Genomic DNA, 238749 nt, shown 5'->3' with positions numbered 1-238749 from the left:
TGAGAACGTTTGATTTCAGGTACTCAATATCAAACACAATATTTATCAATTTGATGAATGATTGTTATTTGGTCTATTTGTTTGAGAAAGCTAAATACCCCAAAAATGTGTTTTATTTATCGCTAAACCCCGTAATTTGAAACAATAAAACCATCCCAACGCGCTACCTACAACTTCTCATGTCTAACACATGCTGACATAACAAGGTATTGTTTTTAACTGCACGTTCTTAAAAGTTCACCTCGTCCACATTTTCTTAACACAGTGCTTGTTTGTCATACCCGCAATCACACATGAAAATAAAAAAATTAGGATTATACTTACAGGTAACCTACCGATTTATCTTTTCAGAGTGTTATTGTATAATTTGTTCACTACGCATAAGAAAAAACAAAAATGCCAGAAACAACTACAAAAAATATGAAAAAATAATGGTATAAGACGGGATATCAGGTATGATACACCTCCCCCCTTAACAAAAATTCTCTCTCCCTATTTAAAACTTTTTAACGGTACACATTTTATAGATCTAACAAATGGCACACGTCATTTTATATAGACCTAAAACTTCGATGTTAGCCAGAGAAATATCTCACCACCTCCCTCCCACTTCTGTTCCGTGCCGCACAACATTACCTGAAAAGTCATCACCAAGATGGTACTTATCATCATCACCTTTAATTCGCATTTCTTGATATTTGAAAAGGCTTTCTTTCAGTGAATGCATTTTTTTTAATTCTTTCTATATTCATTTATAATTGAAAGCGAAAATAAATGATTTAAATAGACATGGGATGAAAGTCTCCTTTCATGACGCCAAATTCTTTTTTAATTGTATATAACCATCTTTGGTGCCTTGGTAAGCGCGTCTGGTGGAATACGAAATATAGGACATCCTAAAAGATTCATTTTATGTTGCATGAGGTTCAACATACTGGTTGGCGTGCCAGGCAGAGCTAGTGTTGATTTTTTTCTTGGCGGTTTTTTAAACGCAGGTAAACGTGCAGGTAAACATTAAAAAGGTCTGTTGAGGTTCGAAAGCACGTGGGAACACTGTTACTCATCATTATACGTTGTATGTAACCGTCTTTCGGAGCTCGGTCTATCAGTTTTCACGGGAGACAGGAATGTACACAGACAACAATATTACAGAAAGCCTTTGTTTTCCTGTACCAGGAGGAGGAGGGAAAAAGAAAACAATTCTTCTAAAATATCTTTTCAAAGCAAAACATTAAGGATATACTTTAGTGAAGCGGGGTTTGGTTTTAAACATCTTCATTTGTATCCTTCAAACAATCGCGTGTCATTAAGCAGTCTCCATATGATCGCGTTACAACCAGGGCATTTGTCTTACACCCCATTTCCATAGATTAGGTCGACCTACTTTAGATCGACCTAACTCCCTGGGGGTTCACGCTAAATAGCTGTCAGCCGGGCGGACACGAAAGTTAATTATCCCCTTACAGCTTGTAGTAGGCGGGACGGACATTTAAGTCGGATTATCTGAAAGTAATCTAATGAGACTCCCCGCGGGGATAGATCGATCTAAAATCTATGGGAATAGAGCCTAAGGTTAATGCTGAATCTATCATTATCATCTTATCAATTATTCAATTATGTGATAATTGCTTATTTTCATTAAGTGATAATAATTTGGAGCAAAAATGTACGAGAACACTATTGTTTAAATTGTCAATTTTGCTATCCTAAAGTTATTTAAACCACCTTTTCAATTTTATTAGATATTTTGAATATTGGTGAAGGGGATGTTAACATTAAAACATCGTTATCAACAGTAAGAGTTTTTATTAAGATGGTGATTTTTCCTACAGGTCGCTCCAAGGCAAAATGTATAAGGGCAACAGAAGGCTTTTTTATATGGGGTAGGGCATATTGTATAATCTTTTTTTGTTTATTGCTCAGATACATTCGATGGAAGATTAAAGTGATTTTTTCTTTCTGGAATTCAATATTTTGAAACCTCGTAGGTTCAAAAATCTGTACCATAGTAGCATTTTTGACCATTCATCTTTAAATATATGTTTCACATATAATTATAGTAAAAGTACTTAAGATGGGTTAATTTCTATCTTTCGAAATTAAGTCTAGAGCAGACAATACGCGTTTGCACGTAAAGCTCTAAATGAGCTACAGAGGATGTTCTGAATTAGTTGTAATCAGTTGCTATGGATCATTTCTCGCCAATACTTACATAGGGTGCCTTGTAATAGATTAACAAACAGTTGAAATAAAAAGCACTCGTATTTTCCAAAAAATCAATTGACCAACCACAAATTGACCAGAAAATGTTTTAAAATGATCCCTGTGACAGCAAATTTGCGGTATGGGATGTGCTCGGTCTTGAAATTGCCATAAAAGATCACCAGTAACGGGAAAAGAACGCAAAAGTGGCAACTTGTGAACGTTATACTTTATCATTTTTAAAATTGATATTGCTCATATCAATAAAGCATTTATCGAAATATGGTTGACAAGAATACAATGAACCAGTTTTGTGCCATTAACTTATCATGATCAAAATTAAGTTTTTATCTGCTTGTACCGTATATATCAGTAAAAAAAATTACTGAAATGGTTTTTACCGCAATTTAAATCTGAATGATGATAATTCATTGTTTACTTCTATGTAGTTTTTCTGTATGAAAAGCGTTGTTACATAGTAACATAGTCATGCAAACGAACTATTTGGTGAAGTTACTGCAACCTGACGTTCTGCATCAGGCGAAGCAATTTAGCTTCATGATTAACTCGTGCTACTACACGGTTATCAATCGTCATGGAAAATAAACAAGTTTCGTTGGGAAAACAAGTCAGGTGTAATTGAAAACGATTTTTCTTGACAAAAATGGGCATCAGGCACGCAGGTGAGAGTATAAAAATCCCGGACATAGAGCAATTCCACATTCTGGACAGATCCAAGCAGAATCCTTCCTCCACAGCTCCAAGATGATGAAGCTCGTCATTGTCGCCGTTCTCGTGTGCGCCGTTGCGGCCACCTACAAGGATTTTCCCTACTACGGCAGGTACGCCTACGGTCGCCCAGTCCGTTACGCCCCAATCGCCGGTCGTCCAGAAGACTACTTGGCCAGGTATGTCCATGATAAACTTCTGACGCCAAAACATTGTGAAGCTTTTGCTAGGCGTTAGTCAGGTTACGTACCTTGAAGTAGTACACTCGATATTGAGAAAGCTTTCATATTTGCTTTCATTTTTTAAAGGAGAGCACCTTTTTATTTAATAGAGTTGTTAACTGAGTAGGGCGTGTATGTATGCATGCATGTTTTACTTCACTGTGTAAGAATAACGTATATACCCAATATTAACACACGCTACCAAATGTCACCAATGAGTTTTAGATATCTGTCATTTGCTTCCCTAATATCTCCTTGCATAAGCCGTTTCCAGTAAGAGAAGGCATGCGGAACGAAAAGAAGCGAGTTTCCAATGTCCTCTAAAACTCAGGGTGATAAGAACATCATTAAATCTAATGGGACTGTTTAAATTGACTTAAATCATTGACATTAAATGCTTTTTGACGTAGCATCTATTATATGTAAGCTTTTTTTGTCTCCTTTGCAGCTGCGCTGGAGTCATATACAACACCAATACACAGGACTGCTGCGGTGGATATGTTTACCACAGAGCTACCCAGGACTGTTGTGCTGGAAGCCTGATCATCATCAAGCCAGCCCAGTGCCCAGGCGTGCCCCCCCTACCCCCAGTTGATCCAATTTATGCACCAGGTTATGGCAAGAAGTACTAAACAGGACTGCGACTCTCATCTGAGGTCATGCACGTCATGTTTTTGGGTGACTTAATGTTTTAAATCAGCTCTGAATTGAATCTACATAATAAAGATTATCTAAGCTTACATATACATTTGTTGCTTTTTTACATCTATGTCTTTTTTCCTATTATTGATATACCCTGGACTTGATTATAGAAATTTCGCGTCAGTGCAAATGAGATCAAATAATCACAAAAGCAGTTTACCAATAAAAAAAATAAAACTTTGAATAAGTGACAAAGCAGACGATAATTTATGCAACGATAAGGATTTTAGTTTGTTTTTTTTCTAATTCCAAAGTTTAACTTTATCAAAGCTAAGTTTAAAGTTTAAATTTGGAATTTACAAAACAATCCCTCTGTCAATATAATACGATTCAAGTTGGCACCAGTGGGCGTGTATAATTGTGGTACGTTTGTGGCAACTTTGGGAGGTTTGATGTCATTGCTTAGATATCTGATAAAAACAAAGAAGTCACTCTGTCATCACACTTCAAATATAATTAATTTATTTTCAATCTGAATATTTAGAGTACGACGATATAATTAATTAAAAGTGTCATACACTGTAGCACAACACATTTTCTTTTAAGTCTGAGTGTGTGAGCGAGTGTTGTTCCCTTTTTTCTATTGTGATGTATTTGTGATGTATTGTGTCAATAAAAAAAAGCTTGTCATCATAGGATTTTTCATCAATATGGCGGTTGTTTTCTTGTTCTACCCAAGGAAAAAAATAAGGATGGCACCGCCCAGTCTTTGACAGTTTATAGCATAATCTTCGTGACTTGTATTATTCTCGAGGCAGTAATTTCTTTTTAAAAGCTTTACACTTAACTTGATATATTATTATATTTGATGGACCAGTAACGTGAGTAGTACGAGTTATTCATACAAATTGCTCAGTTTGAGATAGATCGTCACGATGAACTAACTAAAAAGTTTGCAAAAGTTTTTACTAGGCGTTCTCGCTGATATTCACACGGTATACACTCAAGGGAAATCTACTATCGTCATACAAAAAGTCAGTAATTTCAAATTTACATTTACAGTAGCTACTACTTAAAATATAAACGCGAAAGCGTTGCTCAGTGTTTTAGCATTATCATATTAGGCAAGGCCAGTGTGTGTGTGTGCGTGTGTGTGAGTGCGTGTGTGTGTGTGTGTGTATGTGCAGACAATACCCTTGCTCCACTCCTCCACCCTCTATCGTGTCTTGTGAAATGACCGTGCGTCAAATGACTTAAATAATTCTTCCCAGTTTTGAAAAATCTGAACTCGTGAAAATATTCATAACTATTTTGAAGAGATAAGATTATAAATATGTCATTATTTTCGCAGTACATCAGGTACATTGTATCAGATCCAAAATATCTCCTCAGATTCCGCTTAGTTATGATGAAATTGATAACCTCTTTTAAAGAAATGTCATTACACAGTCATGCAAAACTATCTATCATCTGACATTATTTTATCGTGACATTATGCATCAGTCAAAACAATCAGCCCAACAATTTGTCACGAAATAAAGATATGCTTCGCAACAAAAGGTTAAGTACAACGTTGAATGAAAACGAACTTCCTTGTTTATAATTAATATTAGTCACGAAGATAAGATTAAGAATATCACGAACATAAAACGAGTCCCCATTCTTGCTTGCAATGGCCAGGCAGGGGTCCTACAACACAGATCCAAGTTGACTCTTGTTTTCGCTGCTCTCCTTGGGTGTGGCGTAAGACTCTCTGCAACAATGAAAAATATGAAAAGGCCCCAGACCCATCCATTATCAGTCGCCTACTCCTATATCAACAACCATGTCATGGTGAAAACAATTTTTCAACGTCATTTTTCTGCTCGTAATATGAGACAGTTGTCAGTGGAGCGTTTGCTGTTGAAAAATTAACTTGTTCTAAAAATCTCATTTTTTCTTTAAAATTGTTAAAGAACCGTACTGACTGGCAAAGACGCTATCAGTTCTATTTTTACCCTCGTCGAGTCATGCACAGGTGTCTGGTGTCTTGAGATGTAGGCAGAAATGAATGTAATGCTTTACGGTGGTAGTCTTAATGTCGCCGGGCAAAACCAACCGAGTATACGCTGGTAGATGTTCATAATAGAATATCTATTCAAAATTCAGTGCTCACCATTCTTGTGAAACAATAAATGAAACTTTTTTGAAATTGAAAACAATACATTTCTTGATGTGGTCAAAAGCGAGTTTAAATCTCACTGGCGTGATTTAATAATGAGACTAGAAAAGAACTCCGAGAGCGCAGACCTCCGCCAAGGCAGCGATTTTCTATTATTATTGATTATTTATCCAAATCACCACCAAAAACTAATCACTGATAAGTAAACACATTTCCCACCTACCCTGAAAATTTCATCAAAATCGGTCCATAACTTTTTGAGTTATGTTGATGATAAACAGACAGGGGTGAAAACATAAACTCCTTGGCGGAGGTAATAAAGCAGAACTGGAAAACACATTTTATTTATTCTTTCAATGCAAGTTTTTAACTGAGGTGATCATGGAACGTAGGCAGACATAAGAACTCATTTTTTTTTTTTTATTTGTTAATAAACATCAATTGGACTAAGTCTAGAGTGTTTAGACACACTTTGATTCATATAATGTCATTTTGATTTCAAGTAATCGGTTGGTTTGCTAACTAACATTGATTTGAAGATATAGATTTGTTCAGACACACTGGTTCAAGTATTATCATTTTCAATTTAAGTAATGGATTTCTTCTCTTACTTTGATTTAAGCTAGAGAACATTAATTTCAACTAATGTCAGCTTTTATTTATGAAAGATTTGTCAGGACACAATTTCACTTAAATAAAACCACTTATGACATGTAATTAAGAATTCAAGTTGTAATTAAGATTTCAAGTAAATTGTCATTGGAGTGCTTTGATTTAAGATTGAATGCAGTGTTTTTAACTAGTACCCTTGGATATTTTTTTGTCTAATTTTAATTTGTTTGTCCCCATGTTGGTGTCATTTTCAGTTCAGATTATTGGCCTCTTTATTTTAATAAGATGAATTTGATAAGATGAATTTGGTTTTAATTAATGTTACATTGTTTTCACGTTATAGATTTGTTTGGACACGCTGTGATTTAACTTATTTTTAATCGGTTTGTTGGCTTATTCTGAGTTCAGTAAGATCACTTAGATTTTAGATAATGTTTCTTTGATATACACACAATGGACAATAGAAGTGTCACCCCCTGAATCAGAGTAATCAAATAATAATCGAGTAATCAGTAATCAAAGTAGGCAGATCTTGAGTAGTTATAATGCCTGATCTACATTTTTTTTTGTGAAATTTGATGTTAATAAAATGATACCAGGAGCATATCATTCCACAGTCATTTATCTCCCCCAAAGTATTGGTTCAGTAGGGGTGACACTTCTATTGTCCAGTGTGTGTATATAAAATTAACGAGATTTTAAATAATATCATTTTGAATTCAAGTAATTAATTTGTTTTGCTTTGATTCAAGAAAGATTACCCTGTATGATTTATAAAAAAAATATTATTAAAATTAAATGAAAGAGAGAGAGAGAGAGAGAGAGAGAGAGAGAGAGAGAGAAAAGAGAGAGGCAAAAAACAACAAAGACAAGATATATAGTGAATAAAATTATTTTATTTCGGATTCAAGTATGGTTTTACATCAAAATTGACGAGGACTTTTGTTTGTTTGTTTTTTTTTAAGAACAAGACAGCACATATATACAAGTTGGAAGGAAATGACTGTGTGGAAGATAAATCAGACATTGACAAAATTTAGAAAAAGAGAGCATATCACCCTTTAATAGCAAAATGAAATTTTAAAAATCAACTTTTAGAAAGCATTTTATCTCCAAAGATCAATCAGTTTTCTCCAATTATGAAAAGTTTTTCCTGGAAAAGAATTTAGTTGACAACAATTTATTTCAACAAAAAAGAAATAACTGGAGGTGATAGACATACATACTCACACTTTTAGAGGAACATAGCAGTGTTGGTGTTGATGGGGCCCTACATCAACACAAACACATGCTATGATGAAAAGATCATGACCAATGACCTTACAGATTTGGCCAAAATCAATAAGGGTTGATCACGAACTTTCCACATGTTCCTGTCAGTGTGGCCAGCACCAACAAGAACATGATCCTCCTCAGAGATATTCTAATGAGTATGTAGTCAACCACAACCAGATGTAACTTACTCTGTAAATACTGCAGAAAATTTTGTCAATTATGTATTGATTACACGCATGGAAACTTTAAACTATTTAGAACAAACGGGTTCATATGTTTCATCCAAAATTAATATTAAGTCAGCAGAAAGTTTTGGTTGAAAATTATCAAAATTTATTTTAATTGTTTCTTTAATCTTTGTTATAAAAATAGGATTTTTTTTTCAAAAAAGCGTACAAAACGTATTGAATATTAATTTGAAATTACATATAAAGTATCTTCCACACAGCCATCCAAGTGCTTACAAATCAAGTGATATTCTATGTAAATTCAAGTTATAAGAAAAACATTTGTATAGGCTGCAAAAATGTTAAAATAGGCCTATTAAACTAGCATAATTTCAAGAAATACATTTGTACAGTATGAAAAAATGAAAACATATTAAAACTAGCAATGAAAATTTGCCAGTGCTCACCAGAGAACTGAATGTGATACTATATACAATATGAAAATATATACAATCAGGGGCACAAGTAGTGAGCTACCACCCCAAACAGAACATTCTCAATACAGAACCAGTAAACGTTGAACGCCTTGTAGGAGTGCGTATCACTTCTGATACCAGTGCATTGCTATTAACTCTTACTTTTCGACTACAAGGAGTAAACTCGTCACCACAAAACATAGAGCTGCCATGTAGCTCTGTCTTCCTCAAAGCATCGGCAACACTTCTTGAAGTGTGCCTAAAGCTGATAGGGTGCCAAGGAGAACGCAGAAGAGATCTAGGCATAGGCGTTTTATGAGCACGCCTACCCCTCATCCTCCACAGAGGATCAGCCACAATAATTTCCCCCCTTTCATTTCTCCCCTCACCACCACCATACAAAGCTTTAGTAGCAACAGGAATACGACTAGGTTTAGGTATTCTTTGGATTACAACCGCTGGGCAGTGTGCCCTCTCAGTAGAACGGAGACACCCGTTAACTGCTATAGGGATTCTAGACTTACAGGTGGTGTCTCCAAAGACATTCCTAAGTGTTTTCATGGCAAAGGTAAACAGCGTTGAAGCCATAGTGGCTAGCGTTGTATTTGATACCTTAGTTTTGGCTCTAAAGATGCCACCACATCCACATGGGCAATAATATGCGTGGTAGTGGACTCCACTACGGGTGGATACAGTTGTACTACACATTTCTGAAAGGAGCAAATTTATCTTTGTTGTACATAAACGAGTGTGTGTAGATTTTAGTCATGGTCAATGTACATGTAGAATGGGGATAATTGTAGGATTCTTTATTTATTTAGTTCTCAGCTAAAGAGTTCTAAGTTCTTTAGAAATTGACCAAACTAGGCCTACAGCAACTTTCGGTGAAAGGAAAAATAATTAAATAAAAAAAATTAATATCAAAATAAATCAAAAGGTAAATAAATAAATCGTCGAGTCAATAAATCAGCAAGTAAATGGGAAAATGAAAAGTTTAATAGCAGATTCTATGCATAGTTCTTAAAGTGTTTTCGAAAAGTTTTCAAAAATCGTAGACCTAGAACTAAATAGAAGAAAAGAAAGACCGTAAATTAAAAACACGGACCCAGACTTCCTAAAATTGCAATTTTGAATACACAGTATGCAGAGAGACTCACCAATATCTTTTGTCAAGATACAGTGGTAAAATAAAGTTGAACAGGTGAAAGCCTGAGGCTACTGATAGTTGAAAAAGCTTAGAAATTCGCTGTGAAGTGACGTAAGTCTGTTCACCAGTCTGTCCGGAGATTCCGAGCTGCGCGTGCACATTGACTGAAGCGACGGCCATTTCCGCACTACTTTCAGCAAAATCGAGTGAAAATGGACGACTTTTGATCTCTTCTTGTTTTCATGTGTATTTTTGTCAACTGTTGATGTGATTAAACGATATGTATATAAAAGGAAGTGGGAATGTCTAGGGATTCGGAATTTTAAGGTTAGTTGTCATAAAAAATAGATTTAGAACTGTAAAATGGGAGATTTATCCACGCGGGTGATTGCAAATGGAGCCCCGTTTCAGGTGTCCGCAATTTTCTATTTTAAGATTTCTGTAAGAATTTGAAATCTCACAATTTTTTAAAAACTAAATCATGAAAGCCAATTAAGCTGGGATTCTGGCAGTATATATGTTTTGTAAATTCAGCTTTGTCCATTTTTTTTAGCGCGAGGTGAAATCGACGCCAAGCACTCGCATTTCTGAAGCGTGTCACACAGTGCGTTTCAACTATTACAAAATTGCTACAATGTTTATTTCACCAGCGTTTTACATATATTCTAAAAGCTAAACAAGTGGGCTTCGTGTTGATATTAAATATATGTTGCGTTCGGGTCCCAACTGGCTGGCAAAGTGTTAATAGTCCCGTGAAGTCTGTGTAAAAGTTGGCAAAACCGATTATTTCAAGTGCAGTAGGTTACTGTGATTATGTATCGCAGGAAACGCAAAATATTTTCAAACAATTATATCTTGCAGAAAGACGAGATCATAAACTTTCAAATGCTATATCATAAGGTATGTGTCCTACAATTTTTACCCATTTTGTGTGGGAAATAAGTGAATCTCCAAAACGACGACAAAAATGGAACCCCATTTTCGTCATAATTTATAGCGTCACGTGACCAACCTGAAGCACTGACCCGACTTAGAAAGACTACAAGTTTTCTTAAATATTCTGAATATCAGAGCAAACAGATTACAATGAAAATAAAAATACGAACAAGGACTGTACATCAAACATCAGATTTATTCCAAGAGTTATATGCTTCATCCTGAAAACATCAAAAATGGTATAGTTATGATCCACCCCACAAGAAATCCAGTGTGAATTTTGACTAATATAGGAAGATATTGCTATATCTAGTAATAAATAAAACACGATTTTTTATTTGGATATATATTTACTGTACAATGAAGTACTGGCCTATGGCCAGGTTGTACTTTTTAAAGCCTGAAAGGGTTTTGGTAATAAAAAAAAATCATTCAGCACCAGTTTATTCATTATATTAAGATCTGCACTAATGCCTTGTTCTCTTATTTTACTGCTCAAGATTTATTTCTATGTACTAGAACTATTTTTGTCTCTTACATATTAAACTATTTAAAATGAGGCCCTTCCAATTATGATTTGAAAAAATCCCTAATCTACTTAAATTTACATGCAAAATATTAAAATCTGTGTAATAAACACAACTAAGTAAACTTGTGTCCTTAAAACACTGTTCCTGGGAAATGTTCATTCAGCCTCGTGAATATGCACTGGACTTTTTCAAAGTTTGCCTTTTAAATCAAAGCAGTTAACAAGGCTGCAATAAACTATTTGGCAAACTTGATCTGTCTATTCTGGGGGCAGGAGAAGCACCTGCCCCATCAAGTCATGAATATTACTTTAGCCAAAACTGACATACAAATAAGATCCTCCCCAGCTGAAAATTCTTAAATATAATTTGTAATTAAATAGTCTACATATCAAAGTAAAATGCATTAAAAATGAAAAAAAAAAAAAAAAAAAAACTTCAGTATTGTATACGAGTATGTTTCAATTTTTTATTTCCCTAGAATCTTCAATGGTCAGGTCATTTACCTGGATATGACAATCAGAAAACTAAACCAATTTTCAAGTTCAAAATTGTGCTGTTTTCCCTGCCACCCAGTGGTTGATAGATTCCTTGACTAAATGATCATCAAAACTTGGCCCCTTAAAACTGCCGTCAAAAATTTGTTAACTTAAGCATAATATTCTCCAAACTTGACCTCCAGTCAGATTTGATTCTTTTGAAAGCACTGTATCGAATCCTCTCTCCACCTGAGAAGTGGACAGGCTGAACAAGGCAATTTCAGTTAGCATTATTGTATGTATTCTAATCTTTGTCTGGTCTCCTAGCCTTGAAACAAATCGGTACACGTCTTTTTTTTTTTAATTCACTATAAACCTGCCACCTATGTACTCTTTAAAGGCAGGCCACTCTCAATGGAAGTCTTTTGGGTCAAAGCCCATCCTGTTTAATACTGGAAGAAAATAATGTTCCAGAACTAGTCTGCTATGAGAAAAGTTTCTAGGGTAAATAATATCCAAGACTCTACAAAACACCATCTCTTGTTCAGTCACACCTGCATCAACAGCACCATCACACAAAATTGTGTGGAAATAAATTTTCCCTGGTCTTGACTAGAACACCTCTTCCCTTATTGTCAGCTGATATGAAATTCAGGAATCTGTTAAAAATAATTATAATAAAATGATAAAATCATACATGTGGAAACAAATTTATACAAAGCAGATAAAAACTGAAATTTAATGAAAAATCTATAGATTAAAAAAAAAAATCACCTCATTGTCAGTCTCACACCAGTTGTTTATCAAAGTACTATATAGTATTAATAATTCCTTGGTCCTACTAGTAATAGGCCAGTTATAAAAAAAATACAGAAGTATTGGCTTTCTTTTTTTTTTTTTTTTGATAAACACTTAATTACCTTCTAACTGGTATCTTTTCATTTCATGCCATCAAGTCCATTCTCATGCTATAGCTTAGGCAGGGATAGACCTGTATGCTGTCAGCATTTCACTAAAACTGAAAAAGCACAATGCATAGGTCATAAAGTATGCTTTGGTCATAAAGTGTGGCTGTGCCTTGACAAACTATTTTTTAAAAACTTGGTTAATTTAATTTAAACTTATTTCATTTACTTTTATTTTAATACCAACAATTTCAGATATTAATAGAGAAAAATTGTAAAAAAAAACACAATATATAAACTTATAATGTAAAACAACTTTGGAACCTGCCTTAGAAAGACCTTTAGTACACCTGTAATGCTGATTGCGCAATGTGCTAGTTAACAGGTGTGTATAGACACACACACCCTATTTTGGAAAAGGTCTAGATTCCAACTCCATAAAGGAAATAGAAGGGATAAAGGTACGCAAGTACACATTTTATGTAAACAAAGTGCAACTGTAACTTTGCAACAAAATGTAACATTTCGCTATGACTGAACGTCAACAAGTGCATTTGAACTATGCGAAGGGAGGTTACTCCAAAATCATTTCTATATATTTCGGCGCTTCTATGAGACTTTGTGAATGCAAAAAAGACTCACCTTTTAGTCTGCAAACCCAAAGCTATGTAACTTGAAAGGCAAACGGCAAAAATTTCCAGTCTGAAACCATGTTATGGCAGCGATATGGTCTATCTGCAGCACCGATGTCGTTTCTTCATGTATTGTTTTCCATAACAGCTCTCACTATGACAGTGACACACTGTATACTATAAATATACACTTGAAAAGCTGAACATTCCATATTTTCAACCGAAATGCAAGATTTACCGAGAAAAACGCTCTCGAGTCACTTGCTCAGTGCAACGTGACAGTCCCAATTTCGACTGACCTACATAATTCGCACTAAAATAGAGATTTTACAAAGAAGGAAGGTCTCACAAAAAAATTATTCTTCGTGGTGTCATTTGAGCATATATAGTTTCATAAATCATTATAAAATCAAAAAATTATGTTTGTCCATTTTTTCTGCAATCATTTCATTTTTGGGTAAAAAATTCCAAGGTCAGCTTGGGAAAAACGCGTGTGCTATTTTTAGACAGCTGATACAAATTTTTCCACGGAAATGAAATGTTCATTTTACATTGTGCGTTTACATCAAGTTCTAAATTTTATTTTTTGAAAGTTTCAAGCGGAATAATGGGCTATTCACAGAGTTTCATGGATTTTCATAACAGATATGGATTTTGCAAAATATGGCGCGAAACACACGTCGCGGACTATTTTGTGCAAGCGCGTAGGATTTTTTGTAATAATCACCGCTTACGCATTGATATGCCAGATCTCCGGACAGACTGCACTGTGAAAGCTCGTTGTCAACTGACGCTCGCGGAGCGCGTTCGCTTTATATACAATGGCGTAATGATCTGTTGGTTGTCTTGACGATATCCGAAAAACAAAGTAGTCTTTGGATTTACCATCAATTTTGTACATATTTATCAAATACAAAATAGTTTAGATAATAGTAATAATTTCATAAAATAAAAACCGCTATTCTGAACATCAATAGATTAGTTGATTCTTTGTTCTGCCGAGTTTCAAAATTTTTGAAAAATGACGTGCTTAGGTCTGTTGCCAAAACAAAAATACTGGCAATATGCCAAGTAACGTCACCAACTGACGTCAATATTTGGAAACTAGCCAATATTAGATAAATGCCAAACGTCGTGAATGCAACGTAGCGTATAGTTTATGTAATGCATGACGTCACATTTGAACGTCACGTTGCGGATAAAATTATGATTGTTTAGCTGTGGTTATAATTGTTAGATCAGCCCAAAATGTTTAGTTGTTGTTGTTGTTGTTGTTGTTGTTATTATTATTATTATTATTATGACATTGTGAAATTGCATCTGATTAAAAATATATCATCTTGAAAACAATAGGCCTATGCTTTTATTTTATTGAAAGATTGAGCGATTATAAAGACGATACTCTGTGGATTTTTAGAGTTGCAGTGGCCCAGTGTTTTTTTTTTTTTTTTTTTTTTTTGAAGTTTCTGAAAACGATGTTCAACCGAGAACTGAACTGAAGAAATCAGTGGCTCTGAAAATCGCAACTTGAATGCAGGAGGTTAATATTAGTCCGCTCTGTAACTTGATTATAAGGGCCTTGATTGTGTAGGCTACATTCCTCCCAAGCAAATGTAGACAAACATTTAGAGGAACCATGACTTAAAACATTAAGAAGAACCATCAGGTTTGAAAGCGCCTTTAGCTGACTGCAAGATGTATTTCTTTTAATTTTAGTTGTAAAACAGTGTTACAGACAATGAGTTTTCACATTTTCTTTTGAAAGTAAAAAAAAGACAGAGTCAGATTTCATTCATTTGCTTTTAATGATCGACTAAGGCTTCGTTCACATGCAATGTCTATTTTCTAAATTCTATTTTCTATTTGCGGCATGTCTTATGATCACGGTCTGTGCACTGAATATCCCGCCGCGTAATTACTGGCAGCGCGAGCCAGTTACTATAAGTTACTATAAGTAACTGGCTCGCGCTGCCAGTAATTACGCGGCGGGATATTCAGTGCACAGACCGTGATCATAAGATAGCGCGAATAGAAAATAGAATTTAGAAAATAGACATTGCATGTGAACGAAGCCTTAATTATAGGCCTAAATAGAAAATAAATAAAAGTAATACGATTTCTGATGAATTCATGCATTTTCATGTTCTCCTTTGGTGTAAAGAAAATGACCAGAAAATATTGCCATTTAAAAATTGTGCATTGATTGTGAATAAGATTTTTTTCGGTTTACGAAATTAATGCAAAATCAGCCACAAACCCTAGTCTCTGTTGGAGCGTCTTGCATAGGACAACGTCAGCAACGTAACAATTAATCTACATCATGAATGTGTTTTTTACGTGGAAACGTTACCATAACCACCGGATAAGCTTCATCCGTTTTTTTTTCATGTTACTCAACGCAGAATATATGGATATTTCAAAGACAGGATAGAGCAGCTAATTAAAATCGGTGAGTGCTAATATCTATTTAAAAATCAATCGATGAATTAAAATACTGTACATCAAGAATCGGCAAAAGGTCGGTTAATAATTATAAATACCAATTAATACCTATTTCAATAATTTCCAATTTCGAACAAAATGGTAGTCCCTATATATGTATATATAAACTTATCATCTTAATAAATCATTTAAAAGATTATTTCAACCTATGTTGGCTTTCTTTTATTTCTTCTGTTGGTTGTATTCGGAAAACAAGGGTTCTTGGTACCTGATAACATCATCAGTTGGGACAATGTGGAGAGCTTGGACCGTGACCTCCTGTGGTTCAATCGAGGGGTGAAGGAAGCTATAATTTACATTTGGGCCCAGAGACCTCCACTAAACAAGGACGGGGAAGGTACAACCTCTCTCATATCTCGGACAGTGTTATAGTGAACAGTTCTCACTAAACTGGTCACTATACACTGCCATGTAACTTCAGTGTGGCTGATGAAGTCCCAAGTGTTGGGTCGAAAGTTCTCAGGTACGTTTTTTAGCTTATTGTGTAGATATTGAACAGTATAAATCATTTTGTGCACACTTAATGGTTTTTAAGAAGCTTGAGAGAGAGAGAGAGAGAGAGAGAGAGAGAGAGTGATGGAATACTGCCATACAAGCGTGGTAAACTAGAGATAAAAAGCTGACAGAATTTATCCACATTTTGTATTGTCCACATTCTTGTTGTTTTCTGCATTAACATCAAATTCTTGTCTACTGTACCCCATGTTTTGTGTCACTTTTGTATTGCTTTCAAAGATGGTTCTTGTTGCATAGAATTTTACTGAAACATCACGTCTTTGCGGATCATTGCAAGTTTTCATCATGCATTGTCATCCAGTTCTAACAGCATCATTTTAGACAATATCGGATGATCTTTAAATTCTAGTAATTGTGTCGTTTGCCCCCTGACCTTTGGTCTTAAATAATGTAGTTTTCAATGCAAGTATTTTGATTATAAAGACAGTCTTAGTGGGTTAGATAAATGTATATAGGAATAAGTTTTAAATGAAACTATGATCAGACTTGTGTTTTAGGAGATTGTTGATAATTACCTTCACCAGTTTGCGTCGAAAAAGTTCTGCTAAAACTACTTTTTGAATTTAGGCAGATCTCTCCTATCACCATTTTTAAAGAAAGCAAATAATTACTTTGCTCTATCTTTAAGGGGTATGACATAGATTACTAAAGTTACAAAGAAAAGTGCTGAGCACAGGGATTTTTCTCTATTTCGTTTCTTCTCCATATTTTCTGTCATTCTTTGTAATATATTGAATATTTTTCAGGAAAAAAATTAAGAATTAATGAAATAGGAGACTAGAATAACGTCTTCTTTGGTTTCAGTGGAAATAAAGGAATTTTTCACATCTTTCTCTTGTTCATTGACGTTCCCTTCAAGGAATAGTTGCACATCAGATAGCCGATGGTATTTTTTTCGTCTGTATTTTTATGTTCATGAAATGTTGGACAATTTGCAAGCATTTCTATTTCTTTAAAATTATCTATTTCTTTAAAATTAGTTTATTTTGACTTTTATTTTCTTATGTGGATGTGCTGTGTAATTTGTTCATGTTCATTAGGAATAGGCCTATATGTATTTTGCTACATGTGCAAAAGCTACAGGTATGTAGTCCAATTTCTATCGCTTAAATTTTAATCCAATATTCAGGCAATATTGAGGCATTTGCTAAAAAGTGGAAATTAGTGCATAATGGTTGCACAGAGCAGGGCATAGCCACTATATGATGATAGAAATATATTACGAACTGTGTGGCAGATATTGGTGACTGGGCCATCAGCAACAAACTGAAAATGAATGACGGGAAGACGGAGTTTTTATTAATCACGCAACCACATAACAAGCAATTTGCACAGAATCTACAACTTGAATTACCAGTAGGCACCAGTGTTGTGAACCAAACGTGAAAAAACCTGGGTGTCTACTCTCTCCGTGGATAGAAAAATATCAAACATCACTCAATCATGTATGTTTAACATTAGAAACATTGGTGCTATTAGAAACTACATGCGGCAACAGTTGTTCTTGCGATGATTGCTTCTCATTTAGACTACCTCAACTCTACTCTACGGCTGTACTGAATAACGAATGAAAAAAACTGCAGCGAATTCAGAATATTTCAGGGCGTCTTTTAACCCGCACAGGGAGACTCATATCACACCCATTTTAAGGCAGTTGCACTGGCTCCCTGTTAGAGCACGCATTTATTAAAAATTTTAACTTTATGCATGGAATTTTTTACCAATCAGCACCCTCGTACAAAAACTAGTTCATCATTATGCTCCAAAACGTAGTTTAAGATCACGATCAGTTTTTGCTCATGTCATATGCATGTAATGCCAGATTGAGAACAAACAGCGACCTAGCTCTTCCAGTGTATGGACCAAATGAATGGAACATTCTCCTAATCTACTTGCAAGTAGAACTTGCAAGTTCATTTTGACTTCCTCAAATTACTTTCTTTCCACTGATTTAAACAATGCCATTTTGAGTTCAAGTAATTGATATCTGTGACCCAACATTGTTTATAGGTAATGTAAGAGTAACAGTATGATACAGTAAACTTACATGCTTGTGTATGCCCATGTTACGTCATCATCCCTCGGAACTCTGCCAATTTTTTGCATTTCATTTATTTTTTATCTTTGTCTATACCATCTACTTTTTCTCATTCTTATTCAAAGCTACATAATAAAGCCTTTTCAATGTAGGGTAAAATCGTACTTTATTTCAATAAATTCAGCATGTTTACATGATGACAACCCAATTGTCCAAAATGAGTTTTCAATTTTCTTAATGATGTAATTTAGCAGCGAAACAAGTCTGTTCCACTATTATGAATACTACTACAATTTATCATGGAGTTTTTAATTGTGACAATTGGCAAAAGTTTTAAAATGTGGCATGAACAGCATGTAAAAGAATACATGGTGTCCTGTCCCAGAAATGTTCATAAAATTTTAGTTATATATACATATGTATATATAACAATGAGCTGTATGTCATGTTAAGCTTGTATGTAAAATGTGTTATTCTTGTCAGCTTTTTAAAAATTGTAAAACAAGTGACATGGGCCAAAGTAATGCATTAAATGTATATGAAATCGGGTTATTTCTTTAACAACTAGAAAAGCACTCGAGAGCGCAGACCTCAGCCATGGCAGCAATTTTTGATTATTATTATTATTGATCGATTATTGATCCGTTCACCACCAAAAACTAATCACTTCTAAGTTAACCCAAGTTTGACCTACCCTGAAAATTTCATCAAAATCGGTACAAAACTATTTGAGTTATATTGATGATTGATTTTGATCCGTTCACCACCAAAAACTAATCACTTCTAAGTTAACCCAATTCTGACCTACCCTGAAAATTTCATCAAAATCAGTCCATAACCTTTTGAGTTATGTTGATGATCAATTTTTGATTATTGATTGATTGATTATTGATCCGAATCACCACCAAAAACTAATCATCTCTTCCTTGGCCAACTTCTGACCTACCCTGAAAATTTTATCAAAATCGGTCCATAACTTTTGGAGTTATGTTGATGACAGACAAACAAACAGACAAACAAGGGTGAAAACATAATACCTCCTTGACGGAGGTAATAAAAAGTTACTTTCAAGTATGGTTTATATGTTCTTTATTTCACAGTTTAAGGATCATTACCACATATGCGCTAGCCAGCTAGCTTCATTATTGCATAATTCTCAATAATCTACTCAACATAATTTTCTACCTTATCACAGAAATAAATGGTTCTGCTAGAGATGCATAATTTTCCTACCTTGCTTGATCCCTGTGACATTCAACATAACAGTTACATATTAAATATTGATAATATTTATCATGCCCAATGACCAAATTTAAATACTATACAATGCCTTAATAATTTACCTCCCCCCAATATATAAGCATATGCAATATATTTCATTACAATTTATATCAGACATCTTGTAAATACATTAATGCTGGCAACACATACCTAATGTCATTTTGATACATAATCTCCAGCAATGGATTTATGTTTTATATGGAGCATGTAAAACTTTGTATGTGCTCCTCTCTTTTTTGTGAACAACGACAGCAACATAAACAAAGGACAGCATAACAGTTGTAAAAATAATAAAAAGACTGAGATTTCCAAATCTGATTAGTATTCATACCAGTCACACAGTTCCAATAAATTAAATCATTATCATTTATCTTTTGTGTCTAGCGATGAAAAAGCATACAGCAAACATCAAAAAGTGCATTCATTTCCTTACAAGTACAGGTACTTCTGACATAGTTCTGGATTTAAGATGTCACAAGATACGCCAATCTTTTATGAAAACAGATAACTAACCCTTGTTGCAAGATCTTTCTACACATAAAATTCTTTTCTTATATATTTATGTACTAAATTCATGCGGGCCTATCCATTGGAGCAACATTAGGCCTACGTGGTATAGGTGGTACAAATGGCTTCTCATCAGTGCCCATTTGTCCAGGCTCCATGCCAGGTCTTTGTGGTATGGGTGGTGGTACAGCTGGTGGAGGTGCCGAGCCACCCTCACTTCTCTCCCCAAAGTCAAAGTGATTGGGGCTATCTGGAGGGGAAATGGAGTCTGTCCTATTAGGGGGAGGAGGGGGTGGACTCCCTGGACTGCCCAGGGGAGGGGTAGGAGGGGGGCTCATCCCAGGGGAACCCAACTGCTCAGAAACGGGGGTTCCTGAAGGCAGGTCCTGTCTCATAGGTCTTGTTGTTGGGACAGGAGGCGGAGGTCCTCGGCTCTCTTCTTTCGAGGGTCTAGAGGGTGGAACCGGGGGTGGTGGCCCCCTTGTGGAAGAGGCCTGGGAAGTGGGGGAAGTGTCTGGGCTTTTAGATGTTCTTGCTGCAGGTACGGGTGGTGGTGGCCCCCTCCCTGCTGGCTCAGGTACTGGGGGAGGGGGTCCTCGGGGTGCTATATTAATTGCACTAGTTCTTGGTTGAGGTAATGGTGGAGATGGACTGCTCTTCCCAACAAACATACTGTGTACTTCTCGGCGTGGAACAGGTGTTGGTTTCCCAGCTTCTTTCTTGGACTCCTTTGTCTTTGCTGCACCCCAATCCACTTTAAGACTGGACTCTACTTCATTGGTGACTATTTTATATTTGTCTTGTTCAATATTATCATCAGCAAATAAATTCCCTGTACTTTTTGATAACCCATGTGATTCTCCTAGCAGCCCATCTGGTTTATGTCTTGGTGCAGCCTGTGGCACTGAAGGGCTACTGTCCATTGATAAGTCGTATGTACTGGCTGCTTTTGTTCTTGGCATTGGTGCTAGGGGGAAATCATTATATGATAATAGTAAAAAATAAGGAGAAATATGACTAAGTCACCTCAAATGCAAATACTTAATACACAATGCAAGCATTTACAATCAATCAATCAATCAATAAATAAAATAAAAAAAATAAAGTAAAAATTCTAAATAGCATTTTTATGTAAAACAGTAGCCATCAGACAAAAAAAATAAGAAACCTACTCAAAAGTTTCAATGCTTTGTCATTTCATCAAAAACAAACATAGAAACGAGAACTCACCTGGAGCGGCCCCTGCCCCTGGCAATAAAGGCTCAGGGAGGTCACCCATGTCAATGGAGCTTTGAGCCATTAGTTTTTCTATTAATTTCTGAGCCTCCTCCACAGTGGTGGCATGTCCAGCATGAGAAACATTGGTAGGCAGGCCTATCATGCTGGGCTAGAAAAGGACATCAGTACTAAATTACTTCAAACTTTGTGTTTTTTCATTGTTTATTGAAGTTAAATGTTCAGAAATTAATGAAAACATGAAAAGACTTGTTTCAAATTGAAACCCAAACCTTTACTTTAAAATAAATGGATCAGGATTACAATTGGACATCTTTAAACATTATACAATGCAAATTGTCACCATAAAATCACTGGTTAATCCCATCATAAATGATGACTGTATCACACTTACCCTCGAGGGTCTCTCAGATTTGGGCATCATTTGAGGCCTCATTGGTGGCTTAGCTTTTGCTGGAACTGCTAGAAAATATAATTAAATATTCTTTAAAAAGCCAAAAGAAGAAAACCAAATCCTTAACTGAGCAATGGCTTAGATTTACATATAAAATATATCTTCTTAGAAAACTACAAACAACTTCATACAATCTATATTCAATGAAATCCGTTTTCACCTTTAGCTGGCCCTGTTACTTGGGGTGCCATGGGGGGCCTCTGAGGCTGTGGGGGTCTGGAGGGGGGAGCAGACGGCCTCTGGGGAGGAGGGGGCTTTTTGGGCTTCTGCAAATATTAAATCCAAATGAAATTTTAATTAATACTTGGTATATTTACTTGAATTGCAAGGTAAACAACTATTATTAATCAATAAGACTAAAATGATTGCTTTTTTTTTCAATTTTTACATGGTACTGCAGATAGTTTGTTCTTTTATCAACAGCTCTCAATTAAGGAGAAAAAGGTTCTACTTTTTGATACTTGCTTTACAACACTGTTAGACTCATTCACAGAACTTAACACACGAAAACTACCATTCTCAAAGATACATAGCTTACAGTTTATCATTCTAAAATGGTTGCTTACCTCTGTTGGTTTTGGAGAACTACGCAGTGGCTGTTCAAATTCAGCCACAATTCCGCCCGTCATATCAGACCCAGCATCAGGGGGAGGAGTCCCTGTTGGCTTATTAGCCACCCCCCTGGGGACTGGTGGAGCACCCATGGGTCTAGGAGGTGGCAATTTAATCTGAGTATTGGAACCAAAAATATCTGCTGGGCTGTTGTTATCTGAAACATAGTTTGTCCATGTGTCACATGATTGGAATGACACCAATCACACTAATCATACTGCTACATCAAACACCAAAATGCAGTAAAAGGTTGTGGGGTGTACCTCTGGAAATATTTGGGTTACAACATCCCTATCTGTGTATGGTTATCATAAAGGCCATAATACACTGTACAAATATATGTATAGAACATTTTGTCCTTTTCTTGAACATGTTACCTGCTGTAGGAGTGCCTGCTGGAGAGGGCTGTAAGGGCTGCTGGAGATTCTGCAAATTGAATGATGCTACCTCTTCATCACCCTCATCCTCAGCTATGTCACCTACATCAACAAAATAAATAAATAAAGTATAATAATCAGAACGATAATAATTGCAATTTACTATTTCATTGTTTGCAGCCATACCACAAATATATAGAAAACTTATACCTTATAAATACACCTTTTTATTAACCTTGATCTTTATGAAATCTGTTGTTCTATATTTGTTAATATTAAGAGTGAAAAGTGATTTCATCTTGTCACTATATAATGGAAATGGCAATGGGCACAATTGAACTAGACAAGCTTTCTTCCAATATGAAACAAGTGCCTCCCAGCAATCCCAATTACCTTCCATATCAAACAACATAGTTGGAATATTGAAATCCTCCAGCAATAAGCTGTTTGTGTTTCTGAGGTCCACCAACTCAAAGGTGTGGTCAGTACTGAGGTCCACCTCTCTCTCTATCTTAGCCTGCCAGTCTTGAGTCTTCAGCATTACACTTATGACTTTGCCTTGCACCTGAAATGACAATAATAAATAAATAAATAAATAAATAAATAAATAAATAAATAAATAGCTGAAAATTATTATCTCTTTCTTATCAACACTTCAATGCTGTCATCTTGAATTTTTATACCATTACAATGTCTAAGGTATTTATACCATTAAAACAAATATGGATAACTTGGTGTTAAATGTAACTTACTGTGAACTGGTCATATTTTAGAGCACTTAGAGCATTTTTCCCATTTTTGAATGTGAGCAACATGTCATCTCCAACAAATCTAAACATAAAGAAAATAATATAGGTTATTTTTAAAGATTATCACCATCTATTATTAAAATTAAAATACACTTCTACTTTAGATGACAACAGCCCAACAAAAATGATACTGGTAAGGTTATGTGTTAAAATACTCTATGCTGATACCTTACAAAATCAATTCTATAAGTTATTCAATCATACTGCCACAAAATTGAGGTCAAATTTCAATAATAAACTTGCTGTCCACTAGACTGAAACATTACTGACTGCCTGGCAAAATTCTTACTATTTCTACTGCTCAAACCACTATCAATCATCATTAACCTCACCTGACCAAAATGACCTCTCCCGCCTCAGCCACCAAGTTAAGTACATCGTCCACTGACTGGTCATCAAACTCGCCCCCATCTGCCATGCTGACCACCACAGTACCATCAGGGGGGCCTTGGTTACTGATCACATTCTTATAGATCTCTTCCCTTCTCTTCTCATCCACAGCCAGGACTTCTATATCCAATAGAGCAATTACAGGCCTGGAACATGTGAGTGTGTGCTTATTAGATGTGGTATAAGGATATTATATGATATTATGGCATAAGAACAATAAGTAAATAAATTAATTAATTAACAAAATTAACTTCTTGGCATCCTTAACAACTTCTTGATCACCATCACTCTACAGAGACTTCTCATTCTTGGCTTGAACACATTATTTTTGAGTAGGATAACCCATTTTCATAGCATAATCATGTCACATTTGGGATATGAGCACAGGTTAGCTTAGGAGTATTGAAGAAAACAAAAATCACTTTAAAAGTTACTATAAAAACCCTATTTTAGTTTTAACTTTTGCATGTTCTAGTAATGTCTGGTTTACATAGCAAATTTGGCCAAATTTTGTTATTAGTCTGGCATGAAAACGCCTGATTTAAATTTTAAAATGGCTTTAGGCAGCTTTATAAATTGAACAGTGTATCATTACATTTACCTGTGGTCTGACACCTTCAGTTCTGCTCTGTTGTATAGTAACAGCTTTCCTGAGTTAGCTGTTGGATCTTCATCTATAATGGAGGCAACAATTATTGATTCAGCTTCATAACAAATGTATAAGTTTGCAATTTATGTAAAACATGTATCAACTTGTTTTCACATATATCCTTTTAGTGAAATAATATATCGAATTAAAAAATGTCAGTTTAGTAGTATTTATTATGTACATGTTAGTGTCATTTGGTGCAGATGAAGACCTAGCACCAAATATAAATTGTGTAATAAGTAGTATTTTGGAGGGGAGTGGGGGGGGGGGGGGGGGTACATCACCTTTCTGCCACTTTCTCTTCTTCCACAGTATCCTGTCTGTCCAAGCAGGCACTCTACACTTTTCACTGGTGTCGTAGTCATCACAGTACAAGTCATACTTGTAGGTAGGGGCAAAGTTTGGCTTGCCCTCATTATACCCTTTAAATACCTGCAACGTTTAATCAATTTTTTCTTTTCCAACTTTTAACAAAGAACATTGAATCAAACTTTATAAAACCATCAATTTAAATGTTTTCATATAAGACTGAATTAAAACTACATTTTTGCATAGGCTTAAAATTATCTCAAACTGAGGTGATTTTCTGTATCTTACGTTTCCTAATTCTCTTTGCACTATCAACTGATCACATGCTTGCAGTGCTCCCCAGTTCTCGTCATTCACTAGGCTAAGAACTTCTTCTCGTGGCAGTTCAATTCTGTAGTTGAAATCTCCACACCAGAAGACATAATCATGGGAATCTAAAGTTCTGGCCTAAAATTCACAAAATTCACAAGGAAATAGTGCCATGATTATCATTCAATTTAACATTTAGTAAAGCTACAGTTTACCAATCATTAGTAAATCATTCTGCCCTTGTAAAAGATAAAGCATTTTGCTAATCTTAAAACAGTGGTATGCTGTAAGTAATCAATAAATGTAATCCGTAGTGTTGTGAAATTTTCATGTGCTGATATCAGTGTAGCAAGTGAAAATAAACATAATCCAATCAACTGCCATTCACCTCATCTACATTGTCTTCAAAATCATAAACCTGCATTTCAGTATTGATTTCTATCAGTTTGTGATCAAGCAAACAAAATTTCAGAGAAACCATTTTGTGTCAGAATAAAAAAAAACTAACTTTACAAGATGCTCATTATATTTGGATTCGAGTGCACCCCAGACAAGCCAGAGACAGTAGTTCTACAAGTCATTATTCCATCACTATTGAGCCATTAAAATGAACCAAAAGAAGATGATTAAACCATTTAGGATGTGACAGAAACACAAATTTATAATACACATAAAACGTGAAAAACTAAAAGGGTAAATAAATACAACACTTTTTAACATGCATTACTTGTAGGTTAACTGAAATGATACACATTTTGGTTTCACTATTCACTGAAAACTTCTGTTAGCCTATTTTCAACATATAGTCTTATACCTACCCTGCACACCTCCTAAACATTAAAAAAAGTTAAATTTATGAATAACATAATTTTACATGACAAATATATGCCATGACACTGTAAAACACACTTAAGATCACTATCAAGTATTTAAAAGTAATGAAGACGTTCTAAATAACTTTGTTTCAAATGTTGTCAGCATATACATTCATTTCAAACTTTTTTTTTTGGATTCACTCAAACAGGCTGATGAAAGAAAATCACAGGATTGTGTACAATAGGTGTGAATGTGCGCCTGTGAGAGAGTTGTGGCATCCTTGTATCCTTGTTCGCACTTCAGGCTAAATTTTTAAGAAAAAAAAAAAAAAAACCTACCATAGGAAAGACCACCTTCCTGATAATGTCAAAGTAATGGTTGTTCCTGTCCTGTACCTGGCTCTGGCCAGCAGCAAAGTGAGCACACACGAAGCACAAGGAAGTGGAATGGTAGAGGAATCGGATGGCTATGGCCCCTTTGTTCCCTGCAGCCCCACCCAGGCCAGTCTTAATAGTGTCTACTGCTACATCCCTACAGGGTACCAAGTATATTGATATTCAGATACTTGTGTGTCATATTACATACCTGCACCAACTTACAGTGTCTACTCATGAATACTATTTATGTGAAATCAATTGTTTTAATCCCATATTGAAAAATAATGCTTTAAAGATTTTCCAAACTCGTCCAAATTCAAGTGAAACAAAGAATTAAAATCTAGAATTTAGATCAACAAATCACTTAATACTATGACCTGCAATCCAAAATTGAGACCAAAATTACTTAACCAAAACAATCATACATCCCTGCCATCTTACCTAATATAAGGAGCATGCTGAGGTCTGATGAAGATGAAGAGACAGACGCCCACCAGCTGTGCTGAGGTGAGGAGCACATACTTGTGGTCTCTAGAGATTGTCTTCTGAATTTCTGCACTCCATTCCCTCTGATTACTTGTGCTGAAGACAGCAGCAGAACAGTTAATATGCCTGATACCATGATGTATGCACACCTGGTCAAATTCTATCACAAACTGTTTAGAATTTAAAACAACGTCAATCAGATGAAGAGTCACTTATCTTCTTATCTTAGATTTTCTTTCTTATAATAAAAATTAAATAAAAGCTTAGAATCTAAGCTATCAGTAAAACATAATGACTGAAAATAGCAAAAGGGGTGATCTACAGTGGCTCATGGACTAAATCTTTTAAATATTTGATTTTGCTATTTGTTTGTAATAAGAATCAAAACATTGTAATTAAAATAAATAAAAGACTTAGATAATGGAATGGAAGAAAATAATATAATGAATTTTATTCTTCATGAAAGGCATACATGTTTTGTAGAGATCAGCACTTACCTTGCACTCATGATATTACTGGCATTCAAATCCACAATTTCTTCAAAGCCTATGGCAAATATATCTACAGGGTAATCATAATCAACAGATTCGTCTATAAGATCTGGAATATGAATAAAAGATTGATTAATGGATTTGTTATTTGAAATACTAAATACAACAGTTTAAATTTATAACTTTCCAGTTGGAACATTATTTCATATCTACTGTAAATAATGTAAATGTATGCACAGAAATAAATTAGTTTTGAGAAAGTTTCAAAAATATGACGAGTCACCTTCAAAGGGGTATATAAACATAAGAGGACACAGCAATAATTTAAGATTTCCAGTGTTTAACAAATGACACAACACACCAGGCCTGTTAGACTTTGTGATCTTAGGTGCATCCAATAACCAGTCTTCTAGGGACTCATTTTTGTGGGCGATACTCCTAAAGCGAGGCTGTCCATTGACATTCCAGGTTCCCACACTGATACGTAGACTGGAAGGCTTGGTGTACTCTTCATGACGCACCACCATTTCCTTTAGCATAGTATGAGATACTAGCAAAAAGAATAACAAAGATTTACACAAATTTTGTCTCTATTAGTTACTCATATATTTTTCATAATGCAATATAAACATCAGTTTATCTGTAGCATGAAAACAGGATACTATGACAAGCTCCTCACTTCCAGTTCAATAATTTGGCTCACTGATGAGCATTGGCTAAGTCTACCATAACCAAATAAATTGAAATTAATTTAAAATACTAAAATTTAAATATTTGGACACATTTGTCATTGCTGTGGGTCAAAATTTCTGTTTGTGTAAATTACCCAGATTTTCCAGGAAAATGATCCATATCTTACAAAGAGCCAGATGTGCATTATCACACATCACACAATGCTTTTAACAAAGATGCACCAAAATGACCCTTTATTTACAGCAAACCACTTAGCTATGTGAACAGATGTGCTCTACTTACAGTGCATGTCATTTGTGGCCAGAAATGCCCTGGCTTTGTCTGCCAGCTCACTCCTCATAGTGCTGCCTAGGAGCAACATGTCTATAGCTTCCTGCTTGCTACTGTCTAGGAAGTTATTCTGTATGGCACGGGTGGCTGACCTGGCAGCATCTTTGTACTAAATGACAATAACAATAACAATAATAATAATAATAATAATAATAATAATAATAATAATAATATGACTAAATCAGTTTGCTTTGTGTGTTCATTTAATCTCAAGAATATAAATTAAGGCTCAATACAACAAGAAACATGCTGTGTGTGTGTGTGCATGCGTGTGAGTGTGCATGCATGAGTGTGTGTTGCACCTTTACATTCAGTAACAAGGTATGTTTATAAACAAATCAGGCATTACTTTAGTTTTCCCTCCACTCAATGCTCCAGTGCCTGCATATATCCTGCTGACATGGTCTCCATTCAGTGACCAGATCTGTTTATAAACCTCCTGGAACCTGGTCACCATCTGTGGCTTACTGTCCAGTCCCATTGCTTGAAGCTGCCTGGACAAGATCTAGATGGAAAAGATGTTTGCAACATATCACTTATCAAATATAAAAACACAAATATGTTTACATGAATAAAGAATTCCAATTAACTGATATAAAACAATTAGGAATGTATGTTTTCCCTCCTTTTTCACCCCTATAAAGTTTGGTGTATGGATTCTCTAATTTTCTAGCTAAATAATTTTAACATACAATGCAATGGGACCTGATTTGTTTTAAGTTGTTCAGGGTTTCCAGTAATCTTACCTCTAACCCAAAGTATGTCTGCACGGAATTAGTTCTATCCAAACAATCCAGGCAGTTTGTTCTCAGGGCTCCACTTTGCTCTCTGGAATATAATATCAAAAGGAAACAGTAATCAGAGAAATCAAATAATTTGTTTTTAAATACGTAAGCAACTCAAATTGAGATAAGATGGTACAGATCAAAAGGATTACAAAATTTGAATTCTCACAATCATATAACAGTGATAAAATAACTGTTCATTTACATCAAAAAAACAATACCCAGATACACACAAACACTAAATGAACTTATTAATTAATTAAAAAACAAAATAAAATGATTTTAAATAAATAAATAAAGAACAACAAAATGTACCTCTGCACATCACTTCCTTCAGCATAGAAGAACCCAAATTCATCAAGCTGCTTTTGACATTTGGACTTTAGTTTCTCTAAGTTTTTGGTGTTTCCCCCTCTGCATTCCATGTGGAAGTCAAAATATATATAGGGAATATCCTGGCTGTAGCTGGAAGCTTTGTGATGGTTCTAAAAGAGTAAAGTTGAATTTTTAAAAATATAATTATTAAAGATTAATCCAACAAGAGATATATTTCTGCCAACAAAGACATTCAACAGATTTGAAGGTAAATGTTCTTATATATCATGGTCCATCTCTATTTCGAATATAGGTTACTGTTAAATTCACATACTGACTCCTACATCTCTATTTTTAATGCAACAAACAAGATTTGCCCAATAACTGAAATGCTCTCACCATAAAAGCCTGGCTGAGTGTATGCTCTCCTTCCTTTCTCCCCAGCAGGTTGATAATGACCTGGTCACCATAACGGTCCTTCAAAGTTTTAAAATGTCTTTCAAATGCTGGAGCAGAAGCTTCATAACCTCTGGACATCCTTACCTTATGAGAGCCAACCTACAGAAAGAATACAAATAACATCTCTCATTGTCATTATCCTGATTATAACATAAGCTACTCTTATATTTTGTCTTAGAAATTGCCAATTTTCCCTCAATAATAATAATAATAATAATAATAATAATAATAATAATAATAATGATAATAATAATAATAATAATAATAATAATAATAATAATAATAATAATAATAATAAATATGACTAAAAGCATAAAAGCAAGTAATAATAATATGACTAAAAGAATAAAAGCAAGTCACATGTGTAATATTTGCATAATTTTACCAATATTTTCCATTACTTTTATTCTAAATTATGATTTAGAAAAGAAGAGGGCATGAGTAGACATTTACCTGAAAACCTGGTTGCTCCCAGAATAGGGGCACTGAACCCCTTGTCTGTACGTAGGAGCTCACTTGCTCATCCATAAAAATTACCTGAAATATAAAATGGATAAATGGATATACCAAAGAAAATGCAGTACTGCAAGAAATATGTTGCAAATAACATATGTGCAGTGGTAATACAAAGCATCCCTTTTTATTTTATTAAGTATATAGGGTTAAAAAATAAAGATCTTAACATATCCACATAAATCACAACATGACTTTATTTCAATAAAGATCACAAATGTTACTGATGTTCCTACACTGACAAGACAATTGTATCCAATGCATCCCCACACTTTATAATCATTAACTATATGTCATCAAACAATGGACTACCACTTACCTGTTCAATCTCCACAAAGTTAGCTACATGACCATCATCATTAACTCCTCTAACATTGAAGCGAGTTCCGGCTCTTTCACAGCTTAGCCTAGAGATGAGACAGGCCTTTCCTTGCTTGTGTGCTGCATAGATTGTCCTGATTTCTACACCGCCACACATGGCTTTCAACAACCACTCATCACAATCTATGTTAAATCGTTGTAAGTGGAAGTGAAGAGATCTGTTCCTGTAAAATAAGTATAGAATATGCATTAAATTGATGATATTACTTTTTTTTTTTTTGCTAACCACACTCCCTTCCTTACAGTGACTTCCCAACAGCTGACTACGCCTAAAACTTGGTACTTAAAAAAAGTGTAAACATATTCCACTTTACCAAAAGAATCTGTTATCCGTATCATGATCCTGGTGTTTTTTCTGAGCACATAAGCTGAGGTCAAAGGGGGCTCCATTGGTAGATGTCCAGGAGAAATAGAAGGTTCCTGCACTGAGTATTTTCTTGACTTCAGACACCCTGGCCTCGTCATCGGGATGGTTACGCAGAGATATGAAAGTAACTGCAGTTATCTTAAAAATCTCAGAGTCCAGAATCTTCCCCACTGATATACAGCCTGTTACAAGAACTAGGTACAGCACATTTACCAGAGCTCCATCCTGGACTGAAATGAATGACAGCAAATAAAGTAAATCATGAGCCTATCAAGAAAAAATACCAAAATGATGATTGTCAATAATATTACAATGTAAATTGAAATTCTTTTGCAATCTTTATTGATTCAGTAGTAAAAACTAGGTTATCCTACAGTTTGAAGTTTGTCCCATTATTAAATCATTTCATGGTTATCTCAGGAAACAAACCTTCCTACTATTAAATTATCACTAAAAATCTGCTTCCTTGCACTTGTAATCAAATTATTCTTCCCCACATTACATTAGCAAACTAGATAAAATATTCTACATACTGTGGAATTTAAATCTATTTCAAATGATGTTTGAAGTGTTTTCAATCACAGATATATAGATATATCCCCATAATAAAATTATCTGATCAGACAGTACTTCAAGCCCAGTCATACAGATTATGTGCCCTTTTTTTCAAGGGTAAAATTCAGTAGGTGATGACTTTCTGAGAAGAATTATTGATTTCGAGAAAAACGCTTATGCAGATGGAGGCAGACAAGGGCAACAACTCTGGTCAATATAAGCCCAGCAGAGAAAATCATCAATTTCAATTTGAAAGAACTGTATGCATTCGTAAGGCATATTACTGTCTGGATGTTACTGTTAAATCAATACTGAAGAAAATGCAGCATTAGTACATGCCTGTCTTGATCCATTTTTATTACCTATAAGACTATTCTATTATGAAGAAGAAAAAAAGATAAAAAATTAGTTAAACAAATCATGCTGAATCTAAAGGTTCTTTCAATTACATGTGATGAAATCTATATTTTTAAGTGAATATTTAAATATCACCTTCGTGCCTCATAGGAATTGAACTTTTCATTACAGCTATTTTTACACCCATCTTGCTGTAAACAAATTTCACAAGTAAACAGCATTCAATATGTGTATGTATGTATGTGTAATATACTGTATGGCTTATATAATTAATAAATGAAAATGAGAGCACAAACTCTGAAAGACACACTTACCTATACTCAGAGTAAGTACACCTAGACAACCATAGGCATCCACAATCTTTGTATATTGCTTTTTTATTGTCTCTGTCTCTACATCACCTACAGAATAATGAACAGAACATATTCAATGAATTAATATTTATCACAGACCATTCAATAAGTTCTCATTATAGGCAATATAACAAGAATAAATCAAGCAATCGCTAAGTTAAATCAGAGCTAATACTCCCATGAGTCCAATTATGTCAATCCTACACCCATTTCTTCAACTAAGATCAGTGCAATTGCAATATTGCTTTGATTAAAAGTAAGCAGAAAATATCCATTCAAATTTCATTTATGGGTTAATATGAAACACTATCCTTTGGTATTTCTCCAAGTTATCTCCTTGAAACTACATGGTGGTTTTTGGTCGGGTCCTTCCACAAAAATTTGACCCCAAATGCATTTTTAAGAATAAAATACTATCTCTGGTATGTACTTATGACCATCTGTTGAATTCAGTCATGTTTTAGTCAAATAGCCACTTGTGCTATTTACATTCAAAACATTAACTCGTGTTTTTTTAACTGTACCAAATTCAGGATGAAAAATTACTTCCTTAATTTATCATAGAAGACCTATATGATAAGCAGAGTCAGTTTATCAAAAATTTCAAACAAGGTTGCAAGAAAAAGTAAGGAAAGCAGTATGATATGTGCATATCAAAGTTGAAAGGAAAATAGTATCAGGATACATTTTTAGAAAGACATTTTTTAAAATTCTTGTTGTTTCTATTACAAAATGCTTAAATGATGTTAAATTTAGCAAGGACAGACCTTTATTTGATTCACACAATTTTTCATCTCATTAGACATTTATTGGATAATATTAAAATATTACAAGGAAAACAAGACTTCACGGGAAACTTGTAATGCTAAATTTTAGGGCTCTGCTACAGGTACTGCTTATAACTATGACATTTATTATATGCATTTACTTGTATACAGCTCTTTCTGCCTTCAGGGTTTCTTGTTGAACTTCAAGTACAATACAAAAACTATTTTTATCCTGTCATTATGTAAAACATGCATGATTGAAACATATTTGCAAGTGAAATCCATGCAACATAGCCTAGTCAAATTTTTAGCTTCATCTCCGTCAAATAATTCCTGTCAACTCAGTGATGAATTTCATCATTGAGTCAACACGAATCAGAATTGTCTATTATAAACTTATTATATTATCAACTTGTTATACTACCAAGGGTTTAGCCAGTGAGCCACCCAGCAGTAATTTGGATAGTCTGTTAGAGCAGAAATGAAAATTTGTAAACACTATTGATCTTACTCCTGTTTGGCAATTGCATCTTGGGCATGTATGTTCCCCTGTACTGTACTAAAATGTGATGTGTATTTTTGGAGCCTCACTATTTCATACTATAGATGAGTGTGCATGTTATCAAAAGACTAGTATGCGCGTGCGCTCACACACACATATTATACACACACACACTTTTTTTATTGCTGAAGTAAATTTAGCCAGACAGTTTCAAAATCTTGGCTAAAACCATGTGCACTACACTAAGGATTAATCCAGACCTCCCCCCCCTCCCCCGAGAGAGAAATACCAATTGGAGTGGATATAAGCCATGGATTTATGTAGAGTGGAAGCACTGGTGCCTGAAGCCCTAAGTACTGGAAAGTAAAGGCAAAGCAGCAAACCTAGTTAAGGAAATTTGATGCTTGACTAAAGTCAAATGAAAACCCTACGTTCTAAAGGACCCAGTAACTTACTTAAGACTGCCACTGCATTTGACTCAAACATCAGAGTATCTTCTTTGTTCCTACACTCTAACAGAACGCTGTAGGGTGGTTCCAACTTATGATAAACTCGAAAGCTTTTGCTCATCGCCATTTTCAGAGGATCGATTTCCGGATTTTTTACATCTCGTGAAACATCGTCAAATCTCGAACTGATTACTATTTTATTCTTGTTTTTTTCTTACACAAAAGAGAAAAGTTACTTGCAGTGTTTTATTCCTCGACTGTTTTGACTTATTTTCAATCAATTGCACCATAAAGATTATGCACTTAAGTCTTAACACAGAAGATATCTCACCACTTCCCGTGTGGTCACATGATCAAATCTGTCCAAAATGTCTGCACCCTGTTGAGGCCAGTGTATTTATTTTATCGATATTAATGCTGATTTTCGAGATTTACAGCATATTTGAGAATCGAACTTCAGGTGCAAGCGATGGAGATGTGTTTTGCTAAGTTTTGGGCAACGCTGGTCGTATGTAGCTCATTAATATTGTCACAAAACGTTGGTTCCGTGAAACAACCACCGAAATGTCCTTGTGCAGACGAATCTTTATGTCAGGCTCCAATTGGACCTGATCCAAACAGAAAAGAGGTACAGAACCATATTTTTTCTCACTGTATGTAAGATAACTGCCTGATCAACACTCTTTTGATGTCTACGAATAACCGATTACTTTATGAAGTTCTTTTCACTTTACAATAAATACACTGTGGAGCCAATTGAACTGTTTTCTTAAAATAACAATGGCAAATTGATTTACTTACCTGATTAATTGAATCGCATGTTGGTATAAACAACAATTCAGTCCTTATAGTTGAGGTACCTCATCAAATCAAACGTTGGAGCCCATATGCCTTACCATTGTCCTTCTATTGTTTCAGGTATTTATCTTTGCCTTGTCATCACATAACTGGAAGCTTTATGACTGGAGCAAAATAACAACTGTCGTCATGGTTGGTTTTTATGATGCACAGCTGATGTGCCATGCACATAAGAATAATGCAAGAGCAGTGAAAATCTGTGAGTAACAACCATATTTTGAAAGTTTATTAGACTACATGTAGATACACGGGAGTGTACTAGTACATTGGCTTAGGTGTTGAGAAATGTGTGAATGTTACCTTGTTTTTTTTCTAAAAGACTTGTCGATTTCAATGTTTTTGTCATTAATGTCAGATTTTGATCTTGAGTGTTCTTGCTCTGATCTTTGCATGCATAGAATTGAACCATAGTGGTTATGTGTACCTTATAATTTTATGGTTTTCATTTGTTTTCTTATTAGCAAATTTTCCACTCCAAAATTTAACTGAAGAGCATGATATTTCCAAATGGGTGTCTCAGGAATGGGAGTATGTACATGACCACTTTTTGGATGGCATAAACATAGATTTTGAGGATCCTATCCCCAAAGACAATACAACAGTGCGGTTTGGTCTGAGGATTGTAGTTGGACTCAGCTATGTTTTATTCAAAGAAGCCAATAGTAGCTATCAGGTGATTTGTTTTAGTTTATTATTGCAAGAGCACAGTGCTGGTGGTTTAAATGGACTTTTGCCTTTTTACCCTGTTTTGAATTGCTTAAGATGATAAACTAACATTAAAAGGAAAAGAGCCAGGATTTTGCCACCAAAACTCATAATTATTGAATTTTCCTGGGGTAAAGGGCATTTTCTCCCGACTTACCATCCTTACATCTTCCTTTCCTGATACCATGACTATGTAACAATTTTGGAAAAATCAAAACATCTGACTACCGAGGTTGAATAGGACACGGTAAATATGGTTACTTAAGTTTCTGGAATTGATTAAAGGCATCTATCTGTCAATTTATGTTTTAAAAGTTTAGGTAAGTTCAACAATAAGGGATTTATGCTCTTAGAACATGTTCAAAATCTTTGCTTGTTCCCTTTAAATACACTTTTTGTACGTGTGTGTGTGTGTGTGTGTCTGTGTGTGTATGTGTCTTGAAGATATTAATAGTGTCTATCTAAATTTTCAGATGTTTTAACCTTTTGAAGTTTGTATATATATGGAAAATATATCAGTTCTAGGGTGCCTTTCAAAGATTTTGAGAACTCTTTAAAAATTGTTTGGCTTTAGGATGACTCCTTGCATAAAAAATTCTTAAATAATGTTTACCTGCATGTGTTGGCACCTTGAGTCCAATAAGTTGTTGGTCTTTTTCTTTAAATCACCAGAGATGTCTCAGAGGATTAATTTTATTGTTCTTCTTTCTTTAGGTCACTTTTGACATAGCATGGTCCCCTGACTGCATTGATGGAAGATGTTATGACACAGTTCCTATGGCCAATCTCACTGACTTCCTCTTTGTCATGGCATATGATGAACAAAGTCAAATTTTTGGACCTGATTGTGTGGCTGGACCAAATTCAGGTTTACAAAAGACAAGTAGCGGTAATTGATGTTGTGTATTCTTAATCCTAAAACAATATTGTTTTCGTAGGTTTGCAGTGGTAATATGCTTGCATGCCATGTGTCAATTCAGACATTGTTAATAAAATTTAAGACATTGACGATGTTCTTACGCTAGCTGTCAACAAATTTACTGTAATCCAACAACATCAGAACAACTTTCAAAAGACTTGAGTATTAAACAATATCTTTATATGGATTTTATATACATTTTCAGGATTAAAAAGGTTCTTAGACTTGGGTATTGACCCAAGTAAACTAGTATTAGGGGTACCATGGTATGGTTATAAGTACCCTTGTGTCAAAAGGTCACAAAAGGTAATTAGGGTGTGCACATATTCTTGTTATATATTAGTGACCTTAGGCCCTCTGCATATAATTGTTACGTTAAAAGTTCTGCAAAAATAAAAAAGCAAATACTAAAGAAAGAAATGAATAATGTTATATAAAACTGTCATAGTACACTAATAATTCAGGCATAATCTTTCATAGTGATGATTTTCACTTTTCTTAGTACATGTACATAAAAAGCAAGCAATGCACTGAAAACAGATGTTAGGAATTTAGTTTGCTTAAAATACTATTTATGGTAAAATACAAATTTTTTGCCAGATTAAGTAATACACATATTAAATAAATAAATAAAAATGCTTCAGGTGAACTCTTACAACCCTTTTTCCTATCATTGTAGTCCATTATGTCCATTAAAATATATATTGTTCTTATTATTTTCAGAGTAATCGTACCACCTGTTATATCAAACATGTGCCTTTTCGAGGGGTGAACTGCAGTGATGCAGCTGGGTCTCAGATTAATTACAAGGAGATCATAGAAAATTATCTTCCAGCTTCAAAATCAGGAAGACAGTGGGATGACATCGCAAAGTCTCCATTTTTCGATTATCAGGTACAATGAACAATCATATAAGCAAAAGAACCTTATAAAAGTGAGCTAGATTGGTATTACAAGGTTTTTTCCCTTTTATGAACAGAGATAATTATAAGTAATTATTATACATACAGTTACCAAATTGATCAAGATCCCTGCATGTTTGAGGAGACTTCTTGATCTGATGAAAGGAAACTGTCATAAAAACTGAGATTCTGTAAGATCTAAGAAAAAAAATGGCTTTCATTCCAAAAAATAAGGACAAAAGTCTAGTGTTGTACATGTATATGGGTACATGCACATCATGAATAGTTTAATCATCAGATCATTCAGTCATTTCATAATATAAATGCTACTAAATAAAACCTATGTAGAATGATGTAAGAAAAGTATTTAACTTAAATTTTTGAAACATTTCAGTTTTGTCCACCACTTAATTACTTTGCATTTTACATCCTTGTTTAAGGATCCTGCTACCAAAAAATGGTCCCAATTCTGGTATGATGACCCTGAAAGCTTGACATACAAGTACAAGTATGCCCAGAGCCTTGGTCTTAGAGGGGTTGGAATGTGGAACGCTGATACTTTGGATTATTCTGACACTGCAGAAGGGAAGAAACAGAGAGATCAAATGTGGGGTGCCCTTCCAAGTTACAAGAAACTAAATGGAAAAAAAAGACTTTGATTAACTGAATTTATCTGATGTGATTGCAACTGGCAAAGACAACATTGTGTCACATACAAGACCATTGTTAGAACCAAGTTTTGCAGCTGAATTGATATTGTACAGAGTTTTACAGCTGAATTGATATTGTACCATGTGATTACTCCTGCTAACATTTGTATACCAGTAGAAATTTTACCAATCCTGCAGAAAAGCATACAAGATTTGAAATTTCTTTCAAGTGCACATGCAGAAATATTTAGTAATTTTATTATTAATTGTTTCTACATATTTGTATACAGGAGTTGTATTTTGTACAAGCCTGGAATAGAGGGGGAATTCCTATCTGTATTGAACATGTTCTGATATATATATATATATATATATATATATATATATATATATATATATATATATATATATCATTTTGTCAATTTTATTTGTAAAATCTTTGAAATCATCCATGTAAACTGACTATGGCAAAGAATCATAAATGGGTCAATAAATTATTGCCATGACCATAAATGTATCTTTTTGAAAAGATGAGGAAAATATGTTTAAACACTGTTTTGTATGAATGATCAAGGTGAAATGAACATTGGATATTATGGAATAAATATTGATCAGAATCCCTTTATGGGAACATTCTTCCACTAAGCCTTTAAGTTTCTCAAGTTAAATTTACATTCCAATAAATATCACATTAAATGTATGCTCAAATGTATGATTTTAATAGTTGAATGAGATTTATATAGTAAATCAGCTGTGACAATGTGCTAACTGATCATGAAAAGAAGAGAATCTAAATTTTGATTTTCTACTTTGTTTACAAAATTATAAGATGAAAGTCTGAGTAAATGAAAAAAAAAATAACATCAAGTTAAATATTTGTATTTAGTGATATTTTCCTTTTCAATTTTGTGCAAAGAGCAATGCTAGCAAAATGTGGCTTGCCAGTTACTTTGTCTATGAAGCAAGATGTCTGAAGAGCACTGATAAGAACCACGTAGGTGAAGGATAATTGGTGTCCCTTTCTATGCCATTTACTTGACAATAAATGAACCAGTGGCATAATTAGACTGTATATCACCGCAAATAACTTCAGTGATTACTGATTGATAAAAAAATGTGACTGTCACTGTTTCATTTACCAATACTTTCTTCATTTGTTGCTAGGACAACTACGACACAGTATTGATTTTAAGTTCCCAGGAAAGTAAACAAAATGCAAAATAATGTTGTTAGGTAATACAGCTGTTTATTGTTTTATGCCTCAGAATACCACATTACAATGTATACTTAACATTCCATTTAATACCCTAATAAATTACATGAATTCTCAACAATTTATTTATATACATTAATATGTACAAGTTATCTACTCAGGCACCGGGGAAGGAGAGGGGGGTCTTGAATAAACCCCTTTTTTCGCCAGGAAAAGGTCTCCTCTGGGCAAAAACTGATCTAGGTACATAAAGGTTTCATGGTAAAATGTCCACTTTTTCAGAAAAAGAACTCTCCCCTTTGAAATCAGTGGTTATGGCCCTGCTTCTACTGCTAGCTGAGATTTGGATTATAAACAGCAAAATATATGCTGCATAATGCTCTCAAAATGTCAACAGTAAATGACATCATCTTCAACCCTCTCACAAACTGTAAAAGCCCCCCTTGCAAATAAAAAATTATAATAAAAATAGTAAAAAAAAATTAAAGTGTTTACTTATTTATGTTAATAATAATACAAGTGTGATAACTAATATCTATTTTCACATTCACCAGATCTTCAATAATCTGTTGGTCTACCCAATATCAGCAGCTAAGAATACTCGTACAACACATATGGCTGTTGGTAAAAGAGTAAATATTCATAAAATGTACAGCAATAATGCCAGAGTACTAAACAGTTCCATAGTAATTTTATTCAACACATGGTATTTGTACTCTATCTTATACTCTTTTTTTTACCATTTTGACTTATTATTATAAAAACAATGAAATAGTTTATAAAACCTCAGTCTTTAACCAAATGTCTCTTGTGAAGCATATGTCACATAAAGAAATCCATCCTCATCCTTGTGTGTATTGTACACCTCAGAGATGGGGGTTGTGTTGCTCACCATACTCTTATTGTTCACCAGTAGGAAGAATGCTTGGTTTGGATGAAGCTGGAGCCTCCTCCTAATTATTGGGAAGAAACAATCGGTAACCATTAAAAGAAAAAACATCTTTAAATTTTTTAATTTAACTACTTTTTATGTTTAAATCAACTAATTGGTTTAAATTTCAAACATTGTCTATTTTGATTTTTAAAACATTTAACAATTTTTCTTATAGTTTTGACATTAAAAATTCCTATAACAAACATATACCTGATTATCTTCACCAATTCACTCATATTGACATTGTCAGGCACTAAGAACTTGCACTTGTCCAAATTTGGAAGGTTTTTCTCGCCCGCATACTTTTCAATGATTACCTAAAGATAATAAGTAGAAAACTGTACAAATAAATTAAAATTTTCCCAATTCTATTTTGTCTGGTATAGGAAGGGGACATACTGTGTGAATTAATCATCCAATATTAATGTGTTTGCTGAGGAGGAAAAGATAACTACTAGTAACTTTTGGTTGCTTGAAGCTATTTAGCATTGCCATAATTGCAAAATACTTATCGATAACACTTAATTAGGATATGCCTGTGATGTTGAAACTATAATAACTATACAAACATAAAAAGTGAAATGTATTTTTGAAGATATTGTGAAAAAAATAAACAAATTAAAAAAGGTGAACACAACAGTCTGTCACTCTCAATTACTGTTAGGACAGAACTAATTGTTTCATTCAGTGAATTAGCATATGACTGAACCAAACTAAAGAAGAAATCCTGTTATAAGTATACATACTGGGATTTTGTCAGGATACTTTTCCTTCACCTCTTCCACATCTCTTTTTCTGACATCTGAATAAAAAGAAGGCTTCATTTAATAAAATATATGATTCACATTTGCCACATGTGTCAATAACAGCCTTTGGGTTTTGAGAAATAAGATATCAGGAAATGCTCCACAAGAAATTATTTATTTCATCATAACATTTTTATTTTAGTTACATGTATACTGAGTATCGTACAGCGTACTGGTACATGCTCATGTCCGACTTAAAACTTGGCTATATACAGCTAAAAACAACAACTGACACACAGGCTAAACCCCCATGTACATTATCAAATCATTTAGCGAAATAAATATCATGAACAATCCTTTAAATATAATCTGGTTTATTTTTTACAGTGTAAAAACCACTTCCTCGTCAGCCATTCCACCTGGCATCTTCCTATGTTATCTACGTTTGACACGTACCTAAGTCTCTCCTCTCCTTAAAATTGTTCTTCTGTGTAGCCGACATGCTTTGGAGAGGATATATTTATCAATCTTCCTGGATGTGTTTCTAAAAGAAATGAAAATGGGCTTTTTTTTCGCGAGAGAAATTTAACGCATCGCCAGGTTGTTTACAGCATGCGACATTCACCTTGTTATCAATATAGTGCTGACACCTTGTGGTGAATTTGAACTGACTGACAGAATGCCGAGAGGGCACGCGGGCGATACGAATGAATGTGTGTGCTTATGCATGTGTGTTTGTGTCCACGATTTAGAATTCAGACATGAAATAAAGTTAAATCAAATTGTTTTAAAGCGAAGCAAGTATTGTAGGAAAACATCACAAAAGATTTCAATGCTCAAATATATGAGAGTTAATTTTTAGAAATAAGAAAGAAAATGCAGCTCCACCCCACGCCTCTTCATCCGCCTTTTTGATTAAGTGTTAGTAGAAAATATAGCTGGTAGCTAGCAGGGGCAAGATTATTTGAAGGGGGTCCGCGAATGCAAAGACGATTACCCCCCCCCCCCTCCCCCTGGCGTGGGGTTCGGGGCCCCGAAAATTTTTGGTATTTAAGAGGGCCAACGGTGCCATTTGGTACGGTTTAGAACTATGATTCAACTATTCAAAATTCTAATTTCAAGAGGGGAACATTAGTGTGATTTTTTTCAGAAATTGAAGGGGGGGGGGGGGTGCAGGACCCCCAGATCCCTCCTCTAACTGCGCCACTGAGCTTGGATGAATAAAACGTTTTATTCGTCTTAAGTTGGTAATGCATATTTGAAGCTTTAATTTAACTATTTTATCAAAAGTCTTTGATGTTTAATTGGTTCCATTACACTGTAGATCCCAACAAAGAAGAATAAAGAATTATTAAATGTAACTATAATCTTTGACAAAATACCGTACAAAAAGTGGCAGTCAACTGAACTATAACATGAAACCTACTGCTACTTTTATTTGACGTTATCAATGAATGGGTGAATTTCTAATAAACACATATTATATACCAGTTGTGTAAATCTCAACAAGGTCTACGGCGGTTTTTTACCAAAATGAGATTTTTTATTCTTTTATAAATATTACATTCCACATACTATGCTAATTTCCAGCTATATTACTGCCTTTTGTTATCTTTTCTTTGATGTTTTACCGCTTGTTTGGTTAAACCACTGGTAGCCAATAAACGTGAAACTTGGAGAGCACGTGATCACAGATTATAATCCAACATGGAGTCCTGTTGGGATGCGGCCGCTGCTGTGCCAGTGTATTCGTGCTGATTTTAACCATAGCATGCCCGGTAAGAACAAAATTCGAAGTAAGATATATAATGGTTAGGTGATTTTTTATTCACAAGTGTAAGTTTTTTCTTTCTATGTGGTGCGTGATCTGTGCTAGCAGCCCCTGTATGAGCGGCTTTATGACCCAGTTTCTGTACAAACGAAAGGTACAACTCGGGTCTGATTGTTCATTTCAGTAACGTTTACCTGAAAACAAAGAAGCGCTTCACCAGGTATCGCAAAAAGCTGAGGTAACATCGTCCAAGTTACGAAGTTATAACTGTGCTTTTGGTAAATGGTTTTGGTATCACATTTGGCAATTCGGAGAAATAGTGTAACTTGTGGAAATCCTTTGAATTTGACTGTCAGCTACTTATTAATTTGTTTGTCCTCATTTGAGTCTTAGCCGGGGGAAGGCATGGTGGAAGGGAGTGCCTGGGCAACCAGTTTACAGTCAATACTAAGAGGTAGCCGAAAATTGTTTACCATCCATGCTGCATGTATAAGTGTGTTGAAATCCCGAAAGAAATAGAAGTTACAAAATATCTTGGTAATTTGTGCATTTTATATTAGGTTGATGTAACGGTGATGCATATTTCGTTACTGCCATTAAGACAGATATACATTGAATATTGCATATTGATGAGTCTCCTCAACCTGTGCCGTATCAAGTCTCCTTTCTAAAAGTTTGTTGTCTTCATGTTTATGATATGAGACAACTGATGCATTTAATTAAGCAAACATGTTACCAGTTGCTTATTCTGTCGATATTAAATGGTAGACCCTTTTGTCACTTATGTCTTGTCTCTTTATTGTCTCTCCATAGGTTTTTTAAATGGCACTAGAACTAACTTTATTATGATATATACTGTATGCCACAGTATGTATGAGGCTCATGCCTTTACCATGCTCTCTGTCCTTATTCAGAGTCGCTATACTCTTTTAAGAAAGGTTAAAGAATTTTAATAGAAGTATTCTGTGTTGACTAGAATACCAGGAAAGGGGCTTGTGCAAATGTGTGAAATCTTGGGTTAAAGATAGATAGAATAGATATATGTGGAGAATGACACATAAACAAAATATTCAGCATGCCAGAATGTGGGTCTTGGTTTATGCTATATGTAAACATCTCAAGCTGAACCTTGAGTGTTATTTTTTTTACTTAAGTATATTTACCTTACTATTAGTTCTAAATGAAATGATGCATAGTTCTTATTTGATTTCCTTATTTAAAAATATCTCATGTTGATTTTCTAACCAAAATGATACCATTGTAAGTGGTAAGGACAAATGCAAACAGTTCATCTTTTTGTAGTCAAAGGTTATATACTAGTGATAGTGATAGACAATACAAGTCTATATAAAATCAAAGGCAACGTTCATTCAGTATTAGCTAAGGCAGTTTTAGTTTTATTTTCAGGATGCACCCTCTGCAAGCCCCAGGTATGCAATTTTCATTATTATACCTGAGGGAAGTTTCCAGTACAACTAGCCACGGGCAGGGTGACAAATGTGGATGCATCTAAACAGCAGTTTCTGAAGTTTAAATTAAGCCAATTAATATTCAAAGAATCCTTATGGCAATCAGTGTTATGTGTGTAAGCCCAGATGGGTTGAAATGTTCTACAGTTTGAGGACCAGTACCTCTCTCTCTCTCTCTCTCCCCCCCCTTTTCCAGAGGAAAAGAAATCCTTTCTTCTATATTTGTCTGGACTTTTTTTGAAATTGTATCATTTTTTTTTCTTAAGGGTGATTTATGATAATTAGATGGTTCTTCAAAATGTATATTTTTGTGAACTGAAAAATATGAAAGTAAAATACATTGTGATGTTTGAGATGAGTGCTACAGGTGAGACAGCATGCCATTGTGTTGAAATAGATTTGTGTCATTAATAAAATTAAATATTTTAGGCTTGTCACAAAGGTTAGTTTTAGGTAAGATGTAATAACGTATCATATATTTGGATCTGGAATGACATTATGAAAGATAGATGTAAGAACAGAAACATTTTTAATTTTAATAAGCCCTGTTGTTTTCAGATTCTCATCTGGGTCTAATTACTTGTAATTTGTTTTGTGAACAAAGCAGATGATATTACACTGCCACAAAAGTAATTATTTGTACATAAGAAACAATAGTTATTTCCACATCATAAACAATCCTTAATTGCACATTGGCCAATAATCATTTCTAGTGCAAAACATGATTTATGTGGGGTCTCATAAATCAAACTCGTATCTATTTCACTTTGAATAGAGTATCCAGAACATAATGTTTGTTCGATAACATGTTAGCATAACTGGGCGTTGGAAAATAAATAGCACTCAGAACATAAGTGTCCTGAGCAGGGTTATTGACCAGATAATTACCTACCAATAACTCACACTCCTGTCTCTACTTATAATTGCACTCTAAGGATATTGTCTTTTATTTGAGAAGATGGAATTTATTATTGAGCATCGTGAAAAATTGTCTCTGATAATTTATTATGATTCTCTGATATATACATAAGGTTTAAGTTTAATTTGAAATGATATATCAGAGAGAAAAAACCGTACCCCCGCAAACGATGAACGGTGGGATATTATGAAATCATCCAGTGGGTTAGATTATCTGTTACCAAATTTGAATTAGTTTTATCTTTTTGTTCTGAGGTCCTGATACTCGGTACAGACATTGGTCATAACTAGCCTAATATGCCCCATGGATATTCAGGTCAAAGGTCAAGGCCATTGTTTTGTAAAAAAAAAAAAAAGATTTTGATGCATTTATTGCACTCACCATCTTTCGAATTTTAAGCCATGCATTGTTTAAAGGAGTTATTGCTGAAAATTATGTATTGATTGATACTTTATTCATGCAGCATAGGGTTCAGTACATTTCCTTCTACACTTCTCCTACTGCCTACATGTTAGAAATGCAAAAGGCAAAACTGCTAGCTGTAAGTGCAGGCTGCCTCTTTATCTTACAGTTATTTTTGAAAATGAAGTTGGTCACACTATCCATGTTTCGAAACACCTTGTTCACTCTCTGTACAGATGAAGTGATAGGGAGACCAGGATTCGGTTTTGACCTCAAATCTGTCTCTTCTTAGTCTGTGTTCACATAGCATGACGGCTGGTATATGGGGAGTCACCAGAGTGCAGTCTCAATGGAGAAGAGCAGAGAAGCTCCGTTAGGATAGCAACAGCTATTACCGACCTCAGGTTTTTTTTTTCTTTTTATCTTCAGGTAGTTGTATATTTGGATTTTGTATTTGCTTATGATATGATATTGATATAGTTCAAGGGTAACTGGGTAGGGAAATGTTGTGTGAACTTACTCTACCTTGATGTCTCGTCACAGAATTGAGAAACGGGTAGAAACGTATTTAGGAGTAGGATAATATGCTGCCTACATGACTGCAGTCTGGCACACATCAAATTATACACAGCTTGGTTGAATATTTGAGATGAAAAATTGAAAATGTACGTTTTGGCTGATTGACCATGTTTTACCTTATGTTATCTGTTAGCATTTTTGCACTGTGGAACGGAAATCCAGAACACGTGGCTGTAGCATGTAGTTTTTTTTTTTTTTTTTTTTTTTTTTTTTTTTTTTTTTGTAGATTCATATTCAATCCTTAGAATTTAGTCTGTAAGGATAAATCAACAGGATCAGCGTGTTTTGCCTAAAGATTCTTCTCTGTGAACACCTAAGAATGGCATGAATGTGCTTTCCTTCAACCACAGAATTTATCACAGCTACTATGGTTTTAATTTAATTTAAGGCAAACAATATAGATATTTAGAATAATGCTCTGCATGAAATGTTGAAAGTTTGGTTTTTTACTATAGTTTCTACCCGTCAGCTCCTTGTTCCACATTTTGTGCCGTAGGCATTCTTTACATAGTTTCATTCATTACAGTCTGTGACTAAGTTTGGAAACATGTGAGGTACACCAGACAGGAGGTTGAAGGGGTGCAACGAGGATTAAGACATATAGAAATTGGAGATCGTGGGTTATAAGGAAGAAATATAAGCAATCTAGAGGATAGCTGGAAGATTCGGCCCCGAACCAGGATATTGGAGGTGGTCTCCTGCGGTATCATCACCTGAAGGAAACAACTTCATGTCTTTGTTTGTGCCTGCTGATGGTTTGGTAGTGTTATAAATGGACTGTCACTTGTTTGGTTAGTTTGTGTGAATGAATCACATGCAGAAAAAAAAGGTATTTATTTTTCTCACATCATCATTGGGAGCTAGGGACAGCTTGAAGGGACAGCTTATTTTGGTATGGAAAGGTACTGCTTTTATCTTTTTTTCTTGGGGGGGGGGGGGGGGGGGCTCTCTCCATTAATTAGGAGAATTGAAGTAAGGAATATCTTTCCCAGATAACTTGGTATTTAGTAAAGGTGTTGAGTACTGTTGGGATAGTATTGGGGGGGGGGGGGGGGGGGTTCTTTGGTAAAGATAGGTATATTAATACAGGTAGAAAAAATGAGACATACAAAAGCTAGTGTATCCATCTTGGTAGGGAAATGAGACATTTATTTACAATTTGGGTGGGATGATAAATTGTTTCACCATGTAAACACTAATGGCCATAGCGGTGATGACTTACTTCACTAGGACAATGCATTTGATTCACTGACGGCCAAGCCTTATGAAACAAGTGACATAGTACTGAAAAGATTGATTTAGTCGAGGTGACAGCTGGTTAATAATTTTTTGTAATTATGTAAATTTAGATAAAATCTGTGACAAATACTTCTTATTATCCTTAGATTTATAACATGACAGGGGTGAGAAGACGTATGAGTCGAGTTCAGAGACCTTTCAGAGTTTGAAAGGTGATATATAAAATTGAGATCTTGTGAATCCGGGTCAGGAGGTAAGTTTGTTGTTCCAGCCACTCTCCTGTAAGGGCATGAAAGAGAAGCACAGATTAATCAGCACACAATCCAAACACAACAGGTAGATTTATATGTTAAGTGCAGCAAATATGTGTGTAGGTGCCCTTTATTCAGACTGGGATTAGAACACAATTGATTGCCTCTCCGCTATCATTCCTAAAATTTTTTCAGTGGCGCACAGTCAATGGGGGTTTTGTGTCCACTCATAGTAGGAAATAATTGAACCTGCAAATTTGTGCAAAGACCCAGTTTTAATGACAATACACATCTGCAGGGCTGCCTTTCACTGCTTTGGTTGTAGCAGTAAAGCCTTTTATTTCCCCTGGTGTGCAAATAGGGTGGCGTAGATAAGGCGATAGATAAAATGACAAGGTACGCTGAGGCACTGATGATGATGGTAGTGTAGAACTCCTTGGTGGGGAGATATATTAGGTTAAGCTATGCCTGATGATATAGGTACTGGGTGAGCAACAAATAATGTATAGCTATTGGCTCCCGTGGAGAAAGAATCTTCATGGATCATTTGTAAGGCAGGCAAATACACCTTCTAGCTATATTGCCAGGTGAAATTACACTAACTTATTGATATACTGTTAGTGGATGTTTCATAACCAACAATGTATAGAAAATCTTCATAACATACTTCAATCTAGAAAGTTACATAAGACATGTTAGTTCAGTCAAATATAATTTAGTATGGCTGTTGTTATTTATTACAGAAAGTAGTTAAGTAAAAAAATTGACATCCAGGAATAAAATGTGTCAGTACTTGATACAACACCAACAAAGATATAATAGAGACCATGAGAATAGCAACTGTCAGTTAAATTTTGAGTATAGCATGACTGAAGATTCAATTTAACAGCATGTGAAAAACAAAGCTTCATGTTTGTGTTTCAGTCAACAGCATCTTATATATTTGCAATTAACAAAATCCCAATTTACGCTTTCACTGAATTTACTGATAGGGGTGAGATGTAATTATATTTATGTAAAAGAAATGTCTACGTACATTTGTATCGTCATTCATAGGGATATAATATGTTTGATGTGTGAAATTATGTTATTTATTTGTTTCAGCAAGACAACCTTATGAGACCATTAGAAGTACTTGGGAGTTGTCGTATTTGATGCAGTTTATCGCTTTTTATCAAGAAGAACTTAATTTGCTTCATTAAATAACAAGGTAAGTAAAAAAAATCAAATGCTTTTATCATAGATGGTGAAACAGATAAAATGTTGATTATTCATCAAGTACTCCTTCCATTTCTTGTCATTATTAAATTCTGACATGCACAGCAATACATTTCAAATAATTGAATGGCCTGCTTATCCGTCAGATAAGGCATATTTTGCTTGTGGTACAGCCAAGCAGATTTGTAGGTTGTAGATTTTATCTTCTTCTGTTGCTCTGCATATACAAAGGTTTGATACCCTGTGATATCAGGGCCTCCAAAATAGCATACAAAATTTAAGGTATTGGCCCCTGTGGGACAACACCCAATCAGCTCCACCTCTTTCCACCCCTTACATGGTGCCTCAGCAACAGAGGTGGACAGTTTTGTGGGGTTGTGTGTAGTCAGTTGGCTACAGGCCTACCCAACTACCAGACTCGGAACCGAATGATCCTGAATTCAGCGTTAGATCGGACCACAATACTAGTACACGTTTTCAAGGTGTGTATCAGTACATGCTTCGAAGTATCAGACGTGACAACGCTCTTGCCTAGTATGCTATGAGATGATGATGATGATTCTCAGCTGGATTGGAAAGTAGTGCATCCCATCTCAAAATTTGTTCTGGGGTATGATACTGTGAAATGGGTACTGATGCACACCTTGAAAACGGGTAGTGTGGTCCGATATACCAGTGAATTCGGGATCATTCGGTGCCTAGTCTGGTAGTTGGGTAGGGCTGAGCTAGGCATCTAGAGAAAGTCTGAGGGGATACTTGACTTGCATTATGTTACATAGACAGGTGTGTGTGCTTCTTTGCATCTAAGTGTGATATTGCTCCCACTGACAATTTCAAATTTCAAAGGGTATGTCTGGCAAGGAATGCGTTACCGTTGATAACGTTAAATCCCACAGGGTTTGATAAAATAATTTTGTTATGTACTGTAAGGGGACCCTGAGGCCAGAGTGTCAAAGTTTGGTATTTTGGTAACTTTTTGGGGGTAGTGGATTTGTGATCTGACTTAATTGAAAGAAATTGCTGAAATCTTTAATGCAGCCACTTAATTACACTAGCTTAAGAATGACAACCAAATAAAAAAAATAGCGGAACTTGTAATTGAAAACTTAGATTTTTGTCTTTAATTCTGCAGATCAGAATAATGCATCATTTTTATTGACTCAGTCATTATTGAAGGTACAAAGAACATACGTTTTTGTATTGATTAGATTGTGCAACCCAAAGTTGAGCAATAATATTTTCAGCGCTGCAGTGATCAGTTTTGTCAGGAAGAGGAATGAAAAACAACCTTTTATGATAGAAAGATGTGGGTGTCAACATACATTTGACCACAGTCACCAATAACTGTACAATATTGATTTCTATTGACCCAAACACCTACGTGTAATGATCTGCTTGTTCTTTGAATCTAAATTATCGGGGATGGTGATGTTGATGACAAGTTTAGTATTTGATCGCTTTATATGATCCACCTTCATTGATGTAGAAAACCCATGGATCTGTGAATGATTGGTACAATTTGGCAAATTCTACTATTTTTCAGAATTGTCTTGACACTCTATGAAATTTTAAAACCATTTTCTTTGGATTTAGTATTCTAACACTTATTGTATAGAGCATATACAATAAATTTTTGGTTATGAGGTACAATGTGTAGTAGAGGTAATGTTTTTGAATACGCTATTTTGAGTAAAGAAAATGGTTTTTGAAATTACAGTCAACTGGGTACAAAGTTGACCAGGTTAATTATGTGGTATTTTGCTGTGGTTATATCTGTTATCTGGCCCTAATGGATATTGCGGGAGAGGTGTGTAGTCAGGACATTGATGAAAAAAAAAAAAAACTGAAAGCATTGTCCTGTCTTATAAAAAGTTTTGATACAAAGAGGTCTTTTATGTGAGGAAGAACCTGCACTTTGTTGCATCAACTGCATTTTAAACTTTCTCAGAATATTAGTGCTACAAGATCAATATGACAGTCAATTAAGCATTTTCATGCAATTTTTATTATGACAAAATATACCAGTATTTAGTTTAAAACACAGTTTGTCAACTGATGAAGTAAGCTCATCAAATTTCCAAGAAGATTTGCACTTTTTTTGGTTCCAAATGAGCTATTTTGCAAGCATATCTTAGTAGGTTTTGTGCTGTAATAGTACCATCATACTGGAAGATAAGTCTACCTGCATTTGTTGTGACCATTTGACAGATACGACAGGCACTTGCCACTGAAAAATTCTGGTTTGTGTAAAGTGGTATCTTGTTTAAGTGTATTATTAGCTACATTAATCTTCTTCAGTCCAGCCCTCAGATAAGATTGGTTGCTCCAGTTCAACATACAGCTTGTTTTTGGATGGTCCAGATTTTCCAAATGACTTATATGTGAACTGGGTCATGGCATCGGTTACCTGTGTTTTGTTGACACTGTGAAGACACTTGCAGTCTCTCCGAGTTGTGTCAGTTAACCTGGATGTCGGCAGTATATCTGTTATCAGTTTCTGTATATTTTTTTGGTGTCCACAAGGTATTTTTTTTCATACCATATTTTGACAGTGCATGTTGTTAGACATGTATGGTTTCTTCCTAATCCACCTGCTTCAGTTAAAAAAAATGGCTTGGTAATTTCATGGTCTGTTTTTTTTATAATAGAAGGTAAGCTAAATATGTGATTTGAAGCTTTGTATTGTTGTTGTGCTAGTTTTTGAAAATGTGCATTACACTTTTTGTAAAACTTAATGCGAATTTTATGAAGTGTTTTCCTTTCAACAGATGATGCCTTTGGTGTCCTGAGGTAATGTACATTTGCATAATTTCTAAGCACGGGCTAAAAGCTGATACATGTTCATCAGTGGGTGTTTTATGAATTTGGTATATATGTATATGATGGACTCTATTTTACGCCAGGCAGCTATTTGCGTCTTAATGGTGTATGTGGGAAATTAAAGTTGCGGCAAAAATTCTCTAGCTTGCAAATCAGTGAAGTGTCTTTGTGAAGGACATTTATATTAGTAAGTCAAAGGGTGACTGTGATGTTCAACATTTGTGTATAGTTGAGGACAATATGGTGTTTTTTTTCATCAGTTTAGACAGCTGCAGGTCTTTTTTTAATGACAGATGATTCAGTCAAAGCACTTTATACTGGGTGTATATTTTTAGCTTAAATGGAGAGGTGTTGATTATAAGTTAATCGAATGTTGTTTTTTGATAAATGGAAAGAAGTTTTTATGATAAATGAAGAGAGAGGGAGAGAGAATATAACAAATAGAAGGAAAAAAGTTATTCAAACTTTTTGTAACTGAAACAGAGTATCTTTAACATGCTTTTTCATGTCACTTGTTTTAGGTCCAGACAGGGAGATATAGATACCTAGGAGTTGGTGTGTTCTGGGCAGTGATCTAGGTGCTGACCTAGTTTGGAAACACACCTGATTTACACCTGTTTGAAAATGAACAAAGTCAATAAACCTGTTGTTATACTCCCTTAGATCAGGTGATTATAAATTCCACGCTGCAGTAATAAGCTATAGAGCCTTAGACAGGTGAATAGGTGCTACTAGGGATAGAATGAGAAAAAGGAGACGATTAGCATCAGTTAAGAGGATATTGAGAATAACTGTTTAAGTAAGATACTACTGTCTGGTGTGTATTGAATTACCTTTTGTGTCTCATTCCTTAAGGGTCAATTTTGGTAGCACTAAATGCTTTGATTTTATTGAAACACAAAACATTGTGTCTTATTGATTAATACTATCAAATCCTTACTGAAAACTCAGCTGATGACTCAATATGTTCAATACTTAAGCTGGCTTTATTTGGCAGTAATAGAGCATTTGTTTAAAGTGAGGCTATTTTCCTTCAAAGTTATTTCTGTTGCGACTTGGCTGCGGGAATGAACCAGTTTGAAAAGTTTCTTTCACTGTATTCAGAGGCTGTGTAGAAACATGTTTGTCGATTAAATTGAAAGTACACAAGACATAGAAACAGGTTGAATGGAGCGCGGGATGCAGTGGAGCAAAGGCAAACAAGAGACAATAGCTACCATGGCCTGTTAGAGGGATGATCTTGCCTGGCATATTGTAGAGTACTTCTGATAAGGAGAGTTGACTGCAATGACAGACAGGTAAGGATGTACTTCACTGTGTAGGAAGCTTCAACAATGGCCACCAGTAGCACACACACCACTTGTTGAGCTTCTGAAAGCTAGGTATAAACAGGACGTGAACTTTTGCAACATGTTTGCGCGGTGGTTTTGCAGTTCCAGCATTCGATTCAAAACAAGGGGATGGGTTTGTGCGGGGTTTCCTTTGTCACAGTAGACCCTTGACACAATTTGCGTTGGTTGAGAATGATGAAATTATTTCTCCACTTGTCAACAAAAACAGGAGGTACGGTTCAGGGTGTGATTATTATTATTATGGCTGTTTGTAATTCTTGATTATATTTAGCAATCATTTGAGAGTTAGTTCCTGTTATTATTCATAATGATATGGTAGGAGAAAGATGTTGATAGTGTTCCTGATTAGCAGTGGCAATATTCACTTATTGTCATCACTGTTGATTATACATGTACACGCTTGTCAACTCTTTGTAATCTAAGATGACATTAGTTTATGTTTTACTGAGCCAAATGTCTTAAATTCAATTAAGCAGTGATTAATTGATAAATCTGAATTAATTGTAAAGTATATTGTATTAGGCTTTTTATTTTAAATTGAGCATTACTGTCATAGTAATACCTCCTGAAGGGCCATCAAAAGTTTTCATACAGGGTTCAGTTATTATCACCTGTATGTTGACTATAATATAACCTGATATCACAGTGGGTATTGTGTATGTGTTTAGAATTCCTCGTTTCCTTGTCTTAGTCTATCTGCCAAATCTTTGCTGCTTCTTTTTGTGGCCTTATGGTTCCTAGATAGATTAATATATGGTAATTTTTTAGAACTATCAAATGTCACACTTTTTCTAATATTTGAAGTTTTCAAGATGTGTAAGTTACAATAATTTACTTTCTTGACACAAAGCAAACAAACTTTTAAAAACTTTTTAATAAGATAATTTATTTTTTAACTTTATTATTAATTAACGAAACATTTCAAGTGGGGAAATAATTTATGTTTGAAATTTTTGAGTAATTACCAAATTGAAGCTAAGTTGGATTAAAAAAAAAGATTTTAGAAAAGATAACTTACAGATGAAATGCTACATAAGGGAATGTTTGACTTAAGGGTTCATTTATACCTAAAAATTAAGGAATATCAGAGAATAAAAAGGTATGGAGATATCCATATTCTTTTCCAAGCAGCTTGCCCTTCAATTATCAGTTATCTACCTGTCTTGAAAATGGAACAGACTAAAAAAAAGGGGCTTAAAAATTGAAAGTTGACATGTTAGGGTGCCATCAGCAGGTTCTGGTGGCAGCACTGCACTCTGTGACACTGTGGTAAGGAGTTTATATATTGTGTTTTATTGTGGTTGGGAGGATTATCCAACCTCCAGTTTTTCCCAACACGACATTTGATTTTATCTGACAGTTTGGGATGCTGATTGACTTCCTGAATGGTTGCAAAAGTCTTGTTTCCTTAATGTTGGTACAAGGAAAGGGAGAAGAGTCCCATCAATCTTTGCTAATTGAAAAACAAGTGTCTGCTTTAACTATTGATTTGAAGTAAGTATATGTCACCTTGGAGGAGTCTTTACTCACAGAGGTACACAAAGGGTTTAGATAAATACAGCCATTTTGAGAAGCCACTTAAAAATCTGTTGTTGTGATGCTAGTTCTTCCATAAACCTTACTTTTGCATTATTTTTCACAATTTGTTTTCAAATCGTACGTGCTTAAGCCATTGCATGTCAAAATGGAGATCATTTTCAAAATACCTAAAACTGAATATATAGATAATTTTGGACTTCAGTGTAAATACTTTAATTCTTTTTTTTAGGAAGGGAAATTAATATTGAAGTTTTTGAAATTTTGCAGTCCTAAGATTCCATTGTGGCATAGGCTGATCAATTTTGCAGAGCATTTCTAGGTACTTACTCATCTGGAGCATATTAGAAGCAAGTACTTAATATGTTTATATATTTGATTTTAAGTTTTTGTAATAATTAATACTCACGGCAGCCTCTCTTACATTCTAAATGGGTTGGAACATTTATCATTGTTACAGTAATAAATAGAAATAGATACCATTTCACATTTTATCTGTTCATCATTAAGTCAATACTTATAATTGCTTCATTTGAATTTCCCTATGTACCGTATGTAGGGTAACAGCCAATAACAGTAGTATTATACCAGGCATTTTTGGTTAAATAAGCTCCAATCATTGGTGTCTGAAGTCTTAAAGGCACTAAGCTTTAGTGGAGTAAATAGGATTCTGTTTGAAAGCATTTTGTGAGCAAAGCACGTAAGGCAGATGTTATCAGGTGTGTTATTCTGCAAACACTTGTTCTGTAACTGTTTGTTGTTGAATTCAAGAGATCAGTCTGTGATAACGAAAAAATCCGTTAAGAAAAAAAAATCAATTGTCAACATTGGTTGTTTTGTAGAAGAAAAACATATGAAAGGACACATTATTGGTATTATTTTGTTGCAAGGTTTCATTGTAATTTACTTTACTTTGCTGCGACTTAAAGTACTGCAGTAACAGAAGCTGAGATTCATCCAAACTTGCATGCTGCAGCAATGTCACAAAGTGATAAAAATCCATTTATAACCTCCATGAATTATAAATTTTTTGCCTCTCAGTTCAGTAAATGTGAATAAGCCCTTACAGGCACTAATGCATGGTTTTTAATAAAATAGAAATACATCCCATTCCTAGAGGTCAGATTCAAGTTCATTTGTTTATTTATACTGGTGTTTTTGATAGCACAGGAGAGGTCATATGTAGGCCAGGAAAGAGAGAGGGGTCCCTAGCTACAATGAGTTTAGTGCAGTGAAGCCATGCAGTGTGTCACACTTCACTAGAACGCTGAAGATTTTAGGGTCTCATTGCTTTAAATCTAGTTTAGAGATGAAAATGGATGAAGATGTGAAGTTTTTTAAACTTCTTTCTTGTCAGGAGAAGAGTACAGGAAGCTAGGATCGTCAAGTATTAGGTAGGTACACAGTGTTGTCAGGACTGTAGGTAACCTGCCCAGTGGGAGAACTGAAAGTAAAAAATGAATACCTTGGCTTGTACATGTCACACAGGTGCAAAGAACTCTGAAGATTGTCATGTATATTGCTAACAGAGCTTTTACCCCCCTGCTCCACTTCTTAAATGATAGACATATTAAGAAGCATTACAGGAAAAACAATATTATTTCATTACACCAAGTAGTTGTACTTATAGTTTTTGTCCAGTGTTAGCACATAGATGACCCTTTGTTTATATTACAGTTGTTTACCTTTTCAAGATTATTGTCTGTTCTACATTTTTTTGGTTTGTGGCATTGTGTGACTGTATCCATTGCTTCAGAGAAGATCAAAAAATCTAGGTTGGACACAATAAAGATAAGCTATTAGACTGTCTGAGACATGCTAATAAGATCCAAGGTGACTGATGACAAACTGGTTGTCACAGTGGGGGAAGAAATAAATTTATCAGCATTTTGCTTAATTTTATTGTGTGTGGAACAAAATGACCAGAGCACCAAATAGGTGGCACATAGTTTGTCATTGATGTCAATGATATTTTGTCAAATTCCTATTTGAATATTCAACATGGCTCTTGTTGCTGTAGGAAAAAATGGCACTTGCAAAACAGAAATAAAATGGTGGAATGTGGTGTAAGTGGAATGTAGAAGTGCATGTAGATGTGATGAGAGCAGATTGGAACGGTGTGTGTGGCATCTCAAACTTTGTGGATATGTTGCTACCGCCTGTGCAATGTGACATCTTGCCAGATGTCACAGTTGGCATGATTAGAGCAAACACTTGAGCAACAAAAACAGGGTTTCTTGTTGACAAAAGTTTTGTGTCTGTCTGGTGCTGATTCAGGTATCCTCTGTTATAAATGCCCCCTGCAAAGATATATATATGTATCAAGTTCAGAGAAAAAGTAGTAATTCTGTTGCTTCATTTTCATATTAACTTTCTTATGTAGCACCTGGGCACAAGGTTTTGGTGGTAAAAATCTATTAGGAGTGTCGTAATATTTAGGCTGATCTCAGAACTTGATCTAGCTTAGTCATAACTTTGACAAACAACCTACAGATGAAGTGTCGTATGTAGCAAAACTTGTGGTAGTGGTTTCATTCATGTTTCTCTGTGATGAGTTGCTCATGCAGGTATTTGTTTTTGAAAGTTGCTTACTGGATTTTTTATTCTTGTTTATTGACAGGTAGTAACACCATCTATTCATGTAATATTCCAATTTTTTCTACCATTGCAGGCACCTGCATGGTTGACTTGTCAGCAGAATTAAATAAATTCTTTTTTGTTTCAGAGTAAGCTACTAGAAGACCCATTTAAAACAGTTTTTACCCCAGAAGGTGCAAGTGTGCAAGGACTTAAAAGATTCTGAACTCAGGTGGACACTTTACAAAAAAAGGTGAGTTTCTGTAATTAAGGCCAAGGTGGATGATCATTAGAAACTTGGAAAGTCACCTACAAAAGTAGTTTAGTTTTAATACTCAACCCTATAATTGTGTAGATGCTCAGGAAAGCTAAGAAGCTGAAATCAGTTGCAAAACTGCTCCCATAATTTCAAGCAGTAAAAAAGTTTTACTTTGCATTTGAATGTTTTATCCAAATTTGTCGTAAAATACATAAGCAGCAGTAGAAAATTATTTCTGTGGTGGAAGCTAGTAATTTGTTTGGTCTGATGACTGGCACTAGTTTTTTTAATGATGAGGAAGTGCCTTTTTCCAAATGGTTTTAATAGTCAGAAAATGGAAAAGATTTAGAATACACACATCAGGTGTTATACAATGATTTTCATAAATTCAAACAGCAGTGAGTGGAAGATGGGAAGTATGGGAAGATGCTGAACTTAAAAGCCTTTTCCTTCAGTGCAGTTTGATTGTATTTCACCTTTGTTACCAGGATCCATTCAAAACATTCAAACAATTTATGGTCCATATTTTCTGTGACACAGTTGATGCTTTCAATTTGTTGACGAAAAATCTACCGATGGGTTGTGACCATCAATATTCATCAATACTGATAATAGATCTGACCATCTGGTCATCATTAGGGACTGGTTATTACTTGCACTGGACAATGCTAACTCTCCAGGGACTTCCTTTCTAGGAAATTTCTAGAAATCTCATTTATGTAAGTTTTGCTTGCACCAAGAGCCTTCTCCATTGCCATGAAATTTGAAAAGTTTCCCCGTGTTTCAAGAAAATAAGACGTGAAATGACATTTGATTTTGTGGCAGTGAGTATTTCAAAGAATTGGATATGGGGAGGGTTTGTTTTTAATCCCTCTTTATGATTTCACAATTTCTCAGACATTTTTCGGAGAAAAACAACATTTCTCTTTAGAGGCTGTCTAAGTGAAGAGATTATTGCTTTTATCCAGTAGAACATAGGTGGAACTTATTATCTCTCAATATCAAATTATAGGATTTTACAGAAAAAAATATTCACACCACTCTTTTTCTAATGGCAATGGATTTGAACTCCCATCCCCACCCTTTCACCCTTAATACAGACAGTACAAGAGAAGAACTTGCAATAAAAATGCTGTTCAGTCATCAGACCAAAAATAAAATGTAAAATAGTAGATAGCATGAGGATAGAACAAAACTGCAATGATGGTTTCATTTTATGAATCAGTAGATCAAGTCACAGGACTGCATATGTTTGATAACAAGAAAATTGAAGTAATGTTTTTTTTTTTTTTTTTTTGAGATCCGCAGACACTCTAGCTAGTATTTGGTTATGTGATAATCGGTAATCGTTGCAGATATGTCATATAAATGTGATATAACCGATGTGGAAAGCTGTGGTTAAAAAATCTTTGTTATTGCCTAGACATCCTACTAAAAGATATAATTTAGATTTAACAGGTCAGATAAGTAGGTTTGATAGGAGTTTTTTCACACAGGCAGAGAGAATAACTTTTTTGGCTTTCAGGTATGTATAATTACATATACTGATTATGATTAAGAAACACCTACAAGATTCAAATGGCATCCATTTTTGATACAGTCATCTAAAATGCCAGAAAGACATGGTGTCTTGCTTCAAGATGTGAATTCTACTGACTGAAAGTAGACAGTGGACTGATAAAAATTCTTGCTGAATAGTGTATGAGTATTGAACTGGTGGCTGAAAGACAGGCGAAGGACACTCTGACTGGTATTAAAAAGATGAATATCTGCAACTAGAGAATTAAAAGAAACCATTTCTCTGAATCAAAGCTTAAACAATAATACGACATTGGTTACAGAAAGTTTGAATTTGGTACCACTGCTGATAAACTGCCAAGAAAACTGACTGCATTAAGTGTCAGTGACACTTGATTGACAGCTGTCATTGTTGTATATTTCAGATCGAGCTTCTCTGTTGTTGAAACACCATGTCTGCAAGGAAAGGCAGGAGGAGCTGGGGGACATCCTAAATGGCAGCCATGATCCGGACACTATGGTGAGTAAAGTTTGCACAGGAAAATTGGCTCTGCCCGAGTGCAAGTCAAGAGCTGCGGCCAAGTTAGTGAGAACATAGTTGGTTGACTGCAGATGCTCAGGCAGAGGGTCACGATTTAGAAATATTATATGTTGGTATTGAACACATGGCAATGGTTATGGAACTGTTGACATGAGAAGTGTGCCAGAGCTTTTTTTTCAAATTTTGGTGTTTTTGAGCAACACAAGCTTTGAGTCAGCTGTGACGGCACATAAGTGTATCATATGGAAAGAGTTTGTGCATATGCTACAGCAGGCAAGCATATATTATTATATTTACATGTATATAACATAGCCATAAAGGTCAAAAGAGAAAAAATGATCAAAACAGTTTTACCTACCAAGGCATTCACTGAATAGATATGAATTATACCAATTTATATTTTCTGTTCATTGCCTCTCCCTCACCCCCCTCTTTTTATTCACTTCAGAATTCAAATTTCCTGTTATTCTGTTTTGATATACCTATATAATTATCTTTCTTCTTTTTTTCTTTTTTTGGTTCTTTCTTAAAGAAATGGTGTTATGCCTAATTTAAGATTCACTTTATTTTCTCAGGCAATTTTAAGACTGGTTGTCAGTTTTTTGTTGTTCAATCTAGGGCATAATCTCTTTCGGTCCTCACCTTATCTAGCACTTGACACTCCAGTGAACAAAGATGCAATTGTTTAGTGATAAGTGATCTGGTTCTGCTGTGAAAAAAAGGCCACGCATTTCCTGGAACCAGTTCCTGAAAACACTTGTTTCTACCTTGCCATCAATTTTAATCTGATGTAGTAGTGTGCCCTGAGACCAGCAGAACAAACCAGCTTGAGACTCATTGACATTTTCAGCACTGCGAAGTCACTCCAATAGATGTGTTAATTACTTAAGCTTTCCAACAAGGCCAAGCAGAAAAGGTCACGCTTTTATAGCTGTGAATAAGTATATTCCTGTGCAGAGGAAAAAAGACTCTTGCTGGAGGATTTTCCTACCTAACACATGGACTCTATATAAAAAAGAAAAATAAAGGAAAGAATGAATTTATTGAAATATATTTTTGATAAAAAAATGGTTAGTCTCAGTTGGTTTCTTGATTTTTATCTGGCTTTTTTCAGTGAGTGGCTTCAGCATTACTGCTTGGATGGTAGTTAACATGTTAATCTTTAAAAATTCATATGACAATGCTCTTTATGTCTTTTCCCTCGGTTTAGGGTTCATAATCTTGTGCTTCAAGATTTGTGGTAGCCTAGGGTCTAAAATAATTAACAATGTTGCAAGCTTAAATAGCCCACCTTTCCTTGGAATAAAAATTCCTTTCATCCTTAAATTCCTCAATCATATTTTTTTCTTGTAGTTTAAAATGAGACAACAAAAAAAGCTGTTGTTTTGGCCTTACTAGGAGTGAAGATTGATCTTGCAGTTAGGATCTGATATGGAGTCTGGCCTAATGGCATGATTCAGGGTGAAGATTAGTGTGAGTTCTGCCTGCAGTATGGCAGGCATATTTGTCTTTGGAGCTCAGTTTGGACATTTAAAATCACACTGTATATGGTTAGGTGAAGAGAAGATTGGCTTTCTCTTCAAGAAAAATCTGTCATAACAGTATGTAGCACAGATAACAGTCTAAAGTGACTTGTGGACAGATTTAAAACATATATGTGATTTATTTATAGTTCATCCTAAGGTAAATTTAAGTGGTGCCTGGGGCTTTTTGGATCAGCACATTTTGTATTTAAGCATCTATCAAACTGCTAAGAATGTATAATTTTTTTAATTCACATTTAAAATAATAACCAAAATAACCAAAAAAAAAAAAAAGAAAGAAACAATGACAGCATAAGAGCTTAGTGTTATGTTTCCTACTATTGATATATAAAATTTTGAAATGGACAGAAGGCTTTTGTATGCTATTAGTGAGTAACATATAAAAATGGGCACACTAAATGCTCTTAAAAGTATTTCCCCCTTCTTTTATTCTGCATAAATATTTGCAGCAAGTCCTTTAAGTGATTTTGTTATTGGCCCTTAGTTTTCTCCATTAGATTTGGTAGAGGAAGAAAAAAGGAGTAAGCATCGGTGAAGAGATAAAAAAAAACAAGATTAAGACGTAAACATTATTGAATAGACAAAGAAAATAGGCTCATGCAGAAGAAATGGGTCATATTGTATCAGTAGGGCTGGTTGTGACTTGTTTAAGACTCCTAATAAAGCAAGGTAGAATGCCTTGCCCCTGTCTACGAGATATGCAAATGTATGTATCCGTTGATGTGCATGGAAGTTTGAATCATTGGTTGTAAAAAGCTCATGAGTAGTGGGGAATAAAGCAGAATGAGAAAGTTGATTTTGATTCAATAAGTGACGGCATCTTAAATGTCAGCAAGGAATATCAATCTGATACATAATGATGAAAATGGTTGCTTTAGATGATTCCAATGTATTTGATACAATTTCTGGGGAAGGTTCATCGTTTGACTATTATTGCAGTGCATGCTCCTTTCTATGTGTCAAATTAAATGTGAGGTGGGAAAAGTCTATGAAATATTTTCCTGAAGTGACATAGTTATTGTGTCTGGCATGTGAGCATTCCCAAGTCACAGCTGCTGCTACTCTGCGCAATATGAGACAGCATAACATCCAGCCAGGAGGTTTATTAGATGGTAATTGTTCTCTGCACAAATAATTATCTTTATTTTCTCTCTGCAATTAACTTCATCACGAATGCTGCACTGAGCAAACAAATGTTGTCTTTAAATTCTTCAGCCTTGCTCCAGTCTTCCCAAGTCTGATGCTTACTCCTGTTTGCAAATAAGCAGAGTGTGAAAATTGTTGATTCAGTCAAATGAAAAGTGACATCCGTGTGAAATTAAATTAGAAGATATGATTTACTGGGTAGATCAATACCCAGGAATATGTTGCCAGCTCATCTGCATGCTTATTCCTCATATTACAGGGAAGCAGCACATTCACACACACATTTATACAGTGGGGAGCATAGAGACAGGGTAGCAGTGATTGTGTACAGTACTCTTGATTGCTTTTCTCTCGTTCCAGCATGCAAGCAGTGTGGGGATGGTTGCAGTGAACAACACTTATTGGTATTTTGATGGTAAGTTGATCAATCTCCCTAGTAAGGCTCCAATTCAATATTTTTCATTCACTGTCTAATGTTCCTGGGCAGGCATGGAGAAATGATGATCTTTCGGGTGACAGAGTTGATGATTGCTTTTGGTCATAATTCAATTACCAGTATTAACATTATTGCTTAATGTATGGTCCTAACATTGATCTAGGGAGAGTGATGCTTGTAGTTAACACTGCATTATGTGGCTTTAAAGCAACTGTCATCCATTTACACTGAGTACAGATGTGCAGTTAGGCCCACAGTTCTTTGTTAACTTAGGAATGATTAATTGAAAACTTACATCTCGGCTGGTTACAGGAAAAGGTACTTTGTGGGTACTAGGGTTTTAGGTTTAATGTTGGTAGACAATAGAACTCACTTTTGACAAGGAGACAGCAATTTAATGTTTGTCATGCATTACAAGACCATTGAAGGCAGGTAGTGACATTACTGGAATATGAATTCTAAGGCCTTTCTTTTCCTTGACTTTGTGGTGTGTGTGTATGTGTGTGTGTTTATGTGTTTTGGGGGGGGGGGGGTAATTATTACAGAACAATGCTACTGAAGTTGTGATACAAGATAAATAATATTCATAATCATAAAAATGTTATAAACTCAAGGGTGTTAAAATGTATTGGATCATCTGCTCAATGAAAGTAAAGGTACTCGGGATGTGTGTTAGGCAGGACAGAGCTTACTATCAAGATGAAAATTATGTCCAGTGAAAATGTAGGTACTAGTTCCACTTGGAATATAAGATGTCAGCAAGCTTGAGATAGAAAAAAAGATTGGAAAGGGGGCGGGTGCCATATTAGATAAGCTTGTAAAAAGGTTTGTGACAGAGGAGGAGAGAATGTGTTAGAGAGGTATAAGGTCTGGAGACGGGAGGAAAAATACTGTTAGAGACAGGATTAGAATAATAGACACGATAGTGTTTTGTTAACTGAGAAGATGGGATAGCTTAAGATTAAATTTGTTTTGTTTTCATAATTGATGACTGGTCCGTTAGACTTAATGGTTAGAACACAGCCATTGTGGAGTGATTTTATGGATTTTGGAATATCACTTCAGGCAATCTGAGTAGAATATGAAAATTAAATATCTAGATATAGAAATGGACAGGATGCCTTTCATAGCAGACCAAGCAGGGTAGAGCATGCCAAAATTGGTCTTTGCAAAAGAATTGATTTTAGTTTGTAGAATGATTTCTTCAGATTATTCATGCATTTCATTATATCCAGAATCACACAACCTATCTGACCTGACTCCCCCTGTAGGCTTGATCAATATGGAGATAGCTCACATGCTTTATTCTTTAAATGGCAACAGCAAGGCAGTTTGACAGCATCTCTCACTGTATTTAGACAGATTGGCAACTGCTCAATTGATTTGGGAAAATTCATCTTTTTTTTTTTTAAAGAATGCATTATTGATTGGTATATTTTTCAGGATAAGAAATCATTTAAACCAACTGTTTAACAAAGGAAAACAACAATAAACCCAATGTTGGAAGCATGAATTATTTTTAGTACCTTATTCCTCTGCAATTATCAAAAAAGATAAGGTATGTTGGCAATTGTTATAAACGCAGCCAGGCCTCTTTGTTACACCTTCTGTCACATACATTCAAAGTAACTGGATAGCTGTTAACAAAGGAAGCAATATTTGAACAGCAATCTGGTTATTGATGTTGCAGAAGGTTGTCCTTGGTTTCTAGAAAACAACACCTCGTAATTGTGCCATTATAGATTGTCAGTGGTTTCGAAAATATTGCCATGGCACTCCCAGAATGGAGGTGTCCTTGGTGCCTTGTGAATGTCAGTGGGTTTGCTGATGCAAGTAGATGGTTCTTGATAAGTCAAAGGAGGTGGGAGGGCATGACTGGGGGGAAGTCTGTAGTGTGTGTGCATGTGTGGGTGGGTGTGTGTGTATATGTGAGGGAGAGAGAGGGGGGAAGTAGAGGAGGGAATGAGAGAGAAATTCATTGTCTACCTTTGTTCATATTGTGCGGTATGTGTGTGTGCAAACTAGAGACATATATACAGAGAGAGAGAGAGAGAGAGAGAGAGGTGTTAAGGTATATATCAGCACATTTATCGTCTTTGTTTGTCTTCTCTGTCACCTGTCACTTATGTGAGAGACTATGGCCATGTTGATTTGTCTTAATTCTTCGCCAGGAAGTGTCTCCTCTCTGTTTTATAGTGCTGTTCTGATGCTATGGATAAAAGAGATCAATACATCTTTCTTTTGTATTGCAAATACAAAGTGCCTTAAACACATGAGTGCAGTTAGCAAATTGCTGGTGTACCTATAAACCTTTTAAAACATCTTGGCCCCTTCAGGCTCTCTCAAGTTAAACAATCTGTGGTTGGGGTAAATGTTGAAAAAACAAGCTCAGCGCTGGATTCAAAGCAGGGAGTATTGAGCCCAGCCAGCGTCACAGTGTATTCAAAGTGGCAGTGAATCTGATTTTTGAAATGGTGCGTATTTTGCTCAAAACAGATATGATCAATATAGTACTCTCAGTCGCATTTACACCGAGACACAAGCACATTGTATAAATAATGCAAACAATGTCAATGGAGAGAAGGAAAACACAGTTAGGAAGTGAGGTTGAATTTGCACACATAATTGTAGCTGTGTTCAGCTGAAGGTGAACAGCATATTGATTCTAGAAATTTAGGGTACTTGCTCTTCGCAGTGACTAGGCCCGCTGAGACAGTATATATCAGCGTGAGGCACCTAAGAAATGGATTCCGATTCCACAAGGGAGCAGAAGTGAGGAAAAAAGCTCAGTTTCATGGTTTTATCATTAAGAAGTATTGGGTTATTTTGGTAAAGTAGTAGTGACAAGCTGCAAGGATCAGCTGTTATTAATGTGTATATGTTGCACTTGTACTAAAAAGGCCGCATGGATCAGTTCAAACAAATGTGTAGATCCTGTTAAGTGCCGAGAACTGGTGTGAGCCAGTTAGACATGATGCTATGGTGCTAGTCAGTCAAGTTACAAATATCAGGTGCTTTAAAAAAAGCATATGGTACATTACCCTTGGTTAAAATGTAACACATATTGGTCTTGATTAATGATTGCATGCCCCACTTACAGTAATAAGTTAGATGGCGTAACATGATACAGTGGTGCTAGTCAGTGAAGTTACTAGTATCAAGTGCTTTGAAAAAAGCATATGGTGCATCGCTGTTGGTTAAAATGTAACACATATTGGTCTTGATTAATGATCACATGCCCCACTTAAAGTAATAAGTTATAGATGTCATAACACGGATGAGCTGGTGTAAATGTGCATGTGCTCCACTTGTGTTTAGTTAGGGATACAACATGGATCAGCTGTTCTGAATGTATTGGATGGCACTTGAAGCAAGTGGAAGTCCACACCTCTTCTGCTATTAATATGTATGTATTGCACTTGGGTTAAGTAGGGCAGCAAGGTACTGATCATCTGTTCTGAAGTTGAGAGCAGTTCTAGATGAAGATGAGTTTTATATGTCCTCATCTGTCCTTTAAGTAAAAAAAGTAAAAAATAAACTGGGTAGTGAGCAGTACTTTACAAACTTTGAATATTTTGGATTTTAAGTGGTAGAGTTAAATTATGATAGTGTTAGTTTACAGTTGTGTTTTTCTTTGTTGCCCTTAACTTTTTATTGATGTATATGCTAAAAAGTCTCAGTGGTGCAAATTTAACCATCTATATTCAGTTAGAATAACCTGCAATGTTACTGTCACCAACGAGTCATTATTTTTCCAAAGTAAGCACATTTTTAGTTGTGTCTAAGAGTTGCGTGTCACACAGAGATGAAAAAGAGCAACATATCACCCTAACCTCCGTTCTTTATTTATTTATTTCTTCCTCAATTTCTTGACCTCTTTTAAAGAACTTAGTGCTTATATAGTTCTTGCAGTTGTTTTCTTTAACAGGTAGCACTAGTACCACTTAACTGGGGCACTCTGTACCTCTTAATGGAAGTGTAAGTTGCACAAGTCCTGTGTTAGGCATGCAATGGCAATGAAAGCGATCTGGGACAGGGCACGTCGTCGCAGAGTTGATCAGTGCAGAGTTATCACAGGCTGGGGACACGTGGAAGATCTGCTCCAGGGTTTTTGTCCTCGTTATTATTTAGACTGAAAAGACTGAGTGCATTGTGTCGAGGTTTGTTTATTTGAATCTATCTCGTGTGATATTGATTTATGTTATCGGTCACAGTTGCCATTTTCTCCATGGCAGGTTGGATAGGAGTTGCTGTTCCTTCCTAAAACAGACTGAAATGATTTGAATTCTACTATGTCAGACATGGAGTAATTGTTGCGTGGAAGGTTCTCTTTCCTTGCTCACAGACTCTTTTTGCAAGTTGAGTCCCATTTTAAAAAAATTCTTTCTTATCTAATAGGATGCATTTGTTTGAAAGCATGCTACATTAACTCGTGTTCCTTCCATATTAGCCTTTTTGTTTGAGGAATCAGTCTAGATTTGAAACTGTAATGGAGTTTTGTTTTATTATTATGATATAATACTTAAGGTGTAATAATGGCAGTGCATAATGGTAAAACAGCACGAAGGATCTCAGTGACATTGCGGCTGTATGCTAGACTACAAACTTGTGTTGTTATGCAAACAGTTGACATGTAGCTTTTGTGACATCAGTTCATATATTGACTGAAAATTTAACATTACTTCGTGATGCTTTTTTGTCTTTTGTCAAAGATAATGTACCGCCTTGTCAGTCCCCCCCCCCCCCCCCTTAACGCTGCAGCCAACATGTTAAGTAGTGTTTTATTCTATTGGATTAGTTTACTCACTCAATTGTAACCTGTACCTTGTACACAATGTAAGTCACTCTAGCTTATAAGAGAAGCATAGCAAGCATGCTATATGTCTTGCTAGGTTCACCCATTTATCCTGCCCTTTGATTTGTTTAATGAGCAGCCAAACAGATTAGCTAGTCAATATCTGTCACCTTGGGCAGAAACAGAAGCTCGAGGTAATTAAACACGAGGCACTTTTCTTCCCAAGTACATGGCATTGGCAATATCAGGCCCTTATTTATTGTTCCCAAAGGTTCTCTCACAGTGGAATACTGGTATCTGGGTGTATTAATGTGGAGGTATAAATGCATGGATTCGAAGCTTCTTGATGATAATTTCTCAGTTTCGAGATGTCTTTAGAGATGTTTGATTTACAAGTCTACTGTGCTTCATTTCCATGGAACCTATTTGATTTAGTGAAGTTTAAGTAAACTCTAGTAAATTTTATAAAGTTTGCCCTTAGAAAATTTGATGAAGTTGATTTCCTTAAAGTATACTGACAGCAGAAGGCGCAGTGTACTGTATTAACAATTCTGCAAAACTCCATACCAGCATGAATTCTTTGTTTCACAAAAGACGTCTGTAAATCTTCAGTGAGAGTGACGTATTGTTTCTCTTCTTTCTTCAGATTTACACCTGTAGAAAGAGGCCTATAGTTAGAAGAAGAGTCAGAAGAGTTGTGAGTGTGTATGTATTACCTAAACTACTGATTTCCAATTAGAACAGAATCTCTACCAGTAAATTCTATTCTGTCATATCATGTTGCACAATTAGTATAGGGAAAGGATGTCACCATCAGTGGTGAACACAGAACAGTATTTCAATACCAGCAGATGTGGCATAATTTTTACAAATCTTTACAGAATGAAATAATCATAAGAGCCAATAATGCTTTTCACCCTCATAGGAAGTTGCTAAAAAAAGTGATATTGCAGAAAATTATGTTTAATTTAAATTGTCTTTGGGAAATGATCCATATAAACTGTATCTTTTGCTGTGTCATAGTAATTGTATTCCTCTGGTCTTCTAAGGTATTGGAGGCTAATATCAGAAGTGTCAAACAGTGGACGTAGGTGATTTTGTGGTTAGTTTTTGCAAGTTGGGTCATGATGTGCATTGAAGCTATCTGATGGTTTTCAGAATCTCTTATTTTATTTGAGTGAGAGTTTACAGGTATAGATCATAATCAGTTTTTTACTAGCTATATATTTTATGCTGTAACTGAAATGTGAGTTTTGTAAGTAGACATTTTTTGTTAAAGGTATCACAGGTACTAGGAATTTAGCAGTCTTCAGAAATAGATTGAGTTCTAATGTTAACAGCATGAGGGGTAGTTTTTCAAAGAGAATGAACCCACAAAAGTGTAACATGCAGTGTATAAGTTAAAAGATTGTGATAGCAGTATTTAGATTTCAGTGCTCATCACTATTTATATAGAATATTATTACTGTAGAAAAATCAATGATAAGGTACTTACATATTGGTACTAAAAGGCCAACAAATTTTTGAAAACAAAATTAATACATCAGTTTGACTGGTAAAGCTCTACTCATTGCAGTAGATTTTGTCTTTTCTGTCACTTACTTTGACAGTTTAAATTGGTGAAAGGAGTCCCTTAGCTGTGTTTCTGTGGCTAAAATGCTGTGTTGTGATTTTATGTAATGTTGAATTCCACAAAAGGTCCATATTTAGCCACATGATAGGTTTATTGGGTCTTTTAATATGTTTGGGCATAATAACAATACAAAACAAGGAACAGTAGAAAACTCAAATTGCTGTAATTGCTTTATATTGACTGCTCATGGTAAAAACATTGAATGCTGTTAATTATTGTAATGTTTTTTCATTCTTCCTGTATCTATATCCATATTTTATGAGGATGATGACTTGTCAATAAATCTTAAGGCCAGAGTTAGAAGCTGAGAATACCAATAAAAGTGTCTTTTTCTCTGCTAATTTGCTGATAACAATTTCAGAGTCGAGAATCAAATCCAGACAATTCTGAAGCATCAGATTTACACAAGGACGGTATCCTCAAACGACAAATTGCAGATGTGACTAGAATGTTGCACGAAAAGGACAAAGACAAGCCCAACATGGCTGACACAGCTCTCAAAATGGAGTCTGCTCCAGCCACTGCAAGTGCTGAAACAGGACAAACAAATGGGACAGATAAGAAAGGTTATTCACATTCCTTTATCATATCAATCAATTTGACAATTATAAAGTATGTATGAAAGAAGTTCACACGTGTAAATATGGTTTTATTTTGTTTGAAGTATTACAAATTGTTTGATGACGAGTGAAAAATGGTTGTTATTTTTTTATTTTATATTTATTTATTATTATTATTATTCTTTTTTTTTTTGCATTTTTACAGATATGCACAACTCTACTTCTGAGGTCAAGGCTGAAAATGGCACCGTACAAGGTGAGTTTGATTAAATGGAATTCCAATTGTATTCCAGTGTGCAGGAACCTTCATGCCCATGCACGCCTGGCTAGATATGCATAAAAAACAAACCTGGACATACCTTTGCATTGTTGTGGAATTGGATATCCCAATTATGATTGCGAATTAGCAAGATTACTTCATTATTCTGTTTGATATAGTATATTCTGTTTATCTGCCTATCCAATTCAAAACCAAACTCCTCAATATAATAATATCCTGTTCTGTAATATCCTGAATTTATCTAATTCAATAGTTACAGAAAAGAGAAGAGAATGTGTACATATCTGCCATACATTAACACCAGCAACTTTTTTTCAAACTCGCATGATGTGTGAATGTAGTGAACTGTAAAAAAGAGTGTCTTGAATAAAATGTTTAGGTGTATTTAAATATCACCCGAACCACAGGTTGACCTTATGAAGCCCCAGTTTAAGGTGAAAGATCTAATACGTATGCGGCACAATGAGATGGGCATGGGGTAAATTACCAAAGCATGGCTCTGATCAGATTGGTGTAGTCTTTGGAGTTAGCTGATTTTGCTTGTTTTACCTTCCATGTAGATAGATGCCAAAGGCAAAATGTATTTTATTTTCATGTCTGATTCTTGTGATTTGGACAAAATATACAAACAGGCGGTTTTGTGATGTTCTATAATAGCTCAAATGTCACACTTAAATGTATTTGATAAAATATCTGCCAGCAGATGTTTATGAGAATCTGCAAATAATATCTAACAATAATTTGTTTTACATCACATTTAACCCCTTCAATTTTCTTGTATGTCTGATAAAATAAATTGACGCAACTCTTATATTTTTTCCCCCACTGTTTTTACAGACGTAAAACCTGCTGTCACTACTCCATGCACCAGTTCTGCCAAAAATGTCAAGGCAGCCGGGATGAAACCGGGACAAAATATGACCACAATGGAAGGGAATTTTGTGCAACAGCAAAGTCAGATATTTGTGTTCTCAACATCTCTGGCCAACAAAGCCTCTGAGGCTGTGATGAATGGACAATATAAATCTATTCTTGCCTTTCACATGGATCAGCCAGGAACAAAGGAAACATTGCAGGTAAAGGGTTACTGAATTAAAAATAGATTTTACCTACTTTCACATTTTTGTCTTAATTATGATACCCAGAAGGTGAAAGTAAATGGGATTGCATTCTGCACAGATGTCATTAATATTTTACAAACAAGATGAAAAGCCCTCTGTGGTCATCCTGTTTTTTTAAACGGAATTGTAATACAAAAATCCTTCAGTATAGCATTTCTTCAGCAAAACCTCTCCTAAATATGTTAAATGAGTATTCATCTTTTCACCCATTCATCTTTTAACCCCCTTTGAAATGAATAAGTCCTTGTCCTGACCTCTTCTAGGAATTGTCTTCCCAACATTCGGAAATATTGTACTTAAAGTGCATTTATTCAATTTTCCCTTGGACCACTTTACTCTTTCTCACATATTAAGTCCCAGATGTGGTGATACTTTGTTTTTGCAATAGTATGGCTGTAGAGGACACTCACCCTTCTGTATAAACGGAGGCACACCTTTTGCTTCATTGTTCTTTTGTAACCTTAATAGGAAAGGATGAATCCCTATTTTTCTGGAAAATATAATTATCGTCTGGGTATATAGGCGTCTCAAGTCAGAAGGACAGCCCTTACTAAGAAGACTGTAAAACACTTCATGCCAGCATTTTGTTTTGGAATGATTTTGTTATCGGACTTTTACCTATGTATGCCAATACCTTGGGTCTTTTTTAAGCGAAAATCTTTCAAAATTGTTATGCATTGTTTTTCTAAGGATTTGGAATTTGGGTTATAAACCCATTTTATAAATGGATAGGAATCTTAGTTATTCAAAGATATAGGGATATATTTTGTTATGTAACTTATATCAGGGCTACAGTGGAAATTATGGTTTGAAATAAGTATTTCCTCCTTTATTAAGGTCTCAAAATTGAATCCATCCCTATAATAATGTTTTAATTTTAAAAACTGTCTTTCCAAAATGATGAATGTTGCATAGCAAGAACCCAACATACTTAATTAAACTAGAGTGAAAAAAAATCTTTGAGTTTTGATGCAACTCTTTTTCATGCAAGGCTTCATTAAACAACTCTGCGTTGTATTCAAATAGAGGGAAAAAAGACGGTAATTGCTTTTGGTGTGACAGTGATGTTAATTTTTGCAGACAACATAATGTGCGCCAGGAGGTAGTGAGTTGTGGCAAAGCTGTCTGGGATATTTATTGCTCTGCAGCTAGCCATTTGTCAACAGAAGTAATTTCATAGTCAAGGTAGAACAGAGGGGGGTCACTCTGGAGACTGTAAGAAAGAGACATTAACACATCATCGCTACATATAAATTTGAAAGATGGGATAGGATTTTGCAGCGAGAATTACAGTTTGCTTTTACATTCATCGACCTCACAGTTCATCTGTTTTATATGCAAATGCAACTCATGGATGAGAACCACAAACATAAACAACTGTTTCACACATGAGATGACAGACACACTGAAGGATAGGAGACAATTTTCAAAGTGCAATATCTTGCTTCATACATTATTCAGGTTGTGCAAAAGAGATTTAGGTAGTGCGGGGAACATAATGAAATAGTTGTTAGTCAGGCTTAGATTTATAGTCATGATTAAAGGCAATTATTCAGAGTGCACAGCACATTTTCTCTTCAAATTTTACTGCACTTTATAAGATAAATGTGAGAGTACTCCAAGACATCGGCACAAAAAAGATATCTCATCAACTCATCTGTATGCCAGAAGTGATGTGTTTGGTGCTGGTAACTGACTTGTTCCTACCGAGCTATGAAATAAATCAGAATTGAGTAATTACCATTACCTGCCTGCTTTTAACTGCTATGGAAGCTGCAAGGGGAGAGATGATCTCTTTGGTGGCCTATATATCAGTGGATATGTGCCATTGGGGATAATACACCTGAGAAGTTATTTTGGACTAGAATGGATCATAAAATGAGTTTCTGTTTGGTAGATTCCATTCATTTGTGCATTTGTTTGCTGGTTGGTCTAAAGATACAAGGATAGGCTACACATTGCAGACAGAATCCAAAGCATGTATAAGTTATGGATTGTGTTTTTGCTGATACGAGGTATTGAATGAATGAATGAATTGGAAGCCTTGTAAAAGACTAAAGTCATGTAATGACAAGTGTTAATTTTTTCAGTCATTAAAATGACATTGAACAGTCATTAAGCAGAAAATTGAGGCCCATTTAACTTTTCATTGCTGTCCTACATATACAGTTTGCTCTTTTTTTTTTATCTAATCCTCACACAAACGGATGTCTTGATATTTATTTGCAGAAAATGCCAATGAAGATGAACCAGTTTGGTCCATCAGGGATGCCTATATACACAATGGCAGAGATGCAGGGAGGAACTCCCAGTACAATGCAGTCATCCAATCCAATGTTGCCAGCAAACAGTATGGCACCCAACTCACAGTGGATGCAGCAACCTCATAACTCTAGCCCTATTGGGCCACCAAATTTAAATAATATGAGTATGAGTGGAGAATATTTAAACCCAGACTTTTGTCCCCCAAGCTCAGGCCCTGGGATGGGACCCTGGGGAGGACAGTCTGCCATGGGTAGTTTACAACAGATGGCACAGGCCAATCAGAACTTTGCTAATATGCACAGTAATTTGTCTCAGAGCAAAGTCCCCAATGAAAACTTGACCCCTGAGCAACTGCAAAGGCGAGAAGAGCACTTGGCCAGTTTACGGAAGATTCAGCAGATGCTTGGCTTAGAGCAAAGTAATGCAGCAGCCTCATCGCAGGCACAGAACATGCAGGGTATGCAAGGAGCTATGTATTCTCACCAGAGTATGATGTCACAACAATCTATGATGAGTCAACAGCAGGGTATGATGACAACACAGCAAAATATGATGATGCAACAGCAGACAGTCAGTATGCAAAATGCTGAGGGACTGCCTAGCAAGGCAGCAGCACAGAGAGAGTGGATGAGGCTACAGCAGCAGTTCTATATGGAGAAGAGGAGGTATCAGCAGATGCAAATGCAGGAGATGTATGGTCAGCCAGGTGGACAACCAGGACCACCAGGTCAACCAGGGATGAATTTTCCTCCAAACTCTGCCCAGGGTCCTCCTCCATCTTACTACAGTTCTATATCTCAGCGAAGACAGGGAATGCCTCCCTTGTCCCCTACCTCATCCCCTGCTCTCCCAGGAGGCCCCATGCAGTCTCCTGACCCAGCTGTAGGGATGATGCCAGGTGGACCTATGCCAGGAGGTATGATGCCAGGTGGACAAGTCCCTGGTGGCCCAATGCCATCCCCACATCCAGGTGGACCCATGCCTTCCCCACACCCAGGGGGGCCAATGCCATCTCCCCACCACAGTGGCCCTGTACCTTCCCCTCACCATGGTGGACCCATGATGTCACCACACCCTGGAGGGCCAGCATTAACCTCCCCACATGGTCATATGTCACCTGGCCCTGATGGACAAGGCCACTTCATGTTCCCAGGACCTGGTCCGGGAGGAATAGTACCCAGGCACCCAATGCCTGACCAGATGTTTGGACCTCAGGGACCTCCCCCTCCTGGGAATTCTTTAGAAATGATGGGAAATATGGGGCAGAACTTTGGTCCTGGTATGGGTCCCATGATGAGGCAACCGAATCCACCCAAGAATGCTAATGTGATGATAGGGAAAGTAGGCAATCCAGAGCAGTTCCGGATCACATCTCCTCCTCCAGTCTCCAGTGTCAGTGGTCCTCCAAAACCACCACCAAGCTATGCCCAGTCTACCAAGAGGAAAAGAGAAAGGGATGATTTCGAAGATTTGTACAAAAATCTTCAACCAACTCCATCGCCGCAACAAATGAATTATATGAATCAGTATGAAGGCCAGGAGTTAACAATAACCAAACAATTGAACACTGCTTATCAGGGTCCACCAGACTCTCCTGCACAAAAACAAGCAAGGTCAGATCAGTATCCTCACAACCAGAATATCCACTCACCACTGCAGTCTATAGCAAGCCCACTGTCAGGGCCAGTGCAAAGTTCCAAAGGCGGTCAAAGGTCACGGCATGGTTCTTTACCAGGCACACCTACAATGTCCACAGCTGCACCACTGCCAAGCCCTATATCAAGTACAGGTCAGAGCAGCCAGGCACAATCCATCCAAAGCCCAATGCCAGCATCAGAAGCAATATCCTCTCCTAGGTCGGTGACATCTGGTGGTCGTAGGTTATCCCACTTTGATCCTCCGCCGGTCAGCAGCAGTCCTGCTGGTGCAACATCCACATCTACCACATCATCATCAAAGTCCACTATGTCCAACATCACCTCTGCCAGTCTTGCTAATCTCGCCAAAGGAGTGGAACATTTATCCAATCAAATGCAACAAAACATGATGCAGGGTGGACCTTTTCATAACATTCAAATTCAGAGTCAAATGACTAGTGTTCAGGAGAGTGCAAGTACTAACCAGGGAGGAAGTGTGGGAGGGTCCACCAGCTCCAATACTGCTGGTCACCCACCCCTCCCAGATCATCTAAACCAAGGACAAATGCCACAGGGAAGCTGTGGCACATCACAACAGACTCCTAGTGTTAACAATACATACGTAAATGCAACAATGTCAATACAACAGTTGAACATTCAAAATGTGACTACACCTGGAAACTATCCCACTATGCAAGTGCAGCAAATGAATAATGATATGAATCAAATGACAATGTCTATGGCACCCACAATGCCGCACAGTAGTGTTGCTATGACAGCAACGTCAGTATCAGAAAAGCATCCATTCATGAGCACAATGGAAGGTGATCCTACTCACAGGCCTTTTCCAGAAGCAGCTGGTGGGCCTTTCATGGATTCAGGGCAAGATTTTGGGCCTATGGGCAGACAAAATTCAGGGCCTTTCCCTGGAGGCCCTCCCCATACACCTCAGGGGCCAGGACAGTTCTTTGATTCTCCACCAGGAATGGGTAACTTTCCCGGAGGCCAGCAGGGAATGATGGGCAGATTTCCACCAACCAACCACCAATCTGCCAGCATGGTCATGGGGTCATTTCCCAATGGAATGCCCCAGAACAGCAGTGGTCACTTCCAGGGACCTGGAGGTCATTTTCCAGGTCAACCCGAAAGCATGGGATCTTACCCTGGGCCTAGGGGACCGCCTTTTCCTGGTGGACCTGGTGATAGACCTCAACAGACACCTCCAGGATACAGGGCACCAGGTCCACCTCCCCAGGGTATGGGCAATGCTAATGTGAAGATTCAAGCCAAGGCACCCAATACCATTCAGTACCTTCCTGCCAACCCTCCTGCTCAGTCCAATCCATCAGCACATATCAGGGCAGGTGCACCAGGAGGGCCAACACCAGACCAGCCGCATTTTGATATGATGCAGAGGTTCTCTAATCCACTGGCTAACATGGACTCTAAAGTACCTTCTTCTAAACTCAGTTATTTCCCAGATGGGCCCCAAGACCAGGGCTTCCCTCTGATGAGCCGAGGAGGAGGTAGAGCCATGCAAGGTCAGCATATGGGGATGATGGGGATGATGCCTGGAAACCCAGGGCCAGGGGGTGACATGCCACCTTTTGGCCACAATGGTCCAGGACCACAGCCTGGCATGGGAATGCCACCAGGAAACCAAGTGATGCACTCCCCACCTCTAGCAGGACCTGGTGGGATGGGTCCAGGATCGGGGATGCCCATGGGGATGCCAGGAGGTCCTCCAGGGGGCTCCTCAGGGATGCCCCCTGGTTGGAGTCCATCTCCAAGGATGGGATCACAAGACTTTGGTATGCTAGGGCCACCTAATGGTGGGAATCCAAATTATAACAATGCCAATTTTCACCAGTTCCAACAGCAACTTTATGCACAAAATCGTCCACGCCAGATGCCTCCCCCAAACATGGCAGGTAACATGCCCAATCAGCCATACATGAATATGATGCCTAATATGCCTTGATGGTCAGATGATTTCACTGTAGATGATATCAGCTTTTGTTCAAGGAAAGTGGGAACTAAGGCTGTGCTCTTGGTTAAATCTGGTTGTTAAGTTCTACAATATTGTGCATCATTCAAGAAATTTGTGTTCCTAAGCATATATCAAAACAAGCATTTAAAAAAGCTACTGTGGCAGAGGTTATGATTGGTCTCTAGTTATATTTAGGGGCAATTTTAATATCAGATCTGAAGTGCACACTTCCATATATTTATGAGGTGGTTTACAAAGAACAAATAATTCATTTTCATGTATCAGTACTTTACTCTTGTTGATACAAAGCATAGCTGTGAACAATAACCACAAATCAAAGAAAAACCATGTTGTGAATATAGATAAAAATGAGATGATTTTTTTTTACATTGTAAGTTGACGATTAAAGGGCAGATTTTTTTCTAAATGCATTCAGTCTTGTTAAACAATTCTGTATGCTACTGTATGGCCCTTTTGATAAAAAAAAGATTTGACCACAGTTGAAATTCAGCTTTAAATTCAAATTTGAGCATCATTGTGTGAAGTGTTTTATTTGTGTAATTTCTATTCATTTTCCCATTTCATCAGGTTCTTGTTCCATCATACTGTTATTTAAGTGTGCAATAATCTACTTTGAGGCGTTGTTACTTATGTTTGTTATTATATTAGTCCATAGGTTCTAAAACTGATGTGGACTACATTTGTACCATGTGGCCACAAACCGCTTGTACTCATAAATGAAATTACCTTGTAACTGTGGTCTATTTTTATTGAAATACTCAATTCAGGTGGAAACGTTATGTTACATATGAGATCATTGCAAGCCAGGGGGAAAATTAAGGTTTTATATATATATTTTTAATATTGAATAGGAATGTGATGAGATAATATGAGGATCATGTGACACATTAAAGAAATGCATATTTCTCATTTGTTTTAATTTTTTTTTAAATTCAAACAATGTTGTATAGTTCTTAATAATGTATAGACTCAATGTAAATCATTTTGATATGGCTATGCACTTTTTTTTTCATTTGTACTGACACAAGAGTCAGTTTAACCAACAGTATTTTATGTGAAGTATTTGTACACAGGACCTGGGTTGGTTTTACTGTTAAGACTCCCACTGTATATTTAAAGCATTTGATTGGCACAGAACCTTCTTTGTAACCATATCACCAGGGTTGTTTCATCACATTGTACATAGTAGCAGCTGTCAAATATTTTTATAAGTTTTCAATGAGAGCCATTAAAAAGACTTAAGTAAAACCTGTGTTTTATTTTACCTACATAACCGTAAAAATGCCAGTTAAGTGGCAACTCTTTAATAATAAGTTTTATGTAAAAAATAACAGTAAAAAGTTTTTAAACAAAGGAATATAAAGAATAAAAAGCATCACATTCATACTTGTACATTATAACAGCATAAATGCTAACATTTCATTTTAAGTTGCAATGAAATTCACCATTTCGTAAATAGTTTCACAACCATATGAACATTACTCAAGGCTATAACAAATCTTATGCCCTGCAGTGTCCATTAAATTGCATAACCTACTGTTAAGTCTTAATAATTTATTTGACTAATATGAAAAAGAACATTGCTATAATGTGACAGGAGCATAGGCTTCAGACATCTGCCTTGCGGAAAGCTATGGTATTGTATTATGGGTTCTGGGGGCAGTCTTCTGACAACTGATGGAAAGTGAGGCAATGTACAGTTGATGTAGGTGCTGATCTTTAAAGGCATTTACTTTGAAAGTCTTCAATACAAAGAAATATAAACCATACTAAAGGAAACAATTTTGCTATATAATTTTACTAATATCATGAAAATTTTGTTGAAAGTCTCAAATACTTCATATGTGTGAAACAGAAATGGTGTGCAAATGTTTGTAGGTGAGAAGGCCCAATATTCTGAGTCAAGTAAGAGGAACTTACTCTTCTCAGTTTTTCCTAAAAAAAAAAAAATACGTGTTATATATATATATATATATATATATAAAGTGTAATGCATTATGGTGATGTAACCAGTGGTTTCATTAACATAAAAACTGCACAATCTTCAGACATCTACAAGTATAGGGTATGCTGTCAATGAATAAATATAAACAATAAAATAAATAATATTAATGCAGCTCAAGAGTACATAAATAATCATAAATATAACTACATAGAAATATGTATATAAATATATAGATCTTATGAAACCTATAGCCTTCATCTTGAAATATGTTAACTTCACTTACATCCTGTTGTTATGTTGTCACATCTTTAATCTTTTTGTGAAGTCCATTTTCTGTGGCAATGGATGACAATATGTAAGAAATTATCAGAATACATCAAACTGTGCATAATAACACCTATTTAAAATAGTACATTTCTTCATTTAGAAACTTCAAACTTCATATACGTCACAAGCCTAAGCATATAATATTATATACATGTACACACAAAACTTTCTTTTGTAAACTATAAATATTTTCAAAATCAGATGTCTACAAAATTAAAAATCTTTATTGTGACAAAATATATCAATGGCTATATTCTAGTGCAATGTACATATTAAGAACTAAACATAAGTGGCTTTGCTAACTTATGACAAATGCTTTCTCTCATGGCATTTATAGTTGGATTCATAATACAAAATGCTGCGTAAATACTGCTGCGTGGAAAAAGATGCCCCAATAACAACAGTAACACTTACTCTAGACACACCTTAAGGATTTAAAATATAGATATTTAAAATTTTAGAATGCAAAAACATCATTAATCATAAAATATTTTTATTTTCTTTCTTTTGATTGAGCAAGGTAATTCATAGCATTTCATTATCTTTATCATAATTACCCATTGGTTCCAAAACAATACAATCAATGTTTACAATAAATAATTTTTCTGAAATGCCCTATGATAACTGAGTCGAGTGTAGTCCAGTCGGGGGGGGGGGGGGGGGGGGGGGGGGGGGGCATCGGACACCAACGTGAAGCACAAAATATTTGGTGCCACTCCTCCCAGTTTTCCATCAATGTTTGCATTTTTTAAACACTACAGAACCCAGTGTCTCTTGTGAGGGGGGCATCGGACACCAACGTGAAGCACAAAATATTTGGTGCCACTCCTCCCAGTTTTCCATCAATGTTTGCATTTTTTAAACACTACAGAACCCAGTGTCTCTTGTGAGGCTATTCATTTGCGTCAACATTTTTTACTCTTATTACTTGTCATGACCTATCAGAGCAAGGGTGCATGCAGTAAGCTCTGGGTGCCGTTCAGCCCAATCAATTAGTCTTCGCCTGGTCTTATCAGTCAAGATCTATGTTTCTTGATCCATGCAGACAAGGATAAAGAAACAATCACCTGTGAATATCACCCTTCATATCATGACATGGTATATCATTTGGTCCTTGGATGTGATAGCTTACTCAGGTTTGCAGGGAAAACATCATCGTAATCATCTGCAGTATCAGTATCTCTAATAGAAAAATTGCTGTTCAGACTGTTTGAGGTTCCATCACCTAAGCTGTCATTTGCAAATGTTTCTGGACTGGTCTTGGGTAAACTTTGAGAGGGTTTACTGTTCTTTTCTTGGTTGACTGTAGTTGATTGATCTAGTTTTCTAGTTTGATTGACATAATCACAACATCCTGGTTCCTCTGTTCTGGTCCTGTCTACCTTAAATTTTGGCCGCCTGCCTCGCTGTATAGGGCACCTCACTGTTTCTCCACGCTTCCACACAGTTTCACATGGGTTCCAAATTTCCTTTCTATGAACATCTACATCTCCGTTTGCCTCCTGATCCACAGTGGAGAATTCCTGTAAGTTCTGAGGTTGGGTGCTGAAATTCTTGCCAGCACTTTCAGTGTTCTCTTCCTCTATAGGATCTATAATTAACTCTGTGTAAATTGGTTCTTCATCATCAGAAGGTGTGTTCTCCCCATTAATTGCATGTAATTTTTCATATTGTGTTGATTCATCCACATAGTCATAATCATCATTGTAAAATTCCTCAACAGCCATGTCTGTCTTCTGATGCGATGCACTGGCATTTTCAACATCGCATGGAAGGGAAGTGTTAACAGTCATGCTGTTGCGTGGTGCTGTTGTCTTGTATTCACCATTTCCATTTGTGCAAGCACAATCTGCGCACATCATCAATGGACTGTCATTGATATGTAATGATTTCTGTATGTCAGTCAAAATGGGAACTTCCTGATCAGTTTGTTTGTTATTGTTCATAACTGTATCAATATCTTCATAAACATCCTCCTGTTGATTTCCAAGTGTATTTCCATTTTCACACTCTGGTCTTGGAAAACTTGGGATTGATAAGTAATGGTGCTGGACAGTCTTTTCCATTATTGGGTTCGATAAATTTGACATTTGGGACACAGTATTTTTGTTCTGACATGTTTTTGTCTCACCTACATAACACTTGCCACTTAGTGAGCAATCATCTTCCTTATGACTTGCAACAAAACTATAATAATTTGGTGGTTGCCATCCAGTATGTTGACCTTCACCAGTAGCTGTTTTGCAATATGCATATGTATATGTCTGAAGAAGGGATTTTTCAGAGGCATTTGTGTTTTCCATAGTGGGTTTAAACCATATTAAACCCTGCAAGTAGTATTCAGGTGCCTCTTCTAGGCATCTATCAGTGGAATCATGTGTATTTTTACCATCTTCTGTGCAAGTCTTCTGTGCTGTAAGTGTCACAGCATTCAAAACTGTTGCATTCTTAAATATCTTCAAATATTCATTTTCTAACTTCTCTCTGAAATTATACAAAAAAAAAAAATACAATATTTTATCAAAGGATTTGACCACACATGAACATGTATATCTAAGAAACAAAGCCATTGAATGACATAGGCATAGAGCTATTGTTTATGTTTTACCTTGATTTTAACCAAGCAATAAGTGTTTTCAAAGCAGGGCGGACAGATAGATCTCTCCAGGCCTTTTTCATCCAAAGGTATAACCACTCAGGACATTCTGTTGGCTGCTCTGGTGTGATTTTCTTCAGGAGCAGTTCTTTCACCTAAGAAAATGAGAACACACAAAAACCTGCAATGAGCCACATGAATGACACATGTCTGCTATATATACAAAATGTTTTATAATATTTCTAGTTGCACACCACATCAGAATCATAAGGCAATGCAAGTAAATGCATTTGTTGGTATGGATATTGCTTTGTAAATTCTTTGACTTTCAAAGCTGCTCTAGTTGATGTTTGGCTATGGGGTGCACAGATGAATGTTCCAAACTTAAAGAAAACTACTATATTTATTAAAAGAAGAGTTATCATTACAAGCACTTGATTTAAAAGTTATATAGCAAAGGTAACTGATTACTCAATATAACAAAAACTTTTAAGTTAAAACATCAAGTGACTATTAAGTAAGTAAAAAAACTTATTGTAGAGATTAGGGCTAACATGTCTTACATTAAAAAGTTTGCTAAAAGTTTATGAAAGTTTGAAATTAAACTTACTTCATCTACATGTTCACAACCAAAAGGCCTTCTTCTATCCTTTGGACTCATTTCATTGAACATTTGCCAGCAGAGCATTGCTAGCATGTAGCTGCTAGTTTTACAACAGATGTATGGATGATCCAAATCCAGAAGAATTTCTATTGGATACCTGAGAATATTATTCTTTTATTGAAAAAATAATCCTTTGCATCTATATTGAATTCAGAAGTGGCCAATCAGAGAAATGATATAAAACAAAAACTTAATACAACCACAAGCAAAGCTTCCTGACCCCCCTCCTTAACAAAATCTCTGCATCATGATTTAAAAAGGCAAGTGATAAATATTGTTTCAATAAGACGTCTGTCTGTTTGCATGCCTGTGTAACTATACTTTTATTTATTTCATTATTTGAGAACTTACCACTCAAAATCTGCAGGGATCACCCCTGGGTCGGAGATACTGCCTTCAGCATTATTCTCTGCATGCAGATGCTTACATCTTCCAAAATTGGAAATTTTAGGGATCATACGATTCTTTAAGTAAAATGACATACATATGATCAATTCAATCTCAAATCATGTTAATAAAATTGATAATAATGTTAATATTTATTTAAATCTAAAATCCACTAATGTTAACTAGACTCTGCAATATGAATATAGAATATAAAAGGCTAGTTAAAGAAAATGGAAAAATCCATTAAAACAAATTGATTTAAATAATGTCTGAAGCTTGTATGGATTATGTACAACACCACATGAAAGTCACAACACCAAACAAAAGTCACAACACTAGGGACAAGTAACAACAAAGAAACTCACAACACAAAACAAACTACACAACAACACAAAACAAATACACAACACCTAACAAACAGCACGTACAGCAACACCAAATAAACTTACAACACCAAACAAACTCACAACACCAACTGAACTCACAACACCAAACAAACAACACAATACCAAACTCACAACACCAAACAAACAATACAATACCAAAGTAACAACAAACAAACTAACAATACCAAACAAACTCACAACACCAAACTCACAACACCAAACAAACTCATAACACCAATCAAACAACACACAAGATCTTCACAACACCAAACAGACGACACAACAACACACATGAAACTTACAACAAACACACAACACCAAAGGAACTCACAACAGCAAATAAACTCACAAAACCAAACAAACAATACCAAACAAACTCACAACACCAAATAAACTCACAACAGCAAACAAATTCACAACAGCAAACAAACTCACAAGAGCAGGGGGTGCTTTGAATAAGGAGGCTAGCAAGCCTTCAGAGTATCTAGTGTGCACCAGATGACCACTCAAACTTGACCCACTAAAATGGTCAAAGATTTATTGATCAATAATAAAGGATAGAAATTAAAGATCTAGAGTAGAAGCAATTCCAACTCTTGTCTTTCTTCTGAGCATGCCACATGATTTGAACTGTGCTTATTTGATATTCTAGCAGCTATAATTTTTATATTTATCTTTATAATATATACAGCTGTACTGTAACAAGTCATAAAATAAAAGAACTGGTTAAATTTAAGTTTTATATCTATGATGTTATTGACTAAACACACACTAAAATATGCACACATGCACTTACATATTTTGCACACACGCGCGTGCACATACACACACACACACACACACACACACACACACACACACACACACACACACACACACACACACACATGTATTTACAAACCTCCTGTTTTTCCATGAAGATACATTCTGGTCGAATGTCCCAAAGCAAGACTCGTTTCTCAAGAAGAAAATCCATAGTTTCGCCAATGTCACATGTCCATGCAATTATCTGATTAACATCTACTTTGTTATCGCGTATATATTCCAAAATGTCCATCTTTGCTTCTGTAGATATCTCTACCTGTTCATGCATAACAAAAAGAGAACAGAATTTACAAGTATGCTCTCAGTTAGTGTAGAAATTGAAAAGTCTAAATTTTTCTCAATATGAGTAACAATACTACACATTAATTTCCATTAGAATATGAGAGAATATATTTTTATGTAAAGTTTCATGACATTTCTTAATCAATTAGGGGTAGGGGAACAAAAAAAAAATTGTTGTACTTTTTGTTTAAGTCAAATAATATTCTTCAGAAACAAGGCAGCAAAACTGTCAAATATACAGACACAATGCAGAAAATAACATTTAAAGTGTACAGAACAGGGTTTTGGTCAATTTAGATGCCATATCACATAATGTTTAACAGCAAAATCAACACCAAATTTTAATTTGCACATCAGGTAACATGTATGTAAGAAAATGTAATAGCAAAGAGCTTCAGAACCATGGAATTTCAAAGTCACGCCTTGAAAACGCCAATAGTGTGAAAAATGAACATTTTACAAAAAAAGGCCATAACTTAAAGAGCAGATGAATTAATGTGATGGGTATATGTACAAACACATTGTGTTGGTACATGAAAAATACTTTTCAAATTAATAGATTATTAAGATTAACAATATAATGCAGGGAAGGGTAAAACATTACAACAAAATGACACAAAATGTAACTTAGATGAAAAAACATCATGAAATGAAATTGACCATCCCATACACATACATATAACAGATCTCCATCTGTTGGGAAAGAAATGGCTGCCAGATTTCTGTTTTCATTTCCAAAGCTGACTAAGCTCCTCAGAACTTTAACGAGCGTTGGGTCTGGTGGTAGGTGTTCTCTCAGGCCCTGTAAAAAATATAATCTTTGGTGATTTTGCAAATAATACTGGAGGAAACATATATAAAGGGTGCACTTTGCTACTGGTCAGTAAACTTTGCATAAAACTAGTAAAAATATTACTATTTCAAGTTGCTTGTTCAGAAGACTGGTGTAAAATTAATTTTTCCATTATCTACAAATTTCATTTTTGGGCAGAAACATATTGCTCAATTTTTCAAATTAGAGCAAGAGTTTTCTGAGACTTTTCAGACTAAGAGATTCTTATCAGTCAAATCATGTTTTACTATTTATGGAATGAATAAAAAACATTAAATTACACAGCACACTGTTTGGATTTTATCATATATACCGCATCTATTTAGTGTTAAGTTTTTTACCTTTCCGGGCACTAGTTTTGCTCTTTTCTTACATTCCAGCAAACACCTCTCCACTGATTTTTGTGGTGTTGGAAATGTTGTGACCTAGGAAAGAAACAGATCTTGTACATATTTTAGGTGTTAATTCCTAGTTCAGTAGGAAAATGCTTAAACAAAGTCCTTTCTGAGTAAACTTATTCTTCATTACGCAGTTGATATCCATGCCCATGAATGCCAAAAGCACATGTTAATCTTAATGACTGGGCAGTCATTTAGATCTAAATCATTATATTAAAAATGGCATAAGGCCTTAAATATAAGTGAAAGGGACAGGTCAAGCAATGATATTTGAATATAGGCAAAAAATGGTCCTGTTCTTTAGGGAAATTCATTTTGGTGGGTAAATCTCGTGGAGAGTACCTGAAACAAAACATACTTACTTTCAAGTTTGCAGCAAAGCGCCCCTTCATCCATTTCTGTAATGATACAAGTGTTTCCATTTCAAAACTACTTGAAAATTGTCAAAATGAATTTTCATTTCTTTTGCAAATTTCATTACTTTTCATCTGAATTGTGCTTCTATTTTTACTCCTTGTCTTGCTAATACAATCACCTCTGACAAGTTGAAAAGGAACTGACATTTCAAATGTTCCAACATGCAAAAAAATATTTATAAATACAAAAACACACATAACCATATGTAAGAGCAAAGAGATTTCAGTTTTTTTAACTAGAGGATCAGAGAGGCGATACCGCCTCCGAATATTGTACCACCAGCTGGAGCAAGCGCATTCATATAGACCCCCACATACACAAAATAAGGGACACAGCCACCAGTCTTTTGCTTGACAAGTTGTAAAAATGCAATCAACAAGAATTTTCAAAATATGCAAAAAAATATATCAAAAGTTCATCAAAAGGTAGGTGAAAGGTCAATTTCACAGTAAGATTGCCAGTATATGACTTCCTATTCAACTTCAAAAGTAACTTTGGACCTATCTCTGCCAGTTTGGGAGATAAAAGGGAAGCAAAATTTGCAAAGTTCAGTTCATGGTGAAAAGTAGGTCAAAGGTCAATTTCAAGGTCACATTAAGATTGCCAGTATATGACTTCCTATTCAAGTTCAATAGAAACTATGGACCTATCTCTGCCAGTTTTGGAGATAAAAGGGAAGCAAAATTTGCAAAGTTCAGTTCATGGTGAAAAGTAGGTCAAAGGTCAATTTCAAGGTCACATTTGGATTGCCAGTATATGACTTCCTATTAAAGTTCAATAGTAACTATGGACCTATCTCTGCCAGTTTTGGAGATAAAAGGGCAGCAAAATTTGCAAAGTTCAGTTCATGGTGAAAAGCAGGTCAAATGTCAATTTCAAGGTCACATTTGGATTGCCAGTATATGACTTCCTATTAAAGTTCAATAGTAACTATGGACCTATCTCTGCCAGTTTTGGAGATTAAAGGGCAGCAAAATTTGCAGAGTTCAGTTCATGGTAAAAAGTAGGTCAAAGGTCAATTTCAAGGTCACATTTAGATTGCCAGTATATGACTTCCCATTCAAGTTCAATAGTAACTATGGACCTATCTCTGCCAGTTTGGGAGATAAAAGGGAAGCAAAATTTGCAAAATTCAGTTCATGGTGAAAAGTAGGTCAAAGGTCAATTTCAAGGTCACATTTAGATTGCCAGTATATGACTTCCCATTCAAGTTCAATAGTAACTATGGACCTATCTCTGCCAGTTTTGGAGATAAAAGGGAAACAAAATTTGCAAAGGTTAGTTCATGGTGAAAAGTAGTCAGGCGGCTCAGTCCAAATTTTATCCAGAATTGTGCAAAAGATGATAACAGCATGAAATTTTCCACGATGAATGACCATTGGGTGTTTGTCAACCCCCTGATCCAAAATAGATGAACACCCAATGGTTATTCATCGGGGAAAGTTTCATGCTTTTATCATCTATTGCACAATTCTGGATAAAATTTGGACTTAGCCACCTGACTATACCGTACTGCACATTTTGCTTTCACCACCAATATGTACTTTTTGATAGCGTTACTCGAAAACCGTTTGGAATACAAAAAAACGGAGACCACTTCCAGTGTTGGGCTTTACATGCTCTACAAAATGCAAAAAAGAATGGGTCTCTAGCATTAACGGTTCCCGAATTAGAGACAGTTTTCAGTTTCGGCATCTTATGGCCGTTACTCCAGTGAAAATGCACCGATTGACCCCAAATTCACGGAGATGAAAGATGACCTGAAGGGTAACACTTTCCAATTATATTATTGGTTAAGTCTGTGTGGTGTCTGAATAACAGGGCAAAAAAATTTTTTTTCATAAAAAATATTATTTTTTTGAAAATTTTGGCCCGTTTGACCTTGAAGTAAAGGTCAAAGGTCAAATCCAAGGGCATATTTGAAATCTACACATATGACTTTTGGAAAGCCTCCTGTAGAAATTTTTCCCATAACCCCTTCCGTAGGGTAGATAATTAGCATTTAATTTTGCCATTTTTGGACAAGGGTGCATTGCAATGAGTGCCACACCCAGACCCCAATACCGGCAAAGCCCAAATTTTACGTGGAACGAGCTGAGATTATAGGTGACCTAAATCCAAGAGATGGGTACGGGGGCCCTTACCGTCTACGAGGAGAAGTGGTAACGGTAGCCGTCCGGCGGAGCCGGCAGAGCCGGCGGAACGATCCAGACGGGACCGAAACCATGTGTACCGCCAGCGCATTGGGGTTGTGCCATATGGAAGATTTGAAAAAGTACAAAGTTTTTTTCTGTCAACATTATATAAGTTTGTTATGAACAACATTGCTGGCCAACCATTAAACCTTTGCCAGGGATAATGCGCTGTTTTCCATTTTGTTTCTGATTCAGCAACTTGTTGATTTACAGACAAAAAGAAAAAGATGTGCACAGTAAAGGAGTGATGGCTACTCTGTTTAATTTTTATGATTATTACAGTGGTGTAATAACTACCTTGTGTTCTTTAATGGCACTGCTTACTTTTGTCACAATTTCCTCTGTTCTCTATAAAATGCAAAATAATATCCAATATATTTTGCAAAATGATTAAGTAAAATGTCTAGTCCAATTTATTTCCTATTATCTGTATTAAAAATTCATGTAGGCTTGAGAACTATTCAGTGACTTTCATTGATAATTTTTGATATTAATACCAATATTTTCATGATTAAATCAGCTTATTCACAGAAAACAGACAAACTCCTTAAAACAATAATATAGACAAATATCAAAACAGTGCACATACCTTGAGAAAATCCCCTGCCATGGGCACCCTTGGGAAACCGTTCTCCTCTGGATCATGGTGTTTTTGAGCTGCAAAAAAGGGTATATCAAAACTGATAAGATATTTCCTTTACACACAGTTGTAATGAGATAATTCTGATAATTAAGCAGGTATTTTAATTTGTTGAAGGATGAACATGCAAAGATATGGTTGGTGACAGTTGGGATGGCTACTCCTTACAAAATATATCATATCAGATGGTATACATGGTATTTGCTGATATACCTTTTGCCTTGTTTAGTATATCCTGCAATGAACTGCGTATGGCCCCAAAAGAAGGCCTTTTATCAGGTGCCCTTGAGAGACATGCCAAAATTACATTGAAAATATCACTTGGAATACACTGGGGTTTCTTTACTTTGTAATCAATGCAGCCAACCTGTGCAAATGTAGATGAAACATAAAATAAAATTGAATAAAAAATATAAATACATATAGTACAAGATAATCACATTATGCTAGTCACTTCCAGAAACACATTTAAATAAACATAAGATTAACAGGTTTAAACTCATCAGGGATAGTACAGTTCTGTCATATGTTCTACACATTTACAACAAATATAAATTCAAGGGAGGTAACAAGGATGGCCTTTTGTTTGGAATAGCTGTGATCTTAATCAAAACTTCATCTATAGATACTATGGCATTTCTCAAGCTGGGCCAATAAGGGGGTATTAACAGACACCCCCCAATACTCTCTACAGAACTTTATATAAAAAATAATACAAACCATTATCTGAACATCCTCTGGCTTAGCAAGTTCCTGAAAGGCTGGGCTACCTAAAGTGAAAATCTCAAGCAACAGACATCCAAACATGTACACCTCTGTTTTCTCTGAAAATTCATTTTTTAGGAAAGCTTCTGGCGCAGAACATCTCACGGGTATTTTGTCTCTCATGGTTCCTGGTGCAAGCGTTCCTCCTTGCACTGTTAAAGCTTGCTGAAAGTTTACAATTTTAGGCTGATATTGCCTCCGGGCGTCTTTCATTATCATGATGGTCTGGGCAGAAAGGTTTCTAAGTACACACTCTGAATGTGTGGTATAGTGAAGTGTTTCACAGAGCCCTGTTGCCAGTTTCATGCGATCAGGCAAGGGAAATGAATCTGGATCTTTGCGTTTCTGCAAAAGAAAGGTCTGGAGATTTTCTCCCTTTGCTCTTTCAGTGATAAAATGGAATGGAATTCCATCTCCCTCCATCTTTTCCACCAATTTAGGGATGTTCTTGTGTGTAAGTTTCTTGATCAGCTTTTCCTCCTTTTTAATCTGAGAAACATCACCACATTTAAATGTATTCAAAATAACAGCTGTCACTGGGTTTCCATTTAATTTTCCATCAAGGCGAAATATATCATTTTGTGCTTGACTCAACTGTGGCTTCAAGTCAATTGCCAAACTTTGACCCATAAGGGTGTAATGCTCAGTTAATTTTTCGACAATTGCGGTCATCACTAAATCTTTCCTCTTTTCTTCTGTACTGCAATCTCTTGGTAAAATTTTTTCAAGCAGTACAGTTTTGATTGTTTGATCTTCTGATGTAGATAAGATGGGTCTAATGACTTCTGAAAGAGCTTCTTTGAAGGACTTATTCCCTTGGACAGTATCAAACAGATGCCTAAGACCATTATCTGGGGAACCTGCTTCTGTACAGCCAAACACCACAGACTGTGCCATTTCTGGAGATAGAAAAAATCAATACTGCCTATTGATATGAAATTGATTCAAGATTGATATGTTCAAACATATCCTTTGAAATTAAATGACTCCGTATCCAAGAAAAAAGTTGAAATATCAAAATTATAAAAAAACATATTGATGAAATTGGCATTATCTGAATTATTTCTACTCATAAATAGAACAAAAGCTCTAAACTTAACCCCTTTAAAAGTATTAATGTAATTATTTGTCATTTTCATATAGATCTGAAAATAACACAACTGTTTTATAATTTCCAACCAATGAAAAGTAACACCAGGAATGACCAACTGATATAAAATATAGAAAAAAGTCTAATGTGAAAATGAAAAAAATTCATATAAGCAATACAGAATTTCTCTTTTTAATGATAAACTGACCATTTTTTGGCTGGCATGCCATCCTACTCAAAATATGAGCACACTGAAGAATAGTTTCTTCATGGTACAAGCAGTTGGGCTTGAACTTTTTCAGCATGTATGCCATTGCATGAAGGGGAAGGCATGCAAAGCTTCTTTTTCTCGTCTCCTGTACTTTTTTTCTTGCCTATGTGCATAAAAAATCCAACTAAAATTAACATCAAAATTAACATGAATGACAAAAATTTTAAACTATGCTAGCAAATGCTCTAATGAATGCAAATCTATGCTGTTCATGACTGAAATTTTTGCAAAAGAAGAAAAGAACTATTTGAGGTTATTGGTGTACATTTTCAGTTGTCTGATGGTGCATTAGTCTAAAAATTATGATGAGAGACAGTCGGGCATCCATCTTTCTTGATTGCCATGAAAATTCAACCCAATACAGACTTTAAACAAACTTTTTACTCTAAGACTAGTGATCCTCAATTACTTCTATATGTATATCCAGATATCCCCCATCCCCCCATCTGAATTAAAATATAACATATACCTGGAGTCCTGTGAAGGCCTGGAGAATCACCTTAATGAAATAAAACCAACACTCTGAGTTTTTATTCATCAGACGTGTCCCAAGAACATCTTCCCAATTAATGGTATGGTGGGAAATATCATCAGATGTTACAAATTTGTGGAATACTTTCCACTGGTTCTGCATTTCAGGCCCACTGTCAAACCTCAAACTGCGTATGATGAATAGACAAAAATCAATTGTGTATTTTTGTCTTTTGTTCCTAGCACTCTTACTTCGTTTGGCATCCTCTAAAAATGGCAGAACTTTTTCACCTAGCCTAGACAACCAATGACTAGGTGGATAGATATGCTGCTCCCATACATGCAAAAGAATGCATGTCAATAGACATCCATAAACTGACAATCGTTTTGTCAGAAAGTTACTGTTTGTTTCAGAAAACAAAGAAAGCTCAATTTTGACAGCAGCCTCAAGTAGCCTGTCATTTGCCTGCTCATCAGAAAGAGGATCATTTTCCAGCAGAACTCCTTCCAATTTTTTCAAAGCTATTTCCTTTAAATCTGCATCTTTAATACAGCTAATAACAGCCAGAATATCCCAGTTTAAGTTTTGTGAAAGCATTGCTTTTCTTAAGGATTTTTTATGGAGTAAATAGTTTGGGCTGTTTTCCACCATCTTATTCATTCTTTCCACGTATGACTCTGGATCTTTATTGAAGCTACATAAACTTCCTTCTGCAACAGCTTTATCTACCAAATCTGCAAGAAAAACAGCATGGTTAGTCAGTATTTGAGCAATTTTTCTAGCTAGATGCATAACAGAGGCAGAAAGAAGACTTGCTTCACAAAATTTCCAACATGCTTATACAAAAAATAAGACCTACTTCAATGATACTTACTTGAGAAGGCTCAGGGAATGCAAACCACTCATCAACTTACTAGTATTTGCAGCAAAATAATATCCATTTATAAATGACCACCTAAAAACTGTACTGTTTACAAAACTGTATCAAACTAGTAGCTGTATAAGTACCTGTATTATTTTGGCTGCAATAGTTTGCATCTGACAAAGCTGCTTTGAACTGCTCACCATAATAATCATTGTTTGGTTCAGTTCCAGCTGTAAAATGGTTTATAGCAGAAATAACTAATAATGTATTCAGAATTTTACATTATGAAGGGGAAGGGACTAGGGCTTATTGGCACATGCATGGTTAGAAAAAAAGGTGTTAGTCAAACACACATGCAGTCCAATTTGCCACATTATTCGCTATATTTATTATAGTCAGACAAATTTTTTGTGTTGAACATGACTGTGACCTTGAATTTTGACTACAAACCTCCAAATTGATAGTGTTCATATAAATGTGATGACAAACCTCCCTACCCAATATAAGGACCATATATAGGCAAAATCTTACAATCAATTTATTGGTCAGTTAAGTTTTTTTTGTGCTTAAGATCATTGTGACCTTGACATTTTGCTTACTGACCTCAAAAATAATAGAAGTTATCTACCCATGATGACAAACCTTCCTCCCAAATATGAGGAATATAGACATAATCATTCTTTCCTTGTTGGTTGGACTGAGGGACCGATGAATTGATCGAACGACAATTGCAAAGCAATATATATCGTCCCGCCATATGATCAAAGGGGGGTATAAAAATGTTGTTCATAGCTTTAAGTACGGGCGGGATGGGCGCAATAAAAACAGCAATATGAGAAATTATAATATTAAAAATATTACAATGTTTAATACATACTGTCATATTTTTTGCCTTCCATGTGTAGATGTCTGCCAAATGAAGATGATGTACTTGTATCAATATCATGGTCAATAAAAAATTGAAGGGTTCGATAAAAATCTCCTGGTGGTTCACCATATTTCAGGATCTCAACCCCGTGGATATACTGTCTAAGGCGTTTGGAAATCTTAAAATATACACAGAAATCAATGTTTCTATATTATAAAGCATTTCTGATATAAAACAAAATTGCCTCACAATGAAAGTTTATGGCCCATGTGAATCTGTCTGACAAAAATGTAGAGAAACATTAAAGTTGCTTCTGTTTGTGTTCCTGGACAGTCTCAAGATGGTTTATTTTTGGTGACCAATTCAGCACTTAATTTAAAGTGAGACTAGCTATCAATCAAAATAGGAAGCAAAATTCTGTTGGCTAATATTAAATGTATTGTAAAACAGGCTCAGGACTAGTAATAGTCCCTATGACAAAAAGTAATTAAGATATTAAAAAATCAAGGTAATTTTATATATTTATATTTACATTACACTCCTCCAGCTGAACAATGAGTATACGATTCTTGAATTCCTCTTCAAACCTGTACCCTGCAACATATTTACACCATTCTGTCTTCACAAAATTGGAGGTCAGGACCAGTAATGTCTTGCGGCTTTCTTTCATGGCTTGGCACACATTTTCAACATTATGTCTTCCTGGCAAGAAATTTTTCTTTTCATATGTGCATGTATTTTGTCCACCGCCAGAGCGTTCCTGATCTAAGAAACTTATCAGCTTATGGTCTACCATGTCATCATCTTCTTCAGTGTAACAGATGAACAAATCATATTTGAATCCTGCGTATGCTATGAAAGAAGAAATATGCAAATTTGCAGTATGTAAGATGCTTCAAACATTATTTTTATTCCTCATATTTATCTATATGACTAATATTATAAGTAAGAAGTTCTATTTGATTATGCTGTTTATCTAACCCTTCTTGGGGTGCCAGGTCGATAATAATAATAATAATAAATTCTCCATATAAAAAAGATACATGAATGATGCCTTCACTTAATATTATACTAAATATTTCAGAGTCATGCATTAAAAATATACATTTTGTTAAATTGTTGTTTATTTTGCTTGACTTCTGAAAAGTTTCACTATCCTTTCAATTCTTTATGTTCTATTAATTTCTATAGCATGCCTTACCATTTTGGGATAAAACTTGAAATCCCCTCATGGAACCACTCCTGTTACCAACTAAAATAATGTAAAATAATAAGAAGAAAAATACCATCTATATAAAAATCAATGGTCTAATCTGATCAAATCCTCTTGTTAGACAGAAATTTAAGTTTATTTGGTGGGATAATATGAAAGGCAAAGCTGCAACTACGTACATTTAACTGCCAAAAAACATGCCTAGTGCAAAATATCTTATTTTTCTACTCTTTTATTCTGCATCTTTTAGCTTTCTAATGAGATGGTCTTAAATATGATATGTTCTATACATATTAATCATCCCCATTTATATAGGTGTTTAATTCATACCTTCTGGAGTGTGACAGCCTCTTCCATTGGTGGAACGCTTCTTGGTTCCTTTTAAGAAAAAATTGTCCACGTTTGCAAGATTTAATTTTTCATGAAAATTCATTAAATATTATTAAACATTAAGTAATATTGATGATAGACCTTGAATTACACATACTTTTTTCAGTCCTGTGAATCTTTTTTGTAAGTCTGAGAATCATAAGCAACATGGTAAATATGGTGGCAGTGCCCCAAAAATTTTTTTTTGTCAATTTTGATGTAATATTGCATAATGCTTAACAGCATAATCACCACCAATTTTTAATTATGCATAGCAGTTAACATATATATTTAGAAAAAGTGACTAGCAAAGGTCCTCATGTCCATGGAAGCATGGACAAAATTATGTTATTATGTCCAAGATGGAAGCTAAAAGTCACACCTTGAAAATGCCAATCTGTGAAATATGAACATCCCCCCCCCCAAAAAAAAATGCATAACTTCAAGAGAAGTAATCTGATCAGGTTGGTTTTCAAACTGGACCTGTATTGATCACTCCTGTAAGTTTTAAACAAGACGATTTTTCATTTAATTAGTTATCTGTATGGATACATGCTAGTAAAAGCAAAGAAAAAAATAATAACTTTTGTAAAATTGGTCCTATCAAGCTGATTTTCAAACTTAATCTGATATTAATAAATATCCATCAGTTCTGTAAGTTTGAACACAGAAGGTAAAACAGTTTTCCACACAGCATGTTGTCTCTGAAAGTGCTTGCCAATGGCAATGACTATGACAGACGCAGGTGCTATTTGAAAAGTCTGTACTTTCAAATTGAAAAAAAAGGTTAAGAAAGGAAAGTTTGGCGTAGTCAAACAACATTTTATGGCGACAACAATCTCCAGAGAGCTTATTAAAGCACATGTGCATTCTGCTCATGCTCAATTGTGCCTTAGAGGGGTAATCTCCTTAGAGGCACATGTTGCTACTTATACCATGGGGCATCACTGCCTGGCCTCATTTTGCTTGATTCATTCTGTTCACGAGCATGATACAATTGAGCTACAAGTTATCTCAAATCTGCAACTGAAATCTTCAGTTCAAAAAATTTCATTTTACCTCTATGAGAACTTTCCAGCAGTTCACTCGATCTGTTGAAGCGTACAGTGACAGATTCTGCACAACTTCAAGCAAGGATCAACAGTACAATTGCTGACTGTTACATGAATGCGGTAAGTTTTAGTTTCTCTAGCTATTTAGCAGTTGCAGTTGACAATATGTTCTTTATCCAAGAGTCGCTTGTTTTCTCCGATAGCGGTCACTGCGACTGCACAAAGAAATTAAGGGTCCTTGCGTGTAGAATCTCCAGTCACCTGATGACATAGGCGGACACAATGTCCCGAAATTTAATAGATATCGCATGGGCACATGTTATGCCGATTCAGTTACCTACTTTTAGTTTCCCACTTCTAACATATTCCTCGTCAGACGTTTCACTGTTCAGGGTAGATACCTTAGCAAGGTAGAGTATCTTGCTCAGACTGAAGTGCACATCATTATAATCCAACTCAATCCAAAAATCAACCCTCCTTTCCTCATCAACTATTCATTTTTGTTATCACTGAAGTTACCATTTACACCTACTGTTTACTTATCATTAAGTTTCACATTTATAGCTCTGTCTTTAAGTCTTCTGAAGAAAATTTGTGGTCTTATATCACCCCCCCCCTTCACACATATCTACTACTTGGGTTCACTTACTTAGGGCATTACAACTGATAGAGCATCTTAATTAAGTCAGAGAAGTAAATAGTTATTAGCTTTTCACGTTTCAGTAAGCAGGATAATTTTGCATGGGTATTACAAGTCCCCCAGATATGGAAGATTTAAATACTTGTTGAAGCACAGTGCCTTCATTTTTATCATATTCAATAACCTCTGTCCATTTTCTTAGGACTTCTCTGTTTCAGCTTTCAGTGGGATATTGCAAAACTTTCCCACCCTAGTTAATCGTAAAAACATGTATTCCTGACCTATTTTCATGAGACATAAATAACTTTGTGACTTGAACTAAATTGACAATAACTATTTTGTTTTTTTTTCTTTGTGTTATTCACTTACTTCCTTGTTAATGCAAACATTTCTGAATTTAGATTATATTTGGGGATTTTTATCTTTGATTTTGGGGGCCTATCTAGTTTAAGGTTAACGTTTTCTTAACTATTAAACACACAAATTATCATATCTATTGTTTTTTGAGTTTCCTTCATCTCTTTTTTAAAGTCACCTGGCCAATGCTATAACTTCACGTTCCACTGAACACTTTTATGCCCACTTTTGTTGTTTTGTGGGGTTATTCTACTCCACCCATTTTATAAATAGATTGGTAAATTTTTAGTGACCTTTACTGGGGACCAAGGCAAATAAGGCTTTCTTATTAGGTGGCATTTTTATTACTGTCATAAATATTAACTTGATGATTATATACAATTTAAATCAGAACCATGAATTCACAGAATTAAAGAATGATCTGCTTTTTTTCTCCACCCTTTCATTCCCTGAAGCTTATGCTTTATGCAATCTTTTCAATTTTTCAAAAAATTTATATAGAGGATCTGGGCAAAGACAAACAATTAAAATTTACATGAATTCAGTGGCAACTAAGGGCACAAATGCCTGCTGTACAACTGTAACAGCAAGTATTGTCCTCAACGTTGGTATTATATTCAAGTAAATAAGCACCTGTCACATTATTGATGAAAACTCCTGTCTATTGTAACAAAATCTATTAATAAATACTTTTATCAAAATTTGCATCTTCTAGTTTAAAACAACAATTACCACATCTACTGCTCTTTTGTTTCCTTAATCCACCACGGAGAGTCATCTTGGTCTTGCCTATCAGTATCGCCTAACTTGACATCACATGGACTATAATGCTAAGTAAATATTTAGATTTTGCTCAGTAATGTGTTCTATAAATAGATTGATAAAATTTTGGTGATCGTATTTAGAAGCAATGGTAAATAAACTCTATGGTATTATATTGAATGTCAGTCTAACAGATCCCTGGGTGTTAAAAAGGCGCTGTCTGCTCTTCATTTTTGCACGTCTAAAAGTCTATGCTCTATTATCTATTCAATTTTCCAAAGGCTGACATTGATGGATGCTATTGTATTTGGGCAAAGACCAAACAGTTAAAATCCTATACAAGTATTTCTAATGGTACAAAATCTCTGTACTCACGAGATGAAATACGATCTTTTTCTAGAAAATAATGTAATCCAAATCAAAATAAAAATTTTGCTGACACCATCGTGTTTATTGGCACTCCCATTTCTATAGGTCTTTGCGCATAGTCCAATCATTTAGGGAAAATTCCCCTCACCAGTTCCTTTCAACGTAACTGTTTCCTGAAAGATAAGAACATAAGTAAATAATGGTGTAGGGAAGAATGCAGAACATTCTGCAGCAAGACGTTAAATGAGGAGCTATATAATAATGGAGAACCAAATGTTTATAAGTAAATACTACATAATCTTCTTTGTTTATTCTCAAATTCTTTGATCATTTTAAAATAAATGTACCCTTCCAATTCAAGTTGATGTGGACACTTTCCCCAAAGTAATTTCTTTCTTCTTTCTTTCATTTTACGTGTGATATATCATTCAGGATGTTGCATAAAATTAACAGTGACTAGAGGCTACATAACACTTCTTTTATTATGAACTATTTTTCTACAAAATCCAAATGTCTTCTTAAACTGTGGAATACAAGCAACTTTATCACAAAGAAATAGTTTTTAAAAAATTAAATGAATAGCATGTTGTCAAATACATTAGCATATCCAAGATGCATTTGGAAGTGGATGGAATTAAACCATATAAGAATTTGATGTTATCTACAGATAAATGCACACAACGTCATTTCTGTTGATAAAAAAGCATTCTTAAGCCCTGCATTTGATTACACGCTTTACTTCCTGCTTGTATTTAATAATTTAATTTATTTAATGATTATTGATTATTTAATTCCTTCTGGTACTCTTTGGGTAATTTTGTTTAAAGCCAACAAATTAAAATACACAATTTAAACTTTACAGAATAGCTTACACAATAAGACTAATGAATTTCAAAAAGGTCATAACATTAATTAAATTCAAATTATTTAACTCAGAAATACATTAATCTGTTCTGAAAAAGAAACTAAACATTTCCTTAGTAAATGTATTATTAGACTATTAATTTGCACAAAATAAAAGGATATAAATAAACTTCTGTAAAAGATAAGCAGTTGGTATGCAAACAATATCAGCATAACAAATGGTTTGTATTGTTCAGGTCAAGCCTTTCTTATAATTGTTTGACACAAAGTACTGAAAGTAGCATCAGAGTTTCATAAGTATAGATCATGAAGGAAATGATGATGTGAAAATAAATTTAAGTAAAGCAAGAAATCACTCAAAGTTAAGGCCTTGAGGTAATTTCTTATTAATAATAAAGCAGCAAATTTAATTTTAAAGGATGAAACCATTTGATCGTGGAAGTTCACTATTCTAGCACAATTCTTACTTGCTGATTATTTTTCAGACAACATAAATAATATGTAAATTTTTGTTTAACTTTACAATTTCCATTGAAAATATCATAAATATCACATTTCCTAAGCACCAATAAGCCTTAGTCTATAGGGACCTATAAGGTACCCCTAAATACAATTTCAAACCATTTCCATTTTCCCAAGTGTAATTTCTGTGTATAGATTTTGATAAAACAATGATAAATTAAGAAATATTTAAGGTTGATTACAACACTAAATGTGCCAAATTATCATCAGTCATCAATAAAAAGCAAAACTACTTGTCTTTTCGGAACAATTTACACCTTCTAACCAATAGGAAGGCCTATATTGTCAGTAATAAGGCTAATTTGACCTTGGGGTTTTCAATGGGTCTGGCTTAATTTTTGAGTTGTACTCATGCTCTCCCAGCTTTGCTATGATAGTAACGGTCAAGATCACAAGAGAGTAGGCCTCAATTTGACAGCTGTCATTGGCTGGCCAACTCACCACATTGACAGATAAAAAAGTTCCAGTTTAAATTCTTGAAATCAAGGGATATTGGCGAGGAATGTGGAGTTAACAGACCCAAAAGTAATTGTTTGTGGCATCTGGAGTTCATAACACTCACAATATTTTACACTGGCAAAAATGGAATCGCATGTTCATTTTAGATGTAATTTCAGCCAGACCTGATGGACTATCACTTTGGCTTTATTTTCTTCAGGCAAAATCTACCAATTCTTCAATGGTAAATGTCTTCGTTCATAAATAATCTATGAAAGTCTTCCCATGCAATCCAACTCTACCTAACATCTTCCCCCATTTCTGCTTTCACCAGTTTCAATGCTTGATCAAAAGTTAACTTTGGTTTCCGATGTTTTCGAATATACTGAAAATATCATAACAGATGCTTTAATTACACAAACAATTCTATTTCACTTATTTCATACCATGTTGCACATCTCTATGATGGAAAATAGCAACAGCTCAAAGCTAGAGATATTTAACCATATCAATTCTACACAATGCAATGGCGATGACACAACACTAAAATGTTTGCCATATTTCAATTCTTCTAATTGCATTGACACAAGGAGAACATATCAAAATACATACCTTTTTGGTATCTTCCAATGTTGTGTATTGGTACTGATTATTAATTGTTCCCATAAGTGAATGATATATTCTCTGTTGGACCCCTAGGAAGGACTTAGTCAGCTGTAACTGCTGTCTTAACATATCATTGAGCACAAGGACACTAGGGCTATAGCCCGTCATTGCTGCAATGAAAATAAACATAATAAAATAAAACAAAATAATTTTTAAAGAACTAGAACATATGGTAAATTTAAGTCATTATTGTACTATCTTCATTAGTAATACATTGCAGTCATTCATGTGATCATAAGACTATTTAGAATATAGTAGTTTTTTCTGAGTACTGACATTAATGATAATTAATTAGTGATGTCATTAATGATAACTTTAAATCATATACCATTAAAACAAAACAGCATACATCAAATTTTAATAATTTTATGGGAAAATTTTGCATCTTTGGTGTTCAGTGCTTTGAAGAAAACTGTCAAAATAAACAGAATCTGAACTAGCTGACTTTTTTATCTCTCTATTTATTTCAGTTAGCCCTTGTTTCATAAAATACATTTCAGACCTTAGGTAAAGTTGATTTAAACTTTAAGACCAACATTTTAATCTACCTGGACCCCAGATAAATCAATTGTAGTCGAAGTAAATGGAACATAGTACCTGTTATATAAAAAAAGATTAAATGAAGAATTTTTACGTAATTTAAGTAGACTGCTACTGAATCATGCAACAAAATGTTTCCTCTTAAAGTTAAAACCATGCTCCTTTCTTGCATTCTTGTTTGAAAACCATTCCCTGCTAATGAAGACTGACCTTCCAGTGCCTCTGCACTAACAGCATGGGTGGCAACAGGAGTGGGGTCCACAACTTGCATCCCAAGGGCAGCACCCTCCACGGCTGTCCCCGCTGTGTAGGGGTTCCATTGGTACTGCAGCGCAGAGGTGTCGTGGTCAGTCTGGACTCTAACTGTCTTCGTGCGGCTTTTTCTGTGACCTCTCCGAGATCTACTGGACCTGTAATGTATGTAGGGTATTGTTCTGACTGTTTTGTGTGTTAAATTAGTAAAACATAAAAATGATCATTAAATTGGAGTATGTGTAAGTTTCTTTTTCAATATTCGTTTCGTTTTGCATTTTTAAAATGAAAGTAGAACCTGAATAGAGCAAACTCTGTTGAAACTGACCAAAGATATGCGTCATCATCAGCATAGATAAAACAATTGTCTTATTTTATTGAATACAGTAACAAATTGTTCTCAAACTTAAATTCAACTTCATCTGTCCTGTGTGGTCTGTTCAAATCTGAGAAGATGTGTATTTCTCATAAAAACGTCAACAAAGCAGAATCCATATCTTAAGAAGATTATCATCACTAAAATAAGTTTAAAACCCTGGATGGCTGTCTTTACCTGTAACTCTCAGTGTTGCTATCTCTGGAATAATCATCATCCTTACTAGTTCCAGATCTGCTACTAGAGTATGAATCTTTATGCTTCGATCTATCATGTTTTCCTCTAGGTGAATAGGATGCTTTCCTGCTTGTAGGTGACCGAGATGAACCTTTGTGTTTTTTTCGTGATCTGGACGAGGTTTCAGTTTTTGATGAACTTGACACAGACTGTGAAAAGCTAGACCTCAGAGATGTGGTTCCACTACTGCTTCTGTCAGTTCTGGATCTTGATCTTGACCTCTGCTCACTTGATCGAGAGTTTGACCTTGACCTCTTAGGACTAGCTGACCTAGACCTACCCATATCTGACTTATCCTGATAACTGTGTTCAAAATCATCTGAATATCTATTGCTTTGTGATCTTGGAGTTGGTGTTGGGCTAATTCTGGACTGAGATCTTTCAAAGTCACTCTGGTATTGAATTTCTGACTTTATTTCACTAACAATTTCTGATTTAGGAGTAAGTGCCTCAGACCTAGGAGTTATAGGTCTAGATTTCCTGCCCTTATTAAAGTCATTTTCATAAACAATATCACTTTGTTGGGACATATCAAGTATGATTTCTTCAGAGCTGCTTGACGAGCTCTCATCTTTTGTCTCTTTTGTCAGATAACTCTGGGTAACAGGAACCGATGGATCATTGTCAATATCAAGTACGTCGTCTAAAGTCTGCAGTCCCATCCTGCTTAATGGGTCAGGCTCTGGGGATTCAACACTAACAGAGTCCTGTTTTGATTTTCTGGGTTTTGGCACAGGTCTTTTGTCTTTAGCTTGATCATAACTTTTGGCTTGAATATCTTTCTCTTCATTCTTCTTTGACTTGGTTAAAGGAGCCGTTGGTGTTGCTTCCATATCTCCTAAAATGTCATCTAGGGTAACCAAATTGAATGCTGGACCTATTAAAACACACATACATTATTAATTGCAAACAATTTTAATGCAAATCTTGAACATAAATCCCTTAAAATAAAATCACATAATAACTTTTTACCTAAAATTTCTACTTATTTTAAAAAAAGGTTTTGAAAAATCACCAGCAGTGGAGCAGCAATTCCTTAAAAAAAATTTAAAGCATCATCTTTATATGGTGTTGTCACCAGAATAGCATGATTATCTTGATAATATTCTGAATATACCTTCTCCTATGGTTGAAACACTGCTAGCTGAACCACTTCTTTTTAAGCTTGGACTTTCAACTCCAGTATTTTTACCACTTGCTCTCTGGAACTTTCAAAATTTCAAAAATATTCAGTTCAAAATTACAAATAAATAAATAAATAAATAAATAAATAACAATATGCAAAAATACTATTCCCACTTCATAAAAAATTGAAATATCATTATTCACTGTAAACAGAAATTGTATAAAACACACATTACATGATATCAAAACAAAGGTAGAAAAAGAAATGTCACCAACCTTGTGTCTAGCTGCACTGTCTGGTGTTGGTGTTGGGGATAGCCCCTCAATGAATTCCTGCAGTTCTTCCTCATCACTGTCAAAGACTATAGGCTTTTTGGCTGTACATAATACAAAATTAAACTAATATATAAATTGTATTTTTTGTACATTGCATTTAAATGTGAATTTTAAAAGATAAAATCTAACTTCATTTTAACATTTTTATACAGGCATCCAATATATGTTGAAACACATTCAGTATTGCAAAAAAAAGTACAATAAACCCTTTATGTTAAAAACTTTTCTATTAATTTAGAAAAATTATAATTGGTTTTCTTACATGTAATTGGTTCTATGTAAGAACAGATTATTGTAATTTATTCTATTTATTTTAATGAAAAAAGACATTTAGACCCAAAGAATAATAAAAATAAATTGTAGAAATATCACGCCTCATCCCATAGCTAATTTTTTCCTCCTTTTCAAAAGTCTGTGTTAAATGAGCTTCAATGCCATATAACCAGCAAATTGTAACTCTCTCAGCAAATTCTTATTTCATTAAACAAAGTGTTCTAAAATCTTGAAAATTTTCTGTCTTAAAAACCCATAAACTGGACTCACCCAAAAATATTTCTTTTCCAAGGAGAGTAACTTTTGCAAAATTTAAAATTTAATGTACATTCCAGATATTTTTGTCAGTAAAATATTTCACATCATCTTTGGCCAGATAGGGTGTTTAGAATTTGGTCAAATTTACTATTCCATGAGTGAGCCTAGCTCAAGTTCGACATATTGATGGAATTTTTAAGGAAATCTATTGAAAAGTACAGTGTTACTACCCAGATCTGTAGTTGATCACCTTACCAGTTTTTGCTGGAGTAGAGGTCTTGACTACTTCGTTGTCTTTTGACCTCTTTAAGCGAATGTTTGCTACAGACTCTGAATCATCGCTAACATCAAAATGAACTTCACGATTAGCCTTTTGAGATTTAACAGTTGTTTTTTTAGCACTCTTTGTATTTTCTTCACTAATAGAAATGTCACTGATGCCTTCAATCCCTTTCATAAGTTCTGCAGTATTTGACTCTGATGAGCTTGTTTCATTTTCAATCTGAGCTTGTGGAATAGTGATTCCTTGTTTAGCACTGCCCCCTAGTGGTTTCTTTTTGAGAAATTTCCTGCTGCTTTTACCTTGTTCTAAACTGTGACTGTCACTATCACTCAATTCATTCAATCCTTCAAAGCTCTTTATCTTAGTCAAAGAGTGTCCAGGGTAATTTGCACCATCAGTTATTCCTCGTGTTTTATCCTTTTGATTTTCTTTATCATTCTTTTCAGGGGTTTTCTTCTGGTCAGCCTGTTTATTTTTCTTTAAGAATCTATTGCTCGAAGTTCCAGGCTCTGCAGAATCTTGGTCAGAGTTCCTCTCTGTCAGAACCTTTCTACTGTTCATCAATGAAGCACCTGCCATATTGTCATCACTTAAACTAATATCCATCTCCATATCACTGTCACTCAACATAGGAGTGGGCTGTTTCTTGGCCACAATTCCTTTCCCTCCATACTTGCTACTCAGTGCTGCCACCTTGTCTAATGCTGATGACCCAGTAGAATTTCCAAGACGTCCTGTATCTCGGAGTGAACCTCCTATAGTCAATGAGCCACTGAGATTTCCTGCCCCTGACTTTATTGCTGTTTTTTCTGCATTATTTTGACCACCCGCTTTATTTTTTAGGAATTTACTGGTACTGGTCTGCTTTTTTGCCCCTTTAAAACTCAAATCACCACTGGAGATGGATATGTCACTTAGGTCTGGACTCTTAGCAGGAGCTTTCTTTTTAGTTAGAGAGCTTAAGTATGCCTGGAACATTTAGAAAGACATTATCAACAATATCAATGTGGTTCTTTGCCTTTAATATGCTTGGTTGTTGTATACCCTGAAGGGTTTACGTCAGACATGATTCCAGTTGTAAGAAAAAGTAGAAAGAAAAGGGATCATTCTGGAAGATAAATACCAACGGCCTTAAGACTAGGAAAATTTTGGTTTGTTTGTTTGTTTGTTTGTTTCATTTGCATGGAATTTTTTTCTTAACCTGCACATTTTCAACTGATTGAAAAATTATACACTTTGGCCTTAGGAAAAAATCCTGGCCTTATTTATGAGTTTAATTAACTTAAATAAAAATATAAATTATGAAATTAAGATATAATCACCTGTAGCTCATTCTGATCATCATCACTATCATCTAGAAGACTTCCAGAAGTTCTGTTGAAAGAGCTTCCCGGCCCTTTATTCTTAACATTTGATCTTCTCATTCTGAAAGATAAACACCAAGCTACATCAATTCCCTAACAAAAAGTAAAATTGTTTATTGCTTTATTACTAAAATAAAATGCATGTTGTAATTTGGTAAAGCACATTATACTGTAGAATTAACTTCTACTGCCAACACAGATAATTGTGAAAGCTCTTTAATAAATAGTTTATATAGTTTAAATAGAAAAATTAAAATATTTGACAACTTGATTTTTTGGTAATAAGATTCTAAGACCATGTAAAAAATGGAATGAGTGATCTGACGATTGCCAAATAGTGATAAGGCTTAAGTGACATCAGGGAAAGAAAAAAGGCGATTCAGAACTATGAGTGTGAGCAGACATTACAAAATAATTGTAAAATATTCCAAAGTATCAAAAGGCAGTATTTAAAATGTTGATCTACTGTAGATCTATTTAATGAAATTAGTGTACTGTAGTGCTAGTAAGAGAGCTCCAGTATAAAGTCAAAATATAAGATATTAATTTTTTTCCAAAGTAAGTATTAAAATATTATGAAATTTAGATATATAGAAATACAAATCTATTTGCACTATCTAGATGTAGTTACCTTAATTTCAGAAAAATTTATATCCAAGTTTTGAAAATGAAACCGAGACCGCTGTGTTTACTTATTTATCTCGTTTGCTAGTCTCTTTCAAACGAGATTTACAATTTTCAAATAAGCATACAATTTGTGTTGTATTTATGTATAATAATGAGTTAAAAAAAGCTATACAGATTTTTAAAAAAATACACTGGTTTACTCACCAAAACAATAAGTATGTGATAATTAATGTTTTCCCATCATACTTTTGTAAAGAAAACATGGCGAGCACGTTTAGGAAGCCGAAAAGGAACTTTCGGCGGAAAGTTGAAGTTAATGATTCGGAAGATGAAGAAAATAGCAATTTGAGTAATGCATGTGAAGCAGAAAATAACGAAGATTCGTCTGAAGTTCCTGAGACAGCTGTTGTTAAAAAGGAGAAGAAGAAAAAGAGCGGGAAAAGCAAGGTTGTAGTGCCGGCGAGTATCCTCAGTTTTGAAGACGAAAATGAAGGTAGGTTAAACAGGTGTGCAAATAATAATCAATTTTGAACGGGGTCTTTCTCCAAATTTCAGTTATATTGAATTTGATCCAATAATAATTCATATACATGAAATAATGTCAATAAATACTACTCTTGTTATTGATATGATTCTCCTTAGTGATGGATGTCATAATGATGCGAATTCTCGCGCTCTAAATGTAAGGCCGAGTTCTAACGGTAACTGTATGTTGGACCCACTAAGTTCTATAATAACCTCTGCTTCTTAACGTGTTTTACTCTGTTCTTATAGTAGTACCATACACTTCTGCTACTCTCTGAGTGTATTGCCTGTTCCTTCTGTTTAGTTGGGGCACCAGGTTTCTTTAGTCTTCAGGCTAAAGTATTCACTGTGTCTACTTACTGAATTGGTGAGTGATCGCTGTTGCTATTGTTAGGCTCTGTGAGAATATTGTAGGGATCATCGATCGTAGCATGTCTGATTCGGAGTGGGAGATCTGAGACAATGAATGTGTGACAGTTATGATGTCACAATGTAGACGATCTCCTGCAGGGGGCGTGTTGTCTCCACCTGGCCTAACTCACTCACCTGTGGCTCCACATGAAGAGCAGACCAGGTGGAGGAAGGAAAAAAACTCTGATCACAACAAGAGTTGTAAGCATATACTAGTTCTGGCGAGAAGTCCGACCACTTGGTCTTCTGAGCTGGTGTTAATGTACGTGAGAGATCATGCATTGTGCAGTTGAATCTCTCGCTCTGTCCATTCCCTCTCGAGTGGTATGCTGTTGTGCGGGATTTATTAATCCCATAAATTTTGTACAACCCACTCACTATCTTGGCATCGAGGGATTTCCCTTGATCTGAGTGAATTCTTTGAGGCACTCCATAATGTAGGAACCATTCCCGCACAAGGGCTTTCGCAACTGTCTGAGCTGTCTGGTTCTTCATAGGTACAGCAATTATAAATTTGCTGTATACGTCAGTCTTGACTAGATCATTTTCAAGTCTGTTTCTGTCTGGTTCCAAAACTGTGAAATCAATGGTGATGATTTCCATTTGCTCATGAGCTATGATACTTTGCATAGGAGTATGAATATTTCGTGATGGCATTTTGGCCAGATTACACCTTTCACGGTTTGATATCCAGTCTTTAACGTTGGCAGACATATGAGGCAGACAATTCTTCTGTACGTTCGATGCTTCTTCCATTTGGTGTGACTCTGGTACCAAATGTAAGCAGGCAATAAACAAAACATGGGTTTTACAAATATATTTATTCTTTTGAGATAAAAATAAGGCTTTCAGAGATATCTGTAAGAAGCAACAAATAATTATAATAAGTAATAAGAAGCTACAAGAACGTCAGATATTGAAAAAAAAAACTCCAACATCCAAACAACGCCAAGAGCATCACGGCCTCACCAGTCCATGCGTGAGCAACGTCATTGGCCATGCAGGTCGCTGCACGTCATCAGTCGCAACGACGTGTAACACAGGGAACACTTACGCGACATTTGTTTGAAGCTGGTATTAAGTAAGTGTCAGAAGTTATCACTGGTACCAAACCCCTCAACCACCTTAAAAAGAAAAGTTAGCTGCAGTTCCTTCCTTCTTCCGAAACTGCAGCTAGGGAGATCCAATGATTTTAACATGGAGGTAACACTACCTGGAGACCGTGACATATAAACCCCAGTGATAAACTGTGCAGCCTTGCAATGAATTTTTTCTATTTTGTTAATGTCCTATTGTAAGTAAGGGTCCCATATGATGGCACTGTACTCCAAAGTGGAGTGGACAAGGGCTATGTATGCTGACTTTCATGTGGGCGCTGGGCTAATGTACTGCTGGCTTTTTTTACATAAATTGTTAAAGTGAATTGACCATTTCAGGTCAGAAGAGAGCATGACTCCTAATCTCTGCTACTCTTTGCTTTTTCTGGACATTTGCCTTGGTTTTAATTGTTTTGTCTCTGCACTATCATGCCTTCTTGGCCATGCTTGCATATTGCAGTGATTTGATGGAAATAGTGGATTTGCCACTGCTCTTTCAAATGAGCTTCCCCAAGTCGACCCCTGCCAGCCACTACACTCTTCTCCCTCAAATCTTTAAAGACTGCTACCACAGAATCCACATACCTCATTGCCAATGAGGTATTCTCTGGTTCTACTTACTAAGTGTAATTGAAAGAAGTCTGACCACTTGGTCTTCTGAGCTGGTGTTAATGTACGTAAGAGATCATGCATTGTGCGGTTGAATCTCTCGCACTGTCCATTCCCTCTCGGGTGGTATGCTGTTGTGCGGGATTTATCAATCCCATAAATTTTGTACAACTTGCTCACTATCTTGCATCCAGGGATTTCCCTTGATCTGAGTGAACTCTTTGAGGCACTCCATAACATAGGAACCATTCCCGCACAAGGGCTTTTGCAACTGTCTGAGCTGTCTGGTTCTTCATAGGTATGGCAATTGTAAATTTGCTGTATACGTCAGTCATGGGTTTGTTTTCTCTGTAATACTGACTCTTTGGAGGTTGTCTTAAACGTCTTAAGCTCTGAATGGTGGACAATGACAGTTATGACGTTGAGTGGCAGGGAATAATGTCTGACAAGTTGACAACTGTATGTGTGTTCTAACCGTCAAATAGAATGAGAGGAATCTAACATGGCAATTCTTTACTGGTTGCCAAAAACTCCTTGAAACATCTTATTCAGAGCATATTTTTTATCAGTTGTAAGGTCTTTTCCATTTCTTTACATTTGACAATTAAGTTGAACAACACTTGATCTGAAGCAGTGCAGTAATTACTTGCAGCCTGTGCTTTGCTTGAAGTGTTGTGCTTGACCTAATACCAGCGAGTTATAGTAAAGTTGGCCGAATCTGTGCAAATGGCAAGATGCCATTGTCAAGATATAGTATCTTTGAAACAGATTTGCAAGTCTGGATCTTGTTCAAGTCGGTGAGACTGTTTATTAGAATTGAAAACAGTGATATGATATTCTATTCTTCTCTGGAGTTTGTGTCCACTATCAGTGGCATTGTCATTCTTGGAAGTTGAGTGCTATTTATATAATATACAATTTCATTATTATCTGGTTGAAGTCGTACATGGAACATATATAATAACATATATAACATATAACATATATATATATATATATAATGGGCACCTGGTCAAGATACACTCTGGGTGGTTACGCTCTCGCTTCCCTGGGTAGGATACAGCCTGGCTACCGTATCAAAGCTAGCAAACAAATAATAACAAGCCAGGTAATTGCTCTTGCTTCAACCTCCACGTGCTGAGTGCCGAGCTGAGCATTTTTGCACATAACATTTATTGTTTTATTTACCTTTGAAAACCCTTTTGGATTATAGTGTGAGAATGAAATGTTTTGGTTAGGAAGGAGGCATGTTATTTAAATAGTTTTCCAATTCCTACTATTATTTTTTTACAGAAGGTGAAGTTTTTAAGGTGAAGAAACCTAGCCACAGCAGGAGAGTTGCAAAGCAGTTGAAGAAGGAGAGAAAAAAGGAGAAGGAAGAACAAGAGAAGATTGAAACAAAGGAAAAAGAACAAGAATTAAAGAAAGAAAAGGTGATTGTTCACAAGCAAAACACTGAATGGTACTTTAATAAACTGAAAAAGAAATACTTAAGATACGATATTAGAAGATTTTGTTGTTCCTAGTTGATATGCTTAATATAAACAACAAAAAGGTCAACTTAAGTGTACTCGAGTCAAAATGAACAATTTTGTTTCAACCTGAGTAAGTAACCAGAGATTAAATTTTTCTGTCTTTTGACGGTCTTTTGGGGGGACGTTCACAGTTGGTGCTTACAACAGTAATAAGATTTTTCTGTCTGTTGGCAGATTTCCAAGCCAAAAACTCTCTTTTATGAGTAACATTAGCAGATGGGACTGTTGTCTGTATTTTCAGACAGAAGATGGTGACATTTACAGTGGTGATGACATGGATGTGGACAGTAATGGAGAGGACAGCGAGGGGGACAAACCAAAGCGCTCTGGAGGTGGCGCACATGTGTTCAAAGCGGTGCTTGAAAGTAAGTGCCAACCATGGTGCAATACACACATGCACCCGCACAGGCATGCACACAACTACCACAATTGTTTTAAAATCCTACTGTAAATTCTTTTTTGTGCACTTGCCTAAAATGTCCTGTTGTGAGAAATTTCAACTTTTTAGTGGTGAATTATTTCATGTATATTTTAGGGGGTGAAATCCCTGATGCTCATCTTATCCACATGGCTCGCAAGAGAAGGCAGATGGCTAGGGAGATGGGGGATGTGATACCACTGGATGACACTGTGAAAGTGGAAAAGGCTAATTCAAGACTGGTTAGGTAGGTACTGCAGTACATTGTACATTTAGTTATAAGTGTACTTTGATTGAATGCAATTTCCTCTTACAGTTTTTGACTGCGGTTAAAGAAGTAAGAATTTTGTGAACTTTAACTGGTCTGTTTTAAAGATGAGGCTTAAATAAATCTATTAATCTTTTTTTTTCCACTTCTAGGGATGATGAAAATGATGTAAGTGACGAAGAAGAGGAGAGAATTGACTTCACTGTGAACACCTTGGCCAAGGAGAGACAGAAAATTAAGGATGATTTCTTAGCAGCAGAGCATGGTCTGTATGCAATTTGCTTACGTATTTGTTCAGTTATGTTTCTCTGTTGTGTCTGATACTGACCATCTTAGACACATTACTGAAACTGGAAGGATGGTTATTGCTTTTTATTAGATTCATTGGAACATTTACTTTTTAATGGCATATTTTGGGAAAAGCTCTGTGCTTTGTGTAGTTTCAATTTATATTGTTTATATTTTGTAAAATATTGATCTCTGTTTCACATGCTGATGTATAATATCATTGCATTTGATGAGCTTTATGTTTGAAAGTTTTCATGTGATTGAAATCGGGGAATGTACTCTTGGTATCTGTAATATATTTCCTCTAAAATTTTCTAATTATTGGAAGGCTCTATCATCGATCTACCACATATAATAAATGTTGATGAAAATTGTATTAGATAATTTTGAAAACTAGTTGATTACATATAGCATCTACATTCAGTAAATACATTTTAAAATAGTGTCAATTATATCAAGTTTATGATCTCGTTTGAAATCTGTGTATTAGACTGTTATCTCATTTTATAGGTAGTGATGATAGCGACCATGAAAGAGAATGGGAAGAACAGCAAATACGGAAAGGGGTCAGCCTGCCACAGGTGGGGTTAGTTAGGCCAGCATTCAAGGCCGCCACAAGGATTGGAATTTGAACAAAATTTTTTTATCAGGAAATTTCATAAGATGTTTCATTTTTTTCACACTTTTCATCTTGTTGTTAGATATCTAAGTAGGAGGAGGGGGTCATCTGTCAGTTTAATCTGTTGACCTATCAAAGGGATCTTCATCATAAAACTGCTGTAGATGAAGTTAGTACACAGTTGTTGTTTTTTTTATGTTATAATTTTTGCCTCAAACACTCAGTGTTTTACTTCTGATTTGGATTCCTTTCTAGTTTTCACTTCTTTTTTTCTTTCTTTCTTTATCTTTAAAATAATTTTCTGGGACATTTCTTATTCCAGATTCAATCAAACCAACAGCCTTCCTACAGCTATGACCAGTATTACTCTCAGTCAGCAGCTGTGCAGGATTCCTACTCCTCCTCTCCCTCCCCCTACACTGCCCAGGGAGCCATAAATGGGTCAACTCCAGCAGGGGTGCCAGCAGGTTTCAGCGGGTCTGTTACATATGTGGGAGCAGGAGATAAGCGGGTGGGTCCACCCAAAGAACTCCCCCCAATTACTGTAGGGGATGTGACAAGGAGGCTGAAGGAAAGGTATGAAATACCCAGATTATGTTACATATTCTTGTGTGTTATGTGTGGGCTTGGTAGGCTTGAGAAACTTCTGTCAAAAGAAGCGAAATGAAAATGAATACATGATAATTACGTAGTTTTATGCTCAGTCTTCTTCTTAAAAAAAACACTACTTGTAAGATTGAGGATCAGATGGTCAGATATTATAAACAAATCCATGCAGATGCACTACAATAAATCATTGATTGATTTCAGAGATCATTTACTTGAATTTACTGAATTTAAAAAATAAATAAATAAAAAAAATGAATAGAAATAGAACCAATAAATGGAATAACGGATAATTCAGTATTAGCTGACATTTTCTTGGTATCAAATGTCATTTAATATGTGTCTGCTTTTTCAGGCTTGAATCTTTGCAGCAGGTTCACAGGGCCCGTGTCTTAGATGTCCAAAAAATGGAGGACAACATCAAGTTCAGTGAAAGCACCATCACAAAATGTGAAGGAGACATCGGTGCTTTGGAAGAACGTTATAAGTTCTTCCAAGAAATGAGGGGGTATGTTCGCGACTTGGTTGAATGTCTTAATGAGAAGGTGGGTTTCAGTGACTTATTTTTTTGGGAGGCTCATTGTCTTTGGGAAGGGGTTGCGTGGGGGCCATTTGCTAAGTGACATCCTAAATCGTAGGGGTTTAGCAGGGGCCATTGCTTAAGTTTTCACTATCATGTACATTGAAGACAGTTCTAAAATGTTTCATGTCGGATGTCATTTAATCAGTATGTTTAGAACACATTTTATATTTAAACTTTACAATGCACACTCACCTTAAAACGCACATGATGTGCATGCATTTTTCTTTGTTACAATTAGGACTGAATTGAAATGGGAAGATTTTCTTTGTTCAAGCAGAACTCATTGGGTGTTAGTCTAATAAGTGGGATACTTGAATTACATTCCTTGATTATACATTGATGATTAATATATGAATTGGCTGATGAGAACTAGAAACGTAATAAAAATTGTATTGTGCTGCTGCAGAGTCAGTTGTGCAATGTAAGTGCTATTGACCAAACGAGATATCATAATAATATTTTCCTTTTTGAAATTTAATGCTTACTGAATGTTATGTATTAAAATGGTTATCAAGTATAGATTTTGTATAGTTTTAAAGATGGGTACTAGATTGAATTGATTTTACCTTGCTTAATAATCTTGCATAATAAACATTGGGTATCATGAATTCAATCAGTTTTGTCATGTGGGATCCTTTTGGTTCTTAAAATAACCATTTTAACCCTTCATCTTGTAGGTACCTGCTGTTAATGCTTTGGAAGCTAGCATGCTGAACTGTTTGAAGCAAAGGGCAGAGAAATTGGTGAAAAGGAGACAAGAAGATGTCAAAGACCAGTCTCAGGAATACATTACAAGTAATTGCTTGAAAATAATATTAATTTGTCCATTCCCTGGTTTTGTATTTTTAAAGCTGGTCAACTGTTCGTTGCCAAATATTTGCAATGGTCAGTTGAAATTAAGCTATTTTAATAATTCTGAAGTATTTCTATAAACACCAGAAAACACCACATCCTAGAAAAATCCAATACTTCTGTGTTAAGGGAAGTAGGACATTTTGAAAGGAAATTAAAGCTTTAAATACCTTTTATTTCCAGACAAAAGTTCCACAGCCCAGGTTCCAGCAGTGGAAGAGGCTAGGCAAAGAAGAGTTGCTGAAAGAGAGGCAAGGAGGTAAGATTTACCAGGTGCTAGGGGGAAATAATGAGGGGGGGGGGTTTCAGGAACTAACCCCACTGTTAAAAAACTTTGTCCTGGAGTCAGCAGTATCAGGAAGATAAATCTTGCATAATTCTATTTCAGACAGTAAAAAGTATGATTTAATTGAGAAACAACAACAAAAAAGAACTACTGGTTTTTAATTTTTTTATAATATTTTTTACTGTCAGTTAAATTGACTGTTTTTAGGGCTAGAAGAAGAAGGGCTCGTCAAAGTCAGAACATAGCCAATCACCATGAAGGTTTATCTTCTGATGATGAAGAAAGTCAGTTGGATATCACAAAGGCTATAGTAGAAAGAGGTTGGTTGATATATTGCTTTTGAAAAGCCACACTAGACTCTGAAGTGTATTTATATAGGTATTTTTGTAAACATCGTTAAATTGAAAAAGAGCACTAGTGAAGAATGAGACCAAATAATTTTGGAATGGGTGTACATGCCTTTACTTCAACATTGTCCCATTGAAGTGTAATTGATAGCCCCACATGCAAGCCAACTGTAAGTTCTTCAAACTTTTGATATTGTTCTGAATATATTGTGATCATTGATTGGATTAGATAATATTGCTACCTTTGTCTGTTCTATCAGTTGTCTAATCACTTGTTGAAATATTGTTTTCCAGATCGCATACGGACTGAGTCCCAAAAACTTTTTGAAGATGTGGTCGATGAGTTCTGTAAACTAAAACTGATCAAAGCCAGGTTTGAAGAGTGGAAGGATCTCTATGGAGACACTTATAATGAAGCCTACATAGGGCTTTGTCTACCAAAGTTATTTTCCCCCTTAATCAGACTTGAATTAATTGAATGGAACCCTTTACAAGTATGTATTTTGCCTCAACTTTGTGAACCATTAGTTAGGAGTTGTCTTGTTTTATAAAAGGACTATAAAGGCAAATGAGATGATATTTTGTATTATAGAAATAGATTGCAGGTGCTAAAAATTATACATTAAATTTTTGGTTAACAAAATCATCTTATCCAGAAAAAATTTATATGCTGGAATTTGTATAAGTTGTGGGTTAACAAATTCTTTTATTTTTTTATAACACTTAAATATTCTGCAAATTTCAGGTTAATTGTCCTGACTTTGAAGAAATGAGGTGGTACGAGACTTTAATGTTTTATGGTTACAAGGAGGGCCAACAACTGGAGGATAGTGATCAAGACTTAAAGCTGCTCCCCACTATAGTGGACAAAATACTTCTTTCTAGAATAAAAGGTAAGAGATGGCATATTGTGCAAAGTTGGTGCACATGGAACAAAAACTGTTGAATGTTTTGTATAACATAATGTTTATCCAAGTATTGAAATAAATAATGTTGACTTTTTGTAGCATAATGTGGCCTTGGAATTTACATGTGTGTTATTGTCTACTCTTATTGATATAATTAACGAAAATTAGAAAGTAATTATTGTTTGTGTCTAAAAGTGTAAAACTGCTAGCTTGTGTGAAGGTGATCAACTTTTGCATGTTGTTGGAAAAAAAGAATGATGAATCATGCATACAAAAGTAATGGTTACAACTATTGTCTTCTCCATAGCTTTAGTGGAGGATGTCTGGGACCCCATGTCCAGTTCAGAAACCACAAACCTGGTCAGAACAGTTAGGAAACTGGCCACAGACTATCCCTCGTTTTCATCAGATAGCAAGAATACGCAGGCCTTGGTACAGGCAGTAGTGAAAAGGATGAGGAAAACACTGGATGATGATGTATTTATGCCTCTATATCCAAAACAGTAAGTCTGGGTTAATTGATGTTGCTTTGGAGGGTTCATTTTACTCAGGGGACAAGAGAGAGATGAATTTTATGTGATTATTATATTGGTAGATTTTAATTCTAACTTGATTATTTTTCATTGTTTTTTTTAAATTATCTTGTTATAAATATGGTTGAATTCACTTTATGTAAAATGTTGGAATATTAATTGTTTCAGAGTTTTAGAAGATAGAAAATCTGGGGCCTGTGCATTTTTCAATAGACAGATGTGGACTTGTATAAAGGTAAATATCTTTTGATATTAGGAATAAAATATTTTCACAATTGTCTTCACTCCATTATATTCCATCTCTGATAAAAGTTTGCATTTATTGTTAGGTATTTAATGTGAAATTTTGTTCAGACAGTGAATGGTTTTGTTTAATGTTCATTTACCATTATGGATTTATAATCAATTTGATATAAATGATTGTTTTGATATATTTATTCCTTTTTAGTTATTAAACAACATTTTGAAATGGTCGGGCATCTGTGATGATGGTGTCCTACAAGAGATGGCCCTGGACAGTCTTCTCAATAGATATATTATGCTGGGGCTTTCCAACTCCGAGATCAATTCCAGTACATTAGAAAAAGTCCAGGTGGTAAGTGATCGATCACTCTTTTGCAGTGGCAGTGATTTTGCTTTGTTCTGAACACCGTTTCTTTTCTTTTTTTTTAAACAAAAAACATTTCTACTTGTCAAAATTGACAGGTTGAACTGGGGAAGTAGTTGGCAATTAGATCCACAGCCTATGGTTTCAACAAAAATGTTCTTAAATGAGAACAATAAATGGATTTTAAAAGATGCTTGACTGTCATTTTTCAAATTCAATGTACTAACATTTCATCAACTACACAAAGTAACATACAATGTCTGTCTTTACGTGCAACTTGTTTACTTTCCAGATTACATCCACATTTCCCAAAGATTGGTTTAGTGGGCTGCAGGATGATAATACTCTTCCACAGCTACAGTCTCTCTGTAGGTTCCTAGTACATGCAGCCAATAGTCTAGATAAAAAGGCAGATACTGGGAAAGAAAGTGATAAAAAGGAAACCAGGTAAGAGGCAGTGTGTACAGAGAGACAAGAATAGCAGCATTTTAGTATGTAAATTGTGATATTAGTTTTGAGCACATGGTGTTTGAAATGAAACAGTGGAAAGCACTCAAGAGTAACACACATTTATCAATCTTTTGTTGGCACAGATTTTGGAAGAGAAGATGGGGAAGTTGTTGATTAGTATAATAAGACTTTGCATATAAAATAATTTTCTTCCTTGCACTGATATTGGAAGAGTAGATGTTAAAGGAAGTTGATTATAATGACCTTTGCATAGTGTTATTTCAAGGGTGGACGAGACTGTTTATATTATATATTTATCTATATTTAACTCTAGGGACCTCATCAAGCAAGTCAGCAAGCTCTTAGTGAATATTCATGCATTGGACCATGCACTCTCATTAGCTAGCCAATTTGGTCTCAGGATATAAAATATTAGTGGATATTCTCATCCAATCAGCTAGACTCGTACAAACATACATGCAAGTATGACCACCATGGTTGCCTATCACAGCTGCTGTAGCGTTCACTTTTCTCAGGAAGGGAGGAAAACATTTCAAAACTCTGGAATTATTCTACAACTTAAACGGCTATTATTATTTATTTACTTTGGCAAAATTAAGGCCCATTAACAGACACTTCGGTATGGACTATATACAAGATATAAAGAAAATTATATGTGAACTTGTATTGAATTTCATGTCAGGTCAGGAAAGAAATAGTGATTTATTAAAGTTTCTCAGTGTTTTAAGTTTCTCTCAATTCTGAATTTTGCCTTTCTTTAAACAAATGACTTGTCATAAATTGGGCATTTTTCGTGTGCAATTACACAAAAAGATTTATCATGAAATACTTGTTCAAGATGGTCTTTAAATATTTTACTGAAATGTGAATACGCTCACAATGGCACCCATTGGAGAAATCTGTAAATTTATTACTTATGCTAATAAACAGACATTGAATATTAAAAATTTGTTTTAATAATTTTCAAGATGAAAAATATATTATCAAGTAGAAATGACTTAGTAGAAGACATCTTTAAAAGAGATGAAAATAGAAATGAGGAATTGATTTGTAAGTTATGATAACATCATGATTAATCATACAAAATCAAGGGGGTGGTCAAGAAAAATTCGCTTCCAGAATTTATTTGAGAAGGGAAATATCTTACAATAATTAAAAGTTACAACAAAAATACACATAAACTTTGGAAATGAAAAAAGTACTCTTGTAAATGTGCTTATTTCTGCTTTGAACTGCCATGCACTTTCATTTCATTACTGTGCATCTGTCTACATTTTACATGATTTTAAATAAAACTACACACAATATAACATGTACACCAGTGTATGTAGCATTTTCTTAACTCCCATCATGATAAAAGAGGGTAAAATATTTCAAGTGTATTAAAAATTAATCTCGTGCAGAAAAACAAGTAAATGCATCTGCGACATAAATTGATATACTCTATTATGTATGACAATATTATGACCATGATAATAAATCTATTAAAATTGCTTTTGTGTCAAATTTAACAACAATTCAATTTCACACAACTTTAAAAAAAATAACCATGAAATCATTGAAAAAATGTGAACTTGATCCCTCCTACTGCTTGAAGGTCAACAGTGACCATGGATCCAAAGGTCATGGCCTTTTAACTGAAGACAACTTATCACGTTTGTCACAGGATTTTCACTGCAGCTAAGATTTGCAGGTAACAACAGCATTTTTCAAATTTCCCATCAAAGAAAGTGAAGTATGTCCAAGGTAATCAGTATGCCACATAAAATGTGAACACTTCCATGTATCATGCTATTGAAGAGGAGATAGTGTTAGGGATCCAGCCATATGGTCAACACATTGTTTTCAAGAGAGGTAAGTTGCCTAGTTTATCACATGATCTATCACAATTTGTAGTTTCTCTTTACTGACACCTCTGTACATAAACTGTATATATAGAAATAAAAACTTGAACAATAATGACATGCTCTGTTTGTAACATGCAGGGCCATAGGTTGACAAAGTGCTTGGAGACCTGCTGTCAAAGGCCTACAATACTTTACAATACTTTCAAACAGATTATTTGTAAAAGTAAGGCTTCTGAGGGCTATGGAAAGAGAAAATGATAACAATATTTGAATACACCCCTCCCTTTTTATTCAAATTCTCTGGGGTGGGGGGGAGGGGGGGTGGGGGGGGGGGGGCAACCTGCAGCCTATGACCCTGACATTACTTATAGAGATCTACAGCTCTGTCAAATACATCTTTTAAATATCCTACTCCAAGGAAAAATGTCTAATTGTATATTATATGCAATTCTCCCTTTAATGTCTTTCCTTTACTAACTGACCTCTAATTGGGCAGCAAATGCCAAATCCACTTTCACCATGATTTTGAAACGTTTGTTAAACAATCAGAAATGACATTTGTTGAACAGTTTCCCAGGGGCACAACCAACTTCTTATCTAAACACATCAGATTTTTCCTAAACACAATATCACCCTGAGTTTCCTGCAGTCTCCTCTGCACAGCTCCAGCTACCAGTATACTGGTATAGAGAAAGTCTGTTAGACTCTGAAACTCAGGGTCACAAAATGGATGTGCCTGTCTATAACTATAAGTGCATTAAAAAAATGTCATTATTGGATTATGAATCTGTTTTTTAAATGATCAAATGTATGATTATGACTGTTTTAACATAGAAAAAAAATTGAAAAAAGCTGTATAATACAGAACAATACTATTAAAAACTGCTACATTGTAAAGTGAACACTGAAACTTTATCATGGCAGTTGTCCAGATTTAAAATTCTTTTTTCTTTTGGTACCAGACCATACTTGTTATATTAAGTTGAAACAAATTATTATATTTCACCATAATCAAGCCATAATTCAATTATGTATTAATGTAAAGATTATCTGGATGTAATCAATATTGACAGATTTTATGACTACAATTGAGATGCAAATGATATATAAAATTTAAGTACCACAGATTGGAATTTTTGATTAAATCATAACAGATTAATTTTACATCTATGTCCCTTTCCCTTCAATTTAAGCTTGTTCCTACATCTTAAATTTTGCTTCATATTAAATCTTTATAGACAACTTCAATATCAAATATTTTCGGCAAATCGAAGGGGTAGCAAACATCAGTACAGATATTAGCTTGCAATCCGACTTAACATTCTTACTATGATACATTAACTTCCATTGTTCAATTTTGTTTTGTTTATTAATTTTGGCACATCATTAAACAGCTGATAAAAAATGTCAAAAATGAGCACCAAAAAGATCTAATTATTAGCTCACAAATTACACAATTCCCAATTCAGTCCATCAGTGATCTCCCACTCATATGTGAAAGAACCCCCCCAACCAGTGCCAGCAATATTCTTAATTCAATTACATCCTTATCATGGAAAATATTCACATCCATTATTAGTATCACAATAATAATAGATTTATCCAGACTAGCATTAAAAGACAGAAATTAACATATCCTTACACCTGCCAGCCCTAAAAAAATTCCATTAAAATCATTATTAAATTAAATCACATTATGTTACACATACACTTAAATATTTAAGCTGTGAATTTCATTGGCCAAAATAAAAAGGAACAGCACTAAACTGTGGCTAGTTCAATCAGTTAGACTAAAATTAGCACTCAGAACCTGAATGCTGTTTTAATAAACAAGTCAGGCTTCCTCGGATTCACTGATAGCATGTGGCATGGCTAAAACCCTAGGTTGATGACTTTCTTGTTCTTCAACTTCATCATCCAAGGCAAACTTGAAAGAAAACATGTCTTATATTTGTTATTCTGTTAAATTAATGAAGAATGCACAATCATTTGCTGCAAATCTTTCCTTTTTTTTTTAGAAATGTTGCAACATTCCAAAGGGAATAAACTGCTGGTAATGTTTAGGTTCACAGTTCATCTCATTCTGATGACACATTTTAGCAGTCTATATGAAAAATAATTAAATAATAATTCCAAGTCATTATTTTCAAACTGTATATTTTTTCTATTTAACTTTTATATTATAAGCATTCACATAGCCCCTGGTCATAATCACAAAACAGATTCTATATGATGCATTTACTTATAAGCCCTACCTTAGTGAAGGAATGTCCTAGTAATTGGCTTGCAGTCCACCTTTCCCGGGGATCAATTTCCAGGCAATGTGACAGGAAATCCTTCCCCTCCTCACTCAGGGTGTCTGGGATGGCAGGTTTACACCCCATACCAACTTTGAACATGATCTGGTAGTTGTTCTCAAGCTCATGCCAAGGTCTCTGAAACAGAAGCATATTTGTATGTTTTAACATTAAAATGTGTGTTCTTCCATAAATGAATGAGAAATACCCATGCAGATGCAACAAATAAGAGACGCATAATATATATATATATATGTAAAGACAGCTGAAGAATAGAGCCCAATAGGCATGCACATAAGGAGATTTGGATCTGAAGCTCAAGATATCAATTAGAAACTTAATAAATACATTTCCTGATAAAATGCAAATGCATACAAAAAACTTGACCATTCTACCAATTAAATGTCAGTCTCTTGCACCAAATTAGGATGGAATATCTACCTTGCCTGTAGCCATCTCAATGACCACACATCCAAGGCTCCAGATATCTGCAGCACGGCCATGGCCCTCCCGGTCATTGTGGGTGATCACTTCTGGAGCCATGTAAGCTGGAGGAAAATAAAAAATATTTGGAACAACTGCGCTATTTAATGGGCATATGTGCTAACACTTTTTATTTAAAGGATACCCTTAATTGTACATTTTAGTTTTACACATATAAATAAATGTAAAATTTACTATTCAATTGTAAAACCTAAAATGTCTATTTTTAAAACAGAATTCATGTTGTAACTTACTGAAAATTTGATTCCTTTTGTTAAGGTTATTTCAACTGGCAATTTTACACTTCTATAACACATGGGACATTTTCAAGCAACACATAATATCATCTTTGCTTTTCTATTTCATTACACTTTTATCCTTTTTTATCACCTTAAAATTCATCTCTCTTCTCCTTTAAAAACTTCTCCTTTAAGGATTTCACATCTAGCATAATTTCAGGCAAGTTCTTACCTGTAGTTCCCACTAGAGTGTTGATTTCTCCAGGCATGGTGGTGTGATTCTTTAATTTCACTGAACACCCAAAGTCTCCAAGTTTCAATGGTCCTTTTGATTGTAAGAAAATGTTGGCACCTGTGTAGGAATAAATTTTTAATTAATATTACAATTTGTCATTTTTTTTTGATAAAAATCTTGTCAAAATATTCCTTGAGGGCAGATTTGGAACAAATTTTTTTTGTCTTTTTTATATCAAGAAATCTTGTATCCATAAGTAATCTAAACTGAAATTTTGTTTCAAAATTTTGCATAAGAAAGTTGTTTTATAAATATTTGCTAACTTTTTTTAACAAACTATTTTTAACAAATTTGAATTCTATACCCTTTCAGTGACTATACATGCCAAAATATGAAAAGAAGCAGTAAATTTGGTGCCTGCGAGTTTTAAATTATTTGTGTACATAGTAAAAGAAAAAAAAAACACATTTTTATTGATACAAATTTTTTCAAAAACCATAAATAAATAAAAAATGTCAAGGTCTATTTACCCTTAATGTCCCTGTGTACAATTTTATTGTCATGTAGTAAGCTGATGGCTACTAGAATCTCTTTGGTATACTTCCTGATGAGTGGTTCAGTGAGACCCATCTTTGCTGCTTCCTCTATTGTGCCCTCATCACAGTATTCCATAAAGATCACCATTTCATCCTGCAAGAAAAATATACATTACCATCCCATGACTTTTGCATCATGGACAGTCTTTATGAGGATCATAAACTCATTCTGATCATTTATGAGGATCATCAGTTCACTCTGTTGATAACTGCCGCTACAAAAAGCCTGAGAAAATCAGGTGGAAAGGATCCAACCATGTCTGGTCTAGAGGCAGATCATTTGATTTTCATTCTGTGTGTTCTTATAATATAGACCCACTAGACGAGGTCCTGGACTGAGTTTATCTAAAGTTTGATAATTGATGAAAAATATTTAATCAAAATTGCAAAAAAAAAAAAAAAAAAAAAAAATACTTAATTGCCCTCTCCGAATAATTCAGCACAGAAACAAATTATAAAGATGAATTGATCTTTGTTAACTTACCCTGTGAACCTCCACCCCAAAATATCTCACCAAGCTTTGGTGCTGTATGCTTTCAAACAGACTGATCTCATCTGCTATGTCCTTTATTGTCTGGTGGTCATTGGGTTGGAAACGGATCTGATTAAACAAAGTTTCATGTTATTCCAATCTGAAGAAGGTATTAGATATGAGCAAAGTGAATATAAAACATTCAATTAAACTGTATAATATGCCTGATGGTTATAAATGCCAATGAAAATAATATTAGGACTTAAGCAATGGTAAATCTGCATCAACCATGCTCACAACTTTGATCTTTTCTCGATTTTACTTACTTCTTTCATTGCCATAAGTTCTCCATTGTCCATATTGACTGCACAATATACTTTGCCAAATTGCCCCTCCCCTGAAAAATCAAAATGTCCATCAATAATTATATGTAACACTATGTCAGACAAAAGCATAATTGTTTACTAAAAAGGCTTATATTGAACTTTGTACTTTTTAACTTAAAATTACTATAATATTTAAAAGCCACTCAAACACAACCAAAATACACTCATTAAAAACATATGTATAGTATAATTTCTTTCTGCTTCAAGATACATATAAATATTCAATAAGTGGACTGGTATACATTTTCAAATTCCACTGTCCAATGTTAACCTTACCAATTTTATTGCCCCTTTGCCACTTAAAATGCACCCTCCTCATATGCAAGTGACAGTTGTTGTCACTTCTCTGAGTGGTGATACGCCCAATTCTTCTTTTTGCCAAAAGTCTTTCATTTTGATCTTGCTCTAGCCTGGCCACTGCTTGATGGACACGCTCCATAGGCTTCAGTGGCACACGAGGTACAACTTGCTTTTCTGAAATAAATAAAGCAAGCAGTTTTGAAATGAAATATAACTCATGTTAAAGTAAATTAAATTCAACTAAATTTTTTGCTTGAGATTAGTTTTTTGTGAAAAATTAAACGTTATCTTTGAACTTTTTATTTCAAACAAATGACAAAGCTTATTTTTGATGTTTATATTAATTTATCTTTCTAATTGGCATTCTGAAGACTTTAATCCATAAAATAAAGTATTGTAGATATGATAGATAGTTTCACTTTTCTTACAAAAATGACAACACAATTATAATACATAAGTTAGCATATGCAGGCATCAAGCAAATAGATGGAAAAGCAATCTGCATAGTACACAAGGCTAAAAATATTAAAATATTAATTCATATTATATACATACATACATACATACATACATACATACATACATACATAAACAAAAGATATATAAATTTCACTCAGTGTCACAAACCCTTTCTCAAAGTACAAAAAGAGTAGAGATGTACTACAAGTCTGACTTAGGCACAAAACATTTTAATTTATCAACACCTTAGAGGACATCAAAAGCAAAAACAGAAGAAGACTAAATATTAGGAGACATCAAAAACTACCATGCCTTCTGCGTGGAAACAATATGTCCAAGTAAGCTTTCCTAGCCCAGGTGATGGTCTTACAGTTTTAAATTAGTATATGGCTTTAGTCATAGCAGTTGTGTGCTTGGCTACAATAAAATCTTTCTTGTGAAAACAGGAAAATCATTGCATATTCTCCAAGTTGCGGAGGGTAAAAAAAAATCAGAGGATAAGATATGCATTTGGCATGGCAACTTCCTCCAAGCTGTAAAAGAGTGATGCATATAACATACTTATAAAATTATATTATGTGCTAATGAAGTGCAGCTGTGCAGAATACCACAGATGACAGTTAATGTACAGTGTAATTGCCCTTTGTGTCCAGTGCATTGACATTAGTAGGTGCAGTGTTTATGAACAGAAAGGCAGGAAATTATATACACAGCACATGGAAATCCAAATATGCTATATAGACATTGATTTATGCACAGAACATCCACATGTATAACATTCCAACTCTTAACAAATCTTATTCTAAATATTTTTCCTGGTGGTGTAATTAATCTTGCTATGAGCCTTGATTTCGATGATATTTTTAACATGAACACCAATAAAATTGTTTTACATATAAGCATGCATAGCGTTTTCATTTCCCTTTTCAAAGACACCAAGAGTGGTACAGACATCAACAGTAATTCAAACTTGAAATACAAAGTCTGAAGATTTTTAAACAGAAGAAGCAAGTGATCAGAAAGAAAATATGAAGATTTCAAATCAAGAACAAACTTATGAAATGAGGACCCATTTCTTAAGATATTTTCTACCACACTTCACATGTATACTATATCCTGTTTTCACCTGTATACAGATTGTCCTTCTCTGAGAAATTCATTGCTCCAATGCTATGTCTTTTCTCTAAAATTGGGCCTGTAATAGTCGAAGATATTGAATTCAAAGTCAATATCTAACCTACCTTAGGAGTGGTAGATTTGACTGCAGTATATTCTTGATATTGAATTTGTTCTTTACACGCAACATCATTTCCCTCTCCCTCTTAAACTTCCAAACTGATAATGCATTTCTATTTCATGTGATTTTTTTAAATTTCATATTACAGTAATTAAAAAATGTGAAGAAAATAAAATCACACGCATGCAGTGATTATCTTGGAACAAAGCACTGCAAAAAGAAAAAACGTAAGCTGTCTAAATAGAAAGTATAACATTTGAACCAAATCACCTGAAACTGACACATTAAGCCAAACAAGCTGCAGGGTAGACTTTTCTAAAATCATTTAGGAAAAGTTCTGTTTTATCCACTATCTGACTCAATTAATGCAAAATATAATCCTTTGATACATGTGTTTTCCCACCTTTTGGTCTGACGTGAACATCCATAACAATTCCACCATTTTCTCCATCATGAATTTCCACAGCACGACTGGGTGATGCTGCTGGGTTGCCACCTAGGGGGAAGTATAGAAACTATTTAGTTATATATCATATCATACATGATAAAACATAACACCTCTGATAAGCAGTAGAGCAGCATTGAATTTTTTTTTTTTGCCTGTGACTAGTTCTTCATGTGTGAATTTTAATTTTTAGTAAATTATGTAAATCTTGTGAACTTATTACGATTGCTACAATATTCTGAACCAATGGTCTCATCTTGATAGGAAAATGATATGAAAGGAAGAATGGGATTTTCTGCATGATAAAAGAAACTTCTCTATGAAATATGTATGTGATATAGCCCCATGGCTCAATACAGGCAATAATGTGTCTCTAATTTTACTACTAGAGTAAAACCCAAACTGCTCTATCCCTATGCAGTTATTTAGTAGCCAATTACTTACCATAAACAAAATCAGACTTATCTGTTGAAGCTTGAGATCTGTTTCAAAAAGCCATTGGAAGGCAAAAAAATTAATTACATTATCATTTGATAATTTTGTTGTGCATTTGAAACAGAAATTCCAAGAACAAATCCCTTACAGAAAAAGAACTCTATGAAACACGACCCTGATCCCATACCTAACCAAGGGTCAGACTGTGATGGGTGAGGCGACGTGGCAGGGTCACTCAGCACGGAGCGGGTTCGTATTGGCTTGGGGGAGGGTGCCGGCTCTGGACAGGACAGGTTCCTGTAGATCATGGCGTTCCTCTGGGCATTCACTGGGTCTGGGCTGCTGGTGCGAAAGTCTGAAAATATGTATAATATTTTTTTCTTTGTTACTTTGTTCTGTGTGTGCTTAGAAGCAGGGGTAAACTTCCTGGTCTGGCTGTGAAGGATACTGTTTGGTTGTTAGCTTTCAGCACCACAGACGGCAGCTGAGCTGTATCCTCCTCAGGGAGGCAAGAGCGTCAACACCCTGTCTGTATCAGAGCCAAAAATGATCAGGCACCCATAGTAAACCATGCTGATACACATGTGTAATGGAGTATATAAGAACTGAATTTATAATTTTTTTTTTTTTTTTTGAAGAGGAACGATTACAAGTACCCAAGGAGTTAACAACATTCATTATGAAGTCCCATCAGAAAGTTAGTTGAGTAGCTCTTTCGTGTTGTTACCAGGACAGGAAAGTTACAAGTTAAAAAAAAAAAGAACCATTTATTTCCACTCACTTGGACTGCCCGTTTTATCAGAAGAACTGCCAATCACATGGGATATGCAGTTGTTGATACTGTGCTTCAAATCCTAAAATAATCATTATATGGCATAGAACAGACAGTTCAGAAACTTCTATATATTCTAATTATATCATTAAATCAAAAAGAAAAAATCTATGAAAGCCAAACATAATGAAGTTGCATTAAATTTGGCATTAGTCAACCAAAGACCAAAATAAATCTAGCTAAAATCAATAAAGGCCATATGGGAAAATAAAAGATAGTGTTCATGATATGTAATCGGTACAAGTGCTGTTATCTGATAAGATATATGTAATACATCAATAATTCCAACTAATTGATTAGTATAACTTACACGATCACAAGAAATCAACCTCAATTGATTACACATACTACTTAAATTTTAGAAAATGCAACTTGAACCTACCAAGAATTCACCTTCTGTCAGGAGGGCCAGAACCCTGGCCTCACAAGCTACTGTGAGAAACTCAAGTCCTTGCATTGCCCATCTGACATATAAAGATTGATATAAGAAGGTATAAGCAAACAATTTTGTGTGTTTAACTACAGCTTGAATTTTATGACATCATTCTTATTTGCAAGCTATTTAAACCACTACTGCATTCAATTGACTATTTATTTAACACTTATATTTACCTATTTAAGTTCAAGCAAAAATTAAAAAAAAAACTACGAAATATAAAGTGTCACATGACCACTGTGTTTTCAGTAAAGCTCACCTGGGTTTTACTCCTCGTCCTCTCTCACATTTTTGTGTAACAAACTTGGTCCATTCTTTGGCAAAACTTATCAGGCCATGTGCTAGCTTCTGTCTGGCGTCACCTGTCACCAGCCTGGTCACTTCTTTGTGGTACTAACCAAAGATCATAAGACACGTAAACATTGAGGAATCAAACATACACCGACAATAATGAATTTGGTAAATGTGTCCATTTTTTCTTGGTGTAAAAATTCTTGAAATTCATGAAGAGAGATAACAGTCATGCACATTGCAGGCGTTGTATCAATTGTTGTTTATCAAAAATTGCTATTGTCCATGTATAGAATTGTTTGATTCTATTCAGTACACACACGTACACACACAGGCATGCACAACCACACTGTTCTCATCAAATTTCAGTTTCTGCATATTATTAACTGTGGAACGTTATTGTCAGAGAAGAATTTCATCAGCTGTGTTAAGTTATAAGAATGATGTGATTTTTTCTTCAGTCAATTATCATTATTAATTTCTTAATTATTATTATTAATTATTATTATTAATGTTATTGATACTAAAGAGGAAATAATTCAGAAAGGGCAAACTTTCCACAAATTGCAATGTTTAGACCCAAATGAAAAGAATCCTCACAGCTCCTCATTAAGTGTTTTTCATTTGTGCTTTTCTAAAGGTCAACCCTCTCAAGAACTCATTAAAATCTATCCCTGGGGAAACAAGTGGGCAAAAAACCATATAACTGGTGAAGATGATAGAAATTCTTGTTTTTCTTTTCAAATTAGATAACTTGGCAAACACAAATATCAATCAATGTTTGTTTTTGTTGGTTTGTTTTGAAAAAAATGACAAAAAAACATTTTCCTGCAATTCACCACAGAATGAAACCAAAAGTTTTTTTCAATTAATGTTTCTTACTTCAAATCCAAAGTTATAGCATTGGTGCATGGTTTCCCTGTATAACTTCAATATGTTGTATTTCTCCATTTCTTCCCTCTCTGAAATGTCATCAAGATTCAGCTTCTCATCCACCTGTATTATGGCCTTTGCTACCTTTTCCCTCAAATACATGGCTGTTGTCTGAAATTATGAACACAACCACAATTGTATATTCAAAGGAATTACATACACATGTAATAACACTGGATAACACTGGATGTCAGTGTGATCATAAATGTAGCGCAGTGGAGAGCTATATAAACACATCACATTCCGATTTGTAAGAAAACTTATACATCAGTTAAACAAATTTTCCTCCAGAAAGAAAGCAATAATCTCAAACTCAAAGATTATTGCTTGACCTGTCCCTGCACTTGGATTAGATGTTACGTCAATAAGTTAAGTTCTAAATGAATCATGCTTCATAAAGACAACCATGTTTTCCTGACATTTCAGCAGGAAATATCAACATCAGGTACTTTTATTTGAAGGGTTTTATCATTCGTAAGGCCTGGATTAGAAAAGACGAGTAGTTTTGCCACGTATTTAGACACAAAAATACAACTTATGGACATTTCCCAACGTGTATTGTATGTCTTTTTAAAGTTAAAACCTTAACAAATCCCCATCTTCACCACAAATATTATGTACAAAGCTATCAAAACTGACCACTCACCTTCAGGTCAATCAAGGATTCAGCGATGGCCTGATGACATGACGTCTGCTCGTTGACAAGTTCCACAGCAGACCCCATGCTCCTTTTAAAGCTCTTCCTTTGTGCTGGCAGCTGTGAGGAGTTGATGACCACCAACAACAGACCTTCAACCTAGAGAAAGAAAATATATTTCTAATAAAGGAGCAATGTTCAAAATGTTCTTGACCAATCTAAAGCTATATTTTTCTTCATATATTACTATGCAAAATAAGCCATACAAAATTAAAGTTCTTTTTAAACTTGGATATGAAATCCAGTGCCACACATACTTAGTCCTCACTGTCACTGTGACAATGTTTTCCTATGTAATACTTTTCTATCTCTGTTTCTTTTATTCAGATCATTATACAAATGGAAAATGCAAATGGGTTGCAGAATTATCCAAAATCCATCAAAGAACATGACACTGCCAAGTAACCCACCTCAATATGGGACAGGGCAATAGTGGTCTCAGCAGTGGGCTCCACCCTGACTGACGTCCCCTCCCAGCCACACGTCCCAGTTTCCCACCGGACCAGCAGCAGGTAACCTTCATGACTCTCCTTGCCCACCTGATGATAGCGATTAAGATTTAACTTCTGTCATCATGAAAAATCATTCATCACTGCATTTTTACTAATAATTTAAGCCCTTGGTACAGAAACAGTGAAAAAAATAAAGCTTTATTTTGGGAAATGAAGCTTAAGATTTTCACTGTTTTTGCACAGAAAACATTTAACAGAAAAGCAATTTAATTATGGTGACCCGAATTTTTGGGGAAATCAATTTTTTTGGACCCAAGGTAAATAAAAAGGAAATTAAGCTTTTTGTACAGTGTGGCCTAAACTTAGCTAAAACACATCTAGTAGATGAAAATTTGCTATAACGGGAAGTACATTTCAGGGTGCCTACAGTGTTTGAAATATGTCAACATCAAAATACTCACCGGGAATGAGTGGTGAATGTCCTCTCTCCCACAGGTGACATTCAGCAGCTGTAGAATCTGTTCTTTGTCCTCACTGATGTGGTGTGGTATAAACATCAGGTAGCCTGCATTGGCAGGGGCATTCACCTAAAACAGGAAGTAAGGATTTGGTCTATACTAATATCTTCTTGATACAGGCAAACATGGCAAGAGCATGGAGTTTCTTCAATGTGTTAATTTTAAAGATTAACACATTGAATTATTTAACGAAAGAATGAACTGACTTTAATCTATAAGCCTTTTTATGTAACTACAACAGTTTATAATAAATATAAGCTTACATCTCCCACTGCAGTAACCTTTTTTACTTGATGTAAGGTCACTGAGGCCACCCAAATGTAAATCATAAATATAATAAAAGTAAATCTATAAACTTAATTGTGAATCTTTGAGGTTCCTGACTATGAGATGATACACCATAGTGGTTATCTATTGGTCTGTGCACTATTTTTCAACATCCAGACTGATTCTGGACTTAATTACCTTGATGTGGTCTGTTTCCTTCAGTTTCTCCAACAGCTGTGCTGGTTCAACTAGAATGTTAAAATCTGCAGCAATCTCAAGATCCTGAAATAAATCAAAACCAATTATTTTTTCCTGTAACATAGAACAGAAAATATATTTTCTAAAAAAGAATAAATTTTAACATTATATTATTATATGTTATATAAATCTTTTGGAAATAATTTCAGAAGGTAATTTTTGGGTGTTAAATATATGCATTATGGAGTATGTTATGGAGCCAGTCATTGTCACCCTATTAACATGAAGCCATGTGCTATCTTCACCTACCTTTCTAAGCATCTTGGCAAATCCTACTGCCTTGGCTGCCCTCTCTCTAGCTTCATGGAACAAATTCTTAATATCCCTGCATATTCTGATAATACCTTGCCTGAATATGAATCACAATATTTCAATATATCAACTTTCAAAGTTGGGATAAAAGTAACACTGAGTTTCATAAATACTCCCCTTCCTTCCCTGCCCACAAACAGCAAATTGGTAAATTTATTAATTTCCTCCTTTTTGCAGTATTATCCTCAAGGATATCTCAAGTGATGAAGAAATAAGATTGCCTCATCCTTAGTCCTCATGCTGACTTATAAACTTAAATATCCCGTTACCAAAAAGTTGCAAAACTAAAATCTTGTTTCTCAAATACTAGTCAACTAAAAACAAGCCACTCCACCTCTAATTTTTAGAATCTTGAAATCAGTGCTTATCTTACCTCAATTCTGTGGATCTATTATGCCTGAGTGTGTGCTCTTCCTCCCCCTCCTCCTCTGAGGAGGAGTGCTCCATGGAGACGGACTCTACCATGGTTGAGTCATAGTTGTGGATGCACTCGTCTATGCCAATCTCCAGAAAGTCTGCTATGGAGTTGAGGAGGCTACTTGCCATGGTGCTATTTTAAAAGAAAAAATTAATTTGTTATTTTTTACAGCTTGTGACAGGTTGAAATTGGAGAGTAGAATTCCTGTCATTTTTATCATAAACTAGCATAATGGTAAGTAAAATTAAATTTGCCAGAAAAGCAACCAACTTTTTTTGTTGTGACTGAAAGCTGTGACTTTCATATTTCACAGTCTAGTAAAAAAGATTACATAAATCTGCCTTTTTCAGACAACATACCAGTTCAAGACCTTCACCAGAGAAAACTTAAAGCTTAATTAGGCTTTTTCAACATCAAAATTTAATCTAGTGCTTCAAAATAAGCATTTCAATAAACTCATTTTATAATTGTTTCAATTTCACCAACCAAAATCTCTTCCCTGCCTCTGCCTCTCCCCCAAGGATATGGGCACAAATTTCCTTGGTGAATGTCCAATGCTCTTCAAGAGCATTTCTAAGGGCTCTAGAAGCTTCTGGCAAGTTTTGCAATGAACACATCCAGGTTTGCAGGTAGCTGAAGTAGACCTGAAATAGGTGAAAAGATGGGTTGTTTAAGAGAAAACTGCATTAAGAATTAGAGCAATGCTGTCTTCTTTTCCCCTGATTTCTTAATGTTAGGGAAAAAAACAAGTGAAAAAGTAAAGAAGTGAGTGATGAACAAGCCTTTCTAAAATGACAAATAGCCCAAACCCTACTCAATAATCCTTGTGTACAAGAAAACAAGAACACAAGAAAACAGTTACCATATAAAGCTAAAAAAAATTGCCTAAATAACAGATCAAAACACCATTAGTTTTGTACCTCTAACATCTCCTTCATGTCAGCATCAAACTGCTCCAGTCCCATCTCAAACTTTTCCTCTGCGTGGATGTCATCCCACATTACTGCTGCCACCATGTGACGATAATACTGCTTCAACAGGACACCAGCCTTTAGCACTTCCATGCACTCACGTATTAACTAGAACATTGAAATAAGATTAAATTTCAACAGTAAAGGTCTAAACTACAAATCTATATGATAATTGTAAGATTGATTAATATCCTAAAACCTAAATACTGCTTCATTAGCATGCTACCTCTCACCATCTTCATACCCTTAAAAATACACTAGCAAGATGAACAAGAACAAAATGATAATAATATTAATAAATAGATTAACTTATAGACAAACAATAAGCCAAATGAATTAGCCAGCATAGAAATCAATAAAATTTATGCACTACATAATAAAAAAAATGAATGGATAATCAAATCTTAGTAGATATCAATAGATAAACAATCAAATATAAAATCAACCATAATAAATAAATTAAATAATCAGATCAACAAATAAACTGTCAGTAGTAAAGAAGAATTGTAAATCATGATATATCAGTACTAGGCACTTGTTTATGCACAGAGCCTTATCTGAATCACAGTTTTCACCTCAGACCAGCACACCTGACTGTGATAAGGGTCAACTACCTGGTGAGATTTAAACTGAGATTACTTCACCTGGGGTTATTTTTTTGGGAAGTACCCCGCCCGTGGCTTGACAAAACAAACCTGCAAGCTTGAAACAGTTGTGGCCTTGGTTTCAGTTACATAACAAAGAATTAACATCCTATTTCCCATGGAAACTGTAAAATGCAGTGATATGTTTTCAACTCCTTCTCAGTCTGGCAATACGCAATAAGGGAAATGTCTATTAGTTGGCAAAACAATGTGTGATGCTGGAAGATGTATCAATTTACCAATTTATGCAAACCCTGCAAACCTAGATGTGCTAATTAGTTACAGTATCCTAAAATTTTGTTTTTCAGAGATTTTTCAATAAATCACCTTGTTTTTTTTTTTTTTTGGGGGGGGGGGTACCGCAAAAACATGAAAAAAAGTAAATAGTATCATGAAATGAATTAATATAACGCACTATGCTTATATATCTAGTTGAACTACCCATAAGTTAGAATATTACCCAATTTTGTTAGATATGGAAACATTTCAACAACCTTACACTGATGCCAGTCTAGTTAAGTTTATTACTTCAGTAATGAAAAATGCTATTTTACCTGACAGTCCCATTAACAATCAGTGCATTTTGCCTTGAGACAACTACATATAGCAATACTATGTATACTGTGATCCAAGAGAGATGGGAACCTTAGTTCAAGTCTAGTTCAGAGAAAGTTGCTATTTTATAATGGAAAGTGCCAAATAACAGTCATGACCTAGGCAGTGATGTAATAACAGGATTTTTATTGAACAAAGTCTGTGGAGTAGACTAGATAGCATTTACTTGAAATGACCTAGACTTGGTTCTATCAAACATGGGTTTTGTTTTAAGCAACTGTCCAGAATACTGCCAGCAAATGAACTTTTTAAAGCAAAATTAAAAAACTTACAAGTCAAACTCCAGAGGAAATTCAATAAAATGTTCATATCCATTAAATCATGGTCTTCCACTTGGTATGCAAGAGTGGATACCAAAAGGTCAATTTAACACATATTTCATACCTGTTTTATGCTCAATAAAGATGGGTCCTTTCCCAGAATCCTCTGCTCCAGCCTCAGGCGCAAGCACTCATGGATGACATCCAAAGGCACGCGAACTAAGAATAAATATGCTGGGCGAAATGAGGGTAATTTCATGTTGTCAAAACCATCACTCCATGCTCCCTGTATGGGGAGACTGGACCTCCGATCACGTGTTAACCCAAGAAGTTGCATGACTTCTGGAGAGAGGTCCCAAGACGGAGAGTGGGTCATCACTGCCACCTCATCACCTAGCTGAATGCCACCCTGGAATAAAAAGTACAATTGATTTCATACAATTTGATGTATCACAGCAAAAAAAAAAAAAAAAAACTGGACTCTAGTTCTCCAAAAAGTGTTGACTTATAGCAATATGATTATAATAAAATTTGGAAAATAATAAAAGATTTGATGTTGAAAAAAAAACAAAAAATATGTCTATTATTCATAAAAAGTATTGCAATTAAATATGTAGAAAAATATCAAAAAATGCTGATTTTTTTTTAAACCATAAAAAATTTTTATTTAAGGTAAATAAAACTGAATTTGTAATCCTGTGTTTTGGTTTTCTACCTAGGAGGCAGGATGTTTCAACCTTTCATCATTGAGAGAGTCCAAATGTCATGCTTCATGGGTAGAAAAAACATATTTAACCTCTATAAAAATGATTTATTTTTCATCACAGTTATTTTCTTTCCTCACTGACTGGTGGCTGAACTAACTGTCATAAAATTGACACCACTCTCTGGATATATCAAGCAAATCAATACATCCTACCTAAAGTCAATCATATTACACACCTGCTACACTTAAGTCACTTAACAGCTCACTCATCCCACTTATCAACATTTACTTATCACTCTTTATCCTGATGGAGCTAATGGAATACATACAAACTTAAGCCTTACCTTAGAGTTTTCCATGGAATTAAACCGAGACGGTCCTTCTAAGGCTCTCTTTGCTCTGTGCAGGGTCCCATCCAATAAATCCTTGAGTCGCATCACCAATTTTTTCATCCCCATTTTCTTGAGATTTTTATCGGCAAATGGTCTGTACATGGAGGTACTGGTCTGGTCAGTAAGGCTGACTTCGCTGGAGGTTCGCGACAAGCTGGAGACGGAACTGGAATGACTGATGACACCACTGCTGACAGGCGTGGAGCTAGTCACCGGTGGGGCTAACCGATCTTCAGGGGATTGGGGTCGAGAATGATTGTCCAAGCTGAACCGCACGTTCTTAATCTTTCTTGGCCTATTGCCTGCACCTCTTCTACTGCCGTCAGAGCCAGCTGGGTCTCCGGCAGAATCTATTTCCTGTCCCTCATCAGTGGCATACTCATCTTCTTCATCATCTTCATCCTCATATTCTTCATCGTCATCATCACTATCATCACCAATGCCAGTCTGCAGTGCACTTGGGTCTTCATATTCAACTCTCGGCCATCTTATACCAATGTCCTGATACACTCCCAGCACCTTGGTGGCTACATTCAGGGCATGACCCAGTTCTTTTGTCACATTCAACCACACGTACAGGGTGTTCACTTTGTGTGTGAACTCCACAGAGGAGTAGAGATCTGACTCTTTACCCAGAGCCTTGGTTGTGGGAAAAAGCTGTTCTATATGTTCTAACTTTTCTAGTTGCTCTGTAACCTGTTCTATGGCCTCCAGTTGTCTATATATGTGCTCTTGGGTCCACATGTAGGCGGGTAAGTCACCTTCACTTGATAAGCTTCTAGCTGATTCATTTTCTGTAAACATAAATTTCATGATTTCTTGTAATGAAGTTTCCACTTTTTCTCTCTCTTTGCACAGGTAAATATCCTGTTCTTTCACTGTTCTTGCACAATGCCAAGCCTGCAGTTCCAGCCATACAAGATCGTTTAATTTTGTTTGCCAGATCTCCTGCTCTGAGCTAATTTGTCTGTTGTAGTCTTTCTTTTCTCTCTTTCCTTCTTTTGTTGGTTTGGTCCCCATATTGACCAACAATTTAAAAGTTTCATGAAATGAAACTCTGTCAGGAGGGCATTCCTCAGGATGATGAGAGAGCTGCCTTCGTTGATAACTACGCAAAGGCTCAAGAGGAGAGGCACTGTTTTCATGAGGCACATTTGTCACCGGTTTTGAATTAAGTGATAAAAATCTGTTTGGAGAGTCTACTTTTAATGGCTCTTGCTTTGCTAGCATCTGTGGTCCTTCTACGTGTGATGTACTTTTTCGATCTCTTTCAAGACTTCTGGAGGTTTTTCGCAGTTTATGTTTTCTCCTTTGAATATTGAACCTGTCAGGACTTTCATCTTTTTCAGGATTGGTTATTGCATCCCCCTGGTCCACTGTATTTATGTCTTTGAGTTTTGTTTTTGCTAAAAGTTTGTCTCTGGGCTCTTTTTTTCCCCGCACACTCCGCAATTTCTCCTGCTTGGCCAGCCTGCCACTGTATACATTGTTAAAATTGTAATGAGCCAAGGGGTCGGCAGATTCTATATCCATTGAATTTAAGGGGGATTCTTCCTCAAAGAAATTTTCATTTTTGTCTTTTGTTAAGTCATTTCCAGGCCTGAAATATAGAATGCCATCAAAAACAACAAATTATACTTTGAAAAAAAAAGCTAGTATCATGCAAAATAATGAAATGAAATAACACAGACACATACAACACAAGTCATATTGATATGCATTTTGGTAGAGTTTATGTTTGTTTAAATGTTTGTTGTTTACACTGGGGCTACATTGTCAGCAAACAACTTTAACGATGTTACAAAAATGCATGCTGCAGCTACCAAATAGAATTTAAATCAGAATTGTGTCCTTCAAAGTTCCCCATAGATGATACATATTCTTTTCATCCTCTTTTAACTAGGATGTTTTTTTGTAATTATGCTTTGTGTTATCAAACAATGTAGTTAGCAGAAGTCCAAAGTTTATTTGGTATTTACAACTGCTGTTATACTGATGAATACAGTTCAGTAAACAATGTTATCTTTAACACTTCGTGATCCTTGCCTTACATAAAATAGGCAAAAAAGAAAGAAAAAGAGAAAGAAAAAAAAGTAATTTCTTTTCACCAAGGAACACATTGTCACCGTAAAGTTCAGATCAACAAGTTCGCAACAAAATAATTAATAACATAAATCTGCTTGTTATCAGTCTCGATTGCAAGTTTCATAGAAATATAATCAAAAAATAAAAAAGCAAGTACACCCCAAACTAATCTCAGGTGCAAATACGCTGTGAGTGTGGACGATGCCGCTCCTCAACTTTGTCAACACAATCAATGAAAGCCAAACAAGGGCACCGTCTCCTGAAAGTGTCTTACTTTAAGCAGAGATTTCTGCACGACGGTGGCGTTAATGCAACCAAAATATATTGCAATTTTAGGTGCACATCTTAAAAAACACAAGGGAGATGCTAGTACTTACGATCTTTCGAGACTAGATGGGGCAACGGAGGTCAGATCACCTGGTTGCTGACCCTCGGCGTCATCTTGATCTTCCATCTTCAATGCACATTTTGATACGCTTATAGGTGGCGCTTATCCAAGAGGAGACACCTATTTTATCAGTACTACGTTATAAATATTTTTAAAACAAGCGTCAGATCAGATACCTTTTTCAAAATGATGGAATAATAAGTTTGTTTTATCGGCTTAAAAGGAAAATAATAGCTTAAATTGCGTAGATAAAGTTATCTGGTTACTGTCTTTGCGTTTTCCTTCGTCTTGGTGATCGTTCTTGTTTTTTTTTCCAATAAATCCATTATTCTAGAAGGTCTCTCTCTGTTTTTTTTTCACTTACAACATAAAGGGTACATTTTTAGATTTCAAATAATATTTTCTACTTTAATTTATCACTTTGCCATATCATATGAAACTAGTAGATCAGTTCGACGGAAATTGTGGCAGTAGCCTAACGATGCGGGGAAGAAACGGTGCGGGGAGGTAGCCACACCACAGATTTTAAAAAAATATTTATTTATTCATCTATTTATTAACATTTTTGTACTAGAAACCATCAAGCTCTTCGACCAATGCTATAACAACAAATCCTCCCCCCCCCCCCCCCTCCCCGAAAAGATCTCAGCCCTTATGGTATTTAACATGATGTGTCTTTATGTGTCGTGTAAAAGATTGAAAAATTGGAAAGTATACGGTGGATTTGCACGACCGCATATTTGGCGAGAGTAGCATTAAAAACCATCTCGATCCTTGATTCCACCCGTCGTTTTTTTACTAGGCCTACATCATAACGTTTATATCTAGATTGGTTTTAATATTCAAATGTTTTGAAATAAAACTTGGCTGAAAAAACTCAAGGTTTGCTGGTTTTCATTTTTTATATCGCTGTTGTTTTTCACAATACTGCCTACTATGACATGTAGGCTTACATTTACTGGTGAATACAAAAAAGTTATGTATCCGTAAGTGTTTTGTTTTGACTGGTTATTGTTCAAATATCCCGCATTTAATTTTCTTCAACAGAAATCAAAATATTTTGAAACTAATAAAAAACAAAACTTATAAATGACTCATTCGGAGAACCTTCACTGAAAACGCAAGTCACAGGTTATCACGAAATACCAAAACAAACGACACGCACAGCATTGTGGGTATTCAAGCCACATTTGTGTGTCCTACATTAAAATAACAAATGCGCTGCCCGCGTCCATGGAGACCGATAAACTTTACCTCTATTCAGTGGGACTAAATAGGCACCCATTGTAAACTTTATCGCGTGGATCGAATCGATTGAGGAAGAATATCGGCGACTACTGAGAGTGGACAGAAATACCTATGGAAGCGTCGACAAGGCCAAGACAGAAGCGAGATAATTGATTAATTACTTTTGAACCGGTAAGTGATGGATTAAAAACCTTGGAAAGTTATCAAACACGGGGTTAAACAAGGTAACTTAGAACCAAGTTATTTTCCAAGGTCTGTAACGTGCATCGCTGACACACAGGCATTATTGTGATGTAGTTAACCAACCCGTCCTTCGTGCCACAGGAGTATTTTATAAAAAAAAACTTCTAACTGAGACGTTTTAAATAGATTTAGCACTGAAAAGCTAAAATGACAAGGCTGTTCTCTTAAGGCATCAGTTCGACGCCGCTGGAAGGCATTTAGGTAATGAATGAAACTTGTCAACATGCTGTAAGCTAAAAAGCCCGATTTGTACACGCCGGTCGTCCAGTTTAGTGAGACAGAATATGTGTAACCAGTATACTTTTTCATAGTACTTTTAAGTCACGAAATTCCGGAATCAAGGCTAGACCTATGTGAACCCATTTGTTATTAAAAGTGCATTTGTCTCCATTTCAGTAAAATGCCAAAGGGGCAATATTTCTACTTCAGGAGAATAATTGTGAAATGACATTTCGTTTCTTAGAGAATGTATTTGAACATATTGACATGGTTCGGCACATGCCGCTGTATCTGGGCAGATTTGTTCACTGAATTTTCTGCTAAAGGGTGACAACAACCCTTCCCCCACCCCATACTTTTTTCTAGTTATACCCTCGTGTCCAAAACTATCGAACCCAAAGCTTCATAAGGTCCCACCCCACAACTGGAGACGGAATCATTCCTGCCACATTATTCCTTTAAAATGGCCAGCTCGAGTTTTCTGTCTGTAGACTCTGTAGTACCCCCAGGCCCGTAGCCAGGGTGGTTCGAAAGACCCCCCCCCCCCCCTTTTTTTTTTTGCCGAGAAAATGTCTATCTGGTTAAAATTTTATCTAGGTACACGAAGGTTTCATGGTAAAAGGTCCAATTTTTCAGAAAAAGAACCACCCTTTTGAATTAGCTGGCTACGGGCCTGACTCCACTCCTCGTTTTCTGGACTTGGGACAGAAAACTCCATCTATGACATAACCTGACAACCCAGTAACGCTGTTGTCATCTAAACATCTTATCGAAATTTACTTCACGACATAGCCCATTTATCACGAGTCTGGGTCGCGTCTCTATACACATCCTTGTCTAAGATGTTACCAGACGCCTACTTACGGCAGATAATACAAGACAGTGTATATCTGATATTGTAATATTAAACACGTGAGGTCACGGTTAGCACATTCGCAAGGAATTTTTCCCTAAAAATTAACGGTATCAGTTTCAACAGGATGACCAAGATTTAATTTTTTGAGGAGAGCTTATAGCTATCATTGCTATTACTATTATTATTATTATTATTTGTTGTTGTTGTGGTCGTTGTCGTCGTCGTTGTCCTATATGTTTTTTAGGATATATGACGGGAATTGAGAGGTTGATGACTCATGTCTTTTCTCTCTCTCTCTCTCTCTCTGTCGTTCTCTTTCAGTCATCCGTTTCTTTTTTCTACATCTATTCATTTTAGTACGATAAATATGTATGTCAAAAACATCAAATATATTGTATTCAAAAGTCTTCACCTCACGCGTCTCCTCTCAACGCCTTTAACAAGACCCTCTTACGGTGTCCATTGTACGGGAAATTACGAACATTCAATAGTTGACTAGAATGCTAATATTGACATTTATACTTATTGTAGCTTCTCAGTCAGACACGAATTTACTCTTCCGTAATTGATTTTTTATTCGCATATCGTTTTGCCTGCTATTTACTCCATTAAACCTAGAACTTACAGATAGCGCTATAATTTCCGTTGTTCGACTTGAATCCGCTATCATCACTATTGCTGTAGGATCAAGTATCATATTAATGTCGCGATTCCATGGAAACGAGTTAATACATTCATTGTATTGTGTAAATGTGCAGGTATAATCCCAGAGTAAATCTCTCTGCAAGGCTGGTCTGTGTGACTGTGGTAATCTGTATAAATCCTACTCCTACTTTCCACTTCAGGGCGTTGGAGACTGCGATCGTAGTGAAATATGTTGGGCTGTAGACATTATCAGATTCTGGCCACTAAGCCTCTACAACTACTTTACAGCTAAAACTATTTTAATTAATTTCACCGGGTTGTAAACCTGTCACCTTTTCGACTTGCACCGAGGTAATCTGCAGCCATTGTTAGCAGTATTTTAGATCAACTTGTATGGGTTTGTGACATATGATTCTATTTCAGGTGAGTTTTTCTCTGATTATTTCTATTGTTATTTTATGTCAATTTCCTTACCTTTTAGGTGTGCACCGTTGCGTGGTGGTTGTCGGCGACGCCGTTTTTCAAGTGTTACCGCACAAAACCAACGCGACACCATGCGTGAAAAGGTATATGGATGGTATCCGGCTGCTTACAACACATACGACAACCCCTTAGCTAAGCAATTTCCAAGAGGGAAATTAAAATACGGTATGTGTTTGTGAAAAATTTGCGGTGATAAACAGGCTTATGTGACAGATGGTCTGTGTGCTGAATACATAATTATGAAGGCCTGCTTTTTTATTTCTTCGTTCAGTGCAACTAGATATATGCTGTATAAGAATATAACAGGACACAAGAAAGGTACTATAATATGTCAGTGTCTACTTTTTTTGTTTTTCTATGCGACCATGGACCTTATTTTGCCTCTCGCATTCCTTATGTTTTTGATATTTAAAAAAAAAAAAAAAAAAAAAAAAAAAAAAAAAAAAAAAAAAGAGTGACAATAATACATAACGCATGAAGCCCACGTACATGGATCAAATGTGACGTTTTTTACGTGTTGAAGTTATCTGTATCGTTTCATTTTACTTAAGTATCGGTACCTCAATGCAGGATTAAGCATATCGTTGTCTTTTTACAGAAAAAGAGGTGTTGTACCGCCACTGGAGAAGTCAGGCCAACCATGGCACCAGAGGCGTCACACCCCCACAGCCTCCCACGCCTATCCGCATCAAACACGAGGCCATGTTGCAACGCCCGGCGTCCCACATCTCATCTACGCCAAGAACCCCCGTGTCTAACCAGGCCATCGTAGAACACTACCTTCGCATTCAAGGCGGGGGAGCGAAGAGTGCGCCTCCGCCCCAAATGTCATTGACGCCAGGTCGCCCAAAGGCGCCAACGCCATCGAAGAAACACGGCTGGGTCACAGAAGCTACGCCTATTCGTGTTGGTAAAGTCGTCGCTAAGGCGCCCACGCCCGATTCCTACGTGGAGATGAGCATCACACAACCAGGGAAAAACGTCCGAGTGAAAAGTGCTACAATACGTAGAGAAGTCCCCAAACCGCCACAAAGGCCTGTGAAGTCTGCAGGTCCTGTGAGACCTCGGCCCGCAGAGAGTGCGATTTCGGAAGAACGCTTTAGTCAGCCACCTAGTGATAGACGGCCACACAAACCTGTCCCACCGACCCCAACCCCAGACACCACGCAAGAACATGTTGAAGTAAAGACCCCGACGTCGATGTCGTACGATGAAGTGATAGAGAAGTACGGTTGGAGGGCGGAGGTTCAGGGAGACCCTTATGGTATCAAGTGAGTAACATTTATTTTTCATCGAATGTGATTTTATTCTGGTAACTAATGAGTATTTTAATTGTGTTTAAGTGAAATTTACAATAAAACTGTCAACGCTTTTTTTTCAAGCTTCAAAGAGCCGAGAGAGTGGAGGTGCAATAAGTTGTAGGAGATTTAACAAATGAACATGTATGCTGTTAATATTTGCAAAATTGGCCATCATCCGCTGACAAAATAGAAATTAAGGTGCAATACATTTGCAACTTTGCAACAAATCAAATCAGTGTTTATACCTTTTAATTTTTCAGAAATACGGTTTTACCAGAAAGATTGGCCTATACCATCAAATGTCCAGAACCAGAGATCCCACCGAATCCACTGACTGGACAAATGCAGAACTATGACACTTTCTTCTATAATACCATCCCCCGCAAGCCTCTGTCTTGTGTGGTGCATCCTGAATGGATCTCTGAGGTTTTACAAGCAAAGAGAATAGAACTGGCTAAAAAGGAGTCCGGCAAAAAGTATAGGCACACAAATTACGCCTTTTTATACTAAAATGTATTCATTATCTGGATATGAATTTTTAAATATTTTTTCTCAATATATTGATTATTTATATGGTCGTTAACAGTTTGGCGTATCTCGCTGAGCGAGGTTCGCGTTATTTGTTAAAGGCGTTAGAATGCGTTATTTCCAAAATAGGTCAATGTATAAAAGAAAAATGTCAGTTACATATCCTCCGTTTGGAATTCGATTTTTTTAACTAGAAGTGAAGGAAAGAGTATTTTAAGACGTTTATATTTTTAATCAGGGTACCCGAAAGCGCTTTCTGTTGATTTTAATAGTTTTATGTAGCCTACATAATCAAAATGAAAAAAAGTGTGAAAACGGACTCTAGAGTTCAAAACTCAAGTAATCTATTTTTACATATAACAAGTTTTCATAGACAATCTGACATTTTAAATAAGGGCTTAGACGTGTGAGTTGAACATTTTCGGGGAATTTTTGTCCTTTCGTATAGGCCTATAGTGGTGCCTCTTCGAAATTGCACGCTCTTTTTTCATTTAAAAAAGTCCTTACTTATAAACTGGTGCCTAAAGTCGGATTATCGTCTGTTTGTAAATATTTATTTTCAGTGAGACCCACCGGATCTTGCATGTAATATCCAAGGTTTAGTCAAATTCAGTTTGGATTAGGTGCTCTTGCGTTTTCATATTAAAACAGCGTACATGAAACGATGGTGTCAAAGAAAAGGAAGAAAAATAATTAAACATAAATGCAGAGTGGTGGAAGTCATTGCTGGAAGAGAGTAAACTCTGAACAAAATAACATTTTATGTTTGACTAAGTGAAAAGCTTTAAGATAAATGTTAAATGTTATGTTCGACTAGCCCTAAGGGTAGCTTACACTTGTTAGAGCACAATATGACTATCAGGGTAATCGACAGTTTTAATTTTTTAACTACCCAATTTGCCATATATTAATTTTTTTAATTGTACGCAAGTTTCTTAGGAAAACACTATAATTACGCAATAAAATACTTACTTTACTTTTACAAATATTTGTATCTTGTTCTGTGTTCTTTATGTTAGTCTGATCACCCGTTTGAGAAGTGAAGTTTGAAGACCCTATACAGAATATTGCCTAACTTTTTCTTACATTACATTTTGGATCCTCCACTTTCAAAATATTTTTAACAAAACGATAATGTAAACTGTTATTAATAAACTTATCAAACACGAAATGTGTTTATTTCCCCTCTGAACCATTACCCACGTGCTAAATAACGTGTCTCAGCCATTGAAATCTGACAAAGGGCTTCGGTTTGGTGTTCGCTTGTTTTCTCGCCACCTATGGACCATTTGATAAGCGTGAAAGACAAAAACATCGCGGGTATCGAAAAACGTGACAAGTTGAGCAAGATGCTTGTGGAACTCTTCGCCAAGGTTAAAACTTACGAAAAAATTTCATTTTAAGCGAATTTGAACAAGTAAGATCTTGATAAAACATTGTTTCTTTTTGTACTTTCCGTCAACCTTGCTTATTTAAAGATGTAATTTGACATCGAATGCCACAGAGTTACTACTGGAGGGTTACTGCAAACATGCAGAAATTTGGAGGAGGGGGGTTAAAAGAAAATTGTTGCATGCAGAAAAATATAGCCTGTTGGACCCCATAACCCTCTTATCCTTACTAATACCTTTATTAGGAACCACCATGGCCTATGCAATTTTAAGAAGTGACATACCCCTTTTACCCATATATTTTACTTGAGAATATGTGGCCATGTTTGCAGTGATAAATAGGCTTATGAGTCGCTTGGAGGATGTGTGTGCAACTGTATTTAGTTTTTGCTGCCCTTTATAAGGCTCTTTTAATAACCTTTGAAAAAGGAAAAAGATGTAATTGCATCTTATCATAATTTGTTTGACCCAAGGATATAGATACATGTAATACCTTGCTTGAATAAAGTTGGTAAAAATACAGTACAAGTATCATTTATTTTTTATTTTTGTTTTATTTATTTTTTATTTATCATTTTTGAAGGGAGATAATATTTTATGGTTTATAAGAAGAATATGCTGTGGTTATGTTGACATTATTGAACTTTACTTTATGTTTCAGAAGCAGTAAGTATTGGAAATCAAGCTCCAATTTGTTTTTACCACAAGAAGGATAATAAAGACGATGACTGCATTGAAAAAAGTGTCTGCTTTGACAAAATTAAAAACTGCCAGCCATTTGACAACTCAGAACAGACATTGGTCTAAAAGGAAAAATGGATCAACATCAACATCTTCTGATCCCATTATATCAGTCAGTATCCAACATTGTCCCAATGATGATGTAATTCACAGTCATGACAGTGGATGTTGGGGGAACTGTGGTATGCAGCTTGACACAAACAAAATACTGAACACGTCTCTAAGGCCTGCTCAACCTGCAGTGTATAACTTGCATTCTTGTCATGAAAACATAGAAAAACAATCACAGACTGCTAAAGCAGAATGGAAGTGGAGTGGAAGGCCCCAAGATGGTGTTTTACATAGCAGGTTCCTCGCTGCATCGCCCCCAGTTTTTGGGATGTGTCCCAGGGCTTTTTCTACTTTGTGTCTCTGTAAACAGTGGCCAAATATTGGTTGCGCTCAGCAGAACAGTGTGTTGTCTCAGCAAGTCAGGTTAGTGACTATCCTGCACCGGGAGAAGACTGTTACTCCATCAGAGATGAAGAAATTCTTGAGTGATAATGAGATTAATGTAGAGCAAGGTAAAGTGTAAAATGGAGAAGTTTTCTGGTGAAATTTTATGATTGCTGAGGTTCTTAAAGTTGTATTTTATCTATGTGGGTAATATTTTTAAAGCATTATATATGTGAAGGGTTTTTAATGTAACTGTTCCATTTAACAGAATATTAAAGCAAAGAAGACCTGGCCACAGAATTGTTACTATAAATTTCAAATTTGCAGAATCGTAGTCTTTTGTCCATTTACTGTCACTTATATACTGGTAGTATATTTTATATTAAGGTCATACTTGCCTGAAAATAACATGTCCTCGAGTCACCAAAGAAAAAGTCTCACAAAAAGAACAGCTGTTCATCAACTTGAGAACTGGTATGTGGTTACAGATTAATCAAAGTTCCAATATTATTTAACACTTCATGTTCTTCAGAAAGTGGATAAAGAAATAAGAGAAGACATTAGACTATCTGTTTAAAACATTGTAAGATAAACAGTCATATGATCATGTCTTTCATAACTGAAACTATTGTTATGGATCAAATACTTTCTATTATCAATGTCATTAATTTTTCAGGATATTTTGTATGCCTTAACTGTAAAAAATGTGGCTCATGGGATCTGCTGCAAGACAATATTGCTGTGCACCGTTCAGACATAGACCAAAAACGGTATGTTTACAAAGTTATATTAAGTGATAGGAGAATTATGCTGAAGTGCAAATAATTTGGATTAATCAGACACAACATGGACGAAAAATGGTTCTGAACTATTTGCCCAAATATCATCACACACAAGCAGAATATTTAATGCTAACATATAGCTTATGGTCATCTTGGACAAAGACCTTCCTCAGACTGAATAAAAAAAAATGATGACTAAGTGAGGTCAGGTTGGACTTAGCTAACATGTAAGCTTCATAGCTTTGGTTTGTTACCAATTAATGGTCTTTGGACACAATCTGTACCCAAACGGATTAATATTTCAGCCTGGTTCTGTAGATTTGTTATCTTGAATTTGATTATGAAAACATTTTTCTCTTCAGAAAGAGACAGGCGTGTGTTGGTGAAGATTCAATGAATGAGAAAGATAGAATGCTTTTGTTAAAGACGTGGGAAGCAACGGAAGCAATACACGAGGATTCTGACATTGATGACATTCTTTTGGAATTTGATATAAAGGTATTAATGAATGTAAAAAAAAGTGGCAGAAAATGCACCTACATTTACATGCATTTGAGAGTATGCACTGTTTAAACCATTATGCTTATTGAAGAGGTAAAAAATGTGGCATTCTGTATTTTTATGACTGCAGTTATTTGTAAAAAAAGAAAAGGAGGCCAGACCAAGTAATTTGAACAATGAACAATGAATTGTGCTTGTTTAGATTAAAGTCTAATAGAATTAATTGTTGTTTTTCCAGGAATTGAATAAAGCTATCTTAAAGCAATTTTCTGTGAGGGTGGACCATACTGGAAACAGACTTATATTACCAGTGTTTTGGGAGAGGCCTCTGTCAGACAAGAATTTGCATGGACTGAAAATATTAAGTAAAAATGATGATGGGATTGATGAGAAGACTGTGCCAAGTGGAAGGTAAAATGCCCTTTGCAATTGATTTTTTTTTTTGGTGTCTCATGTTTCTGTGTGTGTGTGTGTGTGTGTGTGTGTGTGTGTGTGTGTGCTCTTGTGCACGCATTCTAACCGAGGACACACACCCGCCCGAAACCCACTAACCGAGGACACACCTCCAACCGAGGACGTCCTCGGTTGACATAAGCAGTGGAATGCATAAAGGGGCCCATTTCAAGTTAGGTGGTGAAATTTGACGCTATTCTGAGCCAGTCCTCGGTTATGCTGTATAGCGCGGGCCAAATTCCCGCCACGAGTGTATCAGAAATACTGTCCAACTTTTTGTCTGAAATCGGGCTATACACACGCGTCCTCGGTTGTGCTGTAAAGGGCGGACCAAATTCCGCGTCCACGGTTGTGCTGTAAAGGGCAGACTAAACTGAAACTAATGTTATATCTCAGATGTCTATATATTCAGTAAGTTCATATTTTTAAACTAAAGGTCTTTTTTATCAAATTAAGCTCTCCTAGGCCGTTACGTAACTACTATCATCGCACTGTACATATTACGGCACGCTTCTTTATTAGTAGGCCCTACAACTGACTTGGGGTGGTTTAAATAAAGAAGAACTGTCTGAATTTGTGGCTCACTCGGTAGATCTTAGGACCGACAATCTTTTGAGGGTGCAAGAATTACTCTGAAGTATCAAATAAACGTACCGGTACGTTAATTAATTTTCCAAATTTCTTCCCGCCGGTACGCTCCATTTTCACCCAGTACGCTTATTAATTTTTTCAAAAATCTTCCACCCGATATGTTTATTAAATACATATTGTACCGGTGGGAAATTACACAAGTACAAGTCACGCTTTTTATTTTCTTAAATTGAAGTATAATGAGAAGAAAATTGAGATCTCAACTCATTACCGACTGTTCTACCAACAGCACTGGAAAGTAGGTCAAGCGGAAGTCGCTCTCTGAACACAACAGTACATGCGTCACCTGATTTCAGTTCCTATAAATAGACGTGCTTTCCCTTCAACAGTGACAACTACTCATGTACATCGATCGAATGATGCAATGTCGCAAGGTGATAGGATCATATTTATAGCTAAGGAGGTCATTTCAAGTGCAGCAAAGAAGTTGTGCCTGTTTTCAAACGTCAATTATTTCATGCCGATTTATGATTTAAACGATGTTAAATCACATTTCTATGTAAGATAAACCCTTAGGAGTTTACAGGTATGCAAAACGAACCTTATATCTGAGAATAAATTTACTATGAATAACGTCTCCGTATGGCTCTCGGAGGCAGCTTAGGTGCGACATATCTGGGTCTTCGGCCCCTGACGATTATGAAATTTAACTCATGGCAAATATATATATATATATATATATATATATATATATATATATATATATATATATATATTAAATAAATTAGATATCCCGTTTTTAAGATAAATTATAATACTGAGTGCATTTTACCTGGTGATTTTTTTTTTTTTTTTTTTTTTTACAATGATCAATAGCTAGCTTTTTTCTTTCTCTTCTTCTTCTTTACTTTTATTTATTTATTTCATTTTTTTTTTTTTGGGGGGGGGGGGGGGAGTGGTGCAAAGGATTTTTCCACCCAGTACTTTTATTCCATCCAGTACTTTTATTAAATTTCGAGATTCTTTACACCCAGTACTTTTATTCCATCAGTACTTTTATTAAATTTTGAGATTTTTTCCACCCAGTACTTTTATTCCATCAGTTCTTTTATTCGATACTTCAGAGTAAATGAAAAGGGTAAATGGATCGTCCGTAAACCCCCTTTACACTGGGGCGGCGTCCTTTGTGCGACCAAGAAACTGGTATCACTGTGGTCGTAGAAAGGAGGTACAAGCATTGCTTTGGTTGAAAAAAATGAATATTTGGTGATTGGCCAGTTGTCAGAAAGTTAAGTATTATAATTTTGTACTCTCAAATGGATCCGTACTACAGGACGCAGAAAGGACGCCGTCCAGTGTAAAGGGCCCCTTAGCTAACTATGAATTAATCTACCCCTGACAGTTTGAAGAAGGCTATGACATTATGAAACATTTATTATTACATAATGGCTCTGCGAACTACAGTCACTTCTTTTCACCTGTAGATCTGTTTGTTATACACCTGGCTGCTAGAATAAATACTAAATCTAACAACTGAAGTGAAATTATATTTTGAATGGGCCCCTGTCGGTCCATGTCGCTAACACAGAGCACACATATTCATAAACACCGCATTTGCAAGAACCGCTTTGTGAAATAAAAAAAAAAAAAAAAAGACGCCCCGACAATTACGCGTCCTGATATATAGGCCTACAGTTCGGATATGCACACGGCAAAAACGATTAAGGGACCGTTCCCAGATCCTATCGTACTAACTATGGATCGATCTCTCCCAGAAGGAATGCTATATAAATTGCAATCAACGTAATCATTGTGATCTGGCAAATTTTACAAAGTTGCTGTTTTTCCCTTTTCTCAGCATAATATTATATGCGATGCAACATTTTAAAGAGAACCGATAGGTCTATTTTCATGAAACTCACAGAACTGATGAATATTAGTTAAACGCAGGTCAAGTTTGAAAATCTTCATAATGGGCTGCTTTTTTTTTTTTCAGAAAATTTGCTGTTGTTTTTGCTTTTTTCAGCATACATGCAACACTGTAAACACAGTTCAAGGAGAAGCAATAGGTCTATTGTCATGAAACTCACAGAACTGATGATTATTAGTAAAAGGGTTGTCAAGTTCAAAAATCGGCATATCCGGGCCATTTTTTGTCAAAAGTTATGCTGTTTTTTTTTTCTGCCATTTTCAGCATATAAGTAACACTGTAAGCACATTTCAGGGAGAACCGATAGGCCTGTTGTCATTAAACTCACAGGAGTGATCAATGTTACCAATATACAAATCAAGTTTGAAAATAGGATTGATTGGTTGAGTTTTGTGGAAGTTGTGCCTTGTTTTGATATATATAAGTGGTTTTCCTCAGATTTGATTGTCAGGCATGTTGACAGTTTTGTTATTGAACTAACTAGATATGTAAATATGTTAGTGTTTGTCTGAAATTTTCTGCATCTTTACAACATTGCTAGTTAATTATATAAATATGACGGTAAACATGTTATCATGTACTGTGTAATACAGTGTCTCAAAATGGAGGCAATTGGGTGATTATTTTCAAAAGTTTTGCATTTTTTTCTCCTTTTTTCATTGTACATGCAACACTGTAAACACATTTCAAGGAGAACCAATAGGCCTCTTTTCATAAAACTCACAGAACTGATGATTATAAGTAAAAGAATGGTCAAGATTGAAAATCAGCATGACCAGGCCCTTTTCTTTCAAATGTTATGCTGTTTTTTTTTTTCAGCATATAAGTAACACTGTAAGCACATTTCAGGGAGAACCAATAAGCCTGTTTTCATGAAACTCATAGGAGGAATCAATGTTATCTATATACAAATCAAGTTTAAAAATAAGATTGATTGGTTGAGTTTTGAGGGACTTCAGCTTTTATTTGTATATAAGTGGTTTTCCTCAGATTTGATTGTCAGGCATGTTGACAGTTTCGTTATTGAACTAACTAGATATGTAAATATGTTAGTGTTTGTCTGAAATTTTCTGCATCTTTACAACATTGCTAGTTGATTATATAAATATGACGGTAAACATGTTATCATGTACTGTGTAATACAGTGTCTCAAAATGGAGGAAATGGGGTGATTATTTTCAAAAGTTTTGCATTTTTTTTCTCCTTTTTTCAGTGTACATGCAACACTGTAAACACACTTCAAGGAGAACCAATAGGCCTGTTTTCATGAAACTCAGAGAACTGATGATTATTAGTAAATTAAAAAGAATGATCAAGATTGAAAATCAGCATGACCAGGCCCTTTTCTTTCAAATGTTATGCTGTTTTTTTTTAAGCATATAAGTAACACTGTAAGCACATTTCAGGAAGAACCAATAACTTAAAGCCTGTTTTCATGAAACTCACAGAACTGATTATTATGAGTAAAAGAATGGTCAAGATTGAAAATCAGCATGACCAGGCCCTTTTCTTTCAAATTTTATGCTGTTTTTTTTTTCAGCATATAAGTAACACTGTAAGCACTTTTCAGGGAGAACCGATAGGCCTGTTGTCATTAAACTCACAAGAGTGATCAATGTTATCTATATACAAATCAAATTTAAAAATAAGATAGATTGGTTGAGTTCTGAGGGACTTCAGCTTTTATTTGTATATAAGTGGTTTTCCTCAGATTTGATTGTGAGGCATGTTGACAGTTTCGTTATTGAATTAACTAGATATGTAAATATGTTAGTGTTTCCCTGAAATTGTCTGCATCTTTACAACATTGCTAGTTGATTATATAAATATGACGGTAAACATGTTATCATGTACTGTGTAATACAGTGTCTCAAAATGGAGGAAATGGGGTGATTATTTTCAAAAGTTTTTCATTTTTTTCTCCTTTTTTCAGTGTACATGCAACACTGTTAACATATTTCAAGGAGAACCAATAAGCCTGTTTTCATGAAACTCACAGAACTGATGATTATTAGTAAAAGAATGGTCAAGATTGAAAATCAGCAAGACCAGGCCCTTTTCTTTCAAATTTTATGCTGTTTTTTTTTTTTTTTTTTTTTTTTTTTTCAGCATATATGTAACACTGTAAGCACATTTCAGGGAGAACCAATAACTTAAAGCCTGTTTTCATGAAACTCACAGAACTGATGATTATTAGTAAAAGCATATTAGTAACACTGTAAGCACATTTCAGGGAGAACCGATAGGCCTGTTGTCATTAAACTCACAAGAGTGATCAATGTTATCTATATACAAATCAAATTTAAAAATAAGATTGATTGGTTGAGTTTTGAGGGACTTCAGCTTTTATTTGTATATAAGTGGTTTTCCTCAGATTTGATTGTCAGGCATGTAAACAGTCTCATTATTGAATTTACTAGATATGTAAAATGGGTTGTTTGACAATTTCTGCGTCTTGACAATATTGCTAGTTGATTATATAAAAATGGTGGTAAACCTGTTATCTTGTATTGTGTAAAAAAAGTGCCAAAATGGAAATGAACTCGTATCATTGTAGTTTGTCAGATTCAATCATTCACAATGTTCGGAATGGAGGAAATTGGACATTTAAACTTGTTATATTGATATTTTTGCCATCTCAACAATTTTCTTAGTTGATCATGTGAAATGGCAGTAAACTGTATTATTTTATGTAAAAAAGTTAAAAATGGAAAGAAACCCATTTCAGTACAGTGCTCTCTTGTATACATTTAGCATTTTCAAAGTATGACTTTGGAGTTCCATAAACCTGAAAACCTTTGCTAGTCACATTTTCTGAATATTCATGATACTAATATTTTATTATAAAAAAATTGATGATCATTATGCTGTTAAGCATTATATAATATTGCATCAAATTGGAAGAAAGCACAATTTTGGGTGCTGCTGGCATGATGTCCTCAATTGTAAAATTGTGTACTGTGCAAGTCTGTATCCAATGGACGACACTTTGTGTTATCAAAATATAAAATTCATGATAATAAAAGAGTGCTAAATAGAAAATAAGCATTATGAAAATTAAATGTTTGAAAACGAATTTCTTTGGTCTTTTATTTTATTTCATCAGTATCCTTTCTTTTCCTAAATTAATTGATGTTTTATCTCATAATCTTCAATTCTAAAAAAGTGGCAAAGCCCAGCATTAAATATTGTATAACTGTTCATTTAATCATCACCTCTGGTGTTATTTTGGAATTTACCTTAAATATGAAAGAATTTCATAAAAATGTGAATTGCTGCAAAGTAACGCTATATAAAATTTGCTTTGCATTAAAAGTACAATCATTATTACATGTAGATGCATGCATGTCCTCGGTTGTAATGTGTAGTGTCTGTCCGTGTGTGTGTCCGTGTGTGTCCTCGGTTAGAATGTAAAATTCTTGTCAGCAAAAAATTAGTTTTTATAAAAAATTAATTTATAACATTCATACTCGAATAGATTTTACCCTAAATTGAATGTTTTTATTTTGATTTAACCAAGGAATAAGATGTCCTCGGTTGTATGGTGTTGTGCTGATGTCCTCGGTTGGTACACATAGACAAGTATGTGTGTGTGTGTGTGTGTGTGTGAGTGTGAGTGAGAGAGAGACAGAGAGAGAGAGAGAATTGTAACAAGTTCATAATAAAAGCAGTCTTCCAGATGGCAATTCACTTGAAATAGGTGCCAATTAAATGAATTTGTTTGGCTGTCACTGACAAAATGAAAAATTGCTTATAAAAAGAAGTTTTGAATTTTCTGATTGATCAAAAGTATGCAGAATTTTGTTATTAATTGTCTTCTTTTGAATGAATGAAAAAATCACTTCAAGGGAAATGGATCTAAAATACAATGAAAATCTGTTATAATGAACAGTTGCTCACCTAAGAAACATCAGTCTTTTTCTTGGTAAGCTTGTGTTCAAGAAGATCCCTCAAACACAATTGCTTTGATGCCTGGCTCACATTTGAAAAGCACATCGAAAACTTTGACAACATTAAATTTATATGAATATACATTGTTTTGTTTGACATTTTTTCAGACTAAGCTACTGGTGTTTGTTTGGAATAAACACTGTTACAGCAAAATCAACAGACAGGGTTATAATCACAGCCAATGAGTTTGATGCTATGGCTGTATTTCAAGAACTGAGGCAGCCAGTACTGTCTCTTCCATGGGGCAATGATACCCTGCCACTGGAGGTATTTGTAAAGGCTGTATTAATTTTAATGTAAATACATCCAAGGTGAATAGCTGCAGGCATTAGAGCTTAATTAAAATTTACTGAAATTATATGTGATGGCATAAACCATCTGATTGGCATGGGGAATATTGCATCACATTAAGGTAATTGATTTCAACTTCTGTGTGATTAATGAATTCAATTAATTGCCAGTTTTATTTGCAGTATGATTTTAATCAGTTAGCCTTGATTCACTCATGAAATAGCCGAGTGACATGCCTTCTTCAATTTGTGCTTAGTCTTATGAAAAGCTTGTTGCTACATATCACTCCAATACCAAAAGTTAATTTATTCTTATTCCGTCTACAGGTTTTGCCATTCCTTGAGCAGTTTGACCATATAGTGCTGTGGTTTGGGAATGACATCACTGGGTTCAATGCTGCCAGACAACTGTCTAAGAAACTGGGTTACGAGAGGTGCTCGTTATTTAGGTGAGCAGATTACAATTTTTTTTTTTCTTTTACAAAATTGAGAAGTAGAGGAGAGGTTACGCTATTCTTCTTTAATTTGGTTGCTGTTCAGTATTTTCAAAATTGGTAACCTCTAAAAAGTGATCAACAAAGTATTTTAGACTATTTCTGATGTCAGATAAGGAATCATGAGGGAACTTCTAGTGGACACACTTAATACAGAAAGTTGGTAATTTAATTAATACATTTATATATTTTACAACAGCAAAAATAATTTCAAGTTTGATATTTTTACTTCCTTGAAAGACCTCTGACTCCAGTCCCGACACCCATGGATGCTTTGAGACAGGGCAAGAGCTTGTCACGAATCTTAAAATTTGCCACACGTGCTGGTCATCAGTTTATACAGCACTTTAAGGATTTGAGATTTGAGGTCCAGTCAGAGCTCTCTCTTGTGGAGCAAGTCAAGGGAATTCAGGTAAATACTCTGATGTAGCAATTAGCATTTTTATTATGGTTTAAGTTACTATGTTTAAGTTACTACAATGTTGTTGCTTAGAAGGCACCAAAATTGTATCAGGTCAAACATATTTCTTCATTTGATTTGCTACTTTAAGATATTTTCCAGAGTGATATGGTTCTTAAGCTTCTAAAATGATGAAAAAAATGTTTTTATTTGCTCAGAAAGTCTTAAACTAATACACTGAAAATAAGAATGAAATCATTAATTGAGTTGGTAGAATTTATAAACATGGCATTAAATATACTTTCAGTTTAAAAGATTCCCACAGTTAAACAAGCTATTGAAGGGACACAGAAGGGGGGAATTGACCATAGTTACTGGGCCCACTGGTTCAGGAAAAACCACCTTCATCAGCGAGCTGTCCCTGGACCTCTGCATACAGGGTGTAAGCCACATCCCACATTGATATAAAACTCCATTCCCATTGACACCATCAGTCTATGCAGATTGATTCAACTCTGTGAGGACTCTTGCTGAGTGCAATCAGCTTAATTGAATGACACGCCGCCTCCTGTTTTCAACGTACTTATCTGCATTTCACTCAATGCCAGGAGGAAGCGTGTTAAACTGTGAAACTGAGAGCATGTCCCCGCGGAGTTGGATTGATGGCGTCTGTGGGAATCCAATGAGCCCGTAGACCTCAAATATGTTTGTAATAAATTGACATTAAGAAACTGTACCCATTTGAGATGTTTCTTGTTTATACCGAGGGAAGCAAGATTTGGGAAAGCATTCAATTCATTGAAACAAATGTTTCAGTAAACTGTTGTTAACAAAAAATTTTTTAAATGTTTTTTTTTTTTATGTCGTCAATTTTTATAAACTTTTACTATATCTAGGTGAACACTCTATGGGGAAGTTTTGAAATCAAGAATGTACGTTTGATGAAAACAATGCTGATCCAGTTTGCAAGGCAGGTTGCAATTTTAGATTAAGTTAAATCAAACAAGCCTTAAAGATAATATCATGCTCATACAAAGTTCTCAATCAGAGCTTTACAAACAAAAAAAAATCAAGTATATATAAATGTTATGTGCTTTATGTAATGATTGAACACAAATTATCTGGCTTTTAATTTTTAGGAAAAACCTAGCCACTCACTTTGCAGAATTTGATAAATATGCTGACCAGTTTGAACAACTGCCAATGCATTTTATGGCATTCCATGGCCAGGAGAGTTTAAAAAGAGTTATAGATGTAAGTCCTCATTGTTTTGAGCATGTGTGTGGGAGTGCTTGAGTGTGCAGGTACTGTTTAAATTGAGACTATATAACTGTTGATGACTTTTCTGTGAAAGGGTAAAGTTTTTGCTCATTTATGTGGATACACAGTTCATGCTTATTTGTTTTAAAATACATGTCATTGATAATTAGATTAATGTACTTTTTATGTACAGACACAGATGTGTCTGTACATATTGCCATCACCTGCGTCTGTCGTCGCCGATGGCGATGGCGATGCCGATGCCGATGCCGATGCCGGCGCCGTGCACTTTCCTTGTAAACACGATAAGTGGAGGGCAGTTTTACTTTTTGACTTTATATTTACAGAGCTGATGAATATTCATAAAACGCAGGTCAAGTTCGAAAATCAGCATGATCGGGCCATTATTGTAGAAGTTATGCTGTTTTTTCACTTTTCAGCATATTTTTCACATTTCCTCAGATTCAATTCTTAGGCATGTTAACAGTCTCATTATTAAACTAATAAGATACGTAAAAGTGTTTGTTTGACATTTCCTGCATCTTTACAACATTGTTAGTTGATTTTGTAAAAATGATGGTAAACTTGTTATCGTGTATTGTGTAATAAAGTTTCAAAAATGGAAATAAACTCATATCATTGCAGTTTGTCAGATTGAATTATTCACTATGTTCAGAATCTCAGAATGGAAGAAATTGGACATTTAACACTGCTCTGTTGATATTTTTCCCATCTCATCAATTTTCTTAGTTGATAATATAAAAATGGCAGTAAACTGTTAATTTTGTTTTATGTTAAAAATTGTTAAAAATGGAAAAAAAACATTTCAGAACAGTGCTGTCTTGTTTACATTTTGGCATTTTCAAGTTGTGACTTTGAAGTTCCATGGGCCTGAAGACCTTTGCTAGTCACATTTTCTGAATATCCATGATACTAATATTTTATTATTAAAAATTGATGGTCATCATGCTGTTAAACATTATGTAATATTGCATCAAAATTTGAAAAAAACCTATTTTGGGCACTGCTCCCATGATGACCATTTAAGAAAAACCATGTCACTTACTGTTCTCAAACAGTACAGTAAATATATATAGATGTGTCTGTACATATTGCCATCACCTGCGTCTGTCGTCGCCGTCGGCGCCGTGCACTTTCCTTGTAAACACGATAAGTGGAAGGCAGTTTTACTTTTTGGCTTTATATTTACAGAGCTGATGAATATTCATAAAATGCAGGTCAAGTTCGAAAATCAGCATGATCGGGCCATTATTGTAGAAGTTATGCTGTTTTTTCACTTTTCAGCATATATGCAACACTGTAAACACATTTCAACGAAAACCGATAGGCCTGTTGTCATGAAACTCACAGGAAAAATTGATCTTACTAAAACGCAGGTCAAGTTCGAAAATTGGCATGATCGGGCCACTATTTTAGTAGTTATGCTTTTTTTTTCTTTTTTCAGCATATATGCAACACTGTAAACACAATATAAGAAAAACAGATAGGCCAATTGTCATTAAACTCACAGGAGTGGTCAATCCTGCTAAAACGCAAGTCAAGTTCAAAAATCAGCATAATCAGGCCATTATTTTAGAAGTTATGCTGTTTTTTACATTTCCTTAGATTCAATTCTTAGGCATGTTAACAGTTTCATTATTTAATTAATAAGATATGTAAAAGTGTTTTTTTGACATTTCCTGCATCTTTACTACATTGTTAGTTGATTTTGTAAAAATGATGTTAAACTTGTTATTGTGTATTGTGTAATAAAGTTTCAAAAATGGAAATAAACTCATATCATTGCAGTTTGTCAGATTGAATCATTCACTATGTTCAGAATCTCAGAATGGAGGAAATTGGACATTTGACACTATTCTATTGATATTTTTCCCATCTCATCAATTTTCTTAGTTGATCATATAAAAATGGCAGTTAACTGTTAATTTTGTTTTATGTTAAAAATTGTTAAAAATGGAAATAAACCCATTTCAGAACAGTGCTGTCTTGTTTACATTTTGGCATTTTGAAGTTGTGGCTTTGAAGTTCCATGGGCCTAAAGACCTTTGCTAGTCACATTTTCTGAATATCCATGATACTAATATTTTATTATTAAAAATTGATGGTCATTATGCTGTTAAACATTATGTAATATTGCATCAAAATTTGAAAAAAAAACTATTTTGGGCACTGCTCCCATGATGACCATTTAAGAAAAACCATGTCACTTACTGTTCTCAAACAGTACAGTAAATATGTACAGATGTGTCTGTACATATTGCCATCACCTGCGTCTGTCGTCGCCGTCATCGCTGTTGCCGGCACCTTGCACTTTCATTGTAAACACGATAAGTGGAAGGCAGTTTTACTTTTGGGCTTTATATTTAAAGAGCTGATGAATATTCATAAAACGCAGGTCAAGTTCGAAAATCAGGATGATCGGGCCATTATTGTAGAAGTTATGCTTTTTTCTTTCACTTTTCAACATATATGCAACACTGTAAACACATTTCAAGGAAAACCGATAGGCCTGTTGTCGTGAAACTCTCAGGAGTAATCGATCTTACTAAAACGGAGGTCAAGTTCGAAAATTGGCATGCAGCCTGAGTTGGAAAAGCAGTCTAATTGGCTTCTTTTTCTGGAAGTTATACATTTTCAAAGTGTGAACTTGAACTCTCATGGGCCTGAAGCCTTATGCTTGTTACACATTTTACTTTCATTGGTATTACCTGTTGAGCATAATTAAAATTTGATGTTGAATTTACAGTTTAACATAATGTACTTTTGCATCAGAATAAACAGTAGCCTATTTTGTGCATAGTTATTTCCTGCTTTTTGTCTGTACATTTGACAGCTTTGCTGCCTTGTTTTAGAGTTCCTGTTCAGTTTATTAATCAAAAGCTTCAAATGGAGTAAATTTTTCAAATGTTTTTTGTATCTCCTAATTCCGGTAGCATGAGTTTCATTACAGACATCATTTAATTAAGACATCACTGACAAACACAATACATAGGTTGATTAATATTTGACCAGCAAAAGCTGCTTTTATTTTTCGATGAATACTGGTGAAATTTGAAGATGAAGTGTGACTTTTTGTATTCCAGACCATGGACCACGCTGTGTACGTCCATGACATCTCCCACATTATAGTGGACAACCTGCAGTTTATGATGGGAATGGGACAACTGGGGGACAGGAACCGCAATTTTGATAGGTTAACTCAACAGGATGAGGTGGTGGCTGCCTTTCGCCAGTTTGCAACTTCCAAAAACTGCCACGTGACCTTGGTCATTCATCCGAGAAAGGTAGGTGGAATGTGTCAAAGGGGAAGAAGCCAGGTTGAGTGTAGTCATAATTAAGCACGTGTTCATGTTCCTTGGTAGCCCCAGAGCCAAAATAGATATACATGTATATTATGATAAAGGTAATGCATTGCTGACACTAACAGTTCAATTATGAAATATGTCATTTGTTCCATTTAGTGTAATACATGATTAAGATTTTTTTGTGAAGTTCTTATTTTCTCATTCAGTTGCTATTTGAATTTTTGCACTTTAAACTTCTGTAGTAATATATATGTAGTCAATTTTCAATTAAGGTATAAACAGATTTCTATTTCATTTTTTTATCCCTAGTTGTGGTTTAATTCCAGGAACCAAATGGAGAAGCCCTTCACATTGGGTCCATTTTTGGCAGTGCTAAGGCAAGTCAAGAGGCAGACAACATACTGCTGCTGCAGCTAGTAGAAAATATGAAAGTCACGACACAACCAAAAAAGTATATACAGGTAAGAGATTGGTGGGAAAATATGGTGATATTCTGTGTGTTAGTGATGTTATTTTCACATGCCCCAGCAATGCTGCGTCACAGAAGAACAACTAAGAAAATATGTACATATACAAGAAAATAGACACATATGCAAAAAAGTAGATGGAGAATATAGTGGGATTACCAGTGATATAACCTGAATATGCAGGTTTTTATATCTGTATTATGTTTATTGGTTCACAGACTAGTATGGCACAACACCATGAGAATTGAACTGATATAAACTACCATGCATTACAAAGACTAAAAATATGGACACATCAGCAGAGATAAATAAACTCAAGACTATGTAAAGAGTGCCATAATATACAAATGACCAAAATATACTTTCATCTATGACATAAGGCTATTAAACTCACTATGCAAAAATGTAACCTGCTAACACTTTCTCTTACTATTACCGTGGTCTGAAAGTAGATTTTTCTTGATGTCTTTTCTTGATTCAGATGTTTTTTTACTTATTGACTGTTAAGGCAAACCCATAATGTTTGTGATGTTATCTAGGTTTGGCAACTGACAACTCACATTTCCCCCCAAGACCTGGCCATCTAGGCCATAGATGATAAATGCAGAGACTTTTGAAAAAGGCCCCATTCGTTGCATAATTTGTTTTGCAATAAGAGCATAAAGGAAAACAATAATCTGTTGAAATTTCTTTTTTTTAAAGGTGGCGAAAAATCGCTTTGATGGTGATTTGGGCAGCATGCTTCTGAAGTTTGACAAAGACTCCCTTAGTTTTGGGTCAAAACCATCTACAAGCAAACCATCTACAGAGGAAAATATACAGGAAACTATACAACCTAACAATCAATTACACAGTGAACATTCTGAAGAAGCATCTGATGAGGAACTTTAATTCCCAGAGTAGCATCACCTGTGACATATCATAAACACAAAGGACTCCACACAACAAACAAAATGCTGACATTTCAATGACAATTTTATATAGGCACAGTGGTAACCATAATAGTTCCTTCAGAATAATAGATTAACTCCAGATTTATTAACTCCACAAAATTTCAACATCTTGCAAGATCCATTCTGTATCCTGTTTTTATTTTTTTAAATATATCACTATTATTGTAACTTTGATGAACTGCCTTACTTCCTTTAATGAAATGGTAAGGGGCACTAAGTGGATACTAAGGAGAGAGTCCAAGTCCTAATAGTGTAATATAGACTATAGCATTTCTTCCCGGTCAAGTACAATTTTGTTTTAACGTAAGGTTATTTTATGGTCAGAAAAGCAAGGTGATCAAAACTGTGATAGGAATAAACTTGTATTGCATAGTTCTTTTAGTCTGTTTAGATTAGAGGTAGAAGATCATACATGCCAAGGTGGTGTTTCAAAGATTACGAACGGCTATTTAACAGATTTACTTTTCTGGTGTCCTGCTTTAAACTGTATTATTTTATACAATGCCATGGAATTTTAATGTAATTTTAGTGCAACAGTCACAGCAGTGTTTGCTACTTTTGAGTGCAAGTTTTCAACAATATTGTTACATTCACTGTACCTTTGACATTTTAATTGCAAGAATCTTTCTGTGGCAGTTTTTAAAATTATAATCTCTTCAAATTATTAATATAATAATGACTTTTTCAACAACCAGCCATGTGTCATGGTAAAAGTCTCTTAAAATTGAACTCTTACTCAGATTCAATTGTTGTACCTCATTAATTATTTACCAAACAATGTTAAATTTTTCCCCATGCATTTATTTAAACTCTGTTACATTTCCATCTCAGGATCATATGCATTTTAAACTCTGAGCCCGCACCTCTAGAAGTGAAATATCTACGTCTGTATAATAGTAAATTGTTAACTTATCATAAAAATAAACAAGGAAGCAAATACTGTTAAGTGGACAGACAAATGTTATGTATTCTTTTTTCCCCACAAATATCTCCCGAGACTTTTTTAGTGTTTCCCAGGCATCTTTATCAGTCAAGTGTGGAATTACTGTCTCACACCTTGAAGATACGTTTTAAAATTAAAAATAACAAAGATTCATAAAAAAACTACACAACTTCAAGAAAAACGATGCAATCAGGCCAATTTTGAATTCAAGCAGTATTTTATTCCTATGAATCTTCTTCAAGTTCTGAGAGTAAGAAGTTTTATCTTTTGTGTTTATGATAACGTTTTGTCAGTAATTGTGCAATATAACAATGCTTAGGAGCATAATCACTACCAGTTTTTAATTTCGTACTTCTGGTATTGTGGGCAATTGGAAATTTAATCTAGCACAGCACTTGTACCCATGGGAAGTTTGGTCATTTCTGGAAAATCCCAATTTGTGAAAAAACAAACTTTAAACTCCAAGAAAAATGATCCAGATGTATGTAAATGTTATATACCTAGTAGCACAAGCATACTCCTGGCGTCCATTGTTAATGTCACATCAGTGACGTGTGATTCAATGTCCGTAATAATCAATAAACTGAAACAATGTAATATTTGCATTTGTATATTTATATTTATTTGCCCTTCTGCAAAATATATGAATATATTACATTTGAATGGTATATGTTTGAATGTTCATACTTTGCATACTTTTTTTTCCATTGTACAAGATACGTTTATACAATATTTACAAGATTTCAGTCACGTGAAAAACTTTTTAAAACCTACAAATAAGTAGATACAACGACACAACCTTTACAAAAGAATATAAACTACCAACCCAAACATTTTGAGTTTTTTTTCCACACAACCCTGGGACTAGAAATAATTTTATAAATAATCTAGGGAACCTCTACACAGCAGTCAAACAGATAACATTTTTCATATTTGTACTTAATTAAACAATCTTGCAGTCTTGCAATTGTTACTGCCATAAATATTGCTACTGAACTTGTTTTTCTAAAATCTGCCATACTTTCTTTATTGCAAAGTCAACATACTCATGAACTAATCTCCGTGGGGATCTTTACCCTGACAACAACACATTGTGCTTGGTATGCATATCTAAAATCATTTCTAATGCATTATTATATAAATTAACTTGTAAAAATGTACACTTATACATGAACGACCTTGTGGATTCAATCCAATCTGTGGTGCTTTTCTCAGTCTTTTTATCACAACCAAAACACAGGCGATTCACCACCTTTAAAATACTGAGATTTCTGCAGCTAAAATAAAATATCACACAGCCTTTTGAGTGTGGATAAACCTTGAGAGAATAAATAACATCTCTCAAAGCTTGACACGCTGTTTATAACAGCACTTTTCTTTTTGGACGGACTTTGGAAGCATGTACTTGGTTCTCAGATTAAGACAAATTTCTCCAAATAAACAATTTTCACTTCTGCTCCCAAATACATCCTGGGAATGGAGAGTTTAAACACAAAAATACTTTAGTAATATATGTGCCACTTTTGTGTAAACTTAAGTTCATTACTGGATCCAGTTCCTACATCTTTCCCTTGATATGTACAGTTTTTAAATTTGAGTACACTTTGATTTGTGACTTCGTTTTAAAAATACAAATAGCTCTAAAGTGAACCTGTATGAATAAAATGCAAGAAATGTGCCTGCATAACATGTGAAGGTGACCATTTATAACGTTCATGATAACTTTCTTTCTTTGCTCAGTGCATTTTTTGGTTATATATTTTGTTAGCTAGATATGTCTGTCCAAAATATTTAACTGACTCTAATAATCAAATTAGTGTTTCAATGTGTACTTCTGAACTACACCCTTCAGCATTTTGACGACTGCAGTACACGAGTCTTCTTTACCGGCTGTCGATCACTGTCTATGTAATACATCTGAACATTGCCGTTAGATTTTCCTTGCAAGAAAGCTGGCATAGTTGGTCTTGACCCCTGACTGGACACACTTTCATCAGTGTCACTATAGTCAGGTCTTTGTGTGGTGGACTGTATGTAACTCAATTCATATTCCTCTGCATACTCTGACCTGGTGTGATTTGGCGTTTGATTTGGCGACTGCCGATACCCTTGCCATGATTGGACATTTTTAGGACTCACTGCCATGTGGTTTGCATTGGACAACCTCTCATTACCCTGTGGTTCATGCTGTCTCCATGAATTATAGTCCATTTTACCAGTGTTATACTGAGGAGGAGTTGAAGTACTACCTCTGGGAGATGGATAGCGCTCAAAGGAGCTGTTCTGTGTGTATGTCCCAGCAGTACTAGGCAAGGAGTCTCTACTATTGTTACTTTCCTCTTGCCCCTCTAGAATACTAGGAGGTCTATGTATCACAGTCTGGGCTGACGAAGCGGAAGCAGATGAATACTGACTACTTGTACTTGTGGCACTACCAGGTCGGTTCTGTGGAGATGAGAACTGAGATGATGGTGACACCATGGGTGAAGTGCGGCTGGGAGAACCTCGAGAAGCTGTGTACCTCTGGGCGATGGGAGCTTTTGTTTGTGGTGAGGCAAACGTCCTCAGAGCCGGTGACCTTTGGTCTTGCCCCTCCCAATCCGAATCGCTGCTATCAGGCTGGACAAAGTTCAGTGGAGATTGTAACGGTTTCTGCTGGAAATAGCCATGTTGTGGTGACCTTGGTGACTGCCCCCTAGGTGACACTCCTCCATGAGGGTAAGGAGGTGGTAACCTGTGTCTGGGATATGGTGGAAGGTACGGTGGACGCATTCCAGAAGACAAAGGGCCATTCTGCTGAAATATTTTGGGAATGTTATTCAGGTCAAATTTCTCTGCGGGTTTTTCATTGTCTGTCATGTGCACAGTTTTCTTTTCTGCATATTTTATGCCATACTGGCTATCCTGTCTGTCTTGTTGGCCTCTTCCCTCCCCTATCTCATCATCAGCATCATTTTCATAAGGGACACCCCTGGGAGGGGGGAGGGGTGGAGGAGCAGCCTCAAAGTCTGCGGAATTATTATGATGCTGGTCATTGAAATGCACATGCTTTAAAATGGGTTTTGGTGGAGGGGGAGGCCTACTGGGCTTCAAACTGTGGGCTTCACTCAGGGGTGTTGACTCTCCATATTTAGGAGGTGGTGTACCTGGTGGGGTGTATCCCGTAATTTTTCTGGGCCCATTCAAGTTTCTGACCGAGTCCTGCCCATTGGCCGGTGCACTGACCCCCAGTGGTTTGGGTCTTCTTTCCTGACTGCGTCCATTGTCTGATGACCCGTCAGGATGACCACTACCCCTGCTGGATGCAGCAGAGGAGTCTGAAGATGTCCTTTTAGGGGCAAAAGGTCTGGCACTTGGTCTCTGTTGTTGTGAGATATTGGTCTGTTCTCTGTGATATGGGGAATCATCCACATTGATTTCGTGAAATTCCATCTCCATATCATCGTGTTGCTGTGAGATCTGGAGGTTCTGTTGTATTGGTGTAGAAGTAGCTTGAGTTTGTGCAGCATCCGGCACAGGAGGGACTGGCATTGGGTTGGCCGCTTGCTCCTTCTTCAGTTCCTGTATACTCAGTCTTTGCATGTGCTCAACAGCTTGCCAATGCTGGTGGGTCTCGGCAAGAACTTTGTGGGCAAGCATTGTGGGGTCCGTTATCCCCAGTGGTTTGGTATCAGGATAACTGAGCTCAGAGCTTTTGTCAGAGGACAAGGAGTCAGTCCTTTTAGGAGTGCTGAGAGTCTGGGGCTCATTGGTCAGTGTCCGGTCACTGGCACTGCTTTTAGTGGATGACCTGTGGCTCTTGAGGTCAAATGCCCTTTTGATACCACCCGATGACCCACTTTTGCCAGTCAGAGTACTACTACCCGAGGCTGCTGAGCTTCTCAGATTTGACTGTCTATTCAACCCTGTATAATCTGTCATGGGTGGAGGATTATAAGGCAATTCCTCCTCTGACGATTCATATTCCTCATGATGAAGAGGAGCTGCAGCATTACTGTTATTAAGCATGGGATGAACCCCTCCACTTTCAGAAGCACTGGACGAAATGGAGCCGTTTTCATCCCTGTGGTGCTGGACCTCAACGCCCAGAACTTTTGGCATGTTTTCTTGGTATTCCTGTGGTTTCTGTTGCAGGGATGTGGCACTGGGGCCACCATATCTGAAGGCATCTTCCACCTTTGCTGACATGTTTGGGGAGGTGAGACCATTTTTCTGCACAGGGCCGCCCCTGTACTGGCCCAGTCCTGGCTTGTTGCCTATCCCAGGTGAGAATCTCTGAAATCCGGGTAGATTTCGGCCAACTAATCCTCCCTGGAAAAGAAAAGATCAAATGTGTTTGTATTTGATTATTGTTAAATCTTGGCAGTGTTTCAGGACTTTCCTTATTTTATTATCTAGTAGTTGAAAACATCAATTTGATCAAGTAGCCCCTGTTTAAAATAAGAGGTATCAGGTTCCACCCCAAGTAAACAAATTACACACTAATGTCAACATAGCATGCTATTTTGGCATGCTACAGTAAGTTTTAAAATGTTTAACTACCTGTGCTGTTTTCAACTTCTACATTCTGTTTCTTATTATTGAAAAAGAAAAAAAAAAGCAAAAAACAAACAAAAAAAAACTAACCTGCTGCATAAGTTGCATCCTTGTTGAGGGATCCATGGTGTAGGCCCCAGTGGGAAACCTTCCTCTGCCGTGAGGGGAGTCAGGAGGGGTGCTGCCCTTGGAGAAGTTGGAGGTGGAAGTGGCAGACCCTGATGATGCCAAACTCTCCATGCTGCTAGAGCTGTCCAGGGAGAGGCTTCTTGGAGCTTCTTGAGTGTCTGAGAGAAAAAAATTATAAATTTTAGACAATCAAAACTGTCATCGAGTTTTTAGAGTGGAGAAATGGGCCTAGTGGAGACACAGGCCCAGATACAGAAAAATTAAGTTCCGACAAATACTGGTAGAAAAAAGACATAGTTTGCATCTTGTGCAATGCTGATGTATGGGCATTTGTCTAATAAAATGGTACATATTGAGGTATAAAATTAAAAGAGCTTACCGAGTACAGCAAGCAGAGCCTGCAGGGCACACTGGACTGTCCTCTTAGTGGCCTGCTTGCCTGGCTTGATGGTCACTTCATCCTTGCCTACATCTATCAGGTCAAAACCTACAGGAAAGAGAAACCATATCATACACGATGCTTGATGAAAAAAAACACAAAAATCATTGTATGCAACTTGTAGAAAATAATTTCATTAACCATTATTTTGATTATTTTCCTCAACTGTTTAACTTGATCAATGAACTGACACTATGGCAGCAGCTAAAATATACATGACCAATTAACTTATTCAGAATATGTTTCCTACATTTGGCTATTTTTATTGCATTAAATGTAAGAAGTTGTGTACCTATAGCAGCAAGGAACTCATGGCATCCAGGGACCCTCCATAACTTCACCCTCATTGTAACCTGAGCATTGCCATCCTTCTGAGAGAGTTTCCCATTAACATCTCTTAACTGAATAACAATTGCAATAAAATAAAGTTAAAAACATATCGTTGAAAAATTTTCCACTGAAACATAAATGCTTGTGTAAATCTGAAAATATTGGAACTAGGTTTAACAAATATCATGTAACAAGTTTAATAAATATCACAGCAGTCCTAGGGTTCTTATCTAGTTTGTAATAAAATAATTGCTTCAATTGTGCAAAGAAAATCATCTAATTTGAAATCTTACCAGTTGAATGATTGCTTCTCCTGCTTCATACTGGGACAACAACTTGGATAAGGGAATCAAACTGTTGACAGGAAGACCTGTAAGAAGTAGTGTAGTTCAATATTAGTGGAAAGTCCTATGAATAGCTTTTATCAATACTTGCCCTTTGTTCATGTTTATGTAATAGCAGTAAATAATAGCTAAACAATCAGAATGATTTACCTAAATATATTTCTGACAATTTGACATTCCTAGCTAACATATTTTCATCATTTGTAAACAATATATTAAATAAATTCATGATAGGGGATCAAATTTACCTAGTAAAGCCTGCAAACTGGCACTGCATTGTGTCAAGCGCTCTCCAGGATCTGAGGTAGGAAAGAACACCGCTGGTGGAAGTCCATTGGCTGCTGGTTCAAAGCGGAATCCAATAGAGATCAGCAGATCTTTCCACCCGTGGATGTTGCAAACCTTGGTCTCTATGCTCTGCTGGGTGGTATACATGGCATTCTTCTGACCACGATGGATTCTCTGTAGAGATTTCTCAACCTGCAACAGACAAAGATGAACGAGTTACATAAAACCCAATACCTAAAATACCTAAAATTTTTAATATCTAAAATGCATTCTGGATTTTTTTTATAAGATGAAATTCCTTATCATTATGAAGATTATCCTTTCCATTTTATATTTCTCTATCTATTGATGTAAAGAAATACATTTAGTTTTTGGTTTAAAAAAATTTTTTTTCAAGGGTGCACATTTTGACTATGTACCAAGCATCAGATGAAACAACACACAAAAATGTAGCAGCTATTACAAACTATCATGAAAACTTATAAAACTCACCAAATGCAACAACACCCTCATGGCCTCTCTGCACTTATTAGGATGCTGAAGAATTTCGTAGAAGGCATGGCCCATCAGCGCCACCTTGCTGCTGAGTTTGACATCACTACCAACCATCACCCAGCCACCCCAACTAGACGGATGTGTATACTGCTTTGTGGTTTGTACAGTCCTCATGGCTTCTGATATTGCCTTACTGGCCTGGTAGCCCTGCAGCATGGATGTGTAAAAAGATCTCATGAAGATCTTCGAGGCCTCAGCCGGTACTGGCCATAATGAGAATACAACACACTGAGCTCCAGCAGCTAGAAAAGCACGAGTGAGGCCAACTACGCCATCTGAGTTGATCCGACCTGCTCTGTCATCTGTGTGGCCCGAGTTTAGCACGACAAGTTTGGCATTGAGTTTGATGTTCAGGACATCCGCTGCAGTCAGGAGGAATTCTGGCAAGGATGGTCCGTCCATGGTACTGCTGATATCGCTACCGCTGTCATCATGGAAACGGTCAGTCCTGTGCTCTGGAGTGAACTCCCCAGGCGACAAAACAACTGAGGACAATTTCCAGGACACATGGGTTGCAAAATGCATGACCTCCGACTTGGGCATGTGATGGAGGACTGCCTCTTTCGTAGCTGCGTGGCTCGTAAGGGGCTTGGCTCCCATCATTTCTGCGATGATCTTGGCTTCTTGTTCTGCTGAAGGGAGCTCTGACCATTGCCATTGCTCCTTGATGCTGATGGGTAAGGCAGGGTTGCCGACTATGAGAGACCCGGTGGCTTCAAGCCCCAGTCTGGTGAGCCTGACACTGCCCTGATTTCCCTGCAAGGCTGTGAGTGAGGGAACAGCCACCAGGTTGAATTTCTCATATAAGTAGCTGTTAGCCTGACTGTTTTTCAATACTGCAAATGGTACGAGGTATAAGTCTCCCTGAAGGACTAGCACAATTTCCTTCTTGTGGGTGTGACTCGAGTGAGATGAGTGGGACGATTGGGATAACTGGCTGTCCAAATCGTCAGCTGAGGGCGGCAGGGAGTCTTCAATGGGAGCAATGAGGAGATCGTACAAGGCACTTAATGGTGGCTTTCCAGACCAGCCACGACTGCTTTTCCGTAGGCTGTTTCCTCGATTCATGTTCAGTCCATTGATTGAGCCACTGAAGCTGAACAGACTACTGAGGCTATAATTACTGGCATTGAAGACGTGGTTCCTGTTGACCATGCGCAGGAATCCCGTGCGGTCATTTTCAGCGTTTAATTTGCCACCAATTTCCTCTAGTTGCTGCTGCCACATTTCATCAGCATCGCTCTCGTTCTCACTCATCATGCTTGATGACCGGCTGGTAGACAATCTGAAAAAAAGATTATATCATTTGATATAAGGTATTAAACTACAAGACTTTCTTCAAACCTCTGTTCCCAACCTTTGATGCTATATCTATCAAGTTGATTACTTGCCAGGTTATATCATAAAATACATCTCAAATTTTTTTGAAGGTGATTCATAAAAGTCGACTTTTTTTGGTGAACACTTACACGGAGAATGTAGAGGCAAAAGTGAATCTTGCCAACACGAAAGAAATGAATAAAACGTCGAGAATTGCCGTGCTAATGGATGTAATTGTGCCACATTACATATCAAAGGTTTATGAAGTGTGAGAAAGGAGTAAGAACAGGAAACCAAAAGCAATTCACATGTCCATTCTGATATTAACATGCAAGGAAAAGGAAATCATACAACATGAAAGGTCCAAATTAGTGATGTACCAACACAAGTCCACGAGTACTATTAATTTTACTGCTAGGGAACCACGGTTGTAAAACTAATACAGTCCATAAAAAATGGTCATGTGGAGGGCAAAGTGCAGGAACAATAGGAGTACCTCTATGTGACACAACTTAGTACTTTCAACTTCCTCACTCTATTTCTTAAGGCTTTGTGATTCGATGCTTAGGAAACAAGTTTCAACGTCTAAAACTGTACCCTGAGTAAAATTACAAACTTCCTGGTTAAAATTATGCCATTCTGGTTTACGGCTTTGTATACGTTTTCATTGTAACATATGAGCCATTAAACATGGTTTACAAACTTACCTTAAGCTGCTATTGGATAGGTGGCTCTCTATTCCCAGGGACTCTCTTACCCCTCCTACATACTGATCTAGTAGTGAAGTACTGGACATATTCAGTGACTGTGTGTCTGCATCCACTTCATCTACTGACCCAGTGTCTGCCTCGTTGATGTTCTTTTCATAAAACTTGACTATTCCTGAACCAAAAATTTAACAAGATGAAAGTGCTGCTGCAAGATTGTTATTTCAATGAATAGCATATTTCTCTCTCTCTCTGTCTTTAAGGAAATGCATACTGTAAGGTATTCCACATACATATCTTTGCCACTTGAATAGTATATAGCATAAATAGCATAAAGCAAATTTATTTAAAGAAAAATAAAACAGGTATTTGGCACTGCATGATGAAAAAAAAAATATAAAAAACAATAGTGATTCATCAGTTACTGTACATAATTTATATCCAAGGTTGCTTTCGAACATGGGGACACCATTTTATCATTTTCCAAGTAAAAAGGACTTACCCTTTTCTGGGCTGAGCACCCAACAATACAAGTAGCCAGCAGCAATGGAATAGTAGACCACAGTGGCTTTTTGCCTGCCGACAATGTGGAGGATCTGCTCCACTGTCATAGGAGTATTGTCCACGTACATGCCCTCCCCTCCCGTCTGTCTCTCTAGGAGCAGGTCGACAAAGGCACGCGTTCTACCTCGTTCAGCCACTACCAGAGCCTCTTCGTGTCTTCCAAGTGCCACAAGAACACGCTGAAATGATTAAAAAATTCTTCAAGTCATATATATTCATCTTGTTGCTCAAGGAGGGATTCAGTGAAGAAAAATATCCTGTTCAGACATGGACTAACGTAGGTTAGATAGAACTCAACTTCTGAAGATAACCAGCTTGCTTAAGACTATTTAATTTAATGCTATCTGCACTGATTGATATGCTCACCTATAAGTCCATTATATTATGAGATGGAAAACATATTTCCAAACATACTTTAAATCCCTCATAAAAATTTGAACAGACATAAGACAAGAAGAGATTATATTATTTTTGACCTTAACTACTTCAGCCCAGGTTTTGAATCAACAATGATAATGACCATAACAAATGATTCTTCACTAATCAATCCAAAAGGACAATATACTTACTGAGGTCAACAACCCTTATACTGACAGGACATTTACTTTTTCCATTAATCCCCAACCTTTTTATTGTTTGCAAAACATATAAACACAAATGAAAGACAGAAGTCACTTTGGTAAAAAAAAAAAAAAAAAGTGGTGAGCATTATCCTATGTACACTACTTCAACCCCAGAGATTGTTAATGGTTTGTTCTATGGGGATCACATTTCCATTTTTACCTGCAGGGCTTGATAGGAGGCGGTCTGCAGGTCAAACAGGGACAGTTTATAGTCACTGCTCATCTGCGCCTCCCTCCTGATGTTCTCAAACAGTTCCGCGGCCCTGTACAGCTGCTGTTGTGCCTCTTCCATGTCTTCGTGGCCCCACAAAGCCAGACCAAGGCGATGGCGGATCTTTGCCTCGTCTTCTTTCCGGCCGAGCTGTTCGGCAATTTGTAGCCCTTGTTGGAGATATTGCACGGCTTGAGGGTAGTGGCCCAAAGCATGGTGCACACGACCTTGAAGAGTAAGAAACAATGGGGTAATAAAACCTTCCTGAATCCTGTGCTAATGAATACTCTAATGCATGTCCTATTGTCATATCATCATCATCGTAAACTTTATATCACTTCAAAGCTCATGTTATGATCATAAACTTCATATTTCTTCTAGGTTGGACATTAATAAGAAAAAATCTTCTGGTTTAGAACCAAGTGACAATTGTGCCAGTCAGCTACAACATGCAATTAAGACACCTGTTTGCATTACAGAAGAAAACCAACTTTCTGCATGAAGTAATGCAATCCACCGATCAAATTTCTGAGTTAAACTGGTATGTCTAAAAGCCACACCACAATGAGTAAAATATGATTTTAAGAAAGAATTTTTGAGAAACACCCCAATTTTCAAAATCCTAATATTAACTAAGTTATCTTTAGTCCAGGCAATTCACTGTTCTGATATTCTGAAACTTAACGTGATCTAAAATGACTTCATTAGAAACAATTTTCTAAAAAAAATCTCAATAAGATGCATGTCTCATCACCTATTCACATACTCCATAAATAATAGATCCAATTAAGTTCAAAGATATGACATTTTTGTAGATTAACTACATAGCTCAGATGATCAAGTAATTTTCCCATAAGCTGTGGATTATGAATGCTATTCTTATTGATTTTACTGTCAGAAATGTTCATGTTGGAATTATATGGCAAGGTAATTCTATGGAATACTACGGATCCATAAATAATTGACTATTCTGCGTACAATTACTGAGCAGAAAACCTGAAATGTCTTGATTGTATGAAACTTATTGTGAAATTTTAACACTCTCAGAAAAGAAGCAATAATTACTTAGCAGACGCCAAATTAACATTCAAATACTTAATGATTATCTTCCAGGTATTGCAAACCTTTTTTCAATTATCGTTCTTCCATTTTTCCGAACCAGATGATCACAACAATCTTGTGCCCTGTAAAATTTTCTTTGAAGCTTACTCAAGTATCTGTTTATATCACTCCAAGTAAATCCTACTCATTTCGACCAAATAGATCAGCCACTTATTAGATTATGAGGAAATTGCCCTGGGAATTACAATTTGGCTTACCTAAACTGCTGAAGGCCAGTGTCTTTGCCACCTTATCATTCATCTGTGCTGCGAGGCTGAGGTGTTGCTCCTGGTAAGCGATGGCTTGCTCAAAGTTACCCAGAGATTCGTGGGAAAGTCCAAGGTTGCCAAAGGCACGGCCTGGAAAAAAATGAAGGCAGAGTTATATACACGCTGAATTTGCTTAAGGATTTCAGTACTGAAATTCAAAATCATTTATGGTCTTATAAATTTCAAAGTTGTTCAACTTGCCAACAAGGCATGCCCTTAGATATATCACATCATGCGTATATTTGACATGAAGAAAAGGATTATATTAAGTTAATTTAACCTGAAATAACAAAGGGAAATCTTAAATACAAGCCAGATATTTTTTCTAAATATTCATTTCACAGAAGTCCCATAATCATCTTAATATTTATGAAAATTTGTCAAGAGCATTGACCACAAAAGTGCATGAGCGTCAAAGGCTGTAAAACTGAAGAAGATTTGCATATGGCCACTCACACAAGTGAGAGGCAACAAACAAAATGGTCTTTTTCACACCACAAATAGGCTGTAATTTAACAAAGAGGTTCACAAAGAGGTTCATCACTTGAGGTAAATTTTGATCTCAAAATAACTTTTTTTTATTTAGGTGCTGCACTTAAACCATCTTAGACAAAGTTTTGTATCATTTTAATTAAATAACTTAGTGCTTAAGGAATCAGGATTCATTTAGAACGCTATGGTCTTCGTCGCATTAAAGAAGAAAATACTGACATTGGGTACTTTATTGGAGGTTTATTGTTTAAGGTCTGGATTGGAAAAGATAAATAGCTTTACAGGATATTCAGACATTAAAATTTACTTTGGGACATTTTCTAATGCGTATAGCATACCTTTAAAAAGATATTTATCAGTGAATTGCATGCATTAGACTTAGCATTATTTATAGACGGAAGTCTGAAAATAAGCCAAAACACAGAACACTTAAATTCGTCTAATGTGGTGCTTTATTACGCCAATTTGACAAAATGCCATGTTCGGGGGAACATTACCAGCCATAAGGCTAGGTCGATCAGCGCACCATATGAAAATCTAAAATTTTGTCAAGCAGAATTTTAAAAAGAATTTCTACATGTTTCACACACCCTGCCCTTTCAACACCAATCATGGCTGAATGCCTATCAGGTGTCACCAGTGGGAGTTAGTGCTGTAAATCAACTGCCAATGGGCATGGAGTCAAAACCACTAAAATCGTCAACAAAATTCAACCGAAAAGATGGTAATTAAATAAAGTTACTTTATAGCCTAAAGGCCTGGAAGTCACCAGTATTGCACTGCCTGCAGGCAATGCTGATACCTTCAAGGTAAAAAAACCTAGCTCAAAAAGACGTTTTAAAAAGTACCTAAAACCAACTTTATTGCCCTGAAGGCAAAAGTCGCAAACATCAACTCCCAGTTGGTCAATGTTTAGGGACTCAAAGGTTGATTTTGTGTACTTCTTTGCCAAACAGCTCACACACTTTTTGCATTATTTTGTAATGTTATTCGTAAAAATGGATTGACACTGCTACTCGTGGTCGTACCCCCCACCTACCTTGGTATTCCATTTAACAAACCACTACAGTCAATTTCACTCAAAACTGATAAATCTACCTCCCATCTGTATGTTGACATATAATGTGATGAAATTTATAAATTCTTGACTGGTTATTTTACAACACATTTGCATGCCATCATGGATTTCCATTTCAACCTCTTTTTTAAAATATAGGGTGTAAAGAATTCATCTGACAAGTCTAAATTGATGGAATTTCAAGAACCAACTACTTTGTTAGTAATTTTCTTAACCACAAATTAGTACACAATAGGGAAAGTAAATGAATATTTTTCCAAACAACAAATAACAAATCTACTTACATTGACATGCAGTGTTGTTGGACTCCTCTGCTATATCCAAGTCCATCTTGTGATAGGTCAGCGCACTGTCGTACTCTCCCATCTGCTGGTAGACCCCTCCCAGTCCACATGCTGCATCACCCTCTCCCACTTTGTCCTTCATTTCCTGTGCGATCTTCAACTGATGCTCCAGGCAGGAGATGGCCTGCTCAAAGTTACCCAGAAGGCTGTGCAGGCAACCTAGCTCCCCGTAGGCCGAACCCCTGGCTGTGGGGTTGTCCAACTCATGAGCAACCACCAGTCTCTTCTCGAAGCAAACCAGGGACTGTTGGAGATTTCCCATTGCCCTGTGTGCATTGCCCAGTCCCCGGTAGGCCTTCTCCTGGTCAGCAGCGTTATTTAAGCTTTGACCAATGGAGAGAAATTGTTCATGACATTTGACCGCTTCCTCAAAGTCGCCCAGGGCTTCGTAGCAGTCCCCTAGGTTGCCATAGGCGCGGCCACGATCAGAAGTGGCACTGACACCTGAGACTTGTTCCAGCATGGCTAGTTGTTGTTCAAATAGTCCTATTGCATCATCAAAGTGACCCATGTTCATTTTTGTAATCCCTAGATTTCCATAGGCTTGGGCTTCAATGGCACTGTCCTGAAAATCTCTTGCACGGTCCAATTGTTCCTCGTAACATTTGTAGGCATTTGTGTAACTCCCTAATGACATGTGAACATTGCCTAAGTGACCATGGGCACGACATTCACCTTTGACATCATTCATCTCCTGTCGAATTGTCAACTCCTGTGTGTGATACCCCAGGGCCTTATCACACTCCCCAAGGATTCTGTGAGCAGACCCCAATGCACAAAAAGCACTGGCTTCCAGATTCTTATCCCCTGCCTGCTTGGCTAGTTTTAGTTGCTGGTTGTACATTTTGATTGCTTCAGCAGCATTGCCCATTTTGATTAGCACATCGCCAATGTTTCCCAAGGCACGAAATTTCCCAGTCAGGTTCTTACCTTGGTGGGTTATCACAAGGAAATTATTTTGACATTCTAGAGCCTGGGAGAAGTCTCCTAGGGCTTTGTGTGCCAGGCCTAGGTTACAGTACGCCCTGCCCATGGCATTTTTGTCCTGGGAATCCTTAGCAATAGCCAAGTCTTGTTCATAATACCGCACAGCCTCTCGGAAGTTTCCTAGGTTAAAATGTGCATATCCGAGATTATGGCAAGCTTTGCCCTCACCGTCAGTGTCCTGGAGTTCTTGAGACAGCGTCAGGAAATGCTGGTAAAATGGAATGGACTGAGAGTATTCTCCACGTGAGCTGTGGTAATTTCCAAGATTACTGAGGGCTCTTGCCTCGGAAACAGTGTCTTTCAGCTCTTGAGAGATTGCAAGATGAGCATGGTAGTGCTGCAATGCTTGTTCGTACATTTTCAATGCCTGATATGCAACCGCTAAATTTCCGTGTGTTGCTGCCTCAGAATGCCTGTCATTCACCTCACGTGATATTGAAAGCTCCTGCTTGTGATATTTTACTGACAAGTCATATTTTCCCAGCGCATAGTATGCATTTCCTATGTTCCCATAGGCCCGGCCTTGACTGGCACGGTCTCCTAATTCTTTGGCATTATTGAGATGTGCCTTGTGAAGTTTCAGCGCAGCATCATACTCTCCTACACTTTGGAATATGATACCCAAGTTCGAACATGCTCTGCCTTCAGCAACTTTGTCTTTAGTATGGAGAGCATTATCCAATTGTTTTTCATGGTATTCCTTGGACTGGCCCAGATCTCCTTTTGCACGTGCAGCATGCCCAAGACCTGCATACGCACGTGCCTCTAAAGTCTTATCTGTCAGCTCCGTGGCTATTGTCAATACCTGATTGTGAAAGGCTATGCCTTTGTCATATTCCCTTTTGTAATGGTACGCACTGCCCAAGTTGCTATAACTCCTAGCCTCTTCGTACTTATTGTCTAGCTGCTTGGCAATGCGCAAGTGTTCATTGTGACACTCTACAGCATTCTCAAATTCCCCAAGAGCCAGATAGACTGCACCCACATTTCCAATCTCTCTTGCCTCCATGAGTCTGTCATTCATCTGTTTCACCAGCAGTACGCATTGTTTATGACTAGCCAAGGCATTTGGGTAATCTCCAATGGCAGTATATACGTGTCCTAGGTTACTGAGAGCTGACGCCGCTGTTCTGCGATCTTTGAGTCGCATTGCTAGGACCAACTGAAACCGGTGATTGGTTAAGGCTTCCCTGTAGTTGCCTTTTGAGAAATAAGACGAGCCTAAGTTTCCATGTGCTCTGCATTCGCCCTCTTGATCACCTGAGGGAGGAAAAAAGAAACATTTTTATGAGTTCAGAGTTTTTTTTTTCCTTTTGTTAATTCACAGTGCGTATAAAGGGAAACCAAGTGTTTGGGTAATTGTACACTTCGATAATGATGTAAACAACCTTTTAATCCCTAAATAAAACAGAGCCTCATTCTAAATTTCCCAAATCATGAATGATAGAATGCTGCTTATTTTGACATATTCTGACACTCATTTTTTTTCATGCTCTTTCAACAGTCTTACTTAGTCATAGTTATTTAGCTACATAACATGTAACATCCACTGTAGGTCAACTGAAACATGCTTGGAATGGGTTTAGCAGACTAATTTGTTCAAAGTGACAAATTAACAGCTCAAGCAACTTGGTAAATTTGCCTGCATCTACTAACAGCTGGATTCAGACTTGCAAACACACATTAGGTAATCATGTGCACACTCCGATTCCCCAATCTTACCAACCGACACTAGTTATAAGATCTTTTTTTTACTAGTACATATATAAACAAATTTCTTTTATTGTTAAAGCAGGGGATAAAAATATAACAACACAAATGCTAAAGAGCAAACAATACATTTAGGCAACCATAGTTTTGACTGATCTCCAAAATCTGCCAAAAAATTATGGGTCTGCCACTGTGTAAGTACTGACCCCATTATTAAAAAAAAAAAAAAAAAACACCGTCTATGTCTTACCTAAGGACTTGGCAATGTTAAGATCTTGTTGCATGTAAGAGATTGCCTTGTCAATATTTCCCAGAGCCCAGTGAGAACTGCTGAGTGCAGAGAATACAGATCCCCGCAGTTTCAGACTACAGGTGCCGATCTTCAGGGCGGATTCTAACACAACCATTGAAGCTCCTGGGAAGTTGGCGGCAAGCAGCTCTTGACCAATGAGTGAAATTATAACAAAAGGACTCTTGTCCAGTTTCATCTTCTGTAGTTGGTAGAAAGTTGGCTCAAACTTTTCTGAAATAAGAAAAGTAAAGTTTTAATACTATAATTTAGGACTTGAGGAAAGCAAAAGATTATCAGAACTTCCTTTTTAAATACAGTCAATGGTACTACATTTACCCACTGCAAGAACTTTAAATATAAAACTACTTTCTAAATAATTGTTCAGAATGGCAAATTAAATAAAAATTGCTAATCAAGAAAACTTTTTTTTATAAAATTCTCATGCAAATATTTGTTAAGGCTTTCTTTTTGCATAATATGGCATAAAATACATAATGCTTTTATACTGTATGTCATCAAATAATGATATAGATTATGGTGAATCTGAGAGTCACCTTTGTTGTGCAAATATTTTACAAACAAAAAAACATTTTAATATTCTGTCCAGCATGGGAAAAATTTGTCACATGGTTAGGACCCCATTACACATTTTTAAGATTTATACAATAACTAAAGATGGGTGCTCAATATTTTTCTATTTACCTTTGATCGGGGACTTGAGGGCGGCTTCAATAAGTCCTAGCAGCAGTTGGGAGTTCTTGGGGTCCTGAGCCAGTCCAGAGGCAAAGGCGGCCAGGGCATCTGCAGGCCGCTCCATACACTGCAGTGCCACCCCTTCTCTGTAGTAACCCTGAGGAGAGAGAGAGGAAAAACTAGGTTTATAACATGGGATTTTTTATCATATATCATAATCTGAAAAAGACATTCAGTGCAAAGTGTCGTTTTACCACAGTGAAAAAAAACTTCAGATGAAAAAAGTAGAGAGACTTTATAAATAGATGCAAATACATAAGTACTAGTACTCGTTTATGGTTTGCATCACACTTCTGAACTGGGCCAAGAACTTTATTCTCTCATTACACTGGGATTCTGTTCTGCTCCAATACAACACTTTTCATACAGCACTCGATAAACTCTGCAAATGAAGTTAATAAACCTGGCTGCGTATGCAAACTCGAGCAAAGATCAGCAATGTCGATATCTGAGACTTTAGACAAATTCCGCATTGCCAATGAGATTTAGAATTGTTTGCATCAATCTACACATATCTGGGAGTTGACATTATGTATGAGAAACCACATTTTGCCAAAGAGTCACCCTTGGCACTTGAATGTAGAAATAATGGGGGCACCTTATGTCTGAGTGGTGTCTGTCAGTGTATATGCATACTAATGTTCTCTCACTCTCAGCCGTGAGTTTGTACCTTTGTGTGATTTTTATGGCTGTATGAGAATGTGAAGGCATCCTGTTCCCTTGTATTCAAAGCATTTTATGTGCTAAAAGTCAGCTAAAACCATAGTAAATCAAATATTTGAGAAGATTGTTTTGCCCCCATATTTTAAATCAAAACAAACTTATGCCATTAATGGGGCAGAAACACTACTGCTTCCTCCTGATTTTATTTCTTTATTACTAAAATACCTGACCGGGATTTAGATATATGAGAAAGTGGCTGTAAACATACTTTTTGTTAACATATCATAATTTAGATGTTTCCTGTGACACCAACTTGGACAGAAGCTTATATCATTTTATATGGTCCTTTTTGCTAAAAATATCATGATGTTGCGTCAACTTTCTCTTTACACCAAAATTTAACATTAATATCAAGAATTCCCTATTCTTTTTAAAAACTGCATTTCTACAAAAAAATATGCATGTCCCTCCCTCCTCTCGCACACACACACACACACACACACACACACACGCACTTCCTCAATTCAATCTTAACATGAAAACTGAATGTTTTATCTGACCAATGACATTAAAAACGGACGGTTGTTCTACATGTACATTCATCATTAATTTTCTACAGTTCACTTCCCATACCAACTAACCTAACAAGTTTCATCAGCCGCAAAGATCTATTTTTATTTACCTCCCATCAGATAAGACATGTCCAGGACTACTTAATGAAGTTTTTTGCTAGATATATAGTTGTAGATACCTCTAGTTTAACAGCATGTCCGTAGGCCATCATTTTATAATCCAGATTGTAATCAAGCCATCAGTGAGTGTTCTTTGTTTCCACCAGCTTTGTGTATAAGCCCCAATGCCAAGCCTACCCAGCTATACAACACATAGGGTCATGCTGCAGGTAGAAATGCTACCGCTTCGAACACAGCATGCAAATTAATTTAGTCATTATAACCTGGCGGGCATTACTGTCTGGCTTAATGTCCATCTTTAATCCATTTCATGCAGGTACTGCGTCACAGCAACCTGTTTGGAATGGAAACCTTTTTTTGCATTTGGTTGAATGTGAGATGCCACCATCTTTGACATGGAGTTTATTAATTTGTGTCCTGTATGTCATTATCCTGGTGTCTTTTTCAATGTTACGGTTTACATAAAAAGCATCATTCATTTTTCGTAACCAATTTTACTTCTTATACATGGTAATTCACAAAACAGGGAGGGGATTCTCCCAGCACATTATATATTTATGCATATAATTTCCATATTTTTCCTTTGATATTTCACATAATGACAATCCCCATATACCAAGTTTTACTTAGTGATTTCAAAGACAAAAAGATTGTGCCACATTGAAACAAAAGACAGCCATGAAACATGTAATTTCGATAGTTTTCAAAACTTAACTTTCAAAAATTGCCTTCACTATTATTCTCAATTACTTCTGACCTTGATGACTTTAATTTCAAACAATGAACATGAAACAAAAAGGTCTTGATATGAAAATCCCTAAAGTCAGGTATGACATTTAACTTGTCACCATTTTTTCCTAATGACACCTGCTCAATACAATTCATCTTTGCATCTCGCTATGATGTAACAACCTCCCTCATTATATGTAATACAGATCAAGCAGCGATCCTGTCTGTATCAATCTGTCCGATAGGCCCAACAATTTACCCAAGAGCTCAAAGTTGGACATATTTATTGTTTGCTGCTGTCAAGAACCGTTATTAACAAGGCGCTGGTGTTGATATGGGACGAGATTATCTGCACTGAGATTATGATGAGGTAATTGGTGTTATCTCAGCCAATCAGAGTCAGCCCAGACATTCAGGGAGGTTTGAATAGGGGGTTTACATTAGAATAACAAAGCTCCCTTTTCAGACAGCTATTCCAGGCATGTCCATGTTGGCAAATAAAGATTAAAACAAACATGGCTTTGAACAAGAAAAGATGTAAATGACATGTCTTTTTCTGTGCATGCTTCATTGCTTTTACTAATCAACTTGGTCCTCCCAAAGCCTCGCAAATCCATCCATGCATGTCAGATGACTGAGGCTATTTTTTATTCAACGGGTAGAAAATTGTAGACTTTGTTCCCTAGCAGTTCAACTCGATTGGTTAGGTTCACCTCCATTCCTGAGCTAATGGCGACCTCTGCCACCGTCAGGAAGTGAGTCTCACGGCAACCAATTTTTACAAACGTCAACAAATATTTTCCTAGCCCACCAGGACAAAAAGTCACCAGCAAAAAGTGGCTCCTGGTCCCTCAAGGGCTAAATTTACCTGAGATTACTGGTTATAATATTATAGCTTTCATATTGATTGCACAAAGACTACCGTTCTGGACCCCTGCCAAAAGCAACAAGTTTATTCTTTTGCTTATGCAGAGGACTTTTCTGCACTACTCCGAGCTACAGTTAGAAATACCAGATTTAATTTCACCTCTTCATAAAAATTACTGGTGCTTGCGTTCCTACCTTCCTCCAAGGCCATCCTATTTGAATATTAACTGACGTACATTCCAAATCATGATTTTGTCACATAATGATACCCCATTATGAATTAAATGAACACTCCATTTAGGCTGCTGTCTTTATATTCGAATCCAGTGCCCCCTTTTTGACCTTCCTCCAAGGTATCATTTAATTATAATTCTAAAGAATCTTCAATGTACTAAACTGAAAAAAAGTGCACTCATTTCTTCTTGCAGCCAAACTAATTAAGATTTTGAGGCATTACTGATTTAGTACTTTCACACCCAATGCACTGCATAACATTTCAAGGATGTCTGCATGGTTCACTTAATTTTATGATTAATGTAAGGAATTTTAACTGCTTGTTAACATTACATTACCAGGCAGTAACTAACAGATTACTAACACTTTATATTGATAGCAATATTCAGTATGCCAAACAAAAACCTGCCAACTTCTGAAAATGAAAAAACAAAACAAACATTGCTTTAGAAGTTTTCAATTCAGTACCCTTTTCTGCATTAAATTTAATTGACAGGAAGATAATCTGCAATCAAATATTGGCTCAACAGAAAAGTTACGAACAACTGGTTGAAATATGTCTACAGACATAAAATATATTTATATTAACCTATTTATGACATATATCTCAATGGTTTTACAATTTCAGGTGTGACAAAATAACAAAGGACAAATATTTTAAGCCAAGATATATAGAATGGGCATGTGTGTAGTAAACTAATTTCTCAATGACAGAAAAGGGCCAACAGGCACTGGCAAAGAATTTCCACTGATAACATTCAAGTCAAACCCTGCTCTGACATAGAAAAACTATTACTGCATTAACAATGCTATGTTGACAAGGAAGTAATCCAAAATACAGACATGACAGTGCTAGGGGAAGATCCATCTCTCAAAAGCACATCTTTTTAAGCCCAGGGCATACGGTCAAGACAAAACTGAAACCTGCAGTGATGATTTCCTGTGTTTGGAAGGTGCAGAAGACTCGGCAAACGGTGTCAAAACAAACGAGATATAAATGACACAGGTTAATATTCAGTGACACTGAAGTTAAGTCCCGAGTCAATTAATCAAGAAAAGCACGACTGAACATCCCAGACAGTAATCAGTAATGACATAAAAGGTAGAGGCATGACCTAAATAATTCTAGTTATATAATAACATGTATGATTGTGAGAAAAAAAAAGCCTGCTCATAAAAGATTTTCATTTGCACAAAGCAGAAAAGGCTGACTTTAGAACTTTATGGATTTATTACACAGATGAGGGTATCGTGAGAAACAAGTATCTGCCAGGCGAGAATTACAAACTATTGTTGTGATAACAAAAACCAACATTCATGGCCTGTAAATAATCCATCAATAATAACATAACTGAGAAAAAAATTCACATGCACACAATATTTGTAGACATAAATAGTTAATAGAAAGAGGACAGAGCTGACCTACAAATTGCAAACAGCACACAAAGAAGCATCATAGTTTTAATAGGAATAATATCATTTCGCAGTCCATGGAATGGCACTGACTCCATGTTAATAACTTATCCAGGATATAAACAAGACCACTGACTGATGTACAGCAAAGAATCAATTAAACTATTTTGGGCAAAGATACAAAAGACACCAATGCAAATAGCTTGGTCATGCCAGACATCAGTTTATGTAACCTGCTATTGAATTGGAGGATAGGAGTCATGAGCTGACCGTGCCAAAATACTTGTTTAAATGTTTGTTTTTACTTATATATATCAAGAGTAGCTAAAATAAAAACTGATAATCACTTGGGCATAAGGTGGGTTATGCAAAAAATGTAATCATTATCTGACAGTGACACTTAATTGCAGTGACACATTACAGGCAAAGTTGTCCCATAAATGACACAGGAATGACACTAGAACCACTGTTAGTTCTCTACAAATGGTCACAATATTACTGCTTCAATTACATGACCAATGACAAGAAAAGAGAATGAAGATGGCGCAGTACAAACAATAGCGACCCTGTCCATGCTATCCATGCATGGACACAATATTGCTACAATTACACTACACCAATGACACATAATACAAGCGGTCTGTCTTTCTCTATTCTCCAATATTACTACAATTACACAGCCAATGACATGGGACAGATGGATACACAGGTGATAATGTCACCGACTCCACGGGGGCCTGGAATGACACAGGGCTAACCTCAAATAGATTTCAACAGACCACAAGTTAAAGGACCTCTTCGTCCACACACAATAAACTGCTTTGACATATGAGCCAGCGCCAGAGTAATGGAACAAAGCATGCATGACTGCATGAAACTAGCCGACACAAACATATTCTGTTATCGCAAAGTGGCCACTTATTAATTCCCCTCATCCTGCATGTATGAATGTTTTGTTGAGGATTTCCTATCTGCTGGACTTCTTTCCTTTCACTAATGCACATCTATCTATTTTGGGACATTTTCAAAAGTGAACTAGGGAAAGGGCCGCATCTTATTTTAGGGGCACACAGATTGAAGTGCAGGGTGTCCATTTCCCAGGATGTATGAAAAGCGGACTGTTATGCTGTTATGCTTAGAATCCACTTGCTTAATTTCAATCAGCAGTGCTCTAGGAGTCTCCCATAAAATATGTTTTCAAAATTGTCCATCTTACACCACAGCATAAATGCAACCACTGGTATTTTTCGGTGTGCGTTGTGTGCACGAACATGCCCTCATGAGCATCTGCATGTGCTTTCATTAAGCTTTGCACCTGCTTTCATCACGTATCCTATGTCACTCACACTAGTAGTCAAATTTACTGTCATCCACATTGAAAAGCCAACTCTATGGAAATCCATTTCCTAAATGCATTAGCTAGCCCAAATGGTCTGGCATCTATTAATATTAAGCAAATGTAAGATGTGCCATCAAGTACATCTGAAAACTTGAAAAACAGCTCATTCCTAACTGAATTGGATTTAACAAGTGAGATAAAGGTCATTTTTAATGTGTTGATCTCTACTTCAGTTCTAAATTGCCATTTATGAGGTCATTAAAAACTGTAAGTCCTTGGACATTCCTTTTTTAATCAATTCCAAAACATGAATATGTCTATCCGTTAACACAATTTAAGCTGCTGGACCCCTATCATATTAAATGTCATATTCTTTAAACTTAACGTTGTTACTATTCCCTAAACAGTAAACAAAAACTGGTTGGTTTTTAAGATGATGGGATACAGAACTTAAAAAAAAAGTCGGCAGAAGACAAGATAGTAGTTCTTATGACCAAACCTGCTCCTCCTCCCTGCTTTGGGGGCACATGGTCCCTGAATCTGACCCCGACATGTTTTTTTAGGTGTGCAGTTACGCCTTTTCACGGCTGTATCAGCTGACAAATAAACCTAGCTGCTCCGATATTGTGTCTGTGGACATGCCCAACTGATCTCATTTTATTTCGCCTCCAGTATTTTTTAATGTAACAGGTAGCTAGGCTTCTTTTGTACCTAACACCACTGTGTTCTAGTTTATGATCAACTGTGGGAGCCAGGTATAGGTTTTCAATTTAATTGACGAGATCTGAGGGCAGAGGATCTTGAAGCCACCCTCGTTATTCATATATATAGATGGCATTCCTTTCTACACACACTGTACTGTGTGAGGTTATTTTTTCGTCAATTATCGAATAACACTTCATGACTCAACATGATTTCAGCTTTAGGGACAAATTACTACAGAGACAACCAGATGGAGTGAACTGTATTCTTTCATCTGAAAGCAGTGTGAAGTTTTACAGTTAATTTATACCTTAAGGTGTGTCTCCCAGGTTGACTGACTACTGTGTGTTCTGACTGGTTTTAAAAAACTTTAACAATGTACACAGCTCTTTCCCATGGTAATCTTAAAAAAATAAATAAATAAACAAAAAAGCCAAAAATGTTCTAGAGTCACCAGATACCTTGTTCAATTGAGTTTGTCAATCTGAGCAAATAATGTAAAACTGAAGAAGTATGTAACCCCTATGTATGTCAGGGTAAAATAACTGTAAGTTCTGTCTGATTGTTCAGCATACAAGGAGGGCAACATAGCACTGCATGACTTTTCTCCAGGACAATCTAGAGCAAAAATTCAACTTTGGGGTTGAGGCATGCCGTCAGAGCTCTGGCAACGTGCTGCTTGTCTCCTTCTCCATTGGCAAGATGTCAAAAGTTTTGTTCCCTTTTTTTTACATGGCCTACTCTTCAAAATCAGTTGAAACAGAGTAATTGTAAAATGACTCAAGTAGATCAATTTCCTGTAGATGCTTTTTTTCTTCTCACAGTATTTTCAGCATTCCTGTATAATATAATTTTTACCAGACATTGACCTAAAACTCCTCTTGAACAATGAAAAAAAAAGCAGAACAGTACAAAAGTAGATAAACAAAGAGTTGCCAATTGTATCACTTTCAATTAAACTGAAAAACTTGCTGGGCCACCAACCTAGGAGTTTTTTTTTTTTAAACAAAAAGTGTTAAAGAAAGAGAACTTCTCCGTTGTTGCAAAAATGAGGGTAGAGAATACCCCTCCTTAATCACCAAGAATTAAAACAGCTCAATCACCAAATAGAAGATATATTCAGGCCAATCACCAATCACCAAGAATTCCTGAATCACGCTTCATGCAGAATACATTGGGCTCAAATAACGACTCACACTGGAAAACTAAGGTCAATCACACGGAATGCAAAAGGTATTCCATACCCTCAAAATGCCTGACTCTTTATTGATTTTTGGGGGTGGGGAGGGGGTAGGATGGAAAGAGGTAACTGCATAAATATCAAAACCTGAAAGTATATGCAACAAAATGCGTACCAAATGAACTTCCCTTCACCTTAAATTCCTGCACAAGCATGCTGTACATACATATATCAAACAGAAATCATTCCTGAAGTTTGTGCGTGAGCATCTGACAAGTTGAATCTGATACAAAATACCCACAATTAAGGTGCAGTATCAACACCTTCAAGATAAAGTTACTAACACAACTATCATTATTAAGTGAAGATTGTCATTGGATTTCCGTGGTATAGATTTTACAATCCTTTTCAATTTTGTCATGAAAATCAGTAATTTATCAGCTTGACTGTAAGAGTCTTGTGTAGCCTTTTGTGTGAGACAGCTTTTCTTTTTACTTTTTTATGCTATTCATGCCTTTTAAGGTTCTCAGGTATAAAGTCATAGTATTCACACTATTCAGATGTTCTGATGGTATCTTCCCACTCCACTTCAAGCAAACTGAATCCCCATATTTTATTTCACAATATTTTTTTCTGTATGATCTCAGTATTAAAAACACCTTTTTGTTCAGGTCACATCATGGCACGTTCACTGTGTACTTTCAAGGTATTTCATTTCTGCTTCATTTTGAAGTCTAGACATATTTTATTTATGAAATGACACCTTGTGCCTGCTGGGAATTGAATTGAACCTGCATGCATTTATGCTGTAGAACCAATACTAAAATATGTGCACATGTTGTGGTTATAACTTGCAGGGGCGGATTTAGGTCGTCATCTGGGTCTTCCGGAAGACAGTCAGATTTTCAAGTTTACACTGACAGATATCTATTTTTCTGTCAGAAGACGGTCAAAAGTGGAGCATGGATCAATAAAGATAATTTGGAAGCCTGTCAGAAAATATCTCTGGATCTGCCCCTGACTTAGAGACTTTCCAACTTACCTTTGCCCATTTTGGGTTCAAATCCCTGGCCTTGACAGCATCTTCTAGACCTTTCTGGAAATGCCCCATTTTGACGAAAGCGGCTGAACGATTACTGTACAGTATGTGGTTGATAGGGTCCAGATTGATGGCCTCAGTGTAAAGGCGAATCGCGCCCTGGAAATCGCCATTTGTGATGGCCTCGTTGCTCTGGCGTACCTTCTCCAGGAAGAGAATTTTGTTCCTATTGGCTTCCACCTCCTGAGAGTCCACCTGTAAATATCAACCATTATAATTATTTTAAACTTTCATTGATTTTCATATTACATATCAATTTTTATTCCTCTCATAACTCTCTCTCTCTTCCTCTCTCTTTCTGTACCACTCATATGCAAAACAGAGAGTGTATCTAATGACAAAATTCCCCATCTTTCATGATAACCAAATCTCCTCTCTTTCAGCACATTTTGGTCTCCATCTTTTCAAATAATAATTTTATCAAGCACAGACACATTCATTATACATTAATTTTAATTCTCTCTTACTGAACATATCCTAACTCCTAACACCATTGATTTAAATAAGCCAAACTAATGCTGTTGTCACCCCAAATCTGTAAAAACAAAAAAAATGGCTACAACAAAACCCTTTTCATTACTAGTACTTGGTTACATCATATCTAAAACAGTCACCATAAACACAGACCCAACACAGCCTAAAACAAAACCTGCTCAAACAAATCACCCTTCACATTCATTAACTGCAATGCCCTGTTGCTATGATCTCCCGATCACAAATATAACCCACCTTTGTCCCTTTTCCATACTCGGCTTTGGTACAAAACTTACTCGAACCCCTCGAACATTTCCCTCCTATCACTACTTGACCCATTACCAACATGTGTGTGCTCTTCTACATACGAATCCACACTGCCTGGGAAAGGCAGCCACTTGTTAACTACTACCAGAGTTCAAAGTGATAGGTTGTCACTATTCATCATAGTCAAAGTCCTTATAATTAATGATTATGCATAAAAAAGTGGTCCTGTGTCTTTACCGTTTCACTATGCTGATGAATACTGTGGGGTTTCTTTGTGCCTCGCATGGTTTTGCTTTAATTAAGACTTCGTGACTTTCTGCATGGTAAATCATCCGAAATTTCCGACCAGACTTGGGTTATTTATACTTCTTCTGAATGAAAAGGCCAATGAAGCTTTTTTCTCCATTTGTCAACATTCTCAGGCTAAAACTGTGTGCCACTTTTTATCCGGACATTTATATATTAGAGGTGACTCAACTACATTTTTGTCCAGTTTTACTGTATAATGATCATCGATTCTGAAGTACTTCCCATTTAGCACTAGTTTTAACTGTTAATCAAAATATAAACAGAGCAAAATAAAAATGTCTCCAATATTTGACTGAGAAACAGTGCAAAAACATATCATGGGAGTGTTCCTCTGAGTCTGCAACTGTCCACCTCTTGAAAATCTAAACTCATTACATACATTACATTAAAACAGTTCTGCTGAATAAGAACTTCTTTTTGGAATTTTAAACACCTCCTCCATGTCTCCTTCCTCTTAAAATTACTAGCCTGTCATTTATCAATGCCTCAGTCCATTGCCTCTGAGTGAATTAAGGTCATGAGTGCATTGAAAGGAAGGAGAGGAGAGAACTGCCTAGTACTGTTACCACGCATTAAGAAAATTCCATTCAATCATGCATTTCAACTAAATCAATTGAAATTAATTTCCAGACAACCACGACAAAGGGTCCGATTGTGTTCAGGGAAATAAAGCCACATCCCTCGGGCATCAGTAGACCATGGCAAGCCTGATTTCAATCTTTTGCACCAGTTCAAAGTTTCAATACTTCCAATGGGTTAAAGGTTTCTATCCCTCGGGATATAAGGAACGTAACTTATTTAGACCTTGTCCATTGAACTCCATCAAATACCTTATTTGTGCCTCGAGTCAAATGAAATTTCCAAAACAGGTGTGTTAATCAAGACATGTGACCTGACTTGTCACTTATTGAGAACACCTTGGCCCAATGCTCAGAGAACAAGAAAGTATTAGAGCATGCAGAGAATGTATTCAAGTGTAGTAATTCACATCCAGTTCTCAGCTATAACAGAAATCCACTTTGCATCAATTTATTTGGTTGAAATAATACCTACTTATAAATTCAATATATATGAAGAAAAGGAAAATTATTTGCTAGGTTTAATAAATTTTATTATATAACTGGGCGTTAACGAGAGTCACCCTAAAAAGTTGTGATAAAGAGATAAAGGAGAAGAGCATGAACGGATTGCAAAATGCATTACAGTGTAACGTGGGCCTGGGTTGGTTAAAATGCTCCATGATAAGTTCTGGAAGAGAAATTCGTGCACGGCGACATGTGTAACTTTCAGTGTGGAAATTAAATATCTGACAAGTCATGGCATGTTGTGTACAAAAAAAGGCAATGACAATTCATGGGCAAAAAAAACTGAGATGGGAAGGATCGAAAGTAATTTAAGTTATATAAGGCCTTCTAACTGAAATTGTTGTGGTCCCAAGACGCAACTTTGTGAATGTAAATGCTGAATTAACAACTATAACTGTGACTTTATGGCCCGAACATGAAAATACTTGTACTGAGCACTGAAATGCCATGATCTCCAGTTTAAGTCCATAATTTTGTGTTTGTAATCAAAAACCTGCGGCTCGAGATCACAAACGGCAATAATCATTTATGAGGTGTGAGGTCTGTTTTGAGGAATAACCTCAAGCATTTTCCCATAAAAAAGATAAAATAAAATGAAGGTATTTAGAGTGATTCACTTAAATGTACTTTTCAAATGTAATTAGGAATGGAATGCAACTTATCACTTCCCATCTCATCCCCCGCAATAAAAAAGGACCATATTTTTTTTTGCATTATTTACCCTCCCTCCCTCTCCCACTTTACCCTGGTGTCCCTTGCCCCCACTGTGACCAACACAGTCAACATTCAAAAAAGATCCACAATATGTACAACACCTGACAATTAACAGCTGGTCCAGCACCTTCATGTTGACCAAAAAGCTTGACCAAAGCCCTAAACCTTGTGTTAACTCACCCCACCACCACTGCACACAAACTGTAAAATAAGGTGCAGTCACACAGAGAAAAAAATATAACAGTTCTGTTTAATGTCATGAGTTGACTGTAGCAACCATCCCAGTCACCAGCTCAGCAGGAGTCAACTTCTAATACAGGTGCAATTTTTTCACAGTCCATTCCAGCAGGTAACCTACCATTAGAATGTCAACTGTCAAACTAAGCAATATTTAATCCATCAATAGCGTCATACACAGGACACTTCTTTTTGCCTGTCTGATCACACCCTCTACTCTACTGGTAGGGTGGATTGTATGCATTCCAATCAACTTGATCACAATGTGTATACAATGTTATGGTAATAAGGCAATATGGATTGTTCAGGGATGTACTGGTTCTATTGCCTTGTGGATTACTGTGGTAAGTTAATACCAACCAGCAGAAAATAGGTACACAGACACGTTGTTCAGGGGGATATGTGCAAAATGAAATGCGGTAGACTTTTGTGATTGGATTTTAATTTTTTTTTCAGCGAGTAATTTCATGACCCATATCATGTTTGCAGCACGGGCATTGTATAGGCTTTATTTTTTTTTTTAATTTGCATGACACAGCTGTGTTTCATTATTGCATTTTTTTTTCTTTTCTTTTATGTGGTCATGTTGGGATTAGGATGTTTGGAAGACACGCATAGCAAGCAGGAGACATCTTTTGTGACTTAAATTTTAATTTTTCACTTTGCACGTATCAAGTTTCGAAGGGTGTCAACACATTTGAATTGGGACATAAGACATCTTTTCTTATAATTTTTTTTTTTTTTGGGGGGGGGGGGAGGCACGACAGCTCAAACCTGGAACTTCACACACCTACAAAGTTAAGTACCCCTCAGGTTGTTTTCGAAATATGTTTCACCTGTTGACAGTTATAACTTTAAGCATAGTTTAACCTGAATAGGCAAACCAAACTTGTTAAAATAAGAATCTCAAAAATGTGTCAAATTTCTTTGTCAGCTTTCCCTTTGATATGAAAAATAAGGCAGCAGCGACCCCTTTTTATTAAGTCTTGTGATTTATGTCTATTCACGAGGGTCACTTTACCAAACATATTGTATATATATACAAAAATCAAGATTCACATCTTTGGCTCAAGTAGTACAGAATGCAATATAAGAGATCCGTAATTTGTCATCTCAATTTTTACTTCAACCTCAATATTGAACAGAATTGTCAATATAACTTCAATAATAATTTGGTCTACTCTGATGCTGATCTTAGTTTTGTCATTTAATAAAGGTATCCCCTAACACCAATGACAGTTGAACATAAGGTCTATTAATGCACTCACCTTATGCCTACTTCTCATCAATCTCGTGACAATTGCCATCTCTAGCCCTAAACACAGCACCAAGCCCCAATACACTCACTACCTTGGTGTTAGGTTTCAATGACCAGCTGGCCAACAGATTGACCACAGTGGTATACTTGTGTCCAGCTGTCCACAGGAATGTCATTCTTGCACCATATTTGTGTGCATTAAGAATTAAGTATTTATGATGAGTTAAAAGTTAATAGTTCTAGTAATGCTTTATTTATTAATATCTGTGTAAACTGCAGTATCCCCTTTTCATGCTAAAACTCAATATATATATATATATATATATATATATATATATATATATATATATATATATATATATATATCTTTGGAAGAAAAATAACTTTGATTTCAAAACTTAAACAAGATTTTTCATCTGCTATATTAAACCACTGTAGTAAGCTGTTGGGTTAATTTTTCAAACAACACAGTTTTAACAGACATTTTATATTTTAGAACTGGGTCATACAAGAGCAAGAAAACACACATCACACAGCAGCTAGTTTAAGGTGAGTTATATCCTAATGTTGGTGCATTCTTACAAGAAAGATGAGTCAACTCAATTAAGGCACCTGACTGGCCCAGTTACGCACCAAAAGAATGTCAATCTTGATCACACCAATGACTTAACAAGAATGTCTGACATCACAAAGGAAAGAAATCACTGATATTTGACTTGGAAGGCTTGGGTCCCTTGGCAAGCGTCACCCCACTGCTAACAAGACACCACTGTGCGTATAAAGAAATCAGAAAATAAAGATGACATACACAAAGGATTTACTTAGATCTTTTCCTTCTGCTTTTCCAACGTTTCCCACTAAAATTCTTAAATGTCATATGCATGGTAAGCCAGATGTAACCTCACACATAGCTAACAGTATATAGGTCTTTGCCTCTTTGTGTCTGTCCTATTTACTTTCCTGCCTGAACAAACCGTTGACAATACAGCAGGTTTAGCAAAAGAAATAAAAGTCCTAATTCGATCTGCTCTGCCCTTCTAAAGCTAGAATTGTATGCACAGAACAAACATTCTTGGGCGGCCATTCCGTCTCTTCGGTTGGATTGGAAGGTGGTGGCTTAGACAAACGGCATCTTTCTCCTCAATAAACAAGGCTATTTGACCATCGAGCCCACTTGGCCTTCCATCTTTATTTACAATATTTGTAAGGATAGATACATAAGAACTCGGAATGCAACTCTGTGAGTTTTCTCACTTCTGTTCCATTTCTGCAATTAATTATGCCGACAGTTTTGTCTCGAGATTTGTGCTGTAGTATGAAGTGCTTTAAGTGTGTTAAATCAACATGCCTTATCTAGATTTTACAAACATTTGTCAACTGACAGAAAAAGTGTCCTTATTAAGTACTTGGTGAACTCAGTCCACGTCTGCCTCATATTCCCCTATCTCAATTCAAAATTTCAAAACAAAGAAATTCCTTCACTTTCCCCAATTTTAAATATATGCCTCCCAAATGATTTTTTCACTAAAAAAATAAAATTAAAAAAATTGACATTAGTGTCAAGCATGTCTCATTCATGACACTCAACTAAAAATCAAGTCTGTCATACCCGAGGCTCGACAAAGGTCAATTATCACAGAAAACCATCACCTCTTAATGAATTCAAAAAGATGAAACGATGCACCTCTCATGCAGGTCACACAGGTATGAACCCATCATTCGTAACATCTTGAACTCGAGTAAGTACAGTGGAGAAAGATAAGTCATCGTTGTATTATGCACTTGGCTACAGATAGTAAATCCTACGTAAGCCCCTCTTTGGCATCCTGCAAGCTTTGAGCCCGAATTCTGGTCATGCAATACCCAGCCTTGTTATATACTATATGAAAATAGATGCACACACACTAAGGTAAATCATACTAATTAAAAACTTTTCCATTTTTTAATTTTAACGGGTAATTTTGATGCTAAAGGTACAATTAACCTGTTATCCATATCGTTTTTCTGGTACTAATTGACCATCTTTTTTGCAAGACACAAAAAAAAAATGCTCAACATTTCTTTCTAGCTTTCTATGACTACCTATTTCTTCACTTTCCTGAAGCTCTGTGATGGGTGCAAACATCAATGGTATTTTCCCTTTCACAAAGATGCAATGTTTGAACACGGAATTAAATTTGACATATAAATGATATTCAATAAGGATGTCACCAACTTCTGACATAAAAGTCACAGCTATCATAAAAGGAAAACAGTAAACTTCAGACCACAAATATCCTACGCAGTCCCTTTCAGTGCATTACTGAAAAACCTCGCACATCCATAATTTACAACATGACAACCATTGCAGCTAGTCATTATAAACTGAGTTCCCATAACTAGATCAATCCATCTGGATCGGTCTAACTCCCTGGGGAGACTCACTAAATTGCTATTAACTAACTGACTTAAATGACTGTAACTCATACCGAATCAGCTAGGGGGTAAAGATAAATACCCCTTAACAACTTTACTAGGTGTGACAGACATTTAAGCCGGTTAAATTGATAGCAATTTAGTGAGACTCCCCAGGGAGATAGATCGATCCAAATGTCAGTGGGAATGGTCCCATATACCACCAGGGTAGGGCTATAGGAGGGGACCTGTCTATATCTGTCATTGGAGATTTGTGTAAAGGATAAATATTTAAAATATGTCAAAATGTATTTGTGCTACTACAAGCACCAGTACTACTACTGTTTACATCTGAAGAGAGGCGAAATTTTATTCCAGAGCTTATGAGAAATCAAGAAAGCAGCATTTTTTATATTAAAAAACATTTGAGCTTTAGCCATGTCATTTCATAGACTAGTTAACCTGTACCATTCACAATTAATACACACAATGGCGATGCATCACATATTGTACTACTGCTAAGAAAGCTGTATACCCAGTACTACAGGTTTATCTTCACTGTACTTGAAAGTTAAGCAGTACAATGGAACTTTTCAGGGTGAAAGATCACAACTGCTTTAAATATTCACTGTTATGAAATACTATATTCCCAGGTTCAAAGAATGCATCAGCTACTCCTAGGTGGATAACTATTTGTAACATAGCAGCTCAGGCTGGTATTGCTACACTTTCCCTCTGGTGCAAAGAGGAAAATCAAATCACACAAATGTAAAAGAGGTTGCATTCCTGAGCATGATCTAAGATTTCTTTCAGTCAACTGATTACATATTAATCAAAACCATGAACTACATCAGGGATAAATTCGACAAAAACAGCAACATATTTCCCTAAGCAAAATAACAATAAGCTGAAGCATTTGGCTAAAATTTACTACAACAAAACTAAGCCCAGCCTTCTCAAACATTTGAGAGAGTATGCATCTGCTGTATTTTCATACATAAAACCATAATCAAGGCGACAGAAAGATTGTAAACTTAACTCAATATTAGTGCTCTTAATGTGATAGTGGATGTTTTATGATGTCAAGACAGGTTTATCACAGAGAGTAGGTACATAAAAGGAGGAGGACATGTGGGCTATGATGTATGTAAGTAGTCTAAACAAACAAGACGATAACTACTCAATGTTTACAAAGTTATATATTATCAAGCAGCACAATTGTTTACCTGGATGACAGATACTTGGGTTGATTATTATATATCAAACATGCAGTTCATAGAACTTCAAAATAGCTTAGGAGAAATTACCACAAAGATGTAATAAAACAGTTTTAAACTGAAGTAAAATGTAATTTCCATAGTAAATCTTTGACTAGACAGATTTACATCTGAATGATATATTGCAAATAATGCTGAAGTTTATAATTCTTTCCAAATGCAAAACTATTGTCTTCACATGTACCCTTCAAGAAGATGGAAAACTTATCATTACTATTACTTTGACAAACAATCTTTAGATCAACAATTACATTAAAGCTATCACAAACTTTTCAGTACTCAACATTTTCAAAATTAATTCAACCACAATTATCTCCAGAGAAAAGTATTCAAAAGTGCACCCACTTGTAACTTCTTGAAAGTATACACCTCAAATGTGTCCTTGGAGTCTTTTTTTACTTTTAAATCACCTATCTCCCTCCTCAAAGTTATCACCAATTTAGATAATATCTAAGCTGTAGTGTACCCTAAATCAACAAATCCTTCAGCCTGGGAGTGCTACTAGAGCCAAGCAATGACACTTGTGCTTTTGTGAGACTGACATTGTAAATCAAAGAAGCAAAAGGAGCATACCACTTCAATGAAGTCAATATTACAGACTCTAGTGATTTCAAAAAGTGCCAATACAATGAAGGAAGTGATCTGTACATTAGAGAAAGTCAGCTGTTAAAAGGATGTCATAGGCACAATGAGGCCAGAAACAGACACCTGATGTTATCTGGTTGTGGACAATAAGAACTATTAGCCTTCCATTTCCTTACACCATACCACAATCAGATCTCTGTGTAACTCATTCATTCTGAGCTCACCAAGTGTGTTAACATGAACTTGAAATATGTTTCAATAAAAGATATTGTCGAAGTATCCCAGACAAAATAATTTCAATACAACAGCAAGTTCTTTCTCTCTTCTGAATCAAGTATGATACAGATGACATGTACAGATACTTTATGTCAGGCAAAAAATCATGATGACTGTCAAATACCCCAAGGTTGGAGGACGAGTTAACAGTAATTACTTTCTATCATTTTATCCATAAGGCTATCTAAATCAACCAAGTATTCCACCACAGTCTTTAACCACAAACAAATTCCCATACCCGATAACTTGCATTTTATATCACACATTACTTATCATAGAAGAATCCTAAGTGAAACCTATTAAAGATACAAGACGTGATGGCTAATAGAGTACATATATATCTGGTACACTTAAAGGATGGCAGCAACATATCATTAACCTTCAAAGGACCCCATCATTAAGGTACTAGTAGGTGAAATTTTGAGAATGTATAATCAATGGTTACTTTAAGTGTGTGCTCTTATTAGACAGAGGTTCAAATTAAATATATTTTGTATCTGATCTCTTCTGCTGTGATGTGCTTACTTCTGTACATTCCCCTGGGTAAGGTGGACAAGAAGCGGACAGAGGTCACACCTCACTGACCAGGGAGGACATTATCATTATATTGTACATAGCCTTACTTGATAGCATCAGGTACAGGATGCATTACACGTTACTAGTAATCTACTCCTCTGCAGTTTTGTACAAATATAATAAATCTTAGATCAGTGTAATAATCATAATGGAGATAGGAGTCAGAATTGTGCTGCTCATAGCTGTGAAGCTTGAGATGTGTTAAAGTGATAAAAACCTACAAGGTCTTGGTTTCAGTGGACACGTTTCACTTTTCGGCTGAAATTCTTCACTGTAGCATATGGAGCATTATTTACAGACCTACTTAAACATAAAACAGATTCTAAAAATGTTGAACTTTAGACCTTTTTATACTTTCTCTATATGGAACCTGTGTGCGGAATATTTTTAACACCTAACTGTAATCAAAGCTGGCATTCACCAAAGGCCCAATTAATTTACAATCAGGACAAGATCTATACCTTCAAAGGTTCTTCCTACAAGTATTTTAATGTGTAACATATTTCATATTAAGGGAAAAGTACATAGCTTTTATACCAAAAATAATGAAAGCAAGGGGCAGTAGGCCCGACTAAGCTCATGATGTCGACCACCGACTACTTTGTACTTTGAATAGAGAGGCTTTATGAGTTTTCTATCTTGGACAACGAATTAATGCCACCGTTTCAGATATTTAGGCACACGCAGTCATGCATAAGGGACTTAATAGTTACGAATGGACTGCACACTTAAAGGTGAACGAGCATTTTAATCGACAAAAGAAACCAAAAAAATGCACCTGCTAAGTGTCGGTGTCCTAAAAACTTTCTACACCCCTCCTTAAAACAGTTGCGTTTTAAGTTTTGTCTTACCCTCTCCGTCCTTCTCCTCGCTTGTAATTCCATTATTATTGACTAATCCATTTCGATCTACATCCTCGACAACGAAATTTCCCACAATCTCGTAAAAATGACATTGTTTTCAGGTAATGACACAACGATTAAAGATTTCAACAAATGGCCGCCATGTTGAAATTGTTGGCTGTTACGATTAATCACCCTCCTCCCTCTGTCGGGCAAAACAAGAAATATCATTTTAAATTTGTAGCAAAGTTCTTGTCCCAAGATTTAAGCCATCTTCAAGAAATATCATTAATATTGTTTTTTAGATATCAAATAGATGTAAATGATTAAAAGATGTGAACTTTTTATATGGCTAAAAAATTAAATTGTGTGTCTTGACGGGTGCGTTGAGTTATGAAAAGAGCCAATTGACAATGCTTCACCTTTATGCAGCCACGGTAATTGTAAACTATCGGCAAGCATGAACGGTGGCGCCACATGCCTTAACTAAACAAACCCCACAGGTAGATATAACCATAATTTACTTAACGCTAGAACCTAGCACGGAATAACTCTCGTTGTTTATCTTACTACTTTATGTCGAAAAATAAAACGATAGAAATTAAGGGTATTTATTATTGTTACTTTTCTATCAAACTTTATTTTTTCAACCTAGGGAACCTGTGTGGAATCGATTATCATTCCCATATTAGTATTCATATATTGTATCGATTGTACATATTTCACTGTGTGATACTTAATGATCTCACATATTTGAACTTAAGAAGTATGTTTCTTTGTTTTGATAGGATTATATGTTCAATATAAAACCTCTCTAAGTGCGATAGTGAACTTGGGCAAGGTAAACGCGGAAACAAGAAAGGAAACAAAAAAAAAAAAATGAAAAACTTTTAAAGAACGTTTATCTGTTCGCTACACGTTAGATTTCATTTTCAGTTATCAATCAGTTGTAAGCATGCATTAAGATTACATCGATTCTTGCTGCTGCGCAAATTTAAGGTTGTTATTAAGTTGTAATAATAATAATTTATTATTTGGTCATAATTGAACATGTTCATGAGACTGTATTAACACCAAAAAGTTAACTATTTTGAGACATTATCTGCTTTCAAAAATAATTTGCTTGCGTGATTGATATGAAAAGTACCCCGATCTCTCTCCTCTGAAATAAACTTATTTAACGATAGCAGAACTGAAATACATCAGCCGAAGATACACAGTTCATCTAAATCCCCAAGTGTCTTTTACTTTTCATTTACATAAAGAAATATTTTCATCGACAATGGGCTTTCCAATTTCAATAATATTTTGTTTTTTTTTTACAGCTCATCTGCGCCTTTTGTTAAAATTGGCCTAAATAAGTATTTTAACATTTAAAATTACTTTAAATCCATTTTCGTTTCATGATTCTTCTATAAAACAACAACAACAACAAAAAAAAAAAAATGAATTTTCAGGTTAAATTTTCAACAGCATTGCTCCATATATGCCTATATTCAAATTTAAGTAGCGAACAAGATTGTCTTTACAGCTAGTATTGAAAACCCGAGAAATGAATTGATTTCAATTAATTCTCAAATTTAAGCTTCCTCATACATTTACCTATTAAATATAGATTAGATCTTTTGGGAGTAGTAAGTAAAGCGTTCATATATGCTCAACCCAGGAGGGCAAAATTCGCCTGTTATCGATTAGTTTTTTGGACCGGTAGGTCTATTTTGAACATTTAGAAGAACTGTATTTGACAGAAAATCGAACCCATTTTCCCGTGCAGGTGCTCTTCGCGTGGGTCAGTTATGATTTTCTCGTTGGATTGAATTTTGCGTAAGTTTAAGAAGGTTAACGGAATGGTAAACTAACATTCGATCTTACTGCGAAAGTTCGTTGTTCACAATGAGTTACGGGCAGTTCTGTTCTATTGTCGAGATGCAATATCGACAGAAAATGACCCCATAACATCTAAGTTCGGTAAAAGGAAGCAGGCCTCTAAAAATACTAAAACAAACACAGTTGGTTTCTAAATAGATAGATGCTCTCAATTATTTAAAATTCTACCGAGAGCCGTCTTTTTAGTCTTGTATACACTTCTCATTTTTATGCAAAATGTTTACACGCTGCCTGCTTGTTGATGAAAATTACGCTTTTAATCCGCTCATCTGTACATCAACATCCCAAGTCTCAGTTTCTCGGAGACGATCGCCACAACAGGGAACAGCTTGTCTAGTTGTGTGTGTGTGCAGGGCCGTAGCCTCCGGGGGGGCAGGGGGGGGGGGGGTATACGTTCAGAGTTCAAGTGGTTCACCTTCATGAACGCATGGGGAAGATAGTCCAGTGGATGCGTTAGTAGAAACAGACACACCTAACGCATTCAATCGGGTGCGCTTCCCAATAAAGATTAATTACATGGGACACAAAATGAAACTAAAACTCAAGAATCCCGTCTCAAATATAATTTATATTCGACTGTATGAAGAATTCTTTTATTTATTTATTTTTTTTTAACCAATACATGCTAAGGCAATGCGTCCGCGATGTAACAAATATCTTGGGTTTCTACTCTCCTTGCTATTCTTATGCAAATGAAAAGCAGTTCACTACTTTAACAAATGCGTTTATTTATCTATTTATTTATTATTAATCCGTTCTTACTGAATATTCTCTAGTCTGATAATAAAAGAAGATAATTATAATAATAATATAATAATAATCTTTATTGAGCACTATAATGTGTACACGTTACATTTTACAGGCTCTCTACATTGGTCATAACAACTTAACAACAATTATAGAAATCTATACAAATACTTATGGAATGATTACTGGGAAGCAGCACAGAATAAATGACTATTGCTGCATGACTGCATTTTAAGGCATTAGGTAAAAAATGAAGCAGTTATTTAAACCCATTATCTATGATTAAAAGGCATCGTACCAGAGAGGTTATGTTTTTGTTTTTCTGATGGAAATTCATCTGTGTAGTCATAGGATATGATTCAAGTGTTAAACTTTTCAATTTCTACACTAAAAATAAAGCTATACATGACAGAGCTTTTGATCACATCTGTGATCTTCTTCACTCTGATGTCATATGGGACGATTACTGCTCACCAGTGCTTTGGTGATTGTGTTGTCCCAAATGTGTGACAATTGAATAGAGATGGGGGGGGGGGGGGGGGGAGGGGGGGGGAAGAGGCACCAATTGTAAGCAGTGATCATCCCAGTGGAAAGAATCTGTAGTGAAACAAGTGAAAAACAATTAGGTTTTGGTGGTGAACTATTTATCAGTTAATGGTTAATCATTAGTTAAACATACTTTTTATAGGATTTACCTGCCAAAATAAACTTTTCCAGGGAAAAAAGCAATTTTCTCCTTCTCATGAATAATTCCTTGACTTGTTCTTCCACTTGATTTGTACATTTTATTCCATTTCTAATTTAATGATTTAGTTCTAGATGACTCCCAGCTCTTTTAGAATGCTATGTGTTCCTTTACATTTCAGAATGAACTTTTATTTGAGGAGTTTTACCATTTTAAAGTTGAATACAGGTCTAAATTGGGAAAGAATAGTAGCTTTGCAGGATATGTAGATATCAAAAATATGACTGCAGGTCCTTTTTTTAAATGCAGAGACCCAGATAACATGCAACTGGTAGTCCACTGGTGGCATGTTATCTGGGGAGTTAACCAAACAATAAAAATAAATAAATAAATAACAAATAATTGTTTTTTTTAACATTCATTTTATTTTAGACTAGCTGGTAATAATTAAAAATTAGGTTAAAATTAAATTATGAGTCCTGTTTTCAATTATCTTCAGTTGTTGATCAACAATATTGTCTTAAGGCTGAAAAAAAGAAGAAAAAAGTCCATATGTAAAAATAATATAATCAAAACTTATGTCAGCAGCTAACAAAGTTAAAATTTTCTCAAAGATGTAAGTAATTATTTGATCAATTTTATTTTGTTTTTTTTTTTATATATACATAAGAGTGTATGGTAGACTCTACATAACTTGTCACTCAATATCTTTTACTTTTTTTGTGGGACAGATTTAACTCAATATCTTGAACAAACCATCTGGGTCCGATTCTTTTTAAAACTTTCTGAAGTAATGGGCAATGCAAAACTAAAATAATCAAGTACCAAGAACTTATTGCACTCAAATACTGTTTAGCATCAGTTTAATTTCTACATGAATGCCTAATGTATATGGTGAAATCACTTAAACTTGACATATTTTCACAACTTACTTATTATCTTTGCCTCCTTCGCCTAAAACATGCAGTGACCATGTTCAAAAATCTCCTGAACCGAGAGACTCTTCTCCGTGGGGTCTCTGAAATTAATGAAAATATTTAATCATGAAAATTTATTGACTAGTATTTACCAATAAGAGCCAGGAGAGGGGAACCTCTTTCAGATACATAATGATTAGATGAGATCATTCTCAGTTTGATGTTGAGACAAACATTTAAATTTTCAAGTGGTATTATTTATTACCTCTGTTTTTCATGTCCAGCACAATGTCTTGGGCAATGGCTTAAAAATAAAGAAGAAAACAAATGAACATATCTTGTACCACTAGGCATGGATGGCATGGAGAGCTGTTTCAAATACCTTTAACATACACATGTACGTATCTAGTTATATTACATTCAAAATTCTGTAATAATGATATACAAAGTATATTATTCTTATCATTCACTGATTTTGGAGTTTTATCCACCACGGGTCTATTCTTATACCTATGTGCACAATTTTGTATTTAAAAAACAGTTTAGATGGAATGTCAGCATTTCCATTTAAAATTGCTTAGTTCACATCTACACACAATCCGTTGCTCAGCTACCACATTTCAACAGAATTCTTGCATTTGCTTGTGTATGTTAAACCTAGCTATCAGTATGACTGGTAATAGTGCATCCTATAAAAATTATTAAGATGTAAAAAGAGGGAAACATACAGGGAAAGTATCAAAATTAACTAATATTATTTCTAGTGGATATAAGTGGAATGAATTCTTTGTACATTATTTTCAACCTTTAGGGCCCCAATTTTGAAACAAAATGTGGCTATTACTAAGTTTCAAAAATAGAAGCTTATTGAGAAATATTTTGTCATTCAATATCTTGAATAAATCAAGGGGGTCTGATGTTTTATATGTAAAGTTATGGGCATTGCAAAACTAAAATCGTCAAGTAACACAAACTAATTTTCCAATCCCAGAGTGTCCGAGGTATGCAAATTCTACTGTCTGCACTCAAACAATGTTGAACATCAAATGAATATAATATTTGGTCAATGAGGGATTTTTTCAAATAATAGAAGTGTCGAAACTAAAAAACACATTCTCACCACCATCTGTCTCATTTCCATCTTTTGGTGCTTCATGCTTTTCATTCACTACTTGCTGTTTAGTGTCAGCTGAAAAACAATGGCATACATTTAAATGCAGGAGATATTTTTAGGGCTGTCTTAATTTACAAAAATGATAAGTTACCATGTAAGGTGATCCAAACTAAAAATTCTGTTCAAATTTAGGATTTGTTTCAATAATCGAGATGTCAAAACTAAAAAGCAGATTCTTACCACCACCTGTCTCATTTCCATCTTTTGATGCTCCAAGCTTTCCTTTCACTACTTGTTGCTTAGTGTCAGCTGAAAAACAATGGCATAATTGCAAATACATATATTCAGGGCTGCCTTAATTTTTTTTTAAAAATGTAATGTTTGTGTGTTAGGTGATGCAAGCTAAAATTCTTGTTCAAATTTAGGATTTGTTTAAACTATAGAGATGTTGAAACTAAAAAGTTTATTCTTACCATCATCTATCTCACTTCTATCTCTTGATGCTTCATGCTTTTCATTCACTACTTGCTGCTTAGTGTCAGCTGAAAAACAATGGCATAATTTTAAATGCAGGAGATATTTTCAGGGCTACCTTTTATTAAATATGAAATGTCACTGTATAAACATGGTGATCCAAACTTAAAATTCCTGTTCAAATTTAGGATTTGTTTAAATAGTATAGAGGTTGAAACTTAAAAGTACAGTCTTACCATCATCTGTATCATTTCCATCTCTTAATGCTTTGCAAGTTTCATTCAATACTTGCTGCTTAGTGTCAGCTGAAAAACAATGGCATAATTTTAAATAGGAGATATTTTCTGGGGTGCCTTGCTTCAACTGAGTAGGTGAACTAAAAAAATATTTCTGTCTTGAATGAAAATAACTTAAAGCTTCCTTTGGGTACATATGAGAAATTTATTTGAGCCCTATCATGAGTAATTAAATTCCAATGCATGGAGTATTTTGTGTTGAGAATATGGGCTTAGAAATTCCACAGCTTTCAGTAAAAAAACATTTACATGTCTAACTGCTGGCAGTTTTGACACAGTTCAGCCTGTCTTCAACAGACTGTTTTTTTTTTTTTTGCCAACCACAAGAATTAATTTGTTATTAAAATAACAAAGAATACAGCACTATTTTACTACCATCCATCTCCTTTTTATCCTCTCCTCCTCCAGGAATGTGGGGTGTTTTTCCCAACATGGTGTAAACTAAAAAAAATAAAAACAATTTAAAACAGAACACAGGAAATATCTGCAAAGATCCTGACAGTGAAAAATTGTCATCTGTTCTGATGACAACTGAAAATTTAAAGTCCTTCAATTTATAAACCCTACAATTAATTTTGACATAAATTTTATCATAATGTATTATTGCCACCCGAGAGAACAGTTTGGTGAATTGTCAATATTCTTACATCAAATTATTTATAATAGCTTTATCTTGTGTAATTATGTTACTTTGCATGAGCTGATATATAAGTTACATACCACTAGGGGTGGGGTTGACATTCCACTCTGGAATAAAATGGTTGCATTGCATAATATCATTTAATTCCACATATTTCTTTGCATAAATGTTCAGCAATTACATTAATTCAGTAAAGTCAAACACATTTATTTATACGTGAAGGAAGAATAAATCTTCTCAGATGTAACTTCTTATACATATTTTACGTGCTTGAATCACTGAGGACGGGAAAAATTATTATAGTGAAAATAAATGGATAAAAAATGTAACAATAATACAAAGCTGACTTTTTTTTTTTTTCTTTTTTTTTTTGCTATATGGGATACTTCAGAAAGCACTAGCTCACCTTTGATCTCCATATTCTGTGTTCCCCAGGAACATTTGATCATCATCCCATCCAGTGAAGTTACCTTTATGATCCGGTTTATATAAGGTTTTGGTTCCCACACCATGTTTTTATAGGGTTCATGGCAGTAGGGCTGAATTACAATACCATAAATATACCATACTCATAAACAGATAGGAAAGTAACAATATATGATGAGCATTAGCCAAAATCAGATGAATTCAAAAAGATGCGCTTTTGATATTCTTTTCCACCAAAGTGTTCATTTAAATAGAAAAAAATTAGTGTAGAACACGATGACACATTAACTCCTTTTCAGTATGTTTATTACTTACATTTACTGGTCGCACCAGCTTAAACTCTAGCACTGAATGTTTAGGTGCTAAGAATGACACCCTGTTATTGGCAGGTTCTTGTAGTGTTCTTTCCAGGTGTTTCCCTTTTTGGGGGTTCCAGTCTCCCAGGACTGGCCCCTTTCCCACCATTTTGATGCCCTTAAATTTATTCTCCACCAGTACAATGTGCACTGTGGCCTTTGCTGTTGAAGGAAGAATAATATGAATATTGATAATATTATATGATTATCTAAATGCCATTTGATCCTCACTATTTGTAAAAATAAATGAAGGTTTGTTTAGACAAAACGAAATGAAAATCAAACCAATCTAATATTCAGGCTGAGCTTTTGTTAAACTATGAGTATTTCTTTAAAACCCAGCAAAACCTCCCTGAAAATAGGTTCGTGCATGCACACCAGAAGAGGATTTAGAGGAGGGGGAGGGGGCAGGGGGCCCCGGGGGTCCTGACCTGACAAATATATGTCACACCAATATTCTCCTCTTGAAATTAGAATTTTGACCAGTTAACTCACAGTTTTAAAAAGTGCCAAAGGGCACTGTTTGTGCTCCAAAACACCAAAAAAAAAAAAAAAAAAAAAAAAAAAAAAAACTGGGCCTTTAAGCAGGCTCCGAAACCCACAACAAGGGGGCGATGGTCAGCTTCGCATCCGAGGCCCGTTGTTCGGGACCCCCCACCCCCACCCCACCCTTCAAATAATCCTGGATCCGCCCCTGCACACGTATGCATGTTTACACACAAACATACATGCATGTACCATACTGTTTCAACAGTGCACGTAATTAATGCACGCATACTGCTGCATAGCACAAAAATCATGTGGTTGTACATATACACAGACTGTTTGTACACAAATAGTACTCATAAAAAACGTAAAAAGGAGTGCCACTGCATACATTTTCGTGCCAGCCATTGATTCACTTACGTGCACTCTGTTCTGTCCTGATGGCATTCTGCTTATCAAAGCTTTCCATATTCATCTGATAAAAATGTTTTAACATTAATTCATTGTCACTACTGTTGTTATATGAAACGATTAAGTTTGTGACACTATGTACACATATTAACTGTTTTAAAGTGCCGTAACATTGCATACCCTTAATTTGTAATGCCTAGAATGATATAATAATTAAAATAAGAAAATATAAGAAATCAACATTTAAAAAATGAGCCTATGGAGCATGAACATGCCATTATAATTGAAGTTTGTAATATTATAGCAGTAAATACAGATATTGGAAACCAAAACAAAGCAATCCAATATTTCTTCTAGGGTTTTTATTCTAATTAATTTTTCATACAAGGTAAAAAATGAAAAGAACTAGGACTCGTTTTCAAAGCACTCTATATAATGAAATCTTTCTTCAGTACTGAGATTCATCATTAGATGATTTTGTTCCATGAAAATCTAATCTACCTTGACATTTAACTGATACTAAAAATAACTTACCTGAGACTGCATAGACAACACTGTCCAATATTACCTCGAAATCGAGAAATTGAGGTTTGTTTACATTGATTATTGTATATGGAATTTGATTGGTCAGCCCTACCATTGTTGCCTAAACTTTGAACCAATCAAATTGAACATTCTTTAAGTGTAATAACACACTATCTTCTCTAACACAATAAGTCGAAGATCTTTTATAAATGTTACTACAATGTATTATTATTATTATTATTATTATTATTATTATTATTATTATTATTATATTAAGTAGTTATAATTGATCTATCTTCACTTAGATTGTTAAATCACTTTTTTTAAATGAAATGTCAATAAACTTGGGAATTTTGTAAGGGGTATTATATTCTTTGGATAGTTTCAATTAATATTATCACATAACATGCAAACATAGGTCCTTTTTTTGCCTCAATATAGTGTATTTTCCCCATTTTTACTAATATTTGAAATAAAGTCAAGTAGTTTGGGTAGATTTTTATTATAATTTCCATACAATAAATTTGTTTTAAACTTCAGCTATTTTGTTTTTTATTTCAAATTTTGTTTTCATATATCATCAGTAGTTTGCAAACTATTCAGCACAAATTCACTCACTTTGTAATTTATGACGATTTTGAGTGTTTGTGGTCAATGAGATTATGTATTATCATTTTAAATGGACTTTGCTTATTAGTAAAAAAATTGTTTTTTGTAGATATATTTTAAAGTAAGCATTGAAGGTTCATAGAAATGTTCACAGATACACATATGAAAAGTGTTATTGTATTTTTTTTAAACATTATTAATCTTATAAAATACAAACAAGCCTTCTTTTACTGAATAAACATTTATTCATATATTAACCAATTTTCTTGGAGAATTTTTAAATCTGTTGCATAAAAACAACTGTTTATTTTCAAAGCATTTTTCTTTACTCTTTTTAAAAAGATAAAGCAGTTATAAAATTTCTACATCTAAACAAAAAAGAAAAAGAAATGACATTTGGTTTTTGCCAAGAGTTATAGTCACACAATACTTCATGAGCAAGAGCTTTAATTTCATGATTTCCTACCATCTTCCCCAAAAAAGCATATTCTACCAATTATCAATATATATTCTGTACTTGATGAAAAATTCTTTGTTAAATTAATACAAAGCTGTCAATAAACTTTTGTGGATAACCACCGATTCTTAGCCCCTTTAGAAGAATATGCTTCATCAAACCATAATAGGGATTGTCAAACAGCAAGACATGCATAGGGCTGATTTCACAAATGCTGCCTTCAAGATCGAAATTTTTCAGTCTGCCTAGAACCAAGATTATAGTTCTTCAGTGAAAATATGCCCAACTTCATGCCATCCCGTAGCCCTGGCTTCCACACTCAAATGCCACCCTTAGTCTGTTCCCCAACTCCTCTCTGGTTGGGTACTCTGGCAATTTCAAGAAATTGATGCTGCAAATATAAATGGTATAAAAGTACAATTTTTTCACTTCTTATCAAAGCAAAAATGTACAATAGACTGGAAGTAAGGTAATAAACGTTTTATTAAGCACAAGCTAAAATTTTTCATACAGTTAGCTAACTGCCGACTCGGTAGGAGGCCCTCTTCAGACTGTGAGCAGATGTTGTTACTCACTGACTTCTTTTTATCTAGCAATTGAAGTCCATTAAAAACCAATTGCAATAAATGTTTGGAATATTTTTTGTTGTTTTGGCTTTTGTAGACTGTAAGAGCAGTTGAAAACTAAAATGCATATTTATTCAACAATTATGAAACATGAATTAATAAAAGTTATATTATATTGATAAAAAAATGGTCCAGGGGGTTGTACCTTCCTTACATAATAATACTCACCAAGTGCTTGCTGTAGGCAGAAGCTGTGGGGTGTAGTTTGTAACAGAAATGGTAAACTTCTGGGGTCCTCCTCCTCCCAAGAGGTTAGCAAATCCTCCATGGGGAACACGAGAACTTGTTGGAAAAAAGTGGTAATAACTTAAAATATTATGAATCAAACTTATAATATTCATAATGACCAATTTTGTAAGAGGCATTTAATGTTCATTAATTCTAATTCATACCAACTCATTTACTAAAGCAACTTTTCCATTTCGTAACATTTTTTTTCATTGAGGTGACATTATCATTTGCTGATATTAATGCATATACAATAGTCATAGCTTTTACATTAGCATGACCTTTATATTCAACGGCTGAAAAATTTCTATTGCCAGATAGCAAGAAATGGGCTGATAATGGGTTTTCAGCAAAAGACTTGTGCAAATATGGTGACAATTGCTGGTGAGCCAATGGATCACAGGGTGCTAGCCTAAGGTAAGGCAAGTGACTTTAAGCTACCAGTGTTCTTTCAATATCAATTTATATTATTCACATACCTGCCAGTCACAAACTGCAGTAATAAAGCATTTTCATGCTGAGTAAATGTGGCTACTTCTTCCCAAAACCACTGGAATAATGAAAATTAAATTGCAATATACCTTAGTACAAATTAGTAAAGGAAATCTGATCTGAAATCTCAAAATATAAATTTATCTCATCCCTTAAATTACATATCCTCTTGATTGCATGTGTTTTCTTATACTGCACTACATGCATTCGTCATATAAAAATCTCTTAGCACCACATAATGAATCTGTGGATGTGAATGGACGTTTTATTCAAATCCTATGTGTACTAACAAACATTTTGTAATATGAAATTTTTTTCCAAGCAATGTAGAGACTTCTTTTTTGGAGCATCATAAGTAATTTTTGCAGCAGTTTTTGCTGTACCTTTACAACATTTGACTCTTCATCACATCCATTGTACACCGTGTTTGCTTTCCAGTCATCCACATCTATTTCTGGAAGACCAGACAACATAAGTTCCTGAAAAAAAAACAATGAGGCTTTTATAATTAAGACTACATTTATTCCCTCACATCACATTAGTATTATACTACAGTATACTTATTAAAATTAACTGACATATACTGCTTCCTCATTTCTTTCTTTTTTTTATATAAAACCATCTGGTCTGTCTAACAAATAAAATTAAATAAAAATAAAATTAAAATGTTTTAAACAACTTTATAAAAACTAGTACATCAATCAGAAAATGTATTATTCTGATAATAATAAATTGTACAGAAGTCTTACCAGTTCATACTCATCAAACATTTGCACCAATGACTGTGGAATAAATTCATGAAATCCTCTGAGAAAACTGTCAATCTGTGGCTGAATGGCCCTGGTCATCTTCAATTCAGTGACCAGCTGGACATACTCTTTCTGTAAATCGTATATAAAAAATATTTAAAATATGTCACAGATAAAATTATTAGCAAGTGCTCTTTATATCTCTAATATCTAATGTATTAAAAGTTCAAATAAATACCATCAGATAACTGGGGTTTATTTTATTTTATTTTTGTTCAGAAAAACTTATCTATTAAAAAAACTGTTCCAACGTTTGCTAATATTTCACCTTGTTGGCATCTGTCACAGGAATGGCTCTTCCCCCAGGTTTGAGATCTACTTCCTGTACATCTCCAAACACATCTGTTTCCACACTGAAGGTCAGACCCAGACCTAGTTCATCTATGCTATGGTCCAGTATCCACTATAAATAAGGGCACAGACTTGGTCAATTTACAGATTTCACAATATCCGTTCATAAAATGAAATGACCGTAAATTTAATGTCAAGGCTGTATTTATAAAAACAAAGTTTCTTAATAACCCAGATGTATCATCTTTATGGTGTATATATATATATAACTGATAAGATGGAACAAAGTCATTTACACATGTTATGGAGTAATGTCCATTATGTTTTACATTGTTCACTTACCTGCAGATTTTTAGCATATTCTGGATCAATAGAATTCACATCTTTGTAGTTGACAGGTATGCCTGAAAAAGAAAAATACTTAAATGCCATTTTTTCAAATATCAAATTATATCATTTCAAAAGTGTAAGTATGATTTGGTTTCCCTGTTATAACCCCAACATTTCTTTGAAAAATACAGTAAGGAAAATCATCAAAAGAAAGTTGGATTAACACAAATCTTCTTAACAAAATTTGAAGAGAACAGGGGGATTCAGAATGGCACTTTTTAAATAGCAGTTCAAATGGTTTCATAACTGAATACTTCTTACCTAATATATGTTTGTAGAAAGACCGTGTAAAGTAGACACTCAGTAAATGTCTGTGATACAGAGCTAGTCCCATTGATTTGCCAGCAAATTGGAAATAGTTCAGATGGTCTGGATTGACCGAGGAATTGCTGTTAGGCTGGAATGTGCTTCCTATATTCACAAAGAAAACATTCAATTAATTATCTGCACTAGATGTACTATTGTCACCATCTGAATGAAGTTGAATCTATTTGTTTCACAGGGCTGAAATTATAAGTGCTAGATTTTTTTTACCAAAAACACTGGTATAAGTCCAGGACCTGCCATTCGGGGGGGATAAAAAGAAAAGCTGCAGCTATTTCATGAACTAATTTCCATACCATCAATATAAACAATTTTTAATATTAAAAAAATACACACTTAATTACATACATGTATATTTCACTGTTAGTCTTTTAACTTACCATCACTTGACTGTGTAAACAAGGCATAATCTGGGTTAAGAATTTCTCTAGATAGAACATCAAACCACTCCTTGACAACACCTTGACCCTAAAAAATTAATTTTCCTTTTTGTACCATAAAAATATCAATGCACCTTCTACAATGCTTAAAATTTCATATCGTTGGCAACAGAAAGAACAATAAAATGAATAAAACATAAAACCACCAAATATATAATTTTAAAACACTCAAATTCTGTAAACTTCTTTGAAAGTACGGTTTTTTTCAATAACATATGAAAAGTCCTAATACTGAAAATCAGTTAATTTATGTAGAAAAGAGCCATAAAAGTATCCACAAAATATAGCAGAGATGTAACTTTGAACCTAATGTAATTAAGAAGCAGATATCTTAATCTTACCATTCCTTCTTCTCCACTAAACTTCACAGCAATTGTGCTCTTAAGTTTTTCTGGATCTTTTCTCAATATCTCTTCACAACTTGACATAAACAGGTTATCTGCAAAACAAATGTCTTTTATTAATTTTACTCCTCTCATTGACATTATTTTTGTTATTTAAACACGGAAGCATTTTTTTCTATTAAGAACTGATGAAAATGATAATGAAAATAATAATGTGACCTTTAAATATAAGAGCAATAAAGAGTTTATTGATTGAATAGAAAATTGTCACTGTCAGCAAGGCCTTTTGACAAAGGACCAAGTTGTCATACCTCATGATCATTGGTAGATAAACATGTTTCACATTAGTCCCTTTTGAAACTATTTACTTTTATCATTTCACAAAAGACAATGAAACACCTATTTCTCTGCATGAATTTGTCATATAGCTGGGGCATTGCCCAGTGATATCCACAAAACACCATATACCTCTTCTAACTTGCAGGACATCCATTTCACTTAGAGCTGCATGAATCATACTGTCATCCCCTCCTCTTCTTTTGTGCAAATTAGAATAGAACCATTCCCTTCTTGCTTCAAATGGCTAAAATCATTCAAATAATGTATAAACACTCCATATTTTGCAACATTCTCATCATGTATTTCACAACTCAAAATTTAGCTTGGCAAAAAAAATCCACTTTTTAATCACAAGTTTTTCATTCATCCATTTTTACCTGAGATTTAATGATGTGCATAAACCTGGACATCAGTTCCGGACATTCCAACAAAAAGTGGAAATGGTCAAAAATAACTGTTGGATTCCTGAGATCAAAGAAAAACACACAGATCATAAAAATATATGTACATAAATTGGAAAAGATATTATATTGATCTTGTCTTGTGATTTTATTTTAATAACCTCTGAGAAGCAACGCAGTCGACTATTCCCCTTATGTGAACTGAACAATAATTTAATATCTATGTTACAAGTGTAAAAAACGAATGTGGGCCATGGTCAGCATTTGCAAACCCCAAGCTGGTATAAATTATTGAAAAATAATCTTGACAGAGGATATACTAATATAAGAAATGACTCAGAATTGGATTTCTCAATACCTTGCTACTAAGAACTTCAGCACTTGATCATGTCGACAAACAAACTCAATAAACCGTGGGGATGTCATGCTGAAAAGTACCAAATTAAAAGTGATTTATTTAAACAATTATAGCTATATTAATTTTACAGATCTTAAAAACCTAAAAACAAAGTCTTTAGGAACACAAGTTTTCTACCAAATCTGAAGGAAAGAGTATTGGATAATACATATTTATCAGTTACATATACAATTCTAATTATTAATAAAAAAAAAAGCACTTAAATGTCATCTCTTATTTTGTTTTGATTAACACTTTCCATTTTAAAAAATTTCTGACTAGAGCAAAAGAGATTTTTTTTCTCGGTGTATCCACATTTCTTTTAACTTACTATTGTTGTGCTTGGCATTCACAGCAAGTATAATAAACTTGAATTACAGCACAAATCCTTGGTGCAATTGCAGTGATCACATCTTGCTCGTGTTCTTGTAAATCCACTTGAAACTTCTCCAGCTCCATGGATAACCTCTTCGTCACTTCACTAGCTAGCCTTCTTTGTTCTTGGGAAACATCATCTCCTGAATAAACCTTTGTGTCCAATTTTGAAACATTAAATTCAGATTGTATGGGTGGTTCTCCAGCATTTCCAAAAGATTTATCATCATCTTCACCATGATCAGTGGAACTCTGACTTAATCTAGAGCCAACACTATGATAACTACTGCGATCACTTCCTTCTGACAGGTCAGATAACCTTTTGCCACTGTCTTCTTTCCTCTCCATGCCTTTCTTTATCTCGGTGTGTAAGATGACTAGCCATTCCTCTAAACTGGACCATAACAACTCAAGTGGCTGGAAATGTGGAAAATTTAAGGTCAAATGATAATAATAAATCATACATGGAATCTTGGACCAATCACATGTATGACAAGTCCAAGATGGAATATTCACTCGTTATGCAAGTATTGACAAGAAAAAAAATGATAATAACTTAACTATAGACAAACAGCTAAATCAACATTCCATAAAGGCAAAACACTGAAAAAAGGAAATAAAAATAAAGACCATGTTTGCGCATCTGTCAAAAAGTAACAACCTCATCTTTCAAGTGATACTAATTTAACAACACAAGAATTATAACTACATCTTTTCCATAAGAATATCAGATATTAAACATAGACAACATTCCCCTTATTTCAGAAATGGGGTCACAAATGCAAAACTACAAATTAACATTCACCTTAAAGACAAATTCATATTTTTTGCTGAAAGACGTTCTGCTTCGTGTTGCTGCCATTGAGCTGCCATTCTCAGGTGGACACATAGCCTTGTATAGATTGCACAGTATAGTAACACAGCGTATCAGGCTTTTGACTTGTACATTCACACTGCTAGACACACTGAAAATAGGAAGAAATACTATAAAATACTGTGAAAAATAGGAAATACTATAACTGGTAAATTTGTTTTTTACTTTTACAAATCCACTCTAAATTCATGCAGCTGATTGGTCTTTTTAACAGCACACCTACAAAAGTGATTTAGATTAAAATTACAGTTTCAAAATATATGTCAGGATTTAAATCTGAATACAAAGAACATACATGTAACTACCCACCTTAAAAGTTTATGTCCCACATGTGTGGCCATGTCTCCCAAGCCTGCAAGTATCTGTAGACTTCTGGCTTCATTGTGTTTACAAAGGAATTCTAGAACCTTGTATAACTGCATGACAAAAATAAGGACTTCAATTCAAACGTTCAAAATGAGTTCTGTATTTCACTTAAATTTGTTATTGGCAGAATAATTCTATAAAAAAGTATTGAAATAATATCTGAAGAGTTGCACAACATTATTGTAATACTGGACATTTATAAATCATAATATACATTTTTCAACCCTATCAGTTAATTTAACTCATCAACACAAATGCCTACATTGTCTTCCCTGTATGTCTCCCTCTGTACCATCTGCAGGAGATTTTCCAGTAACTTTGGCATAAACTGTAGGAGCATTTCACAACTTTCACTGTAACCTTCCTAAACAAATGATTACAGAAATGATTTATAAAACATGAAAATTTAAAAAAAAGTGATGTAATATAAGACCCAGGGAGTGAGAAACCTCAAAATAACAGTGATTCCCACACTGGTTTGATTGGGTTATCTAATTAGAGATGAAAGTGGACCTTTGGAAACTTCTGAAAATGTAAGCACCAAAAGACCACAGCTCTATATAGAGGATAAATACAGCACCCAATTATACAGATTTCTGAATAAATTTAGAAGACTTTGCACTGAGATGAGATGAAATCTTAAAGCAATGTACAGACATGGTGGCTACAGCTAATCAATTCCCCCTTTTACCATTTCTCAACATCAAAGAGTACAAACGGTGTACTTTGCTGATAGAACCATAAAACCTACTTGCACAGCTTTGTCTAAAGCAGATTCTCCTTTGTGATCTAGCAGAAACTTTGCTCCCCTTGCTAGCAGTATCTGAGCAGTGTCTCTCTGTCCATGACTAAAAGCAGATTTAAATTGTGACATATATTGAATCATTTTCTTTATTTTACAAATTATTACTGACATGCTGATGCAAATGGATACCACTGAATGAAATTTTTATGTCAGGAAATCTATTTTTTAATCTCTATCTCTGGTAAATGACTCCCCCACAGCTCACTGGGATGCTACAAGCATCAATTTTACTACTTACTATAAACTTATCATATTTCACGAATGAAATGAGATCCTTCCATCTCTATGATATTACTCCCACACAGCTCACTGGGATGCTACAAGCATCAATTCTACTACTTACGATGAACTTATCATATTTCACGAATGAAGTACAGACTGTATGAAAGAGCACAGACAGACTCTTGTCTAGATATTTGATAATCTACTCAATCACTGCTTTATTTGTGAACTGGTCTTCAATGAAGCCTTTTCCTCTTCATATTCCAGTGCTGCACAGTAATAACTACATGTATTGTCTGATAATATTTGGACTTACTTGCAAGCAAAATGTAAAGGTGTTGCACCAAAATGATTAGTTTTATTGATCTCTGCCCCATTATCCAGTAAACATATCACAGTCTGCAAATAAAATGAAATTTTAAAATAAAGTAGTAAAACTGACACCCTCACATTAAAACTGAAAAAAAAAAATTCTGGCACTTGAACTGTGGGTTAAAGTATCAAATCACAGATGAATCAATTCACCTTATGATGAAGGATAAATACGTTGTAATTCCTAAATATCTGAATGTTTTCTATGTTTATTTAAAAGAAAATCATTAAATTGTGGTAATGCAATACAGCTGAGCATGCTAAACACCAGTGACGCTAATGTCCTGTTGCTAATTCCCATTTTTCATGCTAATGCCTGAAGTGATCAACATGCACAGAAAAATCCTTCAAATGGCTGGACATTATCATTAACCAGAGAGAAATGCAAAATATTAAATTTAAAACTTATAATTTCCAAAACTGACTGATATATAGTGTTTATGATAATGGCATTTTGGAATATCTACTCACTGATTTGTGTCCATTTTGAGAGCTAACATGCAATGCTGTTTGACCTTGTGAATCCTGAAATCAAATGCATATGTCAAAAGCATTTATACTGTCCTATTCCCAACATTTCAACAAACTTTTAGAATATCATCCACAGCCAAAAGGTAAATAACATGCTAGGAACCTTAAATATTTTACCAATTCAAACAACAAAGATGCTAAGAAAAAATTTTTAACAAGAAAATTCAAGAAATGAACTATCCTTTTAAATATTACAAGAACTTTTAAACAAAAATTGTGACAGTAAATTTATCTCACCTCCACATCTACATCTTTCACATATAACAATACATCATTTAATATCTCTGTTCTGCCATTTACAGCAAGCCAATGGATCTAGAACAAAAAGGATTAAGGGATCAAACTTTAAGTAGAACAAAAATTGGCTGACAAAGGAGATACTGTCCTGATTGATCCAGTTATTTCTCTATATCACATTCATAATCATTAATTTCAATGCCAGTTTTGTACTAATATTACTTTGTTGTAGATACTTCATAATCAGTTTGCAAATGTCTCTATGTTGATTAAGTCTTCATCCAAATAATCATTTTACTGAGAGAATTGACAATAATCTAATTAATAGTTTGTAACCTTACCATTGTTAAACCTTCATTGTTTCTCATGTTCACATCTGCTTTGCACTCCAAAAGCTTTGTAAGGCACTTTTTTCTTCTGAAAAAAAATTGAGGAAAAATTAAATATGCCCAAATATTCTATCACCATTATTCCCAATTATCTTGGTGCTGCTCTCTTGTTATTAAAAAAAGTTCATCAGCATATGGTTCTATTAATATTTATACTAAATTTGAATAACTAAAATCATTTTTTTAAATCCAAGTGAGCTAGTGTGGGCCCATTTATATTTAGTACGCTTTAAAAATGAGTAGCTAATTCTTATATTCAGTATAAATTTAATTTCAAATACTACTATAAAATATGCATAAAGAAGATCACAATTCTCTCTTACAAAGAAAGGAAAAGTATCCCTGATTTCCATTCAATTCCAATAGCTATAGAGGTAGCAATGCCACACAGTCTGAGTAACCATACAGGTTTTAATATGCTGTCAGAACAAGAATGGCATATATAAGATTTAAGTTATATCTATACTATTTCTTCTTGTGGGTAATAATGCATAATCATTGCCCAAAAGTTGTACTTAGTAACAATAAAGTATTCTCTAAATTCTATGACAGGATGACAGATTATTTCCCTACCCATTCCTTGCAGACAGATGCAGTGCTGTACATCCTGACACATCCTGGTGGTTAACCTCAGCTCCTTTCTTCAAGAGTAGTGCCAGACATTCATACGATCCACAACTAATAATAGGATAACATATTTTACATTTCCATAAACATCACAGTAAAGCCATGCATAAAAAATCATAAATATATATTACAATCTTGAGAGTTTGTATAGATTATGATGCTACCACAGAAATCAGATTACATATATGAGCTCTGTATTTTCATCAAAGGATTTTTAGCCATAGAACAAAAACTAACTAGCAAACTACTGTTTAAGTTACAGTCCACTGCAACACTATCATAACATGTCACCAACTATATAATTATATGCTTTAACATGTAGTTGTACTACCTCCTAATAGGCATTCAATAACTTACTTAGCAGCTATGTGTAACAAATTTCTCTGTACTCTCCCAAACTTGTAATTGATATCAAATGAAGAATTTGCTAGAAGTTCAGCAACTGATCTAAAATAAATCAATGTATTTTTGTTTCAAAGGTATATTTTGCACATAAAACATTTTAAGAAGAAACAGATTTAATGTGAATACATACAAAAAATGCATTGATTCAAAAAGAAGGACTGAACTGAAATAACACGTGTATGACATGAGGTATTTTCAAAAACAAGAAATAAAAGATATAAAATCAAAAATTATTTTTTATCAAAGCATATGTGCATCTTCAAATTATTTTTACCTGTGCTGATTAGCAATGATCATAGGCAAAAGAACATAAACAGCTGAGGCTGCATCTGCAAAAGATATCCATATATTTAATATGTAAAATAATAATATAATATGAAATGTTTAGGACTGTATGATCTGTATATATACTAGCAAGCATGTGTTATTTCAATGTGAATAATTACATATATGGTCTACATTGTGTAGTTTTCTTTTCTTTCATTTTTTATTGTACTGGTATAGTATCCTGTTCAAGAGTTTTTATTTTACATATAAAAACTTAAATCACAGTAAAGCCTAAGAGCAGTCAGACAGGCACAGCTTTCTATATTTCACAGTCTTTTAGCTACTGTATATCTGGACACAATTAAAAATAATAAACATACAAGAAAAAGCACCATTACTAGTTGGCATGTGAGTTGGCAATTATTAGCAATCAAAACACGATCCTACATTGGAACTTAGATACAGATAGCAATAATAAAATGAGTCTGAATTTTCAATCCCATACCTTCTGGTAAATCCACAGTCCTCGCTTTTTGTAAGGACCTTGCAAGATGCTGTAGAAATTCCATGCCCTTGGTTAGAGGAAACAAACTCATAAATCAGAAATATTCCTTGTTCATGTTATAATTGTCTCGTATGTCTGTAAAACGTATGAGGATCTACACATTCACAAAATAAATCAACATTTCACCCGACCAAGAAAAAGCTAAAAATAGTATTTTTAAACCTAGGCTATAAATAGCAAACCTCCTGATGAGTAATGCCTCCCCCTCAGTCACCAAAACAAATTTCCATTTCCGGCTTTTTACTAGAATCCACCACTATTTTTAAGCATCCTCTTTAGCGAGCTTATCCCTTTGTTTCATTAACGTAAGATCAACATTTTTACTCAGCTTCGAATGCACGGATCAGTACCTACTCGAGGTAAAACTTTTCAGACAGATAACTGATTACTGTAAACAAATTGAGCTTTCTCTGGGGGCTGCCATCTTTCTTCTCGCGAGATCCGGCGAGGCGAGTTGAGAAAGCGGGACATTTCAACAAGAAGGAAAGCATCTTATGTATTATGTATCTCTTCCAAGCTGACTGTCCTTGTGCATTTCTCTTTCTGCTCCTGATAATGTAATTTAACAACTCCTTTTATAGTTTGAGCAGATAAGCCTGTGCAATTGAGCGTATCGAGGCAATGAGCACTGCAGAGAAAAAGGAATCTTGCAGTGATGGATTGGTTTCTTCAGAAAATGCCAAAAAGTTGACAACATTGCCGATTTCTGAGTCCAATCACGGTAAAAAAAAAATAATAATAATAACCCACGGTTGTTTCTTTATAATGATGATACATATGTCTAGCTCGACTCTGGCTGTCTACCAGATGTGATAAGAAACACTTGAGGGGCATCGCAGAAGCACAAGTATATAAAAATATATATAAAATTTTGCCTTACACTGCTGTTTTCCAATATCTATCACAAGTGTACAATTTACTTTTGGCAGTGTTGACAAAACAATTGATTATATGATTGATTAATTTTTTTGTTTGGATTAACAGTGATGACATAAGTGTAGCAGGGATCAAAGTAATACCATGTAAATAAATAATTTTACTCTCAAAGCTTTTTCACTTGTGGATGCAATCATACACAATTTTTATGAATTATTTGTAGGCTTATTTAAATTTAGCCAGTATTATCTAATTGTTTTATAGTGATTGGGCGTACTGTTAACTTCCATTTATTGATCAGTTTAATTGGGAATATTTAGACTGTAAACAACAGCACAGTTGGATCAATATTGGGCCCATTCAAGTAATGAGAAAATAAACAATTTAGCAGCTGAAGCATTAGAAATACTGTTGAATCCTGACTCCACTACAGATTCCAGTCACACTTATTTTTTCCCTAGTTTTAGTTACAATTGTTTTTCAAATGATTACTTTGATATGATGTAAAAGCTGAAGGGTCTTGATCTCTTTATCTTTTATCTGGCAAGTCCCAATAATAATGTAAGACTTTTGGAACATTTAAAAAAAAAAAAACTTTTAAAAGAAACGTACATATGTATTACCATGGAAGTAAATCCTAGATGATAAATTTCCATGGCATTACTCACAGTTGGATTTGTATCTAAACCAAAGCTTTCAACTACCACATAATTTGAGACCTGCAGAGTCACCGCAGAGTGGATTTTATGGTGCACTGACCTTGTATAAACAATTCCAACAGGAATGATTTTTGTGAAAATCTTAAAACCATTTGTGCCATTTTTTATAATTTCATTTTTTATTCTCTAGTGGTAAGGAAGCAGCTACATTAAAAGCAATACAAGTATATATGTATTGGATTATGATAACAGCAAGCTCAACCTTGGCAGGTCTTTTTTTTTTTCTCTCTTTTTTCATCAATTCTAGGTCCTCCTCTGAAAGTTGTATGTTATTTATATTTATTTGATGTTTGCAATATTTTAATTTGAACCTAATTTGTCAGAAGTTATATTCAACTTGAAAAATTCTATTGATGTGTGTGTGTGCAAGGGTGCATAGCTTAGAAGTTCCAAAATAAAGTAATCTGCACTAGTAAATACCTCAGAAACAAAACAAAAATAACAGTAGTTAATCGTAATTCATATATAAACTTCAATTTACAGTTGTGAAGAGCTACATAGACAGATGTAGGATAGCTGCAGCCTTGGCAATCATCAGATCAAAGCCCCAGGGTGTGACGGGCCAGCAGTTTGCCAAACAGCTCTGCAGTTTTCATCAAAGACAACTCCTGGATTGTCAGAAAAGGGTTCATGACTTGGAGGCAGAGTTCCTAAAAGTCAAACAAGACCAGTTGATGGAAAGAATAAAAATTGGTAATGACAAATTAAGTTGGTATTGTACACTGAAGCTAGATACAATATGTGGGATAACAGAATTTATGCCAACTAGAGGATGACAGTTTTGTCTCTTGAGCACGTGGGTTCCTGATAAGAAATTAAACACCCTGAACTTAGTAGTGAATTAAGTTTGTTCCAATAAAAGTTTGAAAGAAAGGTTTTGCTTTCTATTTATGTACTCTGAACATTAGGGTTGTAAATTAATAATGGTAATAGGTTGAAAGACCTCTTGCTTTGCAAGGGCATGGAAGTACATCAGAGAATTGGCTTGATTAAATGGAATTGACCACCATCTTGATCATTTCGTGATGACCTTGAAAAGTAACTTTTATGTCATAATGAAGGTCATTTCCATTACTGTCCTTTCTTGCTTTCCTATTTTGTCTCATTTGAACTTGATTAAAATGTTATTTTATGGTAATAGTTAATAAACTGCATTTTTATTATCCTCATGGAAACAACCCATGCACACAAAAACAAAATTGGTCACCACTTAACATATATCCATTTTCAACTTTAACAAAAGAATTTTTGTGTTTGAATTTTTCAGCTCAGGAAGAGGCAGAAGGCAATTTAATGCCGACACCACCCTCTTCATCAGGAGGGGAACACACACAAAATTTAAATAAAGCTGAAGAAACAATTGTTCAGTATTCCCAGTTCCTACGGAGCATTATACAGTTAAAACATTACAAAGAAAGGACAGACATTAGTCAAGACCCAGAGTCAAAATTAACAGTGGAGAAAAGCATATTGAAATGTATGGATATGATAGTAGCACATATGCCATCTGGAGACAGAAATAGCATGGTGTCCTCTAATATTTTGGAGCAGTCTGTGTCCACTTTGGTCAGTGTTCTGGACAGTAGACCCCTAGAGGACTGGTCAAGTACCATTGTACAAGGCCTACAGCACACACTCAGGGAGCTAGTCAGGAGGATGGTTGATCAGGATAATTTTCATCAGGTATGCACATTTTTTTATTAACCCTTAAATTTTAAAGGTTATATTAAAGGTTAGGCCTTTTGCATTTATTTCAGCTCTCATGGAGTATCATCTCATTGAAAATGTTAATAACACTTTATCTTCAAAGATGTGCCCCACCCCGCCATATTTTTTTTCATACCTTTTCAAGCACATTTATTTTTGTTTGTTCTTTAAAAGATAATCCACCACATATACATCATTTAGATATATATATATATGTTAATAACCTGGCTGCAACAGCAGAAGTGTGTTATCTTGACTTAAATTCTGAAATTTAACATTATTTACAGCCTTTGAGAACACCATGAATGGACCCATTCCATATTTACACATTACTTAGATATTTATTCACGTCTAAAGCCACCAATCAATCAGGTAGATGTGATCTTTTGATGGTTTCATATTCAAAGGACTGTCTCTTGAGCATTAGGATATATGTTCATTTTTTTAATTATGGTTTCTTTGAAACATGCATGAAACTGGATGTGTACATGTTTTTACTTTTATGTGCTTAAAACATCACAGTGAAATACAGTGTTGATCATGATAATAGAAGTTGTCAGTTATGACTAAGGGGTCCTTAAATTGGTAGAGCTTTTTTTTTTGTGGTTTTCAGTAAGAACTGAAAACTCTGATACATGTGGAATGGTTGCTTTTTGATATGCTGTGAAGATAATGCGCAGGGGTTTAGTTCTTGAAAAAAAAGTTTCTCCGTAGTACTAAGCAGCGTGTCTGTTGTATCAAAAAAAAATCTACCATGTGCACCTCATTCTGACTTTCTTTTAATCGTACTGATGAAATGTGCGAGACAAATGTCCAAATGAAAATATAAATAACTGCACATAACTAAACTTTGGCCACCCTGGGATTATGTCATAGTTTCATTATAACCATTGGTGTTTACCATAATGAAAGAATGGACTGTGTAAACAATTGATGATTATTATTTTTAAGTGGCCTTTCCTCCTGCTAACATTTAAAGCCACACATTTGAATGTTTTTTTAATTTGGTATGTTGCCAGGGATGTTTTTCTTGGTAAAGATTGGAAAAACAGAATAGTGAAAATTATTGCACTTGAATTGAGTAGGTCCATCATAGCATGTTTTGTATATTAATAGATTCTTGGACATAATTTTGTCCATGATAGATTCACACACACACACAAACACACACACACACAAATAAAAATGGAAATTTATAATGTAATTAAAGTTGAATCGACTTGAAAAATCTTGCTAACAATGAAGAAAAATGAAGAAACAGTTTTTATTCTCTTTTGTTCTTAGTAACTGTACTCCCTAGTGAATATTTAGTTTAGGTTGGGTAATTCAGTACTCAGGAGGGCAGGCCCCACAGTGTAGACTCTATAAGCACAGTAGGCTTCATTCACATAACTTGGACACTTTGGGACCAAAAATTTTCTTGCAATTTCTCAAAGATTCGAGTCAGCCCATTTTCTTTTTTATTTTAGCTAATATTCTTTCCATAAAGCTTTGTTTGAGATGAGGGATTAAACGAAGTATAAGTTGAAATTAGTTACGCAGATACATATATAAATATACAAAAAGGGGTAAACATGAAATCGAGAGAAAGAAAGTTTCCTTATCGTTGCTGAAATTAACAAACAAAACCATACAAAGCGAGACATTTTTTCTAGTACTTTTACATGATCATGCTTAAAATGAATGGAAGCATGTTACTTGCGTAAAGTTGGCAGCAGCAGAAAAGAATACTGGTGGCAGTGGTCATCTTTTCCTTTTATCATTGATCTCCCTTGTGAATGTTTAGTTTCCTTTTAAGCTACTAATTCAATATTTTGTGTACCAACTAAGTAGACCATGAAGGTCATTTGTATCCCAATTCCCATTTCTGACCAAAAGTTAGCAATAATGATAGCTTGGAGAATATTGGCCATACAGATGCTTTACATATATTTTAACCACAACAAGAAAAAACAAGTGAGCTTGTAAAAATTGTTCTTTAAAATTTGTTTCAAGCAAAAATAATAACTATTATATAATAAGTATATAATATGATCTTATATTTGTGAATTCAAGATCTGATAAAACTCAGTATCTGCCTCTGACATTATCACCAAATATAACATTGACCAATGAAGTAATCCATATTTTTTGACTGGACATTGTGAAGGAAACATCATCAATAAGACAACAAACAATATAATAGCAGATTATAGTGATATTGCAACTTTTGCTCCTCAGTGGATATCACTTTTCTGAGGTCCACAAAACAACATGTTGACTTTTGGCCAAAGTCAGTGTTTGTGTAATATTGCTTAAGCATGTTGTAGCTATTCATACATCTATGCACTGTATATGTAGTGGTAATTAGAGGAGTTTTGCAATGACAAAATTATTTGGTCGGATTCCAAACTACTTTTTGTTAATGACATTTCATTGAAGTACTGCAGAATGACGTGGTTTAGCTACAGCAGACTATCACCCCATTTCCATACATTAAACGACCTACCTTAGATCGACCTAACTCCCTGGGGGTTCACGCTAAATAGCTGTCAGCCGGGCGGACACGAAAGTTAATTACCCCCTTAGAGCTTGTAGTAGGCGGGACGGACATTTAAGTCGGATTATCTGAAAGTAATCTAGTGAGACTCCCCGCGGGGATAGATCGATCTAAAATCTATGGGAATAGAGCCTATCACTATTTTATTGCTTGAACTATACCTTTTAGGTGAAAGTAGGATTTTTGGGGCCCTTCTGCCCCAAGGGTTATTACTGTTGGAGACAAATTATATTTTTAGATGTATTTTACAATTTTATTGGATGATTGTGTTGACTGTTGTGGCAATTTTTTTGCTTTCTGATCTTTTTTCTTCTTCATTTATTTCCCATTGCTCTGGCATAGTGCTTATTATTTTGAACTTTTTAGGTTCTTTTTACTTTTAACTGTGCATGTGCACTCTACTTTTTCATACAGGCCTCATTGGTAATAATCCCAGAAAATTGAACAGGTCTGTAACAGTAAGTTTAAATGGTCATATGAATGATGTGAATTAATGTGGAAATACCCAGGATACTGTCTGTTTATTCTTTCAATCAGTAGCTTTAATTTCAGTTTAGGGGGTGTTCATTGGAAGGAATTCTGATTCTTTATCAGGGTTATAGCTGTTAAGGTATAGAATGTTTGAGAATGGTAGAAACTGATATGGTAGGATACACCCACGGACAGTCCTGCTTTCAATTACTTTGTTTATTGTTGTTGGAGGTGGGAAGGAAATTTGTTTTTATAAAAACTACTTGATAAGGTAAAGGTGTTGCTGAATTCCAGCTGAAGCTTATGAAAATATAATTTATTCCATATGGGATAATTTTTGAAAATGGGTGTTTTAGAAAATGGAATTCAATCAAAGAAAATATTTGTTGACGTTATCTGTGAAAAGACCACATTCATGAGGAATTGTAGTTTTGGCTAAATTGTCTTCTTTATTGATAAATGGATATAAATATATTGCTAAATGACTAGTAAAAATCTTCAAAATTTTGCAACATAATATCTGTAGCAAATGTAACAAGTTTTTTCTTGTTGTTTTTCCAGAACAATAAACCTGAACAAACAAGCTCTCTTCTATTCCTCTTTGGAAAGTCCAAGCACTTCAAGTTCACTGTGGTGGAATGTTTTTTCACTGAACTTCACTTCTTCTCTGAACATTTGAGACAGGTGTGCTTTTCCCATGCTCCACTACAGGTGAAACAATATGAAAATATGTACTTTGTTTTCAAAGTATGCGAGGAAATTCTCAATCTGGAGTGTGGGATGGATAAAAATTATCATGGGATCATGGATCAGTTGAATCTTCAGAGCTTGCAGGAGATTCTTACGAATTGTCTACTTCACATTTCAGAGGAGTTTCCGTTGTTTGCTCACTATGTCTGGAGATTAGGGGCTCTGATTGATTCAATCTCTGCAACACAAAGCTGAGACAGTGACTTAACCACAGTTTGCTTACAGAATTCTTTTGTTAAACTGTCTTTAGTTGACATGAACTTTGTCAGTCAGTTCTTGAATCTTAGACTTGGTTCCAGTCCCTAGATTGATCTAACAGGATCAGTCCATCTTCACGGGTTTCTCACTAAATTGCTTTCAGCTTAAGTGGCTTAGATGTCTGGGACGCCTACTAAAGCTGCTAAATGAAAGTTAATTACCCCCTATCAGCCTCAGAAGGTGTGACAGACATCAAAGCTGCTTAAGTTAATTGCAATTAAGCGAGAATCCCCTTGGAGATAGTTTGATCCAAAGTTAGTCTAATAGGGTCTGGGAATGGTCTCTTAATGCCATGACACCATTATAAAGTCTTGTTTATATGATTCATTTTTTCTTAAAATATGTTTTATCAAATCTGAGAAGAGATATTCAGCCAAATGTGCCTTATTTGAAGTGTCAAAATGTGTTCTGAGTGTAAAATAGAAATTAAAACAAAAGATTTTACTCATTCTTTATCCTTTAAGTATATTGTATGGAAAAAATAACGAAAGAAAAATCAATGAACCTATTAGAATAATACAGATTGTTTGATTCCATTTATAGATGTGAAACATGTTCTCAATGAATTTCCCAAAGGGATAAATATCTCAAATATTAAACATACGTTTTGCAGTCAAGGGAAAGTGAAATTGAATAAGAATAAGTGATTTTTCTGTGATATGGGCTTATGAATGCTTTGTCTCTCCGTTGCTCTATAACTTTTAAACCTTTTGGTCTCTGGAGGCTGTAGAAAGTAATGGATACCATCTTTGCAGGCAAATCTAGCCAAACATACCACTGGGGAATATCACAGGCAGCATTGATACCGTAGTAGGGCAATCAGTTTGCTAAGATTGACATGAAAATAAAGAAACATAAGCTAAAACTGCACTGGTATACAAAATGCACATGTTAACATGTTTAACTATCAATTTGTCGTGTCAGTCAAAGGTTTTATCAGTGGTGATTCATCTCTGGATGGTCACACTTGTTACAATAAGGTGGATCGCTGCTGGGCTGGCAACTGCCTGATGACCATGACTGTGCAAAAATGTCTAAGGACTTGTTCTTCTTTGATGTTTACCTTTAAACTGCTGTTAAGAGTATGACAGGTTCTGTACTAGTATGTCAAAACATTCAAGTGGAAAGCTTATAAATTGCCAAGGAATTGGAAATGGAATTATAAAAATTAATAAATTTTACTGTGCTCTTCATCAAGTTTTTATTTTTTATCAGCCATCACTACATATGCCTGTTAATGTGGAATTGATGCTCTGTTGCAATGTTTTTATTTTTTACCAAAAAGAATTGTGAAATTTTCTTTAAGCAGGTGGTAAAGCATGTACAGTAATATGTATTTATATGCTCATTGTTTCTGGCATTAGACCCAAAAGTTCATTAAGTACTACTAACTAGTATTTCAAGCATGATGTAGGTTAAGTCTTGATATGATTTAAATTCAAAATGTCCAAGAATTGTTAACTTTTATGATCTTGAGTGGAGACCATGTCAGGATCTCTTTAGGGGTTACATAAAAGGTGTTAAACTCGCTTAATACTATTCATTATTACCTTTTTTTTAGCCCAGTGGCCCATGGCTCAGTTTTCACCAAAAACCAAAGTCAAACCAAAGTCAATTCCTTGGCTAACATCTTTGTTACCAATGTAACATGGACACAGGCACACATCTTACCCTATCAGGAACAGTGTTACAGCACTCTCATGGACACTCATGCACACATCCTAGTCAACTATAGATTTAAGACCCCATTCCTGTACCTAGATCGAACTAGCAGGATCAACCCATCTCCGAGGGTTTTCTCACTAAATTGTGTTCAGCTTAAGCGGCTCTGTTATTAATTACCGTTTAACAGGTCCAGTGGGCGTGCAAGACATTAAGCCGCTTAAGCTGAACACAATTTAGTGAGAAAACCCTCGGAGATGGGTCGTTCCTGCAAGATCGATCTGAGTATGGGAATGGGGTCTAAGATTCTTTGTGAAAGGAGGGGCAGGGCCTACCCTCTACCAAGGCCACAGATTGAATTTCCACAAGATATTAGCAGATATGTCTCTGGTTAAATAGATGGCTATTCTCTGTACTGTGAAACCATAAATGTCCACAGAATAATAACTGAGGGTAGGCAGGGCCCACGTTTCACATAAGAAAATGGCCCCAGAGTTTTTGTTAGCTGGAATTTTGGTCTACTTAAATGCAAGATAAAATTGTAGTTGTTCATTAAATAAAGTAACTCTCTTGGGGTCAAAATGGACTAGATATTTGGTCTAAAAGTTCAGAACAACTTAGCCAAAAAAGTGCTAGGAGCATAATTGGTATTTTAAAAATGGTTCCGTTTAGAGCGTCGTTGCTTACAATACTGAGATAAAACAATGATGTTAAAAATAATACAAGTGATAATGTTAATAACTAATATTTTTAACGTGGTTAAACCTCAACCTACTGACAAAACGGTTTATAAGTCTATGGACATTTCACTTGCGGTTGTCACATGATTTGATGTAGTCAATGTACCTTAACAGGCTATTTTCACCACTAAAATGAGTGTCATGAAAGTGAACTGATCTAAAGGGTCTAAGAAGGTCTTAAGGGAGGTAAACCTTTTATTTTGGTGTTATTATGATTATTATTGTTATTATTATTAATTAATCTGGCTGAAATTCTTGGGAAACTTGGTTACAGACTAAAATCGATTGGCGACTTGAGCTCTTTTCTGAAAAAGGTCCCAAGATCGTTCCGCTTATACTGTTGTATAATGTGGCTCATTGTAATGATATCCACAGATGCGTTGAATAAAATCCAATACCAGCTAATTCGGAAAGCACATAAATGATTTGAATTGCCAATCCTTTTTTTACTGTTGATTTGAATTTGAGTTTTGATATGAATGGGTATGCGCGTAGCTTGCTTAACAAATCTTTGATTTTTCATCTCGATTTGTTACTAGATCTAGTGTATTGATGTTATCTTCTGTGAAGATCTGAACATTTGAAGCGTAGCTTGGATCTGCTGTACTCTCCTCGAAGTTAATTATTGAATACCGTGGGCGTCTATCTCTTTTATGGTTTGCACCCAGTGAACGATTGGCAAAAAAGCTTAAATTAAGTCCCTCAGTTGGATTCATTTCCTGGATAGTAATTCGAATTTCTTGATATTTTCCACTCTAGTTATTTGTAGAGGGTGTTTTCACGCTCAGCTTACGAAGATCGAAGTAAAAAACTAACAAGTCGAATGGCAAACAGCACTGGTCAGATTAGTCAATTTAATTTTTTTATGTTGGGATGAGCGGCGCCTCACTTCCTGAAGCAACGTCATTGAGATCGATGGGCCTGAATTCAGTGTGAATGCGCCTCTAGACATTAAGTAGGAACGTCGATATGTGTGTTTAAGGTCGTGAAGAATACACCACTTAAATTACTCAATTCTCATTGAATTGTCAACCCAAACATGCTTTAAATTGAGAAAACAGAACATGGTTGCAGCGATACACGAAGAAATCCCAAATGAGATCCTGTTATTTATCTTGTTTAAGTTAATTTCACGATTGTGTTGCTTTTTCCTCCGCAGAAATGGATCTGGCATTACATTCAATACAAGTCTAATCCGAATACAGTCTTGGCACTGGTACCCTGAATTTGATAGACTTTAGGCTTGATAAACTCCGATATTCTTATAAGTCTCCAGCCCTCTTTAATGGAGGTACATGTAGGACGATCGATCTGAGTCTCTTCCCGCGGTTATCGTTGGCACTCAGGGTGGACCAAGCCGTCTGGTTGTCGATTTTAAAGGAATTGCTGTTTGGTTGTTAAAATGATGGAAGCATATATGAATCAGATTTAAGAAGTGAAATGTTTGATTACAATATAATTGACTTATACATTTTTTTTTGCTATTTTATATTCCATTCTGTCACTGTAAAACTATTACTTCTTATAGCTAGATAACTAAATTTATCATTATCCTCTTTGTATGTTAAATTCACTATCTTTACTTAAGGGAAACCATTGGTTCGGAATTTATGCCTTAAAGTCTATTTCTTTTATGGTGTTAAGCAAGAGATCGTTCATCTTTCCCGTCCCCTTGCTTTTTTTTCTTTTCTTTTTTTTTTTTTTTAAAGAGAAGTTATGCTGTCTATTAGTTTTTCGTTATGCGTTCATTCATACTGCAGAGGGGGCATATACCTTTGCATAAAAAAGGAAAGAGAAAAAAAAAGGATTTCAAAAACATGCATTTTGTCAATATTGCAGGCAATTTTAACATGAACATCCATTTCTGTAAAAATGAAGGACGGTTGTCCCTAAAACTTAGTTTAGTTGCCATGTGCATTCTGCAGATGTTGTTATTCGCGTGGGAGCCTATCCAGAAGTAGAAGTAAGACACTTAGGAAGTGAACACAATTGATAGAAATCCTCTCATGACTAAGAATTAGACTAGAAATATTGGTCAATGTATGCCATGATCTAAGAAATTCCACAGGGCATAGCGAATTGTGATAAAAAGCCGAAACAGTACCGAGATGAAAATACCGAACATCAGCAGCGCCTCTCTTATAACAAGAGTGTCTAATGGTATCAGTGTAATTGGCCAAATTGTCCCCCTCCCCCGGACAACGCTCGCTGTTGTTCTGGGGAATAATCATCTGAATGAGGGTGGAGTCTTTATAACTGAGCTCTGCAAACACGTTATTTTCTTGATTACGTCGGTGATGGAAATAGTAGTGTCCCAAAACGAATTGTTGGGTGGGGCCAACATGACTAGACGTAAGTCTTAACTAAGCTACTTGATAAAGGAATCAATTCACCAGCAATTGATTAATAAGTGTTAAGTCCTGAAGTGTGTATTTGACTTGCAGTTTAAATCATTAAATAACTGGTAGATTTATTTGGTCGCCTGGTGACGCATGCTGGACCGAGACCGGGTCAGGTCTACTTTTGTGCTTTTGTAGTTGGCACAGGTAGGCCTGCATGTAGCTCTGGAACCTCCAGTAAAGGTATAACAAACGCGAGTCAGCATATATACACTGTTCTTTCAGCAAATGGAGATTTCACCAGTCGCGATAAATCTGAATCGAAAAATCTGAAAAACCTGAATTTGAACTTTACAAGTTACAGACCCGCATTGATTAAATGGGTGGGTTGTATTTCTTTTGTGAAATACGTAGCCCACCTCTTGCATGCCGCTCCCCAAATATCATCGAAATAGAACTCGTCTCCTTAGAACCAACAACAGTTTCTCTACGTGCGCTCCACACAAGCCGATTTAAATGGCGTGGCCCACGACCAAAAGTGTCAATCTTTATTTCATAGCTCCCAATAAGCTAGAGCACAGTCTACGTCATTTTGACCAGGATTTCAGTTTATAAGCAACGCCGTTCAAGAAGCATGGCTCATGTTAAGTGCTTTTTTAACGAAAAGTCGATCCCCATGAACTGCGGTCTTTTTTGCTTCGCTGAACGTGGTTTTCATACATTTTTTTCCGGAAAACTTTTAAACCGATATAGCCGAAACGTTTACTTTTGCTCAAATGTTTTTTTAATCTGATCTTAAATTAATTTTCCTGGAAATGTCTTGTAAAGATGCTGTATTTTCGCCCACACAGTGTGGTCCAATTTGGGCCAGCAGAGCTGAAAGTGAAGACATGCTTCATTAGGATACTCAACTTTCACTGATCAATTAGTTCAACAATGTGGTCAATCTATTTCGTCTTTTGGAGGAGAGCTTTACAAAATTACTGGATAGGCTTTTGTTATGATAAATTAAAAAGAAGCTTACGTCATTTTTATCGAACCACTTATGTTTCATTTCTCTTCAAGTGTTATTATTCAAAATTGATATGAAAATCAAATCTTCATTACATATTGATTTATGACTTAAAGAGACGTTTTGTGGTATTATATTCGTCTTAAATCCCTTTGTTCCATTTGAATAATTGGAATAATAATAATAATATTCATGCCTTGACGCCCCTTAAGATAACGAAATGTCTACCCCTGTTCAAAATTGAAAAATGCAAGGAATACCTGTAACTTTTCCCTCCGCTTAAGACAAATAAAGAAAAAGTACTCTCCAAATCTAGCGTATTCATTAGATGAAATTCGAAAAACGGCCGGTCAATAAAAGTTAAACAGTCTTGATGATGCCAGGAAAACCATGATATTGTGACGGTAAAAGAAAGGTAAATGATTTTATCTTCATCTTCCACGGTCTCTTGAAGTGCGATACCTTACTGGGAAGCCACTACGTTAATTTCTACCACGTTTTCTTTCTGGCAGGTTCTGTCTTTCTCTAAGAAGCAACTAGTTTTTACGTTGGTCGTGTGATCCGCGTTCTTTCGGCATGTGCTCTACTGCTTGTGTTCATTAAGTACAATACACCTACGAGAAAAATTACAATATTAGTTTCACATGTTCATTTACACAAAATCAATATACATGCATAAGTACTGTAATCAGAAATATGCAAAATCGAAAATATGCAACTTGAGAAATTAGATTCTTGTTGAGGTTATCCATCTGTTTTAATGTAAAACACTTGGGGTGTATGAATTGTGACGATTGCTGTGGCCAAGCCTAACAACTTACTGCTGATTGCAAGCAATTTCCAAAAATAAATACTAAGGTTCAGTAAGTGCCCTCCTGGATGATAAATCGATGAAGGCAATGTTTTTGTCCACGCCGATTGTTGTAGTCAAAAATTACTGAAGCGACTGGATTTACCACTGGTTCCCCATAGGAATCACACAGGGATGTGTTTCATGGCGCCTTTGTTCAGTCACCGCTTTCTTATTTCGACATTATTTACTCATTTTAAATATGCAGGTGAATCTAGCGGGAAACACTGTATCGAAAATCGTTAGTTGAACAATTCGGACAAATCGCTTGCTTCCACCTGTTTGCTCAAAATACCCGCCACCCAATCATTCAGTATAGTATCATGATAAGGACCTGATTTAATATCTGATCGAAGTAATGCAATCAAATGTTTGTAGATCTGTCACCATGGGCGTATTTGATCTGGCCCGTTAATCTCCTAGAACGTAGGCAGCTATGTAAAATGACTTCTGCATCAAACGAAACGCAAACTTGGTCGTTTAACAGGCTTAATGGCAATACGTAATGCCTCCTTTTGATGACGATAAAAGATACGAAATGCCTATCTTTTTTTAAATAATGAATACTTATAGCACTGAATTCAATTACAATGGATTGGACGTTATAGTTTGTCAGCTGTTATGAATTGTCATGAGAATTTCTGTCGAATAATGGGGGAGACATTTGTGCAGCAATGGGTATATGTCTGCGTCAAGCCATTCTCATGACTTGCCTTCTTTCATCTTTTCTCTCCTTCTAATTCTGGTTCCATTGCATTAACCTATGATTGTTTGCGTCATTCTTTGCTCTTAGTGTTGAGTTTGGATCGTTTGGAAGGTTTTATGTATTTCTAAAGTTAAAGTGATTACACATAAGAGCATTTCTTAGTTGCGGTTTGCCGCTGATGTGATTACTGAGATAGGAGGTCGAGTTAAACCACTAACTGAAATGAAAAAAAACCTGAATGATGTCTTTTTTTTTTAATTTCTCAATTTCTGGTCTCTCCAAATTTTCCCTGTTTTCATGCATTGAAGACTTCATCATTGTCAAATGTGTGCATGAATGTTACGTTTAGTTTTCTGTGGTCCCGATTACGCCATCAAGTATTCGGCAGGGTTGTACATTTATCTACATGTATACATTTGACTATTGATTTTTTGTTTCCGAATTTTTGTCTATTCTTGATAAAGAGATAAATAATTGATATGTGACTTTATAAAATCATCATGTTGCAAACCTTTATGTTGATCAGAATGGATATGGATATTGAAGTTCAGTACTCGGAGTACTCAACCCAGTTAGCAGTTATCCTAATGAAAGTAAATTTTAAAGATGTGGTGGGGTATGTTGATTATTATGAATACGTAAGTCTTTCATTCTGCCCATTTGATTTGTCTTTAAACCTACGCGCTCACAGATCCAGCATTTTTTTTTCAAATACCAGGACAATTTAATGCTGTCAATGTTTTAAGCGCGCGGAGAAGTGAGGAATTAGCCAAATTAAAACGTAGCAAACACTACCCCTCCCCCTCCCCCCCCCCCCCTTTAGCATAGTTCACACTTATGAAACCAATTACTTAAACACACGATGCCAGACGAGGCACGACGATGTCCCACCTGAACCACAGTCTGGGCCATTGATTAAATGCTGTCAAGATGTCGTTAATGATGACCCTTCCTGGGCGCCTCGTGCAAATTTGATCATGCAAATGACCGGACATTTGCGCTAGGCCGCACTACTCTAGTTATTAGAGATGAGAGTTAATTACACTGGGGAATGGAGGCAATGATCGAATTACATGTGGGAACACCCAGGGATCACTGATGGGTCACTTTCAGCGTTTCCTTATAGTACCACTGGTCATCAATTTACGCTAAAGTGAAGCCTCAAATTCATCTAACTAATGAATAGATACCATAGATGCTTTGTAGCCAGGTGACTATGGTGTTGTCTTTGGCAGCCTGCCTAAGCAAATTAACGCGTAATTTTAGGGAACTTTTATCGTGCCAATTATTTGAGGCATGGTCTCCTACGGGTTTGTGTTTACCCATTAACTTCTTTTGCCCCGTAAAACTGACACACTTCTTTGTGGCATATTAATTGAAAATTGACTTTTTGTCTTTGATATTGATATGTCATTTTATACTTTTATGGTATATTTATGGCATTAAAACCTGGAGAATATTTCAACATATTTGTATTGTAACTAGTGCCTGGAACTGACTATACTCCATATGTCGTATTGGTGAAACATTAATGAATATATATGTGAGATCAGCTTGGGCATAACCGATATATTCGAAATAAGCCAAAGAAAACCCACTGCAAATTAGCGTTTAAATAATATATGTCTTATTTCTAAGGTTTTGCTTTGCGACCTTTTTGACTTCCGGCTCTGATGTGATTTAAGATCATTATGGCCTCCCGTTTCTGGCAGTGAGGATATTTTAACGACAGCGATAAAACGATTAGGATTCCCCGAAGAAATGGAAAAGGGATGGTATTTACTTGCTTCTAATTTACACACAATTTCCCCCTTGTTCCTCTATGTCTAGGGCTCTGTTTCGCGGTGTAAAAAACGATTTAATTCCCTTGAAGAGATTCAAAGGAAGCAGCGTTGCACATGGTTTATACTTCTTTTGCAGCCAAGTGGACTCACGGTATATTGAATATTCAGCATATTGTCTAAGAATAACTGTCCAAAATCCACGACGCCTTAACTTTAAAAAACTTAGTAATAATAATAATTCTCCTGTTGCCTGAAAAGCCGCGTGTATGCACTTTTCCTTCCTTGCAGCTGGTACAGATAGCCACAGCTCCGATCGAATTGTCATATGCTTTAGGCTATGTCTAAATATTTAAAAAGCCATCTTTGAACGATCACCGCTCTCTCTAAGAAACAGATTGCATTTTCTAGGAAACGGATATACAATCTAAAAAGCAACAAGATTCAAGCCAAGAGCTAAGGCATTATTTGTTTTGAAATTCCACTTTCGACCTTTGCAAATGGAAACAAACAGTATGTATTGGTCCAAGGTCATCTCTCTTTTCTGTATGGGTAATTTAAATACTAAAATGAGCAAAATGCTTCCATTTTGTTAAATCGAAAACTTAAGTAGACGTATGTATTATTCAGTCATCGCTGTTCAATTACAAATGCAGTTTCAACCTTTTAATTTGATTTTGGATTGCGTTATTTACGAGTACAAACCTACTTCGCCAATTGGACCAAATTTTAAGGTACAAAACAAACGGAACGAAAGTAACTTGTAGGGTTGCAACATAATATGACATGACAGAATCTTTAAATATTTATATAATGTTATGTCATTTGTTATTCTGTGTACGTGCATGGGCAAAGTCTTCGATTGCGCTTTAGGGCTGATTGACGGGACCTTTCACATAATTGATTCCGATGCAGAGACCGACTTTTCATCTTGGCTTTCAAGTGGACTTCCCTTAAACCAAACCAAAACTAGACCCACTCGTAAAGTTAGCGTAAACTGTGATGCCGCCATGTAGGGGTCTCATCATCGTCTCTTTTTATGCACAGAAAATCTTGTCTATTGCCGCGGGCGCTGTACGATGAAATCGTATAGGCCTACGGCTTTCCGTACGATTTTTTTTGACATCGTAAGCAACCCCGGGCTACGGCGAGTACTACATGTAGTATGTTTACATTACGTTCGGGTGTCGTGCCATTTCTATGATATCATCTTGAGGTCACGTAGGGAAAAATCGGTGATTGGTTGAAAAGTAATCGTGCGGAGCCCTCTTATTCTCAATGCAGTTGCCGCACGCTTTTCGTGCGGGTTCCTTGAAGATAGATGCGTTGTCGGTACAGACCGCTTTGATTTTTAGCATGTGGTCAGAGTAAAGAAACGGACAACTTCAAATTCCAACAACAGGTTGAGCCATTATCACGACTACCGCAAGTCCAGCGAAAAACGCTTGTGCGGGAACTGTGCACTGTCTTCTAGAATAATGCTATGGCCTAAGGCAGGGGGTTCTACAAGGGGATTCGAGGAGTTCAAAACAACCCCCCCTTTCTGCAAGGAAAAGGTTCCCTCTGGGTAAAATTTTATCCAGGTACATTAAGGTTTCGTGGTAAAAGATCCACTTTTACAGAAAAAAAACTTTTGAAATTGCTGGTTACGGGCCTCTGTCAAAAGTTTTAGCTTGACAAAATCGGAGCGGCTACGGAAACCGTAAATCCGTACGATTTCTCACTCCCACCGCTTGCCTTCGCATAAGCGTCGCATGAAAAGGGTACAACAGGCAATACACATGTACGAGCACCGAACCGACATCGGATGACAAAAACTTATCTATGTTTTAGGAATTATTTATATAAAGATCATATGGTTAAAAACGTCAGGACAAAAAAATCGAAATTATAATGTGCTTCTTATTTAGAATACAGATTATATCAATCATTTTGAATGGTTACTGTCATTATATGCTAAACATACCCGCACCAACCCTTCCCCCTTCCCCTCCTCCTCCAATCTTTCTTTCCCACCTGTTATAATGATACATATAATACGATTTGTTCTCATCCATGACGAACAGTGCCAGGGCCGCTTCACAGTAGAACTCTTAAAAGAAAATCAGCTTTAACATAAATAAACTTATCCCGAAATAAAGTAGGCCTAGATCAACGTTTTTGAACATCTTGTTGAAAACATCTTCCGGTCTTAAAGTATTTTGCGAAACTGACCTCAGAATATTTTGTTGGACGATCATCGCAGAATATCAATATTGGCTGAGCATATGTACAATGAATCTTAAGTTAACCACACGCTTTGAAAAGTGCTGGGATTCCCCATCAAACATCCCGTGCACGAGAAATTAAGCCCACCCTCACCTACAAATTGAACAACAGATCCATTAGTCTTCATTGAAATGGGTGATGAGATTTTGTTGAGCCAGTATAATGCGCGTGTCTGAAGCAGTTTAAAAGCTTTGCGGATTTGATATTTTCGTTTTGTTCAGTCACCTGCGCAACACGATTACTTCATTATGAACACACCGAGTCAAAATAATGTTGAATGGGCCCCGATGG

At 35.6% G+C, this 238749-nt stretch overlaps 15 protein-coding genes and 1 long non-coding RNA gene across 43 annotated transcripts; 7 read left to right on the top strand and 9 right to left on the bottom strand.

Annotated features, from left to right (window-relative positions):
• The first annotated feature begins 2917 nt into the window (after positions 1-2917).
• On the top strand, positions 2918-3892 carry LOC106162411 (uncharacterized). Its single transcript, XM_013539704.2, has 2 exons — positions 2918-3110; positions 3601-3892. The coding sequence occupies exons 1-2, from the start codon at positions 2968-2970 to the stop codon at positions 3782-3784; spliced, it is 327 nt and encodes a 108-aa protein (XP_013395158.2). The 5' UTR covers positions 2918-2967; the 3' UTR covers positions 3785-3892.
• Positions 3893-10744: 6852 nt separating this feature from the next.
• On the bottom strand, positions 10745-13876 carry LOC106176795 (uncharacterized). Its single transcript, XR_015332010.1, has 3 exons — positions 13122-13876; positions 12495-12592; positions 10745-12233 (listed from the first exon to the last, which is right to left on the bottom strand). It is a non-coding gene; the product is annotated as an uncharacterized LOC106176795 (long non-coding RNA).
• Positions 13877-15912: 2036 nt separating this feature from the next.
• LOC106156667 (di-N-acetylchitobiase) lies at positions 15913-38769 on the top strand. 2 transcript variants are annotated; one of them, XM_013532040.2, is made up of 7 exons: positions 15913-16076; positions 35015-35153; positions 35416-35627; positions 36374-36548; positions 36784-36884; positions 37302-37472; positions 37921-38769. In XM_013532040.2, exons 2-7 carry the CDS (start codon positions 35084-35086, stop codon positions 38137-38139), a joined length of 948 nt encoding a protein of 315 aa, XP_013387494.2. In that variant the 5' UTR covers positions 15913-16076; positions 35015-35083; the 3' UTR covers positions 38140-38769. The 2 variants fall into 2 exon arrangements, with proteins under 2 accessions (XP_013387494.2, XP_013387493.2); XM_013532039.2 differs by lacking the exon at positions 15913-16076 and adding an exon at positions 34438-34724.
• On the bottom strand, positions 19240-34271 carry LOC106156663 (polyphosphatidylinositol phosphatase SYNJ1). 3 transcript variants are annotated; one of them, XM_013532008.3, is made up of 27 exons: positions 34103-34271; positions 32340-32426; positions 31061-31343; positions 30685-30910; positions 30306-30389; positions 29793-29951; positions 29394-29563; positions 29040-29121; positions 28643-28798; positions 28246-28402; positions 27632-27820; positions 27277-27379; positions 26735-26875; positions 26255-26447; positions 25919-25930; positions 25080-25238; positions 24767-24914; positions 24435-24507; positions 23776-23979; positions 23387-23465; positions 23028-23199; positions 22635-22736; positions 22212-22414; positions 21806-21911; positions 21586-21653; positions 21186-21342; positions 19240-20922 (listed from the first exon to the last, which is right to left on the bottom strand). In XM_013532008.3, the coding sequence occupies exons 1-27, from the start codon at positions 34221-34223 to the stop codon at positions 20021-20023; spliced, it is 4536 nt and encodes a 1511-aa protein (XP_013387462.2). In that variant the 5' UTR covers positions 34224-34271; the 3' UTR covers positions 19240-20020. The 3 variants fall into 3 exon arrangements, with proteins under 3 accessions (XP_013387462.2, XP_013387463.2, XP_013387466.2); XM_013532009.3 differs by having other exon boundaries at positions 21586-21650; XM_013532012.3 differs by lacking the exon at positions 25919-25930.
• Positions 38770-39356: 587 nt separating the features above from the next.
• On the bottom strand, positions 39357-41664 carry LOC106156668 (microtubule-associated protein 1 light chain 3 beta). Its single transcript, XM_013532041.3, has 4 exons — positions 41480-41664; positions 41024-41079; positions 40488-40594; positions 39357-40296 (listed from the first exon to the last, which is right to left on the bottom strand). Exons 1-4 carry the CDS (start codon positions 41523-41525, stop codon positions 40137-40139), a joined length of 369 nt encoding a protein of 122 aa, XP_013387495.2. The 5' UTR covers positions 41526-41664; the 3' UTR covers positions 39357-40136.
• A 983-nt stretch (positions 41665-42647) lies between these two features.
• LOC106156664 (uncharacterized) lies at positions 42648-78150 on the top strand. 14 transcript variants are annotated; one of them, XM_087003523.1, is made up of 11 exons: positions 42648-42801; positions 48758-48863; positions 57305-57409; positions 59359-59453; positions 62525-62579; positions 68042-68100; positions 68445-68497; positions 69390-69594; positions 69794-69844; positions 70706-70944; positions 73219-78150. In XM_087003523.1, exons 8-11 carry the CDS (start codon positions 69477-69479, stop codon positions 76870-76872), a joined length of 4062 nt encoding a protein of 1353 aa, XP_086859649.1. In that variant the 5' UTR covers positions 42648-42801; positions 48758-48863; positions 57305-57409; positions 59359-59453; positions 62525-62579; positions 68042-68100; positions 68445-68497; positions 69390-69476; the 3' UTR covers positions 76873-78150. The 14 variants fall into 14 exon arrangements, with proteins under 14 accessions (XP_086859649.1, XP_086859617.1, XP_086859578.1 ...); XM_087003491.1 differs by lacking the exon at positions 68445-68497 and adding an exon at positions 55937-55973 and having other exon boundaries at positions 68042-68092; XM_087003504.1 differs by lacking the exon at positions 68445-68497 and adding an exon at positions 55937-55973 and having other exon boundaries at positions 42732-42801; positions 48762-48863; positions 68042-68092.
• Positions 78151-79849: 1699 nt separating this feature from the next.
• LOC106156661 (uncharacterized) lies at positions 79850-98025 on the bottom strand. Of its 2 annotated transcripts, none has more exons than XM_087003408.1 (20): positions 97491-98025; positions 94671-94718; positions 94329-94379; positions 93660-93979; positions 93137-93305; positions 92403-92489; positions 91392-92128; positions 90860-91025; positions 89517-90460; positions 89010-89163; positions 88746-88813; positions 88454-88504; positions 85907-85942; positions 85488-85571; positions 84991-85116; positions 84109-84288; positions 82786-82898; positions 82381-82531; positions 81783-81925; positions 79850-81658 (listed from the first exon to the last, which is right to left on the bottom strand). In XM_087003408.1, the coding sequence occupies exons 1-20, from the start codon at positions 97534-97536 to the stop codon at positions 80278-80280; spliced, it is 5055 nt and encodes a 1684-aa protein (XP_086859534.1). In that variant the 5' UTR covers positions 97537-98025; the 3' UTR covers positions 79850-80277. The 2 variants fall into 2 exon arrangements, with proteins under 2 accessions (XP_086859534.1, XP_086859538.1); XM_087003412.1 differs by having other exon boundaries at positions 97896-98024.
• Positions 98026-98353: 328 nt separating this feature from the next.
• On the bottom strand, positions 98354-107020 carry LOC106155969 (uncharacterized). The gene is made up of 9 exons (XM_087003539.1): positions 106936-107020; positions 105382-105484; positions 104032-105028; positions 103186-103286; positions 102902-102992; positions 101725-102661; positions 101130-101329; positions 100326-100489; positions 98354-100098 (listed from the first exon to the last, which is right to left on the bottom strand). The coding sequence occupies exons 2-9, from the start codon at positions 105481-105483 to the stop codon at positions 100012-100014; spliced, it is 2679 nt and encodes an 892-aa protein (XP_086859665.1). The 5' UTR covers position 105484; positions 106936-107020; the 3' UTR covers positions 98354-100011.
• LOC106156669 (PAX3- and PAX7-binding protein 1) lies at positions 106288-117727 on the top strand. Its single transcript, XM_013532043.2, has 18 exons — positions 106288-106543; positions 109986-110125; positions 110469-110592; positions 110763-110892; positions 111066-111178; positions 111712-111782; positions 112143-112396; positions 112782-112971; positions 113687-113804; positions 114045-114120; positions 114355-114467; positions 114789-114988; positions 115240-115387; positions 115710-115905; positions 116104-116170; positions 116384-116530; positions 116835-116989; positions 117327-117727. Exons 1-18 carry the CDS (start codon positions 106312-106314, stop codon positions 117418-117420), a joined length of 2568 nt encoding a protein of 855 aa, XP_013387497.2. The 5' UTR covers positions 106288-106311; the 3' UTR covers positions 117421-117727.
• Positions 117728-119178: 1451 nt separating this feature from the next.
• LOC106171976 (mitogen-activated protein kinase kinase kinase 4-like) lies at positions 119179-138038 on the bottom strand. 2 transcript variants are annotated; one of them, XM_087003420.1, is made up of 26 exons: positions 137909-138038; positions 135399-137046; positions 134473-134757; positions 132779-132937; positions 132345-132502; positions 131814-131990; positions 131378-131477; positions 131069-131152; positions 130547-130672; positions 130044-130172; positions 129583-129732; positions 128886-129047; positions 127972-128105; positions 127659-127740; positions 127226-127298; positions 126632-126799; positions 125968-126060; positions 125454-125522; positions 123845-124042; positions 123509-123579; positions 123195-123311; positions 122645-122804; positions 122112-122231; positions 121599-121705; positions 121116-121295; positions 119179-120787 (listed from the first exon to the last, which is right to left on the bottom strand). In XM_087003420.1, the coding sequence occupies exons 1-26, from the start codon at positions 137983-137985 to the stop codon at positions 120695-120697; spliced, it is 4920 nt and encodes a 1639-aa protein (XP_086859546.1). In that variant the 5' UTR covers positions 137986-138038; the 3' UTR covers positions 119179-120694. The 2 variants fall into 2 exon arrangements, with proteins under 2 accessions (XP_086859546.1, XP_086859551.1); XM_087003425.1 differs by lacking the exon at positions 125454-125522.
• Positions 130009-144430, top strand: LOC106171985 (uncharacterized). 3 transcript variants are annotated; one of them, XM_087003572.1, is made up of 4 exons: positions 130009-130145; positions 141612-141778; positions 142212-142884; positions 143175-144430. In XM_087003572.1, the coding sequence occupies exons 2-4, from the start codon at positions 141685-141687 to the stop codon at positions 143422-143424; spliced, it is 1017 nt and encodes a 338-aa protein (XP_086859698.1). In that variant the 5' UTR covers positions 130009-130145; positions 141612-141684; the 3' UTR covers positions 143425-144430. The 3 variants fall into 3 exon arrangements, with proteins under 3 accessions (XP_086859698.1, XP_013407975.2, XP_086859702.1); XM_013552521.2 differs by lacking the exon at positions 130009-130145 and adding an exon at positions 139145-139338; XM_087003576.1 differs by lacking the exon at positions 130009-130145 and adding an exon at positions 141329-141481.
• Positions 144431-144680: 250 nt separating this feature from the next.
• On the top strand, positions 144681-161779 carry LOC106156672 (twinkle mtDNA helicase-like). 2 transcript variants are annotated; one of them, XM_087003545.1, is made up of 15 exons: positions 144681-144859; positions 145495-146137; positions 146397-146483; positions 146686-146779; positions 147154-147289; positions 147531-147703; positions 154325-154484; positions 154835-154956; positions 155242-155413; positions 155709-155843; positions 156298-156371; positions 156541-156655; positions 159766-159966; positions 160314-160448; positions 161157-161779. In XM_087003545.1, the coding sequence occupies exons 2-15, from the start codon at positions 145558-145560 to the stop codon at positions 161343-161345; spliced, it is 2373 nt and encodes a 790-aa protein (XP_086859671.1). In that variant the 5' UTR covers positions 144681-144859; positions 145495-145557; the 3' UTR covers positions 161346-161779. The 2 variants fall into 2 exon arrangements, with proteins under 2 accessions (XP_086859671.1, XP_086859674.1); XM_087003548.1 differs by having other exon boundaries at positions 144724-144815.
• A 1170-nt stretch (positions 161780-162949) lies between these two features.
• On the bottom strand, positions 162950-198829 carry LOC106171995 (tetratricopeptide repeat protein 28). The gene is made up of 16 exons (XM_013552565.3): positions 198644-198829; positions 188284-188535; positions 179372-179519; positions 178628-178900; positions 175621-177927; positions 173716-173856; positions 172346-172623; positions 171501-171741; positions 170999-171173; positions 168909-170256; positions 168377-168608; positions 168078-168154; positions 167747-167855; positions 167395-167502; positions 166977-167173; positions 162950-166661 (listed from the first exon to the last, which is right to left on the bottom strand). The coding sequence occupies exons 1-16, from the start codon at positions 198674-198676 to the stop codon at positions 164199-164201; spliced, it is 8382 nt and encodes a 2793-aa protein (XP_013408019.2). The 5' UTR covers positions 198677-198829; the 3' UTR covers positions 162950-164198.
• Positions 198830-202363: 3534 nt separating this feature from the next.
• On the bottom strand, positions 202364-207807 carry LOC106171974 (uncharacterized). 3 transcript variants are annotated; one of them, XM_087001083.1, is made up of 13 exons: positions 207608-207807; positions 207083-207137; positions 206136-206338; positions 205801-205933; positions 205475-205501; positions 205130-205195; positions 204695-204763; positions 204458-204526; positions 204225-204293; positions 203991-204059; positions 203136-203174; positions 202886-202971; positions 202364-202479 (listed from the first exon to the last, which is right to left on the bottom strand). In XM_087001083.1, exons 1-12 carry the CDS (start codon positions 207617-207619, stop codon positions 202889-202891), a joined length of 894 nt encoding a protein of 297 aa, XP_086857209.1. In that variant the 5' UTR covers positions 207620-207807; the 3' UTR covers positions 202364-202479; positions 202886-202888. The 3 variants fall into 3 exon arrangements, with proteins under 3 accessions (XP_086857209.1, XP_086857208.1, XP_086857210.1); XM_087001082.1 differs by lacking the exon at positions 207608-207807 and having other exon boundaries at positions 207083-207231; XM_087001084.1 differs by lacking the exons at positions 203136-203174; positions 207608-207807 and having other exon boundaries at positions 207083-207231.
• Positions 207808-208416: 609 nt separating this feature from the next.
• On the bottom strand, positions 208417-220244 carry LOC106172005 (E3 ubiquitin-protein ligase HACE1). Of its 4 annotated transcripts, none has more exons than XM_013552579.3 (27): positions 220135-220244; positions 219721-219787; positions 219223-219277; positions 218901-218990; positions 218490-218594; positions 217869-217944; positions 217528-217605; positions 217231-217284; positions 216704-216786; positions 216112-216208; positions 215623-215724; positions 215304-215410; positions 214926-215085; positions 214077-214537; positions 213707-213775; positions 213325-213412; positions 213077-213191; positions 212606-212703; positions 212205-212292; positions 211762-211911; positions 211453-211514; positions 211088-211222; positions 210760-210891; positions 210394-210489; positions 209998-210068; positions 209459-209572; positions 208417-209055 (listed from the first exon to the last, which is right to left on the bottom strand). In XM_013552579.3, exons 2-27 carry the CDS (start codon positions 219782-219784, stop codon positions 208953-208955), a joined length of 2853 nt encoding a protein of 950 aa, XP_013408033.2. In that variant the 5' UTR covers positions 219785-219787; positions 220135-220244; the 3' UTR covers positions 208417-208952. The 4 variants fall into 4 exon arrangements, with proteins under 4 accessions (XP_013408033.2, XP_013408034.2, XP_013408035.2 ...); XM_013552580.3 differs by having other exon boundaries at positions 220131-220209; XM_013552581.3 differs by lacking the exon at positions 220135-220244 and adding an exon at positions 219963-220131.
• An 86-nt stretch (positions 220245-220330) lies between these two features.
• On the top strand, positions 220331-228293 carry LOC106172007 (meiosis-specific protein MEI4). Of its 2 annotated transcripts, none has more exons than XM_013552584.2 (4): positions 220331-220501; positions 221859-222068; positions 222643-223058; positions 226654-228293. In XM_013552584.2, exons 1-4 carry the CDS (start codon positions 220402-220404, stop codon positions 227035-227037), a joined length of 1110 nt encoding a protein of 369 aa, XP_013408038.2. In that variant the 5' UTR covers positions 220331-220401; the 3' UTR covers positions 227038-228293. The 2 variants fall into 2 exon arrangements, with proteins under 2 accessions (XP_013408038.2, XP_013408036.2); XM_013552582.2 differs by having other exon boundaries at positions 221859-222083.
• The last annotated feature ends 10456 nt before the right edge of the window (positions 228294-238749 follow it).

Source organism: Lingula anatina, chromosome 1 (genome assembly GCF_051362555.1).
Source record: "Lingula anatina isolate TDL-2025a chromosome 1, LinAna3.0, whole genome shotgun sequence".
NCBI lineage: Eukaryota > Metazoa > Brachiopoda > Lingulata > Lingulida > Lingulidae > Lingula > Lingula anatina.
This window is presented reverse-complemented; position numbering and strand designations above follow the sequence as displayed.

Coding starts and splice junctions, on each gene's coding strand:
- LOC106162411 (XM_013539704.2), top strand. CDS start 2,968: ATGATGAAGCTCGTCATTGTCGCCGTTCTCGTGTGCGCCGTTGCGGCC. Junction 3,111..3,600: donor CCAGAAGACTACTTGGCCAG/GTATGTCCATGA, acceptor TCTCCTTTGCAG/CTGCGCTGGAGTCATATACA.
- LOC106156663 (XM_013532008.3), bottom strand. CDS start 34,223: ATGGCGATGAGCAAAAGCTTTCGAGTTTATCATAAGTTGGAACCACCC. Junction 29,564..29,792: donor CACTCAGCCAGGCTTTTATG/GTGAGAGCATTT, acceptor TTACTCTTTTAG/AACCATCACAAAGCTTCCAG. Junction 27,380..27,631: donor CACAAAGTCTAACAGGCCTG/GTGTGTTGTGTC, acceptor TTCATATTCCAG/ATCTTATAGACGAATCTGTT.
- LOC106156667 (XM_013532039.2), top strand. CDS start 34,566: ATGGAGATGTGTTTTGCTAAGTTTTGGGCAACGCTGGTCGTATGTAGC. Junction 35,154..35,415: donor TGCAAGAGCAGTGAAAATCT/GTGAGTAACAAC, acceptor TTTTCTTATTAG/CAAATTTTCCACTCCAAAAT. Junction 37,473..37,920: donor CTCCATTTTTCGATTATCAG/GTACAATGAACA, acceptor TCCTTGTTTAAG/GATCCTGCTACCAAAAAATG.
- LOC106156668 (XM_013532041.3), bottom strand. CDS start 41,525: ATGTCGGCTACACAGAAGAACAATTTTAAGGAGAGGAGAGACTTAG. Junction 41,080..41,479: donor TAAGGAGAGGAGAGACTTAG/GTACGTGTCAAA, acceptor CTTTTTATTCAG/ATGTCAGAAAAAGAGATGTG. Junction 40,595..41,023: donor AGTATCCTGACAAAATCCCA/GTATGTATACTT, acceptor TATTATCTTTAG/GTAATCATTGAAAAGTATGC.
- LOC106156664 (XM_087003484.1), top strand. Junction 68,093..69,389: donor GAAGAAGAGTCAGAAGAGTT/GTGAGTGTGTAT, acceptor TAACAATTTCAG/AGTCGAGAATCAAATCCAGA. Junction 69,595..69,793: donor AAATGGGACAGATAAGAAAG/GTTATTCACATT, acceptor GCATTTTTACAG/ATATGCACAACTCTACTTCT.
- LOC106156661 (XM_087003408.1), bottom strand. CDS start 97,536: ATGACTCTCCGTGGTGGATTAAGGAAACAAAAGAGCAGTAGATGTG. Junction 85,943..88,453: donor GTGCCATTAAAGAACACAAG/GTAGTTATTACA, acceptor GTATCATTACAG/AAATGGATGAAGGGGCGCTT. Junction 85,572..85,906: donor GCTTTGCTGCAAACTTGAAA/GTAAGTATGTTT, acceptor TTTCTTTCCTAG/GTCACAACATTTCCAACACC.
- LOC106155969 (XM_087003539.1), bottom strand. CDS start 105,483: ATGAGAAGATCAAATGTTAAGAATAAAGGGCCGGGAAGCTCTTTCAAC. Junction 102,993..103,185: donor ACAGTGCAGCTAGACACAAG/GTTGGTGACATT, acceptor AAATTTTGAAAG/TTCCAGAGAGCAAGTGGTAA. Junction 100,099..100,325: donor CATTGGAAGATACCAAAAAG/GTATGTATTTTG, acceptor TGATATTTTCAG/TATATTCGAAAACATCGGAA.
- LOC106156669 (XM_013532043.2), top strand. CDS start 106,312: ATGGCGAGCACGTTTAGGAAGCCGAAAAGGAACTTTCGGCGGAAAGTT. Junction 111,179..111,711: donor TTTCTTAGCAGCAGAGCATG/GTCTGTATGCAA, acceptor CTCATTTTATAG/GTAGTGATGATAGCGACCAT. Junction 116,531..116,834: donor CATTAGAAAAAGTCCAGGTG/GTAAGTGATCGA, acceptor TTTACTTTCCAG/ATTACATCCACATTTCCCAA.
- LOC106171976 (XM_087003420.1), bottom strand. CDS start 137,985: ATGGAAGATCAAGATGACGCCGAGGGTCAGCAACCAGGTGATCTGACC. Junction 131,991..132,344: donor GAGGCAGGGAAGAGATTTTG/GTTGGTGAAATT, acceptor CTTTTAAAATAG/CACCATGGCAAGTAGCCTCC. Junction 129,048..129,582: donor AATCCTTGATTGACCTGAAG/GTGAGTGGTCAG, acceptor TCATAATTTCAG/ACAACAGCCATGTATTTGAG.
- LOC106171985 (XM_087003572.1), top strand. CDS start 141,685: ATGCGTGAAAAGGTATATGGATGGTATCCGGCTGCTTACAACACATAC. Junction 141,779..142,211: donor AAGAGGGAAATTAAAATACG/GTATGTGTTTGT, acceptor GTCTTTTTACAG/AAAAAGAGGTGTTGTACCGC. Junction 142,885..143,174: donor GGAGACCCTTATGGTATCAA/GTGAGTAACATT, acceptor TTAATTTTTCAG/AAATACGGTTTTACCAGAAA.
- LOC106156672 (XM_087003545.1), top strand. CDS start 145,558: ATGACTGCATTGAAAAAAGTGTCTGCTTTGACAAAATTAAAAACTGCC. Junction 155,414..155,708: donor AGCAAGTCAAGGGAATTCAG/GTAAATACTCTG, acceptor ATATACTTTCAG/TTTAAAAGATTCCCACAGTT. Junction 156,656..159,765: donor GTTTAAAAAGAGTTATAGAT/GTAAGTCCTCAT, acceptor TTTGTATTCCAG/ACCATGGACCACGCTGTGTA.
- LOC106171995 (XM_013552565.3), bottom strand. CDS start 198,676: ATGGAATTACAAGCGAGGAGAAGGACGGAGAGG. Junction 188,536..198,643: donor CGAGGAGAAGGACGGAGAGG/GTAAGACAAAAC, acceptor TGATATTTACAG/GTGGACTCTCAGGAGGTGGA. Junction 167,856..168,077: donor GAGAAGCAATCATTCAACTG/GTAAGATTTCAA, acceptor ATTGTTATTCAG/TTAAGAGATGTTAATGGGAA.
- LOC106171974 (XM_087001082.1), bottom strand. CDS start 207,158: ATGTTAAAACATTTTTATCAGATGAATATGGAAAGCTTTGATAAGCAG. Junction 205,196..205,474: donor TGTCAACCCCACCCCTAGTG/GTATGTAACTTA, acceptor TATTTTTTTTAG/TTTACACCATGTTGGGAAAA. Junction 202,972..203,135: donor GCTGGACATGAAAAACAGAG/GTAATAAATAAT, acceptor CATTAATTTCAG/AGACCCCACGGAGAAGAGTC.
- LOC106172005 (XM_013552578.3), bottom strand. CDS start 219,811: ATGAGTTTGTTTCCTCTAACCAAGGGCATGGAATTTCTACAGCATCTT. Junction 213,776..214,076: donor GAATGCCAAGCACAACAATA/GTAAGTTAAAAG, acceptor GGTACTTTTCAG/CATGACATCCCCACGGTTTA. Junction 210,490..210,759: donor TGTTTGATGAGTATGAACTG/GTAAGACTTCTG, acceptor TTTTTTTTTCAG/GAACTTATGTTGTCTGGTCT.
- LOC106172007 (XM_013552582.2), top strand. CDS start 220,402: ATGAGCACTGCAGAGAAAAAGGAATCTTGCAGTGATGGATTGGTTTCT. Junction 220,502..221,858: donor GATTTCTGAGTCCAATCACG/GTAAAAAAAAAA, acceptor TTCAATTTACAG/TTGTGAAGAGCTACATAGAC. Junction 223,059..226,653: donor ATCAGGATAATTTTCATCAG/GTATGCACATTT, acceptor TTGTTTTTCCAG/AACAATAAACCTGAACAAAC.